This window comes from Spermophilus citellus (genome assembly GCF_964194105.1).
Source record: "Spermophilus citellus genome assembly, chromosome: 15".
Lineage (NCBI taxonomy): Eukaryota > Metazoa > Chordata > Mammalia > Rodentia > Sciuridae > Spermophilus > Spermophilus citellus.
The window spans coordinates 45978630-46222422 of NC_138195.1; the positions used below are offsets into that span (position 1 = coordinate 45978630).

Below are 243793 nucleotides of genomic sequence, written 5' to 3' on the forward strand. Positions count from 1 at the left end.
GGGGATCCGCACAAAATAACAGGTGTTTGCTCCTTCTCCACTCCTAAGAGGCGGAGAGGGGAAGGCACTTGTGCGCAAGGCCACCCGGCGGGTGCTTGCGGAGCTGGGATTCGAACCCCGTGCTGTGGGACTCCAAGCCCAGGCTCCTGCACCTCCCGGAGCTCAGCCGCATTTCCTAGTGGGATCCTCTCCCCCCCTCGCCCCCCCCCCCCCGCGTCCTTACAGCTTTTCCACCTCGGCCTCCTCGCCGCCCGCCTGGCCTTGGCCTCCCCCTCCTCGGCCCTCGGGAGCCTCCCGGCAGCGGCCCCACGGAGCCAGCCTCCCCCGCGGCGGGGAGAACCTGCCCCCTCGCGCGCCGTCACCTGGCTCGCGTCCCCCAGCGCCGCGCCGGGAACGTCCTGCGAGCTGCCGCCCCCGACCCCCGCTCCCACTGACTCTGGGACACAGTTTGATCGCAGCCCGCGGGGCTCTGAGGGCGGATCGCGTGCCGGCGGCCCTCGCCGCGCGGCGGGGAGCCGAGCCACCCGCTAATCCCCCAGCGGGGGTCTAACCCAGTCCGCTCTCGGTTGGTCCCTTCTGAGGGCGGAGGCGGGATCTCCACCCCTGTGGCCAATGAGGAGGCTTGCGGGGGCGCTCATCGGTTGCCATGGCAACAGAGCTGCACCTCGAGGCCTCCTCTGGGCGGAACCTCCTTTTCCCAAGGCTTGCCTCCCTGGGAACTGTGGCCCCGGTTTCATCGTAGGATGGGGTGGAGGTTAGAAGTTGTTCTGGTTGTTTCCCCAAAGAGAACCCAAGTCCTTAACCAACGCCCACAGCACAGAGGAGCTCCAGCATGCCAAAGATGGATGGCTAGAGGAGGGACCTGTTAGAAGGGACCCAGAGGGGCTGGGGATGTGGCTCAAGCGCTCGCCTAGCATGCGTGCGGCCCGGGTTCGATCCTCAGCACCACATACCAACAAAGATGTTGTGTCCGCCGAGAACTAAAAAATAAATATTAAAAATTCTCTCTCTCTCCTCTCTCACTCTCTCTTTAAAAAAAAAAAAAAAGGGGACCCAGAAACCCATGGCACTGCAAGGGCAGTCTTGGGTAAGACTGAGTCGGGTATTTGCTTTGCAAACAGATCAGGGCTTTCTGGCCAAGACCCACCCATGGCAGGGTGGGAACCAAGATGAGCTGAATTGTGGGTCTTGCACTGTCCTCTGTCCTGGACAGGAAGAGAGAACCAAGGGTTACCGCGGCCATTCCCTTGCCTCTAGGCAGCTTGCACTTGGTCTTAGGTATAGTCACATCCGTTGTTGGGCATTCATTAGCCTCATACTCTTCCCAGGAAAGAGGAAGGTGATCAGGTTCATTGTCCCCATTACACACACAAGGAAACTGATACCAGCTGGTAAAATAGCTCACCCCTTGGGCCCTGGGGCCTGACATTGAGCCCAAGCAGGGCTCTGGAGGCCTTTAATTCCCTGGTGCGGTGGCTTGTCCAGGAAACCCCTGTGCTGCCATCCTGATGTTGTCCACCCTTGCTGATGGGGCAGTGACACCAAGACCAACAGCATCTCATGTTTAATGAGGCAGGTGAGCTGGGTCAGAGAGCCCTGCCCCTGCCTCTTCCTGGGGCCCCAAAATGAAAAATCTTCCTCCCTTGCTCCACTGGAAATTCCTGGTCCTGGGAGGCTGAGAGCCCCCAGCAGAGGTGACCGTTTCCCCCAAATCCTAGCTGAATCTTGGACACATCTCTGGGTAGTTGGGATGGCCGTGAGAGGCTGCTTGGTACCTCTGTGGGTCTCCTTGGCTCAGTTGTGAGCTTCTGGAAGGCAGGACCTCTTTCACTTACTGTGTTCCTGTCTCCCAGCAAAGGGCCTGTCACCAAGGGGTCTCAGAGTACCATTTTCTGCCAGGGCCTCTGTCCAATTCCACAATGAGAGTAGAGGAAGAAACCTGATGAGGAAGTTGTGAGTTCCACAGCCCGACCTACAGGCCACCACGGGCACCATTGCAGGGGGGACCCAAGGTACAGTTGGAGTCATTCACTTTCCCCGCAACAGAGAGTGGAGTGCAGAGGGGGCTCTGAGCCTGAGGGCCAGGAATAGAGACAGGAAGCCCAGCCCTGCCTGCCAACCGGCCTTGTTGGCGCTGGCAATTGCCCTGCTCTGGGGGAAGCAGTCTGTCCCAGAACCTGGAGAAGGTACATCTGCAGACGGGGCACCCCTGCTTGGCCACACCGTCCTGCTGTTCCCGGCTCCTCTGGGACTTTGCTTTGCATCCCCCCGATTCAGCCACTCTTGCCCACTCTTGGGAGCCGGCCTCCCTTTCTTTCCTTTGGCAGCTCCACTTTGCTGGAATCTCACCAGCCACCCTTCCGATTTCTGCCCTAGCTTTGTGCAGTCCTGTGTATTAGTTACTCAATCCGTGTTTTCTTTAAAACAATGTTATCATCGTTTGAACCCAGCTTTGTTCTGCGCACGAATGCTGGTGAAACCCTGGAGTTGAGGTATTTTTTCTCAATGTGCATTACATCTTATTTTAAATCTTTGTTCTTTTATCACTTAAAATTATCTCGCAAATCACCATATTGGAAATCATCTTATACAGTGGCTCAGGCAGGAGAGCTGGTTGGTATTATTTACTAAGAATCGAGGTGTCAGGCTGGAGCTTAGTGGTGAGTACTTGCCTAGTGTAGGTGAGGCCCTGGGTTCACTCCCCAACACTACCAAAAATTAAATAAACAATAATAATTAAAAAATTAATAATAGCCTCACATAAGTATGTTTTATGCCTTTTCCACACACTCATGGTCTCCTTCTCAGTGCACTGTAGGCATCCTTTGGTCTCATTTTACAAAGGAGGAAGAGAGCTAAAAAAGTAGTGTCTTGCCTGTCACACAGTGAATTAGGACTTTAATCCTAATTCAAGGTGCTGGTGGCTCCTGACCTTGGATAATGGGAGGGAAGCAAGCAGCATTTCCCCACGTCCAATAGACCCTCGAGAACTACAGGATGGAAACCCATAGCATAGGGAGTTTGGATTAGACATGAGGAAGGACTTCCTGGCAAGAAATGTTTAGACATCAGAATGAGTGTCTGAGGAAGGGTGTGGGGTGTTCAGCTTCCGAAGTCCTCAAAACAAGATAAAGGCTTGCCCAGCTAGGATCATTTAAGTGCTGCCTGGAGGCAGGGGAATGGACTGAATGACCTCTGTGGCTTCCTCTAGCCCTAAAGATTAGTACACCCTACCATCATCAAGGTGGCCATCCTTTCCCCAAAGCACCTATTAAACAAGGAAAGGCACGTGGAGGCTCCTTTATTCTTAAAGGAATAGGGTAGCCTCGTCTTGGCCCCCGGCCCTGGGAGGTTGTGGTGGGAACAGCTACAGATGCAGAGGGCTGGGGGGTGGGGGCAGGAGCCGTTCAGGGGCAAGAGCAATCCCTTGCCACTGCTCTGCAGCTCAGCCCCCCAGATCCCCAAGGCTGGGGTCCAAGGACCTTGCTCCCTGGAGCATGGCTTGAGGCTGCTTGGCTCACGGGGCAGGGAATCTGCATTTCTCCCACAATCTCCAGGGCATTCACAACTTCCTGAGCTGGGATTTAAGTTGTTGGGTCTCTGGGGAGTGAATTCTAAGTTTTTTCTTTAAAGTTAAAGTGCTTATTTTTTTAAATAGAGCATTCTTTCCCTTTTTTGACTATACAAAGATATATTTCATTTGTTCAAAAAATTCAAATAATAGGGCTGGGGTGTGACCTAGTGGTTGAGCACTTGCCTACCATGCTTGAGGCCCTGGGTTTGATACCCAGCACTGTAAAACTCAAATAATGGAAAAGGGGTAAAAATCAAAGTAAAAATTATCCCAAATTCTATTATCTAGAAAATCAGTGTTTTTTTTCTTTAGTACATCCTTCTTGATATTTTTCTTGTGTTAGACTATACATAGCATAAAATTTACCATTCTAGCCATTTTTTATATTTATATAAATTCTGTCTTATAAAGGCCTCATAAATAGTGCAACAGACCCCCGCCCCATAGGCCAGTGGGGAAGATGTTTTGGGGAAGGGCTCTTAGGATACTATTTAAATTGAAACAGAGGTAGCTAGTGCTATGTGGGATGGTAAGTTCAACCTTGTTGAAATAAAAAAGACCACGGAAGGATCCCAAGTTCAAGGTCAGCCTGGGCAATTTAGCAAGACCCCCATTTCAAAAAAAAAAAAAGGCTGGGGATATAGCTCAGGAAGAGTGCTTGCCTATCATGTGTGAGGCCCTGGGTTCAATTCTACAGTACCCACCGACCCCCCAAAAAAAATAAAAAGAAGAAGGAGGAGGAGGAGGAGGAGGCAGAGGAGGAAAGAAAGAAAAGAAAAAGAAATATGGAGGGCAGGAACAGTGGCGTCGGGGAAGCCAGGCTCAACAGGGGTTGTTTTGCTGAGCTTCTACCGGACCAGTCCTTAGCCGAAGATGAGCGAGGAGAGGCCAGCTCTCCCTGGATTTGTGTTCTCTGTCCCCGGCCTTGGGGGTGAACAAATCCAGTGGACAAATCCAGTGGACAAGAAGGGCCAGGAAGCAGCCCGAGGAAGGGACTCACAGCTGGCACTTGGGAGGGCTGGGCCCTTGGCAGGGAGCGGAAGCTGCGGGCAGCAGAGCAGGGAAGAGCCTCGCCGACCTCCTCCATCAGCTTGCTCCGCACAGCTTCCTTCCTCCATCCCTGCAAAGGGCAGGAAGGCAAGGAGAGCCACCAAGTCCCCCAGAAGGATTTCAGAGGGCAGGATTTCCAGTCATGAGGCCATTGACATCCAGGTGTTGGTTTCAGAAGCATCTTGAATAAGAGCAGTGGGCGCTGGGGAGGACACTGTTTTGAGGCCCTCCCAGGGACATCCGGAGGACTTCTAGGAGGAGATGAGGAATATACAGGGCAGTGGAGGGGGCAGGGTTCAGCTAACAGAGGGGAGGTGGCCAGAGGAACCAAGGTGGGGGGACTTAAGGCTGGGGATGGGGGCTGAGCCCCTCAAGGCCCTCTTGGGGTGACTCCCTGTTGGGGATGCCCTTGCAGGCTTCCCCCCTGTCTACCAGGAGCAGGGCGAGTTGCAGGGGCTCAGGTTACAATCACAAGCCCCATCAGGCTGGCCCGGGGCTGCCACCTCTTCCAAGAAGCTGACTTTTGAGGAATCTGTTGGCCTGGGAATCATGACATGCGCCTGGCTTGGGTGCTGAGCAAACGTGCACCTAACACCCTGGAGGACACTCTCTTCCTCACAGCATGTTCTCGAGTTTATGGGCATCAGGTGGTGTGCAGAGGGCTCCACACCCAGATGTTCGCACCCTGTGAGGTCAGCTGAGAAAACAAGAGCCGCCACCACCCGGCTGGCTGCCCGCTGCCCCTCTTCCTAGGAGCTGCAGGCCCGGCCACCTCTACCCCAGGTTTGTCTCCTTCCTCCCACCCCACCTACCCGGGCAAACCCCTCTGTTTTGTCCCTGCTCCAGCCTCTCACTTGCTCAAACTGTTGTTTATCAACACAGACCAGAACATTCTGCTGCCAGCAGAAACACACATGGAGCCGGTGCTGCCACCCCACCCCTGCCGTCAACACACTCCCACACGCTGTTTGCCGCTGTCAAAGCTGTGCTCACGCACACATTCTCAGCAGACCCTGCCAGCACATCTGTCCCCGTGGCCCAGGCTCCATCTCAGCACATGCGTGTCCTCTGTGGGGGTTTCTCAACGCACCCAAAGCACTTGTGGACCAGGCCTGCACACGCTCTTCCCTCTGACCTGGGTAGGCTACTGTGTGACCTTGGGCAATCAGCTCAACCTCTCTGGGCATCAGATGCCTCACTGTAGAACAGGGATAATGATTACCTCCAGAAGGTAATTACATGTCGCCTCCTTCAGGGCTTTATAGCCTCTCTGAGGGCTTTTCCCACAGGGTCCCAGGCTTAGGTGAGAGAGCAGGCACCCAGTGCGGGTTCAGTCACAGAGCTGTGAAGGTGGCGGTGAGGGTGGACTGGCCATCGGTTTTCCGTCCATCACCTGGCTGTCAGCACTGCCTCACGTCCACAGCTTGAGCCTATCCCTGCCCTATCCCCTATCAGCGCAGTGGGTCCAACAACCCGCAGCCTGCGGTGAAGGGCCCAGGGAGACACTGGTGTCTGGGAGTTCTGTCTGTCCTGCCACAGCTGCACGGGGAAGAAAGGCAACAGGTGAACTCGGGCACTTGTAGCCACTTCCAGCTTCCTGCTCTCCCGGGTCAGCGGCGGAGTCCGTGTTTCCGGACTGAGGCCGCACTGCCATCTCAGCCACACCCAGGACCTGGCCACGCTGTGACCACCCCTTCCCTCAGGCACAGGGCCTCTTCCCAGCAGGACCCCTCTGCCGCGGTGATGGCCTGACCCTCTGCTCCCTGCTTCCCCTCACGGGACAGGGCTCCTGTCCCACTCCCCAGTCCCTTCCAGGATCCTGCCTAGCAGTAGCCCTCCCGCATTGTCCCCAACGTGCCTTCCCCTTGGCCAGCAAAATAGGGCTGGTCTTTTCTGTTCTGGGAAGCAGATAGGTAGCTGCAGCAGGGTCAGAAAACCAGTGTGATTTGAGGATCGAGAGACGTCTGGTCTGAGCAGGAGAGTGGGCTGCCACCGAGCAGCAGGGCCAGCGGCTGAGCACCAATCGGGCCATTCCCACGAGCGCCTACTGCCTGAGGCCTGATGGAGCTACGTGGCATAGCTGGCAGGACGAGGCTGGTCTCTGCAGAAAGTCGTGGTTTCCTCCTTTTCCATCCTAGAAGGAATTCCAAGCTCTGGCCACCACTGGGAGCCCACCGGAGGTCTATCTGTTGGCTCAAGAAAGCCGTGGTAAATTGACTGCCCTGCTCCTTGGGGACCTTGACCAAGAGTAATTTGGAAACCCACCGACCCTGTGTCTGAAGTCCCCAGAATTATAAAATATGTTAGTTAATAAGCTGTCGTGTAAAATAAGTTTGGTCGTCTACCTTCCCAAATACACCTTCAGAATGACCTGGAGAGCCAGGTTTGAGTCTGGAATCCTCACATTCTTCAGAGACCCTGTGTGGAACATGGAGTAAGGATGGGGGCTAGCCATGTGACACATGCAAGGGGGTCTCTAGGCTCGAACATAAATATTTCGATCCAATCATCACTTCATGCTTTTTATTTTCTTGAAGACCAAAAGAGCTAGTGGGCAGGACAGTGCAGTGCTAAAACCTGCATTCAAGTCCCTGGCTGCCCAGAGTGAGCCAAAGTGAGCAAGTCAGTTCAGTTCTTTGAAGTTCAATTCTCATCCATAAAATGGGACAAGCTGACCTCCCTGATACTCAAACCATAAAAGACATAATCCTTGCAAAGCCCTTAGCGTGGTCCTGGAACCCAGTAATCGCTCAGTACGTATGCTGTGAGCTAGGATCATGGTTCTGAGCTTTCCACACACGGGCAGCGACCGCATCAGAGCAGGAGGCTGTCTGCCTCACACGAGGCGAAACAGGCCACTCAGCTGAACAGAAGAGACTACAGAGGTAGGTCTTGCAACCTTCCCACAGCCTTGGGTTTGGGTCCAGAGGAAAACTTTTTAAAATGTTTAAAAAGTTTAAAAGTTCTGTATTTGCAGAACGATGTGAATGCACTTAATGTCACTAAACCATACACTTTAAAAAATGGTGCACATCTGTAATCCCAAAGACTTAGGAGGCTGAGGCAGGAGGATCACAAGTTCAAGGCCAGCCTCAGAAACTCAGCTAGACCCTGTATCAAAATAAAAAATAAAAAGGGCTGAGGAGGTAGCTCAGTGGTAGAGTGCCCCTGGGTTCAATTCTTAATACCAAAAAGAAAAAGGGTAAAATAGTACATTGTGTATATTTTCCTACCATATTAGTTTTAGTTTTCCAGTGTTGTCATAACAAATCAATACCAAACTGGCTGGCTTAACCATCAGGAATTTATTGTCTCTTGGGCTTTCTGAAGGCTGGCAGTTCAAGGTCAGGGTATCAGCAGGAATGGTTCTGTAAAGGACTGTGAAAGAGAATGTAGGCCTTTGGCATGGCTCTGCTGGTTTGCTCTGGCATTATAGGCAGGGTCATCTCTGGCACTATTTAGCTTTGTTGAAGCACCACCCAGATCGCTGTCCCCCCTTTTTTTCCCCCCACTTGGGGTTTCCCTGTGTGTGTTCTTTCCCTCTCTGTCCAAATTTCCCCCTCTTATGAGGACACCAGTCATACTGGATTAGGGTCTACCCTACTAACCTTATCTTAAGGTTACATCTTAAGTTGCATTACATCTGTAATGACCCTGTTTTCAAATGTCACATCCCAGGGTGCTGAGGATTGGGAGTTCAATCTATGACATTTTGTAGGAGACAAAATTCAATTCATAATGACTGCAAAAAAATGTGGCTGGCTGCCTTGTATGATCAGACTGAGGGGATGGGGGGGGGGAAATTTGTGAACTCTCAGGGTTTTCCTCATCGTAGGTATTCAAACTGTTTTCTTCTTCTTCTTCTGATTCCTCTTCTGATCCAACCCAGGGCCTGGCACGTGCTAACCAAGCACTCTTCCTCACTGAGCTACATCCCCAGTAGTGTTCATTTTCTTTTGAGACAGGGTCTCTGGAGATCCTCCTGCCTCAGCCTGCACCACTTTTTTTGTGGGGGTGGGTACTGAGGATTGAACTCAGGGGCACTCAGCCACTGAGCCACATCCCCAGCCCTATTTTATATTTTATTTAGAGACAGGGTCTCACTGAGTTGCTTAGTGACTCACTGTTGCTGAGGCTGGCTTTGAACTTAAGATCCTCCTGCCTCAGCCTCCCTATCTGCTGGGATTGCAGTGTTCCTTGACTTGTGTTTAATCTGATGCCAAGCATCTGAAAGGGCTGGAACCGCTCAGTTTCCAACTTGAGTCCTCTCCTGGCCAGGATCTAAAAGGATTTTTAATGATCAGCATTGTTTACAGATAAGAAATCAATGAACTCTAGGAGTGGTTCTCTTGGGTTGATTCAACTCTGCAGTCTACTATTTCTATCCTTAAAGTAGAAGGAAGAGTCATCTAGACCAGATTAATCCTGTATTGTCTGGATTTGCACGTGACTAGCTTGTTTACTTTTATATATTTATTTTTATGGCATTGGGACTAGAACCAGCAAGCTGGGCAGAACTCCAACATTGAGCCACACCTCCAGCCCAAAGAATTTATTAAGTATTTTCCCCTGGTGTATTATTGGGAAAGTTTGCAAACATATAGGAAACTTGCAAGAATGGGATCAAAAGACACCTGGAACCATCTATCTGACCTTTCACCACATTCATCTGTCTGGTTCACATATTCTTGATGGACATTTGAAAAGAAGCCAAATACTGCAGGGCACACCTGTAATCCCAGGAACTCAGGAGGCTGAGGCAGGAAGATCGCCATTTCAAAACTGGGCGCAACTTAGCAAGGCCCCAAGCACCAGTGAGACCCTGTCTCTAAATAAAATATAAAAAAGGGCTGGGAGATCTTGGACTGGAAGAAAAAGTAGGCCCAACCCTCCAGCATGTCAGCTTAGGAAGCTAATTCCTCAACAAAGATTCCTAAAGCACAAGAAGTCAAATCAAGAATCAATAAATGGAATGGCATTGAACTAAAAAGCTTCTTCACAGCAAAAGAAGCAATCAAGAACTGAAGAGAGACCCTACAGAACGGGAGAAAATCTTTGCCACCTGCACCTCAATAGAGCATTCATCTCCAGGATATACAAAGAACTCAAAAAACTCAGCACCAGAAAAACCAATAACCCAATCAATAAAGGGGCAAAGGAACTGAACAGACACATTACAGAAGAAATATGATGCATCAACAAATATATGAAAAAATATTTAATATCTCTAGCAACAGAGAAATGGAAGTTAAGTCTAAACGGAGACTTCATCTCACTCTAGTCAGAATATAAGTAATGATAAATGTTGGCGAGGATGTGGGGGAAAAGGCACACTCATACATTGCTGGTGGGACTGAAAATTGGTGCAACCACTCTGGAAAGCAGTATGGAGATTCCTCAGAAAACTTGGAATGGAACCACCATTTGACCCAGTTATTGCACTCCTCAGTATATACCCAAAGGACTTGAAAACTGCATACTACAGTGACACAGCCACATCAATGTTCATAGTAGCTCAATCCACAATAGCTAAACTATGGAACCAACCTAGATGCCCTTCAACAGATGACTGGATAAAGAAAATGTGGTACATATACACAATGGAATATTACTCAGCCACAAAGAAGAATGAAATTATGAAATTTGCCGGTAAATGTATGGAACCGGAAACCATCATGCTAAGTGAAATAAGTCAATCCCCAAAAAACCAAAGACCATGTTCTCTCTGATATGTAGATGCTGACTCACAATAAGCAGTGGGAGAGAAGAATAGAAGTTCACTGGATTAGACCAAGGGGTATGAAGGGAAGAGGGGAGGTTTGGGATTCAGAAAGACAGTAGAATGAATCAGACATAAATTTCCTATATTTTTATATAAATACATGACCATGTGGCTCAAGCGGTAGCGCGCTCACCTGGCATGCGTGCGGCCCGGGTTCGATCCTCAGCACCACATACCAACAAAGATGTTGTGTCCGCCGAGAACTAAAAAAAATATATTAAAAAAAAAATCTCTCTCTCTCTCTCTCCCCTCTCTCACTCTCTCTTTAAAAATAAATAAATAAATAAATAAATAAATACACGACCAGTTGTACACATCATGTACAACCTCAAAAATGGGACGTTATATTCCAATGTATATGATATGTCAAAATACATTCTACTGTCATGTATTACTAAAAAGAATAAATAAAAAAATCGAAGAAGATCTTAAAAAAATTAAAAGGACTGGGGATGTGGCTCAGTGGTTAAATGCCTCTGGGTTCAATCCCCAATACCAAAAATAAAAAAAGTCAAATACTTCAGCATGAATTTCCTAGGAACGGATTCTTCTAGGTAATCTCTTTACAATTTTTTGAAAACTAACAAGAGCTCTATAACATCATCTCCTATCCTGTCCACACTCAAATTGACCAGAATGATTTTATCTTTTCCTGGTAGTGCTCTGGATGGAACCCAGCATGCTGACTTTTTTTTTTTTTCAATTCTAAATATAATGAATTCTAAATCCTGGAGGCTTTGGGTCTTGACATTCTTACCCAGGTACTGGGAAATTCTGGAGTTCTTAAAAATGTCACCTAGTGTCTGAAACTCTCCCAAGGCACACCACACTGAGGGTTTCTTTGCATTTGCAGTTTTGATTTGATTTGATGGGTTGATTTTTGCGGTGCTGGGGGTCAGCCCAGGGCCTCACACCATCCCTCTACCTTATAGCGACTCCCCTGTTTTTGTATTTTTGCTTCTGAGACCCAGGACCATGCACTGGACAATGGCCTTCTAGAAGTACCTGCAGGAAGACCTGTTGAGGCTTGTCTGGGACCTTGGACCTCCCTGACACGGTTCAACGGGGAGGGAGCCTTGCCCTAGACCAGCAGGGACTCCCAGACTGAGAACTCCCCCTCCCAAGCTGGCCGAATTCCAGTCTGGTGTGGCAGTCGCTGCTACCACTGTCATGGGCTCTTTCTGGAGAGTGGCAGACGGCGCCACTGCACAGGAGATTGTCCCTGCTCCAGAAATCCTGCTGCAAACCAGCGCAGAGGCCGAGAGGGGATCTCCTCGCTGCCCGTCCCTGGGTGTGTGGGGAGAGCTCCTTTTTCCTCCTCTGCCAATCCAGGGCTCACAATTAAACCTTAGGGTTTTGAAACAGTTTCATAACAAGGAACAGCGCTAATTAGTACAATTATACAAATAAAAAAGAGGGAGTATGGAGTTATTGTCCTGAGGCCGCCTCCCTCCCCCAGCGCCGCTGCTAGTCCCAGCCAATGTATTTCTGGTTGGGACAGAAGCCAGGGGTCAGATAAAGTTCCAGTGTATTTTGCAGCAGGCCTGACACTTTGCCCAGTGCTCTGGGCCTGTGACAGCTGCCAGGATAGTGTGTTGGGAAAGCCAGTCCAGAAGGAGCTGGTTTCGATGGGCTTGAGGGAGCAGGCTGTTGATCAGCTAGAGAGCCCCCAAAGAGCAGTTTCGTTGTTGTTTTCTTGTTGTTACCAGGGACTGAACCCGGGGCGCTTAACCACTGATCCACATCCCTGCCCTTTTTAAAAATATTTTATTTAGAGACAGAACCTTTAGGGCCTCACTAAATTGCTGAGGCTGGTTTTGAATCTGTGATCCTCCTGCCTCAGCCTCCTGAGCCCTGGGATTACAGGTGTGCACCACCTCACTTGTCTAGCAACATGCAGTTCTATAAAACCATCAAATCCACCAGCATGCTTCCCCAGGTCACGGACGGCCTTCCCTTCATCGCCAGGAAGCCACCAGCAGCCACCATGATAATCCCTCAGCATCTCATGGACCAAGATCTTTGTGTTTACTTACATTAGAGAAAGACAAGTAAACACATAATACAGCCAAATGCCTGACATGCATCATCTAATTTAAACCTCACAATGGCTCCATGGAGCATGTGCCATCACCCAAGCCGCACGTAGCCAGCACCCCCAGAGAGCAGACATAATCACCATAGGTGAGGACCCCTTCTAAACACTGTCATCTATTGTGTACAGAGGAGGAAAGTGACTGTCCAGGGTCAGCAGCTGGGAGGTGTGGGCCTGAACCACTGGACACTGGGTGGCTTCAGGACGGTGGGTCTACCCGTCCCACGGTTTTCCAGACAGAGGAAACACCTCTGAGAGGCAAGGACAGGCTGAGATGGGCCACTTAAAAGGAGGACAAAGGTCTCCACTCTTTTCTGCTTCCTCACAAGCATAATAAGAGGCTCCCTGGGGACGGACGTGCAGACATCTGACCCTGAGCCTTCGCCCTCTTCCTTCCTTTCCCTGCCCAGTTGGTCCGCAGAGCGTTGTTCCGGGTCTCGTGGGAGCCGTTGTGAGACAGACAGTGGGCAAGTGGGCAAGAGGCCCTCTGCTTACTGCAAGTGGCCCCTGGCCTTTCTGTGCTCCAGGCCGCACCCCAATGAGTGCCTCCCACAACCCAGGGTGCGTCCCCAGCAGGGAGGTGAGCCAAGCCTCGCACTAGGCCAGGCTTCCTGTCACATTTTGGTTTTGCTGATAGCTCAAGGCCACCTGCACCATGTCACCTGGCAGGTAAAGATAGGCTGCCTGGTGTCAGTCGGTCCTGCCGCTGTCTTGTCCTTATGCACCCTGCTCTCACCTGCACCAGGAGGACCCACTCAGGCACCGGAGGCGCTGCCGCCCTCGTCCTGGCAACCTGTTCACACTATGACCTCCCCGCTGGATGCCGAGGAAGAAGCATCAGGCCCTGCCCCAGAGTGCCCAGCTTCGCTCCCCGCACAGGGCCCCCTCTGCAGGACAGAGTCTTTAGTTTTCGTTATTATTATCTTTTTTTTGGTACCAAGGATTGAACTCAGGGGCACTGGACCACTGAGCCACATCCCAGCCCTAGTTTGCATTTTATTTAGAGACAGGGTCTCGCTGAGTTGCTTAGTGCCTCGCTTTGGCTGAGGCTGACTTTGAACTTGTGATTCTCCAGTCTCAGCCTCCTGAGCTGCTGGGATGACAGGCGTGCGCCACCACCCAGCTAGGAAAGAGTCTTTAATAAGACTTACATGAGCAAAAAGCCTGGAAATGTTGGTACCTTACTAAGGAATAATTAGCCTTTTTTCCTTTCTTTCTCTTTTTTCTTTTTCTTTTTTGGTTCCATGGAGGATTGAACCCAGGGTGCTTACCCACTGAGCCACATCCTCAGGCTGGCCTTGAACCTGCGATCCTCCTGCCTCAGCCTCCTGAGCCACTGTACTTGGCCTTTTTTCCTTTCTTTTCTTTTTTCCTTTTATTTCTTTCAGTTCTTTCCTTCTCTTTTCTTTTTTGGTCCTGGGACCAGGAGCATGTTGGTGTGAGAAGGCTAACTGGTTTGGTGTACACTGTTTTGACTTTTTCTTAGGGTTACAGACATGTCTAAGCCTTTATCTATATACACACCCTGCCTTCTTCTTATTTATTTATTATAGTGCTAGGGATTAAGCCCAGGGCCTTCTGCCTGCTGGGCAAGCACACTCCTATTGACCTCCACCTCCAGCTCCTTTGTTTGTTTTTTATTATTTTGTGGTACTGAAGACTGAGTGCAGTGGTGCTCTATCACTGAGACACATCCCCAGTCCTTTTTATCTTATTTTGAGGCAGGATCTACTTAGAAGTCCAGGCTGGTCTTGAATTTGTGATCCTCTTCCCGAGTTACTGGGATTACAGGTGTGCCCACTGCACCCGAGTTGCTCTTCTGAAGGTATCAGAAACATGTCCCAGGTGGATCCACCCCCTCCTCAGGCCTGCTTGGTGCTCAGGTACGGCTGATCCATCATTCAGAACACACTCCCCTGCTGGGCACGTCCTGGCTGTCTGCAGTGGTTTTGCCAATGGACTTGTCCTTTCTTCCTTTCCTTAGCACTTACTGAGCTCTCACCATGCGCCAGGTAAGGCTCCGCATATGGAAAGGGGGAAACAGACTCCACCTCGTTGACTTTTCAGTTCAGGAGACACAAATGTCTAATTCCAAGATGTAATCAGAGATCAGGAGGAAAAGAACAGGAAACCGAGAGGGACTAACAGGTTCCCTGCTTTAGACTGGGTGTTTCTGAAGGACCTCTCTGAGGTGGTGACATTTAAGTAGCCATCTATATGAGAAGGAGCTGATCGTTCCAGGAGTGCAGGGAAAAGCACCGTGGGTACAGGGAACAGCATGAGCAAGGTACAGAGGTATGAGCATGGGTGCAGTGTGTGGGGGGATCTGAGCCTCTTTACTACAGTGGGGGGGTGTTGGTGCTGAGGGCACCCCTCCCCCCACAGTCAATGTGAGACAGCTCCAATGCCCAACCCCATACTTTGGATTTGATTCTGTAGGCAACAGGGGACTAACTGTTCATGCCAGTACGTGTTGGGGATGCTCAGGGGCAGAGCTCCTTGGCCTAGCAGGCGCCAACCTGTGCCCAGCACTGCGAACAGAACCAAGGAGCCGTCCTAGGCCCCAGCCTGGAAAAGCACAGAGGAGTAAGGAGGAACCTTATTCAAGCTTCAAATGGAAGAAGGCCCTTCCTTACACCTGCTGGTACTCAAACCCTGTATGGAGTCTCTGATCTTAGGGCCAGGCAGAGTGCCTTGTGACTGATTCCCCAAAGAAGTGCTGCCCAGGGACGCCAAGAGATTGGCCCAAGTGAAACAGCAAACCCACACCCAAAGCAGAAACTCAAGACAAGGGGGCCTGCAGCTCCAGCCCCCACCCCACCCCTTTCACCTGGAGGTGCTTTCTGGCAGCTACTTAAAGCGGGAGGAGGGTGGGGAAATACATTTTAACAAGAATTTGCTGGAGCAACTACTGGTGCCAATCACTGGGCCGGGCCTGGGAGGCAGAGGCTGGGAAGACCTTCCTGGAGGTCGCTGCTTGGCCAGAAGTGCCCCACCTCCTGGACTCCAGAAATTCCCCCAGGAGTCCTGTCCCCTCCCCCGACCCCAGAGTTGCAGCAAACTCCCGAGCAACAAAGCGACCAGAAGTTTCCTGCCTGGCCGAGCGGCCTTGCCCAATTTCCCCCATTTGTCTGCTCAGACCCGACGGAGCAAAGGGCAGCCGTGGAAGGTGTCGGGGACCAGGTCCTGGCCGCCTCCGGGTCAGGGGACTCAGCCGGGCGGGCTGGGCTGGAGGAGCCGGCGCGGGGCCGGCCCGGGACAGCCCCCACCCCCGTCCCCCTCCCCCCGCCCCGCCGCAGCCCGCGCGCGACGTGCAGGGAGGACGGGGACAGCGGATGTGGTCAGGTGGGGCAATCGCCGCAACGTGCGGCCCCGCGGGTCCCAGCGCGGGGTGGGGCAGGGCCAGCGCGGCGACGTGCGGCCCCGTGACCCGCCCCCAGCCGCTCTCGGGAGGGCCCCGCTGCAGACACCAGCCCCCACGCGCTGTGGCCCAGGCCTCTGTCCCCTGGTCCCCCGGGGCCATCACTGTTCTGTTCCGCTCCTGACCCTCCACCCCCGCACTACACTGACAGACACCGAGGACCTGGTGCCAACCCGCAGACACACCTGGGCAGCCCCACGTGGGAGCTCCACGTGCGGAGGGCCCATGGGTCCCACTTTGGGGAGAGCAGTTCTAAGTCAGCTCCTGGATCTGCTGCTGTCTCATGCCCGCTGGAGCCAGGGCTAAGCTGTGTCTCCTCAGGGAGCCTGCTTAACCTCTCTCAGCCTCAGATAACTTACCTGTTAAAAGGGGATGATGATGTATCATTGGGTTGTTCTAAGGATTAAATAAGATAGTGGCTACAAACTGTCAAGTCCCAGTGATCACTGGGACTCAGCCAATAAGTGATAGAGGGGGGACTGTGAAGAACGAAGCCTGCTGGCTGAGAAAGTCTGCCATGGGGGGTGGGTTTCTGGCTTTTCCCCTTCCTACCTCGTGTTCATCCTTTGTGCAGTAACCGTCTCACCCAGCATCCAGGGCCTGCAGCATTCACTCATTCATTCATTCATTCGTTCGTCCAACCACATCTCTTGGTGTTTGTGCCCACAGACGGCTCAACTGAATCTGTGTGTGGCCTCCAGGAACCTTTCCGGGCCCTTCCAGCTACCCCAGTGGCCTGCCCAGCCTGGGCTGCTGCCTGGTCCGGTCCCCGCTCACTGGAGTGGGCTCCTTCCTGCTCAGTCTCTCCATAGGGGCCAGAGGCCTGGAGGAGGGCGAGTCCCATAGCGGTGGGGACACCTGGAGACTCTGGAGTCGGCCCTCTCTCTGATGCGAGGTTTGGATTCTCCTGTGACCTGGCACATGCGCCCCAGGAGGTTCAGGGAAAGGGCCAGAAGCCCCCTTCTGCAGGGGTCAGAACCTCAGTCCAGGTTCTGCTCCCCCCACCCCGCTCTGTGACCACGAGCAGGTTGGGACCCTTAGGTGTGTCTGCCTCAGATCTGCTAAGGGTGGGCCGAGGTGTCCCCTCACTGGGCCGTTCAGGAAGTAAAGGAGACAGCGCAGGCGTCCCGAGGACTGGGGGACTGGTGAGGGAAATGGAAGGTCAGAAGAATGGCGGCCTTGGCAAAGGCCTGGCACCTTCCACAGTCCCTCAGCAGGGTGCCCAGAGACTCCGCGGACAGTCAGAGAGCGTGCGCCCTGGACATAACCCACCTGCCTGCACCACATACTGCACAAGGGGTTTGGACCCAGATTTGGATCCAAATCTGGTTTCTGCCACGTGCTGTGTGGTGTTGGCAGGTTACCTTTGGGCCCTGTTCCCCACATGTGAAGTGGGGTGGCAATGCCTGCTCTAGAAGTCAGTCGAGAGGGCGAGGCCGGTAAATATAAAGCGTCCCTGACAGAGACCGCTGCTGCGTGGGACCAAGCTCTTTCCTGCGCCCCCTCCCTTTCCCTATCAAGTCGTGGCAAGTGGAGCCTTATCTAGGTCCTTGGGATAGAAACAGTACAGGATCTTCCGAGGTCCCCCCACCCAAGGCTTCCTGTCACACCACGAGTGTTGATGGCATGAGCTGTTGTTGGGGACTTCATGCACACCATTATATGTTTCACATGTGATCAGGAAACAGCTGCAGGGGCAAGTCAAATAGCTTGTCCAGGTCACATAGGCAGAAAGTGGCAGTGTCAGAATTTGAACCCAGGTCTGCCTGACTCCAGGTGGTCTCACCCTGTGGGCCCTGCCTGCCTCTTGTTTCTGCCCTGGTGTCCTCCTGCCCTCTCTTGAGTGGGCCTCTTGAGATGTCAGGACCCCAAATCAGGGACCACGATGAGCATCACTTCCTTGTATTCCAGGGTGTGGCTTGAGCACACAAGGGCCTCAGACTCCGCCCTGACCAGGGAAGTGGAGGCCCACGTAGCAGGGGATGAGTCCTGTTAGGAGGGAAGTGACTCAGGCGGCCGGCTGAGCGTGAGGGCTGTGTGTCTCCCTGTGTGGGGGGGTGGGCGGGGAGGGAACGTGGTACTGTGGAGACGCTGTGGGAGGGAGGCCCAGCTGGGCCAGCTGCCCAGAGTCCAAGTGGTCTGAATCACGCACCCTACAGCCTCCCCAGGTCCTGACTCCTGCTCTCCCACCTCTGCGAGGCTCCCTGGCTGGGTCCCTGCCTCCCAGGGGCCATCTCCACATCTTGGCTCCTGGTGCTGAGTGTGGGAAGGAGAGGCCCAGGGGTCTCAGGGCCACCGTCCTCTTGGCCTGTGCAGGACCATACCATGACTGGTATGGGCTGGATGGAAGCTGGCTTCTCCCTTGCTCAAGGAGAAGCTCTTTGGGCATCTTCCACTGACTGGGCCCTGCTATTTTTAGATGCCTTCTCCTCCCCTCCCAGCCTCCTACCAGCTGAAGGAGGAAATGAGTCACCTCCAACCCAGACAGGTAGAGGCAGCCTCTGTGGGCCCCAGGCAGGCCCTTCCTAGCTCCAGCCCTGGGGCCACCCCATCTGGGGTCACCTCAAAATGGCCTGCCCCTGATGGAACATAAAGTTGAGCTGGACTGGAGGCTAGGGACCCACCATGCTTTTCTCGGGGTCCCTCTGCCATTAACCTCGAAGGTCCTAGGGCAGGGCTGAGTCTCCAGCAGCCCCTGAAGTCTCGTCTCCTTAGCAGATCTGCGCCTCTGACCTTGCTGTGGGCCTTTGCCAAGCTCCAGCCCGGCCTGAGGGGGGTTGGGCAGAGAAGGGGACTGATTGTGGTCCCACCCATTAGCCTCAGAGAGACCAGGGTGATGGCAAGAAGAGAGACCCTGTTCAGCGTGGGGAGGGTAAAGTATGGTAACCTTGGATATGTGTGTGTCCTGCGGGATGGTCAGCTGTCCCAGTTTGTCCAAGCTGAGAAGTTTCTGGGGACCTGAGACTTTCAGTGCTAACCAGCAGGGTCCTGGGCAAGCCAGGACAGTTGGTCACCCTGGTGCTGAGCTGTACCTTGTGTACTACAGAACAGGCAGGTGTGGTGGGGGCTTTATCCTGTTTGGTTTCCTGACCCAGTCTCACCCAGTCAGGGCTGGAGGACCAAGCCCTAGGTCCCTGGCCTGGTCTGCTCTGTGGTCAGGGGATTGCTCTCTTCATCTCCACAGGGAAGGGACTGGGCCCAGGATTTGGGGAAGGTTCAGAGCTCTGGGCTAGAGGGGAGACCCATGAAGCCACTTTGGACAGGGCAAGTACTGTCCCTGCTAACCCATCAAGGGGAGGAGAGCCTGTCAGGCCCAGGCTGGATGGATGGGGAGGCAGAGGCTGGGGCGAGGGGAGGAGGACAGCCACCTGCACAGGGCGGGGGCTGGGGAGAGGCTCCCGGGAACAGTGGAGAGGGTGGCGAGGGTTTGCATCAGGCAGGCTTGGTCCCAGGCCTCCCTTCACCTGGTGCCTTGGTGTCCCAGCTCTGACAGGAGAAGACAGCCCCTGTCTGCCTGCCTGGGACATTGTAATGAGGGCTCTGAGAGAGGGCCTGGGGCAGGGGTGGTAGCTGGGAGCCTGGGGTTGGGACAGGCCTCGCTGGATGACAGCTCACAGAGCTCTTTGGAGCCAGGGAAGTGGATGAGGATGCCTCTGCCCTCCTCTCTGTCCCAGGCCAGGATCTGTGCTGTCTTCTCCCGACTCCAAGGCCCCTGGCCTTGAGGCTCACCCTCAGGGGAACAGTGGCTGTGGCCCAGACTTTGATAGGAATATCTCATCTCTTTGCCTCTGTCTTCATCAACATGACCCAGGGGTCCGGCCCAGACAGCAAACCTGACACAACCAAGCCAGGTGACCTTGGCAAATGACTTATCCTTCCCTGGCCTCAGTTTCTTTATTGGTAAAATTGTAGGGTTAGATTAGGTCCTTTGTTTTTATTTTATTTGTCTATTTTCTGCAGTACTGAATATTGAACCCAGGGATACTCTACCACCGAGTTACCCCCATTACCCCCACCCCTTTTTTCTCGGGGTTTGAACCCAGGGTTCTTTACTAGTGAGTGACATGACATCCCCAGTCCTTTTTATTTTTTTGTTTTGAGAAAGAGTCTCATTAAGTTGCTTAGGACCCCGTTAAGTTGTTGAGGCTGGCCTCAGACTTGCAGTCCTTATGACTCAGCCTCCAGGTTGGTGGGATTATAGGCATTCACCACGGTGCCTGGCTTTAGCCCTTTTTATTTTATTTTGAGACAGGGTCTTGATAAATTGCCCATCCTGGCCTTACACTTGTGATCCTCCTGCCTCAGCCTCCGGATTGCTCTTCTCCAATCAGATTTCTAACTGCACTACATCAAAGAGCCCGAGAGGGACTGTAAGTGGGGGCTGGAGCCCAGGCACTCCCCCTCTCCCCCACCCTTGGGGCCCTCAGGTTCTCAGACAAGGTCTGCCATCTCACATGCTCTATTACTTATGCCTGGAGCCCAGTAATCAGACCCCAGCCCAGCACTTTCTGGGACCTTCTATCCAATGCTGAAGTCTTGACATTCTCTAAAGCCGACTTCCTGCTGTCCCTGAGGTCTGTCCCAGCCCTCATTATGCAAACTTCTGTGAGGCCATAGCCTCTCGTCCCTTTCTCAGGGCAGTTATAGGACCAACACCCCCTAAGCAACATCTGACCTTGTAGGGTTTTTCTTGGCTTGGGAAGGACTTCCTCAAAGTCATCTCATCCCCCGCCGCCTGCAGGACAGGTGAGAGATTCCTACTTGGCAGATGAGGAAAGGGCTTCAGCAATATTGGGAGACTGGCTCCAGGTCCCCCTGCTGCCTGGGGGTGCAGAGCTGGACACCGTGTCAGGAGGCCTGGAGCCACAGTCTGGGATGCCTGGCTGAGACCCATTTCCTTGTCTTATCCCCAGGGTGTGGGAATGGGTCACCCCCTCCCCTGTCACCTTGGCTTCAGCCAGCCTGGGGCAGGACAGGGCTGGAGGACAAGGGAGGAGGAGAGACCTGGTCTTCGAGCTAGTATGGCACAAATGGGTACCGGAGGAAGCTAGCAGCCAGGCAGCTGACCCAGGGTTGCACAAAGGCCACAGGAGGACATTGTGCCTGCATTGACATCACCAGCACCCTGGAGGAACAAGCAAAGTTCTCTGGCTCTCACGATGACAGGCGTGGGGGCTGGGAGGAGCCAGGGGCCCCTGCTGCCACCTCCATGAGTCCCTCCCAGCTACTGGACTGGAAACAAAGCCAAGTCAACAGTTCCTCGAATTGTGTTCCAGCCAGACTGCCCTGCCGGCCCAGAGCTAATAATATTGGCAGATGTAGGTCACACATCTTGCAACTCGATCCTTTGGGCTTGGGTCCCACCTCGCCATGTGAGCTTCAGGCGGGCAGTGTAGGATGGGTACAGGCTGAGCTCAGGGTCCTGGGAGTAGACCCTGGGCCTGGGATCCTGGTGCGGCTAGGTCTGGACAGACCCAGGGGTGGCCTAGGTCAGGATAGTGGCCCAGAACTTGGGCAGCCCTTGACACATATAAACTCCATGGTTGACCGGCTGACAGCCTTAAGGACTGACCCGGGGAGGTCTGTGGGATGATGACAACTATTATTATAAAATTTTTACAAATCATAAAAGTGAAAAGTGCTTTCAGTTGTGGACGAGGGTGGAACCTGGATCTCCATCCTTTGTGCTCAGTGCTTCAGTGCCAAGAAGGGACCAGAGGGAGTTGAGGTCTGTGGGATCCCTGAACCCCAGTGGCAGCTGGGTATGGCCTTAGTGTGCAGCCTGAGCACCGCAGACACCATTGTCGCTTATGTGGTGTTGCGCTGGTGATGGGGGTTATCTGACATACATGGCTGGCAGCAAAATTTGATGTCCAGGATGCCATCCTCAGTATGCCAGGCCATGTGTTGGCAGCCAGTAGGTGGCAAATCCTGCAGGTGACCCTAAGGCTATTGGCCAGGGTAGCACTGGGCAGCCTGACTTCAGAGATGTGTGGTGCCTCCTAGCACAGGACTGAATGCTAGAGGTAGCTTCCTCTTCTGCCCTTTCTGTGACCCCTTCCTTGACCACTGTTCATGATTCTCATATTGGCCCCTGGTGTACCCATGCTTTCTTAGCAACAGTTTTTGTTTGCTATTTTGGTACCAGGGATTGAACCCAGGGGTGCTTAACCACTGAGCTACATCTCCAGCCCCTCGCATTTTTAATTCTGACACAGGATCTCGCTAACTTGTTCAGGGCCTTGCTAAGTTGCTGAGGCTGGTTTTGAACTTGTGATCTTCCTGCTTCAGCCTCCCAGGCTGCTGGGATTACAGGCGTACAACACGGCGCCCTGCTGCAATAGGAGTTGTGAGACACTTTCCATCCACCTCTGCGGGAAAAGGAAAAGACCCTGCTTAGCGTTTGTCCCATGACACTGGTTACCTCCCTCCAGCTGTCCCTTCAACCCCAACAGGTGCACCTTGGTCTGATGGCCCTAGGTCTGAGTGAGCCCTCCTGGCTCTGGTCCAGTGCACAGAAACAGTCCTCAGGGTAACACTGGCAGAGGAGTCACTGAGGTTGAGAAAACTGCAGGGACAGCCATCAGTGGCCATTCAGAGAAGTGTACTGGAGCCCAGAGGCCCCTTCTGTCTTCCATCTTGTTCCTCCTTCACCCTCCTTCCTGGAGGCCCCACTGCGTCCAGGCCCTGGGCTCAGCCCTGAACCAGACTGACACGACAGGTCTCGGTCTCTGCAGAGGGGAAGGCGCGGTGAACTGCACAAATTCCTCCAGAGTCACCTGTGAGAGGGCCCTAGAGGGCGGTCCCTGAAGGCGACAGGACTTAGCTGTGCACTGCACTGGGCAGCAGGATGCTGGTGGAGGGGCAGCGTGGAGCTGGAGGGAAACAGGGAGAGGAGTCAGAGTAGAGGCTCTGAAGGCCATGTGCAGCTGGAAAAGGACCTCGCTCGGGGTGACACCGTTGGGGGGCGTAGTTTGGGTGGCTGTGTCAGCAAGGGGGAATGGGGCCTGCCCGAGCAGGCTTCTTCTCTCTGGCATGATAGGCCCACCTGTAAACGGAGGTTGCTGGCATCCTGTGCGGCTCAGGCACCTGTCTCTCGGCCCCATCTGCGTCCATCGGGAAGATGAGAAAATCCAGGTAAGGTAGTGGACTGCACCCGAGTCCCCCGAGGCTTCCACTCAATCTTTCCCTTACCACTTCACTGGGGAACCGCACCCCGGCCTCCCAGAGGACAGCCCAGGCAGAGTCTGAGCTGCGACAGGCTGTCCTGTCCTCCCTGGGGACAGTATAAGCCAAGGTGGTGGAAGAGGGGAGGGAGGACAAGGGTGGCAGTCAGACCTCACTCCCACAGGCAGGGCTCCGACTCTTGGGCTCTGGGGGCCGCTGGGCCAAGGCATCCTAGGTAGCCTACCCTCCTGCCCTGCATTTCCTACCCAACTGGCTGTGGAAGTGACAAGAGGGAGGCCTGGGCCTTGTCCTTGGGGAAATACAGATTTATGAGGGTCTGGGGGGAGTGCCCGCTCCTTCCCCTTCCCATAAGGCTTCCTTGAGGGCAGGGGTAGCTCAGAGATGCTTCTGGGATGAGTAACAGAGTGGACAGGAAACATCCAGGCTGGGAGACCTCTTGGTGACTCCTTTTATTTCACTGTTGCAGGTCACATACCCTGCTCTCCTCCCCCACTCTGTGCCCACTCACTGGCTGGCACCCCGCCTCAGCACTGTGGCAGCCCATCCCCTTCACCAATGCTCCCTAGTCCGAGCCCCCAGCCACAGCCTGGAACTGCACAACCCTGCCCCCACCAGATGCCACCAGTCTTCTGTTCCCTGAGGTCTTTGTCCCTTTTCCCCTCCCCTCCATATTTCCTCAAGGCAGGGCTGCTCCTCTGCCACCTTTGTGATGTTAGGGTCTGGAAAGGGTCTTGACACCCAGTGTCAGTTAAGCGTTGTTGACAGGACAAGTAATACTTGGAAGGAGCTCACTGCACTCGACACTGTGTAAGTGCTTCATATGGAACCTTGACTCCTCACAGCTACCCCGGGAGGTTGGCCATTTTGCAGATGAGGACATTGAAGTAGAGGGAGGTCAAGTGACATGCTCAACTTCACCCAGTAAATGGCTGAGCAGGATGGAACAGGGCCAGTTGGGCACCTGACAGCCGGTCTGCTCTGCTGCCTCCTTGGTTGATGACTCAGGGATGCTGCCCTGTAGAGCAGGATGGACACCTGTCATTGACAAGAGGGACACCTGCCTGAATGGGCAGTACACCCCAGACTAATGCCCGCTATCCTGTGGCCTTTTCGCCCTTGTCTACCCTTGGGGATGCAGGTCCCCCACCCATTCTATTTGGGAGAGTAGGTGTGACCATCCTTGGCAGTTCATGTTTGCAGAATGATCACTTTGCTATACGGATCCCCAAGACATGCACAGCTTTTAAAGACCCTTGGGGTCATCTTCCCTCCCCTAAGCCTCAACTTCCTGCTCTGGGAAGTAGGCTTCCTTTGGTATGGGGTCTGGTAGGAATTATGACACTGCGTCCACAGCCCTAGCATCTTAGCATCGTGTGGAGCAATGGTCAGGCCAGGCGCATGCTCTTCAGCCCTGGGAGCAGCTCCTTCCAAAGACCTGGGCACTATGGGACAAGATAAGCTGGCAGGTCCCTGGAGCCTGGCTGGACTCTGAGGCTTGTTTTGCCACCTGACAGTGGGTGGGACACACTTGTCAAAGCCTCTTTTTGCTGCAAATAGACTGTGTCCCACCCCTTTTGGCTGAGTTGCCCAGAGAGGGCAGGGGATGGGTGGGTGCGTGGGGGGTAGCCCTGGCAATGCCTCTGTCAGCTGTGGTTAACAAGTGGCAGCTAGCAGGCCAGGGCAGGCTGCGGTGACCTCGGGTTGGGACAGCCAATGAGCTCTCAGGCTGTGGTGGCACCACCGGGCAGCCCGCCTGTCTTTGGCTGGTGCAACAGCGGGAGGGGCCTGGGCCCGCCAGTCAGGGCCGCCAGCCCTGTCTCTGGGAGACTGGGGCAGATCTGCCACTCATTCACAGGGAGCCTCCTAGGGCTGCCTCAGTTTCAAGTTTTCCAACCTCCTCAGGATGGCTGAGAAAACTTGGGGAACTTGGCCCATCTTCTGGATCCAAGTGGGCCAGAGCCCCAGGCTGGGGAGAGGGGAGATTCTGGGTATGCTTTGTTCAAGGCTTGCAGCTGGCCTGAGGGAACTGGAGGGCTGGGTAGGAAAAGCAGAGGGTGGGGGTCAAGGCCCAGGTGCCCACCCAGGACCAGTGTCAGGGACTCCAGGTTCTGCACCCTTACAACTACCAAAGTCCCTTATCCTGTGCCTGGGTGGAGCCAGTCCTGAACAGCATTTGTGACTTAAGTGGCTGTCAGCTTGGGCCAGGGGCGAGGGTGAGAGAACTCCTGTGTTGTACAGGCTGGACACTATCAGTAGCAACAGGGGCCTGGTCCCCCCACCTTAGTCCCCTTATTCCACGCAGACCCACCACGGCCAATCACATAATAAACATATATTTATAGATGTACAATTTCAGAATTCTAATTCAAGAAATACAGCTTCTCAGGGGATCCTTTAGGATCTGTTCTTATTGCACATGGCTCAGCCCGTCTAGGTACAGCTACCAAGACCAGACGGTCGGGGTGGTGGGGGCAGAGCACCAGGCCACCTCGGGTGGGGCATTCTGGCCTGCATCCAGTTCTTATGATCTCTCTGGGCCGGGGAGGCCACTTCATTGCAGGGTGCGAACTTGTTTAAAAACCAGATTTGACATTTCCTTACCAAACTTCCTTTCCCAGCAGGAATCCTATTTGTTGGGGTACTTTTAAAAAAGAGCCAAGATAAACTCGGGGAGGACAGTTGCCACCGCGTGGCTGGCAGCTTGGGGAAGTAAGGCTTTGGAAGATGGCAGGCGCAACACCATGCCCACCACCACAGGAAAGCTCGGGAAGAACGCAATTCCAAAAGGCCCAGTATAAATGTGGGAATAAATAAAACCTCCCTCCTTCCTCTGGCAGCAACTGTTTTGAGAAAAATCCTCATCTGAAGGGCAGGGTAAGAAAAACATTCTGGTTCAGGTGTATCCTTCATCGAGTGTGCACGAGGAGGCCTGGTGCAGCCATGTCCACGGAGGGTGAAGACAGAGGTGCCCACAGGCACTGACTTTTCTTCATGAGTCAGGCTGCTGCCCTGGGGTCCTGGGCTGACTCTTGGAAGAAGAGTCTTCTGGAGTTCTTGGTGCATGACTTAGGAAAAACCAGTGGCAATGATGGAGCCACGCCCTGTGGCACCTATAAGGCAAAACCCATGTAGGGACCCAGGTGGGGAAGTAGTTAGGTAGAACCTGGCACCTCTCCAAGCCCTGCAGTTCTATGGGCAGGGGACTGGCTGAGGGGCTCCTGGGCACAAGGACAAAGAACCCACCTAAGCTGGCCAAAGGCAGGGGTGGGGCAGCTTGAGTGGGTGCTCCTCACCCCAGCAGGCTGTCTGGGCCTCCACCATGGCTCAATACTGACCTGGTACCCACCCCTAGGGGCAACTTTCTTCTCCCACAGCTGTTTCTCTCCAGCTCACCATAAATCTGGTGACCTTCAGAAGTTTTCTATGGATTTATACCATCATGATTACTGCTGCCATCAAAAAACAGGCTGGGGCTGCAGGGCAGGGGACATTAAAAGCATTATGACCCAACTTTCCTTATGCCGTCAGCTGTGGCTAATGTCTAGCTTTTGAAGGACCAGGATGCCTTCCCCAAAAAGGCCTCGTTTTCTGAAACACAGAGGAAATCATCTGAACGGCTTAACTCAATCCCTGCATAGTTTAAAAAGTAGACTCTATATATGTGTGTATATATATATATATCTTTATATATGCCTATTTACATATAAATAGATATATATACATATACATGCATCTATAAGTTACATTCTATGGAGAGTTTTTTTCCTTCTTTCTTCCTCTCTATCCTTGGCCAATGCCTCTGCCTGGCTTCTCCTGTGAGGTGACTGGTGGTGGCTCTTGAGAGGGGGAGGAGAGGCAGTTGGGCACCCCCTCCCCCAGTCCTTCCCACAGACATTTGCTGCAAGTTTTACATTCTACTTTCGTTGCCATGGTTTCTGTATCCTAGGAGCGAGCTGATGCAGAGCCTCTGCCAGCCCTGGGAGGGAAGGAAGCAGCCCCTGGCAGGTTTTCTGTCTGTCCTAAGAGCTTTCTGCATTTACTGGGTGAGAGAGAGGGCAGTTGTGCAGCGTTCGGCCTCCAATCCATTTTAATTTTTTCTTTGTATGTCTTTCCTTAAATATACAGTCCATCACCTTGGCTCAGTGCGTGTCACCAAAAGTTCTCCAGGGATTTCATAGTCTGGGGAGGAGAGTGGTTAACAGTCAGCTGGTTAACAGTTACCTCAGCCCATGCAAACAAGCAGCCCGCCTTGCGCAGTGCCCCTGCCCGGCTCAGCCCCCGCTGCAGTGTGCTGCACTCTCTGGAGTCACTAGCAAATGGGCACAGAGTAGAGTCTGCAGCTGAATCTGTGACAAGGGGAGACAGGTAAAGGAGGGGACAAGAAAGATCCCAATACTGAGAAGTCTCTACCGGCTCTGCCTGCATTTCTTCAGGCCTGATGCAACCTATCTGTCGGGGGCACTGGGAGCAGAGCCCACCACTCACATGCAGAGGTGGAGGAGGTGGGTGCCTACTCCCAGCAACTCACATTTTCTCCCACCCCTTCTGTACTGAGTGGATGCATTTGACCATGAACTCATGACCCGTTCCCTTCCTCAGACCACAGGCAAGATGCCTGGGCGGGGCCGGATGCCTGTGGCTTCCAGACACCAGGTGCAGTAACATTGGAGAGAGGGCCTGAAATCCCACCGGAGTGGGGTGTGGTCAGGGCGCACAGGCCTCTTCTGCCCACAATCAAGCCCATTCATTTTGTTCCGTTTCCTCCTGCCTGGAAGGACGGGGAAGGGAGGGCTCTAGGCCCACCCACTCGCACATGGTTCTTCCTGGCATCAGGCAGGCAGTGGGTGTGGGGGCTGTCTTGGGCCCTGTAATATTTGGTGTCCTAAATACCAGGGCACAGGCAATAGTCAGCTGTACTTGGGAAAGGGTTGGGGTGACTTGATGGTTGGAATAGACAAAAGAGCAATAGCATTGGGCTCCACCACGCAGCCCCAGAACGAGAGACGGAAGTGGGGTGTAGGAGGTAGGGTAGACAATGACTGGACGGTTGAAGATATCTCAGTTAACAAGCTGGCCCCAGAGCTGTCCTGTCTGTGGGGTCTGGAAGTCAGGCTGGGACAGGGGTCTTTGCCATCACCACCAGGTTTCCTCCCTCCCCACCTACTCTGCCTCATGACCAAGGCCAAAGCTGCCAGGAGTTGCAGGGCAGAGGCAGCCCTGGATCATACTTGGACCTGGGTGGTGTGGCTGGCCCAGGACTATCCATGCAGGGAGGCCTGCACCTCTGACAGCCGGCTGCAGCTTGGGGTTCCCATCTTCTGTGCTCTGTGGTACATATCTGTGTCACCAAAGTAGCGGGCCCGGTATAGCAAGCCTTCCTCTGCAAGGTAATGGACAAGGGTTAAGGCACACTCAGTACCTCCTGGAGTCTGCCAGAAGGCCTGCCTGGGCCTGTTGGGGGAAGAAGAAGGTTGGTACAGGCCCAGGAGCTTGGGCAGAGTACTTCCCTGGGAGAAGACCCTGGAGGAACAGACTACGGTCCCCCCCTTGGAGAGGGATGATAGAGGCCCCTTCCCTTAGAATATGGGTGAGGCCATTCAGGGTGAAAGCTTGTTATCTTGGTCAGACTTCCCCAGGGTCCCATAGATAGCCCAGGGTGCACAATCAGTGGGAGGTTAGGAGTTCTCTAATCTGTTTCTACCTACTCATCCCTGGCAGCCAGAATGACAGGCTGATTGCAGTGATTTAAAGGACCTGGAGAAAATCACCAGGTGGCCTGGGTTCTCAGCCCCAGGGGAACACAGGAGTGGAGTCCAGGTCTTGGCTGGGAGGCAGCTGGCACAGGGCAGTACCAGGTGCCAGGCCCATGAAAATGGGTGAGTAGGGCTTTCTCCTTTCCCTGTTCTCCAGCTTTGTGATCAGCCACCCTCCCAGTCTGTCGCGTGTACACACACACACACACACACACACACACACACACTTACTTTGCTGCTTCTCCTTCCAACAGTTATTTCGGAGGTTGGCGATATAATCATCTTCCACATTCCGTTCAACTGTTTTGAGGCTGGAGCCTGTGTACTCCTCAGAGAAGGTCTCTGCCACATAGTAGACGACGCTCAGGTGCTCTGTGACTCGTCTGTGGACATGGCCCACTGACCTGGCCAGAAATATACCAGTGCAAAGTGAACCTAGGGGCCAGGCTCAGGGAAGCTCAAGGGATGGTGGAGCCTACTTTGGGAGGTACCGCCAGCCACAGGAGTAGCTGATTCCCTTCCACTCTGCAGCAGGAACTCACGTGTTCCCCCAAACAAACGTCTCTAGCAAAGGCAGAGTGTCCCTGACACACAGACAACCAGCATACAGCAAGCCTTTCCTCTAAGCACAATTGACCCGTGGCCTTTGGGGAAAAGCCCTTCCTGAGAAGCTCTAATCTGTGACACTGGAGAGGTAGTGTGCTTCCATTTTCCCATCCGTTCCCTAAACACATCAATGCCCACAGCCTGCCTGCCTCTACAGGACCTTCCAGTCTAAGGTTTAGATTCTTAGGGATAGGGCTGGGGCTGTAGTCCAGTGGCAGATGTGGCACCTGTGAGGCACTGGGTTTGATCCTTAGCACAACATAAAAATAGCAAATAAAATAAAGGTATGCTGTCCATTTACAACTACAAAAAAATAAAAATAAAAAAATTTTTTGGGACAAAAATAATAGGGCTAGGGGTACTGTGCAGTGGTAGAATGTGTGCTTAGTGTGTGAAAGGCAAGAGGTTCAATTCCCAGTACCAAAACAAAAAACTCACAGGAACAAAATATGATAGGAAAGATTCCAAGGAGTTGTATCCTTCCAGCCCCAATCGTGGGCTCTGTAGGCTGCAGGGAAGGGGCTGGCATCTGGGCACTTGGAGCCTGAGCCAGCTACCATGGGTTCACTGAGTGAATTCTGCCCTCTACTGGCTGCAATGAAGCCTGCAACCCCCTGCCTTCAGGCCAGAGGGCAGTGCTGGGTAGGAGCAGAGGGCTTCAAGTACCCACGATATATGAGACATTATGCCAAGACTGAGAATAGAGAGGGGAGTGGACATCTTTTTTTTTTTTTTAAATATATATATATTTACCTTTTAGTTGTAGTTGGACACAATACCTTTATTTTATTTATTTATTGTTAATGGTGCTGAGGATCAAACCCAAGGCCTCCCTGTGCTAGGCAAGTGCTCTACCACTGAGCCCCAGCCCTAGCCCGGGAGTGGAAATCTTAAAGGGTCAACTAACCTACCAACCTCACTACTGGCAGGTGAGACCAAGTATTCACTTCAAAACATTAAGCATTTATAATGAGCCAGATATTTAATATGTATTACTCATTAATTTTCTCAAGTGGGTAGATGCTGCTATTCCCATTTTATGGACGAGGAAACTATGGTTATGCATCTAGGTTCACAACTCTCAGTGGAGAAGATGGGGTTCAAAACTACCCTTGCACTGAGTCTAGGGTCCCTGTCCTTTCCATGGCTGTCAGAGCCTCAACCAGCATCTAAGAGCAGAGGTTATTTCAGGGTCAGCAGATAAGATGGGGAAGGAGGAGCCATGAAGTCTCTGAAATCACATGTCAAAATCTGCGTGTGCATTGAGGGAACAGGTCTGAAGCTTTCACCGCATTTTCTTTCTTTTGGTGATGGGGATGAAACCCAGGGTCTTTACCACTGTACTTTATCCCTAATCCTTTTTATTTTTTATTCTGAGGCAAGTCCTCACTATGTAGCTGAGAGTCTAGCCAAGTTGATGAGTCTGGCCTTGAACTTAGGATCCTCCTGCCTCAGCTTCCTGAGTTGCTGGGATTACAGGTGTGGGTCACTATGCCCAACTTTTACTGCATTTTCTTAGGGGGCTATGTTCCTAAAAGAAAAAAAAATTCAGAGGCTCAGATCAACAGAAACAGTCTATTTTCTTGATTACGAACCACTTTTTTGTGTTGTGATGGAGAACTTGCTGGATTGGGATGCAAACGCAGGAAGGCCCCTAATAAGGGTTGAGACTCCAAAGCCCTTGTCTGCCCATCGCCCCCCCCCCCCCACCTGAATCCAGTACTCACGGTCTTGGGCTCAGACTGTAGGGTGGACTGGAGACCATGAGCTGGCTGAGAGCTGACACGAGGATCAGGATGAGGATGGGCATCAGCTGGACAAAGACCCCTAGCCCGCCCTGGAGGGAAAAGTCAACCATTATGCCGCTGGTCACGATCACTACCAGCTCCTCTAACACAATGAAGCCCAGTGGTTATGACACCACACTCTCCTCCAAATACAGGTCCAAAATACAAAAGCTCCTCCACCCGGCAGCTTTCCCAGATAAAAACAAAGCAGTCACCAGAGAGAGCAAGGGAACATGCAATGACTTGTGAGAAAATACCAACAAATCAGCACAAGGGGCTGCCTCTGAAAACAGGAGGTAGGGCCAAGGGAGGCTGCACTATGTATACTTTTCTGAAAAATTTCTTTCATTTTTTGGGGGGGCGTGGATACTGGGGATCTAGCCCAGGGGCAATTTTCCACTGAGCCACATCCTCACTCTTTTTATTTTTAACTTCTGAGATAAGGTCTTGCAAAGTTGCTCAGGGCCTCACTAAGTCACTGAGGCTGGCCTTCATCTTGCAATACCTGCCCCAGACTCTGGTGTAGCTGGGACACTTATAGTTTTTATGTACATTTCAAGAGTGCTGAAAAGCACCTATGTTGGCTTTCGTTATAATTCTCTCACCAAGTCTAGCTCTCCCTTCCTTGGAAAATGTCACTTTTGCCTTATGAACAAGTGGGCTGCACAAAAGCTATTCACACTTGACTCTGTCTGCAGGAGAGAAGTTTCCCCAGGTAGGCTTCACACCGCCTTTCCTGTGGGCAACGGGGAGGGAGAGCAACTGGGGCGGGCCTGGACTCCCTGCTCTTCTAGCCCCTGCTTCACTCACGTCACCCTGGTTCTCCCTGCGGTCCTGCCTTTGCTGGTAGGTATAGCGCATGCGGCCATTGCTGTACACGTGGACGTTACCTGAGGGTCAGAAGAACTGAGTTAGAAGCTGGGGTTGCTGGGAAAGGGAGGGGTGGGCCCAGTCTCCCACCATCACTCCCAGGGAGACCTGGCTGTGGGAAGGGGAAGGAACTTACTAGAAGGGAAGCCACCACCAAAGAACATGTTGAAGAGGTCTTCAGGGGAGATGTCAGCCTCAAAGCCACGGTGGAAGTCCCCGTGCCCGTGGCCGTGTCGGGCTGCCTGGTTCTTGTCATCACCAAATTGGTCATACTGTTTCCTTTTCTCCGGGTTGCTAAGTACCGCATATGCCGTGCCAATGGCTGGAGAGGGAACGGAAGGCCGGGCTGAGGGGCGGGTGTGGTGGGGCTGCCACGCAGCCCGGTGCTCACTTTTTTCAGGGGCTGAGGAGGGGCTTTAGGGAACAGAAGTCTGTGGGGCTGCAGGAAGCCTGCCGGCTGGGCACCTGTGGGGAAGGGGTGTGGGCAGCCTGGAGGGCCTGGAGGGCTGACACTGGGACTCCTGGCTTTCCTTGGGGTGACACTGGTGGAGCGAGGTCCTTTCTAGGTGTTGTCTCCATTACTTTGAATAGGAGCCCTGCCTGCATTTTACCAACGAGAGAAGTGGGGCTCAGGGAAGTGAAGTGACTCACCCAGCTCTGAGGACTCTGAGCCGGGAGTCAAAGCCAAGTGTCTTGCTTCAAGCTTTCGCACTGACCTTATTATTTTTTTAAATTTGTTCTCTTTAGAGGTACATGACAGTAGAGTACATTTTGACATATTATACATACATGGAGTATAACTCACTCTAATTAGGATTCTCACTGATCTTTTGAAACCACCAAAGCCCCTCTTTCCTCCTCCTTCTCCCCCGAGGTGCCCAAGGGGCAGGGCATCCTTTTCTGGTGGTAATATATTTTTGAAGTCAGAGTGACCAAATAGACACAGTAAGTCCTTGTAAACTGGAAAGCCGTGAGAAGCGCTTGCAAGGGCCAAATCCTTGGGGTCTGGTTGAGACTCCTCTGCCGTTGGTGGTATGGCAGGGGGTGAGCCCTTGATTCCTGGGGTCCAGACCCCAGCCACCGTTTCCTTCCTGGCCCTGAGGCCTCCTCAGCAGAGCTCCTTGGGTGAGAAGCCTGTGTTCATAAGACCTGCAGCTCTGGATTCTCCTCAGCCTCCTTGCTTCTCCTCCTCCTCCTCCAGCTGCCCAGTTGCTAGGAACAATGGCCTCAGCTGCATCTGCTTCACAGCCTGCAACCCCTGGGAAGGAGGAGGGTGGAGTCTTCCTCTCCCCGCTCCTACCATTTCACAAGGCCCCAGCACTAGGTCTGGCCTCGCAGTCCCCATCTGAGCTGGCTGCAGGAGCACTCAGGAATGGAGACACATCACCCATGGCCACCTTGCCGCCCCACTCCCACTCTCCTCTTTGCCGCCCCACTCCCACTCTCCTCCTTCCCCTGGGGCAGGCCCCTGGGAGATGGTGTGCCAGGTCTGCTCTGGCACAGGCTCCCCAACTGACTATGGTCTTGATTCAGAACTTACTGACTTTATTTTTGAACCCAGGGGTGCTTCACTACTATGCCACATCCCCAGCCCATTTTTCTTTTTTGAGATAGGGTCTCACTAAATTGCTTAGGGCCTTGTTAAGTTGCTGAGGCTGTCTTGAACTTGTGATCCTCCTGCTTCAGTCTCCAGAATCGCTGGGATTTCAGGAGTGCACCACCAAGTCTGGCTTGGCCCCAGTACTGACAGCATAGCACCAGGTGGGGCTGGTCACCACGCTCTTCAGAGAGAAGGAACAACGGGGTAATGAGAAACTGCAGTATCCCAACACAGGGCTGGCCTGGAGTCAGTGCGCATGTGTGCTTCATAGGTTAAATGAAAATCTAAATGAATAATGATTCTGGCCAGAGGTGACACACCCCACTGTGGAATTCAATGGGCTCTGAGGACAGAAAGGCCGTCATGCCCCCACTGTAGGCCCTCAAGATGTGTGTGTGTGTGTGTAGTTGGCTGTGGCTGCTGGTACTGAAGCCACCAGGTCAGAGGCCTCTTCCCTCAGCACAGGGAAGATGTTACCATAGGAAGCTGCTCCTACCCCAGTCAATGTGTGACCTTATAGAAACTACTAGAATTCTCTTACTTCTATAAAACATGGGATGACAAAGGGGAAGCAGAATGGAACTATATAAGTTCTAAAAAACGACCTGGCTAGAGGTGGCTACTGTGACCTCAGGAAGCAGCTCCGGAGCCTGTGGAAGGGAGCCCGAGATCACTTCGTTCTGCCCACCCCCTGACTGGGAAAGCTGTCTTGGCCCTGTGTTCCAGGGACAGAAGATAAAAGTACCAAAGTGCCAGGGTGCCAGGGCTAGCTCACCTTTGAAAGCTTCGGTGGCACCAGGTGCATGGTTCTTGTCAGGGTGGAATTTGAGGGCCAACTTGCGGTAGGCCTTCTTCAGGTCATCATCTGAGGCTCCTCGGCTCACCCCCAGGATCTCGTAGTAATCCTTACACTGCTTGACCCTGGGGGATGGAGAAGAGCGGGAGTGGGAGCCCTCTGTGGGCTCAGAGCCATGAGGTAAGGTGGGAGAAGAACAGGCAGCAATGGGCGTCTAGGTCTGAGCACCCCCCCCCCCCCCCCGCCAGGGAAGCAGAGCATGGTCAGTGGTTCCTCTGGGTCAGCCGTCTGACTTCAGGGACAGGGGAGTTCCAGCTGGGGTGGGGAGCTAGGTGGGGCCCTCTGGAAACACCGAGAATACACTTAGGACTTGGGAGGGGCAGCTGCTGTCTTTGGCCAGGCGAGCGTCAATCTCCCTTCTGCTAACAACTCCCCCGCTGGAGGCCACCTTGGAAGGACTGTCAATATCTGTCATCCAAGGGCAGGTGTGTCCTGAGCTCAGTCAACTGTACTCTCTTGGCAATTGGAATTCTGGAGTGGGAACATAAAGGCCAGCAATGGCAGGTGCCCATTTACCCGAGGAACTGGGCACTGAAGAAACCCTATTTCTGTCCTATCAATTCTTACTTTCTGGGTCCCCGAAGGTCCCTGGTCTTGGCTTTCTCTAAGCATTCCAGCTCCTCCTGCGTTAGTCTCTATTGCTTTTGATTAGGCTTGTCTGGTTAAACCCTTGCCTGGTTTATAGTAAACTACAGTCATGCTTGGTCACCGCAGGCTGAGCCCCTGTCCCAGCTTGCTAGGAGGCAAAAGTACCATCCCACCTGAGGCAAGCTGGTGGGGAGAGCGAGGCTGGAGGCTCTGTCCTGAGAAACCTTGCCGAATGGTCTGCGGCCTGGCAGTGAGCTGCTCTGCACAGGGCCTGCCCCTTGGAGGCATAACTCCACTTTTGCCTCCACTTCACCCCATGGGATCTGTCTAGAAGGTCTTTGTTGGGGATGGGGGTGTGGGTGGGGGAGAATCTGGAGAGACCAGGCTTCAATCTGTGTAACAAACAGCTTGTAGAGAGGCCTGGGCCCTCCTGGCCAGTGGCAGGGGAAGATGACAGTCAGCATTTCCAGGCTCTGTGTGGGCCGTCTGGGGGTGGGGCAGACAATGGGACCCTGACTTCCATACATTTTAGGGCTTTGTGGGAAATAAGGCTGAACCTTTTCCGACCTCCAAGACCTTCCCAGGCCCCATCTAGGCCCTGGACAGAAGTGAGAGACGGCTTGTCGGAAGCCCTCCCTGGCAGGAAGTGTCCCCAGTACCCACAGGCTGGCGCGCAGGCCTCTACCTTCTCACTGCTGCCACCTGCTCTGCAGTGTAGCCTTTGCTGCTCTCTCCTCCTCCAGCTTCACCGTTGGCCGAGGGGGCGTCTGTCGCACCTGCTTTCCTGTGGGTGGTGTGGGTTGCTTCTGTGGGTGGGGGTTGGTCACTGGCAGACTGTGGTTTTTGGTTTAGGGACTCGATCAGAGCTGCGCAAGGAAAGAAACCATTGGGGGCTCCTGCTCAGCAGGGCTGCAGCCTCTTGTCCCCAGGGAGAGACCAGCACCCTGCATCCCACCCGCTGCCCTCCAGGCAAAGCTCGACGTCCTTGCCCTTCTCAGCCAGTGGGTGCTGGTGAACAGCTGCCTGCGCTTAGGAGCCACAGTCCTCAGAAACAGGAAGGCTACAATTTTTTTTTTTTAAACAACAAATAAATATATACATATTTTTATGAATAAGTATACATTTATTTCTTTTTTTTTTTGTGGGGCTGGAGATCAAGGCCAGGCTTCACAAACGTCAGGCAAATGCTCTGCAGCTAGCTCTCTCTGCCTCCAGCTTCACCACCGACCGAGGGGGCATCAGTATCCCCAGACCTACATGAACAGGACTAATTTGATTAATAAAATTAACGACGGGATCCACATAATACACAGATAAATGTGTGTGTGTGTGTGTGTGTGTGTGTGTGTGTGTGTGTGTATTTATACATCTCCTCTTTTTTCTGTAGTACTAGGACTGAACCCAGGACCTCCACCCAGGGCCTCCCACATGCCTCTCTACAAGCACTCTGCCACTGAGCCACAACCCCAGCCTTTTGTTTTTCTTTTGATACAGGGTCTAAGTTACTCAGACTGGCCTCAAACTTGGGATCCTCCTGCCTTAGTCTCCTGAATCACTAGAATGACAGGGACCCAGCTTCTATTCTTTTTTTTTTTTAATTAAAAAAAATTTACATGGACACAATATCTTTATTTTGCTTATTTTTTTAAAAAAATTTGGTGCTGAGGATGGAACCCAGTGCCCTACACATGTGAGGTAAGTGCTCTGCCACTGAGCCACAACCCCTGCCCCTCTATTCTTTTTCTTAATAAATGTAAGCAGAAAATTTTATATTCTGAGAGTCTTTTCAAAACACATACTTGGTCCAGCCACAGTAGCCTGTAATCACACAGCTACTTGGGTGCTCTTTATAAAATAAAGAGCTGGGGAATGTAGCTCAGCAGCCCTGGTTTCAATCCCCAATACTGAAAAACAAAAAACCATGAAAAAAAACAAAACACATTGAGTTTTATCAATAAATCCTTCAATATTTGGTTTAGAGTTCATTTAACTCTACTATTATTTTTTTTTTCAATGCATTTCTTTGGTTTTTCTCTGTATCTCTTTCTTTAATGCAGACTTTTTCCTACTAAACTCATTCAATTCTGTATACTTTTTTTGTGGGGAGTACAGGGGATTGAATCTAGAGGTGCTTTATCACTGAGTTACATTCCCAAACCTTTTTTTAAAAAATATTTATTTATTTATGCATCTTTAGTTTTAGGTGGATACATTAGTTTGTTTTTAATGTGGTGCCGAGGATCAGTGCCTCATGCATGCTAGGCGAGCACTCTTACCACTGAGCCACCACCCCAGCCCCCAAACCTACCTTTTTTTTTTTTTAGAGAGAGAGAGAGAGAGAGAGAGAGAGAGAGAGAGAGAGAGAGAAAGAGAATTTTAATATTTATTTTTTAGTTTTTCGGCGGACACAACATCTTTGTTTGTATGTGGTGCTGAGGATCGAACCCGGGCCGCACGCACGCTTGAGCCACATCCCCAGCCCCCCCCCTTTTTTTTAAATACATTTTTAGTTGTAGATGGACACAATATCTTTATTTTTTATTTTCTTTATTTTTTTTTATTTTTTATTTTTTTGTGGTGCTGGGGATTGAACCCAGGGACTTATGCATATATATCCCCAGCCCTTTATTTTTTCTTTAGTGGTGCTGAGGATTGAACTCAGTGCCTCACATTCCCAGACCTTTTAATTTTCATTTTGAGACCGGGTCTCACTAAGTCACTCAGGGTCTTGCTAAATTGCTGAGGCTGGCCTCCCACTGGCTATCCTCCTACCTCAGCCTCCTGAGTCACTGGGATTACCGGAGTGCACCACCACACCTAGTGTCTGTATATACTTCTCTCTCTGCACCATATTTTGAATATCAAAAATATTCAATCCTTTGCACTACCCCCTTGTTTTCTATTTTTTTAAATTGTAGTGGACACAATACCTTTATTTGTTCATTTTTATATGGTGCTAGGGATTGAATCCAGTGTTTCACGCATGCTAGGCAAGAGCTTGTTTTCTATTTTTATCTTTGATCTCTAAATTGCTTTAAGATTAAATTAATACTATCAGTACAAAACTAAGTTGAAAGATAATTTTAATGTTTCCTAGTTTTTTTAAAAAGGCTGTTTAATGTCATTAATTATTAACATAGTACATCAGAGTTATAAACTGTTCAATGTTTCTAGGGTTTTTTGTGTGCATGTGGTACTGGAGATTGAACCCAGGGCCTTGAACATGGTGGGTAAGTACTCTATCATTGAGCTGACTCCTCAGCCCTTTTTTTTTTTTTTTTTTTTTTAATTTTGAGACAGGCTTGAACTTGTGATTCTTCTGTCTCAGCCTCCTGAGTAGGTGGGATTACAGATTGTGCCACTGTGCCTAGCTCCTGGCTTGACTAATTACACAGTACTGGGGATTGAACCAAGGGGCATTTTAACACTGAACTACATCCCAGTCCTTTTATTTTGAGTCAGGGTCACACTAAGTTGCTGAGACTTTCCTCAAATTGCAAGCCTCCTGGGGGCTGGGGTTGGGGCTCAGTGGTAGAGTGCTCGCCTAGCATGCATGAGGCACTGGGTTCGATCCTCAGCACCACATAAAAACAAAATAATGTGTCCGCCTAAAACTAAATGTTTGAAAAAAAAAAAAAAAAAAAACAAATTGCAAGCCTCCTGCTTCAGACTTATGAGTCACTGGGATTACAGGCATGTACCACCACCCAGCCAGGCTTCTGGTTTAGATTCGCAAATATTATTTCCTTTTAGTTTAGGATATGACAAGAGTTTTTTTCCCCCTACTGTGGTAAAAAACATAATATGAAATTTATCATCTTAACCCTTTTCAAGTATGCAGTTGTAATAACACAATATAGGTCACTTTTATTTATGTTAAGTTTATTTTTGCCCAGGGCCTCCTATGCATGTGAGGCAAGTACTTTACCCCTGAGCTACATCCCTAGTCTTAGGTAATGTGTTTTTTAATATTTATTTTTTAGTTGTAGTTGGACACAATACCTTTATTTTTATGTAGTGATGAGGATTGAACCCAGGGCCTCGAACATGCTAGGCAAGCACTCTACAGCTGAGCCATAACCCAGCCCCCCTAGGTAATTTTAACTCACCAAAAAAAAAAAAAACAAAAAACAAAAAAAACCAAACCAAGGCTGTGGCTGTGGCTCAGTGGTAGAGCATTCGCCTAGAATGGGTGAAGCATTGGGTTTGATCCTCAGCACCTTAGCACCACATACAGATAAATAAATAAAGGTATTGTATCCATCTACAACTAACAAAAAAAAAAAAAAGAAAGAAAAAAAATCAAACCATTAATCCCTCAGATTTTTTTAAATCCCAAAGCAATCTCCAACAGATGTATTGTTTTGAGTGCCAAGAAGGTGAGGCCTCTGCAGTGGGGACCTATTTAGCAGACCTGTCTGATTCAGTGGGACTGGGTAGGAAGGCCGATTCCTGGAGATCATCTCTAAACAGTGAATAGAGACAGGGGAAGTAAGTTTGCCCAGGGGCCAGGGACGGTGGGAGATACAGGAAAAATACCTGCACTTCCAACTTGCTGTTGTTACATTTTTCAAATGGCTGGTCAAGTCAAATGTCCACTCAATGTTTGGGGGTCTATACAGGGGATTCATGGTTAACCTCAGACAGGGTTATGGTTATGCAAATCCAAGTCCCTGGTTCCTGCTGACTCAATGAGGAAGGCCCCAAAAAGTTCCTTGTACCCTTTTATGACTGTCATAAAATCAGAAATCCCCAGTCATGCCAGGCCAGTGCCCAGGGTAGTAAACCCCAAAGCCTTTGACAGGCTCCTGAGAAACCAGGAACCTGAATCCACCAGGACCCAGAGACACTTCTGTGTTGAAGAAGGATGGGGGTACAGTCCAGACTGGGGCCCTGCTTCCTTCCCAGGTGCTTCCAGGCTCACAGCCTGTTCTGGACGTCAGAAGCCTTCCACTGCAACGCACCTGGGCCTCACCCAGGGCCTTGGAGCAGGGTTTGCTGGGAACAGAGCATCAGGGCTCGCTGTGCCCTGAGCCACCGCTGGCTGCCTCACTGCCAGGCACCAGAAGATGGTGAAGGAAGAAACAAACAGATGAAGAGATGCCAGTCCAGATGGGACAGAGGGAAGAGCAGGTTTGCCAGTTTTGCTGAGTCCGAAGTTGGGAAATCCAAACACAGGAGCTGAAGGCAGGGTTTGTGCAGCATGGGGGAACAGGGGCTCCCAGAGCATATCCTGGCAAGGTGCTCAGAGAGAAGCAATACTAATAATCACTTTTTTGGGGGACCAGGGATTAAACTCAGGGGCACTCAACCACTGAGTCATACCCCGAGCCCTACTTTGTATTTTATTTAGAGACAGGGTCTCACTGAGTTGCTTAGGGCCTCCCTAAGTTGCTGAGGCTGGCTTTGAACTCATGATCCTCCTGCCGCAGCCTCCGGAGCTGCTAGGATTGCAGGCATGCACCACTGCATCTGGACTAATAATCACTTTTATCACTGAGCGCTCACTGGGTATCAGGGACGTCAGAGTGCTCTATACATAGTAGCTTATTTAATTGTCACAACAGCCTCAGAAGGTAGGTCTTATTACCTACTGCTACCTCACTGTAGGAAGAATCTAAAATAAGTGGCAAAGTGCATTTAAACCTCAGGAGCCCTGCTCTTAAGCTATCCTGGACCACACGTGTTTGATGGGGCACCACCTCCAGCAAAGACATTCCACCTACAGGGAAAGGCCCAGATTCAACTTGCAGCTTTGCCACTTATTAGCTGTATGACCTTGGATGATCTCAGAGTTCTCTCTGAATCTCAGTTTCTTCCTAAGGTGAACAAAGTGGGAAAAAGATAATGTGTATAAGCACTTGGTATAGAGACTGGCACAGAGTCAAGCTCAAAAGCAGTAGCTGCTAACATCATGACCTGGGCTGATAAAGTGACCATGGGAGCAGGCTGGCCAGACGGGGAGGGGACCTACGTGTTGGGGCAGCACCAAGGCTTAGAAAGCTAAGTCTCGGCACTCAGCAGGCTCTGTGCCATGAGACTTCAGGCTGTCCCAGATGCCAGGCTCCATGCCAGGTACCAGGGCATGGTGAAGGAAGAAACCAACAGATGAAGAGATGCCAGTCCAAATGGGGACAGAGGGAAGAGCTAGTTTGCTGGTCTCCTAGGGCTTTTAAAGAAGTTGCTTACTTTGATTTCTCTAGAAATGTCAATGGTCCAGGCTGAGCCTGACATGCTCAGAGCAACACAACCAGTTATCCAACTGCAATGACATGCAGGGACCTCAGTTAGGAGACAGGATGGGCTCTCTTTAGCACCTCTCAGGGAAGATACTGGAAACTGTTTCGGGCAGTTACCCGGAGTCAGCCACTCTAATTTCCCTACACTGCAGAAAGCCTAAAGGGGAATGGATGTGCTCCAGCCTACTCGGGAGGCTCCTGCTTGAGTTGGCTTTCTAGCTGATGGCATGTAGGTCTCTCCTGTAGCCTGAACACCCCTTCTTCCAGGCCTGTGACAAGTGACTTTCTCACCATGACTCATTATTACCTCCTTCTAACACAGTGGCCGACAGGAAATGTCACAAGAGTTAAGAGACAGCTTAACATTAACCCTGGCTCTGCCCTTTCCCAGTAAAACCATGGAACATCAGAGGAAGATAACAAAGTGGTAGACAGGTGGCAGCTGAGGTGGAGATGGGAGGGTGTCCATGGCCAAAGCCATCAGGGGCTGCCCCTTCTCAAATCCAGACCAGAGAGTCAGACAGCCTGGCTAGATCAGACCTGGACCTGTCACCAGCAGGGTCATGGACAAGTTAACTCAGCTTCTCTAGGCAAAGTTACACCTTTCTCACAAGACTCAGAGTAAAGGAGCACAGGCATGTGCAAGACTCACCAAGACACCTGGCAAATACTTGGCGTTACCTGTTTGTTGAGGTAAGTAGCTGAGTTTCCAGATTCATGTACCTACAGTGCTCAAGGTGAGTCAAAGAAAGAGGTCAGAGTGGGGAAGGAGCTTGGGATTGGTGACGACAGTTCTGGGTTCTTTGCTACTCAGCTGTGTGTCTTTGCCAAGTTGTCTAATTCCTTAGTGAAGACATGAGTCCTACCCTCGTAGGGCTTCTTGAGGGGAAAATAATATTCAGTAGAATAAAACTGAAGGGAAGGGCTGAGTACACAGGGTCAGGTGAAGGCTGACTAACGTAAATGACAACCCCACCCTGGATCTCAGCAGTAGAAGAATTATCTCTCATACCTAGACCTGAATTCCCAAGCCCCTCAGCTACCAATCCTCCCTTCTTGGTGAGCTGGCCTTCCTGACTTAGCCTGGACTCGAGTTGGCTATTTCGTAGAATCTCAGGCAGCCTAAGCCGCAAGGAACATTAGAGATCATCAGATCGTCCACATGACCTTTCTCTTTGTGTGCCAACACTGAAAGCCAACATTGTGTGGTCCCTTTACCTTTCAAGGTCCTCTGAGTCTCCTCTCCCCACTGATCCCTCCATCTGAGGCCTACAGATGTTTTCAAAAGTTCCCTGGGACACTTGGGACCTTCCACCATTTTTGCGAAGCCTCAAGCAAAGCCAATGCTTACCAGGCAGCCAGGTGCTAGATAGAAACTCCCCAAAAAGGACTAACTGGCTCTATTACCCTTGCCTGTGACCTCCTGGCTTATTGTCTGGCTACTGCTAAGCAATGCAACTGTCCAGTCCTTGATGCCTCCCTGTCCTACCTCACAACAGGAGTTAAGTCTCCTCACATCCTCTTCACTGAGAAAGCCAACACTGTGTGGTCCCTTTACCCTTCAAGGTCCTCTGAGTCTCCTCTCCCCACTGATCCCTCCATCTGTCCTTCTACTTCTCTAAGACCAGCCTCTACTCAGGCTCTCAATTCTTCTCCGTTTACTTCTAAACTTGACCTTTTCCCACAGCAGCATCTGACAGCACTGCTCACCTCCTTGACACACCTCTCTCCATGGCTATAGCGCTGCCCTCTCCCGGGACTGCCTCCTCCTGTTGCTCCATCTTATCTAGAGCTTACTGGCTAAAGGCAAGTGCAGCTCTGGTTGTGCGGGAAGTAACTGTTTCTCCATCTTCTACCCTCTCCCACAGTGACCTCGGCAATGAGTGCCATTAAACTGGTGATACCAGATTTTCATCTGGAACCAAGCTGATGGCTCCCTTGGAATATCCCACTGGCCCCTGCCACTCTCTCCCCTCTCTCCAGCCCAGTTCTTCAGTGGAGTTTCTCCCTGGCCACTCAGGTTTCATTCTCCTCAGCACCTTTCAAATAACCTTATCTTTACCACACTGCCTTATCTCAGGCCTTCATACCTTCTAACCTAAACAAAGCCATTGTTTCCCAATGGGTTTTCTTTGAATGGCTTCCCTCTCATAACCCTTTATGCAGTTCTCTCTTAAGAACAGTACCTTACCTTATTCCCATCATCAAAAACTTCAGTGGCTCAGCTGGGGGTGTAATTCAATGGTAGAGGACTTCTCTAGCACTGAGCTACATCCCCAGTCCATCCATGGGATACCCCCCCCCAACAACAACAACAAAAATAAACGAATTAAAAAACCAATCACAACAAAAACTTCAATGGTTTCCTCATAACTACAAAATGAAGTGAAAATATCTTGGCCTGGTAAAAAGAAGTTCCACAATCTGGCCCCATGTTACTTTCCAACCTGCATCCTCTCTATATACAAATACCCACCTCCACTGCCTTCTGAATCTTGCTAGGCCCAATTCCCTTCCCCAAACCTCTTACAACTTTCAGCCTCCATGTCTCTTTCCAACATGCCTTACCCCAAGTTCCCCAGGTATAAACCTTTCTTCAAAGCATAGTTCAAATGCTGCCTCTGTCTTACTCCCTAAAGCTGTTCCCTGAGTGAGGTAACAGTATGTGTATGCCCTTGCAGCGGCAGCACCACTCACTATGGTGCTTATAATTTCATTAAGGAGATTGTCCTCCTCAACAGACTGTGAGTCCATGGGTTGCAGAGATTGGATTTTCATGACCATTCTTTTTTATGGTACCAGGGATTAAACCCAGGGGCACTTAACTTCTGAGCCACACCCCCAGCCTGTTTTATTTTTTATTTTGAGACAGTCTCTCATTAAGCTGCTCAGGGCCTTACTAAGTTGCTGAGGCTGGCTTTGAATTTGAGATCCTCTTGCCTCAGCCTCCTGAGTCGCTGGGATTACAGGTATGTGCCACTGTGCCTGGCTTTCATGACCATTTTTTGGTCCTCGGCATCTAACACAGTGCTTAATTTTTATTAAGTCACAGTTATTATCTTTTGCCTTGAAATATTTTTTTTCCCTGTAAGTTTGTCACCTTCATTAGATTGTAAGTGCTTTGAGGTGAGGGATCACATTTTATCAATCCTGATATACCATTTAGCATCAAGCACTGGACTTTATAAAACAAATCAAAAAAGATCCTCAACAAAAACCTGTTACACTGAAGGGATATTTAGAATGAGCTCAAATTCAAAGCATCCAGTACAAATAACCACTTAATATTTTTAAACTAGGATTTCCCCATCGCCAGTCTAAATTAACCCCAAGCCCTTGCTAACTCAGTGCATGGCTGCAGGTGGTACAAAGTGAGGGCTATGCAGATTCACAAGGCATATACTCTTTTCAGAAGGGCACAAACAACACAAATATGCAGCAGGTGACTTGTGCCTGAGCAAATTCCAGCACCTGAGCCCCAGAAGGACAATCATCCAAGCTCCTGAACTGGCACAGGAAGCCTGCAGCTGACATGACCCACTGGCTCTGTTTTTACCATCCTCTCTTAGCTGCCTGCTCCTGAGCCCCCAGCAGCATCACAAAGAATTCTGACAGCTGGAATTCTGTTCCAACATGTTCCCCACTTATAGAGTGTGACTTATTACACAGTGAAGCTCCTTGGGCAGGTTATCTCAGGAGTCCTGGCAAATACAGACTGAAGCCCTGTCCAAGAGGAAGCAAACAGACCAAAGATCAACCTGGAAAGTCAGAAGGGAGGAAAGTTCAGGAGCTCCTGGCTGTCTCTTCTGGCAGCCTTCCCCTTTCTCCATTTCACACTGCAAGTAGGGAGGCTGAGGAGGCTGAAGGCTCCTCGTTCGATTTCATTCCATTCCTTTAATTAACATCTATAGAGTTGCAGAGCTTTCCAATTTCTAGCTGTGTAATCTTAGGCAAGTCCCTGACCTCTGGGATGTTTCCTTATCAATAGAACAAAGATGATGATCCTGCACTGCCTGACAGGGGGAGGTCCAAGTGACAAAAACACATGTGGAAGACCTTCCTACACAGAAAAGCTCTATAGGTAGTGCTGTTATTCACATTATCTGAGCTAACTCTCTAATCTTCTAGGAGAGGAGCCCAAGCTCAGAAAAGTCCTACAGTAGCCGTCAGGATGGGCCTTCTGAGTGCCAATAAACACCAGATAGTTTACCTAGTAGTAATCACAGGCACGAAACTCCATGCCTTTCTACTTTTCGGTTTGTATTATGAAAAACCTTTACGAGAACTTAAAGAAAAAGAAGATGAAGTGGCTCCGGGTAAAATGAGGGTGGTGAGAAGTAGAGACCACCTCAGTATTTGGGAGGCCTCAGTCCTGGGCTGCTTAGCAGCCTTGGCAGTCCATACGACAGCCCACTGACGGCCGGCTGGGAGTGAAGGTGGGTTGTGGGGTGGTGGAGGCCAGCAAATCTCCAACAAGTCATCCACCCCGAATCTCATCGGCGGGTGAAGAGGCTGCGGGAGGCAGAGGGAGCTGGGCCTCAGGACAGGCCGCTGGAGGTGCAGTGGAGTGGGTGACAACTGGCAGGCTCTTGTTTCGGAAGGTGGTCCCTGGCCCTTGACTGGAGACGTGGGAGCGACTGGAGACATACATGTAGGCGCCTTTCCAGGGCGCCCAGAGGGCGGAAGTCTTCGCTCTCCAGAACCCATTCCCTCTCTCAGCACTTATGTTTATTTTCCCTAACTATATTATTTCCCAGGCCAGCAACTGGCCCTGAGCCACCGAACGGCCCCTTGGGAAAAGTAGTTCGATTTCGCTTCCAGGTGAGTTCCCTTCGCTAGCACTGTCGGTGCCATCTCACGCTAGAAAACCTCAAATCCCAGAGGGATCCGCAAGCACCCCGAAAGGTGACGTCCAGACCGCCCCTGTCTTCAGGTGTCCAGCATCTCGCAGAGGCGCGGGACAGAAAGACTACAGCTCCCAGCAGCCACTGCGTGCTTCACTGCGCAGGCGTAGCCGCGCCTCGCCACCCCTCCCCCTCCGCCAACTGCTCCCGTCGGTCCGTTCCCGTATTCCCCCCATCAGTTCTAATGTCCCCCTCTGCCTCTCCGGTACTTTACACTCACCGCGAACTCGGGGCGTCGGGTATAGCCGCTGTGCCTTCTCCAGGAAGCGGAGTGCCCGGTCGGGCTGGTTGCTCTGGATGGCCTTGAGGGCGATGCTGATACAGCGCTCGGCTTCATCCTTGTTGGATTCCATGGCGGAACCAGAGCGCGGAACCAGGGAGGGGGAGGCCCGGCAAGCGAAGGGCTGCGCCAGCCGCCGGCGCGTTGCGGGTCAGGCCGGCGCAGAATGATGACATAAACCCTCCGCCCCTCCTTTCCGAAGATTTGAGTGAGAGTCGAGCGAAGGCGAAGGTCTACCGTATGTCATCTAAGAGAGGGACGTTTGTTTTAGGTGTTAACAGCGCAAACTAGAGCCCAAGAGCCCAAGGTGTTCCAGAGGTCTTTAGCCTTGAGTGTGCTTGCACGTTGTTGGTGGAAAAACTATGCGTTTGAGACGAATAAATATTTACTGAGTATCCACAATTTGCCAGGCACGTTTATGTGATGGGGATACAATAGTGAACTAAACAAAGGCCCTGCCCCCATGGAGCTTACATTCTAGAATGTGTAGGGAATGGGGAGACATCTAGTAAATAGATATATTCAGATAGTGACAAACACTAAGAAGGAAAATAGAGGGTAAGGGATCTTATTTTAAATAGCTTGATAAAAGAACTCTCCCAGAAGCTCTTTTTCACAGGTACCTGAATCCAGGGGAGAGACGTAGATGTGACTATCTGGAGGAAGGTGGGCCAAGACAGAAGGAACAGGCAAATACAAAAGCTTGGAAATGGGAATTTTCATGGTGACTTATTCCAGGGTCAAGAAAGAGAGGGAGTATAAAGGAGTCCACTGTAGAGTGCAATCCAGATCTATTAGGATCCAGTTCTTTCCAGGTTAGCACTCCAGTGAAAGCAATCTTGTCAAGGTTACCAGTGGTCTCCATATTGTCAAATCCATTGGTCATTTCTTAGTCCTTATATTATTGGGCCTTTCACATAGGATTTGGCAAGAGGCTACTACAATAAGCCAGATGAGAGTTAGGAGGCTACTGTTATAATACAGATAAGAATTGGAGAACTTGGAGAAGTGTGATGGTGGAGGTGGTGAGAAGTCATCAAATTTTGAAGACACAGAATTATTTTTCCTGATTCAATAGTTGGGGGATGTGAGAGACAGAGAGGACTCAAGAATGATTCTAGCATTTTTGGTTTCAGGAACTGGAAGAACAGAATTTCCATGTACTAAAACTGGAAAATAGGGAAGACTACAAAAGTATTAACTTTGTTAGGAAGAATAGTGTATATTTGACTTAGGGCATGTTAAATTTGTGATGCCTTTTGGAACCAAGTGGACATGTAGATTAGAAGTAATCTAGGCATGGTGGGCCATGCCTGTAATCCCAGTGGTTTGGTAGGCTGAAGCATGAAGATCACAGGTTTGAAGCCAGCCTCAGCAACTTAGCAAGACTGCAAGCAATCTAGTGAGACCCTGTCTCAAAAAATTAAAAAATAAAAAGGGCTGGTGGGGGGGGGGGTGTGGCTTAGCGGTAGAGCACTTTCCTAGCATGTGTGAGGCACTGGGTTTGATCCCTGGCACCACATAAAAATAAACAACAAAAAACCTCATTAAAAAAAAGGGGGCTGAGGATATAGCTCTTGGTAGAGTGTTTGCCTTGCATGCACAAGGCTCTGTGTTCAATCCCCAGCACCACACACACACACACACACACACACACACACACACACCAAAAATAAATAAATTATTGGGCTGGGGTTGTGGTTCAGTGGTAGAGTGCTTGCTTAGCATGTGTGACGCACTGGGTTCGACTCTCAGCACCACATAAAAGTAAATAAAGGTCCATCAACAACTAAAAAATATTTTTTAAAAAAAGGGCTAGGGATGTGGCTGAGTGGTTAAACATCCCCGGGTTCAATTCCCCCCTCCCCAAATTATACATATGTATAGGGGAAAAGTTGGAGGGCTGAGAATGTAGCTCTGTGGTTGAGTGCAAGTGTAAGACCCTGGGTTCCATCCCCAACACTGGGGATGGGGGTGGGGGAACAAAAAATCAGGGGCTAAGGTGTAGCCCAGTTGTAAAGCCCTTGCCTAGCATGCTGAGGCCCTGGTTGTGATTCCCAGTACCACAAGAAGTGTGTGTGTGTATGTGGGGGGGGGCGGTGAGTTGTGAAGCTAAAAATATAATTTAAAGCTATAGGACCAGATGCACCAAGAAAGTGAATCAGGATAGGGAAAAGTTGAATCTGATTCTGAGCCTTGTAATACCCCAGTGTTTAGAGGTCTAGAACAGGACACACGGGACAGGAGAATGTGAAGAAGTGACTTATGGGGTAAGAACATGAGTTATCTCAAAAGCCACGTGAAGCAAACATTTCAAGACTGCAAGCCCTTATGATTCCTGATGATAAAGAAATCAACTTCTTCTTTAAAAGACAGCCCAATAATACAGACAGAAAGCTAATATCTCTATAAATTGATAGGTCCCTAATGTGTTAATGGGTAAATACTGGGGCCCCTTTCAAACAGCCTCTCTGAGGTTTGTTGACCTAAGATTATAATGTCTGTCTTCCCTTTCCTGTTGAGTATCATGAGGTCCCCTCTTCCCTTTCCTGAGTGCCATGAGACCCACTTCTGTTGATCACAAAGTACTTCAGTCTGTGAAGAGGGTACTCAAGTGGAATAAAAATCTGTAATTTCAGTGTGTTAAGGAACTGGATTGTGATTACCCAGCTTCTGGCTGGTGAGCCCTACCCTCTTTTCCTGCAAAGCATATCAAGCAGGAAAGTTTTATTTAAATTTCAAATCTGCAGTCAGTTCTTGAGCTTAGTTGTCAAGGATCTGGATCAGCAAGGGCCTGGAGGCGCGGCTGAGTGTGCTGTGGCTGAGAGCAGTTGTGCTTTATTTTCCATTCTGCTTCCTCTGCTGCTGGGCTTAAGTGTTTCTGGTCCTTATATGTAGATTTTTTTTTATCCCCCTGGCAACCCAGGGATGCTCTACCACTACACTAACCCTAGCCATTTTTAAAATTTTTGAGACAGGGTCTTGCTAAGTTGCCCAGGCTGACCTCAAACTTTCGGGGTGGGTGACCACCTCAGCCTCCTGAATGGTTTGGATTTCAGGGGTGCACCACCATGTCTGGCTTGTTCTGTAGATTTTGTTTAAAACTGAAACTGGTGTGTGAAGGTGACCTGAAATCGTACTTTCTTCTAATGGTTATTGAAATCAAGATATCATGACTTTGATCTAAGGGGAAAATCTGGCAACTTCTTCCTGATCAGCTGGGATCATAGCATCTATGGGAGAAGGAAGCTGAGCAAGAGAGACCAAAGTCCTCAATTGCTGCCTTCACTGATATCTAGAATTCACTGGAAAAGTGAATCTTACAGAGAATTCAGCATGCCCTCATTTTGCCCCCAGGCCTGAATCCATCCTTGTGGTAGGTGACCTTCAGCCTTCAGATTTCCGTCCTCTGAGGATACAATCTCATGGTAAAATGCTTCTCTCCCCAACAGTATCTTCCCCAACTCTACCAAGATGCATCTCACCTCCTCCCTATCTGTCTGCCTGTCCTCCTTAATTATCTTTTCCATCTGTTCAAATCCAACTCATTCTCTAGGGCTCAGCTTAAATCCTCTGTGTGAGAGAGGATTAATTTAATAGTATCATATGTCTACACTGGAAGCCAGGTCCTATGCAGAACTTTAGGAACTCAGAGATACACCACAAATAGGGACAGAATCTGGCAGTTTATAGACCTGCAGCTTGGCCTAAAAGGGAGACAGGTATTAAAAGAATAACAGAGGAAAAAGAAATAACAGGACAGTGTGGTAAGTACAATGATGGGATTGTTTGTAAACTCCAGGTGGCTAGAAGTGGGAGTTGTTAGTTGTGTGTGGGGGACCCGAAGGTTTTCTGCCAGGAGCTGACTGACATCTAAGCCAAGGTGTGAAAGGGCCTTCTCCAACCAGGTGTGCAAGCCTGTAATCCCAGTAGCTTGAGAAGCTGAGGCAGGAGGATCAGGAGTTCAAAGCCAGCCTCAATAACTTTTTTTGAGGACCTAAGCAATTTAGCAAGACCCTGTCTCTAAATAAAATATCAAATGACTGGGGATGTGGCTCAGTGGTTAAGTGCCCCTGGGTTCAAGAAAAACAACAACAACAAAAAAATAAGGGCCTTCTCCAGAAACAAGTCCTGCTTTCAGTTCCTATAGCATTTAAGCTGGGACCCGCCATGGACACCACCTTCACTGCCCTGTGCAGTCTGTGTCCTTCGCTTTCGAGTCTGTTACACCCCTAATGTCCAGCTAAAACAAGGGGGAGGGCCTCAGCAAGGACCTGGTACCTCACAGGGCTCAACACTTGTAAAATCAATAGAATAAGTGAAAGGCAGAGGCAGGTTTTTCTCCCATAAAACTTTTATGCAGGCCTTCCCTGGGCTAGCCAGAGAGATATACTCCTTCCTGCAGCTTCAGGAAGAATTGCCAAGGCAGAGGAATGTACCCCACTTCATGTCCTTTGCTCTCAGGCTTGCTGCTCCTCGGTGCCCACTGCTGCCTCTAAATGTGACCCACCACTAAGTCCTCTTCTAGAAACTGCAGGCTCCAGAATCTTTCCCTCGACACCCTTATATTAAACAATGGTATCGACTAGAGATGGTGGAGGAAGGGGGGTGATGCACATGTAAACTGTGGAAATGGGGTGTAAACCTGGGCCCTGCATGGACTGGGTGTTCTACTTTCTCTCAGGCAATAGTGGTTCCTGGTGGTGCGACTAGAAGAACAGAAACTGACACAGAATGTCTCATAAAAAACAAAACAAACTGGATGTGGTGGCACCTATTTGTAATTCATCAACCCTGGAGGCTGAGGCAGGAGGATGGCAAGTTTGAGGCCAGTCAACTTAGCAAGACCTGTCTCAAAAATAAAAAAAATAAAAATATAAAAGAACTAGGGACATGACTCAGCAGAACATCCCTGGGTTCAGTCCCCAGTACTGGGGGCAGGGGAAAGCACTATGTTGTAATGGTGTGATATTCCCCCAAGTCTCCCCCATGGTGCCTGCCTCAACTCCCTCCTGACTGCAAGCCACAGAGACTAGCATTTCTCTTTTCCAGGATGGGTCATAAAAACACAGGTAATTGGCATTTGAAAGATAGATAGAGGACTGTCTTGCTGAGCCCTCAACCTCTGGGATCTGACCCTATCTCCAGGTAGACAGTGTTGAACTGAATTAGAGGATACCCAGTTGGTCTCTTTTGCAGAACTGATGGCTTCCATTGCTGGTGGGGAGAAATTCCCACGTCTTTTGAGGCCACAGAAGTTTTCTTTTTTTGTGAACGTATAGTAGGAGAAAGTGAGTTTGTGTTGGTTTTTCTTCTATATCCACTGCATCGTCCTCTAAATGGAATACCTGAAGCTATGGGAAGGAGATTTCAACGTATGAACCTTTTTAATGGAAGTGTCATTTTGGAGCCATGTGAACGTTTACCTATTAAAACAACCACAAGCCAAACCTAAACCTCACATTGAAGATGATGAAAATAATTCACTGAGCGTGCAAATTACTAGCTAGCCGTGATGGCACATGCCTGTAATCCCAGCTACTGGGGAAGCTAAAGCAGGAGAATAGCAAGTTCAAAGCTGGCCTGGACAACTTAGGGAGGTCTTTTATCAAATAAAAATAAGAAAAGGCTGCGGACATAGCCAAGTGGTGGGGTGGTCCTTGGTTCAATCTCCAGTACCACAAAACCCAAACCCAAACCCAAACCCCCAAGCCTCCCTTCCCTGTAGCCCAGTGAAGCCCTGCACTGAACCTTCTTGCCAGCAGATGGCACTTGAAGCCTACAAACTAAGCCACTCTGCTTCCTTCCCTTTTGAGTTGCTGGGGCACACAGACCCCCCCACAGGCATGGGCTGCCCTAAGGCTAGCAGGAGTGCTGCAGCCCTGGGACCTGGCTTAGGGCTCCCAGCAATCTTCCTTGTCTGGAACTCTAGGTACTGGCTGGATCTCTCCTTTTTCATAAGCGTCCAAAACAATTCCAGAACCTATTCTCCAACCAGAGCTAAAACCAGGCAGGGCACCAAAAGCCATTAAGATAATCCTTACACATTCTTAGGATTCCCTTTCTTTAGTAACAAACTGCATGTTTCTCCCTCCTGGTCTTGGTGGATACTGAGCCCAAGGTTGAGGAAACCCAGCAGCCTGGGTCCTCGCTGAGTTGCTTCCTTCCCAGAAGCCTTCCAGAGAGAACTGGACTGAGTTGTGTCTTATAGAGAAGTGAACAGTAGCTTCAGCCCAAGTCGAGGATGGCTGTTGGGGAGAGGAGAGGCGTTTGAGGCACTGCTAATGTCATTTATCTAAGAGTTATTTTGGTCTGAACTTTGTGGGTGACAATCTCACAAAAATGACCTAGAACCAAGGAGGGCTTCTTAAGGAGGGGACAGTTTGAGCTAAGTCTTGAAGGAGGGGAGAAGGTTATTTTAAGTAAGTCTAAGAAACAATTTGAATAAGCAGCATAAAATCAGCTTTACGTGTCGTCAAATGCTCCCTAGCCTGCCACATGCTACCTCGCCCGCCCATGGCCCGCCATGGAGGACTCTGACTTCTGGGTACTTAGCTTGTACTTCTCCCCTGTTTTTAGTTTTTTTTTTTTTTTTTTTTTTTTTGTTGTTTAGTTTTGGTTCTGGGGATTGAACCTAGGGGCATTTTATCAGTGAGCTACATCCCCAGCCTTTCTTATTTTTTTGAGATACGGTCTTAAGTTGCTGAGGCTGGTCTTAAACTTGAGATCCTCCTTGTGTCAGTTTCCTAAATTGCTGGGATTACAGGTGTGGACCACCACACCTAGATCTTCTGCACATTTAACCTCTGTGTGGTTGTCACCTCTTCCTGGATACCACATCTCTTCCTCAGGCTATCTTAGGAGCTGAAGGATTCAGCTGGAATTGCATGACCGAATAGGTGCCCTTGATCCTGGGTTTTAAGATGTTGCAGGTGGGATCCTTACTTTACCTGCCAGGCTCTGGCTTTAAGCTTCAGAGCACTCAGACCAAGCAACAGATCTTTTCTTTGTGGGGAATGAGTGTCCCATGGAAGCTGTAAATGGGACAGCTTCAGGCTGGAGGAGGGAGGATGGGGGAGAGTAATTTCAAGATTCTGGGGTCATTTTAAGAAATGCTCATATTTCACTGATGCCTCAGGCCCAGGGCAATGAGCAAGGCAAGGCTTACATGTGGACACCAGGGACAGCCCATGAGAGGAGAGGGCGGAAGACAGATGAGGTAGGACAGCAGCAGGCTCCTTGGAGAAAGAATCTAATCTCCCAGAAAGGATGTTAGAAATGAGGCTGCTAAATTGTTTTGGGCGAAGTCCTGGGCCTGAGAATTCCTTGTGGAGTCATAGGTACAGATGGAAGCCTCTGCTCTGCCCTGGCTGGTGGGCACTCCTACCTGCACTCAGAGCCAGAGCACGCGGCTTCCGGTGTGGTGATTCTATTGGATCGGCCACGCAGGAAGCACGACTGGGGGGCTGCGAGAATTCTGGAGCAGAGGCTTTCAGACTGGGAAGGAACCTTACAACACATTTAGCTTAACCTACCTATCCTTTAACAGATGAGGGAACAGATGGGAGATGATCTGCTCAACACCACACGGAGTGGCAGAGTTGGGTTCATCACACAACACTGGTTGCTATGGATCTTAAAATGTAGGTCCACCATATCAGATGACTCCTCACATGTTCCACAGCCTCTCTTAGTTTTTTATCATGGAGGATGAATAATCAAAGGCTGTGGCTTAAAATGAAAAGTAGCCAAACTGGCTGGGACAGTGTTATCACAAACTCCAAACATCCTCATTTTTCATCTGTGCCTCAAGTTGCCTTAAATCAGACTCTGGTAGGAAGAAAGCAGGTCTGTTACTAGTGAAACCCAGTGGAAATGTAAAAGAAAAAGGGCCCAGAAGATCCTAAAATAAAGGAGACAGCAGACATTGGGGATGATTATTGCAAACTGTTATAATTAAGGTGATATTTTATGAGTGTTAAAGACACAGGGCAGACAGGCTCTGCAGCAGGCCCTGGTTTTGGAGGCCCATTCTGGAGAGGAGATGGCACTTGCAGGGAACAGAACTCAATCACTGCTGTTGATGAAGCACAGAGTCACAGTAGAGGCATCGTAGGGATCCTGAGAGGAAAAGGAGGAGTGGAGAGTGTCATGAAGCAATTACTTTAAATTCTGAATCCTTCTGTGCTGCCACTGAGCACATGGACTTCCTGGACAGGTCTCAGTATCACACAGTGTCTGATACATATCCTTCCTTTGGCCCAGGCTACCCACCAGCTCAGGATGCCCAGGTCATCTTCATAAGCATTCATCACAAACTTCCTTTTGCCTCCCAGAGATTTTCCTAACTTGCGTCCCCCCCACCCCCCGCCAATTTTTTTTTTTAGTTGTTGATGGATCTTTATTTGTCTTTATGCTAAGAAATGAACTCAGTGCCTCACACATGCTAGGCAAGTGGTCTCCCACTGAGCTATGACCCCAGCCCCTAACTTGCATCTTAAAAGTACCAACAGGAGGAAGAACTGGGAATGTTCTTGTTAATATAAACCCACAACAAAAATGATTAAGAGCTGGATGCTTCCCAGGGCTGGCAGGTGTGTGGATGATTCCCTGCATTCTTAATCTGTAGGGTGCTTGGATAGATGCTGCTGGAGAAGCCAAAGTCTGAGCTTTTAAGACTTGTTCATGTTTTTGAGAATGGACAGGAATAATCACTGGGAATACTCAGAGCCTAGCGGAACACTGGGACAGGGGAGGGTGAGGAGAGGAAGTTGGCCGCATCCTGAGGTAACTTGCAGGAGGAAGGGAGCACTACTCCCAGAAGCAGCAGCACAAAGGGCTATGTTGAGGCTTGGCTTCAGGGGCCTAGGTTGCTTGGGTGCAGAAGGTGGCCCCTCTTGTAGTTCTGGGTTACTACTTGGGCAAAGCAAAGTCCCAGGCAGTTTCCTGTGCACATTTCCACATGGCCTGCATAAGGCGGGTGAAGCCCATGTCCTTGGGCTTCTCCAGGCCTCTCATCAGTCGCTGCTTCATGATGGAAACAAATTCCTTATTGCTCAGCTCACCATTACCTAGAGGAAGAAGCAAATACAACAGTATAAGTGGAGGCCTTGGAACAAAGCCACTGAGAAAATTCCACTGTTCGCACACCACGTGGTTCCAAAGCCCAGTGTGTCTCACAGCCAAATTCAGTTCTCATGGCTTAGGATGAACTCGTTTGCTCCTTCCTTGATGTTTCCTACTACAATTCAGTGACAGGTCAATGTAGTGTGACAAATTCCAAATGAGAATATAGTATATGCCAGGTAATAAGCTTTGTGCTTTGTCCCCTTGAAATACTCCCAAGTTGTAGAAGAGACAAATAAATGTCAACAGTGTGGCAAATGCTCTCATGAAGTAGACAGGACTAAGGGGCACAGAGGAAGCAGTGTGGCTGCTGGAGAACCATAGTAGTAAGGTATTGCTGACAGAGGTCGGGGATGGCAAGTAAACTCAAGAGGAAGGCAGGAGACAGGTCCCCAGGGTCTTTATTCTTGCCTCTGTCTTTGCTTAGGCTAATTCCCCACCTGGAAAGCTTCCGAATCTCACTCTCCTTTACCTGGCCAATTCCTGCTCATCCTTTGTGATTTCACTCAGGGGACAATTCCAGGAAACCTTTACTGATCTGTGTTTGCACTACCCACAGCAGGCCTAGATATTCTTCCTCTGTTTGTCTTTATTCTCAACACCTGGCACAGGACCCGACATACACCATACTCCATCTTCTTTCTGGAGTTGAAATACTGGAGTGCTCCTCATCCACTATACAGCAAGTTGGGTCTAATATTTTTGTTTTCATTTGTATGTGTGTGTGTGTGTGTGTGTGTAGGGGTGGGAGTACAGGGTGTCCTCTACCATTGAACTACATCCCCTGCCCATTTTATTTTTTATTTTGAGATAGGGTCTTGCTAAGGCTGAGGCTGGCCTTGAACTTGCAATCCTTCACAAACCCAAGTAGTTGGGATTACAGGATTATGTCGCTGTGCTTGGCTGCATTTTTTTTTTTTTTAAGAAAATTACATTTATTAGGAGTGCAATCCAGGAAAAGATTCAAGCAATTTTGAAAATGTGCTCCCTGTTTAAGATCCTTATGGTCATAAATTAAAGCCTGCAGGCAAACTGGAATTATAGGAAGAAATGGAAAGCACATACCAGGGCCAGGGATTATAATTTTTCATCTGACGACACTGAGGGATGAGCTATGGAAGAGGGATGGATTCACAACGTCCAGAAGGGCATGAGGCTCACTGCTCCTGACCCCAGTGGGTCCCACTCACCATCACAGTCAAAAAGTGCAAACACCACATCACACACATGGTCTGAGAGTTCCACTTTAGCCACTGTCCTGGCCACTTGTTGCATGGTCACTGAAAGAGGAAAGATGCAAAATCAGCACAGCAGAGGGCCTTCCATTTTGCTTTCTCAAACTGCTCAAAAATTTTTGACTGTGTTTAAGTCATATTTAAGGAAATGAAAATTTAGCTTTTAACCTATAACTCCCTTTCCTTTTCACCTCAGGTGAAATATTATTAAATTCATAGAGACAGAAAGTAGATTACCAGGGGCCAAGGAGCTTGGAGGGTTAAACTGTGCTTAAATGGGCATAGATTTTGTTTGGGATGATGGAAATGTTTTGGAAATAGTGGTGACAGTTGCATGACACTGTGAATATGATTAATGCCACTGACTTGCATTTTAAAATGCTATTAAATACATCACTTTAAACAATAACTTTAAAAAAGTGAAAATTCACATAATATTTAAAGATGGGATTCTAACAGCCTAAAGCAAGCCATGGCAACTTTTCTAATAAATTATCATCAGAAGAGTTTCTCAAAGCCACACCTGATATTGTATTAGTCTCCTTGCATTTCCTTCCTACTGGAAAAAACATGACAGCAAAAAGTCAAGTAAATAACCAGGAAGCAAGAGGAAGGGGAGGCGAGAACAAGGAGGCTGATCTGCTGTGTGAGCACGAGAAAGCTTCACGCTTCGGTTACTGACAGACAGCAGAGTGAGCTCCTTGCCCTGCTAGATCCCTCTTCCCTACTGGTTCTGCATCAGTCACTGTCGTCTTCCAACAGTGCCCCTTGGGAGAAGCAGTGGCCCTGTCTCACTGAATCAGTATTCAGCTTAAAAAAATATACACAAACACACTTTTTTTTTTTCTTTTTGGCTTGGGTAGAAAATCTCTTTTAGCTTTCTATTTTTTCTTGCTTGGACATTTACTGTTAAATACTAGCAATCACGTAAGAATGGGGTTCTCATGAAACACAAGCCTGGAAGGACAAGGAAGTTTCCAGTCTTCTCTCTCAGTTATCCTCAAACTTGGTCTATCTATACCTACAAATTATGCTCTTGCTTACAGACCCACTCCTTGGCTTTTTCCCCTTCCTGCAGTGCTGGGGATGGAACCCAGGGCTTCGCACATGCCAGGCAATCTCTCCACTACTGAGCTGCACCCCTAGCCTTACAGACATATTCTTAAAAAATATTTTTTTTTAGTTGTAGATGAACACAAAATTTATACATTTTTTATGTGGTGCCAAGTATTGAACCCAGTGCCTCAATGTGCCAGGCAAGTGCTCTATCACTGAGCTACAACCTCAGCCCCCTAGACATACTCTTTTTTTTTTTTAAAGAGAGAGTGAGAGAGGAGAGAGAGAGAGAGAGAGAGAGAGAGAGAGAGAATTTTTAATATTTATTTTTTAGTTCTTGGCGGACACAACATCTTTGTTGGTATGTGGTGCTGAGGATCGAACCTGGGCCGCATGCATGCCAGGCGAGCGTGCTACCGCTTGAGCCACATCCCCAGCCCCTAGACATACTCTTAAGTGAAGTAATACATGCTGGAAAGAAAAGAATTGATTTCTATTTATGAATCAACCAGCAATGAAGTGTTCTCTATAAGCATCAGATTAGATTAATCCAGAAGCAATATGAATTTAAACAAGCTCAGTGTGCCTTCTTTGCTTATTTCCTTCCTATAATTTAGTTCCCGTTACCAGCCTGTGTTGCCTTTTATTTCTCACGTCACATTCATCACCTCCATGCATTCACCACAGTGCCCCCAGGGTCAGCACAGCAGTGGGAAGGAGCAAGGCTTGGTTCCATTGTCACCTTGCTATATGACCCTGGTGGAGTCATTTGATCTCTTAAGACTTCATTTTCTTATATTCAAATAAGGGATGCCACAAGATAACTTCTGAGGTGAGAGAATAGTTTACTGGTGTTTTCATAGGGTTTGGTGGAGGTGCCCAGAAAGAGCTGAATCTTGAATTGGTAAATGGTAGAGAAAAGGAGACTAGGCTGTTCAGGAGGACAGGAGGAGCTTGTTTCCTCTTTCTGTAGCTTTGGGTTCTCCATTTCTCTGAAGATGCAAGTTAAAGTAAGGGAGGAATCAATAGCCCTGGAACTAAAAGACTTAGGTGGAAGAGACTGTGGTGGATTTTCATGAGATGCATCCTGGGGAATCAACAAGACCACAGAGTTCTAAGGGTTAGAAATTTTGCTCTGCAATTTTAGATACTTGATTTGGCTCAGGAAGAACTGATTCTTGCTAACTACACTGCCCAGAGAAGAGACTAGCAATTTTTAAAAGAATTAAAATGGTGACAGCTGGTCATTACACTTCTCAGTAGAAAAATTTATTAAGGAAACTCAGTTCACCTCAGAAGACTGCTCAGTGATTTCAAACTGTGATCACCTACTGAATCCCCCTCCACTGCCACAGAAGCGTGCCCTGAGGAGGGGATCTGTGCTTTTTGTTAACCATTTCTCTTTCTGCATGTCACATCTCACACTTTTTTTCCTTTGGTGGTACTGGAGTTTTAACCCATGGACACTTTCACTGAACTACATCCCCAGCGTTTTTTTGAGACAAGGTCTCACTAATGCCTAGGTGGGCCTTGAACTTGTGATCCTCCTGCCTCAGCTTCCTGAGTCAATACTGGGATTATAGGTGTGTGCCACCATATCTGGATCAGTCTCACGGGTTTAATAGCTATAACCAATGACTATCTTCCTTTTCTCCTACTCACTCACTTCTTCACCTCTCTCAGGACAGAGTGCCTGAGGGTGACTGTCTCGACATTGCAAGACTCTTTCCCATAGACATGGAGAGCCTCCCTGTAAATAAGCTATTAAATAATATTCAAGGATATCAGTAAAGGTGCTTGACAGTTTGTAGTGAAAAATTCATTAAACTGGTATTAAGAGGTTGTAGAACAGGGACCTCTGGCGGCTGCAGCCACATCACCAATGACCTGTGTTCACAGAAGAGCTACAGATTATGTTCCATCTCACAAAGAGGGTGCTGGTGTCCTTCGTACTCTAGGAGGAAAAACCAGGGCTGCCAGGTCATTGTGACTCAAACCACAGGGATGGAACTGGCCAGGGAACAGCCCAACTGGGGTGCCCTTTGGCAGTCCAAGATCCTTAGATAGGCCTCTGGGGTGTGAATCAGCAGGAGGAAACCAACTCACTAGCTGGTGAGCTGTCAAACTGGGAGCCCTTGGGACAAGTGGGATGACAGCAGATTACAAGGCAAGGGCTTGACAGCTGGTCCTGAGAATTGGCTCATTCATACTGCTTCCAATATGTCTGAATCACAAAGCCATAATTAAATCACAGCAAGCAGAACAATCCCTTCCTCAGATCTCAACTTCCTTGTGCAGACCAGTTGTAGGGTCCTGGAATTTTGGCCTTCCCTGTTGGTGACTATGATACTGTGAAATATATATCTGGTATTCTTCCCTATTTCCTGACATAAAACTGAAAATTCTTGGACTCTCCAAAGTGGTCTATCTTTTTGTATGGTAATGAGATGACTGGGGGGTGGAAGCCCCTATGTGGCTTCAGCATAGTACAGTTGGTCACAGGAAAGATCAAGGCCCAATTAGGAGGTTGGGACTTTTCCACTCTGCTCTCCAACCTCTGGGGAGGAAAGAGGGCTGAAAGCTGAGTTGATCACCAATGGCCAACTACTCAATCAATCATGCTGATGTAATGAAGTTAAAAATCACCAAAGCATAAGGTTCAGAGTATTCAAATTGCTGAATGCGGAAAGGTTCATGGAGGGTGGTGCCCCTAGAAAAGCCATGACTGTTCTATGCTCCTTCTCCCAAACCTCTCTTGTACATCTCTTCACCTGTATAGTTTGAAATGTCCTTTATAATAAAGTAGTAAACACATTTCCCTGAGTCCCGTGAGATGTTCTTGCAAATTAACCCTAAGGATATGGACATGGGAACTCATTCGTATCTGGTCAGTCAGGAGCACAGGTCAAACAATCTGGGGCTTGCAAGTGACATCTGAAAGCAGGGGACAGTCCTGGAAGTCTGAGCTCTCAACCTGTGGCATCTGATGCTATCTCCAGATGTGCAGCATCAGGATTAAACTGAATTAGAGGACACCCTGATGCTTTCTGCTACAAAATGGATTGCTTACTTTCTGGTGGGGAGAAATCCACACATTCTGAGATCACAGGAGCCTTCTGCATTGCTCACTGTAGTGTGAGAGCAGAGGAAACACTGTTCTTCCTACAGAGTTGAGGCCAACTGATTGATGGTTGAAATTCCAGTTCGTAATCTGAAAGATGTCCACATGGAGAATGAAGGCAGCATGAAAAAAAGAAATCCTAGGTTTCCAAAGACTATGTATTCCTTTTGTACAAATCTGCCCAGGTGCCCTACAAGAGGCATGACATGAGATTTTGTGATTTCTATTAGATTGGGGTTGAGCAATGGGTTTGTAGAAGCAGGCTCATTTGGCACTCAAAAATCTGGGACCATCTGGTTTTTTCTTTTTGGTACTGGGGATTGAACCCAGAGGTGCTTAACCACTGAGCCACATCCCCAGCCCTTTTTAAATATTTTATATCAAGACAGGGGTTTACTGTTTCTTAGGGCCTTGCTAAGATGCTAAGGCTGGCTTTGAGCTCTCAATCCTCTTGCCTCAGCCTCCTGAGCCATTGAGATTACAGGTGTGCAGCACTGCACCCAATAATGGCTGGCCGGCTGGCCTGTCTTCCTTCTTTCCTTCCTTCCTTGCTACCTCCCTCCCTCCCTTCCTTGGTACTGGGGAGTGAATTACAGAGTGAGTGCTCTACCCCCTAAGCTATATTGCCAGTCTTTTTAGTTTTCACTCTGAGCCAGGGTCTCAGTTAAGTTGCCCAGGCTGGTCTTAGACTTGTGATCTTTCTTCTGTCTCAGCCTCCTGAGTAGCTGGGATTGTAAGAATGGACCACTGTGCCTAGCACCACCTGGTTTTTTGAAAAGCTCATGCAGAATCTGAGTTGTGCCAGGTCCTCAATCTACTCTCTGGTATGGTTCATGACTGTATAAACAATAGGAAGAAAGCCATGCTGGTTTGTGTGATATATCATAAACTATATTACATAAAACTCATCACCACAATAGTTGAGCAAGTGAGTTCTGGAGTGACAGGAGACCAAATGGCCACTTGGAATCAGATAATCTTAGAAGCAAAGAGAACCCAGAGAAATCCAGGATTTTTAATAACTTTCCCAAAGTCACGAAGCTAGTAGGTAATGGCGCTGGGTCTAAAGTTAAGCCCAATATACTTTCTCTTTTCACACTGGGTCCACTCAATCCCTTATATGGATAACACCAATTCCTCCATGAATCCAACCATCACCCCAAAGAAAAAGAGTTCAGATGAAGGAAAAGCCAAATTGGGGAATACTCAGTGCTTTTGGTCAAAGATGAATAACTGAATAGCTGGGAGTTGGGAGGAGCCAGCTTTAGAGCTTGGCCACAGATCTGACTGCTCCATAAATGCAAGGCACTTAGCATTCCCTTGGAATTCATACTGATAATTTCAGAGACAAATTAAACAGTGACCCAATGAAAAGCACATATGACAAACGTGGCCCTGGGAGTTTTTCCCAACAGCTGCCTTTTAATGCACAGGTACAGCTTGGTTCAGTGTGACCCAGTTAGGAGCTGCCTGTCTCCCCCAATGTAAAGGAGTCTGGAAAAGTGACCTGACATGTTGGGCTGATAGTCTCCAGCTGTGTGGCTATGTGATTATTCCTGCCTTACTGGACTACAGCAGAGAATATCAAAAGCCAGCTTGCAACTGCCAAGGGGAAGTAAGGGGAGATATTGTGCCATAGCCCTAGTGAGGCTTGCAATGTCTCAGTTTCTAGATGGCTTTGAATGGAACAAAGGGGAAGATTTTTCCTTGAAGAGCATTTGTCCTTTCTTTTGTATCTTCTTCCAAGGCACTTGGGCAAATATGACACACATATTTTAACCTGATTTTGGAGTGAGATGAGGGGAAAGGACAGCATTGAGGAGAACCAGCAATTAAAGGAGCCCAGAGCAAGGGTGGCACTTGCTAGCCAGGTTCTGGCCTTGCAATGTGCCCCACGCCCCCCAAACGAGCCATGGTACACTAATAATGAAAATGAGGACAATTCCTTGTTCTGCATGGCCCTTCTGAACCCCAGGCAGGTTGTTCCCTCTATGTGTTCAGTCTGCTGCCCCTCAGAGGCAGTACTGCCAGTCCTGGCTTCTAATTTATGGTACACACCACAGAGAAAACTTATAGTCAAGTTTTCTGAACCTCAGAGCATCATCATCCCAGATGATGGCTTCAGTGGGCTTTTGCTTAATTTGGTAAATCTAGTTTAGCAGTGAGATTTATTCTATCATTTAGTATTATATTGAGCTTCATGAAAAAATACTCATTATATCTTGTTTACAAAGGAATGTCTCTCTCTCTCTCTCTCCCTTTTTATTTTTTGAGACGGAGTCTTGCTAAGTTGCCCATCTCAGCCTCCTGAGTACTGGGACTACAGGTGCATGTCACCATACCAGGCTTTGGGCAAGCATTTCTACAAGAACCATTGGACAGTCAATAAATTTGGCTGATGCACGAGGGAACGATCCCAATTTAGTATGTTCCACTAAGACAGGTGAAATATCTGATGTATTATCAAATAAAAATGGGTTAAATATGGAATAGTATGAATTTAATAGGAGATACAATTTGGATCTGAATTCTAAAGAAGTAAAAAGACAGAATGTTCTAGATTGGTGTGATGCAGGGTGGGTGTGGAGGAGTCGGTTTGAATAAAGTAGGGGAAGCAAAGAGGAGCACTACAGCCTGACTCAGGAGCTTAAACAGAAGATGCAGAGGGAACCTTGCATGAGCAGGGTCTTGCAGAGGGCCAGAGGCACCTCTATGCAAGGGAACTTTGATAATAAGCAAGTTCTTATCTGGACACCAACGTACCATATTAATTTGATTTTCTTTCTCAATCTTTAAGTATCCATTCTTTTAACTTTCAGAAAATTATTTTTGATTAGGCAATACATTCATCTGTTTCAAAATTCAAGTAGTACAAAAAGGTAGAAGTCTCCATTCCAACCTTATCCCTCATCACTTAGTTGTCAGAGGCAAACAATATCACCAGTTCCTCCAGAAATATCACATGGACAGAAAAACAAGTATTCTTCACCACAGACATGGCGGTGTACCAAATATAGTGCTTTGCTTTACTCATTTAACATTTTGCCTGAGAAATAATTCCATACTGTTGAGAGCCATCCATGGACTATGTGTGGAACAATCAGCATGGAAGCCCATTGAACAGGAAAATCTGGTATTTGAGAACTTCCAGTGGCATACTCACTGGTTAAGACCAACAAGATACATGTGAATTTCTATTCAGCTCTGCCAAAAAAGGTCCCACACAGCATCGCAGATGGGGTAACCTGCTGCAGCCATATAGCCACACAGACTCTCTATGGGTATAGCCTGCCAAGATGCCAATCAACCTGTTGACTGCAAGACATCCCGAAGCAAGACTCTGCCCCTGAAACCTTATCCCTGCTTTGATGTACCCCCTTAAATAAACCACCAGTCATTTTTCAGTTGTTGAGCTCTAGCTCCTGTGTGGGCTGGACCTACCAGGCGCTCTGCTTTAAAACTTATTCTTTGACTCTATCTTTTATTTCTTCACTAGTTATTTCAGACTCGATATTCTCAGGTGTCAAATACCCTCCTGGGCAGGAGGAATTGCCTGGGCAAGGTGCTGGCAGCCTCTCGACACCATACCAGCACACAGACAGCTTCTTTTAAGAGTTGCAAAGTAACTCTTTTAAATGTCCACTGGCTGGACATCTGTAATTTATTTAATCAGTTCCTCTTTTATTCTTCTCAATCTTTATAAAATTATTTCCTTGGTGGACTGTTTTTTCAGCTCCAACAAAGTCTGATTCTAATGGCTGAACTGAGAGTAACTGATACATTTAACTTTGGTTTGTTGAAATGACATGGAAGACTAAAAATCACCTTTACCAGGATCTTATTAGACTTCTTATTAGGCTTCTAAAGAGAGTAATCCTTGAAGCCCCTACAAAGCATTGCTTGTAATAAATACTCATCTCTATGTTTTCCTAGTATTGGTGTCATTCTTGACATTGTTCTTTTCTGGCTTTCCCCCCCATCCCCCCAAGGTATGTAATGCTGGCTGATTTTTTTTGGGGGGGGCACTGGGGATTGGGCACAGAGGTACTTTACCACTGCCACAAACCCAGTCCCCCCCCCCCCTCTTTTTTTCTTTAATTTTGACACAGGGTCTCACTAAGTTGCTTAGAGTCCCACTAAGTTGCTGAGGCTGGCCTTGAACTTGTGATCCTCCTGCCTCAGCCGTCCTGGCTGATTTTGTCCTTACTATCTGCTTATATGTGGATGTTCTAGGCAGTTTATCCTACCCTAAACTCCCCTTTCTCTCACAATGGTAATCATGAATCTCTAAAGCCACTCTCCTCCTCTTTGGGGTGCTTATATAACTTTTTTACTAAATCATAATATATTCAAAGTGATATAATCAAGCCAGAATCAACCTTTAGAATGCTAAGTGACTTCAAATTTGGGAAAATAAACCAGAAAAAAATGCCTCATAAAGCAGACATTTATTTCAGATTTTGAGCCTCCTTGCCTACATCATGAATAATTTTACTTTAAAAATTGATGGCTTTGTCTTAAATGAGTGGAATCCTGGCCAACACTCCTCCTCACATATAAATATTTTTATAAAATGCAATGATGAACTGAAGCACAGGGGCCTGCCTCCCACAAAATTTAAAAGAATTTATAAAATAGAAGGTTTTTCTTTCATAATCTCTTCCCCACACATCTCTGTAACATTTATACCTCCTGCCTTCATGCTCTTAGTCTCCGCTGTCTGGGGGGATTCTTATTCTGAATAGTAGGATTCTTGTTTCCCTCTATTTCTGCCATCACATTAAAGCACTGAGTCCCCTTTATGATACTCTAGGCTCTTCTAGCAGCAGTGGGCACCATGTTCTAAAGAGAACACAGGTATGGAAGTCATATGATGAGTGATTTAAGCAAGTCATTTTCTTTCATGTAGGTTAAAAACAATAAAGTAATTAAGAGTTTGAACAAAATGTTTTTTTAAGCTCCCTTCCAGGCAAAAACTTTTGACTGTTATGTTATTATTGTTTTTAGATAACAGTGCAAAACAGGGGCCGGGATTGTGGCTCAGTGGTAGAGCACTCACCTGGCACATGAGAGGCTCTGGGTTCAATTCTCAGCACCACATAAAAATAATATAAAGATATTGTGCCCAACTACAACTAAAAAATAAATTTTTAAAAACAGTGCAAAATGGCTTAAATTAATTTAAATGTCTTTATCTAATCTTCAGAAGTCCTCAAAGAATAAAATTAAAAGGTGGGGGTTTGGGGAATTATGGCTGGCGTGGTAGATAGGATTCTGAGGTGGCTCCCAACATTCCCACCTGTGGTTCACACAGCCTGTATATTTCCCTCCCCTCAAGTGTGGGCAGGGCCTGTGAATGTGACTGTCACTCTGGTAATTAGGTTATTTTATATAAAAAATGTGATGGACAGTCACCCCATAATTACGTTACATAAGAATCCACTTATGTAGACAGGGAGAGGGATTTTCCTACTGGCTTTGAAGAGGTGTGCTGCTGTGCTGTGAGAGGGCCACATGGTGAGGACCTGCGAACAGTTAACAGGCAACAAGGAAAAGGAGATCCTAGTCCAACCATGGAAAGGAACTGAATTATGCCACCACCCTCAATGAGTTTGGAAAACCCTGAACTCCAGATGAAAACGCAGCCTTAACAACACCGATTGCAGCCTTGTTAAGACCCTGAGCAGAGAATCCAAAGGTGCTGTACCCAAACTCTTGACTTACAGAAGCTCTGAAATAATGTAAGGGTTGCAACAGAAAGCTAACAGAGCTGGTCTGGGTTTATGTTTATAGTTGGGAATGTCCTTTTGGGGCTTCTCAAGCCATACTTTATACGCAGCTGCCCTTATTTTTTAGGTGCATGCACACTCTTCTGCAACTGAATTCTGAACTGCATAACTTAGATCTAATAGAGGCACAAGACAAGGTCTAATTAAGTTTTAAATTTCCCAGTGAGAAAATAAATTAAAACTGCCACCTTTCTTTTGGGAATTCAATAGCTTTTGCTCTGACTTCAAATCTATCTGGATAATTACAGGTTAGTTCATTTTCATAGATTTGAACATAACTTCAGACTACAACATGTCCCTTAAAACATTACTACATTCAGTAAAAAGTTGATTTTGTTACAGTAATAGAAGTGAAAATCTGGATAAATCCTTGGAGATGTTTAATATAACCCCCATTGGAATATTAGAGAAGTTGTGACCTGCTCAAGGTGTCACAGGAAGTTAGTGACATGAGAAGGTGCTGGAGTTCCACCACTCTCTCCCTCATTCCAAGCTCTAGAATGGTCCACTATCCTTTCTGGAATCTGACCATGTTTAAAATTAATTCACTTGTTTGGTTCATTGAACATCTACTATATGTAAAGAATTGTCTAGGTCTGACTAGGACACAAAGATGTAGAGAATATGGTTCATGTCTACATAATGATGAAACTGAAGCTAAAGGCTTCAATCCTCATTGATAATTAACAAACTTAGAATTTCCAAGCTGCAAGAATCTAAAAACTGACTGTAGATATTATTTCCTCAAAAGTAGGCTTCATTAAGCCCAAGGGTGGTCTTTAAAACATTTTAAAAATTATTTTTATTTTTTTGTGGTGTTGAGGATGGAACCCAGGGCCTTTGGCATGTTAAGCAAGTACTCTACCACTGGGTCACAACTCCAGCCCCCTCTACCTTTTTAAATTATTTTTGTTATCAGGGATTGAATTCAGGGGTACTTAACTACTGAGTCACATCCTCAGCACTTTTCATTTTTTATTTTGAGAAAGGGTCTGGCTAAGTTGCTCAGGACCTCAACTAAGTTGCCGAGGCTGGCCTTGAACTTGTGATCCTCCTGCCTGAACCGCTAGGATTATAGACATGTGCCACCCGGCTCAGCCACATTTTTTTTTTTAAGTAAGTTTTTGTTAAGTTGTCATATAAGTAGTCAGAATAAAGCAGCTAGAGTTTGAAAACCAGTATAGGTGGCTGGGTATAGTTACAATATCAATCTAACATTTTCGTGTAGTATTATTTCTTAATTTTTCACAATAGCTCTGAAACAAGTATTTGTAACATAGAACAAAAACTGGAGGCTTTGAGACCTTGAGGGATTTGTCCAAGGTCACTAGTAAGTAGCATGGATTCAACCTCAGGTTTGAGTGTAAAGCCAAAATTTATGCTTAGCACCTCCCAAGTTTATGGGTAGGCAGAATTAATACTGTTACAATGGCCATTTTACCAAAAGAGATCTATAGCTTCAAAGCAATCCACATCAAAATACCAGTGACATTCTTTAACAAATGAGAAAAAAATTTATATGGAAGAACAAAAGACCCAGAAGAGCCAAAGCAATTCTGATCAACAAAAACAAAACAAAACAAAACAACCAATGCTGAAGGTATCATAAAACCCAATTTTAAATGATGCTACAGAGCTATAGTACTGGCATAAAAGCAGACACATAGAACAATGGAATAGAATAGAAGACACAGAGGTAAACACACACAGACACCATCATCTGATTTTTGAGAAAGGTGTCAAAAACATATGTTGGAGAAAAGAAATGATGCTGGGAGAACTAGATATCTATATGTAGATTATGAAACTAGATCTCTTTTCTCTCACCCTGCACAAAAGTCAACTCAAAAATGGATCAAAGACCTAGGAATTAAATTAAAACTTAGTGGCACATGCTTGTAATTCTAGAAATTTAGGAGGTTGAGGCAGGAGGATCACAAGTTTGAGGCTAGCCTGGGCAACTTATTGAGATGCTCAGCAACTTAGCAAGACCCTGTCTCAAAAACTGAAAAAGAGCTGGGGATGTAACTCAGTGGTAAAGCACCTTTGGGTTCAATCCCCAGTAATCCCGCCCCTCACCAAAACAAACAAACAAAGAACCAAACAGATCCTCAACATCAAAAACAAACAAAAAAACCTAAATAAACTAAATGATACTTCTTGGTAGAAATACAAATGGCCAAGAATTATATAAAAAAAGGTCCAACATTTTTACCATTAGGGAAATGAAAAATAAAAGTATATTGAGGGCTGGGGATATAGCTCAGTTGTTAAGAGTGTTTGCCCATGCACAAGGCCCTCGGGTTCAATCCCCAGTACCACAAACAAACAAACAAACAAACAAATAAATAAATAAATCGAAGGGCTAAGGCTGTAGCTTAGTGCTTGCCTAGCATGTGTGAGACACCAGGTTCAATCCTTAGCATCGCAAAAAAATAAACAATTTGCCAGAATTTTATTGAGGATTTTTGCATCTATGTTCATTAGAGATATTGGTCTGAAGTTTTCTTTTTTTTTTGTCTTTGCCTGTTTAGAATTAGGGTGATATTGGCCTCTTAGAATGAGTTAGGAAGTGCTTCCTCTTTTTCTATTTCATGATATTTTGGAGAGTATTGGTATTAGTTCTTTTTTAAAGGTCTTGTAGAACTCAACAGGGCTGTGCATCAACAGGGCTTTTCTTGGTTGGTAGGCTTCCTGATGGCATCTTCTATTTCACTGCTTGAAACTGATCTGTTTAAATTGTGAATATCACCCTGATTCAATTTGAGCAAATCATATGACTATATAAATTTGTTGATGCCTTAGATATTTTCTATTTTCAAAATAATTTCTGATTGTCTTCTGTATTTCTGTAGTATCTGTTGTGATATTACAATCTCTAGGATATATAAAGAACTCAAAAATGTTAACGCCAAAAACCCCACAACTAATCCAATCAATAAATGGGCCAAGGAACTGAACAGACACTTCTCAGAAGATACATAATCAATAAACAAATATATGGAAAAATGTTCAACATCTCTAGCAATTAGAGAAATGCAAATCAAAAGTACTTTAAGATTTCATCTCACTTCAGTCAGAATGGCAGCTATTATGAATACAAACAACAATAAGTGTTGGTGAGGATGTGGGGAAAAAGGCACACTCATAGATTGCTGATGGGACTGCAAATTGGTGTGGTCAATATGGAAAGCAGTAAGAAGATTCCTTGGAAAACTGGGAATGAACTACCATTTGACCCAGCTATCCCACTCCTCGGTCTATATCCAAAGGACTTAAAAACAGTATACTAATGGGACACAGCCACATCAATGTTTACAGCAGCACAATTCACAACAGCTAAACTGTGGAACCAACCTAGATGCCCTTTAGTATATGAATGGATAAAGAAAATGTGGTATATAAACATAATGAAATATTAGTCAGCTTTAAAAGAGAATAAAATCATGGCATTTGCAGGGAAATAGATAGAGTTGGAGAATATAATGCTAAGTGAAGTAAGCCAATCCCAAAAAACCAAATGCCAAATGTTTTCTCTGATATAAGAATGCTGATTCATAATGGGGTTGTGGGGTGGAGCATGGGAAGAATAGATGAACTCCAGATAGGACAAAGGGGAGGGGGGGAGACGGAGGGAGTATGGGGATAGGAAAGATGGTAGAGTGAGATGGACATCATTACCCTAAGTACATGTATGAAGGCAGGAATGGTGTGACTCTACTTTGTGTACAACCAGAGATACAAAAAATTGAGCTTTATATGAGTAATATGAATTGTAATGCATTCTGCTGTCATATACAACAAATTAGAGTAATTTTTTTTAAAAGAAAAAAAACAAAATAAAGGCATTCTATCCATTTACAACTGCACTGAAAGTCCATCTTATTCTAGTCAGAATGGGAATCATAAATAACAATAAGTGTTGGTGAGGATGTGGGGAAAAAGAAACTTATGAACTATTGGTGAAAAGGTAAGTTATTACAGCCACTATGGAAATCAGTAGGGAAGTACCTCAAAAAACAAAAAATGGAACTACTATATGATCCAGCTATACTACTACTTAGAATTTATCCAAAAGAATTAATAACAGCACACTTTTAGAGATACATGTGTTGCCATATTTATAGCAGCATAATTAATTCATAGTAGTGAAGTTATGGAATCAGCCTAGGTGTCCATCAACAGATGAATGAATAAAGAAAATAGGGCATATATACAAAAAAAGTTTTATTCAGTCATAAAGAATAATGAAATAATGTCATTTTCAGGTAAATGGATGGAACTGGAAAGAGAGTTTCATGTTAAGTGAAATAAGCCAGACTCAGAAAGACAAGTGTCATATGTAGAAGCTAGAGAGAAAAAGGGAAAAAAAAGGGATCTCATAAAACCAGAAGGGAGACCATCAGGGTAGGGAAACCATTATGGCATCAGTGGGAGAGAAGAGGAGGTAGCGAAATTGATCAAATTATGTTATGGGCATATATGTATATGCCATCATGAACCCCACCATTCTGTAGAGTTAATATGAATCAACAAAAAATGAAAAATTATGCTTAGCACAATTTCTGGTTAACTCTCAATAAATGCTAGATTCCAGAGCAGTGTCTAAGTGAAATGAGCTCCCAACATACAGCTGAGTGGAGATGGTGAAGAACATCTGGATCATTAGAAGCTGAGACGTCTGCTTCTGTACCCTGCATTTTGATGTTCAGAAATGAACAGCTTAGCATACACATTTCTTTTAAAGGATATTGTGGCACCAACTTTCCCTGAAGCATGACTTCATTTAAGTGACTTTAGGCTTTTGCGTTTTGGTTTTTCTGTGGAAAGTATTGAGATTAGAAAGGTTAAGAACACAAATGTGGCTTTTAGGACATTCCCACATGAAATATGGAGCTAGATTAAACCACTCCAAAGGTCTGTCACTTAAGGTAAGCACTACAGATTTTAGAGGCTGTCTGAGCTGAAGAACATGCTCCCAAACAGCTGCTAGGGAAAACTTCATAGACTCAGGAGAAGGGCACTGTCTCCAGAACATTCCCTTCTTACCCTAGGGATGGTCAACTCGTAGTCCAGGGCAACTGGGGAGAAACAGCTTAGAGTCTTTCTTCTCTAGGATACTGAGAAGTGCAGTTCAAAATGGTGAATTGCACTGCCTTCTGGATTGCGCTTCAGCAAAGATTTTCAAACTCCAACAAAATCTTGGAACGTACTGTAAGTCTACATGATGGCTTGGGAAATATACACACTTTGGGATTAAGCTTTAATTAAGCCAGCTTGAATCCTGGCTCTACTACTTAAATAGGGATAATACCACCAACCTTTCAGGTTTTGAGGATTAAGAGAGATACCATACATAAAGTGCTTAGCATCGTGCCTGGTACATGAAAGCTGCTTTAAAATGATAGTTACTAGTGTTCCAGATGTGCAATGGCCTCTAAAGGGGAATGTTATAGAATGCTTAGTGCTTGGGAGGGGTGTCAGCTTCTCTATTAAAGATGGATGTTCAGATTGTATGATTTTGTCATGTGCTCAAAATTACTTACTCAGTAATTTCGACTCTTCCAACAACCTGTAGGGACCTATATGCCAAAAGAGTGAGGCTTTTACTTTAGGACTGGGGCTGTAGTTCAGAATTAGAGCACTTGCCTAGCATATATGAGGCCCTGGGTTAGACTCCCAGCACTAGGGGAAAAATATTGTACTCATTAAATTATATGACTAAAAGAATTTGAAAGCCACAAAGGTTCTTAGAAGTCATCCACGTGATCCAAGTCACCTAAGAGAGAAAAGAACTGGAATCATTTAATAGTGAGACTGATACTCAAAACCAACCAACCAACCAACCAAACAAAAAAACCAAACTTTGGGGTTGCAAAGAACATCCTTTTACTGCTTATCCTTTTGGCTTGTCAGACAACAAGGTAAACTGTGCATATAGAATGTAAGGACAGACAAGTTATAAACTACAAATTCCAATCTAAGCAGAACTGTGCTGGGGCATGAATAGCAAATGCATGGATTTTAGAGCAAATCAAGTTTGTTTTATTCAGTTCAAAGTACATAGGGGACAAAACTAGACCCACAAGTTTACCAAATCTATAACAGTCTGGGATGCTTTACACTAGGGCATAACTGTACCTGGAAAACTTTACTTTCTTGGCAGAAATAGGATTACTCAGATTTACAGGCCATAAGCTCACTCTTGAGATCCAGCTCAAATAATTTTTAACTACTTCATCATAGGAAGCTGTTGGGGAAGGAGTTGTGTTCAATTTCCCATTACCTACTTGAACAGACAAATAATTCAGATAGCCTGTGAGAGGTAATATATCTAATTTTACACCTAGTATGTGTACGAATGAGCAATAGAATTGGTTCCTTTTGAGTGCTAAACAAAAGAGATGACATACACTGAAAACACAATATTTCATGGAGAAAGGTTCTTTTCTGAAGAGGTCAGAATTCACCAAGGAAAATTTCTTCTTAACTAAGACACCATTATCACAGGGGCCATGCAGAACTAAGAAACTGCCTCACTGAAATTTCCAAATTTAGGAACTGAATCATGCTCCATTATGGCAAACATGCAGCTGCTACCTGTCTGGATCTCTCATTGTTTAGAGGAACATTAACTCTGTAAAGTGTTAAAAATATTTTAGAGCAAATCAAGTTTGGAAACTATAGCCTTTTTTTGGAGATTGATAATACATATTTAAAGCTGGTGGGAGTAGTGCTACAGGAAGAAATTTTGTATAACTCTGGCAGTTTCCAAACTTATTTGAATCATGGAACACCTTTCTTTTAAAACCTACAGAACCATTAACACACTGCAGTATACAGTATTCTTGATAATGCCATTTGGGGAATTCTGTGCTAACTTAGGTCCAAAGACTGGTTTGTAAGCTCTAAACTAGCCAAGAAAGAGACAGTGCCAGAGCCTCAAGAAGGTGGCAATTTTTAAAGGTCTTAACTTTTGGGAAAAATGAAGACAGCTGAGAGTAACCAGACCGAGAGCAGAAGCCAGATAAAAAGTACTCCCGTCTCCACCCCTGCATTACTCTTTCCTACCCTGGCATGTGTCAGGGCTCCACTTTTCAGTTTCAAGATCTTCTTATGGCCAGTCAGTACTAACCACACCAACCTGAAGCTGCTTGTATACTTTTCTGTCTTTTCCCCCATTAGACTGTGAGTTTCTCGAGGGCAGAACCCTGTGCCGAGCATAGTAACTGGCTGAATAACTGGATGAGCCATACTTAGTTTTGTTTAATTATCAACTTACATGGAAATAGCTGACTTCTATTAAATATTCACTGCCTGACAGGCCAAGATTAAGTCCTTTGTATAGATTTATTCTCACAACAACCTTAAGAGGTAGGTATTTTTATCCTTATTTTAAAAACATAGAAACTAAATTCAGAAAATGCCAAAGCTACCTGACTATAAATGATGTTGAGCCAAGTCTTGAATTCAGGTAACATGACTATGGGGAGCCACTCTGAATGACCCACGCCTTCTAGTCCTGAAGCAGGAGGCTTCCAAACACTACATTTCATGGTGACTTGGGCGTTGCCCAGCTCAGATAAGAGGAGGGTCTTCAGATGTAGGTGTCACCCCTGGGGTTGAGTTCACTCACCTGTCCCTTGTAACCTTGCCTCTTCTGGCTTTTTTTGGATAGAACTTTCTAAGAATAAGGGTCCCCCCAAAAAGCCTACTTCTGAACGTGCTTGCTCTCTCTCTTGCTAGCCTCTCGTGACTTTCTCTTGCTCTCCCTTTTGGGGAGCCTGAGGCCAAGAGCAGAGAAGCTATCCTGAAGCTTGTGTAAAGGTAATTTATTTCTGTGTTTTATTTGGTGTCCCTACAAATTCACACAAGCGACCTTAAGTTCAGCTGCCCGTGCATTTGAGCTGCAACCTGTGGATATGACTTTGATTGAAAATAGCATCTTTGCAGATATAATTAAGGATTTGGAGATGAGATCATCCTGGATTACCCAGCTGGTCTCTAAATCCAGTGACAAGTGTCCTTATAAGACACACAGAAGAAGGACATTTGAGGAGAAAAGGGGAACCACAAAGAGAGAGAGAGAGTTTAGAGAGATGCAGCTACAAGTTAAGTAACATCTAGAGCCAGAAGAAATTGGAAGAGACAAAGAAGGATGCTTTCCTACAGCCTTTGGAGGGAGTGTGGCCCTGCTACATCTTAATTTCAGATTTCCTGCCTTTAAAACTGTGAACTGTAAGAAAACAAATTTGTATTGTTTTAAATCACTGAGTTTGCGGCTGGGAATGTAGCTCAGTGGTAGGCACTTGCCTAATATGTGTGACGCCCTGGGTTCAACACTGCAAAAAAAAAAAAAAAGGTAAATCATTGAGTTTGTGGCCATCTGTCATAGCAGTCCTAGGAAAAAAATTCACATGGATTCTCCTTGTTTCCTTGTTACTTAGCATGGCTCTAAACCAACTTCTCCTAGATATCTACTGTTACACACACACAGGGAATCCAACGTTAGATGAAACCAAGAAGTCAAAGAAAATGGCAAAACATCATACATGTCACAGCCAAACGTACTTTTGCATGTCAGTGGAATTTGTACCACTGCCTCCGTTAATACAGATAATGAGGCACAGAATTTATAAGGAGTATAAGGAAACTAAACATTTCAGTAAATGGCCTAACTCAGAAACACTTTTCCTTTTTTTAATCACTAGGTTGCATTTCTCTTTGCTACCACTACCCTGAATCATTCTATTTTGTACACCCTATAATTTTAACACAAATACTGATTCATCCTATATGGTTGTTCTTTAAAGTAGTGCTATTAGCTTTAGTTGAGCTCTTCCAAAAAAAAAGTATAAAAAATAAAAAGAAGCTTATTAATTCTATTTTTACAGTAACGGAAGAGTTCAATTCTTAAATTTTTGGATTTGAAGATGCTGTCTAATCCTCTTTTGTGAAACAGAGCAAAATAACCAGGCTATTCTGGAGAAATAACCTAGTAATGCCTCCCCCCTAATCTACACATTTACACTTTTTCCACCTAAAAGATTTTACAACGATCAGAGAAGATATTATTTTAAACAAATGCTATTTTAAAAATCTAGTGAATTAATAAAATGAGATAAAAGTCATCCAGGTTAGAAAGCACAAAGTAAAATTATATTGAAGATGGAATGATCTTAATTTTTCCAGCTTCATTGAGATATAATAAATAAAAATCATATTTATTTAAGGTATACAATATAATTTTGATTTTATGCAGTACTGGGGATTGAACTCAGGGTTTTAGGCATTCTAGGCAAGCACCGTACCACTGAGCTATATCCCCAGTTCCAACATTTTTTTTTTAATATTTATTTTTTTTAGTTATAGTTGGACACAATACCTTTACTTTATCTATTTATTTCTATGTGGTGTTAAGGATTGAACCCAGGGCCTCGCATATGCTAGGTGAGTGCTCTACCACAATCAAGCTAACTAACATTTCCATCACTTTAGATGGGTATCTTTTTGTGTACATGTATGGTAAGGAACACTTCAGGTCAACTCTTAGCAAACTCCAAGTATATAATACAATATTACTAATTATAGTCATAATGCTATACATTAGCTCTCTAGAATTAACTCATCCTGCATCACTAAAATTTTGTACCCTTTGACCAGTGTCTCCCCATTTACCTTACCCCCGAAACCCCTAGCAACCATCATTCTATACTGCTTTTGCAAGTTGGACTTCTTTTTTTGTCGGGACGGGGGGCGGGGAAGGAAGTGGGAGTACCAGAGATTGAATTCAGGAGAACTTGGCCACTGAGCCACATCCCCAGCCTTATTTTGTATTTTATTTAGAGACAGAGTCTCATTGAGTTGCTTGGTGTCTTGCTTTTGCTGAGGCTGGCTTTGAACTTGAGAACATCCTGCCTCAGCCTCCCCAGCCACTGGGATTACAGGCATGCGACACTGCACCCAGTGAGTTGCACACTGAACTTCTTTTAGATTTCACATATAAGTTACAGCCATGATCTTCTATCAGAAAATCTTAAGAAAATCACTTAAAAAAGCAAGACTGTGCTTTAAAAACTTGTTAGTGCTTTGGAGAGATTTAAAAATGTTTACTTAGTACCCAAAAGTGAAATAAAGACATTTTCAGATTAAACCAAAAATGAAGAGAATTTATTATTGCTAATAGATCTGCACTGCCAAAAGTGACAAAATTCTTCAGACTTTCTTTAGAACAGATTAAAAATCTGAATATTTCATAAATGAAAAGCACTAAAATGGTAAATATGTGGGTAAATATTAAAAAGTCTTTTCTCTTAATTTCTTCAAAAATACAATTATTGAAAGCAAAAGCCTTCACATTGTATTAGAGATTATAATATACACAGATAAAATATAAATGACAGGGTCTGGGGTTGTGGCTCAGTGGTAGAGCTCTTGCCTGGCACTTATGAGACATTGGGTTCGATCCTCAGCACTACATAAAAATAAAATTAAAATAAAAAAACAAAGGTATTGCGTCCATCTACAAATAAATAAATAAACAAATAAAAAATATAGATGACAACTACAGCATAAAAGACGAGTGGTGTGGGCTGGGGATGTGGCTCAAGCGGTAGCGCGCTCGCCTGGCATGCGTGCGGCCCGGGTTCGATCCTCAGCACCACATACCAACAAAGATGTTGTGTCTGCCAAGAACTAAAAAAATAAATAAATATTAAAAAAAAAAAAAAAAAAAAAAAAAGACGAGTGGTGATATGTAGAACTGTTAGACTGTAGGATTCTTATATTTTACTTGGAGTGGTACCAATATTAACTCTAAGTAAACCATGAAAAGTTATATTATAATTTCTGGAGAAACCACTAAAATATTAAGTGCTAAAGGCCATTAGACCCAACTATATGCCATCTAGAAGATATGTACTTCAAAAATAGATAGGCTGAAATTAAATAGAAAAATACAGACTATGCAAACAACCTGCACTTAAGGAAACTATGCTAATATGTCAGACAAAACAGACTTCAATAGGTATGTTATAAAAGATAAAGGGAGGACATTCATAATAATAACAGAGTCAATTCATCAGAAAGCATAACAAATCCTCAGTATGTATATACTTAATAACAGAGTTCAAAATTAAGACTGACATCATTTAAATGGAAAAACAGATAAACCCATATATTGTACATGGAAAATGTTAACACTCTTCTCCCATGAACTGATAATAGCCACTAGATAAGAAAAAAAAAGACAATAAAACCACAGAAGACATAAATACACTATCAACCACCTTGATCTAAGTGACATTTTTATAACATTTTACTGCAAACTTCAGAATACACATCTTTTCCAATGTAAATAAAACATTCATCAAAAAACAAAACAATGGGGCTAGGGTTGTGGCTCAGTGGTAGAGTGCTTGCCTCACATGTGTGAGGCACTGGGTTCAATTCTCAGCACCGCATATAAATAAATGAATAAAATAAAGGTCTGTCAACACTAAAAAATATTAAACAAAACAAAACAAAACAACTTACCATCTATTGAGCCATTAAACAAATCTCAATAAACCTTAAGGAAAAGAAATTTTACAGAATGTGTTTTCTGACCACAATGAAATGAAATTAGGAGGTATCTAGGGGAAAAAAATACCCAAATATTTGGAAGTTAACATACCTTTAAATAATCCATGTGTACACCAGAGAAATTACAAGGAAAATCAGAAGATATTTTAAACAGGATGATAAAAATATAAATACATCAAAGTTTGTGGGATGTAGATAAAACAGTGTTTAGGAGGGAGGGAAATTTATACCTTTAAAGCTTATCTTAGAAAAGGTAGGTTAAGGTTCTATCTTAAACAGCTAGAAAAAGGAAAACAAAGTAATTCATGCTGAAAAGAAGTAGAAGGAAGGAAATAACAAAGATATGAACAGAAATTAACCAAACAGACAAGAAACCATAGAGAAAATCAACAAAGTCAAAAACTATTTTTTTCTGAAAAGACTAATAAAAGTGCTAAACCTCAGGCTGGGGATGGAGCTCAGTGGTACGGTGCTTGCCCTGGATGTGTTAGGCCTGAAAGTCAGCCTCTAGTACGTGTGTGCGCACACATCCACATGCAAACACGCCAAAAAAAGAAAAGATAATTTACTGAAGGTAGGGTGAAAGGGAGGACTTCAGATTCTACCAACAAAGAAATAATAATGAAATATAATGAACATTTTATGTGAATGAATTCAATAACTTAGAAAAAACAGGCAAATTCCTTAAACATAAAACTTGTGTGGGGAGTTGTAGCTCAGCGATAGAGCATGTGCCTAGCTAGCACACTCAAGGCCCTGGGTTCAATCCCCAGCATTGCAAAAACAAACATGAAAACAAACAAATGAAAAAGACACAGCCAGGCAGAGTGGTGCATTCCTGTAATACTAGCAAATTAAGGGAGCTGAACAGAAGGATCTCAAGTCTGAGGCCAGCTTCAGCAACTTGTGAAGCCCTAAGCAACTTAGCAAGACCCTATCTCAAAAAAGCACTGTGGATGTAGTTTAGTGGTAAAGCACCCCTGGGTTGAATTCCTAGTATCTACCCTTCCAGAAAAAAAAAAAAAAAAAAAAGAAAGAAAACAAATTTGAAATATTCAACAAGATAAAATGCAAACTCCAAAGGTCTATATATTTATTAAGCATTAAATGATCAAAAGCTTCCCACAAAAAAACATTAGGGGATTGTGGCTCAGTGGTGGAGCGAGCACTTGCATGACATGTGTGAAACACTGGGTTTGATTCTCAGCACCACATATAAATAAATGAATAAAATAAAGGTCTGTCAAAAACTAAAAAAAAAAAAAAAAAAAAAAAAAGAAAAAGAAATTAAAAAAAAAAAAGAAAAACTTTAGGATCCGATAGTTTCACTGGTGAATTCTACCAAATAATTCAGAAAGAAGGAATGTGAATCTTACACAAGCTCGCTCTTTCTTTTATTTTTGTGGTAGTGGGAATCAAACACAGGGCCTCTGTACATGCTAGATAAGTGCGCTATCATTGAGCTACCACCCCAGACCTTACCTAAGCCCTTTCTGAAACCAGAGGAGAAAAAGTTCCTAGATCATTTTATAAGGTCAGTATATTATGATATAAAATCTGAAAAGACATCACAAAAAAAGAAAATTACAGACCAACATCCCTCGATATTCAACAAAATGTTAGCAAATCAATGTAGTATCTGTAAAAGCTTCTAGAAAAGTTAGATTTATTTCAGGGCTTTGAGAGATAAATAATGTTACCTACCATACTAAGAGAATAAAAGAGAAAAGTCTATAATTATTTCAATATACATAAAATATTTGAGAAAATACAAGAGCCAGTGATGATAAAAAAGTTTTCATATCATAGAAAGTGACCAGCTGATTTTAAAATTTATATGGTAATACAAGGAACCCTAGAATATCCACAGCAATCTTGAAAAGGAAGAACTAGGTTCAGAGTATTTACAAGAGCTGACACCTAAACATTTTCTAGAAAGTTACAGTAATCAAGTGAATGTGGGCATACAGAGAGATACATGGATAAATGTTGGAGAATAGAGAGCCCTGAAAACAGGTTCACACTAATGTGTCAAAGCAAACCAATGGAGCACCTTTTCAATAAATGGTGAAGGTAAAACTAGAAAGCCACATTTTCTTTTTATACAGAATAAATAGTTACCTGCCCTTGGACTCAGCAATTCCACTTATAGGCAGGTGTTTGCCCAAGACAAATGAAAAAAAAAAAATCACAAAAAACTTGTGCAAGAATGTTCAAAGCAACTTTAGATAATGAATATAGTCAAAAACTGGGAACAGCCAAAGTGTCCAGAGATAGAAAAAAGATGAACTTTGGGCTATTTATACAATAGATTCCAACTCCTCATAAAAAAGAATTTAACTACTGACACGTACAATGACATATATGAATCTTAAAAACATTATGTTGAGAGAAATCGTAGAAAGAATGTACATTGTATGAAGTTCTAGAATAAGTAATATTAATCTTTGGTTTATTAATCAGAATAAAGGTTGCCTTTTGATAAGTGGGGACAGAAACTGACCTCGAGGGGGGAAGAAGTAACTTTAACAAGCAATGAACCAGCATTAATGGAAGTGAAACATTCTTACATCTGCAATTTTGTACCAAAAAATAAGAGACTGATGGTTAGAGGGATAAAGCTATGCATAGATATATGATCAAGCCAATACAGTAAGTTAATTGAGCTGGATAGATGGATATTCTTTTTTTTTTTTTTTTTTTTTTTTTGTACCAGGGGTTGAACTCAGGGGCACTCAACCACTGAGCCACATTTGTATTTTATTTAGAGACAGAGTCTCACTGAGTTACTTAGCACCTCGTCTTGCTGAGGCTGGCTTTGAACTCATGATCCTCCTGTCTCAGCTTCCCAAGCCACTGAGATTACAGGCATGTGCCACTGCACCTGGCCCCATGGATATTCTTTAAATAATTATTTTGACTGCTCTGAAAGTCTGAAAAATTTCACAATAAAATGTAAAATGAAAAATTGTGCTTTTGATCCCTCTACTTTTTCATACTGCCTGTATAAATTGTAACTGAACCTATATGAAATAAGCCAACAGGGGGTCCTATTTTGAGTCATGATTTTATTTTTAGAATCTTTAATATAAGAAATAAACCTATCACTCCTTCTCATCAAAGACAAAAATTGAATTGCAGAATGACTTCAGCTTTTCATTATGTATGCTATAACTCTGGCTCAGATGAAAGAAGTCCTGCAGTTTCATGCATTGTGCTTCTGCTTAAATGACTGTTTTCAAGGCTAATCATTTAAAGATGGGCATCTGCCCTGACTACAGCATTTCACATATTGAAATGTATTTGCTGAGCTTGGCATCTCAAGGTGAAATGCAAGGCTCACATAGTGCCGACAAAAACAAAATGAATAAAAGATAGTATTAAGAAAATCTGGCATTTTACTGTTAAGGAAGGGCAGTCACCTAATAGATTGCAGATTCAATATTTATACTTTCAAGAGAAAACTTTTGGGTTTAATTACCTTTATCAAGAGATGCTCCAGCCATATGGTAAAAGCTCAATGCAGTGTCCACATCATTAATATTCTTTAGGAAAGTAAAGAAGTTCTCCACCTCTTGAAACGTGAGACCCTAAAAAGAGAGACAGCAAGGTAAGGCAGGACCTGAAGTAAAAAGCAGCACACAGTGCAGAAAGCTAGGCAGCTACTCATGGCTTTAAGGCAGAAATCTGTGCTCATGTCTAGATCAGAGATTGAATAAATTATTAGTCAAGAAATGTCAAATTTGTACATAATAGGGAAACAAAATTCTAGAATCTTACCCTGAGAAAAGCAAATTGGCTAATTGCTTCTCCTTCATGTGTAGAACATGACATAAAGCTGCTTGTAGTGATGGCTGGATATCTTTAATTAAAAATAGTTCTAACTATGCTTTCCCATTAGTCACACTATCTATTATGACACTTCCTAAGTGGGCTGTAGCCACTTGATCTGTTATACATCTTAAGAAGTTATATCAGAGCCAGGACTTTCATTTGAATAGTTGCACAGGCCAGCTAAGCTTTCTGAAGCTTAAGCTAATTAAAGAACCACCAAAGTTAGCAATGTATAGGGAATGAATTTCAGTATTTAGCAAAACCCAAGCAATAGGGAAGCTGTTCATTATTTCAATTTAGAAACTACTAATGAAATCATCCTTTTCAAAAGCTGTTCAGTGTTTGTACATCTTAACTCTACTTTCTTTTTTTCTGTGTAGTGCTGGAGATTAAACTCAGGGCCTCACACATGCTAGGCCAGTGCTCTGCCACTGAGCTACATCCCCAACTCCTTAATTTTCCATTCTATGATGGCTCAAGTGAAAGTAGTTCTATAAAATAGGGGCTACTGAGAGTTCCTTTACAGGGAGGAAGAGCTGTGCCATTCGCCTTTTCCTCACTTCTCACATATCAAGCTGTGATGGAAATGAAAACAGTTTCTAAGAAATGGAAACACTGGGGAATGCTGTAGACATTTTTAATGAAGCCTTGGGTCTTTAATGGATTGCAGATGTTGACTAGCTTCTACTTAGTGCTGCTTCTCTTTGGATTTCCATTTCCTAAACCAGGAAACCACATCAGGAACTCAATAAGGAGGTAACCTTAATAAGACAATCCACAGTTTTTTTCTGATACTCTCCAAACTAGGCTGATTGTATCTTTCATTTTATCAGACAGCTAAAATATGGTTACTATAATTATGTCACAGGAGCTTTTATAAGTTTTTCCTCCTGAGAATCAGAGAATTTACAAATATTGTAGAATATGAAGGCCATATGGAAAGGTGCATAAAATACAAATTTACAACTTAACAAACTGTTCTAAAATGAACACCCAAAGACTCTCCATTCATGTCAAGGAAGAGACAATCATTGTCAATATTTTGGAAGCCTCTTTCTTTCCCCACAAAGTGTCCCTTCCCAGTCATAATTTCTACCCCTACCTGTACCCCCAGTAATTATTACTACTTTTAGGAGATTCATTTCCTTGCCTTTTCCCCCCTAAGTAACATTGTTACTTATTTATGCATCCTTAAGCAGAAATAGTTTAATTTTATCTGCTTTTTAACTTTATGAATGAAATTATATAGTATGCATTCTGGCAATAGTGCATCTGTATTCAAGCATTCATTCAAACATTTATGGAGTATCTACTATGTACCAAATTCCATGATTTTTGGCAGTGAACTGCAAGGCCCATATTTTATACTTTTTTTAAAAAATTTATTTTAAAGAGAATTTTTTAATAGTTTTTTTTTTTATTTTTTAGTTATCGGCGGACACAACATTTTTGTCTGTATGTGGTGCTGAGGATCGAACCCGGGCCGCACGCATGCCAGGCAAGCGCGCTACCGCTTGAGCCACATCCCCAGCCCCCATATTTTTATACTTTGAGGTCAATTTCTTGACTGTGACATGGAAGCCCAGAGCTAGGGCTCTTCATATTTTTTTTTTTATTTTGAGACAGACAGGTTCTCATTTAGTTGCTTAGGGCCTTGCTAAATTGTTGACGCTGGCCTTGAACTTGTGATACTCCTGCCTCAACCTCCAGAGTCACTGGGATGACAGGAGTGTGCCACCCAGCCTCTTTTAGGGAGTTTTTTTTTTTTTTAAATATTTTTAGGGGCTGGAGATGTGGCTCAAGCGGTAGCGCGCTCGCCTGGCATGCGTGCGGCCGGGTTCGATCCTCAGCACCACATACAAACAAAGATGTTGTGTCCACCGAGAACTAAAAAAAATAAATAAATATTAAAAAAATTCTCTCTCTCTCTCTCTTTAAAAAAAATATTTTTAGTTGTAGATGAACATAATACTTTTGTTTATTTATTTTTATGTGGTGTTGGGGATTGAACCCAGGGTCTCGCACATGCTAGGCAAGTGCTCACACATGCTAGAGCACTACAACCCCAGCACCTTGTTTTAGGGATTTTATGTTAGCCTTTTATCTTCAAAAATCCTTTCAATAAATCAGTCCTCTGTCTTATTCCCTACATAAATCCATACTTTAATAAGTAAAGGTTTAACATGTCTTGTGTATGTGTTAATATAAGCAAAAGTTACCACTTAAACCATTTTAAGTGTACAATTCAGTGGCATTAAGTATATTCATGCTATTGGGCAGTCATCACCACCATCCATCTCCAGAATTTTGTTCACCTTTCCAAATGGGAAGTCCTTACCCATTAAACAATAACTTACCAGGTATGCTCATGTATGCCTGTAATCCCAGAAACCCAGGAGGTTGAGGTAGGAGGATCACAAGTTTGAGGCCAGCTTTAGTAATTTAGTGAGGCCCTAAGCAACTAAGCAACATCCTGTCTCAAAACAAAAATAAAAAGGGCTGGGGATGTGATTCAGTGGTTAAGTACCTCTAGGTTCAATTCCCAATACCTCCTATCTCCGCAAAAAATCCATAAAACAGAAAGGACACTGTAGAGAAAATATTTCTCACTCTGAAAAACAACCTCTAATGCTTGCTAGCTATTTTTTTGCGAAACATTAAATACTATAGTCCCAGACTAGTCTACTTATGCTGAGAATTATTTGAGAACAGAAAGAACAATATGAATTGAGTGGCTATCATTTGATGACTTAGAAAAACAGTGGGATACAAATCACATTATGTCACTATTAAATCTAAATATATGACACTTGGCATATATATATATATATATATATATATATATATATATATTGAGCATTTACTAACCACTCAGCACTATGCCAAGAACAGTGAGAGAAATAAAATTGTACTGGACATGGGCCTTGATTTTATGGAACTTATAATTTAGATAGATAGGCTGCCTTAAAGAAAAGATGACGCCAGTCACAAAATTCTTATTTCTTGGTACCTATTTTAGTAAAAATCCAGAGGGCTATTAGAAAAAAAACTAGAGTAAGACTATATGACACGAGCTATGTGGATGTTAAAATGAAATCTGAAAGGGGGCTCAGTGGTAGAGCACTTGTCTGGCAAATGTGAGGCACTGGGTTCAATCCTCAGCACATTAAAAAAATAATAATAAAAAAAAGAAGATTGAAAGACATGCTTGCTTCATGTTGAGCTGTTCAGACTGGAAGGCTATAGCTTATGTATAATTTGCTGGCAAGTGATGTCAACTGCAGACGTAGTAGTCAAAAGGAAATATCCTCCCCTTAGGTTTGGCAACAGAAGGTTTCACTTGAAAAAGGGGAGGTGGGGACATAAGAAATGAAGAACTTGTCTTCTCCTGTGACCAGCTATTCAACAAATTAGTTATCTATCTGCCTTTAGAAAGATGGACTTAGATGAGACTGGGCTCTAGGTGATTTAAAAAGATGAGATTAATAGTAATTTGTAGACAGTAGAGACACTAAGTTGTGTAAAAATGAACTTAACGTTAGGAAGTTAAATGAACTGTCTCTTTCAAAACTAAAAGCAATTGACAAAATTTTAGAACAGGAAAAAATCTTCATGATCTTGAAGAAACCAATAACTGTTACATAACACACCTACAGTACAATCCATAGAAGAAAAAAATTGATAAATTAGACTTCATCAAAATTTTTAAAATTTGTGCTTCAAAATACTGGGAAAACAGACAAATCACAGACTGGGAGAAAATATTTGAAAACCACTTGTTTGACAAAGGACTTGTACCCAGAATTACATAAAGAACTCTTACAATTAAATGAGAAGACCAGTAACTTGATTTAAAAGATGATTTGGGGATAGGGGTGTAGCTCAGTGGTAGAGCACTGGCCTAGCATGCATAAGGCCCAAGTTCCATCCTCAGCATGGCAAAAAAAAAAAAAAAAAAAAAAAAAAAAAAAAAAAAGGTTTGAAAAGACATTTTACCAAATAAGATAGATGAATGGCTAAGTACATGAAATGATTCTCATCATCAGTCATTGGGAAAATGCAAATAAAAACCACAATGATATACTACTACATTTATTAGAATGGCGGTAATAAAAAATAGACAATAACAAAGTGTTGTTGAGGATGTGGAGAAACTGGAATTTTTATACATTCATGTGGAAACATAAAATGATACAACCATTTTGGAAAATAGTTTGGCAGCTTAACATAAATAGGGCTGGGGTGGTGGCTCAGTGGTAGAGCACTCGCCTAACATGTGTAAGGCACTGGGTTTGATCCTTCTGCACTGCATAAAAATAAATAAATAAATAAAATAAAGGTATTGTGTCCATCTACAACTAAAAAAAAAAAAAAAAAAAAAAAAAGAAAAGAAAAAAAAGTTAAACATAAATATATCATATGGTCCAGCTACTTCACTCCTAGGAATCTTCTCAAGAGAAATAAAAACAAAGGTTGATATAAAGATTTATATGTAAATTTTCATGGCAGCATTATTCATAAAAGTTGTTAATGGAAACAATTCAATTGTTTATCAGCTGGTAAATGGATAAACAAAATGTAGTATATCTAAGCATAATATATTTATATTTACTACTCAGCAATAAAAAGATAAACTATTAGTACAAACATCAACATAGATAAACCTTAAAAACATTATGCTAAGTAAAAGAAGCCAGACAGAAAAAGACTACATTATTATGGCTTCATTTATATAAAATGTCCAGAACAGGCAAACCTTCGGAGGTTGAAACTGACTGAAAATTAGTGTGAGGGATCTTTCTGGAGTAGAAATGTTCTGGAAATGTTCTAAAATGGGATGGCAGTGATGACTGCATCACTCTGAATTTACTAAGAATCATTGAACTGTACACTTTAGATGACTTCTATGGTATATAAATTGTACCTCAATAAAGTTGTTTTAAAAAATAAAATGCAGTTGGAATAGATGAGAAAAGGGGGAAGGAAAATTAGGCTTCATGTGGAGTCATCTGTAAAGCTAGATATCTATCCAGTGCTGACAGGCCATGGACGACACACTGTAATAGATGATTCTCTGGCTCTGTTTTTTAAAATCAGTCATAGCAAACCCATCTACTAGGAGTCAGTGCAATTGCCCGAGTTTCCTTTATGGCCCACTGAAAAGATAAAATAGTCTCCTTCCTTCCTCCTTATATAACATACCTCCACCAATCTCCTCATCTTCCCTTTGTTCAATCTCCTGCTTCCTAAAGCATCCCTACTGTAAACCCCAGACTCCTCTTCAATTGTAGCCTTGCAGCAGGGGAAATTATACCATTTCTGTTTCTTATATTCTATAAGTATCTAATCTTTCTAAAACACCACTTTCTTAATATCTTCATCTTCTCAAAAATCTCAGTGATTTCCCACTGTAGCTGGATAAACTCTCAAACTTCTTAGCCTAGGATTTAAGGTCCTTCAACACCTGCTTCCATAACTTTCCTTTCTAACTATCTCCCTAAGAGCTTTAGGTTGGAGCCTGCTGACACTGGTTTCTTATTTCCCCCAAACCTTGTGTTTATTCAAACCACAGAGAATAAAAAGTGGCAACAAATAGGGTCATTAGTAAGAAGATTATGAATTATTAAAGATAGTCCTTGGTTTTGTATTTTGCACATCTATCAAGATAGTGTGTGATCTCTGGCAAACAAAGTTGAGAACCATCTGAAAAATGAGGATTCATTTATCAAGCAGGATTGTTATGATAAATGGAGAGAAAATATGCACATAAAGTACTAGGTAAGTAGGAGGTAGAAGTCCTTAGTAAGTCAGCATGCTTATCACTACAAAACTAGTGGTAATAAATTTACTCTATTAAACTCTGAAGACTTTTTTCTTTGTATGAGCAGGACCTTGAGAGTTAGAAAAGAGGAGAAAGGTTGAGAGAAGTGAAACCAGGGGAGCCTTTAAGGAACAGATGCCTGGAACTACCCACTGAGATTTTGGCTTAATAGGTTTGAAGAAGGTCCTGACAACCGCATTTCTTAAAAAATCCCCAGGTGATCCTATTGTTGAGAAGTACTGCATTAGAGGAGGAATATGGTTAGGACAAATAGCACTTTGCTATGAAAAAGATAAGATCTGGATTAGGAAGCCTTGTATTTCAGTCTAGACTCTGGATGGGTTATTAATTTCTCTTTCTCTGCCTCTGTATTCTCAAAGGCACAATCATATCTAACAGGGCAGATGGATATCCCAGAGACTCAGGAGGCTGAGGCAGGAGGATTGCAAGTTCAAGGATAGCCTCAACAAGATAGTGAGACCCTGTGTCAAAATAAAAAATAAAAAGGGCTGGGGATGTAGCTCATTAGTAAAGTGCCTTTGGGTTCAGTCCCCAGAAAAACAGAGAAATGGTTGTGAAGCACTGCATGATCATAAGGTTACATGCAAATATTTACTGAATACCACCATTAGAAAATTCAATCTTTTTCAGTCTGATTTGATATCTTAACATAGAATCCCATACAGAAACTGATTAATGTGAGGTAAATGAAAACTTTTATTTTCATGTTAACAAATCCAAATGGAATAAAAGAAGCAATTAGAAAACTGATGTTGATTTTCCCTTTAATGAGTCATGGTCCTAGAGACTGGTAACCTTAGGAGCAAAGGCCCTTCATTAACTTTCATTGTAGTTAATTGCTATGTTCACAAACTAATCAACACAAGAGGACAATCAATCTTCATCTCCTTTCTAAAGCAGGCTAGACATTCTGGCCAGAAGTAATTTAGCACTCCAGATTTTCATCATTTGACAAAATATGCCCTTCCATTTCAGAGCTCTTTTCCAAGGTCTTCAGGTCCTAAATTAACTCCTGCCAAAGCTTAAAGCACCCGATTTCTTCAAGGATATCTCCAATACCTAATTTATTGCTTTTTAAAATTTAAGTTCATAATAAAATATGAATTAGTCTATCATATTTTATTAGATAATAAAGATCAAATCAATGTGTGGACAAACCTTTAAAATAAGTCTGGTTAGAAAAAAAGAGAATGTTTCCTAATGCAAATACTATGCTTTTGGGCTGGAGTTGTGACTCAGCGGTAGAGCGCTTGCCTAGTACAGGTGAGGCCCTGGGCTTGATCCTTAACACCATATAAAAATAAATAAGTAAAATAAAGATATTGTGTCCAACTACAACTAAAAAATAAATACTTAAAAAAATACTATGCTTTCGGCAAGGGCCTATAAAATCCACCTGAACACTTGTAACCAATTTTCTGAAATAAAAATCTCCTATAGACATAAGCCAAGTATTAGGTTGTGTAGAAGAACTCTCTGGGAGAGAAATACTTCACTCTCTCACTTTTCATTAATGATAAGTTTACCCAGAGCTAAAAGAATACGTGCTCTGGCAACAGGCTGCACTGAGTTCAGAGGAGCTGTGCTTTTATCAGGGCCTGACCTGTCCTCAGTTGCAGCCCACAACCTGGTTTAGGGGTCCTTTTAGCTTTTCAACATCCAAGACAAGAAGAAAAAAGTCTGCTTGAGAAGTGCTTTTCACCAACTTGAGACAATGCTATTCATTCAAGATTTCTTATACAAAGTCAAAAAGACTAAGGAAACTGGGATAAGCACTAGCTATAGTATTCTTATGTTCAATAAATGAATATTTAGCTTTTTTTTTTTTTTTGGTGGTGCTGGGGATTAAACTCAACCTTGTGTATGCAAGGCAAGCACTCTACCACAAGCCACACCTCAAGCCTTTATTACTGAATCTTTTTTTGTGTGTGTGTGGGTTAGGGCAGGTTACTAGGGATTGAACTCAGCGGCACTCAACCACTGAGCTACATCCACAGACCTATTTTCTTTTGTATTTTATTTAGAGATAGAGTCTCAATGAGTTGTTAGCACGCTGCTTTTGCTGGGCTGGCTTTGAACTGGTGATCCTCCTGCCTCAGCCTCCGGAGCTGCTGGGATTACCGGTGTGAACTCCAAGCCTGGCTTATTATTGAATCGTTAAAGTGACAAAAAGTTTCATGTCCATCATATCATATTACCTTGGTAATCTCTCTTGGAACATTTTTACTGCCAGGTCAGTTGTCTGGTCATGGCCAGATGGTAATCATTGTCCAGCAGGAAATCATGGGATTTGGGAAAAAGATTTGGGTTCTCCTTTGTATGTGTCTGTGTGAGTGTGTACATGCGCAGGTGTGGTCTTTTAGAGACCCGACTTCTTAGCTGGTATGTGCCCGTTTGTTCATCCCACCAACCCCTAGTGCTGAGTGGGTTCCAACATTTACCCTTTTCTTTTTTTCCTTTTTGCACTAGGTACAGCTAGTGGTAAAAGGTATCAGAGAGCGGTGTTGAGTAGAGTTAGAATGAATCCCTGGTCTTAAATCTCAGAGCTGTTAAAAACTCTAGATCATCTCTTCCTAAATTCTCTCTCGTTTTTTTTCAACACTAGGGGTGCTCTACTACTGAGCCTCATCCCAGCCCTTTTTATTGTTTTATTTTTGAGACAGGGCCTTGCTAAATTGCTGAGTCTAGCCTTGAACTTGAGATCCTCTTGCCTTAGCCTCATGAGTAGCTGGGATTACAGGCATGTGTAACCATTCCTAAACTCTCTAATAATCTTATTATCAAACTATTTGCTTTTAAACTCATTTCTTTCCAAACTCCTTTCCGGGACTCTCTCCAAACATATATACAACCATGTCATTTCAGTAGTGTCTTTAGTAGCATCTCACTGCACTGTGAATAAATTTGGTACCTTCTAATCCTAACGCACATATTTCCTGGCCCTCATCTCCCTCTCTGACCTCATCTCAGGTCTTTCTTATTCAGTATGATTAAACCACACTATCTCTTTTCAGTTCCTCAATGTGCCATGTTTGTTTTTCCTGCTAATTATGGACTGTTTGTGTCCCCACTTCCCTCCCCAAATCCATGTGCTGAAACCATTGTTCTCTTAGTATAGCTAAAATGGGGGCCTCAAAGGAAATAAGAAGGGAAAATGAAGTCATAAAGTGGGCCGTAATCTGATAGGATTAGTATCTTTATAAGGAGGAATACCACCGAAGAGCTGCTGTCTATCCATGTGTACTGAGGAAAGCTTATCTGACGACACATTCTCCAACTATGAAAAAGTAAACTTCTGTTGTTAAAACCACTCAAAGTCTGTTGTACTTTGGTATAGCAGCCATATAGGTTAATACATTAACTCAAAATTTTGCATATGTAACTTCCCTCTGTCTATACCTTCTCTTCTTTTTTCTCTTTCTTTTCTTCCTTACTTCTCATCTAATTTGCCTTCCAACTGTATTACTCTAACAGAACAGCTCTCCCAAAGGTTATCAGTTACTACCATTTCATCAAAACCAACAGATAGGTTCATCATTACCTTACTAGTGCCTCTCTGTTGCACAGGACAATGCAGAACCTCAGTTCCTGAACCTTCTTTTTTTCCTTCACTTTGATTTCACTACTCTCTCTAAGTATTTCTATAATCATTTCTTCTAGATTTCCTTACTGAGATGCTTAAATGTTAGTGTTCCACTGGATTCTTGGCCCACAGCTCTTTTCTGTGTAATGCCTTCCTTGGAAATCTTTCTGTTCTCATGATTTTAACTCTTAACAGTGTACTGATGATTCCTAAATCAACTGCAGACAGACAGAATATCTAGTTGTCTGCTGATTATCTCTATTTGGAGAGTTAAAAATATCTTAAACTCAAGACATCCACAACTGAACTTCTTCTTTCAATTCAAGCTAGCCTCCTGCTGAAATTCTCCATCTCAGTGCACAGTACCAACTTTTGCCTGAACAAGAAACTTAGGGTTATTCTGGTTATTACCTCCATTGCTTATTTTTTTTCTCCCTTTGCATCTTCAGTATTAAAGATGAATTAGTTCATAACTTCTTCTCACTATTATGTTGTTACCTTTGCAATAACCAGAAGTTCCCATGGCTTCTTTTCTTTCTCCATCCAAAGTGACCTACCTTTCCTTCTTTGAAGTGCTTCTTGAGCTGCTTCTGCATAGCAATCAGCTTTTTGGACTGTACCCCACTGTAGGCCAGCAGCATGCCACCAAATTGCCTCTCAGTAATTCTCCCATCTACAGGATCATGGCGTTCAAACTGAGAGAGAGAAAAAAAAAGAGTGTTCTTGGAGTCAAATGGTAAGTATTTTGATGTGGAATGTAGAATGATCAATTGTGTTAAGAACATAGTTGCATAAAGCTTGCAAGAACTGAAAAAAACTACCAAGAAACAGAAGAGCCAACTTTTAAGATCAGATCTGTCATTAACTATGACTTAAGAGAAGCTGCCCAACTACCCTGGCCCTCAATTTTCTCAAAGATAAAAAAGAACTCAATAGCCTCTAATACTTCTCCATAGGTCAGGAACATCCTTGTGAGGATAAACATGATTTTAAAGCTCCATATAAATCCACACTATTTTTAGTAATAAGTAATAATTAGTAATAATTAAGGTCATCTGTGTCCTTGCTTCTCAGAGAGAATTTAAAAGCTAATTATTATAAATCTGATCAGTTACATATATGTAAAGTCAAGTCAGTTTCTCAATGTATATTCTATATTGTTACACACTCAGATCTTTGAGGATTTCAGATAAAAGTAATGTATTTTCAAGTTTCCCCTAAAATGCTTAACTGCATGTTAGGACATCAACAGAGCTCAGGAAAAAAAAAATACATAAAATGTAGGATGCCTACATTAGACTTGTTTGCTACAAAAACTGCTGAAAAAAATAAATAAATAGTATTTATTTATTGGTAGGCAAGCACTTTACTATCGAGCTACATCCCCAGTTCTTAAATATATTTAAATATGAAGATGAAATGTTAAGTATAAAGGACTTCTTAATCTAAATGATAATCAGAAAATAAAATTTTCATTTAAAGTGGAGACAAGAAAGCTATCTCAGTTGCAGCTGCAATGTTAATGATACTTATAAACAAATAATAAAATGGCTAGCTATGGCCCAATAATCAAATAGAAATGATTTGAAGATGGCAAAATTTCTCCATGGTTTTACTGGAAAATAGAAAACACAGGGAGATTTTTGGATTTCTAGACAGCAGAGCCAAATCTGTTCTTATGAGAGGGGCATACATAGACCTAAGATGGTACTAAGTAAGTTCACATCAACAAGCGTTTCCTGAATGTCTTCTAGTTGATTAACACTTGTACTTATCATTGTGGGGTACAGAAAAGAAGGAAAAAATTATGTTTCTATTCTCAGGGACCTCACCTGAATCTAGGAGGGAGATGAGATTCACACATGAGACATGAAATAAAGAATAGTCAAAAGTGAATTCTCTTTCAATTCTCATTTTCTTAACTGGCTTGGTAAGTTTAGTCACTGATGAGACTATAGCAATGAGGAAGGCACAAAACCTTAATAATATCACCATTTACCTTAATAATATCACCATTTACTGAACATGTACTATGTGCCAGGTAATCCATCTATACTTCTTTCATTTAATCACTAATAGTTCTATGAAACAGCTATTATTAATTTCACATTGCAGACAAGAAAACTGAGGCAATGTGCAGCTACATGTAACAGAGCTGGGATTCAAACCCAGCCCTGCTAGGTCCAAAGACTATCTGAATGCCACACTGCTTCCTGCTTGGAAGCAGTGGTACCTATGCAACTTGTAGGACAGCACTATGCTGTTTTAGATAAACTAAGACAGCCATGGGGCTTATAAGTCATAGTTAAGTAAGAAGCAAAACTATTTGCAAAGAAATCAACATCATCAATATTAAGTGAAGGCCTCCCTTTCAACTCAACCACTCAATATATCATGTTTGTCACACCATCACTTCTATAGAGCTGATTAATTTCTGACAATACCAAAAGTTTTCAGGATTCAATTTAAGTTTGATTTATGGTTCAATTTAGCATCCTGAAACAAAATGGATGGCTGTCGAAATTTTGTAAATGGACACAGTTTCTGCAACGTTGAGATCAGATTTTCAGGGAAATCTGATACCTGGGTAAAAGCTGGGGTTGCATAGTTCATCTTTAGACTTTTTCTGAAACAAAGCAGAGGCCCCTGCTCTTGGAGCCAGGCTTTAACAATTTAGAGCCTTTACTCTCCCCTTGTCTGGAGGGTTTCACAGCTGTGGGACAGTCCCCTATATTTGCACTAGATGAGTTTTCAGCTTCATGCCACAAGACAGATTTAACACTGAAATGTTTCTTGTCCATAACACTGGCAGCAGCTTCGGCCTGCTCAAGGCTTACAGAAAGGCCTTTATTCTCCACAGGGGCAAAGCTTCCCTATGTAATGTTTCAAAGGCAAAAAGAAAATTTCCAGCAGATTCCCAAGTAGCAATTTTGATGTTTAAATTAGCATTTTTACCACTATTCTTTTGAAAATTTGAACTGGCTTCTGATAATGGGTTCTATTATTATTAAGTTGGAACTAAAAGGCTTAAAAACTATAAAATTCCGTTTATCCATGTATTACGGCTCATTTTGAAACTTACTACTTTAGCTCTATAATTTGATTTTGGGCAGCACCTCTGTTTATACTTGCAGGGTCCTTTGAGGCATGGCTGCCTCATTTCTGAGTTGGTTTTTCTCTTTTTCTTTCTAGTGGTGTGGGTTGAACTTAGGGTCTTGTGCATGCTAGGCAAGTACTCTTACCACTGAGCTACAGTCAAGCCTATTTCTGAGCTCTTCAACATGGTTGGAATGAGCCATGGGGAATTTTTTCTTTCCACAAAACTGTTCATGGGAACAGACATGAACTAATGTCCTATTAATTTAACACTTTTTAACTGAAGACCTACCAAGATTTTTGAGGGTGGTATCTCAAGGACCTTCACTGGGGTTAAATTTTCAAGGGTAGCAGCTAGATATAAAGCTCTATGGGCCAAGTATCGCAAGCTTTGAAAATCCTGTGGGTGTACTCACATGCAATCAATCTCCAAGGTAAGGGAGAGCCTTTGGAGAAAGACACAGGTTAGGACAAAATTATCACAATGTAGAAAACTTCTATTTGTATATTTGGAAGCAATCTGAATCATTGGCTTGCATTTTCCTTAGCCAAACATATGTTCCACTTATGTTGGAACCTCCTATGTTCCACTTCAATGACAATTAAGAATTTCCATTCTATTTGATCCTACGGCACAGAACATGTGCGTTCCAGCACACCACCCACCATCTGTATCCCTTTTCTGTGTTTAAAAGGAAAGCTGAACAACCTAGCACTTTCCTTTTGTGCTACTGCCACTTTCTCAAATGGATACAAGCTGTTGTCTCCCTGTTGATCCCCAGGGGGCTGCAGGGCAGGCAAAGAAGGACCAGAAAAGAGGAGCCAAAAAACTGTCTGCAAGATTTTTCCTGGCGTTCTATCCACACTATGCCTCTCCATTCCCATCCCTGCCCCTTGTTGAGAGAAGGGACAGCCTTTTGGAAGGACAGATGGTCTACACATATCTACATGAAATGATCTGAGGAAGATGGGAAGTCAGGAAGAGAAGAAAATGTATGATGAACAAAGTCCAAAATTAAGGTTAAAAAAGAGTAAAATAAAAACAATCAGTATCTGCAAGTCGGCCTTTATATGTTAAAGACTTTTGTGGTTAATGAATCTCGGCTGGAAATTCTCTCTCTCTTTTTTTTTTTTTGCCTTTGAAACGTAATAGAAGGAAGGTTTGCTCCTGTGGAGAATAAAGGAACTTCAATCCTGTTTTCTTTCTTTCATATAATTACCTTTCATAAAATTTTGTCTATCTCCCAGAGTAAACCCTTCCCTTATACAAATATTTCAGAATGATAAATTTCTTGATAGGCTTTTTCTAGATTCTGAACTGCATGATGCAAGCTGTATGGAGAGCTCAGGCCACTGAGCTGAACACATCTATGTTTTTCACTCTGACAGTATGTGGCTTTTGAGATCTTAACCATGCCACTGTTGATACTGTCAGGAGTCTCACCATTATATCCATCAAAAGAAAAAACGATTAGGCAATGTTTCGTACTGTAAACCTACACAGTGAGCATGACATATATATTTCATAGCTGGAATTGAAATCTGTGTTTCTGCAATTGGATTGGTACACCAGAGAACCCTAAGCCAGATTGTCAGGAACCTGAATTTTCTTGGTCTTTAAATGTAAAAGGCATCTTCACTGTCAAAACTAATATTGTGCCTTGGCAAGCTGAGGAAGAAGGTCACTGTCCTCAGCATGGGCCAAAATAAACTTTGGAGATGAGACTGGACCATGAGATTACAAACTGTCAAATAGTTTTTTTTCCTTTTCTTTTTTTATGATACTGGGGATTAAACTCAGAGTCTTATGCGTGGTGCCACAAAAGGACTCAAGGCCATGAGTACACCCTTCTTAAAGCTTTACTTTAAGCCTAAACTCTAGACTTTTCTACTTGAAATTCAAAGATTACTTCCACTTTAAAAACTGTTTTAACTGGGTGTGGTGGTATATGCCTGTAAGGCCCAGCTACTTGAGAGGCTAACTCAGGAGGATTACTTGAGCCTAAAAGTTTGAGACTAACCTAAGCTACAAACCCAAACCTGGGTCTTAAAAAAATCATTGGGGCTGGGGTTGTGGCTCAGTGGTAGAGCGCTTGCCTACCATGCGTGAGGCACTGGGTTTGATCCCTAGCACCACATAAAAACAAACAAACAAACAAATATTGTGTCCATCTACAACTAAAAAATTGTTTTAAAGAATGTTCAGAGGCTGGGGTTGTGGCTTAGTGGTAGAGCACTTGCCTAGCACATGTGAGGCACTGGGTTCGATCCTCAGCACCACATAAAAATAAATAAATAAAGGTATTGTGTCCATCTACAATTAAAAGAATGTTCAGACTGGTGATGAAATCAACTGACTGACTAACTGATATAAATCCCAATCATATAGTAATACCAGGAAAAAGTTAACCTGGCAGACTGATAGCCTCAAGTAGGAAGATAATAAAACTGATGCATGAATTTATTACTGATAATAAAAATCAAAATATATTTGCTGAGTTTGTTGGGAAAAATAGTTTAGATCTGGAAAAAGGTTTCCAAAGCTTGATAAGTTTTGGCTTCATTCCATAGAAGGATGGATTCACTGAAGAGACTAAAAATATGTGTTTAGGCCCGAGTTCAAATTCTGGCTTAAATCCATACTTGCTGGCTTCTCCTTACCAAAAAAAAATGGAGATAATATTTGTGACCTCAAAATAGTATTGCATATGGATTAAATGAGATAACATAAAGAGAGATATTAGCACAGTTTGATATCTAGTCAGGATTAAAAAAACGTAGCAATTAATATTTTCCCTCCTGTTTTGCAATTAATATTTTTATCACCATAATATCACCTCTCTGGAAAGTAACAGCCTCAACTGTTTATTCTGTTCACTGTGACTATTAAGTTCAATTACTATTCCTGCATCCTTTCAATATTGCTTTTTCTTAGCCTTTCTTCAGTTTTACAGAATATTACTTTCATATTTGAAGAGTAGAAAAAGTACATTCAAAACTTTTATTTATTATTCAACATATAAATGATTCCAAGATTAAAGTACTTAGAGTTGGCTGGTGCACAATACCAGCTTAATAAGTCCTGTACCCTCCTCTCAGTTACCAGACGGAAAACTTGGTATAACAAAGGAGCTCAGGAAATATGTATTGACTGAACTCAGACAAAACACTGAGTGTTTTGCTCAAAACATTTGCTCACAACACTCTGTCCTGTTGTTGGGAACATTCCCTATCTGAGGGGAGGAATATTTCACCACTTATCCCTTAATAATATCTACTTCATGATACTGACTTCTGTAAGGACAGTCTTGAGAATGCCATTTGTTATGGCTAATGAGTACATGCCTGAGTGCTTATCACCTGCCAGGTGCTATCCTAGGAACTTATATAATTCTCAGAACACCATATAACAGGTACTATGATTATTCCATTTTATAGAAAAGGTAATGTTACGTAGAAAGAAGTTAAATAATTTGCCCGCAGAGATAATCTGGGGAGAAATTTCTGGCCTTGGTATCAGAACAGTTGATTTATTCTTATTTTAAAGGTATCATAAATTTCTTCTAATATCATTTATTTATTTTTTCTTTTTTTTTTTAAAGAGAGAGTGAGAGAGGAGAGAGAGAATTTTTTAATATTTATTTTTTAGTTCTTGGCGGACACAACATCTTTGTTGGTATGTGGTGCTGAGGATCAAACCCGGGCCGCACGCATGCCAGGAGAGCGCGCTACCACTTGAGCCACATCCCCAGCCCTAATATCATTTATTGGAAAGCTTTAGAGTCAAGTTTGTGGTCCACTTCTAACAAGGACAGAAAATTTTGACTCTACTTTTAATTTTTCATACTAACCTTATTCCTGGCTTTCTCTCAATTTTTTCCTTCTTTTAACTGTATGCTTTTGCTTTCTTTCATAAATGGTTTCATATTAGATGTATTATTCTGCAATTTGCTTTATTTAATCAACATATTTTTAAGATTGACACACTTAACTGTGCTGCTTTCATTTTTATTCTATTATGGATTTCAACTGTTTACAAAAATGCCACTATTTATCAGTTTCCCTGTAAGTGGACATCTGAGTTATCACCAGATTTTGCTATTATAAAAATGCTGTTATGAGTGTTCTTCATGGTAGTGCTGGGATTGAATCCAGGGCTTTGCACAAGCTAAGCCCAAACTTACCACTGAACTACATCCCCAGTTCTAATAGGAACATTCTTGCATAGGAGTCCTGGTGAAAAGGGAACAAGAGTTCTGAGTCTAGGGTATCAATCTAGAACAACAACTGCTGACTTTTCAAGATAAAATCCAATTATTTCCCCAATACGTTAATAATGTTTATCAGTTATGTATATGAAAGAGTCCCTATTGTTCACATTTTTATCAGCACTTGGTATTGTCAGATCTTTTATTTTTTGCCAATCTCCTTAGTATAAACATAGTAGCTATAAGCTCTTTAATGCTCTTAATGTCATTTTTCTGAATTAACTTCCAGAAAGATGTGTCATTTTATAATCTTAGTACCCTTAACAACATCAAGCTTGATAATTAAAAACAACTTTATCCAGGGAAAAAACTCATTTAAGTTACTCTTTCTTTGACTAGGGTGACTATTTCTCTAACATGTGTATTGGTCAATTATATTTCTTCCTCTGATTTTTTAAATGTTTTTTGCTTATATTTACAAACAGAAATGCTGATATTTATCTTAACTTATAAAATTAAAAATATATTCTCTTTGTTAATGTTACAAATCTTTTTGCCTAGTCTGCTAATCTTCTAATTTTTTTAAGTCTGTTTTATATATAGAAATTTAAAACCTTTATTATAACCAAATGTATAGATCTTCTTTCACAGGTTTATATCTAAGAACTCTTTCCTGGTTAGATAAGAAGCTAACTCAATACTGACCTACAGTTTCTACTATTATTATGTTTTGTGGTACCAGGGATTGAACCCAGGGATGCTCTACCACTGAGCTACATCCCTACCTCTCTTTATTTTTTGAGACAAGGTCTCACTGAGTTGCCCAGGCTGGCCTCTCACATTTGTGATCTTTCTGTCTCAGCCTTCTGAGTCTCTAGGATTACAGGTGTGCTCTATCACTATGCCTGGCAAGTTCCTATATTTTAAACAAATACTAAAATGTATAGGCTGGGAACATGTTCAATGGTGGAGAATTGCCTGGCATGATGCAGTCCTGGATTTTATCCCCAACACTGCACCAAACAAAAACAAAAACCCCCCAAAATACCAATACCACCAGAAAACAAACAAAAACCCCCAAACCATGAAAACATATATTCCTCAACACCAATCAAAGGTGATGATTAAATCTTCAGAACAAAACAGCCAATCATCAGCTGTTTGTTTTTAAAAGTCATCTAGTCTGCTTTTTTTATATTTAAATTTTTACTGATACATAAAGTTTAAAAATTGTACATATTAGTGGGGTACAGTGAAATATTTTGATAACTGCATGTGCTTGTCAGTTTAAATCAAATGAACAGAACTATTTCCTAAAACATCTGTTACTTCTTTATGGTGAATACTTTAGTCTGCTGACTTTTTAACTACTCTGAATGTTTGGGAATTTAAATTAGAATGGGATAATTTAAGCCTAATTAATCAGATTCCCTCTACAAAGGGAATAATCTCAAATAAAATTCACAGTCCAGTTAACTTTCTTCTTCTCAGTTTAAATGTGTATCATTAGCTACAAGGCTATGAAAAATGCACAAAACAAAACAAAATCAGTTCAGTTTCTAAGAAAAGAAGCCCTAAGAGGATATTATACTTATTCAGAAAAACTCCCTAGGTTAAGAAATCAACAATATTCTATCACCTCTAACAACACTTACCAAGCACTTACATGCCAGATCCTATTCTAAGCGAGTGCTTTCTAGACATTAACTCACCCAGCATCTTGAATCATATAAAATTTATTGGTAATTTTTCCTTAAGACCTTGATCAATATGAAGCCTTAAACGCTGACAAAATTAACCTTTTAATATTCTGACCATTCTATGAAGTAAATGTTTCCTCATGAAATTGCTAAAAACTTCCTTTAAGACGACTCTGTCAGCAAGCAGACCTTCTTATATCCCACTTCTGCTTTCAATAATATGAAAACTTCAGACCAATCTCTAACGAACATAGATGCAAAAATTCTCAATAAAATTCTGGCAAATCGAATACAAAAACATATCAAAAAGATCTTATACCATGATCAAGTGGGATTCAACCCTAGGATGCAAGGTTGGTTCAACATACGGAAATCAATAAATGTAATTCATCACATCAATAGACTTAACGATGAGAACCATATGATCATCAATAGACACAGAAAAAGCATTTGACAAAATACAGCACCCCTTTATGTTCAAAAAACTAGAAAAACTAGGGATAACAGGAACTTACCTCAACATTGTAAAGGCTATCTACGCTAAGCCTCAGGCCAACATCATTCTAAACAGAGAAAAACTGAAGGCATTCCCTCTAAAATCTGGAACAAGACAGGGATGCCCTCTCTCACCACTTCTATTCAACACAGTTCTTGAAACACTGGCCAGAGCAATTAGACAGAAAAAAGAAATTAAAGGAATAGCTATAGGAAAAGAAGAACTTAAACTAGCACTATTTGCTGACGATATGATTCTATACCTAGAAGACCCCCCCAAAAAAAAACTCCACCAGGGAACTTCTAGAACTAGTAAATGAATTCAGCAAAATGGCAGGATATAAAATCAACATCCATAAATCAAAGGCATTTCTATATATCAGTGACAAATCCTCTGAGAGGGAAATGAGGAAAACTACCCATTCACAATATCCCCCCCCCAAATAAAATACTTGGGAATTAACTTAACAAAAAAGGTGAAAGATATATACAATGAAAACTACAGAACCCTAAAGAGAGAAATAGAAGAAGACCTTAGAAGGTGGAAAGATCTATCTTGCTCATGGATAGGCAGTTAATATTATTAAAATGACCATACTACCAAAAGCACTATACAGATCAAAATCCCAATGGCATTCCTCATAGAAACAGAAAAAGCAATCATGAAATTCATAAGAGACCCAGAATAGCTAAAGCAATTCTAAGCAGGAAGAGTGAAACAGGTGGTATCGCTATACCAGACCTTAAACTATACTACAGAGCAATAGTAACAAAAACAGCATGGTACTGGCACCAAAACAGGCTGTATACAAATGGTACAGAATAGAGGACACAGAGACTAACCCACAAAACTACAACTATCTTATGGCAAAAGCATGCACTGGAGAAAGGATAGCATCTTCAACAAATGGTGCTGGGAAAACTGGAAATCCATATGCAACAAAATGAAATTGAATCCCTATCTCTATTTTCTCTTACCTGAATATGGGATTGCTTTCCTCTGACTCCATAATTTCTATAGAGTGCTCTGGGATCTACCCCTGGGTAAAAACACAACCCATTCCACACTCCGTATGCCCTAACATTGCTGACAGCTTGTCAACATTCATATGTCAGAGGTTTAGTTTGTTCATTATCTGATGTGTAATACCCATTACCAGGTTTGATGTGTTGATGTTACCTAAAGGTGTGGCAAACTAGGAGGCAGTAGCTGATATAAAAGTTGTTAAGAAATATAATAATTGGGGCTGGGGCTGGGGCTCAGCAGTAGCCCACTTGCCTGGAATGTGGAAGGCACTGGGTTTGATTCTCAGCACCACAAATTAATAAATAACATAAAGGTATATCAACAACTAAAAAAAATTAAAAAAAAGAAATAATAATAATTAAGATGCAGAATTTACACTGGGCTTGGTGATTCATAATTGATTGCTTCCGCATCGTAATGAATGACTAGATTAAAACATAAAAACAGAATGAGAAAATAAAGGCTAGGAGTGTAGCTCAGTGGTGCTTGCCTAACATGGGTGAAGGCCCTGCATTTGATGTCTAGCACCAAAAAAAAAAAAAAAAAAAAAAAAGAAGAGAAAAAAAAAAAACATCTAAAAATCAAATACTTTAAAAAAAGTAATCTTGGAGATGGAGGTAAAGTTCTCTCTTCTTCTGTTCGCATATTGATACAGGGAGAAAACTCTAACTCAGAGGATCGAAATCTATCTAATAGGAGGGTATATGTTTTCAGTGGGCTCCAGTATAATGCAAATTAGCCATAATTTTACTAAAACATACAATATAAAGTCCTCTAAGCTGTGCCTTAATGCTTTTTCTTCTCTTTTCATTTTGAGTCAGGGACTCACCAAACTGCTGTGTCTGGCCTTGAACTTGTGATCTGGATTCCCGCCTCAGCCTCCAGAGTGGCTGGGATTACAGGCATGCACCACAGTGCCAGGCTGTGCCTAATGCTTTTCCATAGCAACAAAATACAAACATAAAAGCCTTCAACAGCAAGGAGAATCCAATCAATGTGGAACACGATCTGTGGTCCAAAGGAGGCTTTCATCAGTTGTGACAGGACTTGGAATAATTTGTGACTCTAAAGAGAGACTTGTTTCATGCTAACTGCTTGGGTCATTTTTCTCTGTCATTTTCCCTGCCTGGGATGTTGTTCCTCTTCATCTACTTGTACAAGTCCTATTTTCTGAACTTCTTTTTATGGCCCTCCCAACTATTCCAAAACCCCCTCAACTGTCCTAAGTCTTCTAAGCTCTTATAGCAGGTAAGGCCTGAACCTATGAGAAGAATATTCTTTGCATTACATTATGCTTTATATTATTTGAAGTGTCTCTACCTTTCACAACATTATATACTTCTTTTTTAAAAATATTTATTTTTTAGTTGTAGTTGAACACAATACCTTTATTTTATTTATTTATTTTTATGTGGTGCTGAGGATCGAACTCAGGGCCTCACATGTGCTAGGTGAGCACTCCACCACTGAGCCATAACCCCAGCCCCATTATATACTTCTTGAAGGAAGAATCTATGGCTTATATTGTTTGTTTTTTGTGTCACACAGAGAGCAAGGCTACTCTGTATGTGCTCAATGAATAATTTTGGTTGAGTATCAAATCTCTGCCTCATTTATAAGTTCACCTACTACTTCTGTATTTATCATCTGACAGGAGCATAAGATACTCTTTCTAGCCCATACTCTTGAATACCTAAGGAGAGACTGTACCAGTTTTTAATATTGATATTTATTCCCGGGGGAAAAAAATCCTAAAGTTCCAAGGAGATGGTTGTTTGTGGGCTCTGCTTGTTATGAAGTGTCATTTTTTTTTTGCTTTGTATAGTTATAAATAAAATTTCTCAGTAGTATTCATCTTACGTCTAGCAAGACTAAAAGAAACAACAAAAAACATCTAAGTAAATCAACAGCACACAGGAGGTTACAGGATAGACAGGCAATGCCAGACTTGGTAGGTCAAAATGATTTGTACTCAAAGAGTCTGAAACCATTCTGGAATGAAAAATTAGGTGGGAATGGCAGGTACATTTATTCATTCAAGTGAAAAAAAAATCCATCAGTACAGTTCTGTTTTCTGTCACTTGATAATAGAAAACTTTACCATGTCATTAATTTTTATAAAATTCAAGCTGGGGTAGATATACAAAAATCATTATAAAGTCACTATAGCTAATTAGGAAAATGAGAATCATTTGATCAAAATGCAGAGGGACCCACTCATCTAAATTAGAAACCTGAATTGTAGGATGTATACTCAGCTGAAGATCTTCATGGGGTACTTTTAAGTTTTCAGTCACTAAAATTTTAGCTTGGGAACCTATAGGAAATACTATCTGTAGCATTATATACTGTTTTGGCTCTCTGAAAGATTTGGATATTCTTCCTGCATCCATATTAAAGATGTTAATTATTGGGGAATAGGAATGGAGCCACTATAGTACAGTGGCAAGAATATAGGATTTGCAGCCAGACAGACTTGGGTTTGGTTATTTCCTTGGCCACACACCAAGTGTGTACTGCTGGACAATCTATTGAATCTTTCCAAGTCTTGGTTACACGTGCATCTATAAAGTGGGTATAATAAAAGAAACTTCCTTTTGGGATTACTATGAAATTTAAGTTAGAAACCCATGCTAAATAATTATCTTAATATTTTAACTACATGACTAATTTATCTTGCTTGTGTTTTCCTTTTAAGTATGTATAAGAATAACATATAATAAAAAAATCTAAGCCTAAAGGAGTATTTCAATAGATGTTAACTGAATATTTTTACTCCAGTTTTATGTGGCAGCAATTTTTTTCTTTTTTTTTTTTAGGTTCTTTTTTTTTTTTATTGGTTGTTCAAAACATTACAAAGCTCTTGACATATCATGTTTCATACATTAGATTCAAGTTGGTTATGAACTCCCAATTAGCAATTTTTTTCTTAGTGATAAAATAATGGTGTATCTTACCAATGTTTGTTTTAGATTCAATAAAATGTACACAGCCTTGTACCTACTAAGAACTCAGTAACCATTAACTGCTATTAATGTTATTAATAAAATTGAATGTTAGCTACAAATAATAACCGGTTTTGAATGACACTTGCTTCTGTTAACTTCAGTTCTGTTTAAAGAGGGGGAAAAAAAAGTCTGTCCTCTACAAAGGCAACACAGATAAGATTGAGAAAGAAAAGAAAAACTATAACAAAGTAATTCTTTTAATCTTCTCCTTTCCACTCTTCACATGAACATTTTGTAAGTTTATGAGACGAGATATGAGATGAGATGGGCAAGAGCAGAAGAACTATGCTTACAGCATGAAAGTTGAATTATAAACTCACTTTTTCTTAGAAAACAGATTTCTGCAAATGTTTATGGAAACAGGAATGGTGAGAATAAACTTTATAAGGCCAGGTGTAGTAGTGCATGCCTATGATCCCAGCAGCTTGGGAGGTTGAGGCAGGGGAATAACAAGTTCAAAGCCAGCCCCAGCAACTTAGCAAGGTCCTAAGCAACTTAGACTCTGTCTCAAAATAAAAAATAAAAATGGATGGGAATATGGCTCAGTGGTTAAGTGCCCCTGGATTCAAGAAAAGAATAAACTTTTTAAGCCCTGCATTTACTATATATAGGGCCCAAAGTAATGTAGTGAGAGGGATAATAACGTAAAATGCTTCCTTTTCACTCTTATTTAAGTTTCATAATAACCTCTGAAATAGAAGGACTGGGATTTAAAGAGTTAATAGGACAATGCCTACAACACAGTCTGGTGATTTTTAAAAATTATTCTACATGGATATCTATCTATCTATCTATCTATCTATCTCACTGGCAATAATTAGAGCCATGACAAAATTACATAACATTCTTTCTACAAATGAGTGATTTAACAAGCCCATGATTAGAGGTGGTCTGTAAGATCATGTAAGTATATATGTTCCCAATATATAAAGAAAAAAAAAGTAGAGTAATTAATTATAAGTTAAACTGCTAGTTTGTACTCGGAAGGAGTTGGCATCATTAAAAGTAGTCATTGCTTGAAGTTTTCTGTAGGAACAATTTCAGACATAAAAAAATCTAAACATGAAAAAATCAATTGTGACGCCTTTAGAAAAATGGCTATGTTCAAGGAATCCAACATGACAACTCAATGCTCTACAAAGATGGACAGTTTAACTGAGAGAAATACAGGTCTATTATATTAGAACAATAAAACAGTTAAGGTTACAACTGTTTTTACACCTGTAAACTGAGCTAAATACTAATCTGCATGTTCTAACTACACTAAAAAAAACAAAAAAACAAAAAAACAAAAACTCCAGCTTGAGGACACTGTCTGTAAAATTAGCAACACTGTCTGTTCTTTGATCTCTAGAGCTCAAACCTCAGTTGAGCTGGGCGTGGTGGTGCACACCTGTAGTCACAGCATGGCTTAGGAAGCTGAGACAGGAAGATCATGAGTTTAAAACCAGCCTCAGCAATGGCGAGGGACTAAGCAACTCAGTGAGACCCTGTCTCTAAATAAAATACAAAACAGGGCTGGGGATGTGGCTCAGTGGTTGAGTGCCCCTGAGCTCAATCCCGGGTTACCGCTATCCCGTACCCCGCACCCCCCATCTCAGTTGATCTGTCTGATCCCTTTTTTGATTACCTTCCTCTTTTTAAAAAATATTTATTTTTTAGTTTTATTTTATTGTTATGTGGTGCTGAGGATTGAACCCAGTGCCTCATGTGTGCTAGGCAAGCGCCTTACCACTTGAGCCACAACCTCAGCCCTCATCTTTTTTGTTTGTTTTTCCTTTACTGTGCTAGAGATTGAATCCAGAGCCTCCTGCACACAAAGAAGGCACTCTATTACTGAGCCTAGACATGGTTTAATCTTATCACCCATTTAATTCTGACCATTCAGGAAGCCGTTACAATGAGGCCATTCTCATTAGTTATTATTGGAACAGTCAGAATTTTTCAATACACTCATTGTATCATTGGAAAGTACCATTTTTTTTAGAATAGAAAATGGACAGCTAAAGAGTAAAACACAAAATACAGAAATTAGAATTCAAATTAAGCTGACTAACAAGCATAAAGACAAATGCAAGAAAGACTAGGACTCTGTAGCTGAGAAATAAGTAGCTCCCTCAAGCTTTGATATACAAAATAGGAAGAAACAGTCCAAACAAAAGTGGGTAAAAAGCAAAGAATCTAGTGCATCAGATGGTACCAGAGTCATTCATTTTTTGTTAAGAAAAAAAAAAAAAAGGAAAGAAAATACATTTCCCCACTCCACCAAAAATAGGAAAATGTAAGAAAAATCTTTAAGCCCTTTTATGATGACTATAGTAAAAAACAGCTAGAAAGAGAACTTGCAGGATTTCTTTTGTATTTTTGTAATCTATTGATTAGCTCAAGGTTCAACTGTCTCTCGCTGATCTATTAAGTTGTTGAGAGTACCAAGGAGAAACCATCAAGTCAGGTCATGTGCTAAATTCCTCAGCTCTGAAGATTTTTTTTTGTTTTCATTTTTAAAAATTTAATGTTATCAAGCTAATTAAGGTTTTAAAAAATTTTTGTAAGGCACCTGAAATTTTGTAGTCTATATAGGTTCAGTGACCACTGAGTCTCCTCCAATAAAGTCTAGGCATATTTTGGGGCCATTGTTTTTAGTTTTCCTAGTTGCATTAAAGCTGATTTTTGGTTGCACATAATAAAAAACTACACAAGCTAGCATTAGCAAAAAAGAAATATGAGAATCCCAAGAGATAAAAGCAGACCATTGATGAGAAAAGAGGCAGGGCTCTCATTTCTGTATAGCTGCTTTAATTCTGATTTTGTCAGCCTTTCTTATCCTGTGCTTCTTAGGTCTGCACAGCATACAAAAGAGTTACCCTGGAGCTTCAGAGTTAATGTTTTACAATACAATCACCAGAAGAGACCAACTGTTCCTAGTTTTAATTTCAAATTTGCTCTGGAGAAATTCTGACTGGTTCAAACTAGATTAGGTGTCCACTCCTGGTGCATTTAACTAAATGGCAGGGTGAGTCACAAAGCACAAACATGGCTTACAGAAACACAAACCCATGCTTGGAAAGTGGAGAGGACAAATCCTTGAAGACAGAACTGTTAAAATATGGGCTAATACATGAGGTGAAAGGGAAGGAAGAATATTCCAGACAAACCCTTGTAGTGGTACAGGGGTCTTAGGTGGAAGAATAATTGATATAAAATGAACTTGGAGAAGGAAGAGATTAAATTATACAAAGTCTGTGGGCCTTGGATTCAAGTCCTCCTTCTAAAAACAACAAGGGAGGCAAGTGAGACCATTGTTGAGATCTATTGAGGGACCTGAGTAGTATAGGTGAAAGAAAGTATTATAGCTTGGACTAGAAAAGTGGTAGAGATGGATATAAGTGGTCCGAAATGAATTCCTGACAGGTGTGACTGAAGATAACAGTGCTTAAACATTTTTTGGGGGGAGTACTCAGGTCTGAACTCAGGGGCACTCAACCACTGAGCCACATCCTCAGCCCTATTTTGTATTTTATTTAGAGACAGGGTCTCACTGAGTTGCTTAGTGCCTCGCCATTGCTGTGGCTGGCTTTGAACTCATATCTCCCTGCCTCAGTTCTTTTTGGCTTCTGTATGAATCTCAGATTGTGTTTCTAATTATCTGCAAAGACTGTGGTTGCTTCATTTTCTTACTGCTAACCCTAACCCTTTACTGAAAGAAAATCAGATATTTCCTCATTGCTGCCTCACAGATCTTTATCTTGCTGGTGCTAGCAGAATGTTGTTTTGAATGTTTCCATATTTAAAATCACACTTCCTTGAAACCTTAAATGGCATTTTTTAAAAATATGGATTGAAACCACTGTCTCATGCATGTTGGGCAAACATTCTACTACTGAGCTATATCCCCAGCCCTTTTTACCTTGAGACATTAAGTTGCCATGACTGACCTCAAACTTGTGATTTTTCCCTGCCTCATCTTCCTGAGTTGCTAGGATTTCAGGTGTGCACCATCACACCCAAACTTATACCCTCCCCACTTTTTTGATACTAGAGATACTGAATCCCAGGGCACTTTCCCACTGAGCTACATCCCCAGCCCACCCCCACATTTTTTGTTGTTGCTATTTTAAATTTTAAGACAGAGTCTAAGTTTCTTAGGGCCTCACTACATTGCTGAGGCTGGCTTTGAACTTGCCATCCTCCTGCTTCAGTCTCCTGAGTCTCTGGGATTACTAACCTTTTTTAAACAAGAATTTATTTTGAGACAGGATCTCACTAAGTTGCCCAGGCTGGCCTCAAACTTGTCTCTTCCTGCCTCAGCCTCCTGAGAAGCCAGAATTACAGCCACCACACTGGTCTTTAAATTGCTTTTAATGTTTTCTCTTCTTGGCGTTCTATTAGACTTGCAACAACTGACACATCAGTGTGAATGACCAGTATAAGCTAACACGGGCAGTGGCAACTATTAAATAAATTGCTTCCATTTTTCTCTTGGAGTTCTCAAAGATAGCATAGGTCCCCTACTTTCCAGGGTATTTGATCTGAAGAGCTAGATGCAACACAGAAGATGATGATATTAATATTAGTCATTCTTCATTCCATCCCTTTACTATAATTCAAATATCCACCTTTCCCTCTCTAGTTGTCATGTAGCTAGTAGGCAATAATAAGCTTCAAATTACCTAGGGTGTACACAAGCTATCCATGGCCTTGCAATACCAAAGATGGTCACAGAGACAAGAGGCCAAGATTATATGGCAACTGTTTTCAGTTTCAACGCAGAAAGGAAGTTAATCAGTTATTTTACATCAGAGTCAACCGATTAAATACACCAAAAATTATGACACCATGGTAACAGTGAGGAAAATGCACGTCCTCTGTCACATAGTTACCAGCTAACGTTGGCAGAGAGAGGCAGATATTCAAATATTTGAAGCTATTTTGTAACTTCGGTTTGAAATATACTAATTACCTACAGTACTCATTTACTAAAATCAAGTAACTTTTACTATGATCTCAGGATCTCTAATAGATGAACCTAGTGACTACTGAAAAACCTAGCTGAAAGGTGAGTCTTTTGACCACTATAAAGCAGCATTAGAGGGGGACTAGAAGGTTATGTTCCATTATGCCAGCTTGAAATTAATTATATTTCACTAGGCAAAGTTGACTACTGGGCATGGTTGACAAAGTATATGTAAAATCTGATTAGCTTTGGTGAATTAATGACTGCATTTTCAAATAAATGGGCTCAGTATACACGCCAAATCAAGCAGCTCCACAATTTACTATTTCTCTTTGACAGAAACTGAATGCAAAACACATTAACATCACATTTGAGGTTATATATACTCCCAAACGAGGAAAACCAGAGATTGTTCCCCCAACTATTGTAACTCTGCCAGATCATAAAGATATATATATATATATATATATATATATATATATATATATTAAAAGTTAACCATAAAACTTCATTTAGATCCACAGATAGCACAAGAATAAAACACAGTGTCCTTTAAGACAAGGTGCAGAGACATATTCTTTTCTCTGTAGAGAAAAGAAAAATAAACAAAACAAGAAAACACACTTGAGCTCTCTGAAGTCAATGTAAGATCAGGAGACAAACCAGTACAAATTCCCAAGCACTGGAAAATCCCAGAATTACTTAAGATTCAAATTTAAAAACTAATCTCAGTCAAGTTCAACCTGATATAAAGTGATATAATGAAGAATGCTAGGAGTTTCATGAAAACTCAAGTTCAGTATAATAGGGGAATTCCTATGGACAGCAGATTTTGTTACTATTTTCTTTGGTTAGTATAACAGATGGGTAAGAGAAGAGTATATTTCTAGAGGAATAACTGGAAATATGTAAGAGCATAATCAAATTGTAGCTAGTTTCTGCTTAAAAGTTCAGGATTCATTAGATCAAAGAAATAAAAAACTTCAGATACCCAGAGAGCTGTCATTAAAACATAAATTATTCTAGTGTTTTTGTGTCATATTGCACATATCATGAGAGTACAATCCCTTAAATATGGAATAAAAAAGGAATCTGTTGGCTTTTAACTACACTGTAAATGTGTCACAGTGGGAATTTCTCAAATTAGTTACAAAATATTATAGAAAAAACTACAAGGTACTTTCATAATGAATCCTAAATTTCAAAGCAATCTTGACATTTTCCTCAAATTGAGGGAATAAATTACAAGCATGGAAACTAAAACAATGTAAAGTGATATTAGTTTAAAATGCCCAATATTTCTGCCACTAAGAGCAGCAATAAACCATGGTGTACAGCATAATAGTGTTATAACCTCTACCCAGTAGGGTGGGAACCAGGAACTCTGTAGATTTAATTCAATTCAAAAGCTACTTAGGAGGGTACATTTCTCAAGATGGAAGGGGCTGGGCCTGAAATATAACAAGGACCTGGATAGTCTCCATCCTAAAACATGAAGCTGTGTGTGTCTGATGATGCAAGGAGAAACTAGTGCTAAAATCCTACCAAGAAGCTGGGAGGGAAGGGTAGATGGATTCTCAAGATTTAAAGGTAATGAAACACGAAGGACTGCAGTGAGCCTGAGGAGTACAGCTAGTACAGAAAGGCAATGAAGCATCTAAATTCAAATTACCACTGGGTAGAAAGAGTAACCACTGGGCAAGGGAAGGACAGTGCCAGGTACACGAGATAGCAGTATTGGTGCTAGTGTGTCAATGCCACTAGTCTTGGCACAGCCCCCCTAAGGCCACACTCATAACCTGGGGAAGACAGTGAGTGTATACATAGGTGGTGGCCTGTATACAGATGGCCCCCAAAGTTGTTCTACTCCATCTATACTCTTGTGTAGTCCCTTCCCACAATGGACCAGAATCAGTCTGTTATCAAAAGAATATGACAGAAGTGATAACATGTCACATGTTACACAAGAAGGTGCTTCCCCGTGGCCACATACTCTCTGCTCTGTGAAAAGTCAGTTGCCATGTCACCAGAGCCTGAAAAGACCCGCCCCCCCCCAGAGTGAGGAACTGACGTCTCTTGCCTGGAGCCATATAAGTGAGTTTGGAAGAGGATCTTCCAGCTTTGCTAAGTTTTGAACGGACTACAGTTTTGGATGATATCTTGATTATAACCTCATGAGAGACAGAAAGAACCATCTAGTTAAAGCTGCTAGTAGATTAGAAATTAGGTTATGTTTGTTTGAAGTTATCAAGTTTTAGAGTAATTTCTTACACAGTAATATTTAACTAATACAGAGTTGTAGTGCTCCAGTTTCAGAGAAGAGATGTTAAAAACTATCATGCTTTCCATCTAAAGAACCACTAGAGCAAGAGCAGCAATGTCCACTAGTGGGCGACATTAATATCAGAGCTGGAGTCATAAAATCAGTCAAATTACCTTGGATAGGAGGAACTGGTAAATTAAATTAACCCTACTAATTTTAATCCACCCCACATAGCATTTTATTAAAGACAGAGATAAGTACCATCACAAAACCACCAAATAATTAAGGTAATTCCACTGTACCAAGTGATACTTCCAAAAACATTATTATTATTATTTTATTATTATTATTATTATTATTATTATTATTATTATTATTATTATTACTAGGGATTGAACCCAGGGGCATTTAAGCACTAAGCCACATCCTCAGCACTTAAAATTTTTTTTTTTTTAAATTTTGAGACAGGGGGGCTGGGGATGTGGCTCAAGTGGTAGTGTGCTTGCCTAGCATGCGTGAGGCACTGGGTTCAGTAATCAGCACCACATAAAAAAATAAAATAAAGATATTGTGTCCACCTAAAACTAAAAAATAAATATTAAAAAAATTGAGATAAGATCTGTTTCATTAAATTGCTTAGGGCCTCACTAAGTTGCTTGGGCTGGCTTTGAACTTGTGATCCTCCTACTTCTGCCTTGTGAGCTGCTGGCATTACAGGAATGTGCCACTGTGCCTGGCTCAGTGGCCAAATTTAACAGCATAGGAAATTAATGAAAGCCATTCCTCTACTGAAAGGAGAACAGCAACATATTAATATCCATAGTAATGATAACAGCAACATCTTGCATTAATAATTCTATATGTGATGTTCAATAAAGTAATCAATCCTAATCCTATACTCAAGGAAACAACTTCATATTAACTTCCTTAATATCTTATATATTTCTTAATTTTTTAGAGAGTGGTATTGCTCTGTGTTCAGGCTGGCCTTGAACTTCTGGGCTCAAGCAATACCCCTGCTTCAGCCTCCCCAGGAGCTGTAAATACAGGCACACACCATTATGCCTGGCTCTTCTTTTATTTCTCTATTTATTTCTCTATTATGATAGAGTTACATGGAAATTTAAAACATATTTTATTGAAACATCTCACTGACTGATATCTTCCAGCACAATTAATTCAATTACACCTCATTTGTTTTTCTAGTTGGATATACTGTGAATCATGAGCTTGAGAAATTTGGGATTAAAAATCTAATCAACATAATGACTATAAAGTTCGCAATTTTCTAATGGTCTTTCAAACTTTGCAAAGTTTGAAAAGTGTCCATACTTCCTGGCATTTGTGTCCATTCTTGATAACTTTGCAGAGTTATCAAGCTACAGATCTGCAAAGTTATCAAGAATGGACACAAATGCCAGGAATACAGGTTACTGATGCTTCCTTCATGTCTTCTAATAATAAGAGAAGCACACGAAACACCACCAGATGCTCTGTGAAGCACTGTGATAGTCAACACTAAAATGACAAATGAGTGGCCACCATGAATAAATAAATGAGCAAATGCTCTGAGAGTTCATGATGTATGTCCACTAATGCACTGGGTACTTTCTTATCCAAGAAGAACTCTTTGCCAATCTGTGAGGATGGGATTATCTCAATTCTAAATAACCAATTAAGGATCCCAAGGTCACAGAGGTAAAATGCATTCAGCTCCATTTAAAAAAAAGTAGAAATAACACTATGGTACACTGATTATACTTTCGAAAAAATATTTATGGTGTGCTGTGTTAAACGTGGTCCAAGGGATAAACAGGTAAACAAGCCAGACAGTTCACTGTCTCGTGAACGCCTGATAGGGGAAAGGACTGATTTTAAATAGGGTGTCCAGTAAGAGTTGCTTTAAGAACATGACATTGAAGCAGAAAACACTTCCTATAGCTTATTCAAAGCATTCTCTCACACCAATACTGTCAATTTCCTTGTCACTTTTCTTGTGTTACACCTCTTCCATTGGACATGAGGGTGATCTCTGTCTGACACCCATCCTTCAGAAACTCCTCTTACTTATTCTATACAATACAATTCTGTTCCTGGATTTCTTTTCTTCAGGTAAATACACAGTCATTGAATGAGCCCACCAATTTCACTGCATTCACAGACCCCCTTATGCTGAAATCCCATATCTGTATTTTCAACTGTATTACTAGTTTGAATGCAAAATCCAGTATATCCAACTGCTTCTAGGAGATGTCTCGTACAAACCTCAAACTCAAAACATCCCAAGCAGAACTCTTTCTTCTACAAACCCACTTCTGTAAAGACATCATTTTCTCTCTTGTATCAACTGCCTATTCTTGAAGAACTTTCATTTAAGATGTCTCAAACCAATCCTTTCTCTCTCCTTTTCCCTAAGCCCACCTTATTATTTTCTCCTGTACAAACCCAAAATCTAATAGATTTTTTCTTTTGCTGATCTATAGTGTTGTTAGAGTGATCTTTCCAAATATCTAAATCTGAACATATTACTTCCTTCTTTAAAACTTTCAATGGTTCCCTATCTAGCTTTTAGGATCAAGTGTCTACACTCTCTAGCGTAACATACAAAGCACTTCAGATCTGGCTGCTGCCTTCTGTTTTTGTTTTCCAAGAAGCACCATCTTTTCTTTCCTCCCTTCTTTTAGCCTCTGTTTTTCTATAGAATGCAGTTTTTCCTTCTGTTCTGCACAGATCTCTCTCATGCTAAGAAATAAGTGAAGTAGTTTTTATTTCATTAGTCCAAACCTTAATAAGAAAAAACAATAATGCTAATGCAGTGGTAGACTGATATAAAACAAAAAAAGGGAGTGTGGGTGGGGAGGGAGAAAAAGCATTCAATAAGAAAAACAATGAGAAATCAAAGAGACTTGACAAATAATCATTTCTGTGCCACTAAGTGAATTCAGAAGATAATAACCTAATGTAATATATGACCCTCTGAAGTGGCATTTGTTCAGAGTGTGAACTCAACAGGCATATCTAATGCAATGCATTATTTATTCCCAAATTATTGCCAAGCTGACTCTGGTTGCTAACATACTGTCTAGACTCCCTAGACTGCTGTACAGCTCTAGAGCAGACCAGAGGCTAAAGCTATTCTTTAAAAATCTTTTAAAAACTAAAGATTATAATTTTGAAAAGCAAATGCAGATAAAGATGACTATAAGAGAGAAAAAAAAAAACAAAACAAAAAGACCTCAGACACCCTCGACATTATTTTATTCAAGATTCCTCATTCTAAGTTTGACTGAGAAACCTATAGGTCTGCTTTTAGGCCCAGCCAAGTCTTAGAGAAATCTAGAGAAAGTTTCTCTTCTTTGATTCCTCCCTAATTTTCATCTTTTTTTTTTTTTTAAATGATTTCTGTAGAGCTGGATTTGAGGGCACAGGGTGCCTTTACCAACATGAGAACACCTAGCGGATACATCAATTCAAGCCTGGGTTAGGACAAACTTGATAAGAAAGGTCATTTTCTCTATCATTCTCTTCTGGCTTCAGTCCCAGAGCTACTCTGTGCTCTCATCTTCTCTACATGGGAGCAAGGAACAAATGAAAATTAGCCATCTTATTCTTTAGATAGAAAGAATTTCAAAGTTAGGATTGACTTACATAATGCCACCTCTGGGACTATGCCCCTGAGCTGTCCTCTTACTTCACAGACTGACTTATATGTTCCAGTTTATACTTTCATTTATCATACACATGTCTCTACCCCTATGCATTATGAATAGTACTGTGCAAGAATTTCTGATTCATTTATCTTACCGTTACAAGCTTCCTGGGGCAATGCAATGTCTTGTTCATCTTTGTATCTTGAACATATAGCAGAGTTTCTAGTAAGTTAGTAGTTAAGAGTCAGACCGTGGGGAATCAAGTCCCAGCCCACATTTAGTAGTGTGACTTGAACAAATTATTTAATCTGCGTGTGCCTCAGTTAGTTCATTAAATGTGGATGATGAAACGACCATCCTCGTAGTGTTGGGGATAAAATGAAACAATGCACACTGAGCACATGAACTGTGCCTGGTTCACAGTAAATTTTCAAGAAATGTTAGCCAGTATTTTTATTATGTAGTATGTACTCAAACTTATTCAAATGCTTGAGACTGCTACACATTTTTATCTATTTGCTACAGGTACAAGAATATGTTCAGATTAAACCCTGGTCTGTAAATTTGCAATCATCTTCCTTTATACTACTTTTCATTTTACTGTATTGCATTTTAACTTTATTGAAAACTGTATATCCTGCTGTATGTGAGACTAAAAAGTTAACTATACCTGAATTCTGAATTCCAAACAAATGACCTATGAAATTAAAAAAAAAAACAACTGGCACAGAGCTCATTCATTGAAAGCATTGTGTTTTAAAAAATGGTTGCTAAGGATATTTGAATGATAGACTGGGGAAACGTTTCCCCTGGAGAAAGATCAAATCCTCATGATTCATTTATAAGCTTTTTTTTCTTGTGGCCAGTTTAAAATGATCTTAGAATATAACATTAAAAGATAACTGATGACAGGAAAATCCTGGAAAATGCCAAGTATTACAAAGTTATCTGCAAATCAAAAAAATTATCAATCTCTAATAGTTTTATGTACTTTAATGATCAATCTGAAAGGTCAGATTCAGAGTGCTAATGTCTCTTCCGAATCATGACCACACTAGGGGACAGTGGTGTGCGCCTATAGTCCCAACTATTCAAGAGGTTAAGTCAGGATTGCTTGAGTCTAGGAGTTCAAGACCAACCTGGGAAACATAGCAAGACCCTATCTCAAAAAAGAAAAAAAAAAAACTATCGAAGAAAATTAAATTCTTATTCTATTATCTTTATATGGACATACCTATTTTTTAAAAATAATGATCATTTCTTTTAAAGACCTCTTGATTTCCTCACAAAAAGACTACAAGGTTGTATGGATCATGTTACTGATCTGATTTCTTCATTTTTAGTGGACTTCGGCACCAAAATTAGATTATTTTAAATAAGTAGGAATTAAAAATACTTTCTATATATTTGGAATAATGACACAGCTGAGGAGGCAAGAAGAGTTTCCTGGGGGAAATGGGAGTAGCTATATCAGAATTCTAATTTTCCTATTTCCCCCAAACATGTAATACTATTTTAACTACATAAATTTCTGGTGGAAGCAACTGATGTCTTTTTTCCTCCCGTTTTATTATATTTAGAAAAATGACTGTTATGGTCTTTCTTCCAAGTTTTGTAAGGGTAAAGCAGTTTATGCTGGCTAAGTGATTTACCTTTTTTTTTTTCTCCCCTTTAAGAAAAAAATACACTAGTAAAATACTTTGGCTTTTGTAATAAATATGAAAGTTGCAATTTACTCTAGTGAAGGTTATTATTTTTATCTTAATAGGTTTTTTTCCTTTAAACATATACTTGGTTTGTCAAAGTAAAAAATGTCTAAAAGAGACAAGTAAAGTAACTTTTAATAAACCCTTCTATTAATTTCTCGAAAATTCAAGTTAAAAACATCTTAGGATGGAAGAAACTAAATAATTTATTAATACCTATATTTTTCTTTGTAGAGGCAAAAGTAGAAGAATCAAACAAAATCAAATTCCATATTATTTCTTGGATTAATTAATTGAGTGAACTCTCAGCACTGAGTTTACATAATAGAGTCCCTTTCCCAGAAAATAAAAATGAAACAAAACTGGGCTATGAGGACTCCAAGAGTGTTCTAGTTTCAAGCAAGTATTTACTTGAAAGGTTCCTTTGTCTTCTGGTCTTCTTTTCCATAACATTTTGGTTAGCAAAGGAGTTGAAGTCTGTCCCTTAGTATGGGTCACTACATTAGGGCAAGACACAATTAATTTTACTTCAGCACTAAATTTAAGGAGATGGGTACAAAGATGTCAATTTGATGATTTAAAAAGTAGATGATTCTAGAATCTCCTTAGGCACTTTTAATCATCTAGTTATAGTTACAAGCTTTTAAAAAGTTACTTAATATTTAACTTAAATTAACCCTCTTGGACTGCAGATGCCACTCAGTAGTACAGCGGCTGCTTAGCATGCATGAGGCCCTGGGTTGCCCTGGGTTGAATCCCCATCACCTAAAACAAAGAATTAAGTCAATCCTCTTATTTATTTATATTTGCTCTACTCTTATTGACAGATAAGAACAATTAGCATAGTTCTTTATATCTCCCTTTTATTTCTCTTCTTGATTGAATGAATCCAGTTAACTTCGATATTATTATTTATATATGTATTATTTTTAGTTGTAGGTGGACACAATTCCTTTATTTTATTTTTATGTGATGCTGAGGATTGAACTCAGTGATTCATTCATTTTAAGCAAGTGCTCTACCACTGAGCCACAATCCCCAGCCCCCAATATTATTTTTTTTTAAGACTGGGAATATAAGACAATTATTATTACTCTTTGAATTGTATCTAGTTTACTTTCAGATAATTGATACTCATGCCTTCTTAAAATGTGACAATTTGGTTATGCAATAAGCATATGGACCCCAACTTAGTTTCTTTGTTGTATATTCTAGAATTAGATTCTCTTTATATAAATTAGTTTTTACTTTCCTTTGACATGACAGTTCCTTTTCCCCCTTCTTGTCCCAAATTAAAATTAACCATAATTTTTCAGACTTTTTATTACCTTTCATTTCTGACTGACATCTTACTTGCTATAATTGTCAAGAAATCAATGAATATGTTAACTGGAATTAGACTTGGCACCTGTCTCTAAGGAACTCAAATTCAGTAGTTCTTGGTAGCCTTAGAAGGAATTCTTAACCTTAAGACCTCAAGTGTTTTAAAAACTAACCTTGTATTCTTAAATCATTCTTTCAAATCCATGTTATTTTGAGTTCCCAAAAAGAGAGAAGGTAGAAAAAACAAATATAATATGAATTAAGTGTTTTACCTTTAGTTTGAGATGAAGTTTCTACGAATGATTTCTTTGGGACTCAAAAAAAAAAAAAAAAAAAAAAGCTTGAATTTTAGGGATAGAAGAAGACCAAATTTCTTGGATATCTATAGTCTGACTTTTCCCAGTTCCTTTGCCACTCATATGACCAAGAAGAAATGCACTGTTCTTTTGTATTTGTAAGATGTTATACTAACTAGCTACTTAATTACACTTAATCATGGAAATCATTGGCTTATTTTTTTTTTTAAAGAGTGAGAGAGGAGAGAGAGAGAGAGAGAGAATTTTTTTTTTTTTTTAGTGAGAGGAGAGAGAGAGAGACAGAGAGAGAGAGAGAGAGAGAGAGAGAGAATTTTTTATTTTTTAGTTCTCGGCGGACACAACATCTTTGTTGGTATGTGGTGCTGAGGATCGAACCCGGGCCGCACGCATGCCAGGCGAGCGCGCTACCGCTTGAGCCACATCCCCAGCCCCATTGGCTTATTTTAAAAAATGTTTTAATGCTCCCTAACTATAAAAAGAGAAGAAATAGTTCGATCTAAAAGGCAGTGTGGAACAGATGTGAGTTGGAATCATAGCTCCACCATATAATTGTTCTGTGACTTTCACCTCTTTGAGCTTTAATTTCTACATCTGGATCATGGGTACAGTACCACTAAAGCTGATAGGGTTGATGAATTAAAATAAAGAAGGCATATAAGATATGTAAAGTGCTTGGATCATAGTAGGCACTTAATAAATGTTCACAGATTCTTCCTTGTTACCTCTGAATTATGTTTCATAGATACAAAGCATTCTCTTCACTCTCAAAGCTACTTGCTGAGTAAAAAAAAAAAATACAATAGATCTCCTTGATCTGAAATTTTATAGTAGATAAGTAACGAAATAAAAATAGTAAGAGATAAAAAATAACAGAGTTTATAAAACTCTTATGAAAGACATAAGATTACTTATTAATCTTTTTCACTTTCCTCTTAGCTGTGAAGATGAGATTAAATTTCATACTCAATGAAGGAATAAACCACTCAAACTTTTAAAAATGAAGTTAAAAGTGTTTTATAAAACTAAAAATTGCTGCCATTTTCCAGTTTTTTTTTTTTTTTCAGAAAACACTTTTAAAATCCATGACCTATTTAGGTATCTACTATATGTCTAATGCCATGGCAGAGGGGGTAAACAAACAAACAAAAAACCCCTGAAATAATTTATTAAAGGTATAGTACATGGGGCTGGGGATGTGGCTCAAGTGGTAGCGCGCTCGCCTGGCATGCGTGCAGCCCGGGTTCGATCCTCAGCACCACATACAAACAAAGATGTTGTGTCCGCCGAGAACTAAAAAATAAATATTAAAAATTCTCTCTCTCTCTCTCCTCTCACTCTATCTTTAAAAAAAAAAAAAAAAAAAGGTATAGTACATGCCAGGTGGTACATTAGTGTGACAGGGTTGCCATAACAAAATTCCATACACCAGTGGCTGTGAAACAACAGAAATTAGTTTTCTTACAGTGCTAGAGGCTGTAAGTCCAAGAACTAGGTGCCAGCAGGATTAGTTTCCTTTAAGGCTTTTCTTTTTGACTTACAAATGCCTCCTAAGTGCTTCTCCACAAGACAGCCTTTTCATGTACTTGCCACCTGGTGTCTCTTTGGGGGTCCAGATTTTCTCACCTTAACAAAGACACCAGAGAGATTAGGGCCCACCTAATGTCCTCCTTTTAACTTAATCTCCTCTTTCAAGGCCCTATCTCAAACATAGTGATATTTTGAGATACTAGTTGTTAGGGCTTTAATATATGTACTTTGGAAGGACACGATTCAGTCCATAATAAAATATCACCTCATTTAACCATTGTGGTTTTATGAATTGGTGAGGCTCTAAGAAAAAAAAAATAATGCATCAGACGTCACTTAGCAAGTAAATGATTCAAGCAAAATTTTAACCAAGGCCTCCTTAGCACCCAAAATGATGCTTTTTCTGCTATTCACACTTATTCAAAGGAATTCAAAGCTAGTTGGGAATATTCGGTACTAACTGATAAAATTTTAAATAAGGGGGCTATGGATACAGAGGCATTTGCTCACTGGGCCTGCGTCATTATATTGAAAGAATGGATTCAGGATTAATAGGCATTTATAGAACATTATTACTATATGTCTACTGGTCATCTCATATAAAGAGCTGCTGACTGATAAACAGGACCAGTCTTGGTACATACATCTTGGTACAAAGCCTTCAAATAATCCTAAATCAATGTCAAATGCAAGACTGCTTTTTAGAATAAGTATCTTAAACATGGCTACTTTTATGTTTCTTTTCTTCTGCATTTGAGTGTAGATTATATGCAGGGACATATGCATGAAGTCCTTAATCTGCTTTATAATTTTTCACCCCTCTGGCAATCTACACAATCTTCTCTATAGCATCTCTGGATGAAAGCCCCAAGTCCTATGGTCTGCCTTTGGAATTCCACTTGCACTTTCAGAAATGAGTATTAGGCTAGACTGTAGACAGGCTGGCACCCACTCAGCTCTAGCATGACCATGTACTGTCTTTTAAAGTTTGTTAAAAGTACCTTCTTACTTTATGTTTTACTCTCTAACTACATTTTTTATGGATTCATATTCTGTGTTCAACAGTTAACTGTATAATTAATAAAGTAAATCATTTATATTTCCAGATTACACTATGATGTTTCCAAAGAAGACAAGTCTACGTATGCATACTAGGGACCCAGGCACATAACTTAAAGCCTCGTAAGCAATCCTTACACAACAGTTATTGGATGAGGCCTATATACTGGAATGTTCCATTAAGAATGCAAACTTCACAAAGCTAAGTACAATGCAAATGTATGTATAGTATATACATAATACATATATAAAAATGTATCTGTTATTACAGCATCTTTAGTAATTTTATATATAAAACAGTGAACAAAATCAAGTTCACTGCCTGAGAAGTATCTGCTTTCCCTAGAATGAAAATATGTTGAGTATCCCTAATCCAAAAATAAAAAATCCAAAATGCTCCAAAATCTGAAGCTTTTATAAACGCCCCAAATGGAAGATTCCACATCTGACCTTATTTGATGGGTTAAAACACAGGTACACTAAGAATACTGTACAAATCATTTTTAGGCCAGTATACGAGGTGGATATAAAACAAGAGGAATTTCATGTGTAGACTGGGATCCTTCCCTAAGATAACTCAATATTTACACATGAAAATATCCCCAAATGGAAAAATAACACATAAATAAAAACAAATTCAAAGTCCAAAATACTTTTGGTCCTAAACATTTTTGGTAAGAGATACTCAAACTGTGCTAACCTTAACATTTACAAATAAAGTTCTAGGAAGCCCAGTGTTCATTAAATGCATCATTCTCCATTCTATGAAGTTCTATTTTGAACTCCATCATCTGCAACTGTTTACTGTGGCAAGATAATTGGCAAGAACCATTGTACTGTGGTTTTTCTTTTATGTACAACTAAAAAAAGCAAAATATCAACTAACTAGTAATGAGGCATTATGATTAAATTTCTGTTTAACTGAGAGCTGACACAACAATAATTTTTGCTTCAATTATTGTTGAAATCTTTTCAGTGATTTTAGATTGTTGTGTTCCTCTGCATGCAACAGAGAAATTTTTTTGAAATCCAAACACTTTTGCTAATGCTTACTTGGTCTCGTGCTTTATGCCAGGCAGAGGAAGCTATCTATCTAGCAGTGCTAAGAGAATCTGAATAGGGAAGCTATAAAGCTTTCTCAGTGTGGTAAAAATTTATTAACCTTTTACTATGTGTACAGTTCTTGCCAATTATTACAGGGGTTTCAAAAGCCTCCACCAGAAGCTTGGCATAAATTGTAGAAATCCATTACTTTGTTTTCTGAGGTAAATTCTATGAATATTAATTACATCATTTTAAAATAACAAGTACACAAGCATATTTCAAAGTTTGATCTGATTTTTAACATTATTCATCCTGCTTTTTTCCTAGATTATGAATATCAAACAGCATTCTTATGGATAACTGGAATTCACTTGTGGTTTTTTTTTTTTCAAACTGTCTCAATTGAGTCAAGTGCATGAAAACATGGAACAGTAAATCAGAACTGGGTGGGGGGTGAGTGAGCAGATAAGTATAAACATGGCTTAAAAATGAAGTAGAATATTTTCATGTGCTTTTAGTTTCAGTATTTAATGTTTTGAAATTCTAAGTAATATTAAAGTAAGAGCTGCTGGAATAAAAGAGGTTGAGAAACAAAAGTGTGATGTAGTTTCAATAAAACTCAAGAATTTAGAGAATTTGTTGTCTCCAGACAAAAGTATATATAGAAGACATTTGATAAATGTCTTGAGTAGAAACATTAGCCATTAGCCTCACATGTACCTAATTCAACAAATACACATGTAGATAATGGCGATGCCCTTAGAACGCGGTGCCTAGAAACTGAAGAGTGTGACTGCCTAAACTCTGAGTGGAAAAGTAAGCTTGTAAATCAGCACAGTAAGACAGTGTACAACTTTGAACACATATATTTTTATTCTATATTCTGTGTTAATAGCTGATAATTACCTTTGCAAACTTTCATAGATCTATTTATCACCACCCCCCATCTCTACCTTCTAGTGCCTTCCATACAATAAACAAAACTGGAGATACATGCTCAGTGTGAGAACTCCTGTGACCCCTCAATTCCTTTTTTTCCTCAAGCACGGTATCCAAAGACAACTATCATTTACAATATAGACTTTGATTTTCAGTTGTAGGACCACATTACTCCATGACATTTTCACAGGATATGTACTTAATTCCTTGTTGGTCTGTAGATCACTGATTAGGTGCAAATCAATCAGCTGGGGACGGATTGAAAGAATATGTACAGTATAGGCCCTCCTAATCCAGTGGCTCTACATACATGCATGAGGGATCTCCTGCAGTCCAAGAAATACCTACCTCTAGCTTCAAAACATCATGCTGAAGTTTACGCTGAAATTCAAGGAAGTTTTTGATGGTCAGTTTCCCCTTGAGATCAGCTCCAAAAAAATAGGTTGTGAGGGCTGAACATAACCCAGACTTGAGGGTGTTACCAGTAGTAGGACGATCTCTGTGACGCATACCCATGCTGGTTTGAGAGCGAATGATGCTCTGAACCTAAAGCAGAATCAAACCCGCACCCCAGAAAAACATCATGAAAGTGGGAAAGCATAGAAAAGAATAAGTATTATTTATTCTGTGCCTGTACCATTCAACCATTATCTCTTTATTAATATTTTTTTTTTTTTAGTTTTCTTAGGTGGACACAATATCTTTATTTTTATGTGGTGCTGAGAATTGAACCCAGTGCCTCACGCATGCCAGACGAATGTGCTACCACTTGAGCCACATCCCCAACCCCAACCATTATCTCTTTTAATGCATAACAACAATCTTGTGGGCCAAGTCCTACTATTATCCTTCTTTGATACATGAGGAGATTGAGGCCCAGAGAGTTGTATTCAATCTCACTTGTTCAATGTCAAGTGACTAGCAAGTAGCAGAACCCAAAATCTAACACACACGGCCTGACACCTTTATAATTGGGATGTTCTCAGAAAAATTTCCCTCCAGAAAAAAATATTTGTTTTGGGGGGACTCACTCGCATAAACAGGACAATCATAAACTTCACAACTGTGTCTTCCACATTTCAGATGACTTTTCCTCCCCTTTCTTCTCCTCCTCCTCCTCTCCCTCTCATTCCTTTTTTTTTTTTTCATACTTGGGTTTGAACCCACGGACCCTCCACCACTGAGCCACATCCCCAGCTCTTTTTATTTTTTTAAATTTTGAGATAGGGTCTTGCTAAATTTCTGAGGCTAGCCTTGAACTTGGGATCCTCCTGTCTCAGCCTCCCAAATTATGGGATTACAAGTATGAGCCATTGTGCCTGGCAAATTCTTAACATCTAAGAAAACACATTTATTACAATGATACATAAAACACAAAGGTGGTATGAAATAATACTCTAAGAAGACATGGGAAATTTGTTCAATCTTTGAGAAACAATAATTCTTGGGACCAGAAACAGTGGCCTACCTATGTAAATGAATTTTTAAACGCAAGTCTATAGACTTATGCAGTGGCACACACCTATAATCCCAGCAATTTGGGAGGCTGAGGCAGGAGTATTCCAAGTCAGAGGCCAGCCTCAGCAACTTGAAGAAACCCTGTCTCAAAATAAAAATTAAAAAGGGCTTGAGATGTAGCTCATTGGTAAAGCATTAATAAAACTCAAGAATTTAGAAAATTTTTTGTCTTCAAACGAAAGTACATATAGAAGGCATTTGATGAATGTCTTGAGTAGAAACATTAGCCGTTCGCCTCACACATACCTAATTTAACAAATATACATGCAAATAATGGTAATGCCCTTAAAATGTGGGCGATATTCCTTATATTTACAGGACTGGTATAAGGATGAGAGATAATGTATGTAATGTATATAAATTATCAACAAACAACAGCCATTATTACCATTTTGATTGGACATTTAATCATAATATACAGATTTAAACATAAATCCATCACTACTTTTAGACTTAAAAAATAATTAAAGTTGAGATTACTTTTAAATCCTTTATTAAACCTAATCCACATGAAAATGTATTTTATATGTTAATGTACTTATTGCCTCTTTTTTTTTTTATTTTTTGTGATGCTAGGGATTGAACCAAGGGTTTGTACATCTAGGCTAGTACTCTACCACTGAAGTATAATTCCCAGCACTAAATAACAATGTATTTAAGGAACTTGCCAGAACAACTTGCCTGCTCAAACTCCTCCATGTCTACTTCTCCATCTCCATTTAAGTCAAACATCTTGAAGGCAATTTCAAAATTTCTTTGAGGAGCTGCAAGAAAAGCAGAAAGGGAGACAGGAGGGAGGAAAAATATATTTAGAAGGCATTGATAAAAAAAATCATTTAAGAAAAACAAATGGTTAAATACTGAAACATAACACCCATGTCAGAAAATGACACAGAGGCTCTGGAGGCTGAGGCAGGAGGATCACAAATTCAAAGCCAGTCTCAGCAACTTAGTGAGGCTCTAAGCAACTCAGTGAGACCCTATCTCTAAATTAAAAAAAATAAAAAATAAAAATAAAAAAAGCTGGAGATGTGACTCAGTGATTAAGTGCCCCTGGGTTCAATCCCTAGCACCAGGAAAAAAAAAAAAGTGACACAGAGTTTATTTAGGTCTACCTTTCAGTAATACTCCTTAAAACTAAAAAGAGTTACTGCAGCCAATAAAGACAGTAATTGCCTATCTTTGAGTTTCAATGCTTTTTCTTAAATACTTCACCTTTGCTTTTTAGACACCAACCTCTTAGCTGTACAACATTCCAATTTTTTCTTTTAGATGCTGTGGGATGAAATCAGGGCTTCATGCTTGCTAGGCACATACTCTACCACTGAAGGTATATATTGTTATTGCTTAGTTGCTTAAATTGAATATTATTTATTTAGGCAAGAAAATCTGTCTAGGGTGAGACAAACTGCCACAAATCAAGCAGCTTTCAGTCTAAGTCTTTGTTTTGTCTTTAAAACAAACTAACTTTCTAGTCCCTCCATTTTAAGTACAACCAGGAGTTCTGTACATATTATTCTGACAACAAGGATGTCAAACTGTTTTCTTATACTAGTTTACTCATTGCCACTACAGTTGTGGTAGGGCAGAACAGCATACTCAAAACAATCGTATTGGTGTATACACAAATTACTGAGTAAAGTATCTTTAAATGTTAAAATTAACCTAAAGTTCAAAACACAAAATAAAAACATGCAAAACCTGACAAGATAGAATATATTTTCTTTCCACTAAGTGAATGATGAAAACTTTTCAATAATTCTTTAGTGTTCTGGGATCAATCAAAATAAAATTAATATACTTTATGCACTTCAATAAAACAAATTTAACAGTCTTCCTCCCTTACCATGCTAAATGTTCTAGTGAATAAAACTAAGTTGTTGACATCCTTACTTTAGTGCTTCCAGTTTATATAGCTTAAGAGAATAAGCCAAAATAAATACCCTATATATATCCTAATACCATTAAATTAAAATTTCAGTTAATATTATTTTTACTAAAAAATGTAAAGATTAGATGTGGACAAAAAAGATGAATGACCTTTGTGCGTTATGCATGGTTATAGAACATCCATATACCTATCTTGCGTATGAATTTCTCAATAGTATCTTCAGGGTTTAAATTTCATTTTCATATGGCTAGCCAGCTAGGCTGGTAAGTTCCTGGTTTTAGTTGCCTGAGTGAAACGTGTCTGTCAGCTTTATTTTCTGTTGGCTTCCAATAGATTTGCTCTACTTGGACCACAACTACAACTACAATTGCTAGAAAGGATACAGCTGAGAGAATAAAATTTTTGTCTCTTTATTGCCACTTCTCAAAATTTTCCTACCTTTATAAAAATAATCTGTTAATGAGAAGTTACTATGTGCCAAGCACTGAGCTAGAAAATTTCAATCTGTTTATCATGCGATTTTGTACTACTTTCAATCCTGAAAGTTTTTATTTCTTTATTTTTTAAATGGGGGAAAGTGAGGCTCAAAGCAGTTAAATGATTAGCTTAAAATCACACAGATAAAATGTGGAAGAAATGGGAATGGGACTTAAAACAATAGTAACTCCAAAGCCTACAAAAACATCTCATTATGCTCCTTGACCTCTGACACAAATACAGAAATCTTATATATGTAGATATGTACACTCTTTAAATTTTTTGACCTACAAAAACAACAATAAAACATGACTGTTTGCATCAGTCTCTGCAAAAGCTGAGAGTTCCAAGTTGTTTATCAAAAGAAGATGATTGATATCAAAGAAGCACACCATTTCATGCTCACTAATTGGCTATCCTAATTGGAGACCCATAGACAACATTAGACTCTCAGATAGGTTTGTCATGTCTTTCAAAATTCTGAATATGAATCTCTTTATCAGAGTATTCTCTCCTATTCTTTCCTAAGTCTCACACTTGGCTCACTTCACTCATATATATTATGTGCCTAAACTCTGCAGATATTTGCCATTTTAACAGCAGAAAATATAAACCCACTGAAGGTTCTAGATAGGATAGTGACATAATGAGGCCTTTATAAAGGACTTCTCTGGCTACCTGTGAAGGATGAGTTGGAAAAGAAGGGCCAGTTTCAGTGAAGATTGCAAATGCTAAAATGTGAATTGAGATGATGGTGGTAGTAATGGAGAGGAATTTTGAAACAAATTTGAAATATCTTAAGAAGGCAGAAATTATATAACTTAATGATTAGTTAGCTGTGATGGGTTGAGGGTGAAAAGGGATGACAGCATAACTGGCTAAGATACTGAGTAGCTTGCATGTCATTTACCAAGAAATAAAATAGAGGTAAAATGTCTGAAAAATATAATAGTTCAGATGGGATCTGCTGAATTCAAGGGGTCCACAGCATATTCAGATGGAGATGTTCAGGAGATGAAAGAAATATGAATCGAAGGTTAAAGAAAGAGAGTAAAGATGGAAGTTACTGACATATATATGGTTAGCTGAGAACAACCTGACATGAAGTTACCCAAAGAGAACTGAGAGGTAAGGAAAGGGTAAAATGCAAGCAGAAACCAATACTTCAGGTACAGGGAAGAGAAAAAGCAGTGAAATGGCATGACAACACCAGGAGGAATACAGTTTAAGTTAACAGAAACAGAAAAAATATATATCACTGAGAACCAGGTCAAAATGTTCCCATATAGGAATAATGCAGCATTCACATAACTTATCTCCGCTGATGACACAGGATATGCAGGATGTTTAAAATCTGAGCTTAAACCAGGTGCGGGGGGCTTATGCCTGTAATCCTAGCAGCTCCAGGGGCTGAGGCAGGAGAATCACAAGTTCAAAGCCAGTCTCAGCAATTTAGCAAGGCCCTAAACAATTTAGCAAGACCCTGTTTTAAAAAATAAAAAGGGCTAGGGATGTGATAAAGTGGTTTAATGTCCCTGGGTTCAATTCCCAGTACCAAAACCAAAAAATAAATAAACAAACTTTGAGCTTATCATAATCTTTTATGTCTATTGTCCTGCGAGTTCCACGAAGGCATGTGCCCAGATCATTTAAATGACTTGGTCATTCTAGCAAATCACAGTTATTACTTCCTTCTATAACTAAGGTTAAATGAATTTTACTGAAAAAAGCACACCTTGTACTGCCTGATGTTTCTCTTTTTAGTTTCTTTTTTTTTTTAAGAGAGAAGAGAGAGAGAGAGAATTTTTAATATTTATTTATTTATTTTTTTTTTTTTAGAGAGAGGAAAGGGGGGGGGAGAGAGAGAGAATTTATTTATTTATTTATTTTAGTTCTCGGCGGACACAACATCTTTGTTGGTATGTGGTGCTGAGGATCGAACCCGGGCCGCACGCATGCCAGGCGAGCGCGCTACCGCTTGAGCCACATCCCCAGCCCATCTTTTTAGTTTCTTGTAGATTGTGTGCTGTATGAGGAGTTACTCTTAAGTGCTTATTAAAGTAATGGGAGGACCATCTAGAGGCTGTGCTCCTGTGCTCTGGTCTCTGCTGAGGCAAGCTGGACAGCAATCTTGAATATTCTCATTAAGGTCTCACCAGTCTATGAGGAGGGAAGGTCCTTCCAGAAGGTGGTCCCTCACAGCATATTCAATCTTCACTTCTTGATCACATCAAAGCAGATGAGACAAACAAGACCAAAACCAGCTTGTCTGAAGTGAAATACACTACACAGAAGATGAATTTGGATAATTCTCTTGTAAATGTCCCTGTTTACTTTTAAATGTAGGTTTCAGGATAATTTTTAAATCTAGTTATTTTGGAAATCTGAAGGTATTATGGATTTATGTGAACTCATAAAAGTTCTGAAAAATTCTTAATTCTGGGGTACTTATAGAGTGAACAGTGAGGCCTCCTCCTGCTAAAAATAGTATTTGGAAAGCCACATAATTTCCAAATGGTCTTACCATATATAGGAAATGATTAAAATTTACATCATAATTTTTGCTACTAGAGCTACATTAGGTCTGTTCTGTTAAGAGTCCATTTTTACAATATTATCTACCCATTAACAATACCTCTGAATTTCCCTGAGACACAATTTTTCTACTTTGCTTTAGTAATAAGAAAAAAAAGCATCTTTTTCTATGTGTAGTTAAGTCAAATAATCAGATAGCAACAACAGAAGCTGTCCTGAAACTTTTAGGTCTCTTTCACTAGTTGTCCTTTAATAGAAAATGCACAGGGCTAGAACTCTAATTCTGGCTCTTCCAACAATATAACGAGTCATTTGCTGCTTTAAATTCTTTTCTGACAGTACCGACAGAATGATGAAAAAATGAATAGATTACATTTTAAACAAGGTTTTCATTTTCTGTTGGTTTGATTCTTTAACCAAAAACTCTACTTGTATTCATCCCTGTTTTAAAATGCTGCTGTTGGATAAATGAAGTCATTAACATGCAGCAACAGAGAATTCTGAATTAGGAAAAACTTTAGATTACAATCCTCCATTCAATGATTTGACTATTCTACTGATCTTACAAGGGTGATCACACAGTCTGATTATTTCACACATAAGTCACCACTTAAGCACTGTTGACAATATTAAATAAGCAGAGCCTAAACCTACTCTTCGTAGTGCCTACAAATTGTAATAGTTTAATTTTCTAGAGAAAAATACCACATAGCAAAATACTGCTTTGTCCCCAACAAATAAATACAAACTATTATCATGTCTCTACTACTAAGTCTTCTCAGAATCTGATTCCAGATCAACATGCTAACAACCCTCCTCTGAGATATTTTACTTCTACTACTACTACTACTACTACTACTACTACTACTACTACTACTATTACCTTTTCTTCCTCCTCCTTCTCTTTCTCCCCTCCTTCCCCTTCTTCTTCTTGTGGCACTGGAGATTTAACTCAGGGCCTACCACATGCTAGGCAAGCATTCTACCAGAGTTACATCACCAGTCCCTCTGGGGCACCTTAAATGGTCAATGCCTTCTGTAAGTGTAATAGCCTAGATAGAGTTAACTCTGGACATAATGTGCTTTCTAGAACAGGACTGCATTTTTGAAGAATAATGGACTGGCATTAATATATAATGTGCTGGTATCTTGCTTTCTACATAATATTCAGGCTGAGGGTTGGAAGAGAAAACTCTTTTTAAGATTTGATTTAAAAAAATGCTCCTTCCTGGGCTGGGGTTATGGCTCAGTGGTAGAATGCTAGCCTAGCACATGCTAGCCTAGCACTGGGTTTGATCCTCAGAACCACATAAAAATAAATAAAACGAAAGTATTTTTACAAAATGCCCCTTCCTGCTGAGCATGGTGGCATATGCCTGTAATCCCAGCTGCTCAGGAGGCAGGGGCAGGAGGAGTTCAAAGCCAGCCTCAGCAAAAGCGAGGCTCTAAGCAACTTGGTGAGACCCTGTCTCTAAATAAAATACAAAATAGGGTTGGGAACGTGGCTCAGTGGTTGAGTGCCCCCGAGTTCAATCCTGGTATCCCTCTCCCACAAAATATGCCCCTTCCTCAATTTTTCTGAATGTTTTAAGATATGACAGTTAGGTAGAGTCTGGAGGAAATTTTTCTGTCCTTCACACAGAGTTAGGGGAAAGTCCCCATGGTCCAATGTGTTGTAGTATAGCACTTCCTTGGGATGACTTAGCTGCAGAAAAATACTATGCAAAAAGAAAATATCCTAACACTTAAGCAATAGCAGACTGATTTTCTTTTCACTGACCTAGGTTGCCTGTTGATATTGGATTTTATTTTTGGTAGTAATTATTTTATAGTATACTCTGATAATCTATCAGTTTTTTTTGAACTTTCTTCAAAAGCAGTGTTTCTGCTGGAAGGGGCTCTTTTGGTGGGGTGGAGGGAGAAGCGGGGTTGCTGCTGTTGCTCTATAGCGCTTGCGGGGCTTCAAAGGCCTAGAACCCTGGCTGGTTCTCTGAATAGCACTTCAGATTTCCTTGTATCCAGGACACAGTCATATCCTCTTCCCCAATTTTGAAGAAAAACAGAAAAAGGGCAGTCATGTGGGGGAGCCACCTGGTCCTTTAAGCCACAAAGGCAAAGAAAGTGGTCTCATTCTTGAACTCAGGTGGGTCCAGCTGTGGCCTCAATAGCTTGCTGAGTTCCTAGAGCTGGTGGCTGGGGGATCTTCTTTGGTTGGCTCTTGGTCATTTACCTTTTGGTCAAAGTTTGCTTCTGTACCTTCCATCTGCATTGCTAGTGTTGCTGAGAGGAAGGTTGGGCTGCAACACCACTGCAGGGGCTACAGATAACTACAGGTAAGAATGCCTCATCTCAATAGTCACCTGCCCTCTGAGGCCTGAGGCAGAAAGGCAGTTGGAAGAGGGTATCAACCATATCACCCAGATGGTTATTCAGGACTTATACTATAATTATACATTATTGTTTTAGTCAGCTTTTTCATGCTGTGACTAATGGACCAGATCAGAAGAACTGAGAGGAGCAAATAGTTTATTTGACGGTTCACAGTTTCAGAGATCTTAGTCCAAAGAAGGTGTGCTCAATTCTTCGTGGTTAGAGGTAAGGCAGGCCATCATGGCAGAAGAGTGTGGCAGAGGGAAGCAGCTCACATGATGATCAGAAAGCAGATAGAGAAACTCCACTCTCCAGATACACAATACATACCCCATGACCATGCCCACAACGAACCACAGCCACACCCACCTGCCTCCAGCCACCAGTTAATCCCACTAGAGACTGATCCACTGATTATTTTAAGGCTCTCACAACCCAATCATTTTCCTTCTGAGCCCTCTTACATTGTCTCACATGTGAGCTTTTGGGAGACACTTCACATCCGAACCCTAACAATTATAAATATATTTTATATTATACTGATATTGCTTAGAAGACAGGAGCCAGCCTCTGAGAAAGAGATGGAGGTGGCCATGAAAGTGTTGGTCCTTGAGCTACATGGTGGATAGTCATGCTCTTGCCTAGAGTGTTGTGTTTCTATAGTTGTCAGGCAAAGGAGGTCACTGCAGGAAAACAGATGGGGCCAGCTGAGTCCTTCCAATCATGGGAGGCTAACTGCTGGACTACTGCTGCACATCCTGCTGTGCACAGTGCCAGTGCTAAGGTCACCTATTGTGGATTCATCATTTCAAGGTTAGTACTCAAGTCCCACTTGGAGACTTGGATTGGACATCATGTAATTATTGAGCTCATTACTTGCAAAGCAATCTTACCACTGACCAGCAAGCTGTCAGTTCTTGACTAGATCCACACATTGTACTAATGGGTATCTTTTCCAAGTCCAGAAATGATCCAGCACAACTAGCTAAACCACTCTGCCCAGTCAGTGCCCTGAAACATCTATGGGCCCATATCTTCTCTGCCACCGACTGTTGAGGTAGAAAGTCTACCAGAAGGGACAGCCCCTTCTCCAGTAGGAACCTTGGTGTTCCTAAACTGTGGTGAGCCGAGGACTTTCAGGCTCCTCCCTGGAAGTTGATCAAAGTCATACAGCTATAGAGAGACATTTGGGAGGGATGCTCAAAGAAAAAAAAGTAGGAAATAGCTCACCACTATTTCCTACAGTTAGATATTTGAGGCCCTCTGTTCTTATGAAAAGACTCAAGAGTTGGAGTCTCTACTATCTTAATTGTACAAATAGGGCTGTGGCTGTGGCTATGGCTCAGTGGCAGAGCACTTGCTTAGCATGTGTGAGGCATTGGGTTTGATCTTTAGCACCACATAAAAATAAACAAAGGCATTTAAAAAAGTTGACTGTACAAATAATCCATTATGCTCATGACCCCAGGCAATTTTCTTTGGTATAGGATCTAGGATGCCTTGTATGTCCTAGAATGTTCTCAGACTCTGCTGCTTAAAGATGGTGAGAAATCAGAGGGAACTGCAGGAGCAGAGCTGAGGAGGGTCCAGTGACAGACACAGACAGACCTACTAGTCTCCATGTTGAACTACTCCAGCCCAGAGATCTGGGCTGACACAGCAGACAAGGAGGTAGAGCAAGGAAATGTCCCCTTTCTTATGGTTTTGCTTGACAGGCCTTAAAGGACCTTCATGCTTATAGGATTTCACCAATATTGTGAGCTCCCTTGAGCCTAGTCTGCCACAGATTCTGTTTTCCTCTTTCCCAACTGGTTCTCCCATCTTTGGCTTCGAGCCCCTGAGCATTCCAGATGGTCCTGCTGCCATCCATGGCACCTTTACCTCCTGATGTAGCCTATTTTATGACACGGAGCAGCCTTGATACTGACAGCTGCAGTGGCCCGTAGCAGTGGGCCTACCAGGCTGTGCACTGCTGTTACTGAGAGTTCTTGATCTCCAGACCTGTCTAAAGGAGAAAGCTCACTAAAAGTCAGGAGTTTCCCTAGCTTGGGCCTGCTCGCTTGATTTTCACAATCAGCCACCCTAATGTAAAAGTTTGCTTGCACTTTGGCTTCTAGGGAAGGATGGAGAAAGGGAATGTAGCATGGAGGTTCTATGCTCCCCAAGTCAGCTCCCGAAGTTTTGGGTTTTATTGCCATCCAGCACAGATTACATTCTTTCTGAGGCAGTCATTCACCACTGAAATCTCTGCTCTGGAGCCTTATCTAGTTTAAGCTTAAAAAATAAATTTTCGGGGCTGGGATTGTGGCTCAGTGGTACAGCGCTCGCTTCGCACGGGCAGGACCCGGGTTCGATCCTCAACACCACATAAAAAATAAAGACATTGTGTTGTGTCCACCCACACCTAAAAAATAAATATTAAAATAAATAAATAAATAAAATTTCACTTGTGGCCATAAGGTGGTGTGAGGAGTTTAACTCTTCCAGATTCACAGCTTGATCACACTTAAAATATTATTCAGCATGATTTGCCACCATCTTTCCTTTAATAAGTAGGTCTTTCCCCCTCCCCCCTAGTACTAGAGATTAAGCCCAGAGGTGCTTTACCCCTAAGCCACATCCCTATCCCTTTTTATTTTTTACTTTGGAGATTGAATCTTGGCAAGTTGCAGAGACTGTCCTCAAATTTGTGATCCTTCTGCCTCAGCCTTTCTAATCGCTGGGACTATAGGTATGTGCCACTAAAGACTGGTTACAATCAGGTCTTTTTGGGAACTGTTTGACAACTGTAAGGCGCGGGGGAAAAAAAGAAAATGTAAAACAAAACAACAATTGGGATTATAATTGGTTACAGAATACATTATGTTATGAAACAAAATTTAAATTAAGTTTCTCTCTTTGGGTTGTGCTAGAATTACAACTAAAGCACTATAACAACTTTTTGACTATGCCACAAGTTTCAATTTCTTATTATTTAGTGAGTGCACTCAAACATAAGTAAATTAATTAAAATATTTCCTGAATATAATTTCTGCAGCTGTATGACCATATACTCCCACTAAACTACCCCAAAGAAGGACCAAATTGCATAACTGAAATAGTATCTTGTTTGTGTGGTACATGCCTATAATTCAAGCTACTTGGGAGGCTGAGGCAGGAAGATCTCAAGTTCAAAGCACCCTCAGCAACTAAGTGAGTCCATGTCTTAAAATTAAAAATGAAAAGGGGATGTGCTACAGCATCTCTGGATTCACTCCCTAGTACTGGGGGAGAGGGAGTAGAGAAGAAAGAAAATAATTTTTAAAAATATATTTTCCCATGTAATATGCAATTAGAAATGGCAAAATGAGCAGACATTTTCATTACTGATTTTGGGAATACAGTATCTAGAAATTTCCTTAGTGAGGAAATAACAATAAGCTAATATGAAATAGCTAAAGTTCCTGGTATGCAAATACATTCATCCAGTTTTTCTTAGTTTTGCTCCTTTAACATAGGAAAAAAATTTCCCCAGGTAAAATGATAAATCCTAAACATCAAGCATCAGGAGAAAAACAAAGTATTAGGTTACATCATAATTCTCCTCCACACTTGAAAACTACAAAGCAAGTTCTAGAGTTTTGAGGGGAAAACCTTATATTCTAAGAATTCTACAAGAGTGAAATCATTTTTTTACCTATATTAACAATGAAGACATTCTCAGACATTCAAGGACACTGGAACTGTGAAACATACATACCATTTCTAATAAAATTTTGTAAGAAACAATTACAAGTCTGAAGCAAGTGTCAGCAAACATGGACTTACTAGCTAGCATTTTATTTATTATCTATGGTTATGTTTCCGATGTAAGAGCAGTTAAATAGTTGCAACAGAGAAATTATGGCCCACAGACTAAAATATTTGTATCTGGCTTTTTTTTTTTTTATAATGGAGACAGAACCTAGGGGTGCTTTACCATTGAGCTACACCCCAAATCCTTTTTATTTTGAGCAGGGTCTCACCAAGTTGCTAAGGCCAGCCTTGAACTTATGGGTTTCTACCCTCAGCCTCAAGCCATTTCTTTTTATAAAGTGTTTTTCCCTTTTCTTACTCCCCCCCCCCCATGTATCTGTCTGATGTCTCTCTCTCTCTCTCTCTCTCTCTCTCTCTCTCTCTCTCTCTCTCTTCCAGTGCTGAAAATTGAATCCAGAATCTCAGGCATGCTAGGAAATTACTAAACCACCAATTTCACCACCAGCCCCTTCCCTCATTTCTAGTTCTACTTTCAGGCACATTTTGAAGAACACCATCCAGAACCTGCCTGGAACCTTTTTCTATTAATTTGAATTAAATGTGAAATCTTTAACAATAGGAAAAAGTAAAAAATTGTTAAAATTAAATGATTATCAGGGGCTAGGGTTGTGGCTCAGTGGCAGAGCACTCACCTAGCATGTGCAAGGCCCTGGGTTCAATCCTTAGCACCACATAAAAATAAATAAATAAATAAATAAAATAAAGGTATTGTGTCCAACTACAACTAAAAAATAAATATTAAAAAATGATTATCACTATGACTACATACTCGATAAAAAGATAGGCTCAAGTGACTAGTTTGAAGAATAATAAAAATAATAAAATAAATGACTGGGAAATTTCAGCCATTTCTGGAAGATATAGATATCTTCTTTCCTAAACCTCTTGGGGAAAACCAAAAAATATCCATAAAAACAAACAAATCCAAAAAAAAACCAAAAAAAAAACCCTTCATTTAACAATTCTGGAAGTTGAAGAATACTGACTAAGTATGCAAAGTTGTTTTTTAGTCCTTGATTAAATGATGTGTGTACACAGGGAGGAAAAAACAGAAGGAAGGGAGAAAAACTATTTTTCTTTTTTGAACTCAGGGATACCCAACCACTGAGCCTTATCCCAGCTCCATTTTATATTTTATTTAGAGTCAGGGTCTCATTGAGTTGCTTAGCACTTAGCTTTTGCTGAGGCTGGCTTTGAACTCTCAATCCTCCTACCTCAGCCTCTCGAGTAGCTGGGATTACAGGCATATGCCCCCCGGTTGGAAAACTATTTTGAGGGAAACAATACTTAGTTATATATGAGGGTTAAGATGTAACTTTAAAATATACTGATCCTTATTTTTATATGCTTATCCCCTCTATTGGACTGCAGCTGCTCTAAATGTATTCTTGTTTATAAACATATGTGTATCTTATTTGCTGAACAAGATGTTTAATTACAGGGAGAGTAACAGGGGATCCTTTCCACAATGTATTTCAGTAGTGCATGACCCAACTAAGCACACTGTTCTGCTCAATGGCAAGAGGACTGGGAATAGGAATTTTGCTGTTTTTATGCCTATCTTCACTAGACATTATTTTAGATTACTTTTTTAAAAAAACTTTTAAAATTTTTATTCTAATTTGTTATATATGACAGCAGAATGCATTACAATTCATATTACACATATAGAGCACAATTTTTCATATCTTTGGTTGTATACAAAATAGAGTTATACCATTCGTGTCTTCAAACATGTACTTAGGGTGTAGCAGCACAATTCACAATAGCTAAACTGTGGAAGAAACCTAGATATCCTTCAGTAGATGAATGGATAAAGAAAATGTGGTATATATACATAATGAAATATTATTCAGCATTAAAAGAGAATAAAATCATGGCATTTGCAGGTAAATGGATGGAGTGGGAGAATATAATGCTAAATGAAGTTAGCTGATCTCAAAAAACCAAATGCTGAATGTTTTCTCTGATATAAGAGTGTTGATCATGATGGGGTTGGGGGTGGGGAGCATTGGAGGATTAGACAAATGTTAGACAGGGCAAAGGGGTGGGAGGGGAAGGTAGCAGGTATGGGGGTAGGAAAGACGGGGGATTATACTGTATAGTGTCAGTGTTTCCATGTTCCCTTTGCACAACAAAGGGGAAAAAGTAATTTTGTTGGATGAAGAATTTCCTGGAAGGCAGAGAATTTAGTCTACTCTGCATTTTACCAGGATGAGTCTTTTCCCTTGAATTTGTCTTGGTCCAGATCTAAGGGTTTCCTCCCATTAGGACAAAGAACCCAAGGAAGAAGGAAACCCTATGTGTCTAACTAGTATTCCATCACTGAAAAGCCCAGCAAGCAATGCACAAAACAAAATTATGAACAGGGTTAGTTAGGTTATAAAAGGCTAAAGATGGGTTTCCTGATGAGTTTATACAGCAAGATGAGAGATGACGCCATCTGTGAGAAAAATGTTGATTGGATAAAACAAAGCTCTGTTTCAAATGTTTCCATCTCTGGGTGATGAAACCAGTTGGATTATGTATGTATTTTGCAATAAGCACCAACATAATTATTCTCTTAAATCTGTAAGACAATTTCTTTTTATTAGAACCAAGTACAATTAAATATTACTTTATATATATACTAGACTTGAAAAAAAATTTAAGCAAGCCCTACACTACAGTGATTCGTTCTGTGGATAAAATAATTATCCTTTAACTTATGTGCTTCCTAAATCTATATTTTGGACCATTGCCTTTCTTAACATGAGGCATCTCTCGTGGATTCATATTTACCCGCTTAAAAGAAACCCTGTGACAGATGAGTGAGTAAAGGACTGCTGAAGTTAATTAACTGTCAGAGGCCTCATAGAACTAATTTATCTAATCTGGTCCCAGATACAATAATGGATATCCAAAGTACTTGGCCCATGAAAGTATTCTAGATACATTTATCAATAACTCTATGTATTTATGTTTTTTTGTCATAAGAATCTTAACATCCTTTCTTTTTTTTTTTTATTTTGTATACTAGTAAAATGAACTGTTTATCAATAAAATGGAGTTACTGGATTCAACGGTGTCAATAAACCAACACAACTACAGATAGGCTTTGCAGGGGCTAGGCATATAGCTCAGTAGGTAGAGTGTGCCTCGCATGCACAAGGCCCTGGGTTCAATCCCCAGTACCACAAAAATCAACCAACCAAACAACAACAAAAAAACACAGATAGGCTTTGCAAACACTAGCAATAAATTTTATGAGATGTTAAAAAATGAAAAAATTTCAAAAAATAGAAGAGAAATTTAATAAATTATGCTTGTCACTGCAAACATCCTTAACTACTGCGGTGAATTAGCAGTAATTAAAACAGTCCCCTTTTTTTCACTGTGGCTAAGAACACTGTCTAACTAGGAAGGTACTGAAATAACCTAGGTAAGATGTGAGAAGGTCTTCATAAAGGTGGTAGCAATATGTACAGTAAAAAACGATCAGGTCCTGGATTCCTTCAAGGTAGAATTGACAGAATTTACCAACAGTTTAGAAATACAAATATCCAGACAATTTGTTAAATGTCTATATACATATGTGCAAGTGTGTATATAAACTCACAGACATTCTTCCCCAAATGGAATCATATAACAGGTTATGTTTTTGACTCAACAACATATGACATGTTTGTAGACCTCTGTACTATATACGATAAGAACTATGTTGGGTTTTTAAAAAAAATTTTTTTAGTTGTAGTTGGACACAATATCTTTATTTTTATGGGGTGCTGAGGATTGAACCCAGTGCCTCACATGTGTGAGGCAGGTGACTACCAATGAGCTACAGCCTCAGCCCCTATGTTGGATTTCATTGTATAGATTTACTATAATTGGTTCTGCCATCTGTTTGATATTGAGTTCTTTCAAATTTACCTTTTGCTCATCAACATTATTATACACTTGGTTATTTTATTAGCCTAGACTTGTAGAAAAGAAATCACTGGGCCAAAAGACAAGCATTTTATGAAGGTGTTTGATAAAATCTGTCAAGATTCAAAAAAAGTTGTGCCAAAAAATTATGCTCTCACCAATACTACATAGTCAATTAAGTTTAAGTGTCAATTCAAATAGTTCACTCTAGTGTAAAGTGGTTTTGGGAACAGTATGGATTTGGTAGTCAAATAGGAGGAGATACAATGAATTGCTTCCTCAAAGAGCTAAATGACCCTAATCTTTATCTCAGTTTCTTGGAGTCCTTTAGACCTCTGAGAATGATCTTATTCACAAAAGATTTCACCTTATATAGTTTTGGGGACTGAGTCCAATTCTAGGTGAATTTAACCTTGGGGCAGACTTGGGGGGTCCAACATGCATGGTACAGCCACAATGCCTATACTTGGGATGGCTCCTAGACAAACCCATGTCCTGGAATTTACTGGTCTATAGTCAGTCACATGATATCCAGGACCCCCTTAAAATTAGAGGGGGCAATTAAGTTGCTATTCCTAGCAGCACTTATTGGGATCTTCAAGTCAAAAGACGCATGTTTCTATTTTATTAAATTCTAAATATAGAGAAAAAACAGTTAGAAATTTAAGGTATTCCCAGAACAGACTTAAATTCATATCAATTGTCTTGTTTATATTTGTTTATATTTATATTTCCTAAGAGAGAAAAATCTCTTTATTCTTTACAGAATCTCCATGTGATTCATTTATTTAATGGCAACTGATAAGAATTTCTTTTTTAAAAAAGTTTTTAGTTGAACCTTTATTTTATTCATTTATTTCTATGGGGTGCTGAGACTCAAACCCAGTACCTCAAAAAAAAAAAAAAAAAAAAAAAAAAAAACAACCCAGTACCTCACACATGCTGAGCAAGCACTTTACTACTGAGCCACAACCCCAGCCCAAGATTTTCTAAATAATATGAAACACTACATGCTAAGAACTCGAGTTTTAAAGTGCAAGACTAGGTGTAGTGGTTCATGTCTGTAATCCCTTCTACTTGCCTGGGCAACTTAGTGAGACTCTGAACTAATTAAAATGAAATAAAATGGCTACATGTGTAGCTTAGTGGGAAAGGGAGAGTGCCTGCCCAACATTTATAAGGCCCTAAGTTTAATGTCAGTATCAGGAAAAAAAAATCATAAAAAGATTGAGGGATATTTTTGTAATTTCTTCAGCAAGGCCTCAGCTATATAGGACTTAATCTTAACAAGAGCAATTCTTCCATTTACATTTTTTATCGAAAATATATTTCAGTCCTGATTGGGTCTTGCCAAGTTGTTCAGGATGGCCTTGAACTTGCAATTCTTCTGCTTTAGCTGGGATTATACACATGTGCCACCCACCTGGCTTCAGCCTTGATTCTTATTTAAATTAAAAAAAAAAACAGACTTATAATTTTAAACCTGAGAAAGAGAAACAGCTGATGTTTCTAGTTCATAGTACATAGCCTTTCTGAACTTTATCTTAGTCTCAGTTACTTTCAGAGAGCTGTCAGAAAATAGCCTTTCATTTAAACTGGTCTTCCTGTAACTTGACTGTTGTGCTACAGGAAGAGTATTCAATGCCAAAGATGTCAAAAAGCTTGGATTTCTCAAGAGTTCCTGGGAGAGAGATTCTAAAAGGCAAGCCAAGGATGTACCCTTGCATTAAGGTCATGTTCTACTTTATAATTCACAATACAATTTCTTCAAGTTTATTACTACTTTATGTCCAAAGTACATATGCCTATATGACAGAACCCCACCCCTATCTTCAGAGATCTAAAAAATTACTATCTGCTTGACTTTCTTTTCATTTTATGTGGTTGCATTCCAGCCCATGTGATCAATAAGAGTCAAGCAACAGCTTATGCTAACCGCAATTTATCACATAGATGCTTAGATGTAGATGTAAAGAAATTGGATTTTTGTAGGTTAACTTATGCTAAATTGTAGGACCCTCTTTATGTGTGACTAGCTTTGGCATTCACCCAAAACTGTCTTTGAATTTGGTGTCCAGATAGAAAAATTCAGCTATTCTAGACTTCTAGTATTCATCATGTGTATATAGAGAGTAACTATTACTTGAAAGGATATAAAATTTTAATATGTATACTATGTAACTGTTCAGAAAAATTATTAGATATTTTATTAGCCAATAAATATATATGGAGTACTTCTATGTATTATATATTGTGCTAGATGTCCTTCCCAGAGCAGGCAGTAATTAGGCAAATCTTCAATGACAACCACTATATCTTGCCTTGATTCTTCTCTGAAATTACACAACGAATAAGCATTTTAAAAATGTGTTCCAGGAGCAAGTAAGCAACACATGATAAACTCTTAAGTATAACCAAATACTATTAAGGTGTGGGATTTAGAGAAACATCCAGCTATACAGATGGACCAATATATTTGATTACAATCCAGCTTCAAAGAGGTAAACAATTTGAAAAAAAAAAAAAATGGGCTCAGACTATAGGCAAAGGTCTTTAAGCATTATCAGTCATTGAGAGCCAAATTCCTACAAAGCTATCCCAATAAGCAACAGAACAAAATCAGGACAGGATAGGGCCTGAGGAGGATGGGATAGAAATTATAAGTGCTGTAAGTGATTGGGATCAGGGCAAGATCCTTTAATCTGCTCTAAGGTAATGAAGGGGCGATTACATACAGCAAAAAGGTACATTGAGGTCCATTTGACATTATGATCAAGTTACATGGCTAGGTCTCTCTTCTATCCAGAAGAATTATAATTTTTTGTTCATATGAACTAAATTCATCTTTGGTTATTAAGGAAAGGCATAACTACTTTAGTTTTCTGTATCAGCTGGGGCTACTGAAATAGCACACTGTTCTCAAATATATCTGGTTCAAAATGAATGTAATATAATCTATAAATACTTGATATTTTTAAGGGTGTTATTTTACTGTTGTGACAAAGATTGCATCATAATAACAGCTTATGCTAGAGAAGGAAGTTACTTGTAAACAATACACTGATACTTTTGGCATTACATCATGCAAATAGGTGTTTCTGAAATTCTAAGCATCCACTGTAGGCCAGACTAACATTGAAGAAAAGACTGGCCTTTCATTTTGTCTTACTTTTCATAATTTCAATGTAGCAATGGCAGATAATTCTCATACAAAAAAAAAAAAGAAGATCATAGCTTAACAAAAAATTCTCTGTAACTTCTCCAACTCTGATGTAAAAACAATTTGAAACTAACTTATATCTATTAGAGCTTGCCCATATTTTCAACAGGTCACTCAAATTGAAAACTTCATTTTCATCTGTCACCTTCATTTTCTTCTTTTTTTTTTTTTTGTCACCTTCATTTTCATTAGATGGAATGGCACTGATCAGCACCATTCTTTCCAAGCCATATACACTTTGTGATCTGCTCTTGACTTTAGTATGTCAAGAAAAATAAAATGTAATTTCATTTGAATATCCTTATAATTTATCAAGAACTTTGCATATTTGTGAGAAAAATGCAGCACATAGAGGACATGGTTTAATTTTTAAACCAAACCTAGCTATAGTCAAAATAACACCTAATCAATTTCTCCACTGATTCTCTAAATTTAAAGGAGTAAAAGTCATAATCCTCTGAATTATGCCTCGTCTTGATTAACTCTACCCCCAAATTTAAAAATTCTTGGTATTGATGTGCCATAACATTTTTTACTGTTGATTTGTCTAGTTGCTTTTCAAAGATTAATAGGAAACAGTAAAAAAAAGTGCTTAACAATTAATTTTTACAAATGTTTTGTTACCCTCTTATCTCCCCATCTAAAATTGTTTTCATATTATTGGCTTACAGGTTAATTTTAATTAGAACATAGAAGAACACAAAAATAAATATTTCATAACTGTCAATAGAGAAGATCTAGATAATTAAATTGTCATAATCTAGTGAATCTTAGCATTAATAAAAATGATCCAAATCAATATTTATCAAAATCCTGATAAAGCCTTTTTCTTTTTTTTAAATATTTATTTTTTAGTTTTAGGTGGACACAATATCTTTATTTTACATTTATGTGGTGCTGAGGATCGAACCCAGTGCCTCGTGCATGCCAGGTGAGTGCTTTATCCACTTAGCCACATCGCCAGCCCCTGATGGCATTTTTCTATACCTAGTTATGAGGGAAAATCTCTGATTTCTATTATAAGATTTAATATCATCAGTTATTCTTATGATTGGTTAGTACAGAGAATGAAGCCATTAATAATCATGCTTGTGTATTCTCACTCAATTCTTATTAACCTACTTTAAGGAACAGAGGCTCTTTGGAAATTATTTAATAATAATTATTAACCACGTCTTTAAATGAACCTAAACTTATTTTGTTAACGAGTAGTTATCTAGTAAATACTTAATATTTTACTTAATACAGATACTCATGCTAAAAATTATTCAAGTTAATCTATTAAGGCTGATCAGAGAAATTAAGTGTAAACAATAGAATTTGTGAATAAGAACTTGGGGAATATAAATATTTGAATTCTGAATTATCATAAGAAACCAAGCTTGTTTTAAAATACATTAATTAAAAAACACATTTCCCTCATTCCACTGGTACCAACTGCAGATTAAAGGACTATTCTCAATTTAGGATATCAACAGCAAAATCAAGTCTCTCTCTTTTTTTTTTGGTGGTATTGGGGATTGAACCCAGGGCCTCGTGCATGCTAGGTAAGGGCTATATCACTGAGCTATGTCCCCAGCCACAAACCTGACTCTTAGTTTACAAAACTTTTTTCTTTTTTAGAGGATGAGATGAAACACACACACACACACACACACACACACACACACACACGTGTGTGTGTGTGTGTGTGTGTGTGATGTTTTTATTCTGTTCCCTTGCCACAGTACTTTTCATATAGTAAATATTTGTTTAAACCTGTGAACACTGATATGCAATTTACATTCTAAGTTGGAAAACGGACAATAAATGTTTACATTGTCCCAAGAAGGCTCATTATCCAAATAATGTATGGATAAGAAGAGAAATTCCTACCATTTATTATAAACCCAAGATATTTCTACCAAATTGATTGTTATTCTGGATGTGTATTTAAGAAAGTATTACTTTGAAAAGTCAAACTTCCAGGGCTGGGGTTGTGGCTCAGAAGTACAGCACTCGCCTAGCAAATGCAAGGCGTTGGGTTCGATTCTCAGAACCACATAAACATAAATAAGATAAAATAAAGGTACTGTGTCCAACTACAACTAAAAAGTATATATATAAAAAAGTGAAACTTCCAAAAGTTTCAATGAGAATTAACTTGATTTAATTGGAGAAAATTGTACAGCATAATATGACTTCTTTAGAAAAGCAGCTTTCTAAATTTAATTTGGAAAGAAAGCAAATATTTTCTATACGTAGTTTTAATTTTATTCTATACAACACAGTAAAGTTTTTAAAGTGTTTAGGTTCCAAATTTCAATCCATTAGGGGAGAGTATTCATATTACTCAAAATAATGGTAACTTCTTAAACACCATTGAGTCTATTAACTTTTAATGAAGACAGCTAATGAGAAATATGACAATCCTACATCATCTGGGTGATGCCTTTGCATTGTTCTAGCTGGAGAACTTGGGGAACTGCATTAATGTATAATATAAACAGTTAAAAGTAGATATAACTTTAAAGTCTTTTTTAAAAAAAACTTTTACATGGATATTTCAGTTTTTCTTTCAGGTGACTCTATACACAAACTACAGACAACTCAAAACAAATTTTATGTAATTTATAATTCAACTCATTTTATAGACCTTTTTGTTCTCTATGAATAAATAAAAGGAAAAAGGTTTTACTTACTGGAAAGAACAGTTGTAAGGAAAATGTAATCTGAAAAGGATATGAGCCCACATTCTCCAAGGGTGTAAAATATACTGCCTTCATCAGCAAATTTTTCTCGTTCCTGGGAAATTTTCTATTAAATATATGGATCACCAAAAGATAAAAAGAAGACATAGCTGAATTAGAACATAAATAGTGAAAAATGAAACACCATTTAACTCACAGTTTTATACTATTTATCCTAAGCATTTCTCTGATGGTCACTCAAATGAGGGGATCCTTTACAGTTTTTGAGATGATAAAAATTCCAAGACAAAAGATGATTTTATCATTTAAAGACTGGGCTAATATGAATATTAGAAAATAATTTCAGTTTTATAAACCTCTGCCATTGAACAAGCAGACCCACTTCAAAATTAGTTTTGCTTCTTTTAAAAATAATCCACCTTCAAAAAAAATAATAATCTACCTTCTTCTATTGAAGTATATAAGGTAATACAAAAAAAAAATCAAAACAAAAACATGAAAAAATAAAAACTAAAAGGAAATTAGTTCTAATTGCCTAAGAAAAACTAAACTGCTAGTGGTCAGCAATGAAGAGGTATATGACTATTTTCAAAGCCCATACAAATGCTCAGAAATATTTCTGAAATATTAATTTTAATTTTTACTTTATCACTGCAAGAATCTTAGTTTTGGAACACAGAGCAGAATACTGAGCAAGTGACATCTGAAATATTATGCCAAATTAGACATGATAACCAAGGCTTAGAACAAATTTAATTATATTTACTATTATACCTTAGAAGAGGCTTCTAAATTTCAGCTACTTGATAATATCAACTGTCTCCTAAAGCTTAACCTTCACTCTACATATATATTCCTTTTCTTTAATCTATAAATCACAAAGAAAGTGAATTTTTAGCTGTAGTAATGGCCTATCTGGCAAATAGTCTCTTCCTGAGTGTTTAACCAATGCTGTCATGTTTTCTGAATTCTTAATCAAAGCATAAACTCAGTGGTGACACTGAAGATATTTTCAAAAACTGAAAAGGATCCACCAAAGAACAACACTTGGAACAAATTTCCAAAGGTTCTGGACCAACCAATATTTTATAAATTATTCAGAGTATCAAAAAAAAAAAAAAAGAAGAAATAGATTTTAGGAACTCAAACCAACAAAGCGCAATCAAAGTAATAATCTCATGCAAGCACAAAAGAGGCGGCAGCATTGCAGGCATAACTTCAGGAGTTCCATGAAAACTAAACCAACAAGCACCACCACACCAGCATCCAGGAACACAACTATCCAATGGGTTACCTCTGTCTAGTGAAGATCCCATCATACATCACAAAAGAAAGAAAACTGGTTAACTAATTGGAAAAACACAAGTACCACATGAATTATCATGAAGTCAGTTTGCAAGATCTTCTTAATAAACTCATTCAAAATAACCTCCACTGGGTATATGCTTGTTCATAAGAAATAGTCACTACGCCAGGTAAAAATCCACAGGTAAATACCAATAAGACAGTACAAGGTTTTCATGACAGATGCTATTTAATGAAAGGGTTCTCTGACTTCATCAGTGGCTGACACAAGACATGATCCTGCATGACAGCATTTACAGATTACTTCTTTGACCTGACAACAAAAATGAGCATATAGGGCTGGTGATGTGGCTCAAGGGGTAACGCGCTCGCCTGGCATGTGCGGGGCACTGGGTTCGATCCTCAGCACCACATAAAAATAAAATAAAGACGTTGTGTCCACTGAAAACTGAAAAATAAATATTAAAAAATTCTCTTTCTCTCTAAAAAAAATGAGCATATAATCCAATATATTCTAATTAAGGTGAGATCTTATACCACACTTGATTTTCTGCCAAGAGATTAAACATAAATAACAAACCAAAAAAGCTGCTGGAGGAAAATGAGGGCAGCAAAGTAATTCACGGGTTAATATTTAAATTTCTCAAAATAAAAGAAACAGTTATATTTTTTATTTCCCAAGATGCTACAAAATAAAGTATGTGAATAGGAAAAAATACACAAAATGAGAACAGACCCCCCAAACTAAGACATTACTAGCCAAAATACATACAGAAGCTAAGCAATTAATAATGTAATAATCTCATGGAGAGATTACTGTAATCAATTAAAATAAATAATACATCAGAGCTAAAGTTGAGAAAATGAAAAAAAGCCAAATAACCATACCTAACATTATTTTTCTAATAATACCTGGACCACGGGGCTGCTCTAAATACAAAAGAAAAATCTAATCTTGTTGGTAATTATAAATTTTCACATTATTTCAAACTCACAAAAAAGTTGAAAGACTAGTATAAGGAACTAGAATATACTCTTTACCCAGATTCACCAACATCTTACCCCATTCACTTTATCATAATGTAGATATACTTTTTTTGTACCACTTTGAAGATAAATCAGAGATAGTGTGCTCTTTTACAATTAAATACTTCAGCATATATTTCCTGTTAAGATATTCTCACCACAGCATAAATTCAATAAAACCAGGATATTAAATATTGATACACATATTATCTAATCCAGTCCATTTTCACATTTAGTAAACTATCCCAATTATTGCCTTTATAGCTATTTCACCCCAGTTCAAGATGTATTAAGTAAACAACATTTAGTTGTTATGTCTGTTTAGTCACTATTAATCTGAAACAGCATTTCCTTATAATTCTTTATTTTTTCTTTTGAGGTTTATTATGTATAATTGTGGTAAAATTCACATAGAAGTTACCATTTTAACTATTCAGACATACAATGTGTGTTTGGCTTCTAACACTTAGGGCTAAGCTCACCCATGTTTTAGCATCAATCAGTACTAATTCCTTTTTATTGTCAAATAATATTTGATTGTATGCACATACCACATTTTGTTTAACCACTGAAATGTTGGAGCACATTTAGGTTATTTTCACCTTTTGGCTATTTGTAAAAATAACTGTTTGATTTTCTGTTGTCATTTCTTTTCAATATACACCTAGGAGTGGAATTGCTCCATCATATGACAGCTCTATACTTAAAATTTTTGAGGATTATCCAGAGGTTACATCATTTACATTCCCTTGAGTAGTGTAAGAGGGTTTCAGTTTCTCTACATCCTTACCAACACCTGGCCTTTTTTTCTTTTAAAAATTATAGCCATGTTCATGGGTGTGAAATGATCTCTCATAGAGGTTCTGATCTGCATTTCCCTGGTACCTAATGAGGTTGAGGATCTTTTCATGTGCTTGTTGTCCACGTGAAATGTCTATTCAAGTCCTTCACCCATTTTTGAATTGGTTGTCATTTTGTCTTATGATTAAAAGTTTTTAATATTGGTGAAGTCTAATTTAACTATTTTTTATTTGCTATGTTTTTCAAGTTTTATCTAATGCTCCATCATGAACCTTTACTCTTATTTTCTTTTTTTTTAAATTTTTTTTATTGGTTGTTCACAACATTACAAAGCTCTTGACATATCATATTTCATACATTAGATTGAAGTGGGTTATGAACCCCCAATTTTACCCCAAATGCAGATTGCAGAATCACGTCGGTTACACATCCACAATTTACTCTTATTTTCTAAGAGTTCTATAGTTTTAACTCTTTTATTTTATCTTTTTAGGTTGTTGATCCTTTTTTTTTCTTTTTTTTAATTGGTTGTTCACAACATTACAAAGCTCTTGACATATCATATTTCATACATTAGATTGAAGTGGGATCCTTTTTTTTTAAATATATTAGGTGAGGTTAGAATTCAACTTCATTCTTTTTACATGGATATCCAATGGATGCACCGAAGATGACTATGTTTTTACTACTGGATGGTCTTGGCACACTCACTGAAAGTCAATCCATCAGGAACTTGAGAACATTATGTTAAGTGAAATAAGCTAAAATCAGAAAGTCAAGGTTCGTATGCTTGAAATTAGAGAGAAAAACGAAAAGAAAGGGTGGGGGAAGACCTTACGATAATTAAAAGAAGACCAGTTGTTACAAGAAAGCGAAGTTGACAGGATGGAGGTGAGGAAAAGGTGAAATACTGAGGAATGATTTGTTATACCGTGTGCATGAACAAATATATTAACAATGAACCACACCATTACATACAATTATAATGCACCAATAAAATATGTGAAAAAATGGAAGAAAAAAGAAGAAATCCACCCATTACATGGGTTTATTTCTGGATTCTCACTTTCATACCATAGTTTATGTCTATCTTTATGCCAATACTACTGTTTTTGGGGTTTTTTTAGTTGTTGGATGCAAAACCTTTATTTTATTATTTTTTAAAAGTATCACATTCTTTTAAAAAATATTTTTTAGTTTTAGGTGGACATAATATATTTAATTTTTTTAATGTAGTGCTGAGGATTGAACCCAGCACCTCATGCATGCTAGGCGAGCACTCTATTACTGAGCCACAACCCAAGCCCCTATTTTATTATTTTTATGTGGTGCTGAGGATTGAACCCAGGGCCTTGCACATGCTAGGCAAGTGCTCTACCACTGAGCCACAACCCCAGCCCCAGTACTACAGTTTTTTATAATTGTTTTAAAAATTGGGATAAAATGCAGGTAACTTAAGATTTACCATTGTAACCCATTTTAAAGTGTGTCTTAAGCTCTGTTCTTCATTCTCCCTACTTCAGGTTGGATAATATCAATTGATGGATTTTCTTTTTTAAAAAAAATCTTTATTTATTTATTTTTATGTGGTGCTGAGGATCGAACCCAGTACCTCACACATGCAAGGCAAGTGCTCTACCACTGAGCTACAGTCCCAGCCCAATTGATGAATTTTCAAGATCACTGATACTTCTCACTTCTTACTCAAATACGCTGGTTTTACATCTCCAGTGAATTTTTTCACCTCAGTCATTATACTTCAAAGGTCCAGAGTTTTTATTTGGTACTTTATAAAAAATAATTTCTACATCTTTACTAATATCCTTTTACTTCATATATAATTCTCCATGTTTCTTCTGGCTATTTAACTATACTAAGGATGGTTGATTTAAAGTCCCTGAATAGTATACCTGTACTTCAAGGATACTTCTTTTAAAAAATTTTTCTGCAACTGTGCCATACCTTATTGTTTCCATGCAAGCATGACTTCCTGTTGGATACTGGACATTTATTGTATTATCATGTGGTAAGTCTTCTTATTGTTGAAGTTGTTTTAGTGACTTTTCTAAACTCTTTTAACCTTATTGATCAGCTAGTTGTTTCCTTAAATGCCTGAAGTTAAATGGGGAAATATACTTACTCTCCAGGTCTTTCCAGTTTGGTTATTGGGAATTTCTTCAATGCTTGACCAGAATGTTTAAAATTTTCCTTAGATTCCTGCTTGCATGGGGCCCAAAAGACAGCCAAACATGACAGCATAGGGTCTACTAAGGTTTCTTCTGAACATTCAGATCTGGGCCGTTTTTTCCCCCACCCCTAGTTGTAAGTTTGAACCCAAGGTACATGTTAGGCAAGTACTCCACCACTGAGTTCCAGTTTCAGCTCACTGGGCATTCCTGTTTCCGCAGTATACGGCATAACCTTTCAAAGCCCTTGTTCTCTCCTTTACACAGTCTGTTCCTCCCAAGGCTTTTAGTTCATGTATTGCTTGTAACAGGCTGCCACACAGCTAGTATATTTACCTTTAAATGATTCTGACAAATGTACCTCAGCTCCAAAAAAGTTCTGAGGCAGGCAAAACAAAGGCAAGCACCCTGGGTAATTCCTTAGGGAGCCACCAGACTGGTCAAAGCCCACATCCACAGCATTCCAGGAACAAGGTCTGTACTGCTCCTTCTGGCACGAACAAGCTATACCAGAAATATGGGTCACTATCTATATGGCTGCCATCAGGCTGAAGAAGCTTATTCTTTAGACATCCCCCTGGTTGTTTTAAGCCTTTGATTAGATTCTAGAGATCTGAAGCAGCTGACTTTTTTTTTAAATCAGTTTAATCACTGGCTATTGAGAGAGAGTTTTGGAGTTCCCTACTCTGCCATTTTTTATCACTTTGTATTTCTTGATCTTGACAATATAAAAAGTTCTGGTGTGTTACACTCCAGAATATCCCTCATTTTGAAATAGGCTGCTGTCTCCTCATGATTAGATTCATATCTAGCTATCATGAATCATGCATGAATTCATATTGATACTTAGTTCCACTCTAGGGTACTATTTAATCGTAACACTTGTTACACTTCTCTCTAAAATTGAGAATGTTAGTTCCTATTGTCTTCAATATATTTACTTATTTGCTCAAGTTCAGAATACACAAAAAATGGCTTCGCTATAATATTTCCATAGAAAACAAACATTTCATCTATAGTTCAGGATATTACCATTATAAATAAAATTTATATGTAGCATAATACAAGTTAATTCTTGTACAAGTTAATGTACATGAATTATGAAATATATCTATATATAGACCATATATATATATATATTTTTTCAAGCCAGGGATTATTTCAGAGCTTCATATAAATGGAGTTACCAGTATATACCTTGGTGTCCAGCTTCTTTGGCTCACCATAGTGTTTAGGAGATTCATCCATAATCAGTACTTCAACTTTATTGCTAAGTAGTATTTTACATTGCTCAATAACATAAAAAGTAAAAATAAATATATTAGGTATTGCAATAAGTAACTGTGTTGTACAACACAATGTAAAATGCAAATACACATAAATATAAGTTATTTGTACCTTACTAACAAACTTTTGGGCTTTTTACAATTTTCAAATATTATGAATTTCCTCAAGATGTTGTACTTTTTTCATTTGCACCACCAATGGAGGAGGGTCCCAGGTGCTCCATATCATTGCTACCATTTTTGCTGCCAATCTCTTTAGTAGCCATTTAAATTGATACATAGTGGTATTTCATTATAATTTATTGCATATTTTCCCAGTGACCAATGTTGTTGAATACTTTTAATTTTGTTTATATATTTATGTTTATATGTGATACATATTTGTCCAATATAATTCACCATTATTTCCCCCACTAGTTCCCTTCTTCTACTCTGATCACCCTTTGATTTTCATGAGATCTGCAATCCCCTTTTTTTCTTTTTTCCTAACTTCCCTGAGAGGAAACATATGACCCCTAACTTTCTGAGTTTGGCTTATTTCACTTAACATAATATTCGCAAGTTCTATCCACACAGAATGACATAACTTCATTCTTATTTATGGCTGAATAAAACTCCATTTTGTGTGGGTATCTCACATTTTGTTTATCCATTCATCCATTGATAGACACTTAGGCCAGTTCCATAGTTTGCCTGTTGTGAATTGTGCTGTTATAAACATGGGCATGCATGTATCACTGGAGTATGCTAACTTCAGTTCTTTAGAATAAATACTGTGGAGTGGTATCATAGAGGTGGTTCACTCTAAGAGGTCTTTTTTCCATTGAGGATCTGAATCCACTATAGGTGATATCTTAAAACCTATTAGCCATGGAACTAATGGGAAGCTATAAAAATTTGGTCATATGAATTTGAAATGAATAACTTTTTTCTCCTTTAATTTTTTTTTGTATTTTAATATAATCTCAATTTACAGAAAAGCTAAAAGAATAGTACAGAGTTACCTTAGGTCCTTCACTCAGATTCCCCAAATATAAACATTTTATTTCATTTGTTGCTGCTTCTTTTTTAAAAATATTTTTAGTTGTAGATGGACATAATGTTTATTTTATTTTTGTATGTGATGCTGAGGGTCGAACCCAGTGCCTCACACATGCTAGGCAAGCACTTTACCACTGAACCACAATCCCAGTCCTCATTTGCTTCTTTTAATATTACCACATTTAACATGTGGCAGTTAATTAAGGGTTGCACTGTTTTGCATTTTTATATCCAATGTATGACAAGGTCTGCTTACCAGTAGCCTTGCAGACAGTGTGATGTCTCCCTGCTTGGGGAGAGAATATCTCAGGAAGGTCTTAATTTATATTTCTTTTTTGTAGTTGTAGTTGGATACAATAACTTTATTTACTTATATGTGGTGCTGAGGATTGAACCCAGGGCCTTGCACGTGCGAGGCGAGCACTCTACCGCTGAACCATAACCCCAGCCCTACATTTCTTTTTTAAAAAGATTGTGGCTCAGCAGTAGAGCGCTCAACTAGCATGTGCGGGGCCCTGGGTTCAATCCACAGCATCACATAAAAATAAATAAATAAATAAAGGTATTGTGTCCAACTACTAATAAAACTTTAAAAAAAATAGTGCATTGTAATATACATAACTGAGGGGTTTGTTCTGACATATTCATAAATGCATATAACATAATTTGCTCCAGTGAAATGAGTGACTTTTTAAAGCCCCAAAGTATGGCAAAAATGGATTGAAGAAAGGACAGTACCGAAGTGGTTTTGGTTAGTTTTTCTTATTTAAAAGGTCTTATCAATGCCCAATTTTACAAATTAAAAATGTCAGTACAATGCTCCTTTGCTTAATATTTTGAAAAATGTTTAATGTTCGGCTAAATTTTAAGCCATTTTCCCCCTAAACAAACATTATATACTTCAGGTACTAAATGGAGGCATATTCTGAGGAAAACATAATGTTCCTTATCAGAATGTTAATAATATTCATTTTCTCTCACTGCCTCAGGTAATTATTTATATTTTTGTTATCAATAAACATTTATATTAATATGCAATTTTTACTAATACAACCTAATCTATGGATTTATATTTAATTCAATATTAATAAATTTAATACAACTACAAAATAAAACACTTCAATAAAAATAATTTTGTATATAAAGATCCAAAGAAATAGAATACATTTCAAATAAATTATAAACACATAAGATGTGAGATTAAGTAATATCTTATGGTATTAGTTCAGTTAAAAACATTTTTTTTTTTTTTTTGGCAAGGGCCTATGAGAAACTTTTTTCATCTGTAAGTTTCTAATTTAAGATTCTTGTAATATACTCATACACTGCTGGTGGGATTGCAAATTGGTACAACAACTCTGTAAAAGCAGTATGGAGATTCCTCAGAAAACTTGGAATGGAACCACCATTTGTTCCAGTTATCCCACTCCTCAGCATATACCCAAAGGATTTAAAATCAGCATATTACAGTGACATGGCCACATCAATGTTCACAGCAGTTCAATTCCACAAGAGCCAAGCTACTGAGCCAACCTAGGTGCCCTTCAACAGATGAATGGATAAAAGAAAATGTGGTACATTTATACAATGGAATATTACTCAGCTATAAAGAAGAATGAAATTATGGCATTTACAGTTAAATGGAAGTAACTGGAGACTATCCTGCTAAGTGAAATAAACCAATCCCAAAAAACCAAAGGCCAAATGTTCTCTCTGATATGTGGACGCTAAGTCATAATAGGCGGTGCAGGAGGAAGGAGTAGAGGTTCACCAGATTGGATGGGGGTGGGGAGAAGAGCAGGGAGATGGGAATGAGAAAAACAGTAGAATGAATTGGACATAACTTTCCTGTGTTCATATATGAATACACAACCAGTGTAACTCCACATCATGTTCAACCACAAGAATGGGAAGTTACACTCCATGGATGTATGATATGTCAAAATACATTCTATTGTTATGCATAACTAAAAGAACAAGTAAAAAATTTTAAAAAGATTCTTGTAATACTTCAAAATATATGCTGAAAATTATTTAAACAGAACTGGGTATTTTAAAGAGAGATTCTAAGTATAGATAAGTTACAAAGCATTACATTACTTTATGCAGCATAGAAATTACACATAAAATTCTATTCCAATAACCTGAATTTCTGAAATTAAGGATGTGAAAGCAGAATGCAGGTCAATTATCAGAACAGCTTTCCTACTCAATTTAGTGACAAATGTTATTTTATTCTGGAAAAGAAATTATGCAAAATATTTCAAAACAATGAGTTCATCTGACTTATATAAACAAAATATAACTATTTTCTCATTCACTTACAATCTAGTCTTATTCACTTCAAAATTTGAAACATAGCTACAGACATTCAAATTACCATTCTCAAGTAAAGGCAAAAAAATAAACACTCCTCATAAGGCATCTAGCACTGAATTCAGTCATAACATATACTGAATCTCTTTTTAGATAAACAGACTTAGGAGTCAATTTACTATATAGTAAACCATCCTCCATGTCCATGTAAATGCTACATTTCAGTGAGTCTAAAACCTGACTTTACTGCATGACTGTGCTGAAGCACCACAGGTTGATTTCTGATCAACTACATAACTTATAAATCTATGGCTAAAGCTGCAGGTGGCATGAGGGGCCAAATCAAGACTAAAAAGAACCGAGTACAGAGAAAGTTTTGGTTAGTTTTTCTTAATCATTGTTCAATTTTGCAAAATGAAAATTCAGTAAAATGCCTGACTTAAATCTTTACTGTTGGGCTAAATTTTAGATCAGTTTTCTCCATGGGTAAACATAACATATACACTTCTAAGTGGAGGTTAAAACTGGGATTTCTTGACAAGATTCCAACTTGTAAGTATTCCATGTGCTCAAACAATGAATCTAGCTAGTTATGGGGTTGATCAAAATAGGGACAATGATTTTGCCTTCTTGAACTCAACTGGATGAAGCCAAAGAGAAAACTTATATCTAAAATTTAATAATATATCTTCTAGTTAAGACCCACTTTTCAAGTTCTATAAACTTTTTCAATCTAACAGAGGTTAATGGACTATGTTTGCCAAATAAATAAAATTATCTTTGGTATATAGAAAATCTGGTAAAGAACACAGCCTTACTATTTGGATTAAGATGACACCCTTTGTGAAGCTGAAATCTTCAGTTTAGCTTAACATTAACATTTATTATAATTATTTTAATATTAACACTTCTCTATATTGCTGAAACACATTTCAAACCCCTCAAGTAATATCTAAGGTTGTACTTCTAAAACAAATCAATGATAATATGCTGCTGCTGGAAAATGCAATTTTGGCATACCATTTCCAAATTACAAAGTAGTATTTCTACCTATTGCTGGGGTTAGCATAGGAAGGGGGGAGAGTGTTAAAAAGAGAAAATTCAGCAATTTTCCCATGCAATTAATGCTCATACTTCATTATCTTATTGGTGAATATAGATGCCAAAGCCTTGGTAAGATATCAATCTTAAGCAATCATATTACTCCCAAACAAAATTTTGCATAGCTAAAATGTGTTTTTCTTCTCCCCCACCCTATACATGAACTTGTAGGAAGGTAGAATTGGGGTATATGTCAGATAAAAATAAAATTGAGATTTTTTAACTGAGTAATTTGTGGTTTCCCCTTCTGACTTAAGACTTTCTTCTAAGCCTTTCAAAGGTATACTGTATTTGAGGCAAACATAAATTACTATGCAATAAACTGAGGAAGATGAATGCTTAAGATAGTGTAAACTTCACTCTGCCAGAAAGCAATTCTCTTTTCAGTCCCAATTCTAACCACCTGAGCTCTGAGAACAATTCCAAATATCTATGATAAAATGTTTTATTTCATTAGCTAGGTGGCTTCAGAGAAAATGATAAAAATGAAGATGCTTAAAAAATTAAACAGTGGCAGATGATTTGATTAAAGCAATAATAAAAATTCAAAAAAACCCACTGTAATGATATTAACTTGAGGAAATGACACAACTTTATTGACATGATTTATATACTATTTATTTATTTACTCTGGTACCGGGGATTGAACCCAGGGGTGTTTAACCACTGAGCTACATCCCCAGTCCTTTTAATTGTTTTTTATTTTGAGGCAAGGGTCTCACTAAGTTGTGTAGGGCCTCACTAAGTTGCTCAGGCTGGCTTTGAATTCACGATCCTCCTGCCTTGGCTTCCTGAGTTGCTGGGATTACAGGCATGTGCCACTGTGCCTGGCTTGAAATGATTTATTTTAATGTTCAGTATCTGATGAGGTATTATCAAAACTCTGGGAGAAAAATCAGCTCTATTTTGCTCTACCATATTATGCCTATGCACTGCATCAAATAAGCTCTAAGTGTGAGAATTCATGTTTCATCACTTGTTTGTTTGCTATCTAAATCTAAGAAATTAACTCTGTAACTTTAGTCAAATAGATCAGTGCTGAAAAGAACACTCATGAGCTTAACAGCACATATCTATAATCCTTTAGTCACAAGGTTATAAAAGGCTTCCCTATCACTTAATATAAAAACAATCTCAAGCATAAGTTTTGAAAATAAATCAATATAGTAATTTCACTTTCTTCCATTTGGAAAATAATATTACAAGAAAAAAATAAAAAAGGTTCACCGAGGATCACTGTTTACACACTTAATTTATACTGTTCTAGCAACTATCATCTCCCAGGAAACTCTTCAGATCAAAAATTTTTATATTAATTTTGAAATCAAACATTTATAGGTATCCCTTGAATACCTCTGGCCATTAAAGATACAGAAATAATTTAAGAATTATACTTTTCAGATTCTGTGCCAGGCACTATGCTAACAACTTTTACACCTGAATTCTCTTAAGTCCTCATTGTAACTCTATGAGGTAAGTGATCCTATTATCTGCATGTCACATTTAGAAAAGTTAAATAAGTAGCTCAAGTGACAATATTATATAGAAGTAAGATAGTCCATGGTTTGACTCCATAGCCCATGCCATGAACCACTGAATGTTATCAACCCCAAAGGACAACACAGGGTACCTGTACTGTTTTCAACTTCTGAAAATATTAATAAGGACTAATTATTTTGAAGCAAAACAGTTCACTTGTAAAACTTTAACCTTGGGGCATAACTTTTATCTGCTAAATTTAAGAGGAAAGCCTGAGCCAATGATTATTAGGCATATAATTTTTTTTAGGTCTTCACTTATTTAAATGCATATTTTAATCATTTTTGAAATGTACACCACTTCAAGAATATAATGGTCATTTATACTCAACATATATTAATCTGTAAATGTAAAAACTTTTTATTCAAGTTTAGAACTTCTGAAAATGCATCATGCCAAAGACAAATTTACAAAGCAAGAACTCTCCTCACATATTCTCAACAACTAAAGACAACAAATATTTACACTAAGTTGAAAACCTGTTACCGAAAGAGCAGCTACTTGTTCAGAGCAATTTTTAGAGAAACTTATTTGTGTAATTGTAAAACATACTACTAGTGTTTGTGTTAAAGTAATATGAAAAAGCAAGCTGGTCTGGAATAAAGTTCTATTTTGTCAAAGTGAATTTCATGTCTTGTTTTATGATGAAAAAGCTAAACACAAAGGTGTCTGAAATGTAATGGTTAGTCATGTTATGCTTGCAAATCAACAATGATAAACCAAATGGGTTCAGTTGATCTCAAACTCAAACATAACATAATCTAAAATAAAAATGTACTTAAAGACATCTTAATAGGAGTCTAACAACCAAGAAATGACCTCCTCTTTTGGAGTACTTAATACATTATTATCTCTTTTGTCAACTTGAATAATCAAATACATGGTGGAACTTGAGAGACTGGAAAGAGACATGGATGCTCCTCACAGCAATACAGTAAGTATCTGAAACCATTAATAAGCTGCATCTGAAGAACAGCAATCTATGCTATCAAGCCTTTGATTCTGGCCTTTCCACAGGCAATAGAAACTTGGCATGCAAAGAACAAATCTCTGCAAAGAAGCAAGCAAGAAAGGCCTCTTCTATAAGGTTCATTGGCCTTCGGGAGGTTAAACAATTCATACTAGTGTCATCAGAATGAATGATATTTACAGAACCCCATACAGATAAACAATTCCCTCAGTATTCTAAAAAAAAAATTATTCACAAGATACCCTTAAGAATACAGTAGAATTTGATTTTTAAAAAATATCTCTAACTTTATCAAAGTGTGTGTGTGTGTGTGTGTGTGTGTGTGTGTGTGTGTGTGTTTATGGTACTGGAGATTGAACCCTGAGATACTCTACTACTGAGCTACATCCCAGTCCTTTTTACTTTTAGGCAGGTTCTTGCTAAGTTGCTGAGGCTGGTCTCAAACTTGAAATCCTCCTGCCTCAGCCTCCTGAGTAGCTGAGATTACATGCATATGCCACCACACCCAGGAGTCTATATACTGCTTTCTTTACTTTCTTTTTTTTTTTTTTTTGGAGGTAAAGTCTCACTATATTGCAAAGACTGGTCCAGAACTTGTGGGCTCAAGTGATCCTTCTGTTTCAACCTCCCAAGTAGGTGGGACTATAGGTGCTAAGGATCAAACTCAGGTCCTTAACACATGCTAGGCAAATGCCCAACCACTGAGCAATATTTCCAGCCCCTTCAGTTACTTTTTATCAAATGACTATAAAAACTGTAACAGGTGTAGGAAAAGATTGATGATCAAAAATATAAATGCTTCATGAATGTGTGTCTTCCTTGAACAGGAACTATGTTAATCTTCTCTGTCTGGTTCCAATTTTAGTATATGTGCTACTGAAGTGAGCACCATAAAACCTGATTTTCAATCATTCATCAACTTCAAGAATATTATCTTCGATAGTGAAAGCTTAAAAAAGACTAGTGCTTTGTCATCTATGGTGGTTGATTCCAGACTTTTAAGCACTCAATAATTACTATCTCTCCTCTCTATTCCTCTGTAGTATGAATCTACTCTGAGGTAAGTCATTTTAAATCTTTCAGTCTTAATCCATACAATTACTAAGGAAAAGTGAGTTTTTAAAAGCTGACTTCTACAAACAATCCTACCATAATTAGAGAGTTGGAAGTGGCTATCCTCAAATGACAGGTGTTAGCATCTCATGTGATTTAACTCTCCTTAGCACTCAGTATAATGTTTAAAACATAGTATTCTAAAATAGACTCCACAGGATTAGAAACATTGATAATGAAATCAATAAATTATTTTGACATAATTTTAAAGCATTTGGTAGTTTATTTCAGAATACAGTTAAAAGCAAAGGTATTTAGGAAGATAACCTATTGCACGAGTAACAGGATGACTGGTTTGGGGACTTGGCATGAGAAGTACTAAGAATAGAGCGCTGAAAAAGTTTACTATAAAAAGAAAGAGCACCCAGTTGTCTTAATTAGTTATATCATTATTTTAAGCCCAAAAGAGATTTATAATTCAATTTATGTTTTTATTAAAACTGCCAACCAGCCAGGTACAGTGACACATTCCTGTAATCCCAGTGGCTCCGGAGGCTGAGACAGGAGGATCACAAGTTCAAAGCCAGCCTCAGCAATTTGGCGAGACCCTAAGCAACTAAGCCAGACCCTGTCTCAAAATAAAAAAATAAAAAACAGGTCAGGGGTGTGGCTCAGTAGTTAAGCACCCTTGGTTGGGTTCAATCCCTGGTTCCAAAAAATAAAAATTTAAAATATTTTTTAAAAAGACTGCCAAACAACAAAAACACAAGGGTAATTTCCTTAATAAATAAACTTTAATAATTTGCAAACTACAATTAAAGAGACCAAGCCTCTGAAGATCAATTTAAAAAGAATTTGTTTGTAGTATCTTTGACAGTTTCCTTTGCCAGGCTATAAATATATATTTTTTCTATGGTTTTCTCCATATGTTTGCTGGCTTTTCCAAGTTGAAGTCATTGATTAGCTCAAAAGAACAAAATAATGAAGTATTTCTAAATAGTCCATGTGTTTCCTCTTAAGTCACTTAATTGAGCAAAGTGCAACTAAGCAACTGCTTATCTATATTTACTATGTAAGAAATTTCTAAAGGAAAAAAAACAACTATCAATTTTTAACTTGTTACTATTGTTTTTCATTGCTATTACATTTCAGGTAGGAATAAGACATCCCCAATAAGACTATGTAAATACTCCAATTAATGAATTTCTCAAACAATATAGTTACTAAAAGTAATATTTCTTGACCTTTTGTATAGCAACTCTAACTTGTGTAAAGTCTTCCCTTTAAATTATGCTGGTTACTATATTCTCAAGGACTTGTGTAGCATTTGAATTATCACATTAAAGTATGTTATTTTAAAGTGACAGGAACTGAATCATTCTGAAAAGAGCAGGGGAAGGACATGGGCATGCACTGAACCTTTGTCTCTGAAGCATTACTATGGATTCTGGAGCATTAATTAAATTAAAGCACATGCTGCTGAGTCAGTACCTGCCAGAAATCCTGATCAGAAGATGAGAAAAAGAAAAAAAAAAAAACATTGTTTGATTATATGAATAAATACTCTCAAATCTATCTATCTACCTATATATATCTCACAAATAATAACACATAAAGGAGCAATTAAAGCCTGTACAAATACCACTGAACACCTGGAAATAAAAAAATGAGGAAAACAAAAATGTTTTAGATATGACTCATTAGGCATAATAAAACAAACTACCATAACAATGCAATTCCTAATCTTCCTAACAAGAAATGTATTGTGGTAGAAAAACTTCCCGTTTCTGTAAAAGGAACTCTAAGTTTCCTATAAGGTGTCTCACATCTCATGGATGTTAGTATATTTTTCACCTCATAATAAATTGATTGTTTTGCCACCGATATAAACCAAATTTGAATGAGTTCAGAATGACTACTTATAAACAGGTATCCTCCAAAATTATGATGCCCTAAATGAAGTACTAGCCACACAGGTAAAAAAGACCAGTCATCATGGCTGGCATTTGAGGGAACAGTTTAGGTTTTAAAGAATTTTTTCAATAAATAATTTCACTGGTTGTAAAATAAAATTTGACCTGAACTTACCATCATTTTCAAACCAAGTTTAGTAGTGTTATAAAAGTTCTGGACAAAAAAATAGATGCTTTTAGCAATTAACAAGTCAACAGCTGGTATTGATGTGACAGAGGCTCAAAGGATTTTACAACATGGGAGTGAGATAAATTGCTGTGAACACAGGACAGCTCAGATACAAGAAATCAAACCAGAGGTCTCTCTTTGGTTAATGGACCAGGCAAATTTAACCCAGGCAAATCACTCACTACCACCATGGCACAAAGAGATTTTTATAGCTGATTGAAATTGGAAGGAGGGGCTGGGGATGTGGCTCAAGCGGTAGCGCGCTCGCCTGGCATGCGTGCGGCCCGGGTTCGATCCTCAGCACCACATACCAACAAAGATGTTGTGTCCGCCGAGAACTAAAAAATAAATATTAAAAAAAAATTCTCTCTCTCTCTCTCTCTCTCTCCTCTCTCACTCTCTCTTTAAAAAAAAAAAAAAGAAAGAAATTGGAAGGAAAAAAACCATGAAGAGAACAACTGTGCATAGGCTAAGAAAGAAGATAATTCACATGTTAGCAGATAATTCCTTCCATAAATTGAGTAAAGGGCTCAAAGTCATGCAAAACAGCTACAATCTGTAGAGCCAGATGCTTTACCTAATGTTCCAATTTTACAGAGTGTAACTGACACTGAGAGGTTAACAGGTCTCTCGCCCAAAATTACCCATCAATTATGCAGTAAAGGCCATATTTGAATGAATATATGATTATCTCAAGTCCACACTCTTTTCATACTGCTCTATTACACAACAAATACACCAATGCATGAAGTTATATTTTTCACACTCAATTCAGCATGCTTTATAATATCTAATAATTATTCACATATGGCTGTCAAATACTGAGTGCTCAAAATGAAATGCCTTGGAAAATATTCCAGACACCAAAGCTAGATTTTAGGGTTACTGTGTGGAAAAAAGAACTAAAGTTGCTAATTCGTCAGAAGAGAGAAAACTGAGAAAATGTTTTGAAAGTAATTTAAAGAACTGGGTGAGAAAGAAAATGGGAAAATCTGTGACTAAAACCAAAACATAAAATTCCAGCAGGTGTGAAGAATTAACTCTTTTCTGATGGGGAAGTGAACCCAGGACCTCAGTGCTAAGCATGAGCTCTACTACTGAGTTATACTCCCAGCTCAAAGAACTTCCCGAAACGTTGAATCAGACTTGAGTTCACTATGGCAATCTCATTACATATTAATTTTTGCTTCCATGTAGACTGACTATAATGAACAGCCTCATGTTTAATGTACTTGAAAGAGTAAATATGTGGTTTTGTTTACAACAGCAACATTACTTTTTCTATTTGTCTGATTATAATCAGCAGAGATTGGATTTTTCAAATATAGATGGCATTGCTCACTTTAAGAGTGATGGCATTGGAGCTTGTTCAACCATGAGCTCCCCATCATGATATAGTGCCTAGACACCCACCTGAAAGCAATGAGCCAACAGATTGACATCTCCAAAATTGTGAACCAAAATAAATATTCTTCTTCTCAAAAAAAAAAAAAAGTGTTATGGCTTTATGCTGGGGATATAGCTCAGTGTAGAGTGCTTGCCTAACATGCTCAAATCCCCAGCACTACCAAATGAAGAAAGAAAATAAGTGATGGCTTCAATTAAAATAGACACAGCACTTTTCAAAATAGCAATTGAGACTCATGCTATGTGAAAAAATAATAGAACAAATAACAGAATTTGACATTCTTATCCCCAAATTTAGGTATTAAAATTTGTATACCTCTTCTTTCTTTAAAATTATGTTATGCTTTTCATTTATTATGGGTTTCCATCTATACTTTATCAAGATAAACAGAAAAAGACTGTGAGATGGGTGTGGTGATACACACCTATAGTACCAGCTACACAGGAGGCTGAGGCAGGACAATCACTTGAGCACAGAAGGTTCAGACCAGTCTAGGCAACACAGCAAAACTCCATCTCCAAAAATTTTTTTATGAAAATTAAAATAAAAACAGACAATTTCAGGGGCTGGGGTTGTGGTTCTGTAGTGAGGCACTGGGTTCAATCCTCAGAACCACATAAAAAAATAAACAAAATAAGGTATTGTGTCCATCTACAACTAAAAAAAAAAAAAAAAATTAAAAAAACAAGACAATTTCAACAACTCTTACCGAAAACAAAGCAAAATTATCAAAGGTTTCTTGTTTTTGTTTTGTTTTTTAGTGAACAGCATCATGTAAGGCAGTAAAATATAATAACTACTTAACATAAGAAAATGTTTGGATTTACAAAATAGGTCATAAAGAAAAGCAGCTTAGATATATGAAGAGAGGGTAGACTCTGGAGCCAGGTTTCTCCTATTATTTTTTTCATATTATTATTATTGGCATTAATTCCCTTCTGTGGTAAATATACTCAAGCATTTTCCATTTAGAGAGTTCACTTGAAGCTGGAAAAATAAATCACTGACAATCAATGAATTAATACATTATTGGGGGACTGAATAACTGATTGGTTGATACTGGGTATTGAATCGAGGGGCACTCTATCACTGAGCTACAATACAAGGCTGGCCTCAAACTCATGATCCTTCTATCTCAGGCTCCCTAGTTACTGGGAGTACAGGCATGTGCCAACTGTACCCAGCTATTGGGGGCTTTTAAAAAGTACTAAATCACGACGGGCTGGGGCTGTAGCTCAGTGGCAGAGCACTTGCCTAGCATGCGTGAGGCACTGGGTTTGATCCTCAGCACCACATAAAAATATAAACAAATAAAATAAAGCCCTGCTGTCCATACACAACTACATTTATACACCATAGAATATTACGCAAGACTAAAAAATGACAAAATCATGGAATTTGCAGGGAAATGGACGGCACTAGAGCAGATTATGCTTAGTGAAGCTAGCCAATCCCTAAAAAACAAATACCAAATGTCTTCTTTGATATAATGAGAACAACTAAGAACAGAGCAGGGAGGAAGAGCAGGAAGAAAAGATTAACACTAAACAGAGACATGAGGTGGGAGGGAAAGGGAGAGAAAAGGGAAACTGCATGGAAATGGAGGGAGACCCTCAGTGTTATACAAAATTACATATAAGAGGTTGTGAGGGGAACGGGAAAATAAACAAGGAGAGAAATGAATTACAGTAGATGGGGTAGAGAGAGAAGATGGGAGGGGAGGGGAGGGGGGATAGTAGAGGATAGGAAAGGTAGCAGAATACAACAGTTACTAATAGGGCATTATGTAAAAATGTGGATGTGTAACCGATGTGGGAGTTCATAACCAACTTGAATCCAATGTATGAAATATGATATGTCAAGAGCTTTGTAATGTTTTGAACAACCAATAAAAAAATTTTTTTTTAAAAAGTGATAAATCATCACCTCCCAAATAACATGTGAATATGAAATATTTGTGAGTAACTTCTGGCTTCAAGGAACTAAATATTTGTATAATCTCTTAGAATCTGCAATACATATTTTTTAAAGCAAGAATTTTGTTTTTGTTAGAAAAAAAGAACATAAGTGATATACCCTGCTTTAAAGATGAAATTGACAGGGCAAATGAAAACATGGATCACAAGCAAAATCAATAAACTTCTACCTACATAATCATATTTAGCAACAGAAAAACTTGAATAAACATATTAATTCAACCAGAATTTGTATTTGTCTGGTTTCAAGTCTCTCAAAGGACATTTTTATTAGTAAAAGTAAGGAACATAGCTGCAAATGACCCAAAAGAAAGTGATTCTCAGTGACCCCAAGCAGGCTGGACTGCTGAAGCCTATAGATGACTTTCCACAGGGACACAAGGGGCATCCTGTGCCCTCATAGGATAATGGTGGCTGCTGAATTAGAATTTCTCCACATAAGCTCCAAAAACCAGTGAGCAAGAAAGGAAAGCCCCCTCTCATTTCCCAAGCCCATGACATAAGTGGAGACTATTACACATGTCACTGTGCCCCCTGGTGGAAAATGAAACAGATCAGCCTGCAAAGTAGCCTAGGCCAGAGAGACTAATGAAAAGACACGGTTAAGACTCCACTCTCTTTTGCTGAGAAAAAACTTTTTAGTTTGAGTAAGTCCCATTTGTTGATTCTAGTTATTAACTCTTGTGCTATGGGTGTCCTATTGAGGAATTTGGAGCCCGACACCACAACATGTAGATCATAGCCAACTTTTTCTTCTATCAGACGCCATGTCTCTGATTTGATATCAATCTCCTTGATCCATTTTGAGTTAACTTTTGTGCATGGCGAGAGAAAGGGATTCAGTTTCATTTTGTTGCATATGGATTTTCCCAGCACCATTTGTTGAAGATGCTATCCTTCCTCCATTGCATACTTTTAGCCCCTTTATCAAATATAAGATAGTTGTAGTTTTGTGGATTGGTTTCTGTGTCCTCTATTCTGTACCATTGGTCCACCCACCTGTTTTGGTACCAGTACCATGCTGTTTTTGTTACTATTGCTCTGTAGTATAGTTTGAAGTCTGGTATCGCTATACCCTGCCTGATTCACACTTCCTGCTTAGCATTGTTTTTGCTATTCTTGGTCTTTTATTTTTCCATATGAATTTCATGATTGCTTTATCTATTTCTACAAGAAATGCTGTTGGGATTTTGATTGGCATTGCATTAAACCTATAGAGAACTTTTGGTAATATCGCCATTTTGATGATGTTAGTTCTGCCTATCCATGAACAGGGTATATTTTTCCATCTTCTAAGATCTTCTTCTATTTCTCTCTTTAGGGTTCTGTAGTTTTCATTGTATAAGTCTTTCACCTCTTTTGTTAGGTTGATTCCCAAGTATTTTATTTTATTTTTTGAGGATATTGTGAATGGAGTGGTTGTCCTCCTTTCCATTTCAGAGGATTTGTTGCTGATATATAGGAATGCCTGATTTATGCGTGTTGATTTTATATCCTGCCACTAAACAATAAGAGAGGTAAATAGGGAGCCTACATCCTGGGAACAAATCTTTACTCCTCACACTTCAGATAGAGCCCTAATATCCAGAGTATACAAAGAACTCAAAAAATTAGACAATAAGATAATAACCCAATCAACAAATGGGCCAAGGACCTGAACAGACACTTCTCAGAGGAGGACATACAATCAATCAACAAGTACATGAAAAAATGCTCACCATCGCTAGCAGTCAGAGAAATGCAAATCAAAACCACCCTAAGATACCATCTCACTCCAGTAAGATTGGCAGCCATTATGAAGTCAAACAACAACAAGTGCTGGCGAGGATGTGGGGAAAAGGGTACACTTGTACATTGCTGGTGGGACTGCAAATTGGTGCAGCCAATTTGGAAAGCAGTATGGAGATTCCTGGGAAAGCTGGGAATGGAACCACCATTTGACCCAGCTATTCCCCTTCTCAGTCTATTCCCTAAAGACCTAAAAAGAGCATGCTACAGGGACACTGCTACATCGATGTTCATAGCAGCACAATTCACAATAGCAAGACTGTGGAACCAACCTAGATGCCCTTCAATAGACGAATGGATAAAAAAAAATGTGGCATTTATACACAATGGAGCATTACTCTGCATTTAAAAATGACAAAATCATAGAATTTGCAGGGAAATGGATGGCATTAGAGCAGATTATGCTAAGTGAAGCTAGCCAATCCCTAAAAGACAAATGCCAAATGTCTTCTTTGATATAAGGAGAGTAACTAAGAACAGAGTAGGGACAAAGAGCATGAGAAGATGATTAACATTAAACAGGGATGAGAGGTGAGAGGGAAAGGGAGAGAGAAGGGAAATTGCATGGAAATGGAAGGAGACCCTCAGGGTTATACAAAATTACATACAAGAGGAAGTGAGGGGTAAGGGAAAAATAATACAAGGGGGAGAAATGAATTATAGTAGAGGGGGTAGAGAGAGAAGAGGGGAGGGGAGGGGAGGGGGGATAGTAGAGGATAGGAAAGGCAGCAGAATACAACAGACACTAGTATGGCAATATGTAAATCAATGGAAGTGTAACTGATGTGATTCTGCAATCTGTATACAGGGTAAAATTGGGAGTTCATAACCCACTTGAATCAAAGTGTGAATATGATGTATCAAGAACTATGTAATGTTTTGAACAACCAACAATAAAAATTTTAAAAAAAGAAAAAAAAAGAATTAGTGTTCATTAACATAAGATAGTAATGAGCTCTGGAAGATTCTTATCTAAGTTTCATAGAAGGAGAAGAAGGGAAAGACATTTGCTCATTTCAAAATCAAAATAAGTCTAAAAGGAAATTCCTCCAAGGCATTTAGCTTTCTAACTACGTACGTTTCTGGCCACAATGCACAAAATTTACTATAATTACCACATAAACCTGGCATTTTCAGGAGGAACTTGTTGTAGGATGCATATACTCTAGAAAGTGCTATTTAAGAATTAATATTTTCTGGGACTTGGAATATAGTTCAGTTGGTACAGTGTTTGCCTTGCATGCACAAGGCCCTGGGTTCGATCCCCAGCACCACACACACACACACACACACACAAATATTTTCTAATGGAGAGAACCAAAAAGGTCATGCATGATCAATAGGTGAATTCAAGTGTTGACCTTAATCATAACCATCCAGTAAAAGACTTCATACATAAAAGCCCTGGAAAAACTTTTAAAACTGATCAAATGCTAAATCAATTTTGTACTTATCAATAGATACTTCGAAATAGGATAGAAACTTTCTTAAATTTCATATGAAATAAAAAATAATTTGTAAAGACATAAATCAGAAGTACATTCAGTAAAAACCCATTCAAGAAGCCTACCATTTACTCTAAAACACTGCCTCAAGAACGTGTTTGGTGGAGGGGCTGGGGCTTTAGCTCAGTGGCTTGCCTAGCATGTGTGAGGCACTGGGCTCCATCCTCAGCACCACATAAAAATAAGCAAATAAAATAAAGGCATTAAAAAAAAAGAATGTGTTTGGTGGACATTAATAAAGGAATTTAATGAATAACCTGGCAAGAGATTCAACATACATATTGTAAGGTGGTTGAATGGGAACTCTGGATTGTTCACTGACTGTTAGGCAATAAGTGAGCTGGATTAGGGCCACTGGCTGAATTCTACACCTCCAAATGTGAGTCTCCCATTTCTCTTTTTTCATTCAGAACCTATTATTCTGGTACTATAAGGACAACTTTCAATGCCTGTCTTTCATACAAAGCATACTTTCAAACTGATATTCCTAAATCTTGCCTGTTTTACTTCAATTTCAAAATTTTATGCTTTAGTGAACAAATAAACATTTTCAACTAGAACCTGTAAAGTCCGCCTTCCAAATGCAGAAGCACTACCATTTTGTTTCCACAGCAAGGCAGTACTCAAATACTTTTAATGCTTTATTACATTTTATTCTTGCAATTTTATTTTTAAAAGTGGAAATTATAAAATGTTAATAGTAAGAAAGGTAGAGTTTGAAAAACTCTACTTTTGAAAAAACATGAAGCTCATCAGTCATGCCAAAAGCTGCAAATTTTTAACATCAAGTGAATTAAGTGGTTACTGGGCCCACAGGAAAAAATTAAAGAACACATGAGGGGCTGGGGTTGTGGCTCAGCGGTAGGACGCTCACCTAGCACATGAGTTCAATTCTCAGCACCACATAAAAATAAATAAAGGTACTGTGCTCAACTACAATATATATATATATATATATATATATATATATATATATATATATATGAACACATATAAAACATGAGTTATCATTAAAGATTTTATATTTGGGAAATCTCCAGGAATGAAAATTCCCCTAACAGCCTGTCAATCTGGTGTTTAACTTGTACACATTCAACTTCTTTACATATATTCAGGTTTATACATGTATAAAAATAAAAATAAAAGAATAAAAAATTCTCATGCTACTCTGGATTCCTTCAGTGACTAAAATAGTTATTTGTTAAATTGACTTTGTTATATTATTGACTTAACGAGTCATGCGTCCAAGCAACATGATAGACTAGTTGATTTTTTGCATGTTAACCACCATTTATTGGTAGCCTCCTATGTGCCAGGCCTATGCTGAACTCCGAAGGACACAAAGACAGGGAAAACAGGGACGTGACCTGCTAGAGACTCTGAAATTAGATCCTGACATCAGTGTCTGCAGTAACCTCTCACATGAATATGGTATTTTACGGGACACAAAGCAGAAGGATCAAGAATCAAAGAAAAGATGTGGCTGTCCCTAAGGACAGCCATGACTCAACCTAGGTCTCCTAGTATCTAGTTCAGTACCCTTTCTTTTTGATCATTCTTTAAGAATATGTGACTTTAACTCATTAAGTCCTAAGTTTTCAATTCTGTGAATATTACAATGAAACTGACAAAGATATATTAAAATAGGTTGGAAATCATAATCCAGAGCTTATGTGTATTTTAATGAATATTATAATTATTAAATTATAACTATGTCATAATTTTATACTACGTTTATGTTTTTATAGATGTCACATATCTGGGACAATGGAACAAAACAGGATAAAAAAAAAAGATACCACAGATGGAGGTATTTAGGCACTGTGCCAACTCAATGGGAAAGACACTTTTCAGTTAGGTAGCCTTAGTTAAAATTTCTCATATCTTAATAGCCACTTATTCTTTGCACTTGTGAAAAAGAGCTAAACATCTATGCTTCCCTACAGAGTTTTACATTAAAGATAAAATAACTGGCATATCCCTGCAAAATTAGTTTTTACTGATTGACTCCACCCATCTAGACCCTCTTTTGTGATCCTGCCTTTTCCATCCATTTCATGATTTTCCTTCTCAATTCTTTCCTTTTACGATTTGTAAAGCCACTCCTGGCTCTTCTGTTTTTCTCAAATTCTTTCTTCCACCTTATTAAAAGCGACAGATTATTTTTTTTTATGACACTGGGCAGTGTTTTCTTTTTCTCTTGGGGAAATTTATCCTGAAAGGGAAAAACATGTTTGAATACTTCATGAGATAATAAAATTAAATATTTTATTTTCTATACCTAAGAATGATGTCAAATATAATTTATTCAGATATAAAATAAAAAATTGAAAGTAAATATAAGCAAACATGCAAATTTGGAATATTATTCATAATTTTTAGAAAAGCACTATAAGGACCTTCACAATTTTATAGCTAGAATAACTGTTATATACTATCATAAAGGTTAAGGAAGGTCAAATTAGAAATACAAATACAAACGTAACATTGGGGGGCTAAATATTTATGTGTCTATTGGGGATTAAAACCAGGGGTACTCTATCACTAAGCTATACCCCAACCCTTTTTATGTATTTATTTTTTATTTCAAGACAAGGTCTTGTGAAATTGCCAAGGCTAGCATTGAACTTGCAAGCCCCTGCCCTACCTCCAGATTCCAGAGTAGCTAAGATTATAGGCATGCATCATGTGCCTGGCTAATAATGGCATTTTTTTTTTTTTGATGCCCATTCTTTTGCCCCCAAGTCCCAGAGACTGTTTCACTCCAGCAGAAGGAACATACCTGAAGTCACATGTATGATCTCTGACCTCCTTATAACTGCACTTCAACTCTAACCCATCCAAGTGGAGGGTCTGGAAATGAATTCCTTTTGAAACTGTTTTTGCTCACTAGTTCCTAAAAAGTCTTCCTGCATTCTCAGGGTTATAGCACTCCAATTAGAAGATGGCTGGCCTATGTCCTAGCTCTGCATCTCAGACAGACATTCTGTCTAGTATATTTTGACTGGTACCCAGGGTGAATGCCAGGATGAATGGATGTCTGTGGAGCAAAAAGGGATTAGGAAGGGGCCCTCCTGGAAGAAAACTTTTGCAGTGGTGGGTAGGGATGGACTGAGAGGTGAGGAGAGGAAACCAGAAAAGTTGAATGGCTATGGAAAACTGCTGAAGCACTGGAGCTCTCAGAACCTGACTTCTGATCTTGCAGGTGGTTGGTCTCCTTTGCTGGCAACCCCATCTCCAGTGTATCAGCTTCCTCCCTTGCTCACAGGCAGCAGCTATTATGTAATCCAGATAGTTTCTCCATTGTCACATACATACACTTGTACATAAATTAATGATGAAGCTATGATCTGAGAAATGCATCATTAAGTGATTTCATCGCTGTATGAATACCATTCTGTGCAGTTGCTTATTAATGCTTATAATGACTACTGAGTTAATATTCAAAAGTTAACAAACACTGAATTAGCTCTTAATAAGAGTAGACAACCTGTGAAGAGTCACCTCACATAGAAAAATATAACAGAACCTTCTGTTTGATTCTTTCTGTAGAAGCATTTGAAGGCACAGACCTGCTAACGTAAACATGCTTTCTGTAAAATAACCAGGTATTCAGGGATCTCTCACATGTGATTCTAGAGGAACTTGAAAGTCTTCTTAGTAAACAACAGGATACACATCAAAGTGTCACAATTTGCTCACCTTTCCATCAAACCGTTTTATTATATACTGATCCAGGCCCAAGTCTGAAAAAGAGAAAAAAAAAGAGCTACTGATTCTAACTCAACTGAAACATATAAAAGGACAAATCTCAGTTTTGTTTCCAGGTACTCAATTAAATGTACTAGACAGTTTAGCTACAACATTTATTCAAAGGCCATGCGAATGAATATTCTGTCCCACTTTCAGATTCAAAGTTTTTAAGTCCTAAAAGATACGAACCTTTTATTTTTCATATCAGAAAAGTGAGACTGACAGGGTACAAGCTGCATGTGCAAACTTATTTAACAACAGAGTCAAATTAGGACTCCTGACTACTGCTGGGTGGGGGTGCTCTTTCTATTATATTACCTATAATTAAGGTGAAGGACAATATTTAAACAGAATGCATAATATTATTTTTGTATCAATTTAAAAAAAAGAGTTCAATACCAAAAGAACTTTTGCAACAAAGCTCAACAGACCATCTTAATATATCATCTTAATATAGGGAGTCAGGGGGAATAGAGAATACCTAGGTTTGAATTCTGAGCACTGTGAAAGACATAAGTACATACATTGTGTTTGACTGAAAGGGATGTTTTTTGTCTCTGCATAATGTTTTATTCCCCATACTTGATACAATATTTGATCAATAGACTACAAAAGAATGTATGAATAACATACAATTCTTTCTTTGAAGAGTTCCAATTGTGAGAAAGACATGGGTATGATAATTAACATTATAAGGGAGCATACAATTAGTTCAATAAAAGGGTACTTTGTAGGAGTTCTGAAAGTAATCAGTTCCCAACTATATTTTTTTGTATAATTACTCAATCCTTTTCTTTCATGTCTTACCATATTTATGCTAGTTTAGACAGGAATATACTGTCCACAGTGTTATAACCAATTACCACTGTTCCCAGAAAATTTTTGCATTTCTCCTTCCACAAATTTTGTTACACATTCTCCTTACAGGAAATGTGTTTCATCTTCTAGAAGCCTGCCCTGAACAAAATGAATCACTGATTATACAAGAAACAGATAATTTAGGAAACAGAAAGAAATTTTAAAACAATTCTAATTCAAAACTTCACAAATATTCAAGAAAATATTAGTCAAAAAGAATAAGCTTCTGTTATAAAACAAACAAGAAAGAGTTATAGACAATTAAAATTCAGCCTATCTCCCCCTATTTTTCAATACACTGTCAAAAGAGAAGATAAGGTAACTTCCCAGACTACTGACAAAAAGATAGCAGGATGGAAAGCAGAAAATATACAACAAAGTCATATCCTACAGGACCTACAAACAGAAAAAATATCCAAAAAATATTAGCAGAAACTCTCTCAAAACTGGAGAGACACAAACTAATACTTTACCAAGGGTTCTAAACAGGATGAACAAAAATCTATCTACATTCAGTGTATGCTTGTGAAATCTTAGAATAGTGAGGATAACTCTGTGAGCCAGGCATGATGGTGCATGCCTATAATATCAGTGGCTCAGGAGGCTAAGGCAGGAGGATCATGAGTTTGAGGCCAGCCTCAGCAACTTAGTGAGCCCTATGCAGTAAGACTTGTCTTGAAATAAAAAATAAGAAGGGCTGGAAATGTAGCTCGGTAGTAGAGCATCCCTGGGCTAAATCCTCAGTACTACCCCACTCCACCCCCTACCAAAAGAAAGAGAAACGCTTAACAGATTTCCAGGAAATGAAACTTCCTAGATACTTTAAAAATAAATAAGTATTAGGCTAGAATCAGATGTCTCATGAGTAGAACGTGGTTCATCATAAAGGCTAATAATGCTTACTAACTGGAGCAGCACTGTCCAACAGAAACATAATATTAATAACAAATATAAGTGTATTTTAAGTTTTTCTAACAGCTATTTTTAAAAAGATGTTAAAAGAGAGGGGTAATCTCAGCTTCTTGGGAGGCTAAGGCAGGAGGACTGGATGTTTGGGGCCAGCCTGGGCAAATTGTGGAGACACTGTCTCAAAATAAAATTTTAAAAGGGCTGGGGGTGTAGCTCAGTAGTAGAGCCCTTGTCTAGCATGTGAGATTTACCAAACAATGTAGTAATTCTATATAATATGCACCTAATAAGAAAGTTTCAAAAAACTGATGGAATCAAAAGGATATGTACATAAATTCACAATTTAAGTCAGAAATTTACAGTCTTCTCTCAACAATTCATAGAGAAGAAAACTGACACTCAGTAAAGCTATACAAGGGAGAAAGCAGAAGTGGTTGCCTGAGACTTGGAGAGCAGGGAAGACAGGAAAAGAAGAATTGCAAAGGGGAATGAAGAAGAGGATCATACGGTACTTTTTCCCATTCACAAATAGGGAAAATGTTCATTATATTGATTGTGGTGATGGTTTCACTAGTATGTATATGTGACTAATATATAAAAACTCATCAAACAGAAACATGGAGGCGGGCACAGAGAGATCAAGTCTCTGACCTCTTCAGCTGTGCAAGCATAGGGAGTCGTAAACAACCTAAATCTGTTTGCTCAGGATCACTAGGCAATGCTGAGCTGACGTGGATCTGGGCCGAACAGTCTGGGCCTCTCAGAACGCACACAGAGCCCGGATCGGCTGAATTCAAGCTCCCATTCGCCTGCTTCCCGCAGACTAACAGCTGTGACTCAGCACTAATCCATCCGGCTGAAACAACTGGTCAGCCCTTCTCATCCTACGGAGGTAAATGCCAACCGAGCCTTCATAGGTAGTGGCCACAGGTTTGAAACGGGGCTTGGGAGAGACAGTAAGGACCCACCCGTTGCATTGGTCGCCTGGCAAAGGGAAACGAACTGTCGCCATTTGCAAGAGATACCACCATGGCAGAGAACTGACGTCATCAGACTGCGGCAGAGGAGATAACTTCATTGAAACCTGCGGCTACAGGTGTGTATTTCCCTAGCCTTCCCTCTCCACACATAGGGGAAACTTTAAGGGCCCCTCCCAGCTCTCCCGTGAGCACGATAGCCAGACCGAGGGAATCAGAGGTGGCGCGGGACGCGCGGTTCGGAACTACCGCTCCCACCAGTGCTGACAGCTGAGGTCTCTTGCACCAGCTACCGGGGGCGTGGCTACCGGAGGGCAAGTAAAATTCGCTAAGGATTCTCAGCCCCAAGCTCTACAAACTTAGGGTCTGAGGGAATGGCAAACTGGGAGAGTGTGCCCAGTCGTTCATGAAAACAGGGCTCCTGGGAGCAGCAGACCTGGCGTGTAGCCAGTATTGTGGTGAGCAGCACCCGTGAGAGGGGCCTGGCTAGAGGAAAAGTGGGAAGTGACTAGACACAAGAGGAGGCCCTAGACACTCAGGATTGGAGACTCGCCCAGTCTGGGAGGAGCTGCTGCACAGTGATTGGTTCCCGCGTACTGACGGGAAAGACTTGACCTGGTGGGCACAGCGCCACCTACTGGAAGAGAAGTTAATCAAACTCTAAGAAAGCATTTATTAGTTTTATTTTTTTTAAATTTTTTTCTTTTCTCTTTTTTTTTGATTTGGGTTTTTCTTTCATTTTCATTTTTCTTTCTTGTTGTTTCTTTAAATTTTTTTTTACAATTTTTTTCTTCTAATTTTAATTTTTTAAATTATTTTTTAAAATTTTTTTTCTTTTTTTATTTCCTATTTTTTCTTCTTTTGTCTTTTCATTTCTTTTCAATTATCTTATCCCCCCTTCCTTGAATTCTACCTGCTTACTCTCATTCTCTTTAGTGACTTCTTCCCTTCCCTTCTAATACCTTTCCTCCCAAGCATCAAATAAATTTATAGGAGTAAACAGTAACTCAGCAGTCAAACAGAACAAGAAGTAACATGAGCAGCTTCAAAAAGCAAGGAAGAAAAGGAGTACAAACAATGCAGGACAGCCTAAATATTCAGGAGGACCTAGAGTCATCAGAAAAATGGTCATATAAAGCACTCAAGGAACACCTTAGACAGATAGAATGGAACCTTAAAGAGGATACGAGACAGCAAATTCAAGCAGCGAAAGAACACATTGAGAATGAATTACATAAACAGATAAAAGAAGAAGTTAAGCATCTTTATCAGGAGATAGAGATTATAAAAAATAATCAAACAATAATTCTAGAAATGAAGGAAACGATAAACCAAATTAAAAACTCAATTGAGAGTATCACTAACAGAGTGGAGCAAGTAGAAGCCAGAACGTCAGATAATGATGACAAAATATATCATCTTGAAAAGAGTATAGCCAACTCAGAAAGGCTGGTAAAAAATCATGAGAAAAACATCCAAGAGTTATGGGATAACATAAAAAAACCAAACTTACGAGTCATTGAGATAGAAGAAGGTACAGAGATTCAAACCAAGGGAATGAGTAACCTGCTGAATGAAATAATTACAGAAAACTTTCCAGAAATAAAAAAGGAAACAGATATACAAATTGAAGATGCATACAGGACACCGAGCACACAAAATCACAGTAGACCAACGCCAAGACACATTGTTATGAAGATATCCAATATACAGAACAAAGAGAAAATATTAAAAGCTACAAGAGAAAGGAGACAGATTACATTCAGGGGTAAACCAATAAGGTTAACAACGGATTTTTTATCACAGACACTGAAAGCAAGAAGGTCATGGAACAATGTATTTCAAACACTGAAAGACAATGGATGCCAACCAAGAATTCTGTATCCAGCAAAATTAAGCTTCAGGTATGACAACGAAATAAAAATCTTTCATGATAAACAAAAGTTAAAAGAATTTGCAGCCAGAAAACCAGCATTGCAAAGCATTTTGAGCAAAACACTACACGAGGAAGAAATGAAAAACAACAACCAAAACCATCAGTAGGAAATGCCTCAGTAAAGACAGAGGGCGAGGGGAAAGATAATCATGGAGAAACAAACTAAATTTTTTTAAAAAAGGATAAATAATCAAACATGGATGGAAGTACAAACCATATATCAATAGTAACTCTGAATGTTAATGGCTTAAACTCTCCAGTAAAGCGACATAGGCTGGTATCATGGATTAAAAAAACAAATCCAACAATATGCTGCCTCCAGGAGACACATCTGATTGGAAAAGACATACACAGGCTAAAGGTGAAAGGATGGGAAAAAATATACCATGCACACGGTCCTCGTAAGCAAGCAGGGGTGGCCCTCCTCATATCGAATAAAATTGACTTCAAGACTAAGTTAATCAAAAGGGATAAAGAAGGACATTATATACTGTTAAAAGGAACCATTCACCAACAAGACATAACAATTATCAATATTTATGCACCAAATAATGGTGCTGCGACATTCATAAAACAAATTCTCCTCAAGTTCAAGAATCAAATAGACCACAACACAATAATTATGGGTGACTTCAACACACCTCTCTCACCATTGGACAGATCCTCCAAACAAAAGTTGATAAAGAAACTATAGAACTCAATATCACAATCAATAACCTAGACTTAACTGACATATATAGAATATATCAACCATCATCAAATGGATATACTTTTTTCTCAGTAGCACATGGATCCTTCTCAAAAATAGACCATATATTATGCCATAGGGCAACCCTCAGTAAATATAAAGGGGTGGAGATAATACCTTGCATTTTATCTGATCATAATGGAATGAAACTGGAAATCAATGATAAAAGAAGGAAGGAAAAATCCTACATCACATGGAAAATGAACAATATGTTACTGAATGATCAATGGGTTACAGAAGACATAAAGGAGGAAATCAAAAAATTCTTAGAGATAAATGAAAATACAGACACAACATATCGGAATCTATGGGACACAATGAAAGCAGTTTTAAGAGGAAAATTCATTGCCTGGTGGTCATTCCTCAAAAAAAGAAAAAAACCAACAAATAAATGAGCTCACACTTCATCTCAAAGCCCTAGAAAAGGAAGAGCAAAACAACAGCAAATGTAGCAGAAGGCAAGAAATAATTAAAATCAGAGCGGAAATCAATGAAATTGAAACAAAAGAAACTATTGAAACAATTAACAAAACTAAAAGTTGGTTCTTCGAAAAAATAAATAAGATCAACAGACCTTTAGCCATGCTAACGAAGAGAAGAAGAGCGAGAACTCAAATTACCAACATACGGGATGAAAAAGGCAATATCACAACAGATGCTACAGAAATACAGAAGACAATTAGAAATTATTTTGAAAACCTATATTCCAATAAAATAGAAGATAATGAAGACATCAATAAATTTCTTAAGTCATATGATTTGCCCAGACTGAGTCAGGAGGATACACACAATTTGAACAGACCAATATCAATGGATGAAATTGAAGAAGCCATCAAAAGACTACCAACCAAGAAAAGCCCAGGACCGGATGGGTATACAGCAGAGTTTTACAAAACCTTTAAAGAAGAATTAATACCAATACTTTTCAAGTTATTTCAGGAAATAGAAAAAGAGGGAGCTCTTCCAAATTCATTCTATGAGGCCAACATCACCCTGATTCCAAAAGCAGACAAAGACACCTCAAAGAAAGAAAACTACAGACCAATATCTCTAATGAACCTAGATGCAAAAATCCTCAATAAAATTCTGGCGAATCGAATACAAAAACACATCAAAAAAATTGTGCACCATGATCAAGTAGGATTCATCCCTGGGATGCAAGGATGGTTCAATATACGGAAATCAATAAATGTTATTCACCACATCAATAGACTTAAAGATAAGAACCATATGATCATCTCGATAGACGCAGAGAAAGCATTCGACAAAGTACAGCATCCCTTTATGTTCAAAACATTAGAAAAACTAGGGATAACAGGAACTTACCTTGACATTGTGAAAGCTATCTATGCTAAGCCTCAGGCTAGCATCATTCTGAATGGACAAAAGTTAAAGGCATTCCCTCTAAAATCCGGAACAAGACAGGGATGCCCTCAATGACCACTTCTATTCAATATAGTTCTCGAAACACTGGCCAGAGCAATTAGACAGACGAAAGAAATTAAAGGCATAAAAATTGGAAAAGAAGAACTTAAATTATCACTATTTGCAGATGACATGATTCTATACCTAGAAGACCCAAAAGGGTCTACAAAGAAACTACTAGAACTAATAAATGAATTCAGCAAAGTGGCAGGATATAAAATCAAAACGCACAAATCAAAGGCATTTCTGTATATCAGCGACAAAACTTCTGAAACTGAAATGAGGAAAAACACTCCATTCACAATATCCTCAAAAAAAATAAAATACTTGGGAATCAACCTAACAAAAGAGGTGAAAGATTTACACAATGAAAACTACAGAACCCTAAAGAGAGAAGTAGAAGAAGATCTTAGAAGATGGAAAAATATACCCTGTTCATGGATAGGCAGAACTAACATTATCAAAATGGCGATATTACCAAAAGTTCTCTATAGGTTTAACGCAATGCCAATCAAAATCCCAACGGCATTTCTTGTAGAAATAGAGAAAGCAATCATGAAATTCATATGGAAAAATAAAAGACCCAGAATAGCAAAAGCAATTCTAAGCAGGAAGTGTGAATCAGGCGGTATAGCGATACCAGATTTCAAACTATATTACAGAGCAATAGTGACAAAAACAGCATGGTACTGGTACCAAAACAGGCGGGTGGACCAATGGTATAGAATAGAGGACACAGAGACTAATCCAGAAAGTTACAACTATCTTATATTTGATAAAGGGGCTAAAAGCATGCAATGGAGGAAGGATAGCATCTTCAACAAATGGTGCTGGGAAAATTGGAAATCCATATGCAACAAAATGAAACTGAATCCCTTTCTCTCGCCATGCACAAAAGTTAACTCAAAATGGATCAAGGAGCTTGATATCAAATCAGAGACTCTGCGTCTGATAGAAGAAAAAGTTGGATCCGATCTACATATTGTGGGGTCGGCTCCAAATTCCTTAATAGGACACCCATAGCACAAGAGTTAATAACAAGAATCAACAAATGGGACTTAATTAAACTTAAAAGTTTTTTCTCAGCAAGAGAAACAATAAGAGAGGTAAATAGGGAGCCTACATCCTGGGAACAAATCTTTACTCCTCACACTTCAGATAGAGCCCTAATATCCAGAGTATACAAAGAACTCAAAAAATTAGACAATAAGATAACAAATAACCCAATCAACAAATGGGCCAAGGACCTGAACAGACACTTCTCAGAGGAGGATATACAATCAATCAACAAGTACATGAAAAAATGCTCACCATCTCTAGCAGTCAGAGAAATGCAAATCAAAACCACCCTAAGATACCATCTCACTCCAGTAAGATTGGCAGCCACTATGAAGGCAAACAACAACAAGTGCTGGCAAGGATGTGGATTAAAAGGTACACTTGTACATTGCTGGTGGAACTGCAAATTGGTGCGGCCAATTTGGAAAGCAGTTTGGAGATTCCTGGGAAAGATGGGAATGGAACCACCATTTGACCCTGCTATTGCCCTTCTCGGACCATTTCCTGAAGACCTTAAAAGAGCATGCTACAGGGATACCGCCACATCGATGTTCATAGCAGCACAATTCACAATAGCTAGACTGTGGAACTAACCCAGATGCCCTTCAATAGATGAATGGATAAAAAAAATGTGGCATCTATACACAATGGAGTACTATGCAGCAATAAAAAATGACAAAATCATAGAATTTGCAGGGAAATGGATGGCACTAGAGCAGATTATGCTTAGTGAAGCTAGCCAATCCCTAAAAAACAAATACCAAATGTCTTCTTTGATATAATGAGAGCAACTATGAACAGAGCAGGGAGGAAGAGCAGGAAGAAAAGATTAACATTAAACAGAGACATGAGATGGGAGGGAAAGGGAGAGAAAAGGGAAATTGCATGGAAATGAAGGGAGACCCTCATTCCTATACAAAATTACATATAAGAGGTTTTGAGGGGAATGGGAAAATAAACAAGGAGAGAAATGAATTACAGTAGATGGGGTAGAGAGAGAAGATGGGAGGGGAGGGGAGGGGGGATAGTAGGGGATAGGAAAGGTAGCAGAATACAACAATTACTAATAGGACATTATGTAAAATTGTGGATGTGTAACCGACGTGATTCTGCAATCTGCATTTGGGGTAAAATTGGGGGTTCATAACCCACTTCAATCTAATGTATGAAATATGATATGTCAAGAGCTTTGTAATGTTGTGAACAACCAATAAAAAATAAATAAATAAATAAAAAAACTCAAACACTTTGTAAATATGTGATGTTTATTTTATGTTAATCATAACTCAATAGAGCAGTTAAAAAGAGATAGTATAAACCATCAAGGAAAAGATGGATACACTTGAAAGTATTAATACTGACAACTTTTGTAATTAAAAATTACCATAAACAAAATAAAAACGTCCCAGAATAAAATATATCTGCAATGCATATAACAGATTCCAATAAAGAATATATAAAGTATTTTTACTAATCAAAAAGAAAATCAAATAGAAAAATCAAATAGAGAATACAAACAGGCAATTCATGAGAATGATAATGTGAGTGGTCAATAACATGCAGAAATGATAAGCCCCACTTGCTTTTATGACAAAGGTCATGAAAATTATGATGGTTGATGAATCCAGACTACAATGGCTATCAGATATCTAAGTCTAGTGCTTTTCTTTAGATAAAACTTTGATGACTGTTCAGTTATTTCTATAGTATATTAGAACCAAGAAATAATAGTAAAATGTGAAATAAAACCACAAAAATACAATAATTTACTCCCATCAGTCTGCTAAACATTTAAGTCTGATACTATCAAGTTCTGACAGGAATGCACAGGAGGAAACTCTTGGAAAGAACACAAATTATTGTATGTACTCTAGAAAAAAAAAAAACTGGCAATATCTGGCAAATGTGAAAAGGAAAGTTCCCTATGGGCCAGCAAATCCATTTCCAGGTATGTCTTGAAAATAACTTTCCAAGTATACAAGAAGAGACAAATAGAAGACTCAATACTTATGGTTTATCATAGGAAAAACAGGCATAGTAGATTCGACTATTATCTTTGAATATTCACTTCCTTTCCAGTAACCTCCATGGGAAAAAAAAAAAAAAAACCCGGACTATAGGTGGTTATGTGACTTGCTATGGTCAATGAGATGTTAGCAGTTAGGATACAAGCACACTTAAAATGGCCTTTCTCAAGTTGGCTTGCTTTCTTGCACCTCTTTCACCACTATGAGGACAGATCCTAGTCAGACTTGTGGTCTAAAAAAAAAAAATGATAAAAGCAGATAAGTGATAAAACATACAGAGCAAACCTGACATATACGAAACCATAAAGCAAAGCTACCCTAGCCTAGACTGTAAATCCCTAGCCTTTTACAGAGCAAAGCCAACTGAGATAGAAAAGAGCAGTTTTTGACGTGCAGATTCATGAGCCAAATAATGCTTTTATGCCACTGTCATTTTGTGGTTATTTGTTACACAGCAAAGGGAAAGAGGAAGCAAAAAAGTGGGGGGTGGGGGGACTGTTCAAAAAGTATATACTTTTAGTTAATACTATTTACCCATACACTTAAAAATGATTAAAATGATAAACTTTATGTGCTTATGACAATTTTTTTAAAAAGGATGTGAGCAACATGCTGACATAGTGATCTCCTCCATCCCCCTTTTCAAATATTATGCCTTTCTCATTTTAAATCTCCACCTTCTATAATCTGCTTAGACAGATTTGAACTCAAGCTATCCTAGTAATTAAAATAAACCATTTCAATGAGAAGATAACACAGCAACTTAAATCAGTGAACATGCCACTTCTACCTAAATGTGAATCTGGTCTACACTGAGGCAACTCATGGCAGAAAGAGGTCTTTCCAGACACATTCAGCAAATTTAACCATTTCAAATTTATTCAAGATGTTATAGAAAACTGTTAACTACAGCTATAGTAAATAGATGTTCAATGAATTCAAAGTGTATAATTAATGACTGATAAACCCCCAGGCATTCCATAATTAGATGAGGCCCCTTTTCTGTGGCTCATGTAAAATATCTGTTATGTAACATGTTCTATATAATTAAATTATAATGTATCAAATTGTAAGAAAATATCCAGAAGAATAAGGGAATCATCTTAGACTTAAGTATTAAAACATGTTTGTCCTTATGTAAAAATTTTAAATTATTTTCTATAAATTTTGCAGTCTATAACCATTCATTTCTTATCCTTTACAAGTGTTAATCTTCATATAATGAAAGATGGCTCAGTTTCAGATTTCAACAACATCTCATACATATTTAATTTTTGAGTGAAGTTTAGTACTCTGATTTGGTATATAAAGGTCATGAAAATTATGATGGTTGATGAATCCAGACTACAATGGCTATCAGATATCTAAGCCTAGTGCTTTTCTTTGGATAAAACTTTGATGACTGGTCAGTTATTTCTATAGTATATTAGAAATAATTTAGTGTGACCTTTCTGTATGACTTCAACTTACATGATTTTTACCCCTAAAATCATGTTCATCAAATGTTGAAGTCATTTGCATCATCAGTGTAATGCAAATACAACAGTGATAGAAGGTGGATAACATTTACTGAGCACTTGCTTTGTTTTAGATACTGTTCTTGACGCACATTATTACTTCATTCAATTCTCCTTGCAAGTATACAGGAGTTGAAAACTATAGTCCTTAGGTCAAATCCAGGCAATCTACATTTTCTTTTTTCCTTTTTTCTTTATAGTTCAATAGCTAAGGTGTGTTTACCATTTTGCCTCTTGGCCTGTCAAGCCTTAAATATTTACTGTCTGGTCTTTTGAGAAAAAGTTTTCTGTTCTCTAAGAGCATATCAGCTAGTGTCTGGTGCCTAAAAAAAAAAAAAAAAAAAAAAAAAAAAAAAAAAAAAAATCAGCACTATTTTTTGTTTATTTTATTTTTGCAGTACTGGGGATTAAACCCAGGGGTGCTCTACCACTGAGCTACCCCCTACCCCCTTTTTAAAATTTTGAAACAGGGCTCACTAAATTGCCCAGGCTGGCCTGGAATTCAACATCCTCCTGCTTCAGCCTCCTGCGTAGTTGGGATTACAGATGTGTCACAGTGCCTGACAAGTTAGCACTGTTTTCAATGTATTTAGCTTTCAGAACCTTTGTTCTGCTCAGGATGACATGACACAATTAAAACCAAGAATCAATAGGTGGGATAGATTCAAACTAAAAGCTTCTTCTTAGAAAAAAAAAAATCAGTGAGGTGAATAGAGAGCCTACAGAATGGGAGCAAATTTTTACCCCTCACACATCAGATACAGCACTAATCTCTAGGATACATAAAGCACTCAAAAACCTTAACACCAAAAAAAAACCAAATAACCCAATCAATAAATGGGCCAAGGAACTGAACAGACACTTCTCAGAAGATGATATACAATCAATCAATAAACATATGAAAAAATGTTCAACATCTCTAGCAATTAGAAAAATGCAAATCAACACTACTGTAAGATATCATCTCACTCCAGTCAGAATGGCAGCTATCAAGAATACAAAAAAAAAAAAAAGAATACAAACAACAATAAGCATGGGCCAGGCTGTGGAGAAAGGTACACTCAAACATTGCTGGTGGGACTGCAAATTGGTACAGACAATATGGAAAGCAGTATGGAGATTGCTTGAAAAACTTAGAATGAAACCACCAGCTATTCCACTCCTTGGTTTATACCCAAAGGACTTAAAAACAGCATACTACAGGGACACAGCCACATCAATGTTTATAGCAGCACAATTCACAACAGCTAAATTTCGGAACCAACTCAGATGCTCTTCAGTAGATGAATGGATAAGGAAACTGTGGTATATATACACAATGGCACATTATTCAGCATTAAAAAAGAATAAAAATCATGGCATTTTTCAGGCAAATGGATGAAGTTGGAGAATACAACGCTAAGTGAAGTAAGACAATCCCCCCAAATCAAAGGCTGAATATTTTCTTTTGCTATGAGGATGCTGACTCATAATGGCGGTGCAGTGTGGGGGGGGGGGGGTGGACAGCATGGGAGGAATGGAGGCAAAGGGGAGAGAAGGGAAGAGAGGGGGTAAGGGGGTAGAAATGATGGTGGAATGAGTTAGACATCATTACCCTAAGTATATGTATAAAACACAAATGGTGTGAAAATACTTTTGTGTACAATCAGTGACTGTACAATTGTGCTCTACATGTGTAATATGAAATGAATTGCATTCTGCCATCATGTATAGAAAATTAGAATAAATAAATAATCTAATTTAAAAAATTGTTAAAAAGAGGACACAACACATTAATTTTTTGAAAAAGAATACCATGACTCATATTCCATGTAAATACAGCTCATTGTTAACTCATATAATTCTCTACTCCAGAAGTCAGCAAAGTTCTTCTGCAAAAGGACAGAATGCAAAAGGGTAGAAAGTAAATACTTCAGGTTTATAGGCCATATTTGGTCTCTGCTGCAATTACTGAACTCAGTTATTATAGCTTAAAAGCTGGCATACATAAATGAATAAACATGGCTATGTTTGTAAAATTTCTTGCAAACATTGAAATTTAAGTTTCATATAATTTTCAGGTGTCACAAAATATTCTTGAGATACATTTAAAAATGTTCCAACCATTCTCTGCTCATGGGTCATATAGAAACAGGAGTCATATGGAAAGAGTAGTTTGCCAACTTCTACTGCAGGGAAAGTAAATACTATAGGGGAATAAAAACAAAAGTACAACACACAGTAGATAAGTGGAGAAAATATTATTGCAAAAATGTTTTAAAAATATATTTATTGTACTATGTAACCAGTGTAAAATAATGTGTCACTAACTAATAGTGCTCTAGGTGAGAATATCATTAAAAGCATTAAGGGTCATCCTCAGGAGACTACAGGGTCCAGGATTAACTAAATCACAGTAAGATCTCTGTTCCTCTTTTTCATCTCTCATGTAGATGATGCATAGGGTCAATCAGTTGGAGATAAGGGAAGAGAAAAGAAGGATCCTCTTTATAATAGGGTATGCTTTGCTCTGACCAAAGCCCAAGTTTTCTTTATGAAACATTTAAATTTCTCCCTATGCCCCAGGTTACCAAAATCATTGCCTGCCTATGCAGAACTGGTTACAACAACAGATAGAGCCACTCAAAGCCTAGTGCCTCAAGCAACTACCCAATTCACTACACTAAGGAATGGTGATGACATAGACTTTACAGAAAGGGAAATAAGATGTGTTCAAGTCACAGAGAAAAATTTTTCTCTTTTAATGAGCTTCCTATTTAACTATGGCTACTCAATTCTTTTTTAATATTCAGTACATGAGTATTTTTATTCAACATTTCACTCTGAAATTCATCAGCTCTCTACTCATTTCAAAGAAGCTTAATTTTAGGGCTTCATAGAGTCTATGCTTCATGATTATTTTTGAACAGTTCTAAAATTAAAACTTACAAATTTAGATCTCATGGGTATCCTAGGATACGGGATGTGTGAAGTCATGACAAAACAAAGTTGAAATATGAGCTGCTGGCTACAGTCCAGCCATCTGATAGAAATTCAAACTATAAAAAAACTTACAGACTCACTATTCTTTATTTCAACTCATAAGAATAATATACTTTACTTCTGCTGCATCAACATTTGTGGGAATTCCAGTTCATAAGCAAATGAAAAGGAAGCCAATTTTTCATTGAATTTCATTTTAATATATTAGAATTTCTCCTCCTGATTATAATTATTATTCTGACTTTTTATGTAAAAGAAAAATGTACTTGGCATCTTGGATACTTAGCAACTATTTTGCTTATGTAATAATAGGTCTTTCAACAATTACAAAATGGGGTGGGGGATGCAGTTTAGTGTAGAGAACTTGCCAAGCACAGGCCCTGGGTTTAATTGCTAACACCACAAAAACAAACAAAACCCCTAAATGTCAAAATATATGAAAGCCATCATAATACACCATGATTTCTAAAAGGATAAAAATAATATTCCTCAAACAATAAATTAACTTTAGTGGACTGTCTAAAAAGTCTTGTTTCATTTTCATTGTCTCAACAGAAACAAAATACACTCATCTTTAAAAGTTACTGATACAAATGAGATTTTACCTGAACAGTGAGATTTTACTTGAACAGTTTATTTTTATAGGAACAAAAATATTTTACTATCATAAAAATCAGGAAATATCTTCCAATCCTCTTCTCTCTACTTTACTCTCTTCCATATTTCACAAAACAAGGCCCTGAATCAAATTTAAAGGAATATAAGCCTAAAGTTTAATGTTTATTTTAAAAGACTGGTTACTCTATGACAGCAGGAATTAATTACTGCATCCCTGAATCCATAGCAGATTCAATCAACCAACATTTGTAGAATTATTTATTTTATTTAAAAAAATGTTTATACATTTTTTGAGGTGAGATACTGTGGATTGAAATCGGGAGCACTCAACCATAGAGCCACAACCCTGGCCCTATTTTGTATTTTATTTAGAAACAGGGTCTCACTGAGTTGCTTAACACCTCGCTTTTGCTAAGGCTGGCTTTGAACTCACAATCCTCCTGCCTCAGCCTCCCAAGCCACTGGAATTACAGTCATGCGCCACTGTGCCTGGCAACACTTGCAGAATTAATAAATGTGAAGTCTGTTAAGGAAAAAAAAAAAAAGAAGCATACAAAGAATAATAAAATACTTTCTTCTAGTGTCAACATCCAGAGATTTTTCATTTTGGTAGCTTCCTTTTCAGGTGCTTTCTACCTGAGTGAAATACAAAGGGCAGAGGAAATATTCAACAACATCATAAGGATACAATCAGTAAAATCCAGACTATGGGAAATTCTATAATACAAATGACCTCCATTCTTTCACTTCAATCATGAAGTCTTTATAGTGACTTTTCCAAAGTATTCTTACAAAGACAGTATTCTGCAGTTTCTGATCTGTTATCTAAGCAGTAAGCAGGTGACCTCATAAAGATTTCCTTCAATGCTGGAGCCAAAAAGAATGGAAAACAAAACAAAATCTCAGCCAGTATTTGCAGATTGGCTCTTAGCTTAGGTTTAACATTTAGTCAAGCTACCTACAACTCTTGACTTGAATTTTACCTCTTCTTTGCATTGAGTCCCAAGATCAGTAAAAGATACAAGCCCACTTAAATCTTTTTCAATCACTTCTGTCCCACAGCATACATGCTGTACTCCAGATTCTTCAGTGTATGTGATGACCCTTCAAAAGGTCATCCTTCCCAGTTGTTTAGTCTGTATGTTGCTTGGCCTGGGTGGCAATGGGCAGTATACTGCATATCTTTAAGGTTTTTTTTTTTGGTAGATGACACAGAGGAAGCCACTTACGTCCTGGATGGATGAAAGAAAGGACAAGCTTTTTGCTAGTTAGTAGCTCAGTGAACTTCTGGACAAGTGTCAAATGTACACTCAAAACTTTTTGAGAACAAGTTGTATTGCTCACCTCCCTCCCTCCCAAATGTTAAGCCACACTAGGATCATAGCTGCTGTTCCTATGGCTGCTGCTGACCTGGGAAACAGGGATGGGAGGCAAAATTGCCACAAAGCTTTGTCACTAAAATTTAGTAGGCTCTTTCCTCAGTGAGTTCTCCCCTGGTTATGAGCTGATTAGTTGGCAGAATTTTTAAAAAATTGATTCTCATCTCTTTTCCAGCTTAATGGTTGCTTCAATAGAAAGTCTGTATCCTGGCGCTCCCTACTTGATCCTTTTTCCTAAAGTATCTCCCAGATACATTCTTAAATTATTATATTTAACTTGAAGCTATTTCTTTCCACACACCTTGTTTGTTCAGATTGTTTTCTCTAAATAAGCCATTCTCTTTTTTTAAATTTTTAGTTGTAGATGTTATTTTATTTATTCATTTTTATGTGATGCTGAAGATTGAACCCAGTGCCTCACAAGAGTTCTACCAGTGAGAACCCAGTGCTTGGCAAGAGTTCTATCACTGAGCTACAACCCCAAGCCCCTTTCCCCTTATTCTTTACTTGTCTTTTATTCAAACCTACAAAATTTCTCTAAAGAGCATCCTCCAAATTTCCACATTGAGCTAAGTGCTTCTTCTTTTTTTTTTCAAAAGAGAGAGTGAGAGAGGGAGAGGGAGAGAGAGAAAGAGAATTTTTAAAAATATTTATTTTTTAGTTATTGGAGGGCACAACATCTTTGTTTATATGTAGTGCTGAGGATCAAACCCGGGCCGCACGCATGCCAGGCGAGCGCGCTACCGCTTGAGCCACATCCCCATCCCCTAAGTGGTTCTTCTTTCCACTGCCACAGGACATATGCATAATATTCTTCTATAAATTCCTAAAATCACCTGTTACTGTGTTTATCTCCCTTGCTAAAAAAATAAATCAATAGCAATTACATGTATATTGCATTGACCTTGGGGACATTCTCATTATAGGTAATGAATGAGACAGAGAGGCACAGTCTCCTTTGCCCCTACTCCTTGCCACACTGAACTGCAGGCTCCCCTCTTTTGTACTACTAAAGTCCAGTACAACACCTGACATGCAATAATTACACAGTGAATGTAATAATGTCATGGACCTATAAAATTTATGCACCACAGATGTAAAATAGCCTATAACAAAATAAGTATCACAATCTGATTTTTCACTTTAGCACCTACGTTCTGGTTGTTTTTCATTGGGTGTTATGGATCGCACAAAATCTTGTGGAGTCATAAACACTTCTACTTCACCAGGCTCATTGATTACTTTCAAGGTGGCAAAGTATCGGAAGATTTTGTCTGGTGTGGAGTAGGCTCGGATCCTATTCTCATATTCCATCACCTAAAATTAGAAATTTAAAGAATGTTACTATATTTAAGCAATGTTCATATACTCCCATCTTTAATGCTCATTATTTTTCATATATATGTCTCATCTTATTTTTGGAGAAATTTATGTTACCACTCTTTCTATAATGAGGTTTTTTTTATGTTACAAATAAGCCTGACTTAAAATTTTAAAAATTTCTTTCTTGTAACATACCATTTATAACTCAGTTGAAGCAATGTTCATGTAACTTTTGTTTAGACTCCTTTTTTTTAAAGAATTGTCTAGTTTCTTAAATAACTGAAAGCTAGCAAAATTTAAAAGCACCATAAAAGAATCCAAAAGGTCTTAATAACATGGTGCAATGTCATATACATAGTAGCCTACAGGTTCTTAAATACCAAGTTTTTGAAAAAAGGGACTGACTTTACTCTTCTCACTTCTATGTAATTTCCTCAATCCTAAAAGAAAACAGACTTGAGATTTCATGATCGTGAATAGTTATCAGGCCTTTAAAAACAAAGTATATTAAATGATTGCACAGAAAAATGAAATTACATACCATGGAAACTCAAATTTTAATAGGTCTGAAGCAACAGAGTTTTACTTTTTTTTTGTACCGGGGATTGAACCCATTCAGGGGTATCTGACCAACATGTACTGAGCAACATTCCCAGCTTTATTTTTTTGTATTTTATTGAGAGATAGGGTCTCATTTAGTTGCTTAGCACCTTGCTTTTGCTGAGGCTGGCTTTGAACTTGCAATTTTCCTGCCTCAGCCTCCCAAGCTACTGGGATTATAGGTGCATGCCACTGTGCTGGCAAATTTTTACTTTTCACTACAGGATTAAGCAAACTACCAAACTACTACATGATCTTTTACATACAGCATTATTTACAAAGGGTTAGAGTTGGCAATGCACATAAGCAAATGTTTGACAACAAAATCAAGTATGTTGGGGCTGGGGTTATAGCTCAGTGTAGAGCATTTGCCTAGCCAGTGTTGGATCCTCAGCACCACATAAAAATAAATAACTAAATAAAATTAAGATATTGTGTCCATCTACAATTTTTTTAAATTAATTATGTCATACATTAATTAACAGTGCAACATATTAATATTGTATCTCATTCCCTTATCTGGCATATAAGCTCCTATGCTAAGCATAGAACATATAAAATATTATTCTCAATCATATATACTACTTTGGTGAAGATATTTATCTTATCTTTAATTTTGAATGTTGAGGTAGCCAAAAATAAATACTATATTATAAATGGGTACAAAATGTATTGAAGCAATAAAACCTAAAACTCATCAATTCATTAATGTTAAGAAAAACACAGCCCTGACTAGATGTCACTTTGGGGTCATTGGTAGTAACTGTTTAACAATGGTTTCAATATCACTACCAGATGTGCTTTTAGCAATTAAGAAAAGACTGCTAATTTATAACTACATGACAAAAATTCAATGCTAACTTGAATTAAAATCTGAATAGATTTCAGAGAAGACTTTATCAAAAGACTAAACATCGGCAAACAATAAGTAGCTTTTCAAACCCTTAGAAGCTTTAAGACTTAGCCACAGTCATATAAAAAGCATTTTACATTAAACTACAACTGTATGCTGGGTAATACTGACTGCAGAAGAAATATCTTTCTTTAGGTCATCTGAATTTCTCTTCTTCCTCTGAACAACAATAATAACAAAAAGAAAGTTTGAAATGTTTATGGTATATAAGCTGTAACTATTGCCAAAGAGGGCTTTCTGAACTAAAAAATTAAATCAAATCATATGCAAGGTACAAAGATAATATGTAAGTCAGGGATTTTAAAGCTGAACAATATGGTTTCCTTGTTATGAAAATCACTAAGTTATGCTGTTTAAAATTATTAATTTGATCACAATTTATGCTACAAACACATTTTGCTATTATTAATATAAACCAATGGTTATAAGTTTTTTAAATTTATTTTTTAGTTGTAGTTGGACACAATACCTTTATTTTATTCATTTATTTTTATGTGGTGCTGAGGATCGAACCCAGGGTCTTACACATTCGAGGTGAGCGCTCTACCGCTGAGCCACAACCCTAGCCCTATGAGTTTTAATTTGAAAAAAAGGTCAAGGAAAGTAACAGATCTAATGCACTCCTATACTAGTAGAATGAAGAATAGTCATAGTATACAGTGTGTGTTGTGTGTGCGTGTGTTTCTTAGCATTATGTCTTGGAGATCAGTTTATATCAAGTTATATGGAGCTGCCTAATTTAAGTAAGCAAGTTAGATGGAAAATTAAAACTATAATAAAGATTTCAGAATATTGGGTTGTGGTTCAGCAGTTGAGCACTAGTATGTGTGAGGCACAGGGTTTGATCCTCAGCACCACATAAAAATAAAGACATTGTGTCCACCTAAAACTAAAAAAATATATATTTAAAAAAAAGATTTCAGAATATAACATCTAAGCAAAATAACAAAGGCTTTGAACCAGAAACAGATCATCAAAGATTCTGGGACATTTGATCTAGAGAATAGATAAGGGAATCATGATAGTTCTTTCAAATATTTACCATATTTTCTTGAGTATCATTATATCAAGACACACATCATTAATAAAACTGCCCAACTCAAACAGATAAAAATTTGAGCATTATGTTTCTTACATGAACTGTACCAAAGAGTAAGTAACCAGATACTAATTGTAACCAAACAATGAATGAGACATTCTTTTTAGAAAAATATTCCATTAATATATGAAAAATATTTGATAACATTAGAATATCACCATTTTGCAACCACAATGAATTAACAGATCTGGTTTTAAACAGCAATAGCTGCTAATATCATAAAGAGAAAAGTAACTACATATTAGTTGTCTCATGATAAAAAAAAAAGAAAGAAAGAAAGAAAGAAATCACCTCTGGTATTGCCACATGGATCAAATCTAAGTCTGACTGAGCTGCAAAATCCAGTTGTCAATACTCAGGTACAACAAAGAGTAGAGCAACTTGCTGAATTGAATTAATAAGCATCAGTGAAATCTAGACTCCAGGGAATTTTATAGGTTAAATGGCCTGGATTCTGTCACTTGTAGATTTTCATTAAACTCAGAGGTACTTTACCACTGGGCTACATCTCCAACACTTTTTATTTTTTATTTTAAGACAGGTCTCACTAAGTTGCTTAGGGCATTGCTTAATTGCTGAGGCTGGCCTCAAACTTGCAATCCACCTGCCTCAGCCTCCTGATTTACTGGGTTTACAGGTGTGCACCAACATGCCCAGTTCACTTGTAGTTAAAGAGAATTAAAAGACACGAAAAAGACATACCATCAAAACAAAACAGGCAAGATTACATTATATGTCCAGGAATGAACATTTGAGTGATAAGACTGTAGGAATAAAAAGTCTGTTTTTTAACTGCTCAAGATGCCCAAAGGAAAGAAGGCCAAAGGGAAGAAGCAAGGGTAGTCATGAAGAAGCAGAAGGCCAAAAAGGTGATAGATAAATCTCTTGAGAAAGGGCCTAATAATTTTTGCACAGGTCGGGATATCCCAAATGGACCTCATTTGCTTTGTCAAAAGGTCCCACTCCATCTGATTACAGTGGCAAAGGGCTCTCCTCCATATACAGCTGAAAGTTGCTCCTGCAATTAACCAGTTCACCCAGGCCTTGCACTGCCAAACAGGTACACAGCAGCTTCTGGAGGCCCACAAATACAGATCAGAGACAAAAATAAGAGAAGGAGCAGAAAATATTGGCCTGGGCCAAATGAGTGAGACCCTGTCTCTAAAAAAATTACAAAATAGGGCTGGGGATATGGCTCAGCGATTGAGTGCCCCTAGGTTGGTCCCTGGTACTCCTCCCCCTGCCCCCCCCACCAAAAAAAGTAAAAGTTGGATCATTTTAAAACACGAAGGCCAAATATTCTCTGTGAGTGTGGATGCTGACTCATAATAGGTCGGGTGGGGGGTGGGAGGTCAAGGTACAGCAGATTGGACAGGGCAGAGTGCGGGGAGGGGAGGATGGGAATGGGAAAGACAGCAGAATGAATTGAACATAACTTCCCATGTTCATATATGAATACACGACCAGTGTAACTCCACATCATGTACAACCATAAGAATGGGAAGTTGGGGCTGGGGATGTGGCACAAGCGGTAGCGCGCTCTCCTGGCATGCATGTGGCCCGGGTTCGATCCTCAGCACCACATACAAACAAAGATGTTGTGTCCGCCGAAAACTAAAAAATATTAAAAAAATTCTCTCTTCTTCTCTCTCTCTCTCTCTCTCCTCTCTCTCTTAAAAAAAATGGGAAGTTTATACTCCATGTATATATGATATTCAAAACACATTCTACTGTCATGTATAACTAAAATAAATAAATAAATGTTTAAAAAATTTCAGTTATTTTAACTCTGTAAAATGTAAATAAAGCATGGCTATAAATGAAACTGTTAGCACAAGGTGAAGGTCAGCTTTCTTTTGAATTTACTCAGGGCAAAAGAATAAATAAATTTATCTTTACAGAAAAACTAATAAAGTTAAAAAGTATTATAAATAATATATATGATAACATAAAGCCCTGGGAAGACTCAGAAACCAAGAATCACTTGTGATACATAACTTCTGTTCAAATTAAGCTCAATCAGAAACGGATTTGGGGGCTAGAGGTATAGCTAAGTGATGAAGTGCTTGCCTAGCACTAGTAAGCCCCTGTATTTTTAATCACCAGTACCTGTTACCCCTGCAAAAAAAACTGGTGGGAATTGAAAAGACATATTAAACAACTGTTCATCATGAGTGTATGCTGAACTCAAATGCCTAATATCATAGGTATTATTATAATGAAATTGAAACTTTTTTTGTGTATAGAAAAGCTACATAATAGTAGGTTGTGTTAATTACACAAAATCTTGACAGTAATCTGAAGTTTATGCTATCCTCAAAGTTACTCAGTTTTCTGGAAGTTATTTCTCCAAGAAAATTTATTCTCCCTTTACAACTTGACCTCATAAATCAGAAGTACTACAAAGAATATATGAGAAGACGAGCACTTAAAAGATCCATAAAGCAAGAATCAGTTTAGGTAGTTGAACTGAAAGAACTAAGGAAGAATATACTGGTCATTACTCCGTTTAATTTCACATTCATAAGTACCTTTGGCTTAGAACATGATGGAAAATAGCAAAGAGGTAAACAGCTTAGAAGTGAATATGAACCATTTAAAATACATCATAAAACTGCATTGGTCTACTTTAGGATATAATTCCAATTAACATAAAATTTTGTTCCATACTTTTCTGTCTCTGAATCCAGATCGTTTCTTCTTTTTTTCTTCTGGATAAGGCTCAAGACAATTATCAGCAGCCTTTTTTTCATGGTTATAAACTTCCCCTTCATCTTTATTCTTCCCTTTATCATCAGTGTCATTCTTTAAGTTGTTTACAAATGGTGGAGATTCTGCATGGGCCCTAAATGTGCAAAAGAAAAATTTAGTTTAATCATGAAGGTCCATTTATTAGCCAAACAAGCAGTCACAGATACAGTTCAGCAGGAGCAATAGCAATGAAATTTGTCAAAAATTCTACATGAAGAAGTTCCTCAAGAAACTAACAGTAGATCTACCATTTGACCCTGCAATTCTATTTCCAGTTACATATCAAAACAACCAAAATCAGGATCTCAAATGATAACTGTACACTCAGGTTCATAGCAGCACTATTTACAGTACTTAAAACATGGAAGCAACCCAATTGTCAATTCGTGGATGAATGGATAAACAAAATGTGTGTGTGTGTGTGTGTGTGTGTGTGTGTGTGTGAGAGAGAGAGAGAGAGAGTTTGTGTATTTGTGTACAATGGAATATTATTCAGCATTTAAAAAGGAAATTCTGTCACATGCAAAACGATGAATTAAAGATATTAAGTGAAATAAGCCAGAAACAAAAAGACAAATAATGTACAATGCTACTTACATGAGTTACTTAGAGTAGTTAAATTCATAGAAATGGAAAACAGAATGGTGATTACTAGGGGCTGAGGAAGAACAGGAAAGTTATTTTAAAAAACCCGTTTCACAATGAATATACTTCCAATCAAAGTATATACTTAAGAATGGTTCTATGATGGTAAATTTTATGTTAATGTTTCTCTTACTACAGTAACACAAGTACTTAAAGAAGAAATGGAAACCTACAAGAATAAAAAAACAATCTCTCTCTAACACACACACACACACACACACACACACACACACACACACAATTCTACATGAAGACAACTGATCTTGCTAGATTTTTGAGATCCATTCAATTATCAACAGCAAGCAAAAACTGAATGTCAGTAGAAGATACACTGGCAATTAAATCAGCAACATAGCCTAAAATTTTTTCCAAACAACTTTAGTCAAGGTAATGGCTTCATTCCTTCAAACTCAAACAGCTCTTTGTGGGAAGCTACACTGAATGACCACACCATCCAGTCTTGATGCCTCTGGCTCTGACCAACCACTCCATTCAGTGTGGCTTGGTTGGACACGCACTCAGACAGCAAGGAGGTCTTCTTTGTGGGTGTACCCCTAGGGTTGAGTTATACCTGTTCTCTTGTAGTCCTGCCCTTTCATGGATAGAACTTTCTTTCTAAGAACAGAGTCCTCCCAGTAAAGGCTGACTTCTGAATGTGTTTGTTCCTTCCTCTCTCCCCTCCCCTCCGCTCCACTCCTCTTCCTTTTCTCATCCTTTCCTTCCCCTCCCCCTCCCTCCCTCCTCCCTTCTCTATATCTCGAGCCCCCCTTTCTCTCATCAGCCTCTAGTGACTTTCTCTTGCTCTCCCTTTTGGGGAGCCAGAGGCATACAGCCAGGAAAGCCGTACTGAAGCTGTGTAAAGGTAAATTAAGAAGCCAAGATCTTCTTTTTGTACACCATTGCATTTATTGGTTCTGTAATACTTAATTATTTTATTTTTTCTGGCTTTTTAATTAATTTTTTATTTATATATGACAGCAGAATGCATTACAATTCTTTTTTTAAATTAATTTTTAAAATTTATATGACAGCAGAATGCATTACAATTCTTTTTTTAAATTAATTTTTAAAATTTATATGACAGCAGAGTGCATTACAATTCTTATTACACATATCGAGTACATTTTTCATATCTCTGGTTGTATACAAAGTACATTCACACTAATTCGTGTCTTCATAGATGTACTTTGAATAATAATGTCATCACATTCCAACATCATTTATAACCCCATGCCCCCATCCTTCCCCTCCAACCCCTCTGCCCTATCTAGAGTTTGTCTACTCCTCCCATGCTCTCACTCCCTATCCCACTATGACTCAGCCTCCTTGTATCAAAGAAAATATTCAGCATTTGGTTTTTGGGGATTGGCTAACTTCACTTAGCATTATCTCTCCCAACTCCATTCATTTACATGCAAATGCCATGATTTTATTCTCTTTTATTGCTGAGTAATATTCCATTGTGCATACAGGCCTCATATTTTTTAATCCATTCATCTATTGAAGGGCATCTAGGTTGGGTCCACTGTTTAGCTATTGTGAATTATGCTGCTATAAACATTGATGTGGCTGTGTCCCTGTAGTATGCTGTTTTTATGTTTTAGTATGGGAATGGTGGTTCCATTTCCAATTTTCCAAGAAATCTCCATAACTGCTTTCCATATTGGCTGCACCAATTTGCAGTACCACCAGCACTGTATGAGTGTACCTTTTCCCCCACATCCTCGCCAACACTTATTGTTGTTTATATTCTTAATAGCTACCATTCTGACTGGAGTGAGATGAAATCTTAGAGTGGTGTCGATTTGCATTTCTCTAATTGCTAGTGATGATGAACATTTTTTCACATATTTGTTGATTGACTGTATGTCATTTTCTTAGAAGTGTCTGTTTAGGTCCTTGGCCCATTTATTGATTGGGTTATTTGTGTTTTGGAGTGTTTAACTTTTTGAATTCTTTATATACCCTAGAGATTAGTGCTCTATCTGATGTGTGAGTGGTAAATATTTGCTCCCAAGATGTAGGCTCTAGGGGCTGAGGCTGTAGCTCAGTGGTAAAGTGCTAGCCTCACGTGTGTGAGGCACTGAGTTCAATCCTCAGCACCACATAAAAATAAATAAAGGTACTTTGTGTTCATCTAAAACTAAATAAATATTTTTTCAAAAAAAGATATAGGGGGCTGGGGATGTGGCTCAAGTAATAGCGTGTTCTCCTGGCATGCGCGCTGTGCTGGGTTCAATCCTCAGCACCACATAAATATAAAATAAAGATGTTGTGTCCACCAAAAACTAAAAAATAAATATTAAAAAATTCTCTCTTAAAAAAAAAAAAGATGTAGGCTCTCTATTCACCTCATAGATTGTTTCTTTTGCCGAGAAGAGACTTTTAATTTTGAGTTCATCCCATTTATTGATTCTTGATTTTAATTCTGGTGCCAAAGAAGTCTTATTAAGTAAGTCGGGGCCTAATCCCACATGATGGAGATTAGGGCCTACTTTTTCTTCTATTAGATGCAGGGTCTCTGGTTGTATTCCTAAGTCATTGATCCATTTTGAGTTGAGTTTTGTGCATGGTGAGAGATAGGGGTTTAATTTCATTTTGTTTTATATGGATAGAGATACTACCCTGCATTATCTCTAAAAAGAGAGCTGAATTGATATAGAGGTCAAATATCAAGAACTGCTTTTACTCAAAATCAGCCTGAAGTGTTATCATTAATTTTGATTATAGCATGGTGTATATTATCTTTGGGCACTTTTAGATTCAATCAAGGCCTTTCCTATATATTTTAAAGGATATTTTCAGAAAAGCTAGCTATCTGGAAGTGAGCAAAACTGATCTAAAAAATTAGTATAGTAAAATCAGTCAACTTACGATTATGATTATACAATCTAGATTCCAATTTACAAGGTATTTAAAGTGAAATAATCTACAGAATGAAGGTGTCATTTATTTCAATTAGTTTCTGCAAACATTGTGAAACATGATTACACTTGACTATATTGTAGAATATTGATTTATTTGTGAATCTTTAGTTTTTCTTTTTCAAATAAAGCAGTAAAAAGTTCCCACTATATATTAAAAAAAAACTTCTTATAGTATGCAAGCATCAAATTTTTTAAGCAAAGTCACACCAAAGTAGAAATATAAAAGCATTAGCTGTCATAGTCACAGCATTGGTACTGTATTGCACTACAGAAGTAAGCTACATGGAAAAGATTTGGGGAAACATATTAGTACAACCACTACAGCAATCAGTGCAGAGGTTCCTCAAAAACCATCATATGACCCAGCTATACCACTCCTCCATATGTATTCTAAAGAATTAAAGTCAAGGGGCTGGGGTTGTGGTTCAGTGGTAGAGCACTCGCCTAGCACATACGAGATGCTGGGTTCGATCCTCAGCACCACATAAAAATAAATAAAAATAAAGGTATTGTGTCCATCTACAACTAAAAAAAATTTTTTTAAAAAAAGAATTAAAGTCAACATACTATAGCAATACACGTATACCTATGTTTATAAGCAGCACAATTTACAATAATCAAATTATGGACCCAGTCTAGATGTCCATCAGTAGAAAATAGAAATTGTAGTATATATGATAGAGTTTTATTCAGTCATAAAGAATGAAATTCCATCATTTGCAGGAAAATGGATAGAACTTATGAGTATTATGTTAAGTGAAATAAGCCAAACTCAGAAAATCATGTTTCCCCTCATATATGAAAGCTAGACAGAAAGGGGAGGTAGAGCTGGGGGTGGTGGCACCTCATGAAAATACAAAGGAGTTGAAAAGAAGGGGACCAGGGGGAAGCAGGAAGGGAAAAGAGGAGGAGGTACTGGAGAATGAAACTGATAAATTATATTGTTATATTTGTGCATGTATGAATATATAGCAATGAATTCTACTATTACAAATAATTACAATCAGGTTGGGGTTGTGTGGTAGAGTGCTTGTCTAGTGCATGTGAGGCACTGGGCTGGATCCTCAGCACCACATAAAAATAAATAAATAAAATAATGGTTAAAAAAAAGAATGCTTCAAAACATAATTACAATCTACCAATAAAAATAAGCTATAAATAAATTCAAAAATGAAGGGAGGGAAGAAATGAAGGAGGAAGGAAGGAAGGAGGGAAGGAATGAAGACACTTGGACTAACACAAAGAAACAAAGAGTACCAGAAATGTAAAATGTATGGGTAAATGTAACAAAGTTTTTTCTCTTTTTAGAATTTCTTTAAGATACAGGTGATTCTTTAAAGCAAAATTAATAACAACAACAACAATGTATTAAAGTATATAAAATATTTAGTTATAGCATGTATAACAATAATACAAGGAACACAGAAGGGAAATAAAAATTATATTATTGAGCATATATATATATATATATATATATATATATATGTGAAGTTATATAACTTTTAAAATTTGTTATTTTTAGATATACATGACAGTAGAGTATATTTTGACGTATTATACATACATGCAGTATAACTCATTGTATTAGGTTCTCATTCTTGCAGTTGTACATGATATATAATTACACTGGTAGTGTATTCATATATGAACATAGGAAAGTTATATCAGATTCATTCTACTGTTTTTTCCATTCCCATATCCCCTCCATTCCCTTCATTACCCTTTCTGTAATCCAATAAACTTCTATTCTTCCCTCCCCTATCTATTGTATGTTAGCATCCACATATCAGAAAGAACACTTGGCCTTTGATTTTTTGGGACTCGCTTATTTCACTTAGCATGATAGTCTCCAGTTCCATCCATTTACCAGCAAATGCCATAATTTCATTCTTCGTTATGGTTGAATAATATTCTAATGTGTATATATCATATTTTCTTTATCCATTCATCTATTGGTTCCATAGCTTAGCCATTGTGAATTGAGCTGCTATAAACATTGATGTGGTTGCATTACTATAGTATGCTGATTTTAAGTCCTTTGGGTAGGAAATTATATAACATTTAAGGTAGGATATGACAAGTTCAAGATGTATGCTAAATTCTACAGCAAGAACTGGCAAACTATGGCCCACAGGTCAAATCCAGTCCCCTATTTGTTTTTGTAAGGCCCCTGGTTTCTATACTCTTAAATAACTAGAATAAAAAGAAAAATAATAGTTTGTGATAAAAAAAATTATATGGGCTGGAGTTGTGGCTCAGCAGTAGAGCACTCAGCTAGCAAGTGCAAGGCCCTGGGTTCAATCCTCAGCACCATATAAAAATAAATAAATAAAATAAAGGTATTGTGTCCAACTACAACTAAAAAATAAATTTAAAAAAAAGATTATATGGAATTCAAATTTCAGTGCCCATAAAAGTTTTACTTGAACATGGCTACATTCATTCATTCGTTATTTATTTTTCAGCACCAAAAATCAAACCCAAGGCCTTGCACATGTTAGGCAAGTGCACTACCACTAAATTACATCCCCAGCAACACTCTCCCTTTTTAAAAAACTTTATTTTGGAGACAGGGTCTAGCTAAATTGCCCAGGCTGGCCATGAATGTACCATCCTCCTGCCTTAGCCTTCTAAGGAGCTGTGACTACAGGCATGCATCATCAACACATTGCTCATTCATTTCCATGTTGTCTATGGCTGCTTTTGCTCTATATAGCAGTAGCAACAGAGACTTTATAAACTGGGCCATCTAAAACACTCACTATCTGAATCCTATGGAAAGTGTTTGCCAATCTTGCTTTAGAATAATCACATGGAAGGGGTCGGAGGGAGGGAGGGAGGGAGAGGGAGAGAGGGAGAGAGAGAGAGAGAGAGAGAGAGAGAGAGAGAGAGAGGGAGGGAGGGGGGGAGGGAGGGAGAAAGAGAGAGAGAGAGGGAGGGAGGGAGAAAGAGAGAGAGAGAGAGAGAGAGAGAGAGAGAGAGAGAGAGAAGGAAAAAGCAAAAGAATGATCAGAGCACACTATATACATGTATGGAAATAATAAACTGGGTGCAGTGATCATCCCAGCTGGTCAGGAGACTGAGGGAAGAAGGCTATGAATTCAAAATCAGCCTGGGCAACAGAGTGAGATCCTAGTCTCAAAATAAATAAATAAATAAATAAAACAAATAAAAGGTTTTTTTCCCCCCTCCAAAACAATAAAATGAGAGAAGACAGAAATAAAGAAGAGAGAAGCAAAGAGGTAATAAACTCAGTATCCTAAATAATTAAGTAAAAGAAGTAAAGAGTAGTGTCAACAAATAGAAAACAAATGTCAGGATGGAAGATTTAAATGAAACCCATTTCAGTAATTATGAGAAGTGAAAATGGTCTAAACACCTCAAATAAAAGACAGAGGTTATCAGACTTACACAAAAAGTAAAGCCCATTATAAGCTGTTTTTGAGAAAATAAGTTTAAATACAAAGAGAGAAATAAGATATGCCATACAAACCCAAATTAAAAGAAATCTGGAGTGGTTGGATTAATATGAGACAAAGTAGATTTCAGAACAAAGAATATTACCAGAAACAAAATGAAATGTTTCTAATGTTAATTGGGTCAATTCTTCAAGGAAATATAACAACCTTAAATAGGAATATACATAATAACAGAGCTTCAAAAGAAATGTAGCAAAAACTTACAAAAACTATATTTGAAGGTTTATAAGTTCTCTCATCCACAAAATTAGAGAAAGCATTTGGAGTAAGACTCTTTAGAGTCAGAAGGGAATCACAATCTGCTCAAATATTTATAGCATAACCATACAATTTAAGCCACTCCCTATAAGGCCATGGGAATTACAATCTCCACTGCCATTTATAGTGGTAGACTTTTCACTTCCAGAGAACCTTGGGAAGGACTGCAGTAAAATTTAAAAGTCATACTGCATTACAAGAAAAATTAAGACGAAATGCTAAAGTCCAGGAGCTAAAAGACAAGGGTGAATGGATCATCTTTCATATAGATGCATTTGAATTTTTCTTGATTCAAAGAAAGAAAACAAAGCAAACTGAAAAGGTTATTTTTAAAAAGAACTTTAAACCTCATTTCTTCTTGAGAAAAAAATTCCTGCTCATTGTTTCTATGCGGTATAACAGAGGCACAAGACTAACAATCTTACAGTAGTAAAACCCTACTGGTAGGTATATTTATCATCTTGAAACATTTATAAAGTTAGAATCTGTAACAAAGACATGTATTAGAAAAGTTCTAATATTAGCGATATGTTGTCAATATACAGATTTTTTGCTTTTGGATATTTAAATAAAAAATTATAAATATCATACCAACAAAATGTAGATTTGTTTCCTTTATGTAACATTTCAAACTACTCTCTTTAAAAAAAAATTTTTAGTTGCTGATGGACCTTTTTATTTTATTTGCTTATTTATATGTGGTACTGGGGAATCAAACACAGTGCCTCACATGTATGAGGCAAGTGCTCTACCACTGAGCTACAACTCCAGCACCCCTTCTTATTTATTTTTTTATAGAACAGAAGTGGGAATAACTAACGTGGAGGAAAAGCTACTGAAAGATCATTCCCAATCAAAATCCCAACGGCATTTCTTGTAGAAATAGATAAAGCAATCATGAAATTCATATGGAAAAATAAAAGACCCAGAAGAGCAAAAGCAATTCTAAGCAGGAAGTGTGAATCTGGCGGTATAGCGATACCAGATTTCAAACTATATTACAGAGCAATAGTGACAAAAACAGCATGGTACTGGTACCAAAACAGGCGGGTGGACCAATGGTACAGAATAGAGGACACAGAGACTAATCCACAAAGCTACAACTATCTTATATTTGATAAAGGAGCTAAAAGCATGCAATGGAGGAAGGATAGCATCTTCAACAAATGGTGTTGGGAAAACTGGAAATCCATATGCAACAAAATGAAACTGAATCCCCTCCTCTCGCCATGCACAAAAGTTAACTCAAAATGGATCAAGGAGCTAGATATCAAATCAGAGACTCTGCGTCTGATAGAAGAAAAGTTGGCTCCGACCTACATATTGTGGGGTCGGGCTCCAAATTCCTTAATAGGACACCCATAGCACAAGAGTTAATAACAAGAATCAACAAATGGGACTTAATTAAACTTAAAAGTTTTTTCTCAGCAAGAGAAACAATAAGAAAGGTAAATAGGGAGCCTACATCATGGGAACAAATTTTTACTCCTCACACTTCAGATAGAGCCCTAATATCCAGAGTATACAAAGAACTCAAAAAATTAAACAATAAGAAAACAAATAACCCAATCAACAAATGGGCCAAAGACCTGAACAGATACTTCTCAGAGGAGGACATACAATCAATCAACAAGTACATGAAAAAATGCTCACCATCTCTAGCAGTCAGAGAAATGCAAATCAAAACCACCCTAAGATACCATCTCACTCCAGTAAGATTGGCAGCCATTATGAAGTCAAACAACAACAAGTGCTGGCGAGGATGTGGGGAAAAGGGTACTCTTGCACATTGCTGGTGGGGCTGCAAACTGGTGCGGCCAATTTGGAAAGCAGTATGGAGATTCCTGGGAAAGCTGGGAATGGAACCACCATTCGACCCAGCTATTGCCCTTCTCAGACTATTCCCTGAAGACCTTAAAAGAGCGTACTACAGGGATACTGCCACATCGATGTTCATAGCAGCACAATTCACAATTGCTAGACTGTGGAACCACCCCAGATGCCCTTCAATAGATGAACGGATAAAAAAAATGTGGCATTTATACACCATGGAATATTACGCAGCACTAAAAAATGACAAAATCATGGAATTTGCAGGGAATTGGATGGCACTAGAGCAGATTATGCTTAGTGAAGCTAGCCAATCCCTAAAAAACAAATACCAAATGTCTTCTTTGATATAATGAGAACAACTAAGAACAGAGCAGGGAGGAAGAGCAGGAAGAAAAGATCAACATCAAACAGATACATTAGGTGGGAGGGAAAGGGAGAGAAAAGGGAAATTGCATGGTAATGGAGGGAGACCCTCATTGTAATACAAAATTACACATAAGAGGTTGTGAGGGGAACGGGAAAATAAACAAGGAGAGAAATGAATTACAGTAGATGGGGTAGAGAGAGAAGATGGGAGGGGAGGGGAGGGGGGATAGTAGAGGATAGGAAAGGTAGCAGAATACAACAGTTACTAATAGGGCATTATGTAAAAATGTGGATGTGTAACCGATGTGATTCTGCAATCTGTATATGGGGTAAAATTGGGAGTTCATAACCAACTTGAATCTAATGTATGGAATATGATATGTCAAGAGCTTTGTAATGTTTTGAACAACCAATAAAAAAAATAAATTAAAAAAAAGAAATAATGATGTGTCTAAAACAATAAACTGTAGGAGACACAAGAGAAAATCTTTACATTTGGGGACAGGCAAATATTTTCTAGACAGGAAACATATAAAAAATAATGATAAACTGAACTTGGTCAAAATTAAAAGCTTCTGCTCTTTGAAAGGCATCATGAAGTAAATGAAAATGCAAGCCATTCACTATGAGAACACATTTATAATAAACATCTATCTGCCAAAGGTTATATCCAAACTACATAAAGATCTTATAGCTCAATAAGAAGGAAATCCATTCAATTTTTTAGTGGGCAATTCAAACACATACTTTATAAAAGACGGCATCAGATATGACCAGCAATTCCAAGAAAAGATGCTTAGCATCATTAGCTATTGGGGAAATGTAAATCAAACCATGGTGAATTGCTACAACATTCTCTCTCTAGTATGGCTAAAGGATTGATAACACCAAAGACCAGTGAACAAATTAGTCTCATGAATTGCTGGTAGGAGTGTATAGATGTACCAAACCAGTGGAAAACTGGCAGTTTTGAATGAAGTTCAACATATATTTGCCAAAATCTAGCAACTTCACTCATAAGTATCTAATTAAAAGAAATGGCGACTTATAAATGAGCTTCAATATAGTTTATTAATGAGAGTAAAAAATGTTTGAAACAACCCAAATGGCCTTCAACTGGTAAATGGATAATAAGTGGCAGCATATTCAAGCAAAGAAATACCATCCAATTATAATTAAGATTCCAATTTCTGATATATAGTATAAATTTCAAAAACATTAGGCTAAGTAAAAGAAGTTAGATCCAAAAGATACATTTTTTAATGATTTTACCTATATTAAGTTCTAGAAATGCAGAACTGATCTATAAAAATCAGATAAGCAGTTGCCTAGAATGGTGCATAGTGTTGAGACTAGGAAGAGGCATGAGAGGACATTATGAGTAAATAGAAATGTTTTCTTTGTGTATGAGTGTAAGTGTGTGTTGCTGGGGATGAAACCAAGGGCCCTGTGCATGCTAAGCAAGCTCTGTACCCACTGAGATATATCCCCAGTCCCTGGAAATATTCTATGTCTTGATTTGGGGGTAGTTGCACAATTATATACATTTGTCAAAACTTACTGAACTGAGCCAGGTGTGGTGACACATGACTATAATCCTAGTGGCTCTGGAGGCTGAGGTAGGATTGTGAGTTCAAAGCCAACCTTAGCAATTTAGTGAGGCCCAAAGCAACTTAGTGAGATCCTGTTTTTAAATTAAAAAAAATTAAAAGAAAAATTATTGAACTGGCTGGGCAAGATGGTACACACCTGTCATCCCAGTTCTTAAGAGGCTAAAGCAGAAGGATCTTAAGTTCAAGGGTTGCCTAGGCAACTTAGCACGACTCTCCCAAAATAAAAATATAAAAAGCACAGGGGATATAGCTCAATGGTAAGAGTGCTTAGAATGTATGAGATCCTGGGTTTAATCCTCAGTACAATATACAAACATTTTTGAACTGTCTATCTAAAATTAATATATTTTATTGTACATATTTTCATTTAACATAATTAATAAAAAATAATAAAAATGTAATCTTTTTAAGAAAGCTAATCATGATAGCAACTTTAAGACAGGGTGAAGTGGGTAAAAGATAAAAAACAAGAGTTAGTAGAATCAGAAAAACAGTACCTATATATTTTAAGAAAGAGAAGACTATACTAACTATATTTTCTCTTCCTTCCAGGTAAGTTTCAATAAAAAGAAAGGAAATTTATTAGGTGACACAAATACTGAGATTCATCAGTTAATTTCATATATGGCTACTAGATTCTGAGTCTCCCAAAGCACTCATTTTCTAAAGCAACTACTGACATCCCTATACCATTATGAAAAATGTTCAGCAGGGGAGACAAGCAGACCTGAAAGCACTATGTTTTCTATTTATTGCCATGGCTGAATTCTTTAAAATATATTATTTCAGAGACTAATACTATTAATGTCAAATGATTTGGGTAATAACTTTTGATATAAAGTTAATTCAGAAATCAACTCCATTCTAACAGAGACATTTGAAAAAATATAAGTTCACTTAAGAACAAGATGGTCAGATAACACTCACCTTTTCCACAAGAGACCAGTACTTGCAGTTACTGCGGATGCTCCCAGGAAAGCCACCATCATTAGTCTTCGCCTTGTCTGGGTGGGCTGTGATGCTCCATGGTACCATCTGGAGCCCACAGCCAGTTCGGCCAAGGCAGAAAGTGAGTTAAGACGAAACATCCTGTAAACAAAAAGTAGAAATGTCGCCCTTAGCAGACAATAACAATAGTATTAGCACACCAAAAAAACAGTGGTTGAGTACTCATTATGGCAGACACTATTCTAAACACTTTGCATATATTATCTGATTTAATCTTTAGGCCAATCTTATAGGAAAAGTACTACTACTTATAAACCCAAAATATCAAAGTATAATTAGAAGATAGAAATCACACAATAATTTGAACAGGGAAAAGTTTAATATAAAACACTTTTAATTACAACAGGAGATTAACTACCCAGGAGTAGAGAAAGGAAGCAAACCCTACTTCTAGAGCTGACACATGACAACAGAAAAGACCAACTCTGTGCAAAAGTGCAAAAGTGCCACTCCTACTAGAGGTGAGAACATCATCTTGTGTATAGGACACAACCATGGATGTTTGAGAAATCTGCTAAGACAATATGCCAGCAGAATTCACCAGAAAGTTACTCTCTGTGATACTGGCACAAGACACCTACTGGGAGAATTCATGTCAGCAGAATGTGTTGGGAAGGTACCTTTCTGGATGCTGGGGAAAGCCACACATGGGGAGATGCCACAGTGTATAATTATTGGGAAACCACACATGGGTGTGTTACCACTAAAACTCCCACTGAATGTTCCACTAATCCTTGCTTGACACAGGAGCAAGCAGCACACAAAGGAAACCCCTTCTCCATTGTCTCCCTTCTGACAAAACTAAACAATAACTGGCAAACAGGACAATGGAAGACAAATTTAGAGCTGAAAAGCAATAGATCAATAACTGGCACCTTCATTTTACGGACTTGCTCAAAAGTATGCAGCTAGGAAGTGATGGATCCACAATTTGAATCCCCAAGTGGACTGGCTCCAGCGTTCCAGGTTTTCTTTTTTTTAATATTTATTTTCTAATTTTAGGTGGACACGTCTTTATTTTACATTTATATGGTTCTGAGGATCAAACCCAGTGCCTCACGCATGCCAGGCCGGCATTCCACCACTGAGCCACAACCCCAGCCCACGTCCCAGTTTTTAATGATTTTTTCCTATTATGATGCTGATATTGCTTTTGTTAAAAACAATTTTTAAAAAAATATTTATTTTTTAGTTGTAGGTGTACACACAATATCTTTATTTCATTTTTGTGTGGTGCTGAAAATTGAACCCAGTATTGCCTCCCGAATGCAAGGAAGCACCCTATCATTGAGCCACAACCCTAGTCCCAAAATAATTTAATCTTTCTCACTTTCAGGCCTATGGAAGCCCTCCTCCACCAGATTCTTTCATTTCATATTTAAAATTTCAGTAAAGAAAAAAATCCTGGGCTGGGGATGTGGCTCAAGTGGTAGCGCGCTCGCCTGGCATGCGTGCGGCCCGGGTTCGATCCTCAGCACCACATACAAACAAAGATGTTGTGTCCGCCAAGAACTAAAAAATATTAAAATTCTCTCTCTCTCTCTCTTTAAAAAAAAAAGAGAAAGAAAAAATCCTTTAGTATTTTAATAGGGTTTTTTTTTTTTTAGTTATAGATGAACATAATACCTTTATTTATTTACGTGGTGCTGAGGATCAAATCCAGTGCCTCACGCATGTAAGGCAAGTGCTCTATCACTGAGCCAAAACCCCAAGCCCATTATTTTGTTTTATATTAGAGACATCTGGGACATTTTCCCAAAAACGGTAACAGAAGTAAAGGAAGGGAGGGAAATGGGAATAGGAAAAATAGAATGAATTGGACATAACTTTCTTATGTTCATATATGAAAACGTGACCAGTGAAACTCCACATCATGTACAACCACAAGAATGGAATCCTACTTAGAATAAGTTGTATCTATATGTCAAAATACACACTACTGTCATGTATGCCTAAAAAAGAACAAATTTAATTTTTTTTTAAAGTGAAGGAAGCTTCTGCCCCTTCCAAAGACAAAGACAAATCAAGGGTTTTAAAGGCCAAGAAGGCAGTTAAAACCTGTCCACGCTCCCCCCAAACAGGTTAGCTGCCTTTTGGCAGCCCAAGATACCATATCTTCCAGAGGCAGCCCAGAAGTCCTCCCAAGAGCGCCTCTAGGAGAAACAATCCAGCTTCATTACTATGCCATCCCTAATTTCTCTCTGACAACTGAATCTGCCAAGAAGACGACAGAAGATAACACACTTGTGCTCACTGTGGATGTCAAGTCCAACAAGCACCAGAAGTTCTATGTCACTGATGTAGCCAAGGTCAATACGCTGATGGCATAAAAAGGCATAGGTTTGGCTTGCTCCAGATTATGTTGCTTTGGATGTTGCCAACAAAAATGGGATCATCTAAAATTAATTCAGTAGACTAATTAAAAAATGTACATTTTTTCATCATTTAAAAAAATCTACATTAGTTCATATTATTTAATAAACATTTACTCTCCTATCCCCCATCTCATAGACAAAGACTTTTTTCCTACTGGGAAAGTACTGGGACTGCAGAAGGGAGCCACCACTTCCAGCAAGGTTTTCTTCATTTGCAGTGCTAGGGATTGAACCCAGGACCTCACAGGACCTCACATGTCCTAGGCAAGTGCTTTACCACCCAATCCCTAGAACAGCATAAAATGTGATCAAGTGATAGAAACATCAGGGGTATTCCCCAAAAGCCTTAGGATCATTGTGGGCACTCCACCCAGAGAATTAGTGGAAAATTATTCCCCCCCCCCTTAGACAATGACCTGTGGCCACAGGTCATTCTTATATTCCACCAGGTAGACTAATGGGAAAAGGGACATTTTTTTTTTGTTTCCACAATCTTTTTGTAGGAATAATTTATTCAAATTATACAAAGTATCTATGACCTCCCATCCTTTTCATTTTTCTCAAAGCATAGTGCATTGCTTCCTGATTTAAATCACCTTGCACTTGGTGTCTATCTTCCTAAGGCAATCTATTTGTTCAAATATAAGTTTGCCTTTCACACTTGTCTTTGAATGTCCTTTAAACTATTTTTTTTTCCTCTTTGTAACACACAGTCAAGCACAGGGCTTATTACATTATAGGTGTTTAAAATATCTGTTTTAAGCTTAAAAATACAACACCAAGGAGGCTGTTCCTTATATTTTCTTCCTATCAGAAAACTTCTGATGTATTTATTTTTCTGTTTTTTTGTTTTTTTTGGTTTTTTTTTTTTTTTTTTTTTTTTTGCTTTTTGTTTTTGCACTGGGGATTTAACCCAGCGCACATAATCACTGAATCATGTCCCCATCCCTTTTCATTTTTAATTTTGAGACAGGGTCTTGCTAAGTTGCCTAGGGTCTCACTAAGTTGCTGAGGCTGGCTTTGAAATTGCAATCCTCCTGCCTCAGCCTCCCCAGTTGCTGGGATTACAGGCGTGCAACATTTTAAATTAACATTTAATTTTTTAAATTAACATTTCCCAAATCCACACATGCATTCACATAAATAGCACTGCTTTGGCTACAGCAAAAATGAGCACAACTAAAACATACATATCTGAAGGAAACATTATTCATCAATGACAACAGAAAGAAAAAGGCATTTGGAAGTTTTCAATGTGAAAACATAATCAATTCAAAAGCTGGATTAAGTGAAGTGGTATGTAAGGCTGGGAGTTTTCAAGAGCTGATCAGATGTGGACATATGACCAAACAGGTAAGCCACAATCACTAGAGAAGATTCTTTGAAGGCCAAACCGAAAATTTTTATCACATATTTGAAAGAAGACACTCCAGCTCTTAAACAGGATTACAACACAGCAAAAACACCATTTAAAGAATATCAATGTAGGGATTAGAGGTATAACTCAGTGGTAGAGCCCCTGCCTAGTATGTGTGAGGTGCCCAGCACTGAAAAAGAAAATAAAATAACCAATCCACCAGCAGTGTAGTAAATAAATTGCAAAGATTCAAAGGCAGAAAGCTATGACGTGGTAAATACAGTCAAAAGGCAACTAATAACCTAGATATTAGATGATGTGTATATTAGATAAGGATACCAAAGAAATAAAAAAATAGAATTGAACAAAAAATTTCCAAAGAGAAAACAATCAAATATATTGTTTAACATAAACTAATATCTAATTGCATAGCAGCTATGAAAATAAAAAGAATTAAAAAGATATTAAAATCGTAATGGCAACACTAAAGAGTATGGTAGCAAGTGAAATGGATTAGGAATCCAGTTACCTAACATCTAGTTTTAATTATAGTACTAAACAGCTGTGCACAAAGAAAAACTCATCTCCCCTCTTTGGGAGAAAATTTACCAATTGTTCAAATCAAAGAATTGCCTACATGAGTTTAGATTCCTTTTATTGCTTTAATGCTCTCATGAAAAACACTGTGGGGTTGTTTTGTTTTGTTTTTGCTGGTGAAAAACTCTATAGCAAAACATTCTGTTTCACAGGGAGAAGGATTTAATATTATACATTCAAAATTTATTAGTTTTGAAAATCCATTTCTGTGTTATGGCTCTATGGGGTTTCAGACTTCACAAATCCTGTTTTACTAACATTCCACTTAAATTTTGATACTACAATTCAAATGCTGATATCTATACTTCATTTCACTGCTTGGTTTTAATCTCATTCCCCAAAGTATACATCAAAAGATATATCTAATCATCTTCTCTAGTGGAATTTTCATAGGTGTCAAGTAAATAAAACTTTACTGAGTACAGGCTCTATTATAATTTAATCTCTAGCTCTGTGGGGGGAAAACAGAGCTAGTTAATGTATTAAGTTTTGATGAGAAACAGATTTAAAGATATCAGCTTTCCAACTGAGTCTGGAAAACTGAACAGGCCAATTGGCAGTCATTATAAAATAATGAAGATTAACATGCACATTTAATGATGAGGTTAAATTAATTCAAAAGCACTACGGTTTTCTTTCCTAACACCTTGCCACCCAAATGCTAAAAAAGGCATGCCTCTTCGGAAATACTCTGATGTGAACTGAAGAAAAGATGAAGAGGTATTTCTAACCAAGAAATGTCAAGGGAAACAACTGATAGGTAATTTTGTTATCAAAGAAAAGCATTGTCTAACCAACAAGAAACTGCTGGAACAAGACTGTTAGAAACCTATAACCATATATCATTGTTATGTTTCATTATCTATTACATTAAGACTTTTAAGTTCAATGCATTCATTGTTTCTGGTACATTTCAAACGTGCACAGAACTGGAAATCATCTAATTCACTCTTATTTTATAAGTGAAGAAATTGATATCTCAGTAAGGTTACGGTTTACTCATAGCTAGTTAGTACAAAAACTCATAATAGAGATTAGAATATCGCCAGCCCCCCCTTTTTTAATTTTTATTTATTTATTTATTTTGGGGGGTACCAGGGATTGAACTTAGGAGCACTTAACCACTGAGCGGCATCCCCATTTTGTATTTTATTGAGAGACAGGGTCTCAATGGGTTGCTTAGTGCCTCACTGGTGCTGAGGCTGGCTTTGAACTCATGATCCTCCTGCCTTAGCCTCCCGAGCCCCTGGGATTCCGGTGTATGCCACCGTGCCCAGCTATGTTTTTATTTTGAGACAAGGTCTAAATTGCTGAGACTGGCCTCAATCTTGTGATCCTCCTGTCTCCGCCTTCTGGGTAACTGAGATTATAGGCGTTCACCACTGTGCCCAGCTTAGAAAAAAACTTTCAATAACTATCCTCAGCAGAATAAATAACCACATTCTAAAAGATCAAATGCCCAACTATAGAAAGTTAAACAATGATAAAATAATGTAATAGAATCTAAATACTAAAAAGTGATAAATATAAAATATTAAAACATCTCTTCACAAGCCAACAGGAGGCCCGGCTAAACAAAAAAGTTGGGAAAAAAGCATGTATGGCTCTGAAAACTCTGAAAAGATACTTAATCTTACTCATGATAGGAGAATGCAAATAACAACTATACTGAGGTGCTATTTTTTTAATGTATTAAGTTGGCAGTGTATGAACATTCCTTTTCCTGTATAAGATATTATTAATCTTTTCCATTTATATTATGGGTAAAATTTTATATCTAAATTAATTTGTATATTCTCTACAACAAGTGAGTTGATGATCATTATTTTTCAAAAGTTGATCACTTTTGTTCTGTGAGCTATTAGACTATTAAGCAACATGTATTATATTTTGTTCCACTCTATATTACTCTTCTTGAGGCCTCATCTTTTCTCCACTGCAAAAGGGGGGGGGCATTCTTGTCATCTAGATTTGGTTTAGATATAAAATAATATTTTATACTTACTATTCCATCCCAATGCTATCTTTTAGTAGAATGTTATTTTTATTAACCAACCCCACAATACCTACCAAAAGGTTTAAAACGTTTTCAACTTGAACCATTTCAATTCTTTTCCAAATTAATTTAATTAAGCAATACCGATGCTGAAAGGAAAATTTTTTTCCATCCAAAGTTTTGTTTTCTACAAGTTGATTATATTTCAAAATGAACAGATTATTCACGAATTACATTACTAAAAAGAATGATTTACTTTAAATAGCAAAAAAGTTCTCAAAAATATCCCACAAGTATTTCATCTTCACACACAATCAAAAAACAAGATTACATTATTATTCTGCTACATTTTCCTTTGATAACAGAAAAAAAGAGACATCTGAAAAGGTGAAGGGAATATAATGGTAAACAAAGTGCCAAACTTTATTGCTAAAATTACAGTTCCCAATTCAATTGAGGCATCATGACATAATTACCTTGTTGTTTCCCATAACACAAATTGATACACTTTTTGTTAATACACTTTCTTAAAGCTGCAACCTAGAACAACTTATTAAATACACATAGGGTAGTAGAGAAAATATAAACAAGTGCATTTATTTTGCTGATATTTGCAATGCTGCTTCTTCACAGAGAGTGCGTGCTTGTTATTCCCAAAATATGTACATAATCTATGAAAACAATTGTTGCCATGAATGTAGGAAGAATAAATGACAGAAAAAAATGTGCTTATGCTATGGCTATATTTAAGATTTATTAAGCTAATGACAGCAGATTAAGGAGTTTTTTATTAGTGAGCCAAGTTATTCCTTGTGCAGACTACAAGAATTATTTTAATTAATAATTTCATAAATGATTTCATATTAAGTTTACACGCCTATGCAGCACAATAAACTAGGCTTTGTAACTGCAAGGCAGCTGAGATGAGTATTGTAGGAAGGCAAAATAAAATTTTAGGCATTAAGCATATTCAAATATTTAATCTAATACTTTGGGCAATTAAACTTTCAAATTTATGTCGACTTAAGTAGAAATATAGTAAGATTAATATACTAAGTAATTTTAAATATGACTATGTAAACAGGATACTAATATGGAAATTAGTATAGTCAAGTCTCTGGCTTGGTTTTACCACTCTTTCTAATTGTCCAACTTAGACGTAACAAACAAAATTAACACTTTTCTTCTCTACTATTTTTAGGAACATCCTTTCTTAAGGTTCAGTTGAAATCCTACCTTATCCATAAAACTCTATATTTTATATGTATACATAATTATATGTTGTATATAAAATCATTACCACTTGGTTTTTTTCTCTGAATTTCTATACAATTAATATTCTGTACTTTTTAAAACAATATTTCTCTCCTTTTTAGAATTTTTTAATAATTTATTTATTTATTGTTGTATTGGGAATTCAACCCAGCACACTCTGAGTTATGTCCCCAACCCTCTTTATTTTTTTGTTATTTATTTTGAGACAGGGTCCTGCTAAGTTGCCCAGGCTGGCCTCAAAACTTGCCATCCTTCTTGCCTCAGTCTTTCAAGTAGCTGGGAGTACAAGCAAGTTTCACTGCCCCCAACTAATTCACTTTAGGGTGTTATCTTGACAATAATTATTTAGGATGGCCTTGTTCCTTCAAAACATACAAAATAGGTTTATATTTTATTTCTCTGAAATAAACTCTTATAACCAGAAAAGGCTTAGAAATAGGTACCACCAATTCCCTCCATTTTCCATAATATTATCACAGAAAGAATAAGGAATCTACTGGTCACGCAGCTGGCCAGTAGTACAGCTAGGAAAACCTAAGCTTTTTGTATCTACTCTACTATAACTGAACAGTATTACTTATTATAACTGTTGGGGATATAACTTGAAATTCACTAACTGACACTGGGAATATTTTAAGCTTAAATACTTCATATCTTCAGATTTGCAGTCTTCTTTGAAATTGGCAGTAGTATATAAAAATGACTTCATAAAGCCAGCCACTGTGGCAAATGCCTATAATTCCAGCTGCTCAGGGGGCTGGGGCAGAAGAATTGCAAGGTCAAAGCCAGCCTGGGCAAATTAGGGGGATCCTTTCTCAAAATACAAAGGAATGTGTTAAGTGCAATGAAGTACCCCTGTATTCCCAGCTACTCAGAAGTCTAAAGGAAGAGGATTCTAAGTTCAAGGCCAACCCTGCCAACTTCCTAGATGGTGTCAAAATAAAAAATAAAAAGGGCCAGAGATATAGCTCAGTGGTAGATCACCCCTGGGTTCATTTCCCAGTACAGCCGAATTAATTAATTAATTAAAATAAAATGTACAATTGCCATTCTTTCATTCAGGTCATTAACTATATAATGAGCCAGGTATTGGGAGGATACTACAAGAGGCATGAAGACAAGCAAGACAGTCTCTGCCCACAAATACTGTATAATTTGGTAGTGGAGATTAAAAACAAAACAAAACAAAAAAACTACCATCATACAAAGCAGGAAAAAATATAAAAGCTACAAGAACATATTAACAGGGATTCAATTACATTAGGTTGGAAAATGGAAAGGGCTCAAAAAAGTTTTTCAGAAAGATTTCATTACTTAAAGTAAGTAAAAGATAAGCATTCATTACTAAATAATTTGGCTGAATCATTATCCTAGATGCCACTTTTATTTTATCACTAGATGATAATGCACACATGAAATTATCTGAAGAATGGAAAGTTACCATAAATATAATATTTACTGCACAGTGAATATGATGCTCAAAATGCAACACTATATCAGACTTTAATTATGCCAAATAATATTTAAAATACCTTTATATATTTCTTTTAGACAAAATGAATCAGATTGAAAGTTCTGCATTGAAGACACCAGCATGACTGTCAAAATATAGTAGAGATTAATGCTCACATCTAGAAAAGATGCATTTTCATAGCTCACAGTGACATTACTGGCAGAATAAATGAGGAAAGCTCACAGTTCAGCTGCACCTCTTCTCAAAAGTATTTTCCAACAGCAGAGAGAGAGCTGTTTTAAATTTTCTGGATGAGAATGTAAAGTTAATTTAAGTCATGCAAGTCTCTAACAGAATAAAACAATACTTGTAGAAAAATGAATCATCTCACAGAAATGTTAGGTCTGACAGAGAACTTCTGCACATATTCTTGCTAAATGAGGATGCTACTGAAAATCAGGTCAACATTCTAAGACACACTTCACCTTCCAATACTCTCCGTAACCGTCCTTTATCCATCAAGCACCTCCATGGTTCACCTTTTTTTTTTTTTTTTTTTGGTACTGGGAACTGAACTCAGGAGCACTCCATCACTGAGCCACATCCCCAGTCCTATTTTGTATTTTATTGAGAGACAGGATCTCAGAGTTGCTTAGTGCCTTGCTTTTGCTGAGGATGGCTTTGAATTCAAGATCCTCCTGCCTCAGCCTTCCAAGTCGCTGGGATTATAAGCATGTGCTGCTACTGCGCCCAGCTTAACACACACACACACAAACACACACACACACACACACACACACACCACAAAGCCTTTTTGCTACAATAAAATTTAGAACTTATGTCTGACCAAGGACAATGTGAAGGATGAAAACTTCCCCTTCCAAATAACTACACAGAAAACCAAAGTGTGAAGTTGGAATAGCGAATATCAAACAAATAAGCAGTCTATTTAAAACAAAAACAACCATCCAGGAAATTACAAAAACAATCTGAAACCTCCAGAAGATAGCAGCATGAAAAAAAAAAGAAGATAGCAGCATGCTGAGATTATGAGTATGAATTCAATATCTAAAATTCCCATAAAACATTTTTCACTCAATTCTTAGAAATTAGGTAGCTATAGAGATTTTATGGTCGATAATATTTTTAATGTACTTCAGAGCCATAAGAAAATTACAGGATGAAAAAAAAATAAAACCTCAAGTATCAAATAAGGAAAGTTTAAACACTGCTCCAAAGGAAATTAATGCCAAGAAAGAAATGATTGTACAAGGCAGAGGTCGGGTTACATAGAAATGAAAGAGAAGAGGAATAAGTCTAGAAGCATTGATGAGAACCCATGTTTTGCTTCCCACCTCTCCCAGACATCTGTGGCTTATGTTCATTTTCCATCTAAAATTAAGATACATTTTAATTTCAAGCCCTAACTAAGCCTCAAAAACACTTTCTGATCACACTGCTACACTTTGTAGTAAAAATTGGCAGCTTAACAAAATCTTAGTTTATAACATAGATTTTCATTTAAAATGTTTGTTTAAATAATTCCTTTTTTCTTTAGCGGGGGAGGTGGGGTTTACTAGGAATTGAACATTTTTATTTTTATTTCGAAACGGTCTGACATGCTGAGGCCCTTGCTAAATTGCTAAATCTGGTTTCTAACTCACAATCCTCCTGCATCAGCTTCCCAAGTTGCTGGGATGACAGCATGTATCTCCATGTCCAGCAAAACAATTTAAAAATTTTTTTTTTGTAGATGGACAGAATGCCTTTATTTTATTTATTTATTTATTAGTTGTTGATGGATCTTTATTTATTTATATGTGGTGTTGAGAATCAAACCCAGTGCCTCACACATGCAAGGCATGCACTCTACCACTGAGCTATAGCCCCAGCCCAACAATTCTTAATATAGGTTCAATCTAACAGATACTTGCTACTAAACAGTATTTGGTTATTCACATGGAACTTCCAAAGCCTTTTACTCCCAGAATATTAACCTTAATCTTTATTATCAAACCAAAACATGAAGTCAATTTGTTGACTGACATTTTCTAAGGAGTGTGTGGATAGATCAGAGCAAAGGCTATAAAGGAGTGGATCTGATGCTTAAAGTACATGTGATTTGAAAGACTGTCTTTAAAAAGTTGCAATTTTTAGGGAAGAAAATCTAAATAACATAATTGTTATGATATACCTTATAACTATGAACCAAATAATAAAAACTAGTAATATAAAATACACCCTTTTCAAGTGTTCGCGGAACATTTTAACAAAAACAGATTATATATTAGGACACAGGAAATACTACAAACACCACTTTCTGAAAAAAAAAAAAATGCAATAAAACCAGAAATTAACAAGTGTCCTACCACAACACCTAGAAATAAAAAAGAACAATTATTAACAATACTACAGAAAGGCAAGAAACAAACTGAAATTAAAGAATTTATTTTAAAAATGGTAATGAAGATAATTATCAGAATTCACTGGATACATGTGAAACAATGATGAGAGAAAAATACACAGAACTTAATATCTTAATCAGTAAAAGTGAAATAATAATAAACATTAATGAATTTAATTCTATGGTTTAAAGAAAAGAAAAAAAAGAGAAAAGGAACAATGAAAGAAACCAAGAGATGGTGTAAGGAAAGGAAAATGAATATAAAAGCTGAAATAAACAAGGTCAAGAGACAAAAGCAGTAAAGCTTAATTTAGTAAGTTAAAATCACATTTTAAAAAATTAACAAACTATTAGCTGACTCAATCAAGAAAAGGGAAGGGGAGACAACACAGATATATAAAGGAAGAATACCCTCTAAAACAGAAGGAAACTTAAATACCATGAGTCATGGGGTGGCATGTGCCTGTAGTCCCAACTGGGAGGCTGAGACAAGTACTGGAGTCCAGGAGTTCAAGGCCAGGCTGGGCAATAGACTGAGATGTCAACTTATTCATAACTAAATAAATATCACCAAAAATACCTCACAGATCTCTATGCAAATGAAGGTTAAAATGTAGGTGAAGGGAAATTACTTTAAAAAACGCGAAGATGAACAAATTTGACCTCATAGGAGTTAGAAAACCTAGACAAATTTCCAGAGGGAAAAAAAAGACAAAATCCTGCTGGGGCTCAGCAGTAGCATGCCTGTCTGGCATGTGTGAAGTACTACTGGGTTTGATTCTCAGCACCACATATAAATAAATAAAATAAAGGTCTACCAGCCACCATATATACACACACATACACACACACACACACACACACACACACACACACACACATATATTAGACAAAATCATCACAGAATTACCCAATTAAGAAAAAAAATGTGGCATATATACTCAATGGAATATAACTCAGCAATAAAAGAGAATAAAATCATGGCATTTGCAGGTAAATGGATGGAGTTGGAGAAAATAATGCTAAGTGAAGTTAACCAATCCCAAAAAACCAAATGCCAAATGTTTTTCTCTGATATAAGGAGGCTGATTCATAGTGGAGTAGAGAGAGGGAGCATGGGAGGAATAGACAAACTCTAGATAGGGCAGAGGGAGGGGAAGGAAAGGGAGTGGGCAGGGGGTTAGAAATGATGGTGGAATATGATGATCGTTATTATCCAAAGTACATGTATGAGGACATGAATTGGTGTGAATATACTTTGTATACAACAAGAGATATGAAAAAGTGTGCTCTATATGTGTAATATGAATAGTAATGCATTCTGCTGACATATATAAAAACTTAATAAAAAAAGAAAAAAAAGGACAAAGCCCTTATGGTTTCACACATCAATTCAAACAAATCTTTAAAGATGAAAAATGACTAAAAGCACTTGAAATGAAACAAGACTTCCTAATTCCTTCTAAAAAAGAAAATATAATATTGACATCATTCCCTGAAAAACACAGTAGAAAAAGAAGAATTATATAACAAAGTCAGCTATGAATATTAATGCAAAGATATGAAATAAAAAATCTGCCAACAGAATCTAACAACAAATTTTAAAATTAATAAACTAACACAGTGGGATTTTTTCAGAATGCATTGTTTCTTCAAAATTAAGAATACTGTTGGGCTGGGTTGTGGCTCAGTGGTAGAGCACTCGCCTAGCATGTGTAAGGCCCTGGGTTCGATCCTCGCACCACATAAAAATAAACAAACAAAATAAAGGTATTGTGTACAACTAAAAAATAAAAGTTAAAAAATTAAGAATATTGTTGATAACATATACCACACTAATAGGTCTAAGAAAAGAATCATGATTATCTCCATAGATGCTAAAAAAAGACCTCAAAGTTGAACACTTAATCCATTCAACACAGGCAAGAGCAATTGGATAGTCATGTGCAAATAATGAATCTTGACCCTGACAACGCACTACATATAAAAATTTACTTAAAGTGAAACACAGACCTAAACGTAAAACCTAAAGTTTTAAAATTTCCAGAAGAAAAATTTAGTAAACTCCCATTAGTCAGGTATTTATTGAATATAACACAAGAACAAATGAAAGAAGAAAAAATAAGAATTACTGTAAGAGAAAAAAAATTGACATTTGAATTACATCGAAATTAAAATCTTTTGGACTTACCACACACAGGCTGTGTTCTTACACTGACTGTATAGAAAGAAGAGGCCTAGACCACATACACCTCAGCCCAGGCCCTGTGCCTGGTCTGTATTGTCAAAAGGGAAATATGGAGAATCTAAAAAATAAAATAAAATGTTTCCTCTTTTTTCTCCCTTCTTAGGTCCTGAGGATTGAGCCCAAGGGTGCTCTACCACTCAGTTACATCCCCGGCCCCTCATACTTTTTATTTTTTGACAAGGTCTCACTAAATTGCCAGGCTGGCCCTGAATTTGTTATCCTCTTGCCTCAGCCTCTCAAGTAGCTGAGATTAGGGCAGGTGCCACCTTGCCTGGCAAATCTTTTCCTCTTAAAAGAGATTGTTATGAGGGGCTGGGGTTGTGGCTCAGTGAAAGAACGCTCGCCTAGCACGTGCAAGGCCCTGGATTTGATCCTCAGTACCACATAAAAATAAATAAACGAAATAAAGGCATTGACAACTACAACTAAAAAATAAATACTTAAAAAAGAGATTGTTATGAAATTTTAATGCTACTAAAGGAGAAAATATTGACAATATATATCTGACAGAGGACTTTTTGCAGAATATACAAAGAACCTTTTCAATTTAAGATACACAATCCCATTTATTAAAAAGGACAAAGGTAAAGCCAAGTGTAGTGGCACACTACCTGGGAAGCTGAGGCAGAAGGGTCACTTGAGCCCAGGAGTTTGAGACCAGATTGGGCAACATAGCAATATTCCATCTCAAAAAAAAAAAAAAGTGATAAAAACAGACAATGGTTTCAACAGACATTTGCCTTTATAAAAGATAAGTGGATATCAAATAACTATAGTACATGAAAAGAGGCTCAGTGAACTGCAAATTAAAATCAAAATGAGATGTCAATGCATATCACTTCAGGGGCAAAATACTGACAAGGATTTCGAGCAACTGGGACTCTCATACACTACTAATAGGAAAGTAAAATGTACAATATTGGAAAATACTTTGGCTCAAAATTTAACTCCTCAAAATTTTAAACAAAAAACTAGCATATGATTAAATCATTCCACCTTAGGTTAATTATTAGAAAAACATACACACAGACCACTATTTGAACTAATAAACTCAGCAAACTAGAAGGATACAAAGTCAAAAAGCAAAAATGAATTGTATTTTTATACAATAGCAATAAACAATCAGAAAAGAAAATTAGAAAAATAATTCCACTTATGATAGCACCAAAAAGAGCAAAATACTTAGGAACTGACTTAAGGAGATGAAACACTTGTACAACAAAAACGTCAAAACATTGCTAAACAGTATTAAAGACTATTTAAATGAATGGAAATGCATGCCATGCTCACCAACTGGAGGCTTAGCACTGTTAAAATACCATAGTAGCCAAGGTGATCTACACATTCAATGTAACCTGAACTCCATTGACATTTTCTGAAGAAACAGAAAAGCCCATCCTAAAATTCATTACCTATTTCAGGAGACTGAAAAAGAAAACAATCTTGAAAAAGAGTAATAATGCAAGAGGACTTACACTTCCTGATTTCAAAACTAACTACAAAGCTACAGTAATCAAAACAGTAGAACACTGGTATAAAGCTCTTTAGAAAAGAATATAGAGCCCTGAAACAAACCCTTATATATATAGTTATGATTTCTGACAAGGATGCCAAGACCATTTAATAAGGACTGTCTTTTCAACAAAAGATGCTGGAAAAACTGCGCATTTATATGCAAAAGAATGAAGTTAGAGGAGGTGGGGATATAGCTCAGTTGATAGAGTGCTTACCTTGCATACACAAGGCCCTGGGTTCAATCCTCAGCACCACAAACAAACAAAGCTGGAACCTTACCTAACATTATAAAAAAATGAACTCAAAATGATTAAAAAACTAAATATAAGACCTAAAATCATAAAACTCTTAGAAGAAAACAGAGGGCAAAAGCTTTATGACATTGGATTTGGCAATAATTCCTAGGATATGACACCAAAGACAGAAAATAAAATATAGACAAATTGGACTTATGAAAATTTAAAAACTTTGTGCATCAAAAGACATTATTAATAGAGTAAAAACAAAACCACAGAATGGGATAAAATATTTGCAAATCCTGTATCTGATAAGGGATTAATGTGCAGAATATATAATGAACTCATAAAAATTAACAATAACAAAAACAACCATATTAAAAAATAGACAAAGGACTTACATAGTTATTCTATAAAGTACACAAATGGCCAATAAGCACATTAAAAAATATTTATGGGGGGAGGGGTTGTGGCGCAGCGGTAGAGTGCTTGCCAAGCATGTGTGAGGCTCTGGGTTCAATTCTCAACATCACATATAAATAAATAAAATAAAGGTCCATTGACAACCAAAAAAAAAATTTTTTTTAAATGCTCACATTACTAATCATTTGTGAGATGCAAATCAAAACTGCATAAAGACACCACCCCACATACATTAGGTTGGCTAATATTAAGAAAACAACAAGTATTATGGGGAAATAGAGAAAATGGAACCTTTCCACACTGTTGGTAGAAAATGTAAAATGGTATATCTCTGTGGAAAAAAAATGTGGCAGTTACTCACAAAGTTAGAAACAGAACTGCCATATAATCCAGCAATTCTACTTCTGGGGATTTATTCAGAGGAATTGAAAGCAAAGTCTCTATACATCTATGTTCATAACAGCATTGTTCAGCTACAACATGGAAGCAACTTAAGTATCCATTGATGGATGGATGGATAAGCAAATGTTATATATACATACAATGAAATATAAAGTGGCCTTAAGATGCTGAGGGCCATTGCCAAGTAGGAATCACGCATGGATGTTTCCTTGCCAGCGTACCCCATGTTAAATGGACTTGCCTTGGAAATTTGCTGTGACCTTGCATGAGTGTTTGAGAAAGGTGACCCTGCTCAATGACCAGGGTGGATCCAGGATTAGGGTGTGTCCTGCAGTTTGAGGAAGTATCCCGCTCCTTGGGTTGAGGGCGTTCCCAGTTTAAGACCTTGGGTTTTAGGGAAGTTGGATGTTGAGGATTATTGCTGCTGGAAATAGGGCGTTCCTGCTACCTGAGCTCCCTTTGAGTTCTCGTGAGATTCAGAGAGTATTTTGGAGAAGAAAGCCTCGTGGAGTAGGTGAATTGGGTGGCAGCAGAACTGGGATTGCCCCAGAGCGTGTGTGGAGGCCGGTGTGAGTTCAGGAATAAAGAATTGCTGTTTGAATCTACAAAGCTGTGGTGGCTCATGATTCTGTGCCCAGCCAAGACTGCGGCATTAAGAGAAAGGAAATTCTGAGGTGTTAATGAATCTTGATGTCATTCTCTAAATAAACTAAAGCAGCCACAAAAACCCAACACTATATGATTCCACTCATTCGAGGTGTTGGGTGCAAAGCAGGCTGAACTGTGTTGTCTGCAGGGCAGGCTGAACAGATGTTGGCTGCAAGATAGCCCACACACTCAAACCCCCCTCTATCTGGTCCTTTATCACCTGTTTGTGTCAAGTCCGGCTCAACGCTGAGCACTCAACCCCACTTGGGCCAACAAGGCAGCTTGCAGACCCAGAGGCCCCATTAGATTTGGGCTATAAAAACTCCCTCCTGCCAGGCCCCTCTCTCTCTTGCTCTTTCTCTCTTGCTCTCTCTCTCTCTCTCTCTCTCTCTCTCTCTTGCTCTCTTTATCTTTCTTGTGCGCGCTCTCTGTCTCTCTCTTGCTCTTGCTCTCTCCCTGTTCATCTCTTCTCTCTCTCTCTCTTTCCTTCCTTCCTTTTCTCTTTGTTGCACTGCTGCAATAAAGATCTTTTGGTTGCTCCGAGTGTTGTGGTCACTTTCCTTTCACGAGGTACTCAAAGAAGTCAGAATTATAGAGAGAAGAAGTAAAATAGTGGTTTCCAGGGGGCTGGGGAGATGGGAATGAGAGATTATTTTATAATGAGTTACAAAGGTTCGGTTTCACCAAAAACAAAAAAACTATTATAGCTAGGCAGGGAAGCATAATCTTGTAGTTCCAGATACTCAGGAGGCTGAAGCAAGAGAACCACAAGTTCAAGGTCAGTTTGGACAATTAAGCATGACTCTGCCTCAAAATAAAAGGCTGGGGATGTAACTCAGTAGTAAAGTGCTTGCCTTGTTTAGGCCCTGGATTCAATTCCCAGTACCACAAAAATAAATAAGTTGTGGAGATGGATGATGGTAATGCTTGCACATTATGAATGTATTTAATAACACTGAACTGTTCTTTTAAAAATGGTTTACAGGGCTGGGGATGTGGCTCAAGCGGTAGCGCGCTCGCCTGGCGTGCGTGCGAACCGGGTTCGATCCTCAGCACCACATACAAAGATGTTGTGTCCGCCGAGAACTAAAAAATAAATATTAAAAATTCTCTCTCTCTCTCTCTCTCTCTCTCTCTCTCTCTCTCTCTCCTCTCTCACTCTCTCTTTAAAAAAAATAAAATAAAAAAAATAAAAATGGTTTACATGTAAACTTTATATGTATTTTTATCACTATTTAAAAAAATATTAATGGAGTTACCCACATGGAATTGAGACAAACAGGTTAGAAAGAATTGGGAGATAAGGTATAGTAGAAGGGATGCTGGAGGAATAACACTTTTCTGACTCTCAGAACCATGGTAATGTTTTACATGCCTACCATCTATTAGTGTTCCTTAAGGATAATTTCTCCTATGATTAAATTCAAAATCATATTATGGCAGATTTAAATTTTCTTCATGTCTTCTGATGCAAATCAGAATTCTACCCCAATATGTGGTATGCTAGCATTTGAGGAAAGAACAGGTGTTGCCTTTTTGACATGTTCCTACTCACCTCCCCTGAAGCAGGCCAAAAGAGGGTTTAGGTATAGCTCAGTGGTAAAGCACTTGCCTAGCTTGCACAAGTCCCTCTTTCCAGAGGATTCCTCCATACACCTTGAAGAAATGAGCAGAAGACCGGGATTCCAAGAAAACTCTCAAACAGGCTTTGTTAAGTCCCCCACAATTCATTATAATTAGATCATATCACCTTTGTCCAATTATAATTGTGCATTACTGACAAATCATCAAACCTAAACATAAAAATACACATATTTCCTTTTTTTTTTTTGGGGGGGGGTGTCATAATTTCTGAAGGCTCCTGTGTCATGTAAAACTTACATTAAGAAATACATATGCTTCTCTTTTATTTGTCTATCCTTTGTTACAGGGGCTATAATCACAAACCTTACAATGAGTAAGAAAAAGTTATTACTTTTTCTTCCCTTCAGTAATATATAAGCAACAATATGTCACCATGTTATTTTGACCAGCTGGTAAAATATCTTGAAGAAAAATTTGAGTGGTAGGAAAATTGTCTTTAGGGAATGGGACCACAAAAGTCAAACCCCAAAGGAATTAAAGGAGGGGGACAATAAAAAGGAAATTCTCCTATTACATCTTTACTTTTCCTTCTTTATTAATATAGAAACATATTCCAGTATCTTGTACCTTAAAAAATCCTTACTTGACCCAAATCTTCTTACAGCTACAGGACCATTTCTATACTTCTCTCACCCCAAAACTTATAGAATGGAGTTTTTACAGTTGTTTCTCCTTGTATTCTATTCTCTTTAACAAGCTCTGGTGAGATTTCCAGCCTCATTAATTTACTGAATTTATTCTTAGTGTAAACCCAGTAATTTTCATTTTGCCAGGTCCTGGTCAGTTTTCTGTCCTGATCTTACCTGCTCTTAAGTAGGTTGAAAAGACAGTTACTCCTTCATCCTCAATATGCAGTCATGCACAGCATAACAACATTTGGTCAAGGACTGACCAGATATAGATATTTGAGATAGATATTTAGTTAGAGATAGATATTTAGTTAGAGCCACAGAGAGAAAACTAAATCTCTAAAGGAGAAATGCTCCAGTTGGAATGTAGAATAGGTGGCTTGTGAACAACTCAAAAGTTGGACAAAGTGGCTTAAGGAACAAAAATGTATGAGTGCCCTAAACAACCCATAAGTACTTCGTAACTTTCCAGTTCCCTGTAAGTTTTCAGGAATTAAGCAAAGCAGGAACAAGACCTCAATAGAAAGAAACCATTAACCTCATGAAGCCAGGAGCCAACATTTGACTGAACCATGACCCTGAAACCCTATCATCTGATCAACCACCCCACCATAAGAGATGCTGATGTTAGCTAAAGCCTACATACCAGAAGAGACCCTCCTAAAGGGGAAACACTATTTTGCTCAATATTTCCCAGTCCCAAAGTCCAGTACCTTTGGATAATATATATTCTAACTAGTTATGGACCCTAATAGAATTTTAAGCCCTGGCAGATACATCTTACTATTAAGATGGTCCACATTCTGACAATGTACATCTTTGCTTTTAACTTTCTGATAAAGCTCTTCTTCTCTCTGCTAAAACCTAACTCATGGGCTGGGGATGTGGCTCAAGCGGTAGTGCGCTCGCCTGACATGTGTGCGGCCCGGGTTCGATCCTCAGCACCACGTACAAACAGAGATGTTGTGTCCGCCGAAAAAAAACTAAAATAAATAAATAAATTCTCTCTCTCTCTCTCTCTCTCTCTCCCCCTCCCTCCCTCCCTCCTCTCTCTTTAAAAATAAAAAAATTAAAAAAAACCTAACTCATCCTTAAATTCTTTTCTACACCATGGTCAAGAGCCTAGAAGGTTGGAATAGAGGTCTCTTCTGCCTTTAAAGAGATTCACTTATGGTAACAGTTCCATAAGACTATATGCTTAATAAAGTCACAGCTCTTAGTTTATATAAGTATACTCTATTCACATTCACACAACAATTGTCAAATGACACATTTCTCAGAATGTATTCTTGTAGATTACATATGCTTGCTATGAGATTACATTCTCTTGATTTTATACCTATTTCTCTGGTATTTTTTCCTGAATACTCTCTAAATGTTAGAATATAGGATTTATAATCTTCTCTTTTTACCCTCTCATCCTAGACAATGTCCTCATAGCCTATGGTTTTAAATGCCATTTATATGCTAAAAATTCCCAAAACGTTATCTCCAGCTTGTGCTTTCCACATAGATCTAAACAGTATATTTAACTTCCTACACAGCAACAGTCTAAGTTAGCTTAGCCCAAAACAGAACTTTCGATTTCTATCAATCCATACCTGTTCCATGCATTTCATTAAATCATAACACAATCGAGTTACAAAAGCCCAAAATTGGGAGTGAGTTGATTTCTTCCTTCCTAAACTCTCAAGCAGAATCTACCAGGAAGCACTTTGGGGTCTGTTTCACAATGGCATGTCAATCCAGAAAATTTCTATTTCCACTTTAACAATGAAGTCCATACCACAATCCTATTAAGCTTAGATTTTTCCAATTGCTTCCTAAGTGGTCTCCTTGTTTTAATTCTCTATATTAGCCAGAGTTATCTTTTTAAAATACAAATCAGACATGTAGAGAATAGGCAGATCTATGGTCAGAAAGTGGATTAATGGTTGCATAGGGTAGGCAGGTGGAAAGTTAATAGAAAATGAGTGGAAAGTGCGAATGAGTTCTAGGGTTCTTTTTGAGGTAATGAAAATGTTCTAAAATTGATTCTGGTGATGGTTACATACTTCTGTGAATCTATGAAAAGTTTCTAAAGTTCTTTAGGTGAATTCTGTCTCAGTAAAGCTGTTAACAAGTGTAAATAGGATCATCTGATTCTCCTAATAAGCAATTAAATTGAGATTGAAAAACAATTGACACTGAATCTACAGTCTATAACTTGCAGCTTAAACCTAACTAGGTCAACTGTCTACTAAAGAGAGAAAGGGGAGAAAAAAAAACTTCCTAGGAATTATACAATATCTTCATTGTCAAAGTATGATATTCTAAGAGAATTCTTTGTCCAGAGACCTGTCCTTTAAAAAAAAAAGTAAGAAAAATGAAAAATGCTTAAAGTTCTTCATATGGAAGAATAACCACATAGGAGAGAAACCTGGAAATTCAGGAATAAAGAAAGAGCAACAAATTGATTTGCATCACTTCTTAGAATTTTGCTGTGATTTTTATTTTTGTTCCTGTAGGGGAGGAAAATAATTTTCTCCTCTACCTTTCATGAGTTCTTGGATGGAACAAAAGAAAAACAAAGTTTTAAAACATGTATAACACTGTATACATGGTAAATAACCCAGAGATTAGTAAATTTCTAGGGCAAATCTCAAAAGATTTGTCTTAGATTTCAGGAGAACAAAGAAAGAAGTTTTGGGGAGATAACCAGTCAAGATGAGATGGCCAGGGCTGAGGGCCCGGGTTCAATCCCCAGCACCTGGGGTGGAAAAAGGTGGTAGTAGGCAGGGAATGGCCTGGAAAAACACAAGGATAAATTTAAATGCAGATTTTAAAATAGATGCTTTTTCCACTGATAAGTCTCTAGTAAATTAATTATCATCTCTCTTTTCTTGGTGTATCCCTATAAATGTAAATTTCTTACTAAAGGTTTACTAAATTTTCAGAGCCTCTCATTTATCTTTAGTTTCTCAAAATAATCCTTATGACAGAAGGGCATATTTTGAAGTGACATTCTGGTCTCCTACAGTCATATTTTGGGGTGACAAGTCTTGAACCCCATCATTTCTCTGTACATAATATGCCATTTTTCCTCTGAGTACTTATTACTTGGCACATGGTAGCCTGTAGTAAGGAGGTGGGATGGGTTCTGTGTTGTCCTGTAGCATCAGTTTTTAGCAGGGATATTGTATCACTGAGTTTGGTGAATGGGGCCTTCTCAGTGGCCCTCCCTTTCCTTGGAATGTAGACTTCTGATGATCTGGGCTTTGGCCTCTCCCTCAGGGGTAAAGGATTTATTTTTCTTTTGTCTTCTAAACTCAAAGGATCTTCATCTTTCTCTGAGGTGACAAAGTTTTCTATCTTTCCCCAGTGGCTTAAGGTTTTTGTTATTTAGGGGAAAGATCTGAAAAGAGCTTATTGTTTTTCCCATTGTAGTGGATGCTCCCCTGTAATGGGCTTACTCTCCTAAAATAGCTTTCTTTGTCTCCTTCTCTTCCCTCAATCTTTTTTAAAATTGTATATATTTATGATGTGCAACATCATGTTTTGGTATGCTTATGCATAGTGGAATGATTCCTCAAACTCACTGGTGAGTTCCACCATTGAAAAGAGCCTGTGAGTGGCTGTAACTTTCTATGTGTTTAGGATTCCAGAAATTCTATAAATCTACTTCCCATTTAGCCTTTGGCAATCTTTGAAATATTTTAGCTGGATTTTAGGTATTTACCCTATAAAAATGAAAAAAAAATGTTCATATGAAAACTTAAAAATGAATGTTCACAGAAGCTCTATTCATAGTTACATAAAAATATGTTCGATATCATTTTCCATTAGCAAAATGTAAGATAAAACTACTATGAGACCATTACATACCTAACTCAATGCCAAAAAGAAAAATACCATATTTTACCACATAATTGTCTGAGATACAATGCCATGGTTTTTTGTTTGTTTGTTTTTGCAAAAAAGTTGCACACAACCATTATGTGAAGCTTAAAAAAAAAAAAGTGTCAATGCCATACTTAAAAAATTTTACTATAGTGTTGCAAAGTATGAACTTAACAAAATTTAATCTTCTGAAAAAAAATGTATCTTCTGTGTCTAAAGATCCTGCACCACCATCATTGGTTTTGTTATCTGATATGCTGTCTTCAGCAGAACCCATGTAAGATATGTTTACCATTAGTACTGCAGCACTCTAAACAAACCACAGGAGAGTCTTTGGAAATACACTCACAACGCCATGTGTACTAAAAATTCTAGGCATGTACACAGAACAATAATATTCAGCCTTAAAAAAGGAAGGAAAGTGTGACACGCTACAACATGGATGAACCCTGAGGTCATTATACTAAGTCAAGTCAGATACAAAAGGACAAAACTATATGATTCCACTTATATGAGGTACCTAAAATAATCAAATTCATAGAGATAGAAAGTATTATTATTACCAAGAACTAAGAAGAGGGGTAGTGAGAAGTTATTGTTTAAAGGGTAGAAGTTCTACTAGGAATGATGAAAAAGTTCCAAAAATGGATAGTGGTGATGGGTGCACAAAATGGTGAATATCCAAAGCTACTGAATTGTATACTTAAGCAGTCAAGATAGTAAATTTTACATTATGTATACTTTACTGCTATTTAAAAAAGAAAATCCAGGGGCTGGGGTTGTGACTCAATGGTAGAGCGCTTGCCTTGCATGTGTGACGCCCTGGGTTTGATTCTCGGTATCACATACAAATAAATAGACAAACTCCAGAGATAGGGCAGAGGGGTGGGAGGGAAAGGGAGGGGGTGGGGAGTTAGCAAGGATAGTGAAATGTGATAGATATCATTATCCAAAGTACAGTATGAAGACACGAATTGGTGTCAACATACTTTATATACAACCAGAGATAAGAAAAATTGTGCTGTGTATGTGTAATGAGAATTGTAATGCATTCCACTGTCATTAAAAAAAAAAATCAATAAGAAAATTCATCATCAACAACTAATAAAAATATTTTTTTAAAAGAAAATCCGGGCTGGGGTTATGGCTCAGTGGTAGAGCACTCACCTTGCACATGTGAAACCCTGGGTTCTATCCTCAGCACCACATAAAAATAAATAAACAAAGATATTGTGACCATGTGTAACAAAAAAACTATTAAAAAAGAAAAAATAAGAAAATTCAATCTAGTCTAAAAACCTTATTTTGATTTTATTATGACTGGACAGAATTTCCCAAGGTAGTATAATTAGAATTTAATAAAAAGGCTGTTATATTGGGCTGGGGATGTGGCTCAAGCAGTAGCGTGCTCGCCTGGCATGCATGTGGCCCGGGTTTGATCCTCAGCACCACATACAAACAAAGATGTTGTGTCCGCCAAAAACTAAAAAGTAAATATTAAAAAATTCTCTCTCTCTCTCTCTCTCTCTCTCTTTAAAAAAAAAAAAAAAAAGCCAGCCATAGCAATTTAGCTAGGCACTAAGCAACTCACTAACCCTGTCTCTAAATAAAATACAAAATAGGGCTGGGGATGTGGCTCAGTGGTCGAATGTCCCTGAGTTCAATCCCTGGTTGCCCCCACCCCCAAAAAGGTAAAGTAAACTGAAGTGTTGATTAATGGACAAATAGATAAGCAAAACGGGGTGTGTGTGTATGTATTAAATATTATTCAGCCTTTTAAAAGAAGGAAATTCTGGCCTATGCTACAAAATGGATGAATTCTGAAGCCATTATGCTAAGTGAAATAAGCCAGTAACAAAAACAGAAATATTGTGTGGTTTCCCTTATATGAAGTACCTAGAGTACTCAAATCATATAGACAGAAAGTATAATGGAGATTGTCAGAGGTTAGAAGAGAGAGGATGGTGGGAGTTGGTGTTTTAATCAGTATGGCATTTCAGTTTGGGACAAACAAAGTTCTGGAAATTATTGGCACTGATAGTTATATGATAACATGAATGTACTTAATGTCATTTACATTAATTAACTATTTAAAAGATGAATTTTATAAATTATGGTAAACATACATAAAATTACCATTTTAACTACTTTTGTGTGTGGCTGTGCACACGTGCATTCAGTACTGGGGATTGAACCCAGAGTGCTGAGCTACATCCCCAATCCTTTTTTTTTTTAAGCTTATTTTATTTTTTTAGTTATCAGTGGACCTTTTATTTATTTATTTATATGTGGTGCTGAAAATTGAACCCAGTGCTTCACACATGCCAGGCAAGTGCTCTACCACAGAGTCACAACTCCAGCTCCCCCAATCCTTTTTTTTTTGTTAAAGACAGGGTCTTGCTAAATTGCTAAGGTTAGCCTCAAATCTGTGATTCCCTTGCCTCAGCCTCCCAAATTGCTGGGATTACAGACACACAGCACCATGTCCAATTCATTTTAACCACTTTTAAGCATAAAATTAAGTGGAATTATATACATTAACCATGTTGTACAAAAACAGAACAACCCTCACTTCTGCAGAGAAGAGGACAATTGCATTGTATCCTTTCTCAAATACTGGATTTGTCTGATTGCTTCCTTATAGTCAGGTTTAAGTTGTTTATTTCTTTCTACTTTCTTCAAACAAGAAGTTACATATAGGATGGGCATGGTGGCAGGGACAAGAGGATTGCAAGTTCAAAGCCAGCTTCAGCAATTTAGCAAGGCTCTGAGCAACTCAGCAAGACCCTGTCTCTAATAAAATACAAAAAGGGCTGGGGATGTGGCTCAGTGGTTAAATGCCCCTGGGTTCAATCCCTGATGATGATGATGATGATGATGATGATGAAGAAGAAGAAGAAGAAGAAGAAGAAGAAGAAGAAGAAGAAGAAGAAGAAGAAAGAAGAAAGAAGAGGAGGAGGAGGAGGAGGAGGAGGAGGAGGAGGAGGAGGAGGAGGAGGAGGAAGAAACATCCAAAAGTTCCATCAAAGTCTAAGTAATTTAGTTTGAATTCTGAAAAGATTATTTTGTATACTTCATGAGCCTTGGTTTAGATTTTCTTCTCTAATATCTAATCTGCCATTATTTCCATCAAATACACTTTTCATCTCAAATATTATTATAGTTTACATCTCTATAAATTCAGTGTGGGTCTTTTTATATCTTCTCTGCTTAGCATTTTTAATCTTTCTTCTGGTTACCTGAGCATATATAATACACTATTAAAAAAAAAAAAAACACAGCCATTCTAATGTGTGGGGGTACATTTTATTATGTTCTGAAACTATTTAATGTCCCTCTCTACTAATCCTCTTTTATTTGGTTTTTATTTTTTTTTCTCATCATTATGTCATATTTTTCTGCTTCTTTGTATACCTAGTAATTTCTGATTGGGTGTAAAACAATGTGAATTTAACCTTGTATGCTGGACATTTCTGTCTTCCTGTAACTATAATTGAGCTTTCTTCTGGCACAAGATTAAGTTACCTGGAGACAATTTGACCCTTCCAGATCCTGCTTTTTCGTTTTGTCAGACTAGGCCAGAATAACACTTAGTTTATAGCTAATTTACCCTACCTATGAAGGTAAAAACCTTTCAGAGTCTACACAGGCACCAGACACCCTCAATTAGGGGAAACCACTATGCTTTGCCTGGGTTCTCTCTTCCTCCTCTGCAGCTGACACACTCTTCCAGGCAGCAAGCCAGAGCAATCACAGAGCTCATCTTGTTTGTTTGCCAACTCTCAGGCATCACTCTTTTTGTATGATGTCAAAAATCTAGAAAATCACTGCTTTCATCTGGTTAGTTTTGTTACTGTTTTGTTTTTTGGGTTTTTTTTTTTTTGATTGTTTGTTTTTTGACAGTATGGAGTATAGAACCAAGGACTCTGGATGCTAAACTACACTCCACTCATTTATTTTATTTTACTTTTCACTTTAAGAAAGGGTCTTGCTAAATTACCCAGCTGGCCTCAAATTCTGTGATCCTCCTGACTCAGCCTCCTGAGTAGTTGGGACTACAGGTGTGCATTAGTGTCACTGATTTTTATCTGCTTTTTAAGTAATTTCACACAGGAAATAGTTAAAGACCTGAGAAAATTAACAATACCTCTTATTTGAAATGTATTACAATAGAATCCACCTGATAATTTGTTTGGTTTTAGCGATGGGGCATCTTACTTTGTTGCCAATAGACCTCAAATTCCTAGGCTCAAGGAATATTCCTATCTCAGCCTCCTAAGTGCTAGACTACAGGCATAGATCACCATGCCCCACCTAATTGGATAATTTTTTAAAATATGATTTCCAAATATAAAAAATGAATTTCATTTCAAAAAGTAAGGAATATGACTGAAATACAAACTTACTATTGAACTATAGAATGCAAATTCATTTATAATGTTCTACAACAGCTGTCAAATAGAATATGTTGCAATGACAGAAATTATATCTTATATCTATGCTGTTCAATACAGCAGCCTGTAGCCATATGTGACTACAGAATACCAGAAACATACTAGTGAAATTGAAACAATTTTTAAAAATTTTTAACTGGCTTAAATTTAACTATCCATTCATCTGTCTGTTTCCTCCACTGGACTGTAAGTTCCCTGAAAATGAAATTTATTTTTCATCTCCCCCTCCAGTGCCCCAGTACATATTAGATACATATGGTAGATATGTGGCAGAATGTACAGACCGAATTTCCTAGATATATCCAATAAGTTCTCTAAATACCAAAGAGTGATAAAGATTACAGAGTACAGACTTAATCTCTTGGACTGTATCCTTATTCGGATTTTTTTAAAATATTTTTTTTAGTTGTAGATGGACACAATATCTTTATTTTATTTATTTATTTTATGTGGTGCTAAGGATCGAACCCAGGGCCTCGCACATGCTAGGCGAGCACTCTGCTGCTGAGCCACAACCCCAGACCTCTTATTTGGATTTTTAAAGCAGATGAAAAATTTTATCTATTCATTTATTCATCAAACACATTCTGAGCTCTTCATATGCCACATTGCAGAGTACTGACTCAATCCTCCTAATAGGCAAGCAAACTACTAGCGTTTATTTCTTAAAAGTAAAAAAAAGATCCAGGGGCTGGGGATGTAGCTCAGTAGATAAAGCTCAGGGTTGGAGCACTTGCCTAAGTGCTCATAAGGCCCCAATTACCAGTAGGAAAAAAACAACTGTTGCTAAACATTCTGAAATTGGGAAAATAATATTACTTAAGGTATCATTTCTGTTATAGTTAATATTAACAAAAACATGAGAACTTCTACATCCCAGATACTTGGCATACACAAAATAAACTTAATCTTCACAAGACCCCTATGAAATAAACATCATTTCCATTTGCAATGGAGCAAACTCAAGCTCACAGAAATTAGTGTTAAGAAGTGATAAATAAAGAAACAAAAACAACAAAAAGAAACAAAAACAAAACAAATAAATAAAAGAAGTGGGTTTTAGAATATATAGCTATTTAAACTTTAGCCTGTGCTGCCAATGTTAGCAATTGAAGTTCAAATGTCCACTGAATTGAGCTGCAGAAATTTCTTTTGATCAAAAAGACAATGGAGGGCTGGGGTACAGCGCTCACCTAGCACATGTGAGGCCCTGGGTTCCATCCTCAGCACCATATAGAAAGAAAGAAAGAAAGAAAGAAAGAAAGAAAGAAAGAAAGAAAGAAAGAAAGAAAGAGAAAGAAAGAAAGAAAGAAAGAAAGGTATATTTTAAAAAAAAGACAATGGATTAAACAATATGTTACTCTAATTATATTTTCTCTTAAAATATAATGAACCATGCATAATGATAAAAAAAACAGACATTAACATTAACTATAGTTTTAAAGTTAATACCCAGTGACAACAATTAGTGGCAACAATAGTGATTTTTCTTATAATGTTCAAAATGAAGTGGTGTCTACAAAAACATTTTTATTTACTGTTTATAAATTACTGCATCTCAGTCAAATTTATTTACTGTAATGAAAATACCAATATTCATGGAACTAGGGTTGTAGCTCAGTGATAGAAAGTGTGTTTAGCATACACTAGTCCCTGGGTTCAACATGCAGCACCAAATCCCCCCTCACACACATACACACAACAGTAATAATAATAATTAATTTTAACCAACTGGCCAAATACACAATATATTTAAAGTTATAAAACCTGAATACTCCAGAGCAAAGATACTAGACATACATGTAATGACAAAAAATATACAAAGTGAAAAAGTTTAAACTGAAAGGGTCCTATACATGTAATAGCAATACAGTTTACCCTGGAAGAGTTGAAATTTCAAGGTCCATAAGTTAATAATAGGCATTTTTAAAAGAAAAAAAAAATCACTACAGAAACTGTAGATACAACTGCAAAAGGAAAGCAAGTTCTCTTAAATACAAATACAAGCCAAATACAAATGTAAGCCAGGTTGAGGCAGGAGAAATGCAAGTTAGAGGTCAACCTGGGCAATTTAACCAAACACTGTCTCAAAAAGAAAAAAGAAAAAGGGGACCGCCGGAGTTGTGGCTCAGTGGTAGAGTGCTTGCCTAGCATGTGTGAGGCAGTGGGTTTGATTACTAGCACTGCATGTGAAGAAATAAAATAAAGGTCCATTGACAACTAAAAAACATTTTAAAAGAAAACGAAAGGGCTGGGGATGTAGCTCAGTACTATTGTACCTACTTACAATGCATAAGGCCCTGAATTCAATCCCCAGTAGAGCAAAAAACAAAACAAAACAAAACAAAAAAACCCAAATACATACAAACACCTGTCATTTTTACCTATCCAGCAACCATTCTCCCTTATCCAGGAAATTACACCTCAATTTAAACTTGGAAACTAAATATCCCCCATTTCTAATTCATGTGATTTGAAACCATGTTTCCCATTTCCCTAATCCACAGTGGAAATAAAATTGAAACCTGGTCATAGAAAGCATTCCACCACCTGCCGGCAGGAAATGGCCTCCAGGATGACTGAAGACCCAAGTCAGGCCAAGTGTAAGACTACCAGACAGAAGTTTGCTAAAACAGCAGAGAAAGGGAAGTTCTCTTTCTCCTGTGGTTTCTAATATTGTAAGGTATAAGCCCAGTGCTATTACTACTATCTTTCTCAGGAAGCCTGACTCCATAGTTTCAACTACTTTTCCACAATGATCCCTAGATACACAAAGGGAACTAGTGATCTGCTGCTAAGGAAAAAGATAAATGTGGACTGGGATTGTGGCTCAGTGGTAGAGCGCTTACCTAGCATCTGTGAGGCACTGGATTTGCTTCTCAGCACCACATATAAATAAATAAAATAAAGGTCCATTGACAACTAAAAAATATATTACAAAAAAGATAAGTGTTTAAATATTATATTTTTCAAATTTAAGACCATACTATTAATTTATTTATTTTGGTTCTGGGAACTGAACCCAGGAGCACTCAACCACTGATCTACATCCCCAGCTCTTTTTATTTTTTATTTTCAGACAGGGTATCACTAAATTGCTGAGGCTGGCTTCAAACTTGGATCCTCCTGCCTCAGCCTCCTGAGTTGCTAGGATTACACACATGCTCCATGACAAGCTTATCAAACTTTGTTTTTATGATAGGAAAAATAAAACATTTAAAGCATACTGTCCCTCTGTTTTCTTCTCATATATGCTCAGATATTTATATTTAATAGCTTAAAAGCATTAACAGCCGCACAGTGGCGCACACCTGCAATCCCAGCAGCTCAGAGGTGAGGCAGAAGGATTGCAAGTTCAAAGACAGCCTCAGCAATTCAAGGAGGCCCTAAGCAAATTAGCAAGACCCTGTCTCAAAATAAAAAAAAATAAAGTGTTGGGAATGTGGATGTGGCTTAGTGGTTAAGTGACCCTGGGTTCAATCCCCGATACCAGGGGCAAAAAAAAAAAGACATTAACAATCTTTTCGGAATTTACCCAAGAATACACACCTAAAAAGAATCACTTTTTTTTCTTTTGGCACAAAATAAAGCAATTTTCATTTTTAGCAGGAGTGGAGGGTTGTGAATGGTAAACCTTTTTTTTTTTTTTTTTTTTTGAGAGAGAGAGAGAATTTTAATATTTTATTTTTTAGTTTTCGGCAGACACAACATCTTTGTATGTGGTGCTGAGGATGGAACCTGGGCCGCACGCACGCCAGGCGTGCGCGCTACTGCTTGAGCCACATCCCCAGCCCAGTAAACCTTTTTTTAAAACTTGATTCTTAAAGTCAGGAGCAGTGATGCATACCTGCAATCCCTTAGGGGGCTGGAACAAGAGGATCATGAGTTCCAGGATAGCCTCAGCAACTCAGCAAGGCCCTAAACAACTTAGCAAGACCCTGCCTCACAATAAAAAAATATAAAAGGGATTGGGAGGGGCTGAGGCTGTAGCTCAGTGGCAGAGCACTTGCCTAGCATGTATGAGGCACTGGGTTTGACCCTTAGCAACACATAAAAATGAAACAAATAAAATAAAGGCATGCTGTCCATCTACAACTACAAAAAAAGGGGGGGGGGGATATAGTTCAATGGTAAAGCGCCCCTAAGGTTCAATCCCCAGCACCAAACAACAATAATAACAATAAAAATAAATAAAATTAGACTATTAAGAGGAGAAGAAGTGCATTGGGGAAAGGAAAGAGCAGGGGACAGTAGTGGAGGAGGGAGGGATATAATCAAAGAATATTAGTTGCACGTATAAATATGCCACAATGAAACTCATTATTCTGTATAATTAAAATGCACTAATAAAAATGGCTCTTGACCCAGCTATTCCACTCCTCGGTCTATACCCAAAGGACTTAAAATCAGCTTACTATAGTGACACAGCCACGTCAATATTTTAGCAGCACAATTTACAATAACTAAACTGTGGAATCAACCTAGATGCTCATCAATAGATGAGGAGATAAAGAAACTGTGGTATATAAACACAATGGAATATTACTCAGCATTAAAATAGAATAAAATTATGGCATTTGCAGGTAAATGGATGGAGGTGGAGAATATCATGTTAAGCAAAGTAAGCCAAACCCCAAAAAACAAGGCCAAATGTGTTCTCTGATTAATAGATGCTAAACCATACTGGGGGAGGGCATGGGAAGCCTGGAGGAACTGTAGACTGGGCAAAGGGGAGGGTGGGGAGGAGAGGAGACATGGGGCAGAAAAGATGGTGGAATGAGACAAACATCATTACCCTAGATACATGTATGATTGCATGAATGGTGCCACTCTACATCGTGTACAGCCAGAGAATTGAAAAGCTGGGCTTCATTTGTACACAATGAACTAAAATGCATTCTGCTGTCATGTATATCTAAGTTAGGAAAAAAAACCACACCCACAAAAAAATGGCTCTCATATAAAAATGAATATATTAAACAACTCTGTATGGAAAAAATCATTAATATTTAGCAAGTGTTACAGTTATTATAAAAATTGCTCAAGATGTGAAACTAACTTTAAAGTTTAAAAATGGGAAAATTATGTTTAAATAAGGTTTTATCAATTACATTACTGCAAATATTTATTGTCATTATGTAACCTGTACCTTTGCTCTGGGATATTCAGGTTTTGTAACTTTAAACATATTATGTATTTGGACAATTTGGTAAGTAATTACTGAAGTACTATAATTCTAAATACTGTAAGACCTAAAGAAGCTGGTCAGTTAAGTATTTCTGTCACAATTATTTAACGTAATATTGAATTATGACAGAAATTAAATACTGTTAGTTTTTTCTTAAATACACAAAAATGAATCACAGGATATGCTCTTTGGGAATATATAAAATCCACTCAACGAAGCAGGGAGCGGTGGTGGGCACCAGTAATCCCCCCTACTTGGGAGACTGAGACAGGAGGATCACTTGAGTCCAGGAGCTAAGCCAGCCTGGGCAACAGAGTGAGACTCTATATGCCCCCCCACCAAAAACAGTGTGCTGAATATAGCAATTACTCTATTGAGTATACAGGAAGACAGTTTAAAAAAGCTTTTGTTAGCTTCTATAACTTTTTCCCATTCTCCCCAGGCACACAAGCCATCTTCACTTTCTATTAATATTATTTGGCATTTTAGGATCCCCAGTAAGGACACTTACATGTCAATAACACTTTCTTGGCATAAAGAGGTGGCCAGAGTGATGTCTTTTAAATGGAAAAGATAATGAAAGATTTGTCAAGAGTTGGGGCAAACATAAGCTGGTGGCCACAATTTCTCACAGATAAGTGGCAGTAAGTTCTGAAACTTTTAGGATAAGGCATTCTTCAGCGCTCATTACCTGTCCTCAGAGAACCAGCACGTTGGTTAATTTGCCATATGGCTCAAAGACCTAAACTCTCCTACAGTTTTCAACTTCAAACCTGTTTAACTCTATGCAAACTCCTAGCACTGCTAAATCACTTCCACACTTGACCCAAAAGGATGCTTTAACACAACAAAAGTGGGTCAAAGAAGCCACTGGGGAAAAAAAAAGTGTGATTAAAAACATCTATTTATATAAGAACTAGAAGACAATGTCTTTCCTGGATTCCACAAGGAGAATATTTATAATCCCTTAGATATAAAATGTTTATTCTACTTGTATTTACAATACTTAACAAAGTTTCGGACATCTAAGTGAGAGGTAAAGATTACAGAGATGACAACAGAAAAGAACAGTCCGTCTGAAATCCTCTTTCAACACAGATTGTCAGTAGCACCCGGCTCGTTCCCAAAACATCAGTGTACCAGGATGGGACGGTGAGAAGGAAACGAGAGAAACTGAAGAGTAGGGGGTGGGAGGCGGGCAGAGATGGACACAGAGACAGAATGAGAACTCAAAGGCACTGAAAAAGAAAATAGCGAGAAGCCTATACTTTGTTTTGTTCCCTTTAGGCGACGATGATTTTCACTTTTTTCAACTCAATGATTAATACATCTCCCCATCAGAGATCCAGCCGTAAACTCCCTCACCCACTTCTGACCACGTCCACAAATTCCAGGAGAACCAGTCAAGGCTACCTGTGTCTACTGGGCGCCGCTGAGAGGGACGTCGGCGCCCAAGTGAACCCTGCCTGTGGGAACCCGCACTGGGAGAAGTTCTCCCCGGACAGGAATAAAGGACCGGGTGGGATGAAAGAAAGCGGAGGACGGGAAGCAGGCAGGGCTCAGGACGCCTCTCAGCACCCGGAGCTGAGCGCGTCGGAGCAGCGGTCCCGCCTAAGGCGCCGGAGCCCGAGGGGCTGGCCCCCGCAGCCCGGGTCCCTAAAAGCCGTTCCGCCACCCTCTTCGCCTTCCCTAAAAGGCTGTCTCCTTACCCGTCTCAGAGTCCTAGACTCACCCGTCTGCGCTCGAGCTTTGGCAGCTCCAGGGTCAAAAGCCGCCCACCTCTAGCAACCATAGAGACAGAGAACCAGAGAAGCCTCTCCCTCCACCGCCCACACTCACGTGACTCCCGTAGCCGCTGGGCCTGTCGGGATCTCGGCGAAATGAGTGGGCGGGGAAAGCACGAGAAAAGGGGAGGGTAGAGAGAAGGCGGGGAAGTAACTCGCTCCGCCCCGCTCTCGGACCCCGCCCCCTCATCGTTTAGGCGGGAAAGCGGGCTGCCGCCCAGAAGCCCTGGATTATTTCTTCCGGTTTTCCCCTCCCGTAGGGGGTCTAGGAGTCTGATAAGGAATGAATTGGGAGTTCTCATTTTCTCGTTGGTTGGGCAAAAAGGAGCCTGTGATAAAAGCTGGGCCACAGGGAGGTGG

At 39.5% G+C, this 243793-nt stretch overlaps 2 protein-coding genes and 1 long non-coding RNA gene across 7 annotated transcripts in view; all 3 read right to left on the minus strand.

Annotated features, from left to right (window-relative positions):
• The window catches only part of LOC308634722, a 12438-nt gene extending 11926 nt beyond the window's left edge, over positions 1 to 512 (minus strand). Inside the window, exon 1 of the long non-coding RNA XR_014019074.1 lies at positions 363 to 512. This is a non-coding gene — a long non-coding RNA (uncharacterized lncRNA). The remainder of the gene's footprint in view (positions 1 to 362) is intronic.
• Positions 513 to 25427: 24915 nt separating this feature from the next.
• DNAJB12 (DnaJ heat shock protein family (Hsp40) member B12) lies at positions 25428 to 46964 on the minus strand. Of its 3 annotated transcripts, none has more exons than XM_081268845.1 (9): positions 46534 to 46964; positions 35856 to 36036; positions 34502 to 34647; positions 32263 to 32448; positions 32067 to 32146; positions 31197 to 31306; positions 29095 to 29267; positions 28393 to 28490; positions 25428 to 27289 (listed from the first exon to the last, which is right to left on the minus strand). In XM_081268845.1, exons 1-9 carry the CDS (start codon positions 46664 to 46666, stop codon positions 27260 to 27262), a joined length of 1137 nt encoding a protein of 378 aa, XP_081124971.1. In that variant the 5' UTR covers positions 46667 to 46964; the 3' UTR covers positions 25428 to 27259. The 3 variants fall into 3 exon arrangements, with proteins under 3 accessions (XP_081124971.1, XP_081124973.1, XP_081124972.1); XM_081268847.1 differs by having other exon boundaries at positions 28345 to 28490; XM_081268846.1 differs by having other exon boundaries at positions 28339 to 28490.
• A 7561-nt stretch (positions 46965 to 54525) lies between these two features.
• MICU1 (mitochondrial calcium uptake 1) lies at positions 54526 to 243513 on the minus strand. Of its 3 annotated transcripts, none has more exons than XM_081267166.1 (13): positions 243382 to 243513; positions 208846 to 209007; positions 196717 to 196891; positions 191266 to 191428; positions 173626 to 173669; positions 162596 to 162607; positions 146472 to 146586; positions 126278 to 126360; positions 124427 to 124624; positions 92320 to 92457; positions 81985 to 82093; positions 56910 to 56999; positions 54526 to 55664 (listed from the first exon to the last, which is right to left on the minus strand). In XM_081267166.1, exons 2-13 carry the CDS (start codon positions 209004 to 209006, stop codon positions 55507 to 55509), a joined length of 1446 nt encoding a protein of 481 aa, XP_081123292.1. In that variant the 5' UTR covers position 209007; positions 243382 to 243513; the 3' UTR covers positions 54526 to 55506. The 3 variants fall into 3 exon arrangements, with proteins under 3 accessions (XP_081123292.1, XP_081123293.1, XP_081123294.1); XM_081267167.1 differs by having other exon boundaries at positions 243359 to 243500; XM_081267168.1 differs by lacking the exon at positions 162596 to 162607.
• Positions 243514 to 243793: the final 280 nt, after the last annotated feature.

Coding starts and splice junctions, on each gene's coding strand:
- DNAJB12 (XM_081268845.1), bottom strand. CDS start 46,666: ATGGAATCCAACAAGGATGAAGCCGAGCGCTGTATCAGCATCGCCCTC. Junction 36,037..46,533: donor CCCGACGCCCCGAGTTCGCG/GTGAGTGTAAAG, acceptor TTCCTTGCGCAG/CTCTGATCGAGTCCCTAAAC. Junction 29,268..31,196: donor TACAGTCTGAGCCCAAGACC/GTGAGTACTGGA, acceptor ATTTCTGGCCAG/GTCAGTGGGCCATGTCCACA.
- MICU1 (XM_081267166.1), bottom strand. CDS start 209,006: ATGTTTCGTCTTAACTCACTTTCTGCCTTGGCCGAACTGGCTGTGGGC. Junction 196,892..208,845: donor ACTGGTCTCTTGTGGAAAAG/GTGAGTGTTATC, acceptor TTGCACATTTAG/GGCCCATGCAGAATCTCCAC. Junction 82,094..92,319: donor AGCACTTCAAAGAAGGAAAG/GTAGGTCACTTT, acceptor CTCTCTTTTTAG/GGTCTCACGTTTCAAGAGGT.